Consider the following 288,358-nt stretch of genomic DNA (forward strand, 5'->3'; position numbering starts at 1 on the left):
TGAAAAGTTACAGTTTGTTTGCTTTCTAGTAGACAGGCAGATGTCCTAAGGAGGTGTCTTATTAGTATTTCCCCTGGCCTGCAAAACATGCTTAGAACAAAAGTTATAAAGAGTTCAAAAGAGGCTTGTCTGAAAGGGGAGTGGTAAGGGAACTTTCTACTAAGTAGAGGCTCCTTGGTGTGAATTATCCTTGAGTTGTGAAAACAGTAGGAAGGAGGGGGATGCAAGAATGTAGGCTTGAGAGTAGTATATCTTGTCCTGCAGTTTGAACAGAAGAGCCAACAATCTTGGGGTTTACTTACCAGGTGCTTTTCATAAATTGTGGAAGGCCACAGCAAAGAAAAAGAGGTCTTTTTCTGTCCTTACAAGAGTGAAGGCTTTTTGCAGGACACAGTTAACCATATGTTACATCAGACACAAGGCACTTACCAAAAGCAATTCAACTGAATTATGTCACCCATCAGGCAAAGTACATGCAGTCTTATCTGATCTCCCAGGAGCAATGCTGTATGTATGTTATGTTTTGTTTTATTTTATTTTTTAAATTGTTATAAGAGTTTAATTGAGCCAAAACTGATGACATATTCTGGGAAGCAAGATCTCAAATGCCCCTGTTTTATTTTCTTGTTCTGAATTATCACTTGGTAGATAGTATTTTGCAATACAGCAAGGAATCACAAAACCTTGTCAATTCTGCCTCCTAAATCTATATGTTTCCAGTTCGTCCACTTCTCTTCATCTCTATTACCATGTTCCTAATCCAAACCACTATCCTCTCCCAATTGGATTAGTGCAATAATGTCTGAGCTAGCATTTTGATTTCCATTCTGGACCCTTCTAATCATTTTTTTTCCCTACAGCAGCTAAAGGGATCTTTTTAAAAATGTAAATCTGTCCTAGCTGGTTTGCCTCAGTGGATAAAGCATTGGACTGTGGACTGAAGGGTCCCAGGTTCGATTCTGATCAAGGGCACATGCCCGGGTTGTGGGCTAGATATCCAGTGTGGAGCATGCAGGAGGCAGCCAATCAATGATTCTCATTATTGATGTTTCTATATATCTCTCTCCCTCTTCCTTTCTCTCTGAAATCAATAATAAGAAATATTTTTAATGTAAATCTGATTATTTCATACTCAAGCTTAAAACTCTTCTCCGAGCCAAAACCGGTTTGGCTCAGTGGATAGAGCGTCGGCCTGGGGACTGAAGGGTCCCAGGTTCGATTCCAGTCAACAGCATGTACCTTGGTTGCGGGCACATCCCCAGTGGGTGGTGTGCAGGAGGCAGCTGATCGATGTTTCTCTCTCATAGATGTTTCTAGCTCTCTATCCCTCTCCCTTCCTCTCTGTAAAAAACCAATAAAATATATTAAAACAACAACAACAACAACAACTCTTCTCCGAGTTTACATTTGCTCTGAACAAGGCATCCAAGGCCCTTCATGGTCCGGCCTCCCATACCTTCTCCAACTGGCAGCACTGTCACTACTTCCCCACATACTCACCGTACTCTGCCCACTGACATCCTCTCAGTTCCACAGACACCAACCCACAAGGTTCTTCTCTCTTTGGGGTTTGCAGATGCTACTCCCTCTTTCCAGAACACTAATGCTTCAATAAGTTATATTAAGCACAAAGGCAATAAAAACTCATCATGCCCTAATTATTTTACTATATTACCTATGCCCTTGATGCTATGTACATCTAATGTATCTACATGGCGAAATTACTATACAATGGCTATGTACACATCTCTTCCAATTCTGTGTTTGGTGATGTCATGTTGAAATGGGTAGCTTGAAATGGGCTATGGTAGAAATACATACACCACATACACCACAGAAAATGGCAAATAGTACAAGGCAGAGCTTTTTTGGGGGGGTGGGAGGGGTATGGTGTTAGGAAAGCCAATTGTTAAATATTTACCAGCATTTACTGACTATAATAAATCTTTTGTGCTTCCTTTTAATTATTTGACTTAATATAATTAATGCAGTTACCACATAGTTAAATATTTAACTAGTGTTAATCCTTTGGATTTGTTTCTCATTTATTCATGTAAGAACTCTATGAGGTAGGTATAATAATCCCATTTTATAAGCAAGGAAATAGGTACAGAGATGTTAAAATAATTAGGCTAGTATGCAGCAGAGCTAGGACTTAAAATTTTGTTGGACTCCAAAGCTCATTCTTTCTATAGTAAAGAATATGGAAACAATGTTAGGGAGTATTTTTCTGTTTGTGAATGGCTGAGGAAACAAGGAATCTCCCATGGAAGGCAGGCATTCTATGAAAGAAAGAACTATTGGGGTGAATGGAAAGGAAGGGAGAATTGAGAAACGGGGTGTTATAGCTCTGGTGTGATGTCAAAGCAAATTCATCTATCTATGACATCACCAATGTAGATGAAATCTAATTAATTACCACATTGCCATATTCACTTGTAATTTGTGGATGAAAATCTTTATATTAGGAACCAATAATTAGTAATTCTGGGTTACTAACAAGGCCTTTTTTAAAATAATTTTTATTTTTAGTGATTTCAGAGAAATAGTAAGGGGGAGGGGAGATAGAAACATCAATCATGAGAGAGAACAACTGATTGGCTGCCTCCTGCAGGCCCCCTACTGGGGACCTAGCCCTCAACCCGGGCATGTTCCCCTGACCCGAATCAAACCTGGGACCCCTCAGTCCACAGGCCAACACTTTATTCACTGAGCCAAACCAGCCAGGACATAACAAGGCCTTTTTGGTGGTATTTTTTGCCTACGTGAACTGTCCTGAAGGTAATAGTTCCACTTGCTAGAATGTTTCTGAATGAATGTGAACAAAGACAATATCTGGCCCCGAGGGGCACTGGGTCCATGTGTAATAGTCAGGGACAAAATTTGAGAGTGGATTCAGCTACCTGTTAATATCATTCTAATTCTTTCAACTTACTTGTAACATCTCCTCTAATGGCTTTGCTGCTTATAACCCTAATGGTTACATGATAGAATTGTGATGTTCTGAATTTACTAGGCATGGGGGAATTCTAGCTGTAAGACAAATGACAAAGAGAACATTTTCTGCTAAATTTCTCTCATGCCTCAGACCTTGGAGTCTGACCTGGTTTTAATAAACTCTATCAACGTGGGATTAGAACAATGATTCTCAGATTTTGATGTGCCTAAAAAATACCAGGTCGCTTGCTTAAATGTCAATTTCCTGACCCACTTCCAGAAATACTGATTTTGTTCATGTGGATTGGGCAGTAGGTGTCTGAATTTTTAGCACATCCCTCTGAGATCCTAATGAGCTTGTCTAGGGACCAGAAGCTGAAAACATTCATCTTGAATGAAGCATGTTTGGTGGTGGTTGGGGGATTTGTTTCTGCTGCAGCTGGTCTAGAAGTCCCACAAAGAGAACATAGTTCTGCCTATTAAGCAGGTAGGGCTGTCTTGAGGTTTGAACCAGAATTCAAACCATAAGTAATGGTGGGGTCATAGGTTGGTCTAAGCCAGTGATTTTCAACCTTTTTCATCTCGTAGCACACATAAACTAATTACTAACATTCTGTGACACACCAAAAAAAATATTACATTTTTGTTGCTCTGACATAAAAAAAAAAGTAGATATAATTTTGATTGATTAAAAAAATAATAGCCCAAACCGGTTTGGTTCAGTGGATAGAGCGTCAGCCTTCGGACTCAAGGGTCCCAGGTTCGATTCTGGTCAAGGGCATGTACCTTGGTTGCGGGCACATCCCCAGTAGGGGGTGTGCAAGAGGCAGCTGATCGATGTTTCTCTCTCATCGATGTTTCTAACTCTCTATCCCTCTCTGTAAAAAATCAATAAAATATATTTTAAAAAAATAATAGTAGTAGTAATTAGCTACCCTTAAAAAAAAAAAACAAAACCCCAGGAACCTATACTTCTATATAAGGATTTCTGGTACCAAGAATTAACCAATCAGATGCAACTTTATTATGCAACATGATCAATAAAATGCAACTCTATTGCATGAACTATATATTTATGGTTCAAGACAGGGCATTCACACCTGGCGCTATTGTTGTATTTTCTGTTGTCATTTTTTAAATTTGACAGTCTAAGGGAAAAGAGCTCAGTGACCCTGACTAAATAGGCAGGTATTGCATGTTTTAAATAAACACTACTATACTTCTAGGAAATTTTTTCAGCCAGCAGTGAACTTGAGCCATCCCTTCTTGTCTTGCATTTGTGCCTTAAAAGACTTAGTAAGAACTTGACTAGACAATCATCTGGGAGAGTAAAGCCCATAAATGATGGTTAATTTTGTGTGTCAACCTGACTGGGCTTCAGGTTGCCCAACTATTTGGTTCAACATTATTCTTGGTGTGTCTGTGAGCGTATTTGTGGAGGGATTAACAGTTGAACCAGACTGTGTAAAGAAGATTGCCCTTCCCAGTGTGCCTCATCCAATTCATTGAGGCCTGACCTAGAAAAAAGGTTCAGTAAGGGAGAACTCACTCTCTCCACCTAACTCTCTTTAAGCTGCGACATCGATCTTCTCCTGCCTTTGCATGAGGACTCGAACTGGAATTCACACATTCGGTTCTCCTGCTTCTCAGACCTTTAGATTCAGACGGGAAGTAAACCATAAACTCTCCAGGGTTTCCAGCTTGCCAACTGCAGATATTAGGACTTCTCAGCTTCCATAATTGTGTGAGCCAATTTCTTTTTTTAAATTATTATTATTATTAATCTTTACCCAAGAATATTTTTTTATTGATTTTTAGAAAGAAGGGGGAGAGGAGAGAGAGAGAGAGAGAGAGAGAGAGAGAGAGAGAGAGAGAGAGACATCAGTGTGAGAAACATCCATCAGTTGACTCCCATATGTGCCCCAACCAGATCGAACCCCTGAAACCTAGGTATGTGCCCTGACCGGAATTCCGGAATTAAACCCAAAACCTTTTGGTGTATAGGATGACACTCCAACCAACTGAACAACCTGGGCAGGGCATGAGCCAATTCCTTAAAATCAATCTCCCTCTCTAGCCCTCTACTCCTCCTCCCCTCCCCATCTCTGCTCAATACAGATTTTTGTACTGAAAGTGGTTCTAGAGGAACAGAATGTTAAGGATGAATTTTCTGAATTGTTTCTGGGGTTCCTGTAATTCCTCTCTAATCTGATTAAAGATGCTAATGACTCTGTTTCCAGTAGTAAAGATAGCACTGAAAGTTTATGATGTGATTGGGCAATAGAAATCCATGAAATATCTTTATTGGGTACACCTAATCAACCACTTAAAAGAAGCAAGTATCTGAGTGACTGTGTATATGATACTTTTGAATTTTTTTTAAAAAACTAACTAACATAATGAGATTGCTGGTTGCTTATAATGTTGCAGACAAAGTGATGAAAGAAAAGAATGAGCTCAGGAATTTAAAAAAATATCTTTATTGTTGAAAGTATTACATGGGCTCCCTTTTTTCCCCCCATTGACCTCTTCCAGCCCACTCCTGTCCCCTCCCCTCCCTCAGGCCCTCACCACCCCATTGTCTGTGTCCAAGGGTTATGCATATATGCATGCAAGTTTATTGGTTGATCTCTTCCCACCCACCCTCCCCTGCCTTCCTTTCGAGGTTCAACATTCTGTTCATGCTTCTATGACTCTGGGTCTATTTTTGTGTTTAGACCCAGAGTCATAGAATAGGCAGGTATTGCATGTTTTAAATAAACACTACTGATAGACCAGGTATTGCATGTTTATTTAAAACATGCAATACCTGGTCTATCAGTTTATTTGGTTCATTAGATTCCACATATGAGTGAGATCATGTGATACTTATCTTTCTCTGACTGGGTTATTTGGCTCAGCTTAATACTCTCCAGGTTCATCCATGCTGTTGCAAATAGTAAGAGTTCTTTCTTTTTTATTGCTGCATAGTATTTCATTGTGTAAATGTATCACAGTTTTCTTATCCACTCATCTGCTGATGGGCATTTAGGCTGTTTCCAAATCTTAGCTATTGTAAATTGCACTGCTAAGAAGATGTAAGTGCATATATTCTTTCTGATGAGGGTTTCAGATGAGGTCAGGGATTTGAATTCCCAGCTCAAGCACCACATAAATGACCTGAAAGCTTCAATGTGGGCCCTGAAGGAAGCCCTGTTTCCTGTAGCTCTGGGGCTAAGATTGCTACAAATAAAACATAAACTCTTCTCCCATAATTCACTGAATTACAACACAAGTTGAACTCCCAGCCTTATAGGCTGTTAAAGTGAGAGCATTGATTAGGAAAGAATGGGATCCTGTTAAGTTGGAATAGGACGACCCTAATAAAACTGGGCACACTGAACTCCTAAATTCAGATGAATCTTCTTTGTCAATGGAAGTGGGCTCCCTAGTAAAACCTCTCTCCCCTTCAGTGGTAGCAACCCTTCCATCTCCTACCCCACTCTGAGGGAATTAACTCTACTTGTCTGAGGAAAGTAATGGCTTCTCCTAGGGCTCTTTCCTCCCAAGACAATGCTAATTCTCCTCAGGACCCACTCACCACTCTCTTTGCTTCTAGACCTATAAGTAGGCTCAAATTCCAGTAGGCCCACAGTGGTGAGGTAGAAAGTGTTACCTTTAAATTAAGGAGGTGTGCTATTCTCCAAAAGAGCTACTTAAGTTTTATAATTCACTAGAGGTCCCATGCACAAATTCGTGTACTAGTGGGGTCCCTCGGCCTGGCCTGCGGGATCGGGCTAAAACCGGCTATCCGACATCCCCTGATGGATCCCTGATTGTGAGAGGGCGCAGGCCAGGCCGAGGGACCCCACCAGTGCACGATCGGGGCCAGGGAGGGATGCGGGAGGTTGGCCAGCTGAGGAGGGACCGAGGGAGGGTTCCAGGGCGTGTCCGGCCCGTCTTGCTCAGTTCTGATCAGCCGGACCCCAGCAGCATGCTAACCTACTGGTCGGAGCATCTGCCCCCTGGTGGTCAGTGCACATCATAGCGACTGGTCGACTGGTTGACAGTCTGCCCCCTGGTGGTCAGTACACATCGTAGTGAGCGGTTGAGCGGCCTTAGCATATCATTAGCATATTACGCTTTGATTGGTTGAACAGACAACCAGACAACCGGACCCTTAGCATATTAGGCTTTTATTATATAGGATATGAGCAAAAAATCCAGGGAACATGTGTAAGAATGGATATTAAAGGTGTGGGATCATGGTGGAAAAAAACATAAAATTGTATCAGGCTGAAATTATCAATGTCTGGCATATTATAGGCCCTTAGGAGGGGCCGGGTCTGGCTGCAGTATCTGTTACACTGTCAAGTCTCCAGAGTAAATCTGTGAATCTGGTTCAAATAGCCCATGTCCTCCTTTTCTCTCACAGCTTGTAAGTATCCCTCCTTAAGCAGGAAGGGGGTTTGAAAAGCACAGATAGGGGAAGTGTGTTCTTTATTCAACAGTGGGTGAGGGCTAGGTACTCAATACATTGTGGGATTTTTCCTTCTTTTCTATATAATCATTTTCCAATATTCACCTCTTCTTTTCTTTGTCCATCTCTTCTTTAGTTATTGTGTTGTCCCCCAATCCCTGTAAACACACACACACACACACACACACACACACACACCCCATAGATCAAGGCCAAGGTTCTAATCCTTTACTCTAAAGTTCATTACCAAGGTACTCCAGACTAGCTTAATTTCCTTCTTGCCTGGTCTCATATTTAAATTTATTCCTTGTATATGATCAAAGCTTAAAGCAGCTCTCATCACACATTTGTCCTTTATACATTTTAAGGCCCTTTCCCAAGCTGTGGCACAAGAATGCAACCTTTCTTTTCAATACATGCATGCTCTTCCATCTTTCCTATTAGTTTATCCAGCTGGTCTCAGAGGCCTACTGGCTTTTACTGGCCCTATGCTCACAGACATAGAATTTCTTCAATTATGTGCATGGATCAGATGCATGATTCAATACATTACTTGCCATTCTTGCAATATCTTATTGTTTGTTTTTCTTCAGGAAATATTCATTCAGCCAAAGCCTATTGAAATCTGTCAATAGCACTGTGCTAGATGTTGTGGATATAAAACAAATAAAGCACTATTTCAGCCTAGGAGGTGCTCATAGTCTAGAAAGAAAAGGCAGCATGTAAACATGTATATTATAATGTGATGTCAAGTAAAATGAACTTCCTCTGGAGGAGTTGATAGAAGGCCTCGGGATGTGACACTTCTATTCGTCTTGAAACCCAAGTGGGAGTTGGCCCATCAGAGGATGGGGAGAGAGTTAGGGTAAGGGCAGAATAGAACATCAGAGTAAAAAGGATCCAGTGTGCAGAGGCTCTGAAAAAAAATTGAGGAAGATACAGACATTTTTGGGGAGATCTGATGCGATCAGTGTAGTTGGATGTGTGTTGGATTGAATAGTAGTAATCAAATTGAGAGGACCTGTGAAAGGATTGAATTTTATTCTAGAGGCAAGAAGAGAGAGAGAGAGAGGAAACTATTTACGCAGGGGAGTTTAACAATCAGGTTTGTCTCTTTCAAGTCTATTGTCACTAATCTAATTTCATGGACTCTGGGTTTTGGAGTCTGAGTGTCCTCTGTTTACTTAATCAGAGTTGCTCAGGGTAGCCTCTCAGTTGAGATACTGCTTTTTCTTCAGGTCTAGAAACAGCATGTTTTCAGTGTACCCAAGGGCTACTTGGTTTGATGCCAGTGCCCACTTGTGCTAATTCACATAACTTATTTATTACTACAACACTGTCCTCCAAATGCCGTTTCTCCTGGGCCAGGTTGCACATGTATTGACAGCCTGTGTCTCTTTGAGCTCTATTTTTCTGTCTTGCCACTTTTCCTCTTGCAGTTCTGTTGGCTAGTCTTTAAATGCATTGCCGACCTTATTTTGTCCCGTCCCCTCGGTTTAAAGACTCGGACGCAGCCAGCACCAGTGGCCACGCCCACTCAAAAAAGTTGCCGACAGGAAGTTTGTCTGCACCCGCGAGCCGTACTGCCGGTGGAAGTGCGCAAGCGCAGTTCCCGGCACCCAGCGGCGTGTTCCTCTTTCCCGGGGTTTCCACCTTCCTGGTAGGTGGGCGCTGGAGCGTCGGCCTCTCCCCTCGGCTCGCGTCGTGCTCCGGCCACTCGCCCCGGCCCCCAGCCCCCAGCCCCCGGAGCCCTGCGGGGGGTCGCACTCCTCTTCCGGCCGCAGACCCATGGCCGAGCGCGGGGAACTCGACCTGACCGGCGCCAAGCAGAACACCGGCGTGTGGCTGGTCAAGGTAAGGCTCGCGCGGCTCTGGCTTGCGCGCCTCCCGGTGGGAGCAGTTTAAGTTACGTGAGACCGCCCCACCTCGTGCACCTTTCAAAGTTCTTTAAGGTCATCTTCACAGATCTGGAGAGGCATGACTCAGTGCTCAGCTCGCTGTCAGACGAGGAGATTAGTTTAGGGAACTACAGTGTCTTCAGCCGGAGCCCGAACGTGCCTGGAGTGGGTTTCCATGCACCACGACCTGGGTTTTCTGGGGCTCTGTCCTGGGGTCCCGATTTGAGCGGTGCGTTTTACCCGAGACTGGAGAATTTCTACATCTTCTTTTGGTGAAACTGATTTTGGTCATAAACCTGTCAAGGAAGTCGAGAGTGTCTGCTTCCTGTAGGATTTCTCTGCCGGAAAGGAGACCTGCTCTCTGCGTGCCCCCACAGTGTTCTGCCGGGTCGCTGGCCCTTGCCGGAGAGCCGAGGGCGCGCTGAGCTCAGGAGGGAGAGCCACTGGATTTGAGTGTTCTTTCAGAGCACGGCTGGGTCTCCTCCAACAGACCGTCAAGAAAAGTTTTTTGTAAAGAGAGCAATCTTGATTAGCCCTTAGTGCGCACAGTATTTGTGCTTTACTTTTTCATATCGGTGAGTGTTGAGAATTTCATAAGATATATGTATGTCCAAAATGTGATTATGAGTCTTTGAACCTCTAGTAAAATGGTTTGTTAAATTTTAAAAAACTTTGGTCACACGGCTGGGTTATCAAGTAGATCCGAGAGGCCCTTCCTGTCCACCTTTCTAAAATAGCTCCTTTGCCAGCATGTCATACCCGGTATTCAAAGCACTTTTCACTTCTGAAGTGATTCTGTGTTCACGTGTTCAGTGCTGGTCACCTCCCTCTCCCTGCGCTTGCACACCTCTGCACATTCCACGAGCATAGGATCCTTGCCTGCCACGCCCAGAATTATGTTACATGATGATTGCTCAACAGATATGTGATGAATGGATGAATGATGCCTTACTCTTCAACTCTAGCCTTAGTCTCTGGCACTCATTTGACTTACCACAGCTACCTCAGTAAGACTTGAAAATATGGAATAAATGAGCATTTCTCTCTCCTGGGTGCTAAAGGGAGAAGAAACGTTAGGGAGGAGAGCTCTCTTGAAGATTGAAAAGAAAGAGTTTGAAAAAAAAAAAGGTAGAACTGGAGGTGGTGCATTTGTGATTGGAGCACAGTAAATGCTCAGTAAATGTTTACCTTCAGGATTTGGATGGGTGGACAGAGGCATAGCATAGGATACCATGTTGAGTGGAACAGAGATGCAGTACTGAAATTAACGTGGTGTGACCTGGAAAACAGATTATTATGCCTAGAGCAGAGGGGCTGTGTGAAAAAGGTTGGGACCACATACTTATATTGTGAAATGGGAATATCTTTAGTCCATAGGAAGTGAGGAACCTTTTGGAGTGTTTTGAGTAAGGCAGGGATGCAAGTGATTCAGAAAAAACATTAAGCTTGAGGGGAAGATAAACAGACAAAATTAGAAAATTATCATAGGACTAGAGGCCCGGTGCACAACATTAGTGCACTGGGAGGGGGGAGTTGGGGGGGGGGAAGGAGGTCCCTCAGCCTGGCCTGCACTCTCTCTCAGTCCAGGACCCCTCAGGAGATGTCCGCCTTCCAGCTTAGGCCCCGCTCATAGTGACCGGTTCTGTCATTTGGTTGATTTGCATATTAGGGTTTTATTATATAGGATAATAGGTATGTGATAATGAAATCTGAGAAGTTAGGGAAACTTTTTCAGTAAGTTGTTAGGATCTGGTGATTGACTAAACGAGAATGTGAAAGAATGTAATGAATCTAAAATGAAAAAGTAAAAAAAAATTTAGTGATCTCTTAGTCATATAGCCATTTGAATACATTTTGTCTCTTTAAAAAGAACTCAAGCCAGTGATTTGTTCTTGTTTTATAAAGGTAGTCGTAATGTTTCATTGTTTATTGTTTGCATTATCATTGTTTCCTCATATCAACTTGGCATACAGTATTTCTTTTTCTAATCTTACGTATCAAAGAAGATTTGTTCAGTGGTTAGTGTGTCGGCCCTCTGGCTGAAGGGTTTTGGGTTTGATTCTGGTCGAGGTCACGTACCTCAGTTGCAGGCTTGATCCCCAGCTCTGGTCAGGGTACATGTGGGAGGCAACCAATTGTGATGTGTCTCTCTCACATTGTTGTTTCTCTCTCTCTCTCTGTCTCTCCCCCTCCTTGCACACTCTAAAAATCAATGGAAAAGAAATAGCCTACGGTGAGAATTAACAATAAAAAAGAAAATACATAACAGGTTTGCAAATCTTTCCAGGGTGTTGTGAAAGGACTTTCTTGCCAGTTCTTGTCCTCTTTCAACCTTATCTCTGAAAGAAGACAAGAATTGCTAGCAAGCACTTTTTCTTCTAAAATCCATTCTTCTTCCACCTTTATTTGACAACTCTTATGTCTGCTCTAGTTTAAGGAGTTCCTAGTTTGTACTTGTTTCATTTCCACTGGTGTAACAGCCAGTGTGATTTTCATGCCCATATCTTGAGCATACTGGATTTTCATCTCTGAATTATAGGAATAAACTATGTGAGTGAATCAAATTGTAATGGTGAATTTCATTTTCAGCTTCCTTTGTGTGATATTAAAATATAATATTTGTTTAGAAAGTGAATAGAACCATATACCACTTTCAAGTCTTTTCTCTATACCAGCGATTTTCAACTGGTGTGCTGCAAGAATTTTTAAAAACATGCAATACCTGACTATTTAGTCAGGGCACTGACCGCTTTTTCCCTTAAAAGATTGTCATATAAAAAAAATGACAACAGCCAATACAGCAATAACTGTCTGGTGTGAATGCCCTGTCTTGAACCATAAATATATAGGTTATATAATAGAGTTGCCTATTAAGCTTGAGTCTGATTGGTTAATTCTTGGTACCAGATTAATAGAAGTATAGGCATCTGATTTTTTAAAAAATCACTTTGGAGCAAAAGGATAGGTAATTACTATTATTATTATTTTTTTGTAAATCAAGATTATACCTTTTTTTTTGGTCAGATTGGCAAAAAGTATATATTTTAGTGTGCTGCAGAATTTTAGTAATTAGTTTATGTGTGCCATAAGATAAAAAAGGTTGAAAATTGCTGTGCTATACACATTAATATTTCTCATTATAAATAACACCTGAGTTCTGATCTTTCAGGATCATTTGTTGCAAAATAGGTGAGTTACAGCGTGGGGAGTAGGGGCAGCAGCTTGAAAGGCACCTGAGACATACGGGAGGAATGGAATTGTTTGGTGAATCAATTCTGGGTGAGAACTGGAGACTGGAGGGGCAGCTTTCTCCCTGACAGAAGTGCTAGCAGAAGCCATTTTTCTTTTGATGAGCCCTTCCCCTCCAAAGCCAGCAGATGGGGAGCCATATCTGAGACTTCATCAACCTGGCTCACACTGTTGGCCCCACCCCACCCAATTTCCAGTCCCATCCAAACTGTTTCTAGTGGCTTTTCCATACCAATGGCCTGTCTTGGCTCATGCTTCCGATTTTCCTAAAATCTCATCAATAGGCAGCATCTGGCCTCAGGGAGCCCTGTACCTCTCACTAAGTGGCCCCAGGCTTGGCACTAGCAGAGGCCGGCCTTGGTTCATAGCTTGGCCTCATCTGGGCATCTCCAAGCCCAGCACAAGAAGCAGCTGTCTGCAGAACACTTTGTAGCTCAGGCCAGGTGGCCCTGGGCAGAACCCAGGTAGTAGCTGACCTTGACCTGCACCTCCCGGGAGGCCCCAGAGCCAGCATACCCAATGGACAGCTTCAGACCATGTTGAAGCACCACCACCCAACCACCTCCACAAGCAACATACTCAAGGGGCAGACTCAGCAGACACCAGAGCCCTGCAGAAGTAAGTCCTGCTCTGCATGGCTGATCCTCCACAGTGGTCAGAGTTGGTGGTTCGTGGTCATCGCCAGTCCTTGAGGTGTGCTCTGACCCCTCCACCTCCACCTCCCGTGTGAGCTTTCCACTCTCCTGTTGTAGTTGAGCCTTTATTGCTGTTGGTACATCAATGGGAGGGATTTACCCAGGGATATACTATATTATTCCTCTTCCACATTTGTGTCTGAGCAGCTAAAGAAAAACTCAAGTACCCAGCTCAGGTGATCGGGGAGGCTGTGCCACTGACCCTACAGGACACTTAGTTAGTTAGTTCATGCTACCAAGCCTGTGAGACGTAGCAGCTCTACTTAATACATAGAAACAAACACAGGGAGGTTGCCCAAATGAAAGAACAGAACAGAACTCCAGAAAAGAACTGAACAAAATGGAAACAAGCAATCTACTAGATGCAGAGTTTAAAACACTGGTTATAACATTGCTCAATGAACTTAGTCGACAGCATAAAAAAGGACCAGTCAGAAATGAAGGCTACACTAACTGAAATAAAGAATAACTTACAAGGAATCAACAGCAGGAAGCAGGACTGCAGCCACCTAATCACAGAAGTAACATCCTACCACCTTTGCCATATTGTATTGAATAGAAAAAAGCAAGTCACAGGTCCCATTCTCACTCAAGCAGAGGAGATTATACAATGGTATGAATATCGGGGGCGGGGGCATCTTAGAGTCTCCCTGCTACATTCAGTAAGCACTCTGAGTGTTAGCTGCTCTCCTCCTTATTTTTCTGATGGAATGAGAAGGAGATGGAGGAGAGAAAGGGTAGAAATTTTTGTTGTGGTTAATCCTCACCTGAAGACATCTTTTCCCAATTGATTTTTAGAGAGAATGGGAGGGAGGGAGAGGGAGAACAGAGAGAGAGAAAGAGAAAAACATCCATGTGAGAGAGACACATCTATTGGTTGCCTCCTGCATAAGCCCCGACTGGAGCCAGGGATTGAACCTGCAACCCAGGTACGTGCCCTTGACTGGGAATTGAACCTGCGACCCTTTGGTGTGTGGGTTGACACTAACCATTGAGCTCATAGGCAGGGTGAGGAAGGGTAGAATTGAAAGAAAGATGTTTAAACTACAGGGAAAGAAATTCGTGTACAAGTGGAAGCCATATTTTATGTAATGTTTTAAGAGAGGAAAGCAAAGTAAAAGGCCCCAACTGTGGCTAAGTGGTATTAGAGGTTCTCTGTTTTTGTTTTCTATAATCCTCACTTGAGGACATGCTTATTAGAGAGAGGAAGGGACACACACACACACACACACACACACATACACATTGATCAGTTGCCCTCCTATATTCCTCCTACTGTGGATCAAACCCACAACCCAGGTATGTGCCCCGACCGGGAATTGAACTGGCAACACTGGTGCATGGACAATCCTCAGCCAACTGAGCCACTTCAGTTGGGCGAGGTTCTCTTATGATTGCTGTCTTTCCTCAGTGGAAGAGGAAATCAGGTTATTAGCACAGAGGGAGCAGGAAAGGAAGAGGTTTATAGGTTTGAAGAGAACATGTGACCATCTGCAGTGGGAGAGTGAATTGATTAGGGAGATGGAGTTAAATTGCCAGGCATCTTAAAGGGCTTACTTGATGTTAGTAGTCATATATTTCAGGTGAGACTATTTAGCATGATTGTGAGTTTTTCTTTAGCTCCTCAGATACAAATAGAATATAGTAAATTCAGATAATCTATAATAAAAGTATAATATGCTAATTAGACCAGATGTCCTTCCGGACATCCTTCTGGACTAAGCAGGGGCTGCAGCCGCCCGCAGTTTCGAGGGAGGAATCCAGGCAGCTGGCCCCAGCTGCGAAGGCCCACTCTTGCACGAATTTCGTGCATCTGGCATCTAGTAAATAGATAAATGAATTAATGAGATAAGTAGTAGTACACATTGGCTTTAATCAGGATTAAGGTTCTGCCAGGCCAGTATGATGGAGATAGGAGCAATGGAATTATAATGATGAACTATGAAATGTAGGTCTTCTAACGAAAGAAGTGAGGATAAGCAGTGTAAAGACATTAAGAGTTAGTGATTTGAAGTGATGGAAGGATTGTTGGAGTCGAAGTACTGAGGAGAGAGCCAGGAAGTTAGGAAATGGTGGTCAGAATGGTTGCTTGAAATACAGGTTGTGGAAGGTATAGTAGGTGTACCAGTTAATAAATAGGATTTTTTTCAATAGATGGAGTTACACATATGTTGATATATATATATATATGTGATTTGATATGTATGCTATTTTGTTATATTGACAACAAGCTTTAAAACTTAATATGTCATATTTGCTGAAGGTGTTAACATAGATATTTTTACACTTAAAAATGTCGAATTACTTGCCAAAAAAAGCATTTGTGGGAAGTTATAATTCATTATTTTAGTTTGAAGAAAAGTGCTGCTGAATACTTCGGGAAGCTTATGGTGAACATGCTCCATCTCAAGATACTTGTGAACACTGGTTTAAACACTTTAAAAGTGATGATTTTGATATGAAAGACAAAGAACATCCAGGTCAACTGAAAAAGTTTGAAGATCAACAATTACAAGCATTATTGGATGAAGATGTGTGTCAAACTCAAAAACAACTTGCAGAAAGATTAAACGTTGCTCAGCAAATAATTTCCGATCGTTTACAAGCAATGGGAAAGATTTTAAAGGAAGGAAAATGGGTGCCACATGAACTAACCAAAAGACAAATGGAAAACCGAAAAGTCATCAGTAAAATGTTGCTTCAGTAGCATGAAAGAAAGTCTTTTTTGCATCGAATTGTGACTGGCGATGAAAAGTGGATTTATTTTGAGAATCCCAAGTGCACAAAATCATGAGTTGATCCAGATCAACCATCATCATCGACTGCAAGGCCAAATCACTTTGGAAAGAAGACAGTGCTCTGTGTTTGGTGGGATCAGGAAGGTGTGGTGTATTATGAGCGTCTAAAACCAGGTGAAATCGTTAATACTGATCGCTACCGACAACAAATAATCAATTTGAACCACACTTTGATCGTGAAACGACCAGAATGTTCCAGAAGACACAGCAAAGTAATTTTGCTTCATGATGACACACCATCACACACTTCAAAACCAGTTAAAGACACGTTAAAAGATCTTGCCTGGGAAGTATTAACTCACCCGCTGTATTCACCAGGCCTTGCTCCTTCAGATTATCACTTGTTCTGATCGATGGCACACCCACTTTCTGAGTAGCACTTCAAAATGTACGAAGAAGTGGAAAATTGGGTCTCTGAATGGTTTGCCTCAAAACAAGAAAAGTTCTATTGGGACAGTATCCACAAATTACCTGAAAGATGTGGGAAATGTGTAGCTAGCGATGGACATTACTTTGAATAAAGCACTTTTGATGTTTCTCTTGAAATTATCGTGTCTTCTTTGATTACAAAATCCGCATTATTAACTGGTACACCTGGTACTGTTATTGAGGAAATCTTAGGGCATCTTTATTATAAAAACCCTTTGGCTGTGATGCTGTCATGGCGGAACAACCAAAGACTGGTAACCAGGAGGCTGCATGTGCAGCAGGGCCCGCGGGTGGGCAGGGACTTGACTCTGGATCCGCAGCCCGCCCAGCGTGGTGGGAGTCAGTCTGGGTCTTGCGCGATATCGCGTGCTGGGCCTCTAGTCTAAATATAAGGCTCATTTGAACTAATAACTTGGAATATGATGAAGAAAAGACACCATCTTTCCCCTAAAATCTTTATTAGGGAATAGAGCTTGTGAGTGATTGGTAGGGTTGCTGCTTTCTGCAGAAGATAGTTTTCTCTTTGCGTTAGAGTAATTGACATGAAGGTTCCCTGCAAATCAAAGGTTACTTAAAAATCAAAGACAAACCAAGAAGCAAAAGCTAACGTTAGGCAGTATTTCAAGATAGAGGCCATAGGTAATAATTTACATAGTCCAAGAATTCAAGGTTTTATTTGATATTGTAACAGTATTTGTGCAGATCAATTTTAGATCTTGTATTTAGTTTGACAGGTAATGTGTACATCTCTTCTTTGACTAACCAGTACCCACTTATTGTCACATTTTTGCTGGGGATTTTTGACAAGGAGGACTGTTCTTCAGGAGCTACTTCAGCCATCTTGCTATGCAAGGGGAAGGCTGTCAAAGAAGTGAATCTACATGGGGGAGAGAAGAAGTAAGAGATGGTGAAAGAGTCCTGGTGACATCTTTTGAGCCCTTAATCAAGCCACCTTAAAGCTATTCTTTAAGAGTTATCAGTTACCTGGTCAATAAGTCCTCTATATGTTTTAATGAATTTTCTTCTCACCCATAATTAAAGGAGACCAAATAGGTAGATACAGTTACCATAAGGAGTTTGTCATAGTCCTCTAAGCTTGTATGAATACGTGCAGTATAGTTACATTTTTAAGATGTGCAATCTTCAAAACCCCCTTTCCCTTAGACCTTTTACATATTCGTCTTTAGTGGTATAGGGAAGAGGACACCAGACCAATCTGGAGTCAAGTTTTGATACTAGCTAACTGTGTTATTTCAACACTCTGAGTTTCATTTTTCTTATCTATAGAATGAGGAGAATGATAGTGGATTTTGTGGGGTGATTGAAGGGTTAATTGGGATAATGGATATAAAATCTCTAGCAGGGTATCTGACACTGTTGACTTCCTTCCCCCTTCCTCCTTTCCAAACTTTTAGCATTTTGTGTGGCACATAGCAGTTGTTTAATAAATTTTATTATAAAGAATGCATATGTAATTAAACAAATGAGGGTCTCCTTTTGACCCTTTTATTTCTGAATTTTTGCTATATACAAAGCACTGCAATTTGTTGGACTAATAGTCAAGTGGTTCTTTTTGCAAATTAAATCTTGCTAAATAGGTTTTTTTCCCCCCTTCTAGCTTTGGAAGCTCTCTCTGATTCCTTTATACATTCATGTTCATATTATCATTCTAGGATTTTTGTGGGAAATAATGATACTTGACACTCATTGAGTACATGCTTTATGTAAGGGCATTGTGCTTCATACTTTATATATAACTAGAGGCCCAGTGCACAATATTCGTGCACTGGGGCGGGGGGGGGTGTCCCTCAGCCTAGCCTGCACACTCTCATAATCCGGGACTGCTGGCTCCTAAGCGCTTGCCTGCCTACCTGATTGCCCCTAACCACTTCTGCCTGCCAGCCTGATCACCCCCTAACCGCTTCCCTGCTGGCCTGATCAACGCCTAACTGCTCCCCTGCCGGCCCTATTGCCCCCAACTGCCCTCCCCTGCCAGCCCGGTGGCCCCCAACTGCCTTCCCTTGCTGGCCTGGTGGTCCTCAACTGCCCTCCCTGCTGGCTTGGTCGCCCACAACTGCCCTCCCCTGCCAGCCCGGTCACCCACAACTGCCCTTCCCTGCCGGCTATCTTGTGGCGGCCATTTTGTGATGACATGTGGCGGCCATCTTGTGATGACGCAAGGGCGAGACACCACCTAGGCTTTTATTAGTATAGCTATCTCACTCTTCACAATAAGATAACTGTAAAGGTATGTAATGATTCCAGAGTTCAAACTAGTTCTTAGAAAAAATGAGCTAAGGTACACAGTAGGGCTTTAACATATATTTTCTTTTTTCAGTTTTTTTTTTTTATTTCAAGGAAAATTTTATTTTATTTTCATTTTTTTATTAAGGTATTATATGTGTACATATCTTACCATTGCCCCCCCCCCACCCCACTCCCATACATGCCCTCACCCCCCAGTGTTTTGCGTCCATTGGTTATGCTTATATGCATGCATACAAGTCCTTCAGTTGATCTCTTATCTCCCCCACCTCTCCCTAACCTTCCCGCTGTAATTTGACAGTGTGTTTGATGCTTTACTGCCTCTATATCTTTTTGTTCATCAGTTTATAATGTTCTTTATTATCCATAAATGAGTGAGATCATGTGGTATTTTTCTTTCATTGACTGGCTTATTTCACTTAGCATAATGTTCTCCAGTTCCATCCAGGTTGCTGAAAATGGTAAGAATTCCTTCTTTTTTATGGCAGCATAGTATTCCATTATGTAGATGTACCACAGTTTTCTGATCCAGTCATCTGCTGATGGGCACCTAGGCTGTTGTAAATTGTGCTGCTATGAACATAGGGGTGCATATATCCTTTCTGATTGGTGTTTCCAGTTTCTTAGGATATATTCCTAGGAGTGGGATTACTGGGTCAAATGGGAGTTCCATTTTTAGTTTTTTGAGGAAACTGCATACTGTTCTCCACAGTGGCTGCACCAGTCTGCATTCCCACCAGCAGTGCACGAGTGTTCCTTTTTCTCCGCATCCTCGCCAACACTTGTCCTTTGTTGATTTGTTGATAATAGCCATTCTGACAGGTGTGAGATGGTACCGCATTGTCGTTTTTATTTGCATCTCTCGGATAATTAGTGACTTTGAGCATGTTTTCATGTGTCTCTTGGCCTTCCTTCTGTCTTCTTTCGAAAGATTCTATTTAGGTCCGTTGCCCATTTTTTTATTGGATCATTTATCTTCCTTTTATTAAATTGTATAAGTTGCCTGTAGATGTTGGAGATTAAACCTTCATCAGTGATAACATTTGCAAATATGTTCTCCCATACAGTGGGCTTTCTTGTTGTTTTGTTGGTGGTTTCTTTTGCTGTGAAAAAGCTTTTTATTTTGATGTAGTCCCATTTGTTAATTTTCTCTTTAGCTTCCATTGCCCTAGGGGCAGTATCAGTGAAGAAGTTTTTTCGGCATATGTCTGAGATTTTGCTGCCTGTGGATTCCTCTAGTATTTCTATGGTTTCCCGTCTTATATTTAAGTCCTGTATCCATTTGGAGTTTATTTTTGTGTATGGTGTAAGTTGGTGATCTAGTTTTATTTTTTTTGCATGTATCTGTCCAATTTCCCCAACACCATTTATTGAAGAGACTGTCTTGACTCCATTGTATGTTTATGCCTCCTTTGTCAAATATTAATTGAGCATAGTGGTTTGGGTCGATATCTGGATTCTCAATTCTATTCCATTGGTGTGTATGTCTCTTCTTGTGCCAGTACCAGGCTGTTTCGAGAACAGTGGCTTTGTAATACAGCTTGAAATCTGGTATTGAGATCCCTCCTACTTTATTCTTCTTTCTCAGGATTGCTGTGGCTATTTGGGGTCTTTTTTTTTTCCAGATGAATTTTTGGAGAGTTCTTTCTAGGTCTGTGAAATATGCTGTTGGTATTTTAATGGGGAGTGCATTGAATCTATAGATTGCTTTGGGTAGTATGGACATTTTAATGATGTTGATTCTACCAATCCATGAACATGGTATGTTCTTCCATCTGTTTACGTCTTCCTCTATCTCTTTTTTCAGTGTCCTGTAGTTTTCCGTGTATAGGTCTTTTACCTCCTTGGTTAAGTTTATTCCTAGGTATCTTAATTTTTTTGGTGCGATGGTAAATGGGATTGCTTTTTTAGTCTATCTTTCTGTAAGTTCACTATTGGTGTATAGAAATGCCATACATTTCTTGGCGTTAATTTTGTATCCTGCCACATTGCCGAATTCATTTATTAAGTCTAGTCGTTTTTTGATGAAGTCTTTGGGGTTTTCTATGTACAATATCATGTCATCTGCAAATAAGGACAGCTTTACTTCTTCTTTTCCAATTTGGATGCCTTTTATTTCTTCTTCTTGTCTGATCGCAATGGCTAATACTTCCAGTACTATGTCAAACAGGAGTGGTGAGAGTGGGCATCCCTGTCTTGTTCCTGTTCTTAGGGGAAATGATTTTAGTTTTTGCCCATTGAGTATGATGTTAGCTGTGGGTTTATCATATATAGCTTTTATTATGTTGAGGTATGATCCTTCTATTCCCACCTTGAGAGTTTTTACCAAGAAAGGGTGTTGAATTTTTGTCAAATGCTTTTTCTGCATCAATTGATATGACTATGTGATTTTTATCTCTCAATTTGTTTATGTGATGTATCACGTTTATTGATTTGCGGATATCGTACCATCCTTGTATTCCTGGGATAAATCCTACTTGGTCAGGTGTATGATCTTCCTGATGTACTGCTGGATACGATTTGCTAGAATTTTGTTGAGGATTTTGGCATCTATGTTCATGAGGGATATTGGCCTGTAATTCTCTTTCATTGTGTTGTCTTTATCTGGTTTTGGTATTAGGGTGATGCTGGCTTCATAGAAGGAGCTTGAAAGTGTTCCTTCCTCTTGAATTTTTTGGAATAGTCTGAGGAGGATAGGTTTTAGTTCTTCTTTGAATGTTTGGTAAAACTCCCCTGTGAAGCCGTCTGGCCCTGGGCTTTTGTTTGCCGGTAGCTTTTTGATGACTGCTTCAATTTTTTCCATAGTTATTGGCCTATTGAGCTGTTTAGATCAGTGATGGCGAACCTATGACACGCGCGTCAGCACTGACACGCGTAGCCATTTCTGATGACACGCGGCCGCATGCCAAGGATGAAACATTTGCTGCTCCTGAGGATGAAACATTTGCGACTAGAGTCTTGGAGTTAGTTTTTTCATCAAAGTGACACACTACCTGAGTTATGCTCAGTTTTTTGGCGAAGTTTCACACACCAAGCTCAAAAGGTTGCCCATCACTGGTTTAGATTCTTCTGATTGAGTTTTGGAAGGTTATATTTTTCTAGGAATATGTCCATTTCCTCCAAGTTGTCCTGTTTGTTGGAATAAAGTTGTTCGTAGTATTTTTTAACAATCCTTTGTATTTCTGTGGGGTCTGTTGTTATTTCACCTCTTTTATTTCTGATTTTGTTTATTTGGGTCCTCTCTCTTTGCTTCTTGGTGAGCCTGGCTAGAGGTTCATTAATCTTGTTTATCCTTTGAAAGAACCAGCTCTTGTTTTTTTTTGTGTGTGTGTGTGTGTGTTTTTTGTTTTTTGTTTTTGATCTTTTGTATTTTTTTTTTGGTCTCTATGTCGTTTATCTCCGCTCTGAGCTTTATTATTTCCTTCCTTCTGCTTACACTGGGCTTTTCTTGTTGCTCTCTTTCTAACTCTTTGAGTTGTAGGGCTAGGTAATTTATTACCGTTGTTTGTTGTTTTTTGCAGTAGGTTTGTAGAGCTATGAACTTCCCTCTCAAGACTGCTTTTGCTGTGTCCCATAGATTTTGGATTGTTGTGTTTTCATTGTCATTTGTTGCCATGATGATTTTTATTTCTTCCTTGATCTCTCTAGTAACCCAGTCATTGTTTAATAGCATGCTGTTTAGTCTCCATGTGTTTGATTTCTTTTGATTGTTTTTATTGTAGTTGATTTCCAGTTTTATGCCACTGTGATCTGAGAAGATGCTTGATATGATTTCTATTTTCTTGAATTTGAAGAGACTTTGCCTATGTCCCAACATATGGTCTATCTTTGAAAATGACCCATGTGCACTTGAGAAGAATGTATAATATGTGGCTTTGGGGTGAAATGTTCTGAAGATGTCAATTAATTCCATCTTGTCTAATGTGTCATTTAGGATTGATGTTTCTTTGCTGATTTTTTGTTTAGAGGATTTGTCCAATGGTGATAGTGGGGTATTAAAGTCTCCTACTATGAGTGTATTGCTGTCAATCTCTCCCTTGATATCCTCCAGGAGTTTTTGTATGTATTTTGGTGCTCCTGTATTGGGTGTGTATATGTTTACCAGAGTTATTTCTTGTTGGATTGCTCCCTTTAGTATTATGAAGTGGCCTTCCTTATTTCTTGTTATGTCCTTCACTTTGAGATCTAATTTGTCAGATATAAGTATTGCTACCCCAGCTCTTTTTTCATTTCCATTCGCCTGGAAAACCTTTTCCCATCCCTTCACCCTCAGTCTGTGTGCGTCTTTTTTTCTGAGGTGGGTTTCTTGTAGACAGCAGATATATGGGTCTTGTTTTCTTATCCAATCCGTTACCCTGTGTCTTTTGATTGGGGTATTTAATCCATTTACATTTAAAGTTATTATTGATGGGTACTGATTTGTCACCATTTTTATTCTTTACCCCTGTGTTCCTTCTTCGCTTCCTATTTCTTTCTTTCTTTCTTTCTTTCTTTTTTTTTTTTTTTTTTACAACAGACCCTTTAGCATTTCTTGCGTTGCTGGTTTGGTAGTGATAAATTCCCTTAGTCCTTTTCTGTCTGTGAAGCTCCTGATCTCACCTTCAATTTTGATTGATAACCTTGCTGGGTACAGTATTCTTGGATTCAGACCCTTCCTTTGCATGACTTTGTATATTTCATTCCATTCCCTTCTGGCCTGATGAGTTTCTGTTGAGAAATCAGTTGTTAGTCTGATGGGGGTTCCTTTGTATGTAACTTTCTGTCTCTCTCTGGCCACTTTTAAGATTCTTACTTTGTCGTTGGTGTTTGCCAATTTAATTATAATGTGCCTTGGCTTCGGTCTTTTGGGGTTCATTTTGCTTGGGACTCTGTGAGCTTCTTGGATTTGTGTGGGTTTTTTCTTCCCTATATCAGGGAAGTTTTCTGTCATTATTTCTTCCAACAGGTTTTCTATTCCTTGTTCAGTTTCCTCTCCTTCTGGAACCCCTATTATGCGGATGTTGTTTTGTTTCGTGTTGTCCCAAAGTTCCCTTAGGCTCTCCTCCTGCTTTTTAATTTTTTTTTTCTAGAAGCTGCTCTAATTGGGTATTTTTTCCCACCTTGTCTTCTAGTTCACTTCCTCTGCTTCTTCTAGTCTACTCTTGATGCTTTCAATTGAGTTCTTTACAGCAGCACTGTCATTTTTTATTTCTTCTTGGTTCTTCTTCATTTCCTCTTGGTTCTTACTCATGTTGTCGAATTTGTCTTCCATTCTTTTCAGCCACCTTAAGACCATTTCTCTGAATTCTTTCTCTGACAGGTTGCTTGCCTTCATTTTGTTTACTTCCTTTTCTGGTGATGCCTGCTATTCTTTTCCTATGCGGGCTGTTTCTTTGTCTCCCCATGGTCTCTCTTCTCTGGATGTCTGGTTATGTAGTTCTCTCTCTCCTGTGTTGATTTAAAGGCACAAAATACAACACAACCAGGTACAATGCACAAGGCACTAAAGAGAAATATATTCACAATATTAATAACCTCCAATAAAGGTGACCACCAGAGAAAGGCAAATTAGAGGATAGAAGAGAAAGAAGAAGAGAAGAAAAAGAGAAAGAAAATGAAAGAAAGGAATGCAAAAAGGAAAAAAAGCAAGAGAGAAAAGAAAGAGAATACGAAAGAAGAGGGGAACAAACTGTATATGTGGGGAGAAAACTCCAATAGAATAGCCACTAATCCCAACAAATACCAGCAACAAGTACATGGAGATGAATAAAAACTAAAAACAACAACTAATATCAAGCAAGGCAAGGGAAAACAGAAGCAAAAAACAAACAAAAGCAAAACAAACAAAAAAAGAATAAGCAAAACAATCTCACAAGCATAAAAATCGATATAATCAACTATCAAGCAAATAATAACAAAAGGAGAGAGAGAAAAACAATTTTTTGGATAGTGAAGACAGAGAAGAGAGAGGTGTGTATGGACTTGGAGCAGGGGATTGGAAATTAGATAGATAAGGAGAGTGAAATTTTAACAGGGGGTAAACAGAAAGAATAGGGAAAATCGAAAGCAGGAAAAGGGTAAGAGAAACAGGACACTAAACGGGGAAAAGTTAGGAAGAGAGTGATGGTATAAATGTAGAGTTGAGATAGAGTAAAAGGATGCAAAAGGAAAGATGAAAATAGAATGTAGAACACTAATCCCAAAGTAAAATAAAAATAAAATAAAATGACACTTAAAAAAAAAAGTAAAATAGTAGTAGTAATAATACTGATTGAAAATAAAAATGTAATAATTAAAAATGTAAAATCAAGTGAGGAAAAAAAATAGTTTCTTAAGTAAAAGATGCAGAAAAAATTTAAAAAAAATAAAAAGTAAAAAAATAAAATGTGCAGTAGTGAAGGTCATTCACTTCCTCTATTGTTCTGTTGGGCACGCCTGTTTCCCAGTCAGGACAGTGTTGCAGATCTCTGCATTCCACTGCTCCTCAGTGTTGTAAGCCAGTCCTGATTTTTAAGCAGGTGGTGTCTTAATTTCTCGTATTCCTTTATTTTTTACTAGAAGCCCGGTGCACGAAATTCGTGCATGGCAGGGGGTTGTCCCTCAGCCCAGCCTGTACCCTCTCCAATCTGGGACTCCTGGAGGGATGCCCGACTGCCCGTTTAGGCCCGATCCTGGTGGGATCGGGCCTAAACGGGCAGTTGGACATCCCTCTCACAATCCAGGACTGCTGGCTCCCAACTGCTTGCCTGCCTGCCTTCCTGATTGCCCCTAACCACTCTGCTGCCAGCCTGGTTGATGCTTAACTGCTCCCCTGCCAGCCTGTTTGTCCCCAACTTCCCTCCTCTGCCAGCCTGGTCACGCCTAACTGCCCTCTCCTGCAGGGTTGATCACCTCCAACTGCCCTCCCTTGCAGGCCTGGCCCCTCACAACTGCCCTCCCTTGCAGGCAGGGTGCCTCCCAACTGCCCTCTCCTGCTGGCCATCTTGTGGTGGCCATCTTGTGTCCACATGGGGGCAGGATCTTTGACCACATGGGGGCAGCTATATTGTGTGTTGCAGTGATGATCAATCTGTATATTACTCTTTTATTAGATAGGATTACACAAGAGTCAATTTGTGATTCAGCCCCTGGGTGGTAGTGTTTCTGGATTGACTTCCGGGTCTATATGTGGCCTCTCTAGCCTGTGTTTAGAGCCTTCTTTTCCTGTGGCACTCAATACCAGTTTGTGGGAGTGGGCTGCCTCAGAGCTGGCTCTCCAACGGTCATTCCTCCCTCTAATCCCCAGGTTCCAGAAAAATAACTTTCCCCTGCAGTCTCCCAGGGTGTCCCCAACTGAGTGATCCTATGTATTGGGCTTAGTAATCAGAAGCAAGGATTTGAAGAGGAAAAAGCCCAAGTGTGCGAACAATGGGGCTGCAGGCTAGTCTGTGCAGTCCCCCTTTCCTTCTTGGGTCCAAGCAGCCGGCACACTTTTAAGATTTTTAGGCTGTCCTTTTGCATCAGAACAAAATGGGTTGCTTTTTAGAGATCCCTTCTGTTAGCAGCTCTGAGGACCCCCTTTCACATTCACGCATCACGCCAGCCCCAACAGCCACGGGTTTTTCTAGGCGCAGACTTTCCCCGGTCCTCCAGCTCCCACAGTACGCGCGTTTCTCTCTCCCACAGGGACCAGAGACCTCACCTTATCCCAGGCGAAATCTGACCGTTCCGTGGTGGAGTGTAGAATTCCTCTGAATCCGCGTGTTTGCACCAAGTGGGGACCGGTGTTCTGGGGCTCGCAGCTGTTCGGTGGTTGCCTCAGTTGTAGCTTTTCAAGCTTCCGACAAGATCCACTTTCCCCTTCAAGATGGCGAGGTCTCCGTGTCCGAGCCGGTGGCTCTGGGAGGGAACCCATTTGCATTGGGGGCTGCCCAGTCAGGAGAACCCCGTCCAGCAGTCCCCCACCTTCTCCTGGAGTTTAGCTGTCCCTTTACTCGCCAACAAATACTCCCCGTGAGACCCTCTGCTGTTCTTTCTTTCTGCTCCGCGACAAGGCTCGGGACCCGTTTGTCTATTCCGTTGCCATTTTTCTATTCTCCCTCTCAAGAAAAATTTTAAATATAGTAATATTGCATGCAATAAACCTTAATATCTCAAGAAAAATGATTTTAAATATGATAGTATTACATGCAATAAACACAATTATTCAAGAAAAAGGACCTTACATATAATAATATTACATGCAATAAATATTAATATTTCAAAAATAAAAGGATTTTAAGTATAGTAATATTATCAAAACTACTAACATAGTATGATATCTCAACAGTTGTAGGAAATATTAAAAATCTGCAAAAACAGGATTACTTCTATTCTATTCTTGAATGTTTTTCCCCCTCTGGCTGTATTTTTTGTTCATCAGTTTATGTTATTCATTATATTCCACAAATGAGTGAGATCATATTATATTTATCTTTCTCCAACTGGGTTATTTCTCTTAGCATGATGCTTTTAAAGTCTATTTTGTTGGATATTAGTATTGCTACTCCAGCTTTTTTTTTTCTTTTCCATTTGCATGGAAAATTTTTTTCCATCCCTTCACTTTCATCCTGTGTGTGTCTTTTGTTTTGAAGTGCGTCTCTTGTAGACAGTATATAGTTGGGTCATGTTTTTGTATCCATTCAGCTACCCTGCACCTTTTGATTGATGCATTTAATCCATTTACATTTAGGGTTATTATTGAGAGGTACTTATTCATAGCCATTTTAATTCTGTATGGCTAGGTTTCTCTCTCTGTTTCTTCTTCTCAGCAATTCCTTACAGCAGTCCCTTTAGCATTTCTTGTAATGCTGGCTTGGTGGTGATTAACTCCTTTAGCCTTTTGTTTTGTCTGGGAAGCTCTTATTTGACCATCTGTTTTGAATGATAGCCTTGCTGGATATAGTAATGTTGGTCTCAGATCCTTGCTTTCCATTACCTTGAGTACTTCATGCCATTGCCTTCTGGCCTGTTGAGTCTCTGATGAGAAATCAGGTGTCAGCCTTACGGGGACTCCTTTGTAGGTAACAGTTTTCTTTTATCTTGCTGCCTTTAAGATAGATTCTCTCTTTGGCTTTAATTTTTGGCATTTTAATTATGATGTGTCTGGGTGTGGGTCTGTTTTTGTTCTTGTTTGGGATTCTCTGTGCCTCCTGAACTTGTGTGACTTTTTCCTTTACCAGGTTAGGGAAGTTTTCTGCAATTATTTCTTCAAACACCTTCTCTATTCCTTTCTGCCTTTCTGCCTCTTCTGGCACACATACTATTCTAATATTGTTATGTTTCACATTGTGCAACAGCTCCCTTAAGCTGTCCTCCTGTTTTTTAATTGTTTTTTATTTTGGTTCTGTAATTGAGTAATATTTTCAACTCTGTCTTCTAATTCAGTGATTCGATCCTCAATTGCCCCTAATCTGCTGTGTATTCCTTCCAATGTGTTATTTGTGTTATGTCATTTTTTATCTCAGACTGTTCTTTTTTTGTAGTTACTATATCTTTTTTCAGACTGTTGAGCATTTTTAACATCATTACTCTGAACTCTGTTTTAGACAAATTTCTTATTTCTGCTTCATTTATCTCTTCTTTTGGAGAATTTGTTAGTTCTTTCATTTGGGGTTGTTTCTTTGTTTCCTAATTTTGGTTGTCTGTTTGGGTTTGTGACTATGTTGTAGGTAGATTCTCTATACCAGGTGTCCTCAAACTACAGCCCGCGGGCCACATGCAGGTGTTTTTGCCGTTTTGTTTTTTTACTTCAAAATAAGATATGTGCAGTGTGCATAGGAATTTGTTCATAGTTTTTTTAAAACTATAGTCCGGCCCTCCAAGGGTCTGAGGGACAGTGAACTGGCCCCTTGTTTAAAAAGTTTGAGGACCCCTTCTCTATACTTCTCAATCTCTAGTGGAGGACAGTGTTAAAGGCTGTTTCTAATTGGATCAGGCAAAGACTCAAAGCCTCCAGAGACTGCCTTTGTCTACAGCCTAATAGGATTCTGACTTGAATTGCCCCCAGGCAATTATCCTCAGGTGTGGTGAGAGCTTTTTCAACAGGGTGGGGCAGTTGCTTCTGCCTGGAGGCTAATTGTTACTTTTAGTCTCATAAGTGGCTTCAGGGCAAGGTGTTTTCCAATAGGGTGTGTCGACTGTCTTCCCCCTAGGCAAGGCAGATGTCTATGTGGGAAAGATGTCCTCTGCTGTGTGAGGGAATGACTCAGCCCAGGAAACTAGGGGTGTGTGCTTTCTGAGCTCTATCCCCTGAGTCCCCAATCCTGGGTTCTGCTCTCACAGCTCCAGTCCACTTCACCCTCCCTCTGCCAGAGCACAAGGTGGGTGGCTCCACAGGGAATTTTGTGCATTGGCCCTTTAAGAGGGTGCCTGAACTTTCAGCTGCCACTCCCTGGCAGACAGCACCCCACTGCTTTTCACTGCTACATGTTATGTGGGTACCCTCCTCAGTTTGGTGCTCTCTGCTGGGGAGCCCACTTTGGGATTAGATCCCAGAGTTCTCAGTGGCACCCCCCACAGCTGAGATATCTCTCCAGGACTTCAGTTGCTGTCTGTGAGTTCCCAGCCAGCCCTTTTGCACCTCTGCCCCTCCTACCAGTCTCTATGCGGTCTCCACTTTCGGTCCTTGGGAATCAGGGCTCTCTCCTGTGAGTTTTCCATTTATTATTCAGGAAGCTTTTCTGTATTTCAGTTGTAATTCCAGCTTGTTCCTAGGAGCATGTCTGTGCAACATCCTCCTACTCTGCTGCCATTTTTAATCTAATGTATATTTTCTTAACTATTTTGAGAATTAAAACCCTTCTGATTGCATATATCTAATTACAGACACAATATAGTGTATTGGTTACATAGGTGCTGAAACCAGACTGACTGGGTTTGAATTTTGGCTCCATCATTTGCTAATTATATAACTTTGGCTAAATTACATAATCCCTGTGTGCCTCAGATCCATCAGCTGACAAATGGGGGTTATCAATAGTATATACCTCAGAGATATGAGGATTAAATGCATAAATGTATGGAAAGTGCTTGTAACAGTGTCAGGAAAGTAGTATTATGTTAATGTTAGCGATTATGTCTAATTTCCTTTATTTCAGCAGATCCTTCATATTAGTCAGAATTACAGTCTTATACATGATGAAACTTAACTTTTGAAATTATCTTAAACTCAGTTGTGTCCTAAATAATGTTATGTCAGAATGTTATGCTTCTTCGAGAAGTCTTTTCTGGTAGCCTTTCTCATCTCCAAACTTCAGCTTAGTTGGGACATGAGTTAATACTTCATTATTGTGAAGTTCTTTGATCTGTGTTAGTTTTGAGTCACCAACTTGATTGACTTCAAGTTCTTTGAGAACTAAAATCATTTCTTACATATCTTAATATCCTTACAGTGCAAAACATATGAGAGCTTGATATTAATGATTATTACAGGCAGAAAGTAAAATAGAAGCAGTATATCCTATCTAATAAAGAGGGAATATGCAAATTGACTGTCACTCTGCAACAAAGATGGCGGCTGGGCCGGGGCGCAGGCATTTTGCTCCACCCTGCCCGTGGAGGGCCTCTGGGCCTGCTTTGTCGCCGCTGCCACGGGGGCCGGAGGAGCAGAGACACAAACCTGCAGGGGGGCCAGGCACCCATCAGCTCCAAGCCCCGCTGCCACGGCAGCACCGGGGCCGCTGGGGCCAGAGGAGCAGAGACACAAGCTCGCAGGGGGGCCCAGCACCCAGCAGCCCCAAGCCCCGTGGCAGCGGTGGTGCTGGGGCCACAGCGGAGACAGAAACCTGCAGGAAACTTGTAGAAAGGGAGATAAACTATTGTAACTTTATCTCCCTTCCACAAGATGAGAAAACTGACCCTGATTTATTTAGTGATATGGCCCACACCTTTCTACAAACACAGGGTATGTTATGACCACTCCCAGGAAGGTCTGGTCAGAATACTGTCTCCAGGGAATAACGCTACTGTGGCAAGTCATCTAAGAGAGGAAACAAGCTTTTGTTGGGTTTATTCTGAAGGTCAGAGAACATGCCACCCCAACATATGCCGTGTTGTTATATTGATGATCTTGAGCTGCAGATGCTTGAAAAACAGCAAATGCATGCAGAGGCTTTCACTGAAGTCTCGAAGTCTCCTCATCTGCCTAAAATCAGACGCCCCTAAAGGAGCTTAAATGTCATAGGTCCCCTTGACGGGAGAAGTGTCATCAGGCAGAGAAGACTGACTCCTGTCACAGGACAGGAGACTAGAAGTTGACATCACACCCAAACTTTGTTACAAACTATTTCCTCCCACCCCCATTCATCTTTCCTAAAAATAATTTACTCTCCTCTAAGAGGCCTACATCTCCCGTCCCCTTTCCCTAGGAGGAAGGTATTTAAATCTGCATTCTAAGCCATCTTGGGGAGTTACTCATTTTTCCCTGGGATCTCCCACATATACACGAGGTACACATGTCAATGAACTTTTGTTTTCTCTTGGTAATCTGTCTTTCATTACAAGGGCCTCCGCTAAGAACTCAGAAGGGTAGAGGAAAACTATTTTTCCTCCTCCATAATTCTATCTCGGGAAATCAAGTACCCAGCTGAACAATGAGGTTGGCTCAAGTGCCAAGCAGTCCCGGCTGTGGGGAGGGAAGCTTCTAGGGGGAAATCAATGATACTGGCATCAAAGTAGGACATGGCACATGCATGGTTGCTGGTGGGAATTTAAAGTGGTTCATCATTTTTGGAGGATTTGGCAAAATCGATAGAAATGTTCAAGGTATATCCAAGAGTCTTCTAGGAATCTCATCTGCTGAGATAAAGCATGAGTGCATAAGCCCTGGTCAGAACCCAGGATGCTACTGTGGGTTCCCCTTCCATGATAGGAAAACCTGCTAACAACCTGCATTTTTAGGACAAGGTGGCATCTATCTATACTAATAAAAGGGTAATATGCTAATTAGACTGAACATCTTACGGACGACCTTCCAGACAAAGCCATGGTGGCAGGGCTGAGGCAGAGGCGGTTAGAGGCGATCAGGCAGGCAGGGGGGAAACAATTAGTGGGATCAGGCCAGCAGGGGAGAGCAGTTAGGGGGATCAGACCGGCAGGCAGGTGAGTGGTTAGGAGCTAGCAGTCCTGAGGGGTCCCAGAATGGAGAGGGTACAGGCTGGGCAGAGGGACCCCCCCCCCCGTCCCTGTGCACGAATTTTGTGCACCGGGCCTCTAGTTTTATGTTTCTAAAGATTTGGTAGTAGCACGGAAGGACTTGGAGAGTATCGTGCTAAGTGAAATAAGTCAGAGAAAGACAAGTATCACATGATCACACTCATATATAGAATCTAAGTAACAAAATAAACTGATGAACGGAGTAGATCCAGAGAACATGGAAGAATGGAATAGAGTGTGGAATTTCAGAGGGAAGGTGGGTGAGGGTGGGTGGGTAGGAGGTAATAAACCAAAGACCTTGAATACATATATGCATAACCCATGGACACATAATAGGAGCTAAAGGCCTGGGTGGGGAACGGGGGGCGGGGAGGGAGCAGGCTGGAGGAGGTCAATGGGGGAGAAAAGGGCACATATGTAATACTTTCAACAAGAAAGAATTATTAAAAAAAAAAGAAAAAGATTTGTTAGTGTCCAAAACATAGTCTAATTAGTATTTTACTTTGTTTTAGGTTCCTAAATATTTGTCACAGCAATGGGCTAAAGCCCCTGGAAGAGGTGAAGTCGGGAAACTGCGGATTGCCAAGTAAGTTGTTTATATATTTTTGACATTTTAAAAAGCTGTTTAAAAAATTTTCATAAGTACTTTTAAATGGAATTACAGTCCTAGCTGGTTTTGCTAACTGGATAGAGCATCAACCTGTGGTTTGAAGGTTGTCGGGTTTCATTCTGGTCAAGGACACATGACCAGGTTGTGAGCTCGATCCCCAGTAGGGGGCTTGCAGGAGGCAGCCGATCAATGATTCTATCTCATCATTGATGTTTCTATCTCTCTATTCCTCTCCCTCCCTCTTTGAAATAAATAAAAATATATTTTTAAAAATTGTCATTCTTTGGAATTGGGTTTGAAATTTATTTAAAAAAAATGGAATTTCAGTCCTTTTCAGAATTTTACCTGGAAAATGAGAAGTAATGAGCATGTCAAAGTTAGTCAAGAGATGGTTAGATGCCCTGTAGGGAGCCATGAGTGCACACATGTACATACACAAACACACTTGCACTGCCCCCCTACTGACAGGTGTAAATATAAAGTCAAATTTATTGGGAAAACTTATTGGCAGTAAAGCAGCAGAGTATGCAGTTCTCTCATATCTCCATCCTTTCCACATCCTGTGAGGAGGTGTACTTTTTATTTATTTATTTTTTACTTTTATTTATTTATTAGTGGCCCAGTGCACGAAATCGTGCACATTGAAAGGAAATTAATTAGAAGAAATATTTTAATATCGCTGTTGGTCCTTTCTCTATAACAGAAGTGTCAACCAAATTCACGATCGACAGTGACAGATCGAAACACGCGTACGATTGGCGGCAGCAAGAGCTTTATATGTATTGCTCATGCGTTAGTCAACTTAGCCTTTTGTAGATATAGAATAAACTTGCTTAATTAGACCTGCTTTCTGATTTAGCTAAACTTTTCCAGCCCAGTGAAGCACCCCAACTTCTCTTTCAGGTAATTGTCAGCAACACAGCAGTAAATATCAACACGAAGCAGATTATTATTGTAGATCACGCAGGGAGAACAAAGGGTAAAATATTTAACTGCAGCAGTGTTTGACTATATTCTGCACAGTGAAAAAACCTGAAGTCATTTTCAAGGTCCACCATTTCTTCTTTTCAGTCAGGTCAAGTTTCTAAGCTTTCTAAATCTCTGTTTTCCAAAAAGAAAATAGGATTCCACCAAGTCTCCTATCTACCTACTCCAGGACTTCTGTGAGGATCAAATGAGATGAGGCACGGGAAAACGCTTCACAGACATTTGGTTACAGTGTGAAATGTTTGCACCTGGCTATAAAGCAAGTTGTGTTCCTGGGCTGAAGAAACTGCAAGGAGGCTAGTCACTAGGGAGAGAAAGCTGGGTGTTGCTATGTGATGTCATTACCCGGACACACACTTAGCATATTAGCCTTTTATATAGATTTTTTTTTTACCATGAATATTGCATTTCTGAAACCTCTGTATAAAGAAAATACCTGCTTGAGGAATGTAAAATTGTTTTTTTGGTGTGGGGAGGAGGGGTCTGTTATGAGAAATAGAGAAAAATGAACCAAAGTTCTGGGAAAGCTAGGCAAACCCTAAGTACTATTTTGATTATTAAAGTAAAATATTAAAGATATAATGGTAAATAAGTAATAATGGGTGTGCTGCAGTTTTTCTTTATCAACCATTGCTTGATAGGAAAGTCCTAGCCAGTTTGGTACAGTGGTTAGAGTGTCAGCCCATGGACTGAAGGGTTGTGGGTTCGATTCTGGTCAAGGTCACATACCTCGGTTGCAGTCTCCATCTCTGATGCCAGTCAGTGCACATGTGGGAGGCAACCAATGGATATGTCTCTCTCACTTTGATGTTTCTCTCTCTCTTGTCTCTCCCCCCTCCCTTCAACTCTCTTTAAAAAAATCAAAGGGAAAAAATATCCTTGGGCGAGAATTAACAATAGGAACAAAAAAGAAATGAAAAGAATATTCCAAGCTCTTTTTCTCTCTCAGTTTAAAGCAGATGGTTTACATAGTTGCATCTAATATATTAACAAGTGTGTGCCCTTAATATTAACAAGTGTGTGTATGTGTGTGTGTGTGTGTGTGTGTGTGCGCGTGCGTGTGTGTTCTTTCATGTAGTACCAGTTTGATTGTATCAGCTAGCATTATTGACCCCTCTAGGGGTCACCCAAAGTCCCATACAGATAGAATATTTTGTGTGTTTTTTTCTCTCTCTTCCTAGGGTTCATGACCAGTACTTCTATTCCTTGTTTTTCTCATTCCAGTCTTTCAATTCTCTTAAAAATAAGATCCTCAGTAGAGGTGATTTGAAATGCTGTATTCAAATCAGTTTCCTCAACCGTAGTTGAAGAAAAAGTAAACCACCAGAATTTCTTATAAGAGAACCTTGTGGCTGAAGAGGGGTTCCTGCCCATTGGCCTGGGGTTTGCAGCAGGAGCGGCCGCTCATCCTGGTCAGCCGAGCAGTGCTCCCACTGTGGTAGCGCACTGACCACCAGGGGGCAGCTCCTGCATTGAGAGTCTGCCCCCTGGTGGTCAGTGCGCGTCATAGCGACTGGTCATTCTGGTCATTCCACTGTTCAGTCACTGGGCTTTTATTATATAGGATTTTAGTATAAACTTAAGGATCCCAGTTTTATTCAGTGGGCCATGGTTTGTTATCATCATCATTTATTCTGATGTTCAAATGGTCCAAAATTTAGCCAGTGGAAACTTTTTCTAGTTGGCTCCTGTGCAACCCTCCTTGCATTCTACCATAACCCGGTTCAAGCTTTCATTACTTTTTACCTGGGTTTTTGCATTAGCCTCAAGTCAATTCAGTAAACATTATGCAAGTACTGTACCTTCTGCATCTTTGCCTTTGCTTTGCCTACAGTGCCTCTCTCTTAAAGGTAGCTAAATTAAATGCCTCTAGAAGCCAAGTTCTGGAGTGATAGGGAAGGGACTGTAGTGAATTCAGGGCCTGCCTATCTGTATTTACTGAGAGCTGAATTAGGGATACATTGTTGCCAAACCTTTTAAATCTTTAAGAGGAGCTGGAAATTCATATTCATATGTGAAATCTTAAAATTTCTTCACCTGTATTCTAGATACATCTCCAACAAAAAGTAGATTGACATTGCATTGTAATACATTAAAGACTCTGAGAAGTCCTCCAGTAAAATCTGTCTTAAGATTCTGGATACCTTAGTCTGGCGTAAGAGGCTCTTTACCACTTGACTCCAGTCTACGCATTGATGTTTGGAAGAATGTATTAGATAACTTCTCATTTTTAGTGTTCAGATGGATTATTCTCTTAGGCTGGAATGCTCCCATGCTCTTGACCTCATTCCTCACTCAGTTCATCTGATCCTGGCAAATTGTGGCTCTCTTAATTAAATGTTAATAGCTTTTATATCTTCTTCTGGCTGGAGACAGGGACATTATACTTAATATTTTGCATATAGTAAGAATTTAATACATGTTTTTTAAAATTGGGCTATTATGTAAAGTCTACATTGATTCCAGATTTGTAAAAAGGACATTTAAAAACATGTCATTCAAACACATAAATAGTCTGGAAGGATATTTATTGTACCAAGATGTTAACAGTGGAATTATGGCTGTCTTAAAACTTCTTTTGACTTGTCTGTATGTTTATGTTTGAGTTTTTTTTTAAAATATGTTTTTATTGATTTTTAATAGAAAGAGAGATAGAAACATCGATGAGAGAGAAACATCATCAGTTGGCTGCCTCATGCATGCCCCCTATTGGGGATCAAGCCTGCAACCTGGGCATGTGCCCTGACCTGGAATCGAATCGCTGACCTCTTTGTGCATGGGTTGATACTCAGCCACTGAGCCACACAGGCCAGGCCATATATTGTTTTTATAGTGTAGAAAATTGCTTGTAATTTTAAAGTATTATTAAATTTAATTTTGATCTTTAAGATTTTGTTAGGTAAATGAAACATCGTCAGCTAGACAAAATAAATAGTAACAACATATATCTGTATTAAACATATTCACATGCTGCTGAATGCTAAAAAATGTTCATAAATAAAGATAAGAATTGTAATCAGATCATTATTTGGATAACATTATTAGGGCAGGTTGTAATAGTATGAAGTGACACAAACTTCTAATAAAATACTCATATGGGTTAATTAGACTTGTTTTTCTTATAGAATTACAGATAGATAATAGTTGAGGAGAGCCATGGGTAAATATTAAGCTCTGTAAATATAATAGTTTATGGAAATATGCAGTAGTGTTATTTCTTTAAATTTTCAGCATAAATTTGGAAGAAAAAAACATGAATTAAAATTTTTTCCTTTTTTCTCTTTAAGGAATCAAGGAAGGACTGAGGTAAGATTATTTCTGTTTAAACTTTATTTAAAACATGAGTTTATTTTACTATGCATTAGTAATAGCAAAGAGAGGGTGGTGTTTGTATTCTGGAAAACTCCACATCAAAGTAGTAGCTAATGGTCAGGAACACATCTATACTAATAAAAGCCTAGGTGGCCCTCGTGCATTATGTCGTCACAAGATGGCCGCCACAAGATGGCCACGCGCTGAGCAGAGGCAGGGCCCGGTGGAGGAGGCAGGTCGCAGCAGGGGAGGGCAGTTGTGGGCGACCAGGCTGGCAGGAGGGCAGTTGGGGGTGATTGGGCCGGCAGGGGAGGGCAGTTGGGGGCGATTGGGCCGGCAGGGGAGCAGTTAGGTGTCAATCAGGCTGGCAGGGGAGTAGTTAGGGGGTGATCAGGCTGGCAGGTAGAAGTGGTTAGGGGCAATCAGGCGGGCAGGCAGGCGAGAGGTTAGGAGCCAGCGGTCCTGGATTGTGAGAGGGATGTCCCAGATTGGAGAGGTTGCAGGCCAGGCTGAGGGACATCCCCTCCCCCCGTGCATGAATTTCATGCACCGGGCCACTAGTAGTAGTATAAATGCCACTTGTGTGTGAATGAATGGGCTCCTTTTTAGTTGTTCCTTCCTAATATTTTTCTACTTTGACCTAAAATATGCCCTCTCTCAGTGTTTACAGAGGTTAGTATTACTTCAGTAATATTTTAACACTAGAGGCCCGGTGCATGAAATTCATGCACTCAGGGTGTTCCCTCAGCCCAGCCTGCGCCATTCTCGCAGTCTGGGAGCCTCTGGTCTAAGCCGGCAGCCGGACATCCTTAGCATTGCCTCAGAGGTGAGAGAGGCTCCTGCCACCACCACTGTGCTTGCCATTGGTGAGCCAGCTCAGGGCTTTGGCTGAGCAGCGCTCCCCCTGTAGGAGTGCACTGACCACCAGGGGGCAGCTCCTGTGTTGAGCGTCTGCCCCCTGGTGGTCAGTGCACTTCATAGTGACCAGTCATTCCACTGTTCAGTTGATTTGCATATTAGCCTTTTATTATACAGGATTATTTCATTGTGGCAGAGGCATTTGATTTGGATCTTTGAGGGCTTTAGATTTTGACCCATTAAGTCCAGGACATAATTTTCAGTACCTATCACACAGCAGAGAGATATTTAATAAATACTGCATAATCTTCCTCCGTGGTTGGGAGATCAGTATTTTGTTTATAAATCCCTTCTATGTAATATTTGGTACTCTTTTGGTGAGATCTAGTATGTAGTAAAAATCATTCTGAAAGAATGCATACTATGTATTTTTCCTAAACCTCAACATTAAATTATTCTTGTCAATATTCAGTTGTACTTATTAAAGTACTCAAAAATAAAACAGCACCATGTAATCACAGTAGTTAGTTACTAAGGCCTAAAAAGGAAATGTATCCTCTGCTTATGGGAATGTTTAAGTTTTCTAAGTAGCTCACTTTTCCCCCTTCACAATTGCTTTCTTAATTTACTTTAAATATTCACTCATTCAGCAAATACTGTTTTCCTTCTCTGTGCTAGGCACTGTCTAGGAGATGTATATATTTTAAGGATATAAATATAACAAGGCATGGTCTCTTGACCTTAGAGAACTTAGGGGTAAACATTATATTCCTATTTTGGAAATAGAATTTCTTCAGCCATAGACCAGAGAAAATATTTGAAAGCTATTTCTATTTATAATGCTAGATTAGCCCCATTACTCTGACAAATGTGAATAGTCTCTTTTTATGACTAAGTATTAAAATTTTGGATGAAGTTTAAAAAATGCTTAAGTGACTGGAAGAAATTCACATTTAAAAAAATTATTTGACTTATCAGAATTTCTGTACTTTTTAATACAAAAGTCTATTGTAATAAGCTTTACATAATGTGTCTATCAGGTGTCATTTACTTTGAATGAGGATCTTGCAAATATTCATGATATTGGTGGAAAACCAGCTTCAGTAAGCGCTCCTAGAGAACATCCATTTGTCTTGCAAAGTGTTGGAGGACAAACTTTAACAGTATTTACTGAGAGCTCATCAGGTAAGTGAGAATAGAATTATTTAATGTGATTCCTGTACATGTTGAATAGATTTTCTGTCTCAACATGCACTCTAAGGTCATTACCAAGGCTGTTCCACCTATTGTTCTACCTCTGTTATTCATATCATGCTATTTCTCTTTACCATGATTGATGAATTTTGGCTGTTACTTGAACTGTTTAATTTCCACTTGGGGCATAAAGAAATAGAACAAAGCAGATGGAAAAGTATGGTACATCAAGCTGTCTTCTAGGATGTTGAAGAAACAGTATTTTGAGTTTTGCCAAGATAAGGTCATCTTTGCCTATTTTGGTAAATTGATATTCAGCAGTTATAACTTTTTAAAAAATATATATTTTATTGATTTTTTACAGAGAGGAAGGGAGAGGGATAAAGAGTTAGAAAAAAATCGATGAGAGAGAAACATCGATCACCTGCCCACAACCAAGGTACATGCCCTTTATCGGAATCAAACCTGGGACCCTTCAGTCCACAGGCTGATGCTCTATCCACTGAGCCAAACCGGTTAGGGCTATAACTTTTTTTTTTTTTTTAATGCTGCTTGAAATTAGGGAATATTTTAGTCTTAATTTTTGCTCTTGTATGCTTTCTATGCTAAGAGGGCCTGTGTGATGCAGAGATTAACTTTTTAAAATTGGTACTGACTTCCAGGAAGCACTGTGTAAAATATAGTTCAATTTTGTGTGTTTGGTCTGAGATATTTTATCAGTTCAGTGACTCAGGAGCAAGTGTTTCAGCTTGTTAGTTTAATACAGAGGGAACTTTTTTGCAGCAAATATATATGAATATATGTTTATTTTCATAGTTTCTTGGTTTTTAACCTTCACTTAATCTAGAATATTGCTATTGAAGCAGCAAGCCACCTATTTAGTGGAGCTGATTTCTCATATGTATCAAAAAGTTTTTTGGTGATATAAAAGAAAAGATCCATGATTTTGTTGTATCTTCATTAAACATTACAAAGAAAGCTGTACAAATTATAGTATATTAAGAACATCATTGTTTTAAAAAAGGAATACGCTCAGATAAAATTTTTGTAGTGTCTTGGTTTACTAATAACTGCATAAATTGAATTTTCAAAATTATTCTTGTTCTTTTTTTCCCTTTGGACATAGAATCTAAAAAATTGTAAATTAAAACTTTTTAGTAATGTGATTTAACATAAAAGAACTGTTTTATTGCATTATTCTGATGCTATTGTAATTTGTAATGTAGTATTATGGGAAGTAGAAAATATTAAACATGCATTTTCTGTCCTGGCTGGTGTGGCTTAGTTGGTTGAGCATCTTCCCATGCACCAAAAGGTCACTGGTTCACTTAGGGCACATACCCAGATTGTGGATTCAGGTTAGTTCCTGGGTTGGGGTACGTGCAAGAGGCAGCTCATTGATGTTTCTCACATTGATGTCTCTCTCTCTTTCTGTCTCCCTCAGTTCCTCTCTCCCTCCTTCTCTTTCTCTCCCTTCCTCTCTTCCTCTCCCTTTGCTCTCTCTAAAATCAATAAAGACAGGTTTTTTAAAAACACAGGCATTTTCTCATGGAGAAGATTTGACCATTCAATAGATGTTTATTGTATGCAACATTGTGCAGGGCATAGCATAGGCACATCCAGGGAATCTAAAATTTGTCTTGTGATTGATGGGATTTAGTAAGACCCATTTAACCTGCAAGATTTTCTCTACCTTTGTGATTATCCTGGAATGGAAGAGACATGGAACCAAGATGGTAAAAAGGAGGTAGAGCCTTGAGGAAAGTTTGAGGTAGTGGAGCTTGAATTTCCCTTGTAAATAAGGTGCTCTATTTCAGAATTTTTACATCTTGTTATATTGCTAGTTTTTCCAAAGCATGATTTATTGCTGGTACACAAAAGATAGTAATTTAGAAAACTAAGTTTTGTTATCCTCAGAATTAATCTTCCATTGTTAGTTAATCTTATAAACCCTTTGTGTTATACTCCTTTTGAACATTTTTTGTTCACATTTTTGGTTACAGTATACTTCAAAGTGAATATGGTATAAGGCAGCGGTTGCCAACCTTTCGGACCTCATGGACCACCACTGGTCTGCGGACCACCGGTTGGCGACCGCTAGTATAAGGATTATCTTGCCAAGAATGGAAAGGGATCAAGATTGTCATCCTTCTTCTGGAGTTTGGACAATATATTCTGCTTTGTAGAACTGTGCTAACCCAAATACACAGGTCTAAGTTGCTATTTGATGATATACACTATCAGGGAAGTTTTTGCTTCTTAATCTCATTAATCATTTCTGTTTTGTGTCACTGTTATTTGACACTCTTTGTACTTTTCTGTGCTTTAATTTCCATATTAGTGAAATGAGAATAACAATGATTTATATTTATGTATAAACTAGAGGCCCGGTGCATGAAATTCGTGCACGGAGGGGGTGTGTGTCCCTCAGCCCAGCCTGTACCCTCTCCAATCTGGGACCCCTCGAGGGATGTCCGACTGCCCATCAGGCCTAAATGGGCAGTTGGTTATCCCTCTCACAATCCAGGACTGCTGGCTCCCAACTGCTTGCCTGCCTGCCTTCCTGATTGCCCCTAACCACTACTGCCTGCCAGCCTGATCACCCCCTAACCACTCCGCTGCCAGCCTGATTGATGCCTAATTGCTCCCCTGCCAGCCTGTTTGCCCCCACCTTCCCTCCTCTGCTGGCCCGGTCACCCCTAACTGCCCTCCCCTGCAGGGTTGATCGCCTCCAACTTCCCTCCCTTGCAGGCCGGGTGCCTCCCAACTGCCCTCCCCTGCTGGCCATCTTGTGGTGGCCATCTTGTGTCCACATGGGGGCAGGATCTTTAACCACCTGGGGGAAGCCATCTTGTGTGTTGGAGTGATGGTCAATCTGCATATTACTCTTTTATTAGATAGGATAGAGGCCTGGTGCAGGAGTGGGGGCCAGCTGGTTTGCCCTGAAGGGTATCCCAGATAAGGGTGGGGGTTCCCTTGGGGCATGGGGCAGCCTGAGCAAGGGGCCTGTGGTGGTTTGCAGGCCAGCCACGCCCCCTGGCGACCCAAGCGGAGGCACTGGTATCTGGAATTTATTTACCTTCTACAATTGAAACTTTGTAGCCTGGAGCGGAGCCAAGCCTCCTGCATGCTCCACAGCCCGCAGCCATTTCTGTTTGAGTTAATTCACCTTCTATAATTGAAACTTTGTAGCCTTAAGCAGAGGCCTGAGCCCGGCCAGGGTGTGCAAAAAGCTTTGCTTTTTCCGTTACCGCGGGCAACCCTGGCCTGGTCTCTCCAGCTCCGTGGCTGCCGCCATTCTGTTTGAATTTGTTTACCTTCTATAATTGAAACTTTGTAGCTTGAGTGGAGGCTTAGGCCTGTCAAGGGCAGGCGGAAAGCTTGTTTCCCTCTGTTGCCTGGGAAACCTTGCTCTCGGTGGCTGTAGCCATCTTGGTTTGGTTTATTTGCATACTCGCCCTGATTGGCTGGTGGGCGTGGCTTGAGCTGGTGGGCGTGGCTTGGGTGTAGCGGAGGTATGGTCAATTTGCATATTTGTCTATTATTAGGTAGGATATAAGTATATTTAAAACACAAGACAATACAGTATTTAATAAATGCTCAATAACTATTACCACTAATAACAGATATTATTTTTAAACACTTTAGGTTTCAAGGTTATTTTAAGGCATGTGCATGCTATTTGGGTATATATCACTTGATAAAATCCAGCCAATAGAAATTTTTATATTCAGTGTTTTTGATTGGATGACCGAGAAAAAATCTCTAGAGTTGTTACTAAGTTTATTTTCTTTTCTGAGGAGTCTTACATTGTTTGCTATTTCTGTTCCTTAAGTCATCAGTTCTACAACTGAGTTCCATGGCTCTGTGATTGCTATGACATATTTAAAATCCTAGGTATATATGTATATCTGCATGTTTTTCTTCAGGACAGGACCATAGCTCTCATTGGAGTTTCAGAGAGTTCTGTGACCCAAAAAAAGCTTCAGAGCCACCACTCGAGTGTTATTTTTGTTGGTCATGAACCTGTCAAAGTATAAATAACTGAGGCATTTTACATTAAGTGTTTATTTTACAGTGAAATATACATGAGGTAGGCATTATCTTGAATATTTTTAAGTTTTCCCTCAAGCATACAACTGTATTTGCTTATAAAAATTACTTTTTAGGTTCTTCATTTCTTTTTAATAGTGCAACAGGTCTATAAAACAGAATTTTCTAAGAAGAATTAAAATCTAAGTTCTTTGTATTGTGTTTTTATTTCAATAAGAGAAATTTTATTTGGGAAGTCACAGAGGTAGAAGAAGTAAGTGGCAGAAGAAATGGGCTCAGGAAACAAGTTACAGAGGTGAAAGAAGTGGCCCTTAGAGCTTAGGAGAGAGAGGGGCAAAGGTAACAGGCCTGGGGGAAGGGGGAGGGAGGGGGAAAGGCGCAGTTGTGCTCTAGGAAGGAGAGTTCCCATTGTGTTAATTTTAATAACTTCATTCCTTCTGTTATCATACTGGGCTGGTTTTTGAGAGGCCCCTTTTGAACCAGTTTTTCTAATGACTGAATTCTACGTATTTGAGTGTCTTTGGGGGATGGGATTAGAAGGGGATGTTGGTTTGTTTTATAGTGCTTTATTAGTGAAAACAGTCTACCATATTTCATGAGCATTTTATGAATACAACTAATTTGTATCTAATTTGAGTATGCCTATTTGAGAGAACATTTTTTGTGTTTTTTTTTTTTAATCCTCACCCGAGGATATGTTTTTTCATTGATTTTAGAGAGCAAGAGGAAGGGAGGGAGTGGGGGAGAGAAACATCAATCAATTGTCTCCCATACATGCCCAGAGCAGGAATTGTACCACAATCTAGGTATGTGCCTTGACCAGTAATTGAACCCACAACCTTTTGATATATGGGACAACACTCAAACGAACTGAGCTACCCAGCCAGGGTGACATGTTTTATTTTTAAGGGCTATTTTGAGTTAGCCCTCTTCTACCTCCACATTTCTCTGAGAAATTCTAAATAATTTATTTCTTTATTAAATATTTTCATTATTACCTAGTACCCATATCTTTTTAACCTTAGCTAGGTGGAAATGATTTATGTGTTTGGCCTTTATTTTTTCTCCCCTTGGGTCTTCAGTTTAGTATTTTTATCTACTGTTTATTGGTAACTAGATAACTTCTTTCTGGGGGGGAGGGGTCCCTTTCACCTGTTTGTTCAAACTTAGGTTTTCTTATAATTGCCAGTTCTGGACTAAGAGTTGTTCCTTCTTTCCAACAAATATTTTTAACTATAGGCCTGATGCATGAAATTCGTGCAAGGGGCTCGGCCCTCGCAGCCCCGGTTTCATCTGGAAGGATGTCTGGTCTAATTAGCATATTACGCTTTTATTATTATAGACTAGAGGCCTGGTGCATGAAATTCATGCATGGGAAAGGTCCCTAGGCCTGGCTGGCTGTCAGGGCCGATCTGTGGGGCAATCGGGGGTGGGGGGGGACCCGCTGGCATCTGCCTTGGACGGCCTGGCACTGCCCACTTGCTGGCCCGGTCACCACCACTGGTTACCTCCCTCTGTGAGGTGACTGGCAGGGCGATTGGGGGCCCCCGTTGGCACCCGCCGTGGCTGGCCTCCGGCCTGCAGGCTTGGAGCAGCTTCTGCATTGAGCGTCTGCCCCCAGGTGGGTCAGTGCACATCATAGCGACTGGTCTTTGCACCGGTTAGTTGATTTGCATATTAGGCTTTTATTATATAGGACTAGGGGCCCAGTGGACGAAATTCATGCACTGGGGGTGGGGGGTTCCTCAGCCCAACCTGCCCCCTCTCACATACTGGGAGCCCTCAGGGGATGTCCGACTGACGGCGGGCCTAAGCCACAGTCTGGCCTCCCTTTGTGGGAGGCAACCGGGCTGATCAGGGGAAGGCACCAGCCCCATCACCCCACTGCTGCAGCCACTGCCAGTCACCACAGCCACCAAGGTGTTTTCATCAACACGGACTCCAGTCTTTTCACCAAGAAAAAATGACAACTTTCTTTAGGCATTTTCAAGATGTGTCTTTCATAGGATATGCATTTCTTTCTTTCTTTCTTTTTTTTATCCTCACCTGAGGATATGTTTCCATTGACTTTTAGAGAATGTGGAAGAGAAAGGGAAAGACAGAAAGAAATATCAAAGTGAGAGGAATACTTTGATTGGTTGCCTCCTGCATGAGCCCTGATCTGGGCCCCGGCCAAGGAGGAGCCTGCAACCTAGGTACATGCCCTTGATCAGAATCGAACCCAGACCCTGCTGTCAGCAGGCCGAGGCATTATCCACTGAGTCAAACCGGCTAGGGCAGGATATGATATTTCTTAGCCCTCCAGCAGTGGACCTTCATTTTTTTCTCCAGAAGTGTGATAGGAAAAACCCTAGATCACCTTTTTGGATTCTTATAACCCAAGTTACTAAGAATATTACCAGTGGCATACAGGAAGCTTAGCCAATGTGCAGTCAGAAAAGGTGTTTCCTCTGTAGTTCACACCAATGGAGGGCTGGGCCCTGCCCAGGCCTAAAGCCTCTGGCCGAAGCTTTAGGCCTGGGCAGGGGCCCTCCAACTCCCTCTGATCTCCAGCTCCGCCCCTGCCCAGGCCTGCCCTGGGCAGGAGCAGACCCCCAGCTCCCTGCGATGGATCGCAGGTGTGGACCCCCAGCTCCCTGCAATCGATCGCAGGCTCCGCTCCTGCCCTAGGCTGAAAGCCTCCGCCGGGTTTCGGCCTTGGGCAGGAGCGGACCCCCAGCTCCCTGTGATCCATCGCAGGAGCGGACCCCCAGTTCCCTGCGATCCATTGCAGGCTCTGCTCCTGCACCCTCGTTCTGATTGCAGGCTTGGCCCTGCCCAGGAGCCCCCTGGCTCAGGCCCTTCCCAGGCTGCTCTGGGCCCACCTGGCCTTACCTCACAGTGACCTGGGTGCCAGGATGTTCCTGGGAAACAGGCGCTGGGCGCCTATGTATGCAAATTAACCGCCATCTTTTTTTTGGTTAATTTGCATACTCACTCTGATTGGCTATGGGCGTAGCGAAGGTACAGTCAATTTACATGTTTGTCTATTATTAGGTAAGATGCTAGGCCCAGTATAATACTACATGTGCCTTGGTTGCGGGCTCCTCCCCAACCCTGGCCCTAGTCAGGGCTTATGCAGGAGGCAATCAGTTGGTGTGTTTCTCTCATATCAATATTTCTCTCTGTCTTTCCCACTCTCTTCCACTCTCTAAAAATCAATGAAAAAATATCTTCTGGTGAGGATTAAAATAAATAAATAAGAATAGTGTTTTAAAAAAAACCTAATTGCTATAGAAAGTACTCTAGTGGAGTTATGTACAAAGAGAAAAAAAGTATGCTCTTTGCCTGAAAAAACAGGGAACGGCTTCAAAAGTGGAGATAAAATTTGAGCTGGACCTGAAGTATATGAATAAGTGTGCATGAATAGAAGGAAAGAAAGTGAAGATAAAATTCATTTTTCTCACCTTCAAGTATCCTATTCTTCACTTTGCTTTCTCACCTTTCATACTCTGTCATATCTATCTAAAATCTAGTAAATAGTTCCAGTTAGATCTAAGGCGGAAACCTCAGTTGTGGACTTATAATTTAGTTTAGAGATGAATAGGTTTGAACTGATACAAGGGAAGTGCTGGTCTTGAGATAGAAGTAATTTTGACAGCTTTTGGTGATGAGTTGATTGTGGGGAGTTGGAAGAGTGAAAAGTCTTGAATGGTTTCCAAACGTTTTTGGCTTGAACATTTGGATGAATAAGAGACCACTGCTAAGGTAGAAAATATTGGGGGAAATGGGCAGAGTAAGAACTGACAGAAACATAGTGACCTTTTGCTGTTAGTTTTCCTTATATTTGACCACTCTGTAGCTGTTAATTAATTTAAAAAATTGATTTTTTTGCAGGCCCTCTTTTATTTAGACTTGAGATACTCTAGTAACCAAAATTTCAGCCTTCATGGTATTTTCATTTTAATAACAGCAACAAACAAATATAATAAGTAAGTTCTGTCACCGATAATAAGGTGTAAGTTCTCTGGGAAAAAAGAGGGAAGTGGGATCAGGAGTATTAGGGTAGAACTTGCAATTTTTAATAGTTTGGTTAGCTTGGGCCCATATTGAGAAGATGGAGTATAAACAATGTCTTGAACACCTTTAAAAGAGGTAGCCATGTGGAATTAGCCAACTAGAAGTTTTCAAGACAGAGGTAACACATTTGCCCTAAGGTGGAAGCAAGCCTGGCATGCTCTAGGAGTAGCAAGGCGGTCAGTGTGGGTGGGATAGATGGGCAAGGGGGAAGAGTAAGTAGTAGGCTTTTAGGCTGGAGAGAGGAGGGGGATTGGTGGTGGCAGATCATGAAGGAATTTGTAAATCATTGTAAGGATTTTGGATCTTACTTTGATTGAAATGGGGAGCCACTGGAGGGTTTTGAACAGAATAGTGATTTGATCTGATTTACATTATAAAGGCTCACTCTGGCTGGCCCATGACAAGAGACATTGGAGGCAAGGGTAGAAGTTGGAGACTATTGCAGTAATCCAGGGGAGAGAAGACAGAACCTGGACCAGGGTGGTAGCAATGACAAAAGCCTAGTCTCTCATCTGATGTCCAGTACCATCTTCAGCTTATTTAACAAACAATCCACTTGGATTTCTTTATCAACTAAATCCTGAAGATATGAAATCAGATTCATTTCTTTATTCTTTTATTCTCCATCTGTCCATATTTTTGTCTATAATACATTCTCTTGGCCATAATAATTATTAATCTCCTCTTATGCTCACATGTAGTCAGTTGCCTCATTTGGTGATTTCTGTAGTAGAAATCACACATATACATTTCTTTATCCCATTTAACCTAAAGCAGTCCTTTGAAAACTTCACCATCCTCTCCACCCTCTTCTAGTTCATTCTGCTGGAATCCCTTATTTTTTACAGTAGTTTCCTGATACCTGTCTGCTTTTCCTCTTGATTTTCTTCACCCAGAGATTTGTTAACCTTTTACAGTCAGAACAGTCATTCCCTTTACTGCTCTAATCTTTGTTGTTTCTTCCTTCATCTGGACTAGTATGGCACTGAGGTTTGCATACTTATTTTGTCCCTTAATGAAACCTTGTGGGTAGGGCACCCTGCCTCATGCTGCTCTCCACAGTGTCTAGTACAGGACTGGCATATAATGATGGGCTTGTTAAAGCAAACATGTGTCAAAATACTTTATTTTCTCCTAAGAATTACTAGTACTCTAAAGGTATTTTTTAAGAGTGGTTTTTAAGTAGGGTGACTTGTTAGTGACAAAAGGATGGGTTTTCATCCTTCAGAGTTAATATCCTTTTCTTATGACATTTGAGGTTCAAAAGTGAGTATTAAATCCCTTTGTTCCCCACTTTACTTCTTGCTCATTACATACATATTTTTTTGGTATAGGTGATCTTTTTATCTTCTCTTTCTCTTTGCTAATCAGATGAGTTCAGCACTGTGTGCTGTGACACTTGGTTAGCCACTGTGCACATTATAATCTATACTTATAATAGGGTAATATGCAAATTGGTCGGGATGCCATCACATAACGACTGAACAGCAGGAGGGTGGGGCAGCAGGCGGAGAGCTACAGGGGGGCGGGGCAGCAAGCTACGTGCGTGCGGCGGAGAGCTACGAGCGGAGATGGGCTGGGTGGCCAGCTGAGGCAAGCAGAAGCAAGCTACTTGTGCACGGATTCATGCGCAGGGCCACTCGTAAGATATATTCCCCAGATAACATAGTTGCTGAGCTAATTGGAAGTATGTGAGAATTTATTTGGTGGTGGCCTGCCTTATTTACTTGCAAGCTTGAACTTGGCAACATATACCAATATACATATGCCTTAGAATGTGTTTATTTGTATTTGAAGAGAAATGTATATATGGAAAAGTTCTTTGAAGATGCTGAATTACCAGTCATTTTGAAAACTAAACTGATACCATAGAATTTATAATCTGCCTTATATGTTATTGTTCAGTAAGTGTGGTAAATGAAGCATAAATAAAGGTAATGTTTTCATTTTAACTTGAATTTTTGAGTGCTTATGGGAAATATTAGCTTGGTGCATATCCCCCATTTGTTGAGAATGGAATATTATGTATACAATTTTCAGAGGTTGGAATTAAGCTTTATGTGTATGTGTGTGTGCTTGTTAGCATTCAAACTATAGCCATTTTCTTTGTCGAATTTTCTTATTGCTTTTAAACTTGAATTACAGTGTGTTGCCTAAATTATCACCATATGCATATTACTAATTGCCTTGCAATAGGACAGGGAGGTTTTATTTAGCCTTATATCTATCATAATTGTAATTATTTTATATCACTTTAGTACAGTACTTCTCAAACTTTTTGGTCTCACAGCCCCTTTATACATTACATGTTAATATAAATAACATTTTAATTTTAAAAAATCCATAAACCTGTTTTCCAAAAAGAATTAGTGGGAAGAGTGGCATTTTGCAAATCTCATGAATGTCTAACTCAACTATTTTCAACTACTGAGCCACAAGAATTTTTAAAACATGCAATACCTGACTAGCCAGGAATATTGACTTCTTTTCCCTTAGATTGTCAAATAAAAACATGACAACAGTCTGCAGGCCGATGCTCTATCCACTGAGCCAAACTGGCTAGGGCGCAATTGAGTATTTTAATTAAAATAGTTTTAACTTTGTGGACACCCAAATGGTCTTGAGGACCCCTCCATAGACCATGCTCTGAGGAATGCTGATTTAGTGTGCTGCAATGAGAAAAGTTGCAGGTCCCATTTTCAGGTATCTTGTGATGTGCTGAAGTTTTTTTTTATTGGCTATATCTGAATGGAGACATCTTCTTCCTCTACTGCTTCTTAGGGCAGCACCATTCATAGCAATGGATTGCATGCCTGTTTTAGTGCTTGTTGTTGGTTATATTAAGAGTTTAGTACATATTTTTAATTGGATTTGAGCCTCTGTTAAACTATATTCTTTAAGTATTTATTACACTTTTATGTTGGTGTATAATCTGCCTTCATATGTACTGTATATTATTCTCCCCACAATCTGAAGAGGACATCACTTTTAAATTAAATCTCCATTATATAGGCGAGAGAATAAAAGTTCTAAGAGATTGTGTGACTAGCCCCACTGTATTTCCTTATATTTTGAAATAAATTTTTTAAACAAGCTCTTTTTTTTTTTTTTTCCATGGGCTTTGGGTTCATGTTTATTGGAATTTGATAGAGTCCTGGCCATGGGCAAGGGGGCAGCCAGAGGTGTGGGTAGGAAAAAAACATCCTACTCCACACTCAATTCACTCTATTAATCCACCAGCCCACACCACTCCCACCCCCACTAGTAGTCCAAAGAAGGTAAAATGGCCCAGGAACACGCTGTGCTGCTCTCTCATCAGGCTGTTGAGCCTCAGAATTGGAGAGTGAGGAGAATTTGAAGTTCTGTCCATTTAGTTCCAGAACAATAAATAAGCAGAGGCAGGAAGCCGTGGCAAAGACACTGGCAGCCTTGCATCTTGCGAGGCCTTTATAGCTGTGTCCCTGGATTTGTAGGCCACTCCTCGACTTTTCAGCTCCCTCACGATTCCTGGGGTCAGGCAACCAGTGATTAACACTGCATATACACCAGGCTTAAAGTTACTGACTCCCTGCCGCTTGGAGACCCAGCTGTCCTCTGGACTCATCATTGCAATGATTCCATCAAAGGAAGAGCTGGTGCAGTCATATACCATCTCTGGTTACCCTTCATCTGAAGGTATGCATCACAATTGTCACAACCACCATATTCAAACTGGTCTGTAGTCTTGACCAGCGAACACAACAAACAAGCTCACAGATGCCGCAGGTCCTTGGGCACCGTCTCCAGAGCCATCCTCTCAACAGGAACAGAACAGCGAAATGCTCACAAGCTCTTTAATATAGGTAACAGAATTGCTGCTATGTCTGCCTGAGTAAATGCCTGCTTACTGAGCTCTGATGAATTCTTTGACAACTCCAGGTTCTCTCTCACCTCCCTGCACTTCCATGGCAGCCAACTCTAAATCCCATCCAGGCTTTCCAACTCTCCCAGTGAATTACATGTAAAGGCCCCTGTGGAAAGAATAAGGAAGCTCTATTTTTTGCTTTCTCTGAATAACAGCCATGCTACTGAACATTTGGAATCATAACAGTTTCTGACGATCTTATGTTTGTGAGAAATAACAACTGAAACAAAAATGTATGGCTTTAGTGTTTTGTATATTATTTCCTGAACTGCCACCAAGGTTTGTGGCTGACTATAGAGATTCATCTTTCAAGTGTTACTGTCAACTGCTTAAGCCATGTATGTCTACTCTCTGAAAAATTAAGCCTAATAGTAGAAAATGCTTCTTATTCAGTGGCTGGAAAGAGTGAAAGGCATGTTTTATATGCTTTCACATTTGGGTATGCATGCATAAATATGTGGTTGGTGTGTATAGCTTTAGTAATCTGGGGATAGGGTGAGAAGGAGAAAATTTAAAAATTGGGATGTAAGGATATTTATAATGAAATATTTCAGTCCTCTGGAAGTGGAGAGAATAGTGTAACCTTTGGCCAATAGCCATATTTTATAATGGTTGACATTTGCCATATTTTTTTTAAGGAAATAAAACACGTTACACAGTTGACATCCATTTCCTTTTTCTGGTCCCACCTCCACCTCACTTTTCAGAGGTAATCATTGTACTGGAGTTAGTGTTCATTATTGTGACTCATTGTAAAGAGTCTGCAATTGCCTACAACAAAAACTTTACAATTTAACAGTAAGAAACCAACAGCATTTTTAGAGATGGTTTAAGCAGAATGTCATCCAAATTTCTAGCAATTAAGGAAATTCAGTGCTTAGATTGAATAGAGATTTTTTTAGGATAAGCTATGTTTTGACAAGCCTTTTTGTTTGTTTCTTAAGTACCTGAATTTTTTTAATTTCCTGAATTTTAACATAAATTATGTGATCAAATGTAATTATTGAGAAACTTTAAAATTCAGTCCCATGTTTTCTGGTGAGAAAAACTGATTGATCAGTGAAGAGTATGAGGTTGAAAGAAGATGTTTGAATTCTGTTTTAGCCTTGGCACCATGCGTTTTTTATTTTGGTAATGTAGTCCTATATCTGCAGTGTAAAAATCACACTGGTAGCGTATGAATTAGATAATATTTATAGTACTACTAGAGGCCTGGTGCATGACATTCGTGCACTGGGGGAGGGGGAAGTTCCTCCACCCGGCTTACACCCTCTCGCAGTCCGGGACCCCTCGGGGGATGTCCGCCTGCTGACTTAGGCCCGCTTTGGCTGGCGGACATCCCCTGAGGGGTCCTTAGCCCTGCCTTGGAGGCGGGAGAGCCTCCCGCCACCACTGCTGTGCTCGCCAGCTGTGAGCCTGGCTTCTGGCTGAACGCACTGACCACCAGGGAGCAGCTCCTGTGTTGAGCGTCTGCCCCCTGGTGGTCAGTGCATGTCATAGCGACCAGTCATTCTGCAGTTCAGTCGATTTGCATATTAGGGTTTTATTATATAGGATTCCTCCAAAGAATTGATACGTAATTTATGAAAAGAATACTGGCACATTTGTTTTTCGCTTTAGTCATTGCTATCTGTTTATTAATATAACCTAAACTTCCACTTTCAGTGCTCATGATTTCCACTTAAATATTATTGCTGAAAATTTACTGAAGTTTCTATTAACTTTATTTTGGAACTCTATTTTCTGTATACCCTTGTGTATGATTTTTATGGAGAATGTCAGAAAGAACGTTAAGCCCTAACTGGTTTGGCTCAGTGGATAGAGCGTCGACCTGTGGACTGAAAGGTGGCGGGTTCAATTCTGATCAAGGGCACATGCCCAGGTTGCGGGCTTGATCTCCAGTAGGAGACATGCAGAAGGCAGCTTATCAATGATTCTCTGTCACCATTGATGTTTCTATCTCTCCCTTCTCTCTGAAATCAATAAAAATATATTTAAAAATAATAATAATCAGCCCTGGCTGGTTTGGCTCAGTGGATAGAGCATCGGCCTGCAGACTGAAGGGTCCCAGGTTTGATTCTGGTTAAGGGCATGTACCTTGGTTGCGGGCACATCCCCAGTAGGGGGTGTGCAGGAGGCAGCTGATCGATGTTTCTCTCTCATCAATGTTTCTAACTCTATCCTTCTCCCTTCCTCTCTGTAAAAAATCAATAAAATATATTTAAAAGAAAAGAATCATTAAATAATTTTTAACTTTATTGTATGTTGTATTTGCCTATTCCTAAAATCTGTGATGCTCAGCTTTTAGTATCAAACCTGTCTGTTTCCTGTTATGTAAAGCAGTTGAAAATAATTTAAGATGTTTTCATCATACCTGGAAGAAATAACAGGCTGTACAAACATGTTTCTTTTTTTCCCATTTTGATTTTCTATAGCTTCCAGGTTATAAAGCTGGTTATTTGTTTTGATTCATGTATACTAAGATCTTTGATAGAACCTGGCTTTTTTTACAAACCAAACTCAGCTTAGTAAAACCAATTTTACAGTGTAAACTACTTACTTGGGATATTAAAATGAAGTCATTGAAAAAATTTTAATTTTTAAAGACTCATTTTCTTTGGCTTTTCCAAATAATTTTATGGCTTTGTGGATGTGTTTTGTTTTGTTTTGTTTATAAAGAAAGAAAAAACCTCACTCAAGGTTTTGGTTGCACACAGGCATTGTACCTTCGGTAGTGCTTTGGGCATAAGTGTATTGTTCTTATATCAGAATTTGAAAGGGAGAAAATGCTATGTAACTGATTTTTCTTTTTCTGCCACATAGCTTCTTATTACAGAAATACAATACACTTTACTTCGTTGGCTTTATATTTTTGTTCCTTGAAATCTTATTTTGTTGATATGGTGATAGTACCAGTATAATAATTCCCTGTGGAAAAAAGAAGCCAACACTTTAAAATTGGTTCATTACTTTAAAAAGCAACACATATTCTTTATTTTTAAAAACATACAAAGTGTGTTTTTATGTGAAAAGGTAGCAGCCTCTTCTCCCACAGCCTCACTGGTCCCACTTTTGGGGGGCACCCAGTGCTGACAAAAGGTTCTGCAATGAAAAGCTACATCACAACAGCTACCAAGATGAATTTGAAGCCTACATTTCAAATATATTCTTATGCCTTGTATCATTTTATGTTTTTGTAACATTTGGTTTGGAAGAATTAAAGAAACTTTTTATGCAGACATATAAATTTACAACGTTCACATCTTACCATTAAGCAGTTAACAAATAGGTAATCTGTTGAGCACTTACTTTGTTCACTACGGTGAGCACTATGCATAAATTACTTCATTTATTTCATGCAAGGAGCCTGTGAGGTAGGGACCATTGTGATTTAATTTATTGTAAGAGGAATGGGTTTACATAGGGTATAATTTGACCAACATCATCCAGTTTGTAAGCCTGTACCCTAAATCATTATACTAGTTTTCAGAGTGTGGATGCACAATTTCATGAGTAATGCGCAGCAATGAAAACAGAAAGAGAAATAGAATGGAAAAATTTGCCTTTTTATGTTTGAATATTTCAAACATACCCTGAAGTAGAATAATATAGCAATCCCTATATACCCCCTCCCACCTTTAGGGATTTATGGTAGATTTCTGCCTTCCCCTCCCCTGGCGTTATGGTAGATTTTTTAATGTGCTGTCAGTGATTTGAGCAAGTTACTTTTATTAAAGGATATAATTTTACTTTATTCATATATATTGTACCCCTCATTGCCCTGCTGAATTTTATCCCCAAAGGCTCTACAGGGCTGTATATTACTGTGATATATAGTTTCACTTACTATACACTTTAGTAGTTCCTTCATAAATTCCCTATTGGTTTGTCCTGCAGAAATGAAAATAATCTGTCTGATCATTGTCTGCAGATTATGGCTATGTTTTTAACCTGCCACTTTCTAGATGTAGATGTCTAGTGTAGTGATTCTCACCTAAGGGCAACCTTGGCAGCATCTGGAGACATTTTTTATTGTCACAACTTGGAGTGTATTACTGGCATCTAATGATCAGGACATCCTGCTGTACACAGAACAACCCCTCACAACAAAGAGTTATTCAGCCCAAAGAGAATAGAAATCCTGTTCCAATATAAGAGAAACGATATTATTTTTAGTGGACAAGCAATTTATTATAGCTACTGATGATATTATTAAAGTTATAAAATACAGTAGTCTCCCTCTCTCACCCCCATCTGTAGGGGTAACATTCCAAGACCCCCAATGGATGTGTGAAACTACGGGTAGTACACTATGTTTTTCCATATACATACATACCTATGATAAAGTTTAATTTATAAATTAGGTACAGTGTGAGATTAATAATAACAGAAAAATTATAGCAGTATACTGTAATACAAGTTATGTCAGTGGCTTTGGGGACATTATTTTTTAAATATGTTTTTTATTGATTTCAGAGAGGAAGGGAGAGGGAGAAAAAGATAGAAACATCAATGATGCAAGAGAATCATTATCGGCTGCCTCCTGCACGCCCCCTCCTGGGGACCAAGCCTGCAACCTGGGCATGTGCCTTGACTGGAATTGAACCTGGGACCCTTCAGTTCACAGGCTGATGCTGTATCAACTAAGCCAAACTGGCTAGGGCTGGGAACATTATTAAGTAAAATAAGAGTTATGTGCACACAAGCACTGTGATATGGAGACAGTTTATATGATAACCTAGATAGCTACTAAGTAACTAGTGGGCGGGGAGTGCATACTGTGGATGCACTGGGCAGAGGGATGGCTTGAGATTGATTCATCATGCTGTTTAGAACATGCGATTTAAAAGTTATGAGTTGTGCATTTCTGGAATTTTTAATTTAATATTTCTGGATAGCAGTTGACTGCGGGTGACTAAAACCACAGAAAGCAAAACTGGATAATGGGAGGTGGGAGGAGTACTGTAAATGTTCACCTCCCCAGTGGTTGTTTTTGTTGTTTTCCTCTTATTCTTTTATCCTGTCCCTCCTCCTGTCTTTTTACTTCTCTTTTGTTATATCAGAAGAAATCTAAGTACTGACAGGAGACTGTTTTTGAGGTCTCATCTTCTGTTTTTTAAAAAATCTACTCTTAAGTACCCTATTTATTCACTAGCCATTGTTTGTCAGATTGCTCCTTTAAAACAAATTTGGGTGTTTACCACGATCATAAAAGCACAATTTTCTTATTCTGTACAAGTCCTGACTGAAGAAAATTTATGGAGCAATAAATATGGTGTTTTAAACATTTCACTACTTTTGAAAAAATTTTTACGTTTAGAAAGATATGCCTTCTCTGCTTCTTTCTCACAAAAGTTTACCAGAAAAAGAAAAATACACTTTTATTTTCTTTCCTATCCCACTCTCTCCCCCCTCCCCCCTTCCTTTTTAACTTTCATTGTGGAAAATTTTAAAGCATATATAAAAGTAGGGAAATAGTATAGTGAACTTTAATGTACCTATCGTCCAACTCAGGTTATCACCATGTGGTCATTCCTGTTTCAGCTATACCCCAGCCACTGTCCTTTTGTACCTCACTGGATTATTTTAAAGAAAATAATTCACATCATTCCATCCTTAAATTCTTCAGTACATGTCTCCATCAGGATTCTTTTATAAAAAAATACATAACCGCGCAGCCTGTGTGGCTCAATGCAAAATGACGTAGTAAACATTTTTTTAAGTTCTGAAATAAAACCTCATTCTTCCACGTCCTTACCAACTGTTAGAAATAGGCAGCTGTGGCCTGGCCGGAGGCAAAGCACTGACAGAGCCTGCCAGCAACTCTGAAAGGCTGCTGTGTGTGAAAGAAATGCAGCTGACGTCTTTGTTTTTTAAGAGCTCTATATGTGCATCAGTCCAGTTTCTTGCTTATATGGTATCGTTAGCGATTCCAAAAGAAGGAGGGGGAAAACTCTACAGACACATACTGTTTTTATATAGATACTAGAGACCCGATGCATGAAATTTGTGCGCAGGTACGGTCCCTAGGCCTGCCCTGCGATCAGGGCCATCTTCCCCCGCTGCCCACAGCCAGCCCCTCCCCCTGCCGCCACCTACCCCCGGTTCCCCGTTCACCATCGGGTGATCAGTGCCTGATGGCCAGGGAAAGGGACCAAGAGGTGGTCAGTGCGCCTCATAGTGACTGGTCCAGCAGCCATTCTGGTTATTCTGCCGTTAGGGTCAATTTGCATATTACCCTTTTATTATATAGGATAGAGGCCTGGTGCATGGGTGGGGGCTGGCTGGCCTGCCCTGAAGGGGGCCCCAGATCAGGTTGGGGGTCCCTGCTGGGGGGTGGGGTCAGCCAGGGCAAGGGGCCATGGGGTTTGCAGGCTGGCCACGCCCCAGATCAGGGTGGGGGTCCCCACTGGGGGTGGGGCTGGCCTGGGTGAGATGCCTCGGTCAGTTTGCAGGACGGCTATGCCCCTGATTGGGGTGGGGGTCCCTGCTGGGGGGTGTGGCCGGCCTGGGCTTAGGGCTACCAAGGGTTTGCAGGCTGGCCACACCCCCATTGGGGTGGGGGTCCCCGCTGGGGGGCGGGGCCGGCCTGGGCAAGGGGCTGCAGGCGATTTGCAGGCCAGCCACACCCCCGGCTTTGTCAGGAAGGACGCCTGGAAGACATCCAGCCTATCCGATCTAATTAGCATATTACCCTTTTATTAGTATAGATATATTTGGTTCCCTCTAAAAGAGCCTTTCTTTAAAATATATTTTATGGTTGGACGTTGTGGCCTTCTCTTCTAGCCTTCTCTGCTCAGAGAGAAAAAAAGCAAACCACACAGGGCTGTTGACTGCATCGGTTTCTTTTATTATGCAGAATTTTTTTCTTACTCTATAACTTATGTGTCATTGTTAAGCAGTTTCTTGAGAGAAACACCTATACTGTTTAGCAATGGCAAATGTCTGAGGACATTTAGAGCAGTTCTCAATCCCTTTTTTTCATAGCCTCTATGTAAAGAGTGCTGTTTTATTTCATTCTCAAATTAGGGACAGACTCCCATGGACCAGGGACTGTGGTATAGATGCCTGAGATGCTGTCAGTGCCTGCCCATAGTCCTTCAGCCCCTTTCATTTCTGTGCATACTAAATCTTAGCGTCTCCATCTCTGCCTGGGAGCTAAATCTCAGCATCTCTGTCTCTGCCTGGGAGCTAAATCTTAGCATCTCTGTCTCTGCCTGGGAGCTTTCTCTGCTGGCAGCTCCTCTGCCCATCTGGAGGGCAGGTCAGAACTGCCAGGACATTAACACACCCTCTGGGAGCAGCCCTCAACCAGTATCTGACAGGAGCTGGTGTGTGTATACTGAATACCCAGCTCTCGTAACCTCATGTGGGATAGATAACTCCAGGCACACGTCTTAACCTGTCTTCCGAGTTCTGCAGCAGGGTTAAGCAACAGTTTTCCACAGTGGTACACAGCTAGTACCAGTGTTCTAAACTCATCTCTTTACTGACTTCTTTCCTCTTCGTGTCTTTCCCCCAGTTCTCTTTCAGTTTTCTGGGGTCACTTTGCAAATAGACTACCTGAACTTTAAAACCTTGTCTCGGAGTCAGCTTCTGTCTTTTTTTTTTTTTTTTTTTTGAGAGAGAGAGACCTGATGTGTTCTTTGATCCTCTGCCTTCTCTTTGAAACTCTGTGCATCCAAATGATTTAAAACCCTAATGTAATACCTGGGGATACTGCAGGTACAGTATACTTTAATAGACCCAAATATCCTAAGACTGAGGTTCAGCTAGATTTAAATAGGAAGCTAACATGTATCTAACATGTATAACATGTATAAAAATGGTATCTTGGGAGCATACCATTTTTTTTTATGGCTGTGTCACTGCAAGCGTTGCTTTCTCTCCTCTTAATTGCTGCCTGTTTCTGCTGCTTCCCAGTCAGCTCCTTTTACCATTCTGAGCACCATCATCTTCCTCAGCTATCTCTCCTCCCACCCTCTATGACTGAGCACACTGCTAATGCCTTCTCTGGGCTTCATTACAACCTCCCTCAGTCCCACTAGGTAAACATCCCTACCCTTCTCTTCATTTGGACTTCATCGATGAGAGAGAAACATCGATCAGCCGCCTCCTGCACACCCCCTACTGGGGATGTGCCCGCAACCAAGGTACATGCCCTTGACCGGAATCGAACCTGGGACCCCTCAGTCCACAGGCTGACGCTCTATCCACTGAGCCAAACCTGTCTCAGCTGGACTTCTTTAATTCTGCCATTAACAGTCGTTGCAGTCTCAAGAAGGTTTTCTCAGATACCACCTCTTGTCCCTATTTCTGACTTATAACCACTAGTCTTTTATATATGCAGGTTCTCTATATTCCTAAAAGCCATTAGAATATAATTTACTGAGGAAGACACATGCAAGGGAAAAATATACTGCATTAACTGAAAAACCTCATTTTTTGGAAATAGTTTCATTTCAAGACTATGAAATTCATGAAAAATAATTCAAATAAATTAACTGCATCACTGATTCAACTGACATTCACTTTCCACAAAAGCCATTACTTGCTTCTAACTATTGTCAGAAAAAAATATTAAAAGGCATTAAGTGAGAGAAAGAAAAATTAATTGGAGCCTATGTAATAAGTTTATTCAACTGTGTGTCTCACAAAGATAACCAGAGTCTCTTCATGTTAAAAAATAAGAAAAATAAGTGTTTTAAACTGGAAACATGACTCGTAGTTTTATTTTTTTAACATATTAGTCTTTAAGAAGTTTAATGTTTCTAATATTGCAGCATTTCTAAACAGTACTGGTTGTGTCCACTGTAACACTTTTGCTTAAAAGTTAAAAAAAATAAATAATATTAGGAAGGAACCAAAATTACTCAGGATATATAAGAGATTAGTACAGAAAATTTAATATTGAATCCATGAATTAAAAATCAAAGCACAGCTACCAGTGTTCTATATTTTGTTTGTTTTTTATTGTTGACTAGAGGCCCAGTGCACGAAATTCGTGCACTCAGGGGATGTCCCTCAGCCTGGCCTGCGCCCTCTCACAGTCTGGGAACCCTTGGGGGATGTCTGACTGATGGCTTAGGCCCGCTCCTTGTGGGGAGCGGGCCTAAGCCATCAGTCAGACATCCTTAGCGCTGCCGTGGAAGTGGGAGAGGCTCCCGCCATCGCTGCTGCGCTTGCCAGTCATGAGCCTGGCTTCTGGCTCCTGACCACCAGGGGGCAACTCCTGCGTTGAGCATCTGCCCCCTAGTGGTCAGTGCAGGCCATAGCAACCAGACATTCTGCTGTTTGGTCAATTTGCATATTAGCCTTTTATTATATAGGATAGTACAGTGTTCTGTATTTTGATTGGAGTAGTGGTTACATGGATGTGTTCACTTTATGAAAATTCATCAAAGCTATAAATTTATGATTTGTGTATTTTTCTTAAATGTAGATTGTATTTCAATAAAAATATTAACAAAGAAAGCAAAGCACAAGAGGAACACACATTTTATTAAAAATCCATCAACCAGATCTCTTAGTTGGTTCAAAAAATTAGATCACATGTGTTAAATCGTATTGTGTTAGTTTGCTAGGGCTGCCATAACAAAATACCACAGACTAAGTGGCTTAAACAACAAATATATTTTTTCACAGTTCTGGAAACCAGAAGTCCAATATTAATGTGCTGTCAGATTTAGTTTCTTCTGAGGCCTCTCTCCTGGGCATGCAGATGGCCACCCTCATGCTGCCTCTTTATATGGCTGTTCCTCTGCACATGTACACCTCGTGTGTCTCTGGTTGACCAAGTTTCTTCTTATAAGGACACCAGGCACATTGGATTAGGGCCTCCCTAACTAGAGTTACAGATTACTATTTCTGCATTGATTAGGGTTTCTCCTGAAGCTGACTCTGTAGGTTATGATACGACATTTGATTGGGAACCTGGGAATGAAATCTGCAGCACAAGATTATGTCTGTCCCATAGTTTACTAGTATGCATTATTGGAAAGTAGTGCATGATTTTTTTTAAGTATGTTAGCTTTAGCATTAGTGTAAAAATACAAGCAGTAGCTTTTCTTGATCCTTCTGTTGACATATTGGGGGGGGGGGGGGGGAGGCGGTATCTAATTGTTTGAGTAGTTTACCACAGAGTTATTAATTTAGAAACTTGAAGATGATAATATTAACCAGTTAGGGAACAATGGCTGCCCTGCTGGTTAAAGCCTCAGACTCTTCTTTCTCTGTGTCTGCAGGTAGCATTTTATGTAACTTTCTTCATTCATCCCTTACTTACTGTTTCTTAAAAATTGGCAATGCCTGTCTTCCACCAGTTCCATTTTTCAGACTACATTTATCTTTCCTAGTTACTTCACTCCCTCCAAGAGAACTCTAAAACAGCATACCAGATGCTTTAGATCCTAAGCAGTTTTTAATTGCTCAAAACTACAAGGAAACAGAGGAGGATTGTGCCCTTCTCCATCCACCTTCACACTCCTCCTCCATCCCCAAAGCGAGGGAGGGGAATATGGTACAAAAGTTGATTGTATCTCAGAACTCTGTAAAGTTGTTCCTTTGCTTAACTAGTATATAAATACCCTCCCCATTCCACATTTGCTTAAATATATTATTTTCCTTAGTTATTCCCATAAGAATTTTTAGTTCATTTCTAAAAATTAGTTTGGTGGTAATTCCCAGGTAGCTATTCTGGATTTAATCCAGTAGTGATTCTGTACCTGAATGAGGAAAATTTGCCTAGCTCACAGGGGTTTCTTTCTTGGTTAGATTTATTCCCTGACCTATGAGTCACCCCCTTTTCCTTTCTGTGGTCGTAGCCCCCACATGTCTCAGAATTGGGTTCTTTGTCCTAGTTTTTTCTTCTTCCAAACTCACTAGACTGACTGGGTTCCCTCTTGGTTAACTTATTCCAGTATTTTAAGCCAAGTCTTGACCTAGTCTAATGAATGGAACTGCCAGTCTTTCTTTAACATTATCTTACCTTTTTCAAGGCTTATGTTCTCTGCCGAGTCTCTTACTGAGTTGCTGGTTTCCAGTGTGAAGGAGGTATCACACAGTGGTCAAAAGCTTGGCACTTTGGAGGTGGCTTACTAGCCGTGTGACTGTGGCAAGTTGCTTAACTCCATGGATCTGTTCACTCATCTGTAAAACAGGGGTTCTTCCCAGCTCTTACCTCATGATTAACAGGCATCCCAAATAGCAGTGATTAAACATATTTTTCTTTGTAAAGGAAATTCTGATGTTAGAAATCCAGTTCTGGGATGGCGATTCCATGGTTATTAGCACTGTCTGCTATCATTAGTTTGAGGCTTCCATCCTGAAGGTGATGCAGACTGACTTTTGCAATTGTAATCATCACATCAACATCCCAGGCAGCAATAGAACAAAGCAAAAGGTTCGCCTGGCTTTGTAACCCTTTACAGGACCATATCCAAAAGTTACACCCTATGAGTTTTTGCATATATTCCCGTGGTCAGAACTTGATAACTTGGCCGCACCTAGCAGCCACAGAACACTGGGAAATACAGGCTTTTATCTGGATACAATTGCCACACTGAACCAGGATTCAGTTACTAACAAAGCAGAGAAGAATGGGTATTGGATTAATTAGCAGTCTCTGCACCTCACTTTAAAGGAGATATGCATGTAAAATACTGAGTACTGTGCCTGAAACCTAGTAACAAACACCTCAGCGAATGCCAGGCATTTTTATAATCTCTGCTAAAAGGACAGATTATCAGCACATTCCACTTTTTCTTATTTTTCCACTCATTCATATTCTTTACCAAGGAAGTGACTTTTATAATTCCTGAAACTTACAGCAACAACCATAGATGATTTCTTTGAAGGGAAAAGGTACAAAGTAGTAGCTATTCCCTTGTTGGAAAACCATTCATTTCGGTAGAAGAGGTTTCAGTGTTTTTACTTATTTAGCAATTCTTAATATTGGTGGAGTTGATATGTCTCTTTTTACTTTGATTTTTAAATTCTCAACCGCTTTTCTTTCCCATTGTCTTAAACCAAAAAGACCATTGTTTTGGTACATATTAAGATAAAGAGAATTAAAAGTAATTCTACTTAAAATATTTTATTATATCCTTTAGTTATATTTAGTCTTAGTGTGATACTGAAAGAAGACTGGGAATGCTTTTACTTAATGCGTAGTGTTGGCTTCACCAAATACCTAAGTGTTAACTGTTAAGTTTTTATATCTAGCTTTCTTATTTTTCTATATACTCATCGTTTAGTAAATTTTACAATATACAATTTTTGTTCTTTTATTAGCAAGAGATATAGTTAAACCTCCGTTTCTTGCCTCTTAAGTACAGTCAACCTTATCTATAATAATCTATAATAATAAAAGGATAATATGCTAATTAGACCAGACGTCATTCCTGACCTGGCCGGGGTCCCTGCCTGTGGGCGGCCCGAGGGAAGCCAGCCGGGGTCCCGGGTGCCTGCGGGCGGCCCAGGTGCCTGTGGGTGGCTGGAGGAGGGAAGCAGCCCGGGTCCTGGGTGCCGGAGGGAAGCCGGTGCCGGAGGGAAGCTGGTGCCGGAGGGAAGCCAGTGCCGGCAACCGGGGAAGGAAGGCCTACTCTTACACAAATTTTCATGCATCAGGCCTCTAGTATTCAAATAATCTAAATGTTGATAAGATAGAAGAGAAGTTATATTTACCTGGGAACCAAATATAAATATAACTGGGAACCAAAAAATAACTCCTGCTTCCAGTTTTCAAGATAGCTGAATATTTATATACTGAATTGCAGTGCGTTATTTTTTGGCTGTGTTGTAACAAACGTATTTATCACAGATGTCTGCGGTTAAATTTTTTTGGTTTGTTTTATAAATCAGTCACCTGTGACTTTTAGATTCTTTTGTTTACTGTTTCTCTCCCATAATTATTAAATGTTAATTAATAATTATTTGTGCATACAGCTAAGCAGGAGTTATACATTCTTTTTCTTTCTATAAATGTGTTTTTTTTAAATATCTATACATAGATAGGAAAAGTATGTAAAAATGTTAGAATGTATGATCATGGGTGTCTGCATGCATACTTATTTCTAATATGTGTTTTCCCCCCCAAAAAAATATATATAAATAAAAATTTATCAAATGGTATGCTACGTAAAGTAAATGCTAAATGCTCTAGTTTTTGTTAAACCGTATTAAGTCGTAGAAAGTTACCAAATTCAAGCAACAATTGAGATTAAAGTTAGTATCATTTAAAAACTCTTAGCCTTAAAAATTAATTAATAAACATCTGTCATGAAGCAAAATCAATGGGGGTGGAATTAAGAAGAAATCAGTGTACTTGCTCAATTTTATTGTAATGATGTAAAAATGTGCTAAACATCCTAGAGAACAGCAATCAGAATTACTTTTGAAAAGTTGGGCCTGTCTTCAAAATGGAATTTTTAAAACTTAACTGGATTGTGTATTGTTGTTTTAAAAAAGATATATCTATACTAAAACTTGCTTTTAAATGTCACTGAATACTTAGAATCTGGGTTTGGAAAAACTTGTCATACTATTTATATGACACTTCAGGTATTGTATCATTTGATGAATTTATATTTTATGCTAGGGAACAGTTTTTAAAGATATATAATAAAGAAATATATTTTTATCTCTTTAATATCCAATTCAGTATTTTTTTCTCAAATGACTTAAATAAAACTAGTTTCCACATTTTATATACAAAAGGCTTAATGTACACTTTTGCATTGTTGGGAAATTTAGTTAAATGTGGGTAACTTATAATAGTTTATAATATTCATATCAGTAATTTCTGTCACTTGATAGAAATTCTTAAACTATTATGTATTTTTATCAAGAGAATTAGGAATACAGTCACCTCTTTATAAGTTATTTTAGGCAAATTTAAATTTTATCTTAGATATTTCTCTCTACCTGGTATACTTTTCTTTTTCTATCTTTTTTCCTTTTTTAAAAGAAATATATTTTTATTGATTTCAGAGAGGAAGGGAGAGGGAGAGAGAAACATCAATGATGAGAATCATTGATCAGCTGCCTTCTGCACACCCCCTACTGGAGATCGAGCCCATAACTTGGGCATGTGCCCTTGACCAAAATCGAACCCAGGACTCTTCAGTCTGTTGGCTGACGCTTTATTCACTGAGCCAAACTGGCTAGGGCCAGTATACCTTTCTTTATCACTACTCCTTGGGTGTTTGTTCACAGAAGCAAATTAATTTTAATATTAGTTTAAGCAAAATATGATTAGGAAGTCAACTACAGAAGTAGCCATTATATATTTCAAAGCTAAATACAAGTAATTTCTAAGTTGTATTCTGTTTCGGGTAGTCCATGTTACATATCTGCTTATCAAGGACTAGAGGCCCAGTGCACAAAATTTGTGCACAGGTGGGGAGGGTGGTCCCTCAGCCCGGCCTGCGCCCTCTAGCAGTCTGGGAGCCCTTAGGGGATGTCCGACTGATGGCTCATCCTTAGCGTTGCCATGGCTGCTGCGCTCGCCAGCTGTGAGCCCGGCTTCTGGCTGAGCGGCGCTCCCCCTGTGGGAGGTGCACTGACCAACAGGAGGCAGCTCCTGCGTTAAGCCTCTGCCCCCTGGTGGTCAGTGCGCATCATAGCAACCAGTCATTCCTCTGTTGGGTCAATTTGCATATTAGCCTTTTATTATATAGGATAATTGTGATTCAGATATTCTTACTTTTTTTAATTCTTTATTGTTTAAAGTATTACATATGAATCCTTTTCCCTCCCCATTGACCTCTCCCCATTCCCCCCCCCCCCCAGCATATGCCCTCACCCCCTACTGACCGTGTCCATGGGTTATCCTTATATGCATGCATACAAGTCCTTTGGTTGATCTCTCAAACACCCCCCCCCCCCCCCCGCCTTTCCCCTGAGATTGAATGGTTTGCTTCTGTGTCTCTGGATCTATTTTAGTTAATCAGTTTATGTTGTTCAGATACTCTAATTTTAACCTTGATTGACATCATTGCAATTTAAGACAGTTAAGCACAATTTAGTAGATAGGGGTATCTTTAAGATTGTGTTATCACATATATTACTGCTTACTGATTTTAAATTGCTGAAGAAGCAGCTGCAATAATAATTTTGTTCTTATGGTTTTTGTACATGAAGCTAGAGAAGATGACGTCCCAAGAAACTTCATATGTAATTTTAAACTAATACAATTGAAAACTGTATTTGCATGTAGCAATTTAAAGTATATTCTATATCATATAGTATTCATCACAGTATTAAGCCTGTGTTTGTTAAAAGTTATCCATTCTGTTCATATCTAAGTTGAAAGTCTTAATTAATGTGCATGTGCATTTTTGTGCCTATTATTCATGGTTACGTCATGAAGATACCTTTACACAGGATAATAATCAATGCTTATTGAAAGTCTGTGATGGGTGAGGCACTTTATAGATAATTTAGAATTTAATTTAAGCTTTATCAAAACTCTATCAATTAATCATTATTATCTCCATTTCACTCTGAGGATGTTAAAAATCTTGGCTTAGTGGTAAGCATTGACCTATGAATCAGGAGTTCACGGTTCGATTTCCCGTCCGGGTTGTGGGCTTGATCCCCAATGTGGGGCATGTAGTAGGCAGCTGATCAATGATTCTCTCTCATCATTGATATTTCTATCTCTCACTCTCCGTTCCTCTCTGTAATCAATAAAATCCTATATAATAAAAGAGTAATATGCAAATTGACCATACCTCCGCTACACCCACAAGCCACGCCCACCAGCCAATCAGGAGCAAGTATGCAAATTAACCCAACCAAGATGGCTGCGGCCACAGAGAGAGCAGGAGGGAGGCTTGGGTTTCCCTGGCGATGGAGGAAGCCAAGCTTTCCACACACCCTGGCCAGCCGAGGCCTCCACTCCAGGCTACAAAGTTTCAATTATAGAAGATAAATAAATGCCAACAAAAATGGCGGCAGCCATGGAGCTGGAAAGAGCAGGAGGCTAGGGTTGCCCCCGGCAATGGAGGAAGCCAAGCTTTCCACACACCCTGGCCTGGCTTGGCCTCCGCTTAAGGCTACAAAGTTTCAATTAGAGTAGATAAATAAATCCCAACAGAAATGGCTGCTGCCACGGAGGGAGCAGAAGGCTTGGCTCTGCTCCAGGCTACAAAGTTTCAATTGTAGAAGATAAATAAATCCCAGATACCAGGGCCTCCACTGTGGTTGCTTGGGGCGGGGGGGTGGCCGGCCTGCAAACCACCACAGGCCCCTCGCCCAGGCTGCCCCATGCCCCAAGGGAACCCCCACCCTGATCCGGGACACCCTTCAGGGCAAACCAGCTGGCCCCCACCCACGCACCAGGCCTCTATCCTATCTAATAAAAGACTAATATGCAGATTGACCATCACTCCAACACACAAGATGGCTGCCCCCATATGGTCCAAGATTCTGCCCCCATGTGCACACAAGATGGCCACCACAAGATGGCCAGCAGGGGAGGGCAGTTGGGAGGGACCAGGCCTGCAAGGGAGGGCAGTTGTGGGTGATCAAGCCTGCAGGGGAGGGCAGTTAGGGGTGACCAGGCTAGCAGAGGAGGGAAGTTGGGGGCGACCGGGCCTGCAGGGAAGGGCAGTTGGGGGGGACCAGGCCTGCAGGGAAGGGCAGTTAGGGGCAAACAGGCTGGCAGGGGAGCAGTTAGGCATCAATCAGGCTGGCAGGGGAGTGGTTAGGGGGTGATCAGGCTGGCAGGCAGAAGCGGTTAGAGGCAGGCAGGCAGGCGAGCAGTTGGGAGCCAGCAGTCCTGGATTGTGAGAGGGATGTTCGACTGCCCGTTTAGGCCCGATCCGGGCCTAAACGGGCAGTCGGACATCCCTTGAGGGGTCCCAGATTGGAGAGGGTGCAGGCTGGGCTGAGGGACACACACACCCCCAGCCTGTGCACGAATTTCATGCAACGGGCCTCGTGTGTGTGTGTGTGTGTGTGTGTGTGTGTGTGTGTGTGTGTGTGTATTTTTTAATCTTGATTACAGTCCTGTAAGCAAGTTAGTGGAAGTTAATTGTATTTAAACCCTGACTCCAGAACCCATACGTGTTTCACTGTGATGTATGTTTTTCTTCATAATGTGTCAGTTCTGTTGACTATACATGTCATAAAAAGATAACTTCATTTTTACTTAATCTGATATGTGAAAATCTAGATTAACCAACAGACAGATTTGGGATATTCTTTGTTCTTGAGAAATGATTCACATCATGTTCTTTAAATAACATCACATTAAAAATATTATTTGCTTTCCCAAAATTGAACTTTTCACTCAAATTTTAAGAGTTCTGCATTGTGCCCTGGCTGCTGGCTCAGTGATTAGAGCATTGTCCTTTGCACTGAAAGGTCTCAGGTTCTATTCAAAGTCCAGGGCGCCTACCTAGATTGCAGGTTGATCCCTGGCCCTGGTCGGGGCAAGTGTGGAGGCAACCAGTTGCTGTATCTTCTCTCCCATCGATGTCAGTGTCTCTCTCTCTCTCTCTCTCTCTCTCTCTCTCTCTCCCCCCTTACCTCTTCCTCCTTTTCTATCCCCCTCCCTCACTCCCTCATTCACTCCCTTCCACTCTCTCTAAAAAATCGATGGGAAAAAAAAAATCAATGGAAAAAATGTCCTCCAGTGAAGATTAACAATAAAAAGAATTACCTGCATTGTGAAGTGATTTTTATGAAGTGAAGCAAACCTGTATTTTATTATTCTGTGTTCAGCGCATACTTCATGAATGCTTGTTTTATGCCAGTTTGTAGGTGTTGGAGATATAAGTGGCCTACAAAAGCAGACATGGTTCCTGCTGACTCTGGAACTAGTGTATGTGGGTTTCAAGTCTTGATTCCACCTTTACCTCCTGATAACTGTATGATCTCAGCAGGTTCTTAGCCTTCTAAGCCTCTGTTTCATCTGTAAGAAGGAAAGAATAATAGTACCTTTCTTAGGGTCAGTTGAGGTTTCATTGAGATAATGTATGTTAATAGCCTGGTAGCTGGCATGTGATAAAACAGTAAGTGTTACCTTTTATTGTCATCTTAAATATAGCATTTGAAGTATAAGTAATTTTCTTTTAAAGAAGTAACAGCCAGTTTAATCAGTATCATCATCTTCAGTCTGGGATAGTAGTCATCTTTCTTGAATTATTTGAAAAGTCTCATAAGTGTTTCATTTGTTCTACTTGCTTCCATATACATTTTAGAAATATAGTACACCATAGCCATGTTTTATTTTTCATATTTTAAGGACAGTGCTATAATCACTGTTAGACAATCCCAAATGCAAGAGTATATATGATTGGCTCATGGCAGGTATAGTAACCTACTTTTTATTACCTGTTTTCTGAAAAAAAGAAGATAAAGAGTCACTTTGTGATTTATTCTTTGGAGAAAAGATTTGAGGAAGAAATTCTTCAGTGACTGCAAACAAAAATATTATGACAGCTTTACTCTGACTTGCAATTGGCATTTTGTATGATTTCTTGAGGGTTGTGTGTGTGTGTGTGTGTGTGTGTGTGTGTGTGTGTGTGTGTGTGTTTAATCCTCACTGAGGATATTTTCCAGTGATTTTAGAGAGACTGGAAGGAAGAGAGAGATGTTTCACAGAGAGAGACATCGATGTGAGAGAAACACATCAATTGGTTGTTTCCTACACGCGCCGGGACTCTTTGGTCTGCAGGCCAGTGCTCTATCCACTGAGCCAAACCAGCTAGGGCTCTTGAGTTTTTTTAATGGAAAGTATTTCCAGATATTCGTAGAAAACAGTAACACTTAAAAGTAGATATTTTCTACACTTAAAACACATTATGATTATGTAAGTCCAACTGCAAGTAATTTTTAATTTTAAAAGATACATTTATGAAAAGTTATACAAGAGTGATCAACCTAGTCAAGTTTACTTTTAGATTATCACATTGTTTTAGGATATCATGGTTTATTAAAAGCTTGAGCAGGAATTAAATACATCCAAATACAGCCCTGGCTGGGTGGCTCCATTGGCTGGGCATCATCATCCTGTACACCAAAAGGTTGTGGGTTCGATCCCCAGTCGGGGAGCATATGGGAGGCAACCAACTAATGTTTCTCTCCCTTCCTATCTCTCTAACAATCAACAAACACATATCCTTGGGTGAGGATTTAAAACATTTTTTAAATGTATCCAGATATAATTTTTTTAGAGACAGACATAAAAATGAATGACAAATTTCTTTAAGTGGTGGTTTCCATCAACAATAATTTGTTATTACAGTTAAATTCCCATTTGTGAATTGATGCAAAACCTTACTTATAATACTTCAAAGGAGATTTGTTCAGTTTTCTCCTGTTAAAAGATATGTCAGGGCTATTTTTATTATCTGTAATGAAATTCTGTTAGAGAAAATCTTGCTTTGACATTAAATCACTACAATTTTTTTTATTACCAAAGTCCAAATGCCCAAGAAAAGTCAACTCATAAGCTGAGTAGGTATATAAACAGTTCAATTTCTAAACTGCTAAAGTAGATTTCACTATTTTTCCTATTTTCATAGTTCCTTTAAATCCTCATTTAAAAGTACATTAAATTTTCAAGTACATAAGAGAAAAGTTGATGTTTTTGTTGAAGCATTTTCTTTCTTGTTATACATAAAATTAATTGTATGGTTGATGTGAAGTGTATTGTGGTTTTTTTTAATGTGGATTTTTTTAAATGACTTCTTTATATAATAGATTTTAAAATATTTCTCCTAGTATGTACAGCCACCTTTTGTGTTATCTTAAATGTTGTAACTGGAAGTAATATTAGTTTTGTTGCTAATTCTAATTTTACATGTGTAAGCCAACTTTTGGCACATATGCTAATTTATGTAATCTCAGTAAAGATTTTCAGAAATATCTTGTTAATATTTATTGAAAAATTAAGATTTAATTGCAAGTTTTAATAGTTAAATTTGAAAGGAGCAAATTTAAGATATAATTTATTCTTAGAATACAAAGTAAATAAGTGGCATAGAAATGACTAGCTGTTATTTGGTAGGGAAAAATGCACTCACATTTAAAGGTGAGTTTCTACATTATTTCATTGAGGTAGCTGTATATAAAACTTAATTTAAAAAAACAGCTTCTTAGTTAGCATGAAGTACAAAAATTAAACACAACTCAGTTAATAAGAATAATGTGTAGTGATGTTCATTTAATATTGTTGAGCTTGAAAAATGAATAGATAAGGTGATTCTGAAAATGAACTCCTGCCTGTATTATTCTAATACCATACTCTGTTGAGATGAAGTTATTTGTGCTGTGTTGGAGCTCAGCCTGCAAAGAAGTAAATTTGCTGATTTTTGTCACTTGCAAGACCATCCAGTTACTAGCCTGCCAGTTCATTACACCCGTGCATAATATTGTGTAAAATCATCAAGTGGTACTATTTGTTTTAAAGTGACACGTGTAACTTTTTATTATAATGAATTAATGCAAGCAAAGAAGCTAGTAGTGCTTTTATTTTTATTTTTTATTTTCAGCAAGCAGTTTTCTAGGAATTTTCAGCAATATATCAATTCAGCTATAATTCAAGTATTTAATACAGAAATTATAAATAAGCTTTTGGTGCCTACCATTAAAAATTAAATCAATAGCTTTAATGCCTTCTTACACTCTTTTTGGTTTCACTATGCTCTGTTTTAATAAATCTGCATATCTGTTTTTCTCTCAATGGTTAATTTTACCAGTTCAGTTTCTTTGTAGATTTTTGCCATAAGTAAAAAGGATTTTAAATCTGTAGCCCCTTCAAATATTTTATTACCATTTACTTAAATGAATGATAATTTACATACTTGTTTATTATAGAAGTACCCAAGACATTTTGATTAAAAGACAGCTTAAGGAAAAATAAACAAATACAGGCATTCAGTCTTTATTTACAATATGTAGAAGATCACTGTTTACATTTTAAGTTAAGAGTCTGATCAGCAGGAAACCCTAGAGAAGGACATTTTTAGCAATAGAATTTACATACCGTTAGCTCACAGTATTTGATTAGCGGCAGGGCTCTCAGTACAGAGCTAGCTAGGCACATTATTTGGGATGCCTTTATGCTGTGGTTTTCCGAAGCTTGCTGGCTGCATGCTTGTTGCCTTTGTTCGTGACACAGGTAATTACTTGATAAAATGAAGTGCATCGCTGTGAACAATTGACCCTTTGGAACAGTCCAGGTTGGTCAGCAGTCTGAAACCACACTTTAATGCCATCATTATAGCCTCAAACTTAAGAGTTTCCAAGGTACAGACAAAGGTGTTGTCTTCCTTTAGTACAAGTCGAGTGCCATTTTCAGACTTTATGAAGTATTTAAATTGAATGATATTTGACGATATTGAAAACTCCTCTGGAAAACCATCCAGCCTGCTTTTGGACACCAGAACAATGCGAGATTTGATTTTTGATATGAAGTCAGGAGCATTACAGAAGATTCTGAGTCCTTGTGAGCGATCATGGTTATCTGTTATTTCCAAGAAAGTAGTCTCTCTGGATGTCAGCTGTTCTTTCTCCCACCTGGATTTCACTTCCTCTGCCAGTCCCTTGAGCTGAAAGAATTCTGCTTCTTGTGCGAGAAGTTGATTTTCTCGAAACCCTTCGGGCAGTAGAAGTTCTCCATTTCGTAGGAAGTTTAGGACGTGCCTGAAGAGGAGCCCATCCCTGTCTATGAAATAATGGCCATCAGCATCAAACGGGCAGAGGATTTTCCCATTTACTATTCCTTCAAGGAAAGTGTCGGGGTACTTGGTCAGTGTTTGCTTTTGAGTAATGTATAAATATCCACCCACGTTGAGGGTCATCAGTGAAGATTTGCAGTTCTTTCCTTGGTCAGCATCTTCCAGGCTGTTGTGTTTCCCTTCATATTCCTTTTCCTTATCTCTTCTGTTTATTTTACACTCCATTTTGGAAAATGCTATTTCAGCTTGTTCTTCTTGGATTTGAAATTTTTACAAAAACTGCCTCACAAACACGCCTTTACTCAGCTGCAGCCTGGTGATGGAATGGAAGTGCTGGCAGCATCGCCTGCTCTGTCAGCTCGGTTTTGCAGTAGGTGGCGCATCAGCTATGTATGCAGGAGCTCTCTGGAGTAAGACGAGGGAAAAAAAGATAATTTGCATTTAACTGTATCAGGGAAGGAATTGGTTGTGAAAAGATTTTCACGTATATTCTTTGAAGTAATAAAAGTTACTCAGAATAAATTGAATTTTCTCTTGGCAGTTAAGCAATTATAATTGTTTAATTCTCCAGCTAAGTGTGAGTTTTTAATCCATTTCTAAATGTCTACTAAGATATTACTTAATAAGACAGGCTCTTCATATTGAATAATATTGTCATCTTCTGGAGAGTACTGTATATTGAATTAGTCTCATTTTTTAATAGTAAATTATAAAGAGAAAACCTAAAGAGAAAGGAACTAGGTATATACGATTTTCTCTTATATAAAAAGCCACACATTTCACAGTGGTGTAGTCATTTAAGAAACCCAAATGAGAACATTTAAACCTGTTATTTGTGACATTGCACTTGAATTTAATTGTATTTGTATGTGATTCTGGTTTTGGGATCTTTAGCAAGTGAGAAGACTTTTTTAAATATCTGTTTTTTTTACCCTAAAAGTAAAAAATTAAATATATTAGCCTTTGCAGTAATCATTTACATGTTTTTTTGGTTAATATTTTCTATAGAATATGTATAAGCTTGTTTCATCCTAAACCTGCTTCAGTGCTGAACAAAAGACTTGGGCTGATGTAGAAAATATAACTGTGTGTGTGCACGCGCACACTTGTGCTTGTGAAGACAAAAGACAAATTCAAAATACCTACTATAAAATAGTGACATGGGAAAGTTGATTTTTGTTGTTGTTTTCAGTGTTCGCAAAGGATGGAGAGAAGGACCATAACCTAGGCTTTTGTTTTTTAATTTGGGAACTGGAATGACATGTGAGTGTTCCTTCTTCCCCTATAACTTGCCTTCCAATGCATTTTAGGGATCTGAGCTTTCAGTTCTAGAATTTAAAGGCCCATGAGAAGTATGAACATTGTTCCCAATACACTATAATTTGACTGGTCTGACTGCTAAATTATTCTGGGGAACTACATTGTTTTCAGAATCATAGGACTAGATTTTATATTACATTGATTTATATTTATTTTACATTAAAATAGACATTTTTAAATTCTTCAACAGTATGTTGATAGAAATATTGGAGCAGATTCTTCTTAACATGCTTATCTCACATGTTCTCTAAACAATGTTAGATTTCTCAGTCATAAAATAATTATATTAGCCCTGGCCAGTAAGGCTGTTGATTGCAGGAGACAGAGGGGGGAGGGGAGAAGAGGGAGAAGGAGAATAAGAGAGAGAGAGAGAGAGAGGGAGAGAGAGAGAGATTCCCCCCCCCCCCCCCCCCCCCACTCCGCACAAGCCCCAACCAGGGCTGGGAATCCAACCAGCAACACTTCTGTGTGTGGGCTGACATTCAAACCATTGAGCAACACTGGCTGGGCCATTATGAAGATTTTGAATTTAACATTTATATGTCATTGAGATTATCAAAAGCCCATTGAAATTAGACTAGAAATCTAAAACAGAACATTTTTTAGGGCTGGTTATTGCTTAGAGACCATGAGATTTAACCTCTTCGTTTTACCAAAGACACAATTGCATTCCAGAGAATTTTAAGTGTTTTATCTAGAACTTTATAGCTTGTTAATGGCCAACACTAAGTACTAAAGCTTCCTCTCAGTCCTGTCTCATTTAAGAAGAGTTTGCTGTTATATTCAGACAATTTCACGTGTGTTGACTTTTTTTTTTTTTTTTGAATCAAGTCTTCTTTTTAAGACATAGTGAATAGATTGGAATTTTTAGTACAACTTTGGAAATATTTTCATGGAATTCTTATGTTCATCATCACTGCACACGAGTAGCACCATATAATGGCAGAATCAACCAAAGTTCTTTTCATGAATGTTATGCGACATCAGAATCAATAGAACATAACTGTAGTATAGTGATAGAGACTGTGCTGGTATTTTCTTTGTATGTTTAAAGTGATGTAGTCAAATACTATGTGAGGCTGGATCTGCTTCCTTTCACCCTGTTATTGGAAATGAAACTAGTGCTGCTAGAGGATGGGCTTCCATGGGGTGGGAAGGTGAGGCAGCAGAAGTTGAATTTCTGACCTCTTCGGTCCTCACTCCAGGACACCTTACATTTGCTAACTTGCTCCCTTCTGGTTTCGGATGCCTGTTTTTAAAACTACTGATGCTTGCTTTTGTTTTTGTTGCTTGTTTTGACAGACTAAACTATCCCATCAGGTGCCTCTATCCAGTGGTCACTTTTTCTCACTCTAGTGTTCTTGGCTTCCGCAAACTTGACGTGTATGATTTGTTTGCCACCTGTGGCTTGGCAACAGTAGTGTAATGGAAACGTTGTCTTCAGTGCCTGACTAGGATCTGATATGAAACTATAGGACTCTTATTCTGTGTCCTGTTGTCCCCACTTGCAGTCTTAAAAATGAAAAATGGCACACAGTAGGCCGTTTTGCATGTAACTTCATTGCAAAGTGGCACACAGTAGGCCCCACCTTACCCTCATCACTCCATGTTATACCATTAAAACAAGAAGATTGAGGTTTACAGAATTGCAGGGGGTTGTTCATCATTGCTGCCTATTGTGGTCCACATGCCCCTTAGGAGAAAGCACCTTGGTTGTTTGTTGTTTTTCAGTCTATTCCAAACTTATATTTACTTGCTTGGGGCATGTAGGGTAGGGGAAGCTTGTCCTAGGTAATGTCAATCAGGTCATAACTATGAAAATGGTGTTTCAGGACCAAAGCTAATGGAAATATCCATGGTTTATGTGACCACATTTCTCTGCCTTACTGTAGATACAAACTGGAATTAAGCAGATCAGTAGATTAAGCAGAAGAGCTTACCCACACATCAATGATTAGCTCACTTAGTTCCACTAGACTTGAGAGTTTCATCTGCTTTGCAGACAGTTTTATTGGAGTTAGATTACCTCTGTCTTAGACATCTGTAAATCACACATATACAGGGCTCTTTAGCCAATTTTGAGGGTTTAAACAAAGCCATTGTCGTCAGGTTCTTGATATGAGTATATCCATTGGTTAGGCCCAATTCCTACCCAAATTCTAGCTAAACCTTTCAGTATATAGTGATGCTAATTGTTCACTGTCTGCATTAGGCAAAACTTATTCTAGGCCAGTTGGAGTCATTCCCATCTTATCTACCAATTCCTGACAGGAAATGATGTCATTGCATTACCATAATTCAATATGAGGAACATTCATTTTGATCCTCAGCTATGACTATTTCACTTTAGCGTCTTCTGTTAAAAAAATAAAAATAGCTTGACTGCTGTGGCTCAGTGGATGAGCATCAACCCATGAACCAGGAGGTCAGGTTTTGATTCCCGGTCAGGGCACATGCCTGGGTTGTGGGCTCGATCCCCAGTGCGGGCCTTGCAGGAGACAGCTGATCAGTGATTCTCTCTCATCATTATTGTTTCTATCTCTCCCTCTTCCTTCCTCTCTGAAATCAATAAAAACATTTAAAAATAAAAATAAATTGTACAGTATAGTATATTAACATTTTTAAAGAATCAAGAATTTAATTCATTTTAATAAAAATCTACTTAAGTGTCCAGACTTTTGTTTTGTTTTGAAATATAAATTCATCTACATTAGATGTTGTCTGGTACCGGGATTGTACTAATACAAGTGCATACTACCTCACCTACCTTCTATTGCTGATTAATCAGTGTCTAAGTAACTATGCAGATTACTTGTATACTGGGTTTCACTGGATATAACCTTTGGCTAGAAGGTGATGTGGATGGGTGGTTCCAGTCAGCTGAATACACTTGTAAATGTTTTACAGTGTCAAACTGGGTCTTCAAAGAAGCCCAGGAAACTTTGCTACGCCAGCAAATTTTTAGCCTCTTTTGAGGAGTTAGAGAAGAATAAAGCGCTGTGTATCAGAAAGTGCACAAATAAAAATGACAAACTAAATGAGAAATTCAGGCAAAATTCTATCCATATTTCTTTGTGTTTCATTACAGAGGTCATCTTGAAAACAATTTACAAATCATATTAACTAATGTTTTAAATGTACTTTGGGAGCTGAGTGTTTCAGGGAAACCTATGTTTTATAATTCTGTAAGCAGGAGTCATTCAAGTTTTTTTAAATGAGTTTTCTCTTTTTTGAAGTGTATCCTATGGTTATTATTCACTAGAAAATCTTATTGTAATCAGATAAGCAAAGCACTGCTATAAACCATCAAGTGAACTTTGAAATTGTATTGAACTCATTTATATATTGCTATTTGGCAAAACAGAATTTTGCATTCTCTTTGAAAAGATGTTATAAATTAATTAGAGGCCGGGTGCACAAAATTCGTGCGGGGGCGGGGGGGGGGGGGTGTCCCTCAGCCCCGCCTGCACCCTCTCGCAGTCCGGGAGCCCTCGGGGAATGTCGGACTGACGCCACCACCACTGCGTTCGACAGCCCTGAGCCCAGATTCTGGCTGAGCAGCGCTCCCCCTATGGGAGCACACTGACCACCAGGGGGCAGCTCCTACGTTGAGCGTCTGCCCCCTGGTGGTCAGTGCGTGTCATAGCGACCAGTCGTTCTGCTCTTCGGTTGATTAGCATATTAGCTTTCTATTATAGAGGATAACCATTATCTACATTCTCAAAATGAGGTATATGACTTAAACTTATGAAAGTAATATTACTTTGAAATCAGTGACCAAACAGGTCTCTTCTCCCAAATGCTGTCCCCTACCATGTTCCTTCTATTGTCCTCTTATCTTTAGATCATCTTGTGTCTTTAGAAGTGAGATGGTGTAGAGGAGAGAGAAGGGGGCCTGAATAGCAGAACAAGATATGATAGTTCATAGGAGCAAATGCAGTTTCTTATTCATAGAGAGTAGAGTGATTGGGAATTAGGAATGGAGAACTTTATTATATTGCACATTTTGACATTTAACATTTCTGAAACATTAAGCATTTCAGGTATATGTTAAAATTATTGGCTTATAAAAGTTTCATGGCAGTATTTTGTCTTCCTTTAGTGACACATAAAAATGGTGAATATTACAATTGACAGTATCTTAGATTTGATGAAATATTTGATCAGCACTATGAGTTATTACTCCATAAAATAAAACTAACAGAGATATAGGCAGAGGGAAAGTGAGAAGGGGTGGTGCATATTAAATTATCTAGGGAGGTTATAAAAATACCACTTCCTCTTGCCCTCACAATGCAGTTAGAGAATAATCTCTGGGAGTGAGCCTCTGCAGTTGATTCTAATGGTCAAACAGAGTCGAAGGACTATTTTATAAAAGACAGTGAGCTCAGGAAAGGGAACTTATCTCAAAGGAGTTCTTGATGGGGACATAATTTCTACCCTATTATTTGTGAGGGCCACTTACTATTAAAATATCATAAAAATCATAAAGAACTAAACTAGTGTATAGTATTACTACTGTCACTAATTAAACATGATGAAGAAAACAGGATGAAATTAATAAAACTTGGATCATAATCAGTGATTTTAAAACGTCAGTGATTGCCTATAAGTATTTCATTAATAATATTCATAATATTAATAATAATAATAATATCCCTCAACTATGTTGTAATCTTTCTAAGCACGGTGTCTGTGTTTTGTTTTGTTTTTTCCTCTGTGCCCCTCATCACAGGTAGCACAGTTTTTGGCACTATTTAACTAAAATATAGCACTATAGTGAGAGTCTTTTCTCTGGGAGACTTAATCTTTCCTGGAAGGATTTGTTTTTTTCTATTTAATCACTTTTTCTGTTGTTTTTAAATTCTTTCTCATTTCAAGTGCTGCAGCCAAAGCTGGATTGCAACCTTTGATGAAGATCTGAATAAAACAAACTATTACAGTACTATGATTTCCCTGCCCTTTTGCATTTATTATTATACTAGAGGCCTGGTACACGAAAATTTGTGCACTCCACGGGGTCCCTCAACCTAGCCTGCTCCCCGGGGGATTGGGCCTAAGCTGGCAGTCAGACATCCCTCTTGCAGCCTGGGAGCCCTCAGGGGATGTCCAGCTGATGGTTTAGCCCCACAGGGAACGGGCCTAAAACCACAATAGGACATCCTTAGTGCTGCCGAGGAAGCTGGAGAGGCTCCCACCACTGCCACTGTGCTCACAGCTGTCAGCCCAGCTTGTGGCTGAGCAGAGCTCCCCCTGTGGGAGCGCACTGACCACCAGGGGGAAGCTCCTGCATTGAGCATCTGCCCCCTGGTGGTCAGTACATATCATAGCAACAGGTTGTTCCTGGTCATTCTGCTGTTAGGGTCAATTTGCATATTAACCTTTTATTATGTAGGATTACAGCATTCATATCTTTTATAAAGCTGTATTTTATTTATTAAGTTGCCTCTTATTCATTAAAGCAACTTTGAGATTAGAGATTATGATTATTTATACAACAACATAACATCATGTCCATATCTGTAGTTAAGAGCTTTTTATATTGGATTAAGTAAGTATACGTGTGGTGTAACAAGCGAAAAGGAGACTAGCATGAAGTATAGGAGGAATTATAACTTATGAACTTGCTTTGAAAGTATTAAAATAGACAAATGTTTGTTTTTAAAATGCTCAGTCACTAAGTTATTTCTTTTATCAGAAGTCTGTTATGGTTTCTATAGAACAAACTCTACATACTTATGGCCACTGCCTTTGATTTTGTACCATGGCTAACCACTTTCCTTTCTATTCCTAGGCAATCAGTTTTGTAATTCATAGGTACCCTTTGATCAGCACTACAACATCCCTTTCTTTCTCCCAGTCTGTAGGGGAAAAGTTGAAGAGTAGTAACTGTGAGGGAAGAAGTTGAAATTTTTTCTAAATTCTAAATATAGTTCTCAAAATAGGTTACAATATTCGGTTTAAAATTAGGAATTCCCAGGGCATTAGGCATATTTGTAATTTGAATATTACTATAAGAAAACATATTACATTAACAGATAACTTTTGGGAATATTTATATGACTGCTAATTTGTTACTTTTGAAGTGAATAATCAAATCCTAACTCTGTAAGTTTACTGAAATCTGAGCATGATCTTTTACTCCTAAAATTTCTGAAGGTTAAGTAGAGATTAGAGAATCAATTCACAAATTTGAATAAAGATTTCCTCTTAATTTAAAGGGACTGCAAGTTTGCCTAACTGGCTTGTTAAGATGCCAAGTAGCTTCTTACCTGTGAATCACAGGCAAAATCTTCTAGGAAAAGATTTTAAAAGAGGATAATGGCAGCTACTAGGAATATTGAAAATGATTTACCTTTTAAATGCACCTGCTCTTCATTACTTTTCCAGACAGGGTAGACAGATTTGATATAAGTGTGAATCCAGAAAAGTAGCTTCAGAAGTCTCGTGGATCAGTCCAAAATCTTGGTTACTAGCCCGCTCATCTGTGTTTTAACTTGAGTTGTAAGTACTCTTAAAAGCCTCCACGTTGAACTGGATCCAGAGTGATCTTGTGGAAATGAATGCCTGTAACTTCCTGATGCCTAACATGTTCCTAACATACTGGCTCGAATTACTTACATGCCGATGCTAATAAGCACCCTTCCTGCTTACTTATTACTTTAACTTGTTCAAACTAGGAATGCCCTTAACTTGTAAAAAGTGCCACTTAATTCTCTTGAATTCTTCAACACAGAGTATATCTCCAATTGAGATATAGAGTAGAAAGGTTCAGCTTAGAGCAGAAATTTGTGTATTATCAGGTCTTGGGCAGCTTCTCAACATTTTGTCAGTCTAAGAAATATTTTCTCTAATTTCTACTCAAAGAAAATTTAATTATATCTAGATCTTTTAGAAAGTGTTAGAGCAAACAAAATAAACATTGATGAACTAATAAAACTTTCCCAATTAGATAGGAAGTACAGTTATGTGTTTCTTTTCTTTTTTAAAAAGAGATCTTAGAGATTCCAGTAACTTCATTGCTGAGGCCCAGAGATGTGAAATAATGTCTCCAAAGTAACACTCTGGAGATGACAGCATCAGAACTAGAAGTCTTCAGTTATTTTTATGGGATGTGCTTTGTATACTTAACTTTTTAAAATCTTCCTTCAAATTTTTATAGATAAATAAAACACCATCACCAAAAGTGTGTTCATACTCATTAAGATTCTTTTTGATACAGTTGGCAGAAACCAATTAGTAAAACAATTTAGCAAAAAAGGAGGGGTGGAGGGTTAGGGATAGAATTTAAAAAGGATTTGGAATAGTTCCCAGAATCCAAAGAAGATTTGAACAAATAGCTAAGTCTAGGAAAAGGTAGGAATTGAGCCATTCCAAGACGTTCAGTAGAATGAGCTTAAGTGGCTTCTCTTAAAAGTGGTGTCATGACCACATCATTCCAGTGATTTCTGGTGTGGTCCCTTAGTTTAAAATTTCAAGTGACAGAGAGGCAGAGATGAAAGCCATTGCACACACTGTTCCCACAACCTTCAGTGCCCTTCTGATTTGCCTACCAGTCGAAATCCTATCCATTTTTCAAGGTCCAACACAAACATTGATTTCTCTATCACAGCTCTTTGTGATCCCAGCTAGACATTGTGTGTGTGTGTGTGTGTGTGTGTGTGTGTGTGTGATGTGCGTGTGATTTCCAGTACTCTGTGTGTGTCTTTATCTTATACTCCTTATGCATTAACAAATTCTACTTTATACTAGTACAGTAGAATCCCATACCCATATGGAAGGACCTATACTCAGTTAAACTCAAAGGTAGGGAATCATAAAATGATATTAACATACATTCCTACTGCCTTAAACATTATATCTTAAAACTTATAAATGTACATTTAGTTACCAATGTTCATGTAGATCACTGCTTTCAATATAGTATGCTGATTGAGCATCTGCTTTTTCTTGTGAAAATTAAACCTACAATTGAGTTAGATTTTCAATTTTGGTTTCTTTAAAAAGGAGCAAGTACTTAGGCACTGGGAAACAAATTGAATGAAGAATCTTTCTAGACTTGTTTCTTAGAAGCATCTCCCTGCCCCATACACATAATTAATGGGATTAGTCTATCTAATAAAAGAGTAATACGTAAATTAACCATCACTCCGCTACACCAACAAGCCACGCCCACCAGCCAATCAGGAGCGAGTATGCAAATTAACCCAACCAAGATGGTTGCGACCACTGAGAGAGCAGGAGGTTTGGGTTTCCCCGGCAATGGAGGAAGCCAAGCTTTCCGCACACCCTGGCTGGCCCAGGCCTCCACTCAAGGCTACAAAGTTTCAATTATAGAAAATAAATAAATCCCAACAAAAATGGTGGCAGCCACGGAGCTGGAGAGAGCAGGAGGCTTGAGATGCCCCCGGCAATGAAGGAAGCCAAGCTCCCGCAGCCCTGGCCTGCCTTGGTCTCTGCTCAAGGCTACAAAGTTTCAATTATAGAAGATAAATAAATCCCAGATCCCAGGGCCTCCGCTTGGGTCACTGGGGGGGGGGGGGGGGGCCGGCCTGCAAACCACCACAGGCCCCTCTCCCAGGCCACCCCACGCCCCAAGGGAACCCCACCCTGATCCGGGACACCCTTCAGGGCAAACCAGCTGGCCCCCACCTGTGCACCAGGCCTCTATCCTATCTAATAAAAGAGTAATATGCAAATTAACCATCACTCCAACACAAGATGGCTGCCCCCATGTGGACACAAGATGGCCAGCAAGGGAGGGCAGTTAGGAGGGACCAGGCCTGCAAGGAAGGGCAGTTGGGGGCGATCAAGCCTGCAGGGGAGGGCAGTTAGGGGTGACCAGGCCGGTGAGGAGGGAAGTTGGGGGCGACCGGGCCTGCAGGGAAGGGCAGTTGTGGGGGACCAGGCCTGCAGGGGAGGGCAGTGAGGGGTGACCAGGCCTGCAGGGGAGGGAAGTTAGGGGCAAACAGGCTGGCAGGGGAGCAGTTAGGCATCAATCAGGCTGGCAGGGGAGTGGTTAGGGGGTGATCAGGCTGGCAGGCAGAAGTGGTTAGGGGCAATCAGGCAGGCAGGCAGGTGAGCAGTTGGGAGCCAGCAGTCCTGGATTGTGAGAGGGATGCCCGACTGCCCTCGAGGGGTCCCAGATTGGAGAGGGTGCAGGCTGGGCTGAGGGACACACCCCCAGTGCATGAATTTCGTGCACCGGGCCTCTAGTGTAGTATATAATCAGATTGCATAATTACTAACAGAGCAAAGCTAGCATAAGTGGATTCTAGCATAGTTGGAGCAGAAGTGTGTGTGAGTGCTGGAGATTAACCTGCCACTCAGTAATGCAGAGTAAGCTGTGGGCACCTGTCATATTTAAAAGAGAGGAGTTGAGAGTCTTGGTAATCTGGAAGTGTGTCAGGTGGAAGTTTTTCAAAAGTGCTTCTAGGGTATTATAATGATTTGTATACCTATCTTATCATCCTACTAGACCAGCAGCTCTGAATATATGTTCTGGAAACTGCTGGGGACAGGAGTCCCTGAAACCCTTTCAAGGGGTCTGTGAAATCAAAACTACTTTCATAATAATGCCAAGGCTTTTATGTCTTTTTCACCCTGATTTTCTAAACATTTTTCAGTTTTAGTGTCTAATACGGTAAATATTGGTGGATAAAACCCACATAAATGAAAACTCTTGGTCCTTAATACTTTTTGAGAATATGTGCCACAGACCATTTGTGATTAGCTGTAACAGAATCCACTCCTTGAGGGCAGGAGCCATGTTTCATTTACCTTTGCTATTCTTTATGTGTTTTTGCATTATCTTTTACTTGAAAGGCACTTAGTAAATATCTGATACATGTATGAGCAAAATAATGGATTATTTTTCAAGTATTTATGGTCTTTCAAAATCGTCCAACAAAGTAGTCTCAAGAAAGGGTTCCTATATTTAATAAATATGATCTATAATTAACAGCATTGGTATTCAAATGCTTTAAGTAATTAAATATAATATTTAATACCTTTCCCCTAAAATCTTAAGCAATGTCTTGAGGAAGGAAAGAAGCATGGTTTAGTGGAAAGAATATGAAAACATGTTCCTGTGAAGCTTTAAGGTATATGAAGGCTTTACACTTTGCTTAGTGAGCTGTATCATAAATAAATTGGCTTTTTAAATTTTATTTAAGAGGAGAAGGGAGAAAGGATAACAGTGAACAGAGATGTGACGTTAAGAGCAGCCAATTAATCGGTACAAAGACTTCTCTTTTCCCTTAAGAAGCATTTAAAAGCTATTTTAGATTTAAAGAAAAAGTTATTTTTTTTTGTTTGAAAATGTAATATAATGGTCATAAAACTATGGTTTTGGAAAGTGAATTTTATTGCTTTGTGCGAGTGACCCTGATTAAAGAATAGTGATGAGAGTGGTGGCCATGTTAAAATGGGCCAGGTGCTTTGGACACTTCTTACCTTCCCAGTGTCACATGGAGAATATTGAAACTAGAAATTAAATTAGCCTGTTAACGTGCAGTAATAGATACTACTAAATAGGTGAGGAGCATTCACAGGTGGTATTAGATACCTCTTGTATTCAACATTAATAAACACATGGATCTATACAAATAATTTTTTTTCAGGAACAGTATTCTAGATGTATTTTGTTTTTTAAAAACTATTACTGCCCTGGTTGTTATTGCTCAGTGGTTAGAGTGTTGACCCGCACACCAAAGGGTCTCTGGTTCGATTCCCGGTCAAGGGCATGTACCTACCTGAGTTGCAGGTTCTATCCTCAACCCCTGTTGAAGAGCGTGTCTCTCTCACATTGATGTTTCTCTCGCCCTCACTCCCTTTCACTCTCTCTACAAATAAATGGAAAAAAATATCCTTGGGTGAGGAGTAACAAAAAAAAGGATTAATATGTGTTTTAATAGTGTACTTTTCTAATACATTTATGATACTTTATACATTGAAATTTCCCCAAATCTTGTTATTGTTAAGTTGGTTTTCTAGATAGAACTTCCAGCTTCAGTGAGAAGCAAACTTGAATATAAGATTTGTTTTTGTTTTAAGAAAATTGAAATTCTAATCTTATTAAATCCATTAATAGGAAAATTTTTAAATGTTTTAAATTTAATATAAAATAATTAATAAAATAATTAGGGGCTTATTATTTCCTTGCTGGCATACTTTGATGTAAGGTAGGCATTTCTCATCATTGCTCTTTTTGTCATCTGACAGGTTGTTCTTGAGATTTGTTGCGTATGTTGCACTGATGGACTTTTGAACCATTGAATTACATAGTGTGCTCACAATTATTGCATATGGGCTACAACAGGGAGTCTCCTGGATTTTGAAGATAAAATTAAGAAAGGTCATCACCCTATGGGAGTTTTTCTAGTATAAATCTTGTAAGTGCGGTTCTGTCTGCACTTTACAGTTTGGTCAGTTTATCTCTCTCCCCCAGGGAACTGCATGTTTCCTGAAGATAGTACTGTGTCTTAATCATCTTTGATTCCACAATGCCTAGATGGTGCCCTTCACATAGTAGGCATTTAGTTAATGTTAGAGTAGTGCATAAAGTCATTCAACCTGAAGAGCTGAATCATAAATGCATAGCTGATGAGCCAAAGGATTTCCTGATTCTCTTCTCAAAACCTGGGTGAATTCTCACAGAAATATGACTGAGCCATAACTTTTTCTAACTATAGTCATATATTTTCAGGCTGTAGCAAAGCTTAGACTCTCATGGGATAGTCATATATTATCAAATAAGATACAGTATTTTAAGTGACTTTACCACAATGCTTGGTGCCTAGTAGGCACACAGTAGTGCTAACTTTTGTTTCCTTTTTCTGTTTCTCTTGAATTTTGTATGAGGGTCACCAAGAAAAATCTTTCTAATGGTAGGAAAAATTGTCCTTCTGTTTGGAAAGTTATTCATAGCACTTCAGCGTCTAGTTTGGACACACCCAAATTAATGATTCTGCTGGAAAGAGAAGTCAGAGCAACTGGCAGGCAGAACTGGTACATAGAATGACCTAGACAATGGACCTGCCCAGTTTCACAATATTTTCTAGGCTGGCTGTTCAAGTCACTGTATATTCTAGGATTTTATTTACATATATATGGATGTGTACACATGCCCGTATATATTCAATTTTTAAAATTTTATGTCCTTTTAAGCTATTCTCTTGAGGAAGAGCTAAGTGCATAAAAGCTATTTTATTGGCAAGGAGTTGCAGCAGCCCAATAAATAAACCTGACAGGAGCCTGTTTTTTTACTAGCCAAGAATAAAGTTTTTCTCTATTATGACCAATGACTCTACTATAAACTTTAAAATATTCATTTTGAAAAAAATGAACAAGATAGAAACAGACTCATAGATACAGAGAACAGACTGACAGTTAACAGAGGAAAATGGGGTGGGGAGGATGGTGAAACAGGTGAAGAGATTAAGAAATACAAATTGGTAGTTACAGAATAGTCACAGAGATGTAAATTACAGCATAGGGAATATAGTCAATAATATAGTAAGAGCTATGTATGAGGTCAGGTGGGTACTAGACTTATCGGGGGTATCACTTCATGAATTATATAAATGTCTAACCACTATACTGTATACCTGACACTATTACAGAATAATACTGAATGTAAACTGTAATTTTAAAATATATTCCTTTTGTTTCTTTGATTTTTATTATTTCTTTTATTTTATTATTACTGTGGGTAATGTGTCAGAATACAATCTTGAATATGATAAATGTTAACTCTGATACATTTGTTATTTTTTTCTTTCCATTCAAGATAAGCTTTCATTGGAAGGAATAGTGGTACAAAGAGCTGAATGCCGACCTGCTGCAAGTGAAAACTACATGAGATTAAAGAGGTTGGTGTCTTTTAACTTTAAAATAATACCTGATATTTCCTTTTAGGGATTGAAATGCATATGTTAGATTGCCTATTGACTACAACTATGGTTATAATTGAAAGGGTTTTCAAAAGCTGTTTGGTTTTAAAACCAAGTAAGAACAAACTTCCAGTTATAAAATAAGTCATAGGGAGGTAGTTTACAGCAGGGTGACTACATTTAATAATACTTTATTGCATATTTGAAAGTTGCTAAGAGAGTAGATCTTAAAAATTCTCATCATAAGAAAAAATGTTTTGTAACCATGTATGGTAACTAATGTTAACTACACTTATTGTGGTGATCATTTTGCAATGTATATGATTATCAAGTCATTATGTTGAACAACTAATACTACACCTAAAAATATAATGTTATATGTCATTTATACTTCAGTTTTTAAAAACCCCAGGTAAGAGTTTCTTTGGCAAGGGAATTTTCAGAACATGGGTTGTTTATTTGTGGTATTTTAAGATACTGTGTATTATAACATGGAATCAAACATTTTAAAACTTCTTTTTCTAGTTATCCATATAAACCTTGATTTTCCAAAGCTGTGTAATGATATCTTTGTACTATTTTAATTTCAAAGGTTATAATCTTCCCATAATATCTAAAATACTATACTGTATAAAGCAAGTGTATTACTAGAATATCATCCTTTACTTTTGATCTACAGAGAACATTTTATAAACTTATTACTTTGTTAGAGCTTTTGCTTCAGGGTCCTCACTTTCCCACTTTTGTATGTGGCTAACATTTTATAATATTTAAAGATAATGATTACAAATTCTTGATACTTTAAATTTTTTTACTTTCAGAGTCAGCAATTTTTAAACTCTGAAGAATTGTATTATACTTTTATAGTTTATATTGAATGTATTTCAGCCCCATATAGTTTAGAATCATAAATTTGTTTGTTTCAGTACTTACTATGTGAAACAAAACAGACAAAATTCTGCCCTGTGGAGCTTCATTTTAGTAGACTGTAACTACACAGAGCTGGTAGTTGAGAACACCTGTTGATGTGGTAGTGGCAGCCTCTCAGATTTCATTATTCTCATTTAGGGGCTGGTTGAGCTGGATCATCTCTAAATTGCACATCATCTTTTTAATTTTTCTCCTTTTCTCAATTAGAGTTTATCTCTTGGGAATGAAAAAAAAGAGACTGGTTTTCTTGTCCAATAATTCCTCTAATTTAAATGCCTCCCCACAGCAAATAAAAGTATGACAATCAAAATGAAAAAATTTTTATAACTTTGGAACTTAGGCAGAAGATGTTTCTGTCTTTGTTTTTAACCTGTAAAGTCTTTTTGAAGATTTGTCTTCAAATAACTACTGAAATTGGAAAATGCAAAATCTGGTTACTCACGTGCCACGATTTTTTCTGTGGTCTTGATTTTCTTTAAAGATTTCTGAGCAGACAAGTAGCTGGTGTTTATGAAATGGCTGCTTTTTTCTTAACAAAAAAGAAATTAAAATTGTTTAGCCTTTAGAGTGTGTTAAAACACCAGCCATTGCATATTTCAGTTACTTAAGTGACTTAGGAAATAGGGTGCTTCAGGAGATGATAATCATCTGAGTTTCATAAAACAGATACCTACCGTAAGTTTTGAAGAGGTAGAATTTTTTACCACGTGGGAAAAGACAGGAGTAAGAACACTCTACACAGAGATATGAAGGCACAAAGACTTGGGGAACACAGTAGAGACTTGCTTATAGTTCTGCAAGCCTGGAATGCAGGATTTGTTGTAGGCAGAACAAAACAGAAGCTTCAGCCTAGAACTTTTCTTTGAACTCCAAACTTATACACCCCAAAGCCTGGTTCATTGTCCAATAGATATTTCGAATATGTCAAAAATTGAACTTCCCATCTTTCCCCAAAAACCTGCTTCACCAGCAGTCTTTCTCATTTGAGTTAACTCTGCCCTCCCATTTTGTCAGTCCAGAACCTTGATCACATTCCTGACTCTTCTCTCACACCCCACATCCAATGTGTCAGAAAAATCTGATTAACACTACCTTTAAAATATTACACATCTGCAGTCTCACCGTTTCTCATCACCCACATGATCTGTCATTTCTCACCTGGATCACTGCAATAGCCTCCTAGCCAAGTTCCTGCTTCCACCTTTGCCCCACTGTAGTCTGTTGTCAGCACAGTAGTCAGAGTAGTTATTTTAAAATCTGTCAAATCATGCCATTCCTCTACTCACATGTCATTTGCAATGTTTGCTGTATTATTCAGAATAAAATTAAAGCCCTTGCAGTTGTCTGCAGGGTCCTACGTGATCACTCTTCCATTCCTCTCCCTTCTCTCCACATTCATCTCCTAATCTATACTAATAAAAGGATAATATGCTAATTAGACCAGATAGACCAGACATCTTCCAGTTGTCCAGTCCTTCTTCTGGACAAAGCCACAGTGGCAGGGGCTGAGGCAGAGGCGGTTAGGGGCAATCAGGCCGGCAGGGGAGAGCAGTTGGGGGGCGGGGGGATCAGGCTGGCAGGGGAGGGCGATTAAGGGAGATCAGGCAGGCAGGCAGAGTGGTTAGGGGTGATCAGGCAGGCAGGCAGGTGAGCGGTTAGGAGCCAGCAGTCCTGGATTGGGAGAGGGATGTCTGACTGCCAATTTAGGCCCGATCCCACCGGGATCCTCCAAGGGGTCCTAGATTGGAGAGGGTGCAATCTGGGCTGAGGGACACCCTCCCACTCCCGTGCACGAATTTTGTACACAGGGCCTCTAGTAGTACATAATTACTCTAGGCACACTTCTGTATTAGGGCCTTTGTTTTGGATGTGCTTTTCTGCTTGCAACATATTTTTTCCAGATTAACTGCATGGCTCAACTCCTCGCCTCTTTCAAGTCTCTTTTCAGATTCTACTTTAATAAGGCCTACCCTGACTATGCTACTTCCTCCTATACTTGTATTTTCTTCATAGCACATAACACTTTCTAATGTATATACCCTATAACTTATATTTATTGCCATCCTTGCTCTAGTGCAGTTTAAGTTTTTGAGGACAGAATTGGCAATTCAGTACTTGAGCTATCCTGTACCTAGATATATCACACACTAGAGGCCCTGTGCATGAAATTTATGCATGGGCCCTCAGCCCAGCTTGCACCTTCTCCAATCTGGGACTCCTCGAGGGATGTCCGACTGCCTGTTTAGGCCTGATCTTTAAACGGGCAGTCGGACATCCCTCTCACAATCCAGGACTGCTGGCTCCCAACTGCTCACCTGCCTGCCTGCCTGATTGCCCCTAACCGCTTCTGCCTGCCAGCCTGATAGATGCCTAACTGCTCCCTGGGCAGCCCGATTGCCCCTAACTGCCCTCCCCTGCTGGCCTGGTCACCTCTAACTGCCCTCTCCTGCCAGCCCAGTCACCCCCAACTGCCCTCTCCTGCTGGCCCGATCACCCCTAACTGCTCTCCCTTGCCACTCTGGTCACCTCCAGCTGCCCTCCCCTGGAGCCTGGTTGCCTCTAACTGCCCTCCCCTGCTGGCCTGGTTGCCCCCAACTGCAGGCCTAGTTCCCCTCAACTGCCCTCCCCTGCAGGCCTGGTCCCCCAAAACTGCCCTCCCCTGCAGGCCTGGTTGCCCCCAACTGCCCTCCTCTGCCGGTCCAGTCACCCCTAACTGCCCTCCCCTGCTGGCTATCTTGTGTCCACATGGGGACGGACATCTTTGACCACATGGGGGTGGCAATCTTGTGTGTTGGAGTGATGGTCAATTTGCATATTACCTCTTAATAGATAGGATATGCTCAAAGTTTTTCAGGGACTCTCTAACTACCTACTTAATGACATTCAAGTTTTTTATAATTTGGCTCTAGTCTCACTTTCTGACTTCATTTTCAAATAATCTCCTTTACCTAGACATCACATGGCTGTATCACACTAGAAGTTGTTACCCCAGATGTTCTAGGCACTTTTACATCTTATGCCTTTGTTACATGCTGCATATTCTACGTAGGACGCCTGTCTACCTTCTGCCAAGATCCTTTTGAACCTTTAAAACCAAACCAGTTGTCACTTAGGGAAACCTTCTCATAGCTTCTACTCCCAACTCCAGCTAGGATCTGCCACCCTCCTTTTCTACATTCCACATACTTATTTATTCTTCTTTAATGGTTTATATAAATGTCTATTTTCTACCGTTTACTTGAATGTAGTTGCATCTTCTACAAAATTATGAACTTCATAAAAATAGGGACTGAATTTTATTTTTCTTCTCACTCTTCCTCCCTCTTTTTTATATTCTCTGCACTTAGCATAGTGTGTTTCAAATATTAAAATCCCAAAAAAGATTTGTTGGGTTGAAATGGGTTGAAATAGAAACTCCAGGTATAAAAACATAGGACTCAACAACACTCAGCTTCTTTAATTATCTTACACTGAACTGCACTTGAAACTGGAGTTGATTTTTCAGTCCGTATACACATGTATGTATGCACACATGTGCATATGCATGCACACACATCTTGCTTTGAAAAGAGGAAATGATTATAAAACAAATGTAAATCTATTTCATCAACAATTAAGAATTTTTTCAAAATATAAAGTGTTGAATAGTCTTCCACTTATTTATCAAAGACCTTTTCTTAAGTCAGTAAGGTGTTTTTTTTGTTATTTAGTGAGTTTTTTTCTATATTGTATTTTAGCAAATAGTGGTTGGTACCATAAATGGGTATATTAAAAAGTGTATTTTATATCTCTATATATAAAAGCCATGCAACCAGAACACCAGAGCGACCGGTCGCTATGGTGCACACTGCAGCCAGCCAGATCAGGGGCGGGGCTGGCCGTCCAACTGCCTTCGGCCCCTCCCCCCAGCCAGCCCTGCCCCCATCGGCCCCACGGCCCCTCCCTACCACTGGCCCGGCCCACTCAGCCCACATGGGGTAGGGGGTGGCCGGACCCCACCCGTGCACAAATTCGTGCACCGGGCCTCTAGTCCTATATAATAAAGAGGTAATATGCAAATTAACCCTAAGCCCTCACAAGATGGCTGCCTACGACCAGGCCAGCAGGGTGGCTAGTGAGGGATGGCCAAATGACTAAACAAGCAGGCTGCATGGGGTGACCAGGCTGGCAGGGGAGGGGGAGTTGGGGGCGATTAGGCTGGTGGGGGGGCAGTGAGGGGCGACCAAATGACTGAACAGCAGGCTGCATGGGGCGACCATACTGGCAGGGGGAGTTAGTGAGGGACAACCAAAAGACTGAACAAGCAGGCTGCATGGGGCAACCAGGCTGGCAGGGGAGTTAGTGAGGGACAACCAAATGACTGAATTAGCACACTGCGTGGGGCGACCAGGCCGGCAGGGGGGGACCGTGAGGGGTGATCAGGCCAGCAGGGTGGGCAGTTGGGGCCAACCAGGCTGGCAGGGGCGCAGTAAGTGGTGACCAGGCGGGGGGGGGGGGGGGCAGTTAGGAGTGACCAGGCCAGCAGGAGGGGGGGGCAGTTGGGGACAATTAGGCTGGCAGAGGAGGCAGTTGGGGTCGACCAGACCAGCAGTGGGGGGCAGTTAGGGGCAATCAGGCTGGCGGAGGGAGGCAGTTGGGGGTGACAAGGCCGGCGGGCGGGGGGGGGGAGGGCAGTAAGAGGTGACCAGGCCAGCAGGTGGGGCAGTTAGGGGCGACCAGGCTGGCAGGGGGGGTGTGCAGTTGGGGGTGATTAGGCTGGAAGGGGGGTAGTTGGGGGCGACCAGGCTGGCGGGGGGGGGGGGGGGCAGTTAGTAGCAATCAGGCCAGCAGAGGGGGGCAGTTGAGGGTGATCAGGCCAGCAGGGGGGTGCAGTTAGTGGTGACCAGGCAGCAGAGGGGGGAAGTTGGGGGTGATCAGGCCTGCAGGGGGGGCAGTAAGGGGTGATCAGGCTGGCGGGGGGGGGGGGGGGCGGCAGTTAAGAGCAACCAGGCCAGCATGGAAGGGGCAGTTGGGGGTGACCTGGCCGGCAGCAGGAGGGCAGTTAGAGGCTACAAGGCCAGCACAAGGGGCAGTTAGAGGCGATCAGTCCAGCACACAGAGGCAGTGAGGGGTGATCAGGCCGGCAGGTGGGGGCAGTTAGGGGTGACCAGGCAGGCAGGCAGGTGAGCAATTAGGAGCCAACGGTCCATGATTGTGAGAGGAATATCCGACTGCCAGTTTAGGCCCGATCCCCGGATTGGAGAGGGTGCAGGCTGGGCTGAGGGGACTCCCCCCTCTGCTCCCCCACCCCCCCATGCACAAATTTCGTGCACCGGGCCTCTAATTTATAAATAATGCTCTTAAGGATTAGTGTTACTTAACAGGACTTTAATTTTAGTAATAAATTCTCATAGCACTCTGCTATTAAGTTTTAGTCAGATGTTATGAGAATTATAACTCTCATGTTAATCAAATATAAGATTCTGTCATTCATTTAGATAAAGGTAGAAATTAGTATTGCAGTAATCCCAAAAAATATGTAAACACTTAAATCAATGAAATTCAAGTCAAGAAAGAAGAGAATCTTATGCTATAAATTTTTTTTGTTCCATCCCATCTCATAATATAAAATCCCATTCCATTTAGCCACCAAGTAAATAATAAATAAAAAAACCGAAGGGGAAAAAATGCAAATATATTTAATAATAGCTCTTATCTGCTATACTAATTAAATTGTTTTAATTTGCCTTTTTATTAAGTATAAATTTTAGTTAAGCATCTTGAGTTTTTTCTTAATAGTTGAATGATAAATTATGTAATCACCCTATTTGTAATATATGTTGTATGTCTTAAATTTAGAGGAACATAAATATTACACAAGCATCCTAATGTGCGTTTTCTTGTAGGAAAGTCACAGTACTGGGAAAATATAGAACTCTAACTTCTACATGTTTGTGTCACTCATCTAAAAATACTTGTCTCAAAAGTTTTTATTTCATACAGTGTTTGTGAGTATTCTTCAAAATCCTAAGAAAAGCCTTTCCCTTTGGGAACAGAATATTGTCTGGGGGAAAGAGAACAGTCTCTCTTCTATGCTAAGACACCAGACAGTAGGAAGCAAGTTGTGATTCACACTCTTTCCTGGGGAGAGGTTACCATGTTGAACCTGCCTAGATTCCTAATGTCCCATATTATGGTAAAAGATGTCTTAGAATGTCTTATTGTAAGGGAAGAGGGAAAGGATCCCCTCATTCAGTAGATCTTTCCATAATTTCTTGGTGATGCCATTCATGTAGGTGAACTAGACTTGTCCCCAAAGAAGTTCTGCAAATAAAATTTTTGCTTAACATAATAACCACACTAAAGCATTTTTTTCCACCACATTTAAACTAGTATTTGAATATATTTAGTACTGTAATTTTGACTCTTCTCCATATATAAATTTCTCAAAGAATAATTATTTTATAAATGTTTTTATATAAGGATGATTCTCTTATAGCTATATCCTTTTTTTAAATTGATTTTTCCTTAGAGAGAGAATAGAGATAGGGAGGGAGAAGTGAAGGGAGGGAGAGAGAGAAAAAAAGAGAGAGAAATATCGATTTGTTGTTCTACTTATTTATGCATTCATGGGTTGATTTTTGTATGTGCCCTGAATGGGGATCAAACCCACAACTTTGGGGGTATCAGGACCATGCTCTGACCAACTGAGCTATGTAGCCAGGGCCTAGCTATATCCTTTTATATTAAAAAGATACAAGATGAATTATAAATATGTTATATAATTTATTGTTCAAAGCCAATTACTTTTGAGAATGAAGGTGGGCACTAACCAGAAAGGACACCATACTGAGACAATACTGTCCCAGATTAAGTGAATGTAAGATCACTCTTAGTGTGGATAGCCTGGATACACTAAAATGATGATAACCTTTTAAAACAACAACTAAAAAAGTAAGGGTCAAATAATAAAAGTGCTGGCAATCAAGAAATGTATACTAGAAATTCTAGACTGGAGCAAACTGGTATGGCTAACCATAAACTGTTGTGTTTCCCAGTAGTCACAAAATTGGTAATATGATAGCACTGTGTTAACATTTTCATGTAAATTTTTATATCAAGTTTATTAAATACCAAAATGAATAATAAACTGAAAATGGTTTTATAGAAAAACATTTTTCTATAATCCTCAGAGTTAAGGTCATAGCAGTAACTCGGAATTTTATAATTTCATGACCAGGGAGGTACAGCATTACATTTTAGCTTTCTGTAATCTTATTTGAAACAACTTGCATTGAATAGAGTTTTTGGAGAATGTTGACGTTAAGGGTTAATATCCTAGTGTCAGGATGCATTCATTTGCAAGAATCAGAAAACACGAAACAAAATGGCTTAAAATAAAAGGAATTCACTGACTCACATAAATCAAATCCAGTGGTACTGTGGGTTTTAGCCATGGCTTTCTCTAGAAGTTCTCTATATCATCAGTGCTCTAGCTCTGTTTCTAATTTTATTGGGTCTTTTCCAGCTTGACTATTCTCAGGCCGGTTTATCTCCTGGTAGCAAGATAGCTGCATGCAGCTCTCAGGATTACCTGCCTCTTTATTCATATGAGGACCCAGAAGTTAAGTGACCTTGTCTTTAGCCATTAAACAGAACCCTTCACTTCATTCAATGGGCTAACATAGATTCTGAGTCTATCCCTGAACCAATAAATGTGTCAGTGGAGATGGGATACATGGACTGATTAGGGCCTACCTATGGAAATATATAGGCAGTAGGGTCAATCCCATCCACAGCATGTGACCACTCCTCAATAGGGAAGGGGTGGAGTGGGTGCTAGGGAGGCAATCATAAGATCTGCAGCAAAACCTTTTTTCCAGAAAGCATCTTAGGAATATGAAACACTCATCAGGGAAATTCACACTCTTGATTGCTTCTCTGTATAGAGGGCCAAGACTTTTAATAGAAAGCAATTCTGGATCTATGAAGATGCTTTGATAATAGGTTGAGGTAGTTAAAAGAGTTGGGCTCAGTCAGATTGCCTGGGTTCAAAGACTGGCTTTCCCATTTACCAGCTGTGTGATCTTAAGCAAAGTACATGATCTCTCTGTGCCTTTATTCATCTCAGTATTATGATAAAGATTAAATAAAATAATACTATATAATGCATGAGGTATCTGACACAGAGTAGATACCCAGTAAATAAACACAAAATAAATATGTTTATGACAATTACCTGAGCAAGAATTCCTGTCCTAAAACTCCCCTGGAGGTATTCCCAGTCCTATCCAGTTTTCATGATAGAAGAGACATACACATAAGGATTCTTTTAGAACCCCTGCCCTAGGGTAGATATATTAATTTAATAAAGTTTAATTAGAAATAGAGGAGAAAGATAAGTAGAGCTGAAATAAATCATCTGAAGATTTTGTTATAGAGTCCATGATAACAATCCTTTGTTCAAAGCAGAAATCCTAAAGTAGTTTAGAACCACCTAGATATTATTCACAGTCAGACCTGGGGACCTGAGTTAATTCTCACTTTACAGTCTTTCCTTCCACTCTGTCCTCAAGGACTCATTAATGTGGTCACCATTAATTGCATGATTTATAGTTTATAGTTTATAAATCTGAATGTTCAGAATTTTTCTGGAAAGTAAAAGATAATCTTGACATTTTCCCAAGTTGTCCTTGGAAATAGTCTTATCATCCTTTTCTCTTACAGTGATACTTTGATGACTCTCCTGAGGTATCCAGATGGGTGATTTTTAAAATGTGGAGCTATATGTCTTTTTTCTTTAATTTACTGGGGTGGAAGATGGCGACCGGCAAGAAGGTAGGGAGGGGAGAGTGTGTGAGAGAGTGAGGAGGTGATAGAGGAATGTGTGGACGTGTGTGGATGTGAATGGGTGTGTGAGAGCTAGGGACAGTTAGATCCTGCAGGTCTTCCAAGGTGCTGCCAAACCGGGCAGTCTTAGACGGCGAATCCCCGCTGCCACCGCAAACACTCCAGGGAGGACACCGCCGGCAAAGAGACCACACCAACTTGAAGAACAGAACTGCTTGAAAAAAAAAAAAAAAAAACTGCTTGAGACTAGGATCATATCCTTGCCACTACCCAATCTGGTCTCAGTCGCAAACCAGGGCCCTACAGCCACTTGGGTAAAAGACCTGCGACCACAGCTGCAGACCCACGGACACCAAGACCCCAGGCACCCTGGCCACAGATTTCTGTGAGTCACAGAGCCAATGCCCCTCCCCTCTGGCCTGAAGCAGTGGCATAGGAACTGCCAGACCCTCTCTGCGCAAACAGGCCTCCTGCCCACACACAGCAGCAGCGGCTCTACCTGAATTTGAGCCTGGGTGGCAGACATGGGAAGTTTGTTTCCTGCAACTACACCCCACGCCCACACAAGGAGGCTGCACTGAATTTGAGCCTGGACGTGCGATCTTGGGGAGTTTGTTTCCCGCGACCAGACCCCGCGTCCACACAGGGAGACTGTGCTGAATTTGAGCCTGGGTGCGCGAACTCGGGGAGTTTGTTTCCCATGACCAGACCACACGCCCACGCAGGGCGGCAATGCCACCTGACTTTCATTCGGGGCAAGTGCACACAGAAGTCTGTTTTCCACAGCGCAGGAGTGGACCTCCTGCCGACACAGTGTGACTGTGCAACCCGGTCCCCAAAGCAGACCAGGGACCCTGATTCTCCGCACGAGAGGCAGCACTGAGCACCAGTGACTTGACTCTGTTTCTCATTGCCCGCACCTGGGGTCTCTGATTCCCAATGCATTCACACTAAGAGCCAGTGACTCTAATTCTTGGCGCGTGCACACACAGGGACCCGGATTCTCGGCGTGAGGCCGCACCAAGCAACAGAGACTCTGACACTTGATTCTTGGCGCAGGCATAGAGGGTCTCTGACTCCTAACACGCACTAGGGGACTCTGATTTTCGGCACATGCCAGCAGGGTCTCTGTTTCAGCACGGTGCAGGCGGGGTCCCTGATTCTAGGTGCACACACGCCACACTAAGTGCCGGTGACTGATCCTGGACGAGTATGGCTCCCACCAACCCACGGCAGCCACAAAACAGACTTCTCTGTTGGAGCTCTTCAGTGACACTCGGGGGGTGGGGGGGTGAAGCTCCCACTGCACACAGCTCAGGCCCCTGCAACTCAACATTTGAACCTTCTGATGATAGTTAGAATGGGGAGACAACGAAACAATCCCCAGAGGAAAGAAAAAGAGGAATCGCCAAGAAAGGAAATGAGTAAAACCAAGGCATGCAACATGACAGAAAAAGAATTCAGAGTAATGGTCATACAGTTCATATACCAGATGGATGAGAAAATCAACAACCTATGCAAAAATGAAGAAGAAATCAAAAGTGATATGGCTACAATCAAAAACACCATGGAAGGTTTCAACAGTAGGCTGGAAGAAGCAGAGGACTGAATTAGTGAGTTAGAAGATAAAGTACAGAAACAAGCCCAATCTGAACAGCAACTGGAGAAAAAAATTAAAAAACAGGAGGAGAGCCTAAGGGAGCTTTGGGACAATGCAAAATGAAGTAACATATGTATAATAGGGCTGCCAGAAGGACAAGAAGAGCAGCAAGAATTAGAAAATCTATTTGAAGAAATAATGACAGAAAACTTCCCGGATATGGGGAAGAAAAAGGTTACACAAGTACAGAGAGTCCCAAGCAAGATGAATCCCAAAAGACTCACACCAAGACACATCATAATTACAATGGCAAATGTTAATGACAAAGAGAGAATATTAAAGGCTGCAAGAAAGAGACAGAGTTACCTACAAAGGATCCCCAATTAGATTATCAAATGATTTCTCAACAAAAACTCATCAAGCTAGAAGGGAATGGAAGGAGGTATACAAAGTGATGCAAAGCAAAGGACTGAATCCAAGAATACTCTATACAGCAAGTCTATCAATCAAAATTGAAGGGGAAATCAGGAGCTTCACAGACAAAAAAAGGCTAATGGAGTTTATCACTACCAAGCCAGCAATGCAAGAAATGCTAAAGGGACCGTTGTAAAAAGAAGAATTAGAAAGGGAGGAAGGAACACAGGCATAAAATACAGAAATGGCTACAAACAAGTACCTATCAATAATAACATTAAACGCAAATGGATTAAATGCTCCAATCAAAAGACATCAAGTGAATGAATGGATAAGAAAACATGACCCATATATATGCTGTCTATAGGAGACCCACCTCAGAACAAGGGACTCACACAGACTGAAAGTGAAAGGATGGAAAAATACCTATCAGGCAAATGGAAATTTAAAAACAGCTGGGGTAGCAGTACTTATTTCTGACAAAATAGACCTCAAAGTGAAGCCCATAACAAGAGACAAGAAAGGCCACTTCATAATTCTAAAGGGATCGATACAACAGGAGGGTATAACTGGTAAACATTTATACACCCAAGGCAGGAGCACCCAAATACACAAAAAAACTTCTGGAAGATAGGGGTGAGATCGACAGCAACACAATCATGGTAGGAGACTTTAATACCCCATTAACATCACTGGATAAATCCTCTAGGCAAAAAGTTAGGAAAGAAACATCAATCCTAAACAACTCACCAGATCAGATGGACTTAATCGACATTTTTAGAACATTCCACCCCAAAACTACAGAATATAAATTCTTCTCAAGCGCACATGGGACATTTTCAAAGATAGACCACATATGTGGACACAGGAAAAGTCCAAATTCAAGAGGGTTGAAATCATATCAAGCATCTTCTCAGATCACAATGGCATAAAATTAGAAATCACCTACAGTAAAAACAATCACAAAAATTCAAACACTTGGAGGTTGAATAGCATACTATTAAACAATGAGTGGGTTACCAAAGAGATCAAAGAAGAAATAAAACACATCATGGAAACAAACGACAATGAAAACACAACAATCCAAAATCTTTGGGACACTATCAAAGCAGTCCTGAGAGGGAAGTTCATAGCATTACAAGCCTACCTCAAAAAACAATAAAATCTGATAATATACCATCTAACTCTGCAACTTGAAGAATTAGAAAGAGAACAACAAGAAAAGCCCAAAGTGAGCAGAAGAAAGGAAATAATAAAGATCAGAGCGGAGATAAACGACATAGAGACCAAAGAAACATACAAAAGATCAATGAAACCAAGAGCTGGTTCTTTGAAAGTTTAAGCAAGATTGATGAACCTCTAGCCAGGCTCACCAAAAAGCAAAAAGAGAGGACCCAAATAAACAAAATCAGAAACTTAAGAGGTGAAATAACAACAGACCCCACAGAAATACGAAGAATCGTAAAAAAAATACTATGAGCAACTCTAGTCCAACAAACTGGTCAACCTAGATGAAATGGACATATTCCTAAAAACATACAACCTTCCAAAACTCAACCAGGAGGAATAAAAAAATCTGAATAGGCTGATACCTATGGAGGAAATTGAAGCAGTAATCAAAAAACTTACAATAAACAAAAGCCCTGGACCAGACAGCTTCACAGGGGAGTTTTACCAAACATTCAAAGAAGAAATAAAACCTATCTTTCTCAGACTATTCCAAAAAATTCAAGAAGAAGGAGCACTTCCAAGCTCTTTCTATGAAGCCACCATTACCCTAACCCCAAAACCAGAAAAAGACAATACAAAGAAAGAGAATTACAGGCCAATATCCCTCATGAACATAGATGCCAAAAATCCTCAACAAAATTCTAGCAAATCGAATCCAGCATTACATTAGAAAGATCATACACCATGGCCAAGTGGGATTTATTCCAGGGATGCAAGGATGGTACAGTATCTGCAAATCAATAAATGTGAAACACCATATAAACAAACTGAGAGATAAAAACCATATAATCATATCCATTGATGCAGAAAAAGCATTTGACAAAATCCAACACCCTTTCTTTTTTTTTTTTCTTTTTTTTTAAAGCAATTTAGATGTTTATTACAGGCTCTGGGAAAATTCTACAGGGGGTTACATTCCTGGCATAGAGGCAAACATCTTACACTTCTCTATTCATCTCACACATTATAGTATAGCAGTCTGCCATTCTGTTTCTTTTCCCCCAAACACCCCCAAGCTTTCTCTCAAGCCTGGCCCTTGTCTTTCACTCCCCGCTCCCTTCACTTCTTGGATGTATTCTTTTTCTCTTCTGCAGGAAGAAACTCCTGGTCCTTGTTATAGTTCCTTTGATTCCGTCTCTATTCCCCTGATCTGCACAGCTATCAATGACAGAGGGCCCTTCCTAGAGGGTAAGAAATATTGAGAGGCTAAGAATACTCATTGTTGTGGGTTTTGTCTGTTGCATATTAGACTAACTTTTCTCAGTATGAGAGGGTGGTTTGCCTCTCACGGAGGTTTGCCAATCTTTTTTGCTCATCTCCTTCACGCTTATAAAGAGACATGGTCCTTTTTTTTTTTTTTTAAATTTCTTTATTGATTAAGGTGTCACATATTTGTCCTCATCCCCCCATTCCCATCCCACACCCCTCCCCATGGATGCCCCAACCCCCTGTTGAACTTAACCATTGGTTAGGCTCTTATGCATGCACACAAGACCTTTGGTTGATCTCTCCCTTCTCCCCCCACCCTCCCCTATCCTCCCTCTGAGGCCCGATAGTCCGATCGATGCCTCCTTGTTTCTGGTTCTGTTCTTGGTCATCAGTCCATGTTGTTCATCATTTCCCCTAGATGAGCGAAATCATGTGTCACTAGAGATATACTTATAAGAATTGAATGTGCGACAAGCAATAATAGTTATGCTGACAGGCAAATGAATCAGTCTGTAGTGAGTTTCTTTCTGGACCAACAGTTCTTTTGAGACCCAATATCAATGTCCACCAGTTCCTTATGAGTACATGTCGGCACTGACCCCTCAGCTCTGGATGGTGGACAAATGGTGGTAATGCAGGTCCGACTCCCTCTGGTTTGGTCTCGGCCGGACCCAGGGGCACGGCTTCACCCGGATCCAGGGGCCCACGGCCTCACCCGGACCCGGGGCCAGGCTCACCCGGATCCAGGGGCCCACGGCCTCACCCGGATCCGGGACCCAGGCTCACCTGGATCCAGGGGCCCACGGCCTCACCCGGACCCGGGACCCAGGCTCACCCGGATCCAGGGGCCCACGGTCTCTCCCGGACCCGGGGCCAGGCTCACCCGGATCCTGGGGCCCACGGCCTCTCCCGGACCCGGGGCCAGGCTCACCCGGATCCTGGGGCCCACGGCCTCACCCGGACCCGGGGCCAGGCTCACCCGGATCCAGGGGCCCACGGCCTCACCCGGACCCGGGACCCAGGCTCACCCGGATCCAGGGGCCCACGGCCTCACCCGGACCCGGGGCCAGGCTCATCCGGATCCAGGGGTCCACAGCCTCACCCGGACCCGGGACCCAGACTCACCCTGACCCAGTTCCCAGCCTCACCCGGACCCAGGGGCGCGCAGCTTCACCCGGATCCGGGACCCAGCGGGGTTTCGTCTTCTTGATCCCATTTCCTGTTGGTCAATTCCATCTCAGTAATTCCTTCGGCCATTTTCTCAGAGCTCCAGGGCAGCCGCCGCAGAACTCGTTGGGCGGCGGGCTCGGCGAAGCTCCGGTGTGCCCGGTGCGCGGCAGTGGGCTGGTCCGGGGTGGCTGCGTCGGCCCTTGGGTCTGCAGCGGTGGCCAGTCACCGAGCGTGCGCACCTGGCCGCTTCCGGGGCGTTGAGATTCTTGAAGGACTCGGAGGTCAGCAAGCGCAGAGTCTCCCACCCCATGTCTCCCAGTGGCTCGTCTGTCCGTGCTCGGCAGCGAGTGGGGCCTTCCCCTCAGCCAGAGACCGCCGGGGGAACTGCGCCGAGCACGTTCCAGGCCGCCACTGTGTCGTCTGAGCCGTAGTTCTTAAAGTGTGATCTTTGGGTCACCGGCATCAGCATCATCCCGAGTACCCCTCTCTTTTATTCTAGTTGTAGAGCATCTGCTCAGTCAGCCCTCCGGTGGTTCTGGATGGTGTCTGCTCTGTTTTCCCGTTGTAGTTTCAAAATTGTTGTGGTAGGCAACAATCAGGCTTCCGCCCTATGCCTCCATCTTGGTCTTCCTTTGTATAGTTAAGTCTTGATTGTTGTTTGTGTCGCTGGGAGGAATTGTCCTCCAGGCCAATTGGCCGTGCGGATCCTCTGTGTCTATAAAGGAAGATTTGCTGTGTAGGAGACAGATTTATGGGCCGGGTCTTGGTGCAGCAAGGCTTTGGCGCTCACTGAGTCTGCCTCTGGAATGTGTCCTTTATGCGAGTGGTTGAAATCTGGTGTCATCTCACACCGACCACTAGATGCCCTCGTTTCTGGGTCTCCAATGGTGTGTAGGTCAGCTACTACCTGAGACCACTCAGCAGGACTTATGGCAAAAACTGCAGTTTCCTCCTCCTGTCTGAGCGTCCCTAGAGCAGTCCGACTAGAACCGCAGTTTATCTGGTCAAGCTGCCATAGGGCAGGCCACCCACATGCAAAAGCCGTTGCTTGGAGCCCAGGTGTGCCTGCAAGACGTACGGGGCGGACCTGCAAAACGAGCGGGGCGGGTCCCAGGGCGGGGCGGGTCTCAGGGCGGGGCGGGGCCTCAGGGCGCCACCAGGCCATGGCGAGGCGAACCGCACTGGCTGCAAGTCTGCTTTTTCTGCTTTTCACGTTTCTAAGCCCCCTCGTTCCGCACTCCAATGCAGCAAACACTGATTGCTGGGCGCACCTCCACAAGGAAGTCACTCCCACTCTCCGATCCAAAGGCCGAGAGTCCAGCCTCTCCCCGCAGGCGTCTGGGGAGCTAATCTCCCCTAGGGTTGGAACAAAAGCCACAAGTCCCTTCCCCCGACCCACGCGCCTCCACACCTCAGCTCCTCCAGAGTTCGCTCTTTCCTCTTCTCTCTTAGCTGTAAATTCACCATTCAGCCAGCTCTCCTGTGGTTCTGGGTGGCAGACGCTCTGTGCGCGGCGAAGTTCCTTTGTTTAACTTTGAAATTGCTGTGTGCGAAGTTCCTTTGTTTGACTTTGCTGCCTTCTTGGTTCTCCTCTCTCAAAATGGCTAGAGGACTTGAGTGTAAGACAGGAAGTCCTAAGAATCCTCTAAGTCGGTGTTGGCTGTCTCCGGGGCCCCGAGGATCTCAGTGGGGAGCTGGGCCAGGTTGGTGATGCGGGTGGGCCCATCTCGCAGAAAGATGGTCTCTTCCTTCACCGAGAGCCGCTGCGCCGAGTCCGCGGCCGCCGCCACAGCAGCTGCCGCGGTGCCCACGAGCTCATGGCCCCGGCTGCGGTGCTGGCTGAGAGGAGCAGCCCCAACACCCTTTCTTGATAAAAACCCTCAGCAAGGTGGGAATAGAAGGATCATAATAACAGCCATATATGACAAACCCACAGCCAACATCATACTCAGTGGGCAAAAACTAAAGCCATTTCCACTAAGAACAGGAACAAGACAGGGATGCTCACTCTCACCACTCCTGTTCGACATAGTACTGGAAGTATTAGCCATTGCAATCAGACAAGAAGAAGAAATAAAAGGCATCCAAATTGGAAAAGAAAAACAGCCCTTATTCGCAGATGACATGATATTGTACATAGAAAACCCCAAAGACTTCATCAAAAAACTATTAGACTTAATAAATGAATTCAGCAATGTAGCAGGATACAAAGTTAACACCCAGAAGTCTATGGCTTTTCTATACACCAATAATGAACTCAAAGAAAGACAGATTTAAAAAGCAACCCCATTTACCATTGCAACAAAAAAATTAAGATACCTAGGAATAAACTTAACGAAGGAGATAAAGGACCTGTACTCAGAAAATTTCAGAATGCTGAAAAATGGGATAGAGGAAGACATTCACAAATGGAAGAATATACCATGTTCATGGATTGGTAGAATCAACATCATTAAAATGTCCATACTGCCCAAAGCAATCTATAAATTCAATGCAATCCCCATCAAAATACCAACGGCATACTTCAGAGACCTAGAACAAATTCTCCAAAAATTCATCTGGAATAAAAAAGTACTCGGAATAGCTGCAGCAATCTTGAGAAAGAATAACAATGTTGGAGGGATCACAATACCAGATATCAAGCTATACTACAAAGCCATTGTTCTCAAAACTGCCTGGTACTGGCACAAGAACAGACATATAGATGAGTGGAACAGAGCAGAGAACCCAGAAATCAACACAATCTAGTATACTCAATTAATATTTGACAAAGGAGGCAAGACCATACAATGGAGTCAAGACAGTCTCTTCAATAAATGGTGTTGGGAAAACTGGACAGATACTTGCAAAAAAAAAAAAAAAGTTAAACTAGACCACCAACTTACACCATACACAAAAATAAACTCAAAATGGATAAAGGACTTAAACATAAGATGGGAAACCATAACAATCTTAGAAGAAGCCTTAGGCAGCAAAATAGCAGGCATTTGTCATAGCAATATGTTTCTAACGATACAGCTCCTAGGGCAATGGAAACTAAGGAGAAAATAAACAAATGGGACTACATCAAAATAAAAAGCTTCTGCACAGCAAAAGAAATCTTCAGCAAAACAACAAGAAAGCCACTGCATGGGAGAACATATGTGCCAATGCTATCTCCGATAAGGGTTTAATCTCCAACATTTACAGGGAACTCACACAACTTAACAAAACAAAGATAACCCAATCAAAAAATGGGCAAAGGACCTAAATAAACACTTTTTGAAAGAGGACATTCAGAAAGCCAAGAGACATATGAAAACATGCTCAAAGTCACTAATCATCCGAGAGATGTAAATCAAAACAACAATGAGGTACCACCTCACACCTGTCAGAATGGCAATCATCAGCAAACGACAAGTGCTGGTGAGGATGCAGAGAAAAAGGAACCCTCCTTCACTGCTGGTGGGAATGCAGACTGCTGCAGCCACTGTGGAAAACAGTATGGCGTTTCCTCAAAATTTTTAAATTGGAACTGCCATTTGACCCAGTAATCCCACTTCTAGGAATATATCGCAAGAAAAGAGAAACACCAATCAGAAAGGATATATGCACCCCTTTGTTCATAGCAGCACAATTTACAATAGCTAAGATTTGGAAACAGCCTAAATGCCCACCAGCAGATGGTACATCTACACAGTGGAATACTACACTGCTATAAAAAAGAAGGAATTCTTATCATTTACCACAGCATGGATGGAACTGAAGAACATTATGCTAAGTGAAATAAGCCAGTCAGTGAAAGAAAAATATCACATGATCTCACTCATTTATGGATAATACAAAACATTATCTGATGAACAAAAATAGATACAGAGGCAGAGAAGCATTGGATGGACTGTCAAACTACAGCGGAAATGCTGGGGAGAGTGGGGGGGTGGGTAAGAGATCAACCAAAGGACTTGTATGCATGCATATAAGCATAACCAGTGGGTGCAAGACACTGGGAGGGGGGTGAGGGCATGTGCCAGCGGGGAGGGGAGGCTGGAGGAAGGTCAATTGGGATAAAAAAAGGAGACATATATACTACTATTTGTAGTACTTTAAACAATAATAAACCAACTTACTGGGGTGATAATCTATAATAAAAGCCTTGGGGGTGATCAGGCCAGCAGGGGAGAGCAGTTGGGGCGATCAGGCTGGCAGGCAGAAGTGGTTAGGGGCAATGAGGCAGGCAGGCAGGCGAGCTGTTAGGAGCCAGTGGTCCTGGATTGTGAGAGGGATGTCCACCAAGCGATCCCAGATTTGAGAGGGTGCAGACCAGGCTGAGGGACACCCCACCCCTCCCCTCCCCCCCATGCACTAATTTCGTGCACCAAGCCACTAGTGGTTAATAAAATTATATAAGACTAGTGGCCCAGTGCAGGACATTCGTGCACAGGGGGGGGGGGGGGGTGCATCCCAGCCTGCACCCTCTCCAATCTGGAACCTCGAGAGGGATGTCCAACTGCCAGTTTAGGCCTGATCCCACCGGGCCTAACCCGGCAGTCAAACACCCCTCTCACAATCTGGGACCACTGGCTCCTAACTGCTCCCTGCCTAATCACCCCTAACCACTCTGCCTGCCAGCCTTCTCACCCCCAACTGCCCCCCCCACCGGCCTGCTCACCCCCAACTGCCCCCCCTGATGGCCTGATTGCCCCAACTGCCCCCTACTTCTAGCATGCTCATCCCCAACTGGCTCCCCTACCGGCCTGCTCACCCCCAACTGCCCCCCCCACTGGCCTGCTCACCCCCAACTGCTCTCCCCTCCTGGCCTGATCGCCCCTAACCGCCTCTGCCCCAGCCCTGCCACCATGGCTTTGTCCGCAAGGACGTCCGGAAGGTCTCCCAGAAGGTCTCCTAGTCTAATTAGCATATTACCCTTTTATTAGTATAGATGTGGTACATATATACAATGGAATACTATTCAGCCGTAAAAAATATGAAATGCTGTCATTTGTAACAACATAGATGGATTTTGAGAATACCATGCTATGTGATGTAAGTCTTTTTTAATCAAAGATTTTTGTCAAGGCCTGGGAACAGGAAGTTCTTCTGAAGAACTAACCCAAGAAGGCAGCTAGCCTTCACTGCCATAAGCGTGCCCTTGTTTTCTTACCCTTTTTCCTTGAACTACTCCTGTTTATGTGAAGGATTATGTGAAAGAAGCTGGATGTCTTTATTAAAATGCAATACTTTTTTTTTTTTTATAGTAAAAGGTGAAAATTTATTGAGAAACAAGCAGGCTCCCAGGTGGGGAGGGGTAAAAAGTCCCCAAAATGCAATACTTTTAAAAAATTGTTTAAATAGACAGGTGAAGTAAAAGTGCAAAAATACCGCTGGGATAAAACTACCATAAAAAGTGAGGCAAGGTGTTTTACCCAGTGTTCCTTAAAAGGCAACGCAGGAAGACTTCTTGGGGCGATTGGCAGGGAAAGATTGCTCTCTTTCCTCGTTCTGATCATAGCAGCCATCCCCACAGCCCTTGAGCCGTATACTGCCCCTGTAGGTTTACTATTCAGATGAAATAAGGATTTCCAAAAGATTGTAAGAGGCTATTGGGAGTATATATAAAGATTTTAAGATAGGAGGAGGAGAGGAATTTTTTATGTATCTGGGTACTGTCTCACCCTAAACTTCTCGCCTTTGGAATTCCCCCCCTCTTCTGCCCAGTCTTTTGGTGTTCCTCAGGGTTCTGGCCTCTTCTGCCATTCCAACTCCAGTGTGCACTGCATCACCACCAGTCATTTTCACTCTTCCCAAATGCATCATGAGCTGTCATGTCACAGTGTCTGCAGTGTTCTTTACTTTCTTTTCTGCTGCCAAACTCCAATTCATCCTGTAAGATTACCTCAAATGTGAAATCTACCCAACCATTTTCTCCACACGGGATAATCATCTCCACCAAGTTCCTGCTATCCTTTTTCTAATAGTCTACTAATTAATTACATTTTATTCTTTATTTTACTTTCATTACATTTGTTTTTGTCTATAGGGACTGTATCTCATTTATCTTCTAACAACTTTATGTTCAATAAATGCTAGTAGAGTAATTGACCAAAAATCACCAGTTTAAAGTTAAGGTTTCACAGTTATACTTTTATGAATGATTCCCTTCTGTGTTAATACTCTTTGAAGAATGCATTTAGCTATGCTTAAGATTCAAATGATAAGTCCTGAGAAGCAATATTGGCATGTGGTGGTATTTCTATAAAGACTCCCAGCTACTCAGGATAAAAATACTTTAGTACACAATTTCTCTTTGTTCACTCACACTTGAAAATCAACAGGGCTCACCTTAGGCAAAACTATGAAGCATGCTAAGTTTACCTTTATGATCTAGGCATCTCCTGTTTTCACTCCTTTTCCCTTTAGTAATGTCTATCTTTAGGTATCTACTTTTTATCTCGTTTTGATCCTTTTTATTCTATCAATTCTGAATACATTTTAAGAATGAATGGACATAGTCAGATTGGGCATTTGATTTTAAGCTTTTTATTACCAAACTAGAGGCCTGGTGCATGAAATTCATGCACTTGGGGGTCCCTCAGCCCAGCCTGCGCCCTCTCGCAGTCCGGGAGCCCTCGAGGGATGTCCAACAGCCGCAGAGGTGGGAGATGCTCCCACCACCACCGTTGCACTCACCAGCCGTGAGCCCAGCTCAGGGCTTCTGGCAGAGCGGCGCTCCCCCTATGAGAGCGCAATGATCACCAGGAGGCAACTCCTGCATTGAGCATCTGCCTCCTGGTGGTCAGTGTGCATCATAGCAACCAGTCGTTTTGCCATTCAGTCTATTTGCATATTATCCTTTTATTATATGGGATTATATAGGACTAGAGGCCCGGTGCACAAATTTGTGCATGGGTGGGGTCTGGCCAGCCCACCCCCAATCGAGGTAGGGGAGGCAATCGGGGATGGGGTGGGGGGCCGATCGAGGACGGGGCCAGCGGGGGGGGGGGAATTATTAGTGTCAAAGATCTTTGCATGGTGTATACACGTTTGCTGTTGGCTTTCGGATGAGTTGAAGTTTCAAAGGCACTTTAGTGTCAGGGACACTTACAGCTTCCATTTCTAAGCCTCTACCTAGACAGGTAATGCGGTTTAGTTCCCTTCTGACAAACCCTCTAAAGAGAGGCTGTGGTGTGATGTGGCTGCCCTTTTTGGTAGTAAGCAGTGGAGAGAGAATGCAGGAAGATGGTGATTGTGCTGGGCACCTCTCCTGGACACCTGACTGACAGTCCAGACCATGAGCAGTTTTTCTCCTGATCACTCATCATTCAGGTTCCTGGTCTATGAAGGCTGGAGAGTGTTTACTTACTTAGAATCACTGAAGGGCACACTTCAGTGATTGGGTGCGGGAGGTGCCGGCAGTGTGGAGGGGCCACAGGCGGTTGACTGGCCGGCCCTGCCCCCGATCCGGCCAGTTGGCCACCGCAGTGCATGTCATAGCCACCAGTCGTTCTGGTCATTCTGCTGTGTGATTGCTTGGCTTTTATATGTATAGATGTGAAATTATAGCCATTAAATTACCTGTTCAAGGTATTTGAGTAGGCAGATTTTTTTTTATGGAAAAGGCAGAAAAATCATTGAAATTATGCCATTTATAAACACAAAATTGGATAGTCTTTTTAGTTTGTGGGAGGACTTGTCACCAGGACCACCATCTCTGCTTCCTGGGCCAAGTGGGTAGATCTGGTCTTGCTGCATTTGTTAGAGATCTGTTGGGAGGATTTAAAATTTGCTACTGAATGTGACCCACAGAAGTGGCAAAAATTTCCTTAGATAGGATTAAGAGCATCACTACTAGTCTATCTGGTAGTTGTACAAGTATTTAAAATATGATCCTTCCTCAAGTATTTTTATCTGTCAGAAATAATGGTAATTTACAGATTAAGTTAAAGAAAACATTATTACTATCTTTCAGAAAATTATCTCAATAATTATACAAATCTATACTGTCTCTGATATGAATGTGCCCTTTCAGTATGGAACCATTGTGCACTTTAAAATGGGCAAACTTGGAAAGTTACTGCATTCTCCAGTTTGCTGCAGGTCTACATGTCCTATTTTCTTACCAATTAGCTTAAAAGATAAGTTGTTTGCTTGCTCCTTGCAGGCACCAAAATTTTTCAACCTTTGATCTATGATTCCCTAAAGCACTTGAAGACTAAAGGAAGATACCACATGCTCCTTTATTGGGAAACGAGGGTTCCATTTAGTATACCGAATCAGTAGGAATGATGATAATCAAATCTCTCACTTATTATTAGGAGGAACTAATTTAACCGAAGTACAAGAAGACCTTATTCATAGATGTCTTATGTTCTATCCCTCTTGCTTGAGACTAATACAGTTACCATGGAATATATTATAAAGAAAACTTGAGTTATAAAAAAGAATCCTTCAGTTTATACTAGTTGTATCTATATAAATAAAACCCTAATATGCAAATAGACCGAACAGCAGAATAAATGAACAACCAGTTGCTATGACATGCGCTGACCACCAAGGGGCGCCTGCGGAACATGGCAGGCATTGGCAGCAGGTGGCAGAGCACGGAACATGGCAGTGTCGGCCACAGCGGGATGGTGGAGCAAGTGAGCCGGGGCACCAGACCAAGGCAGGCACCTGTCGCTGTCATTGGGGCAAGCCTCTGGTGGTTACTGAAAATTCTTTGCTCCTGCACACCACGGTCCCGCCCGGCACTCACACATGCTCCTGGCGCCAACCCCAATCACACCCACTGCCAGCGCCGGTGCTGCCGCTCGCACCAGCTACCAGTGCCTGGCGCCGGCCTGGTCAGCAGGTGTGAGCAGCGGCTACTGGCCCTGATCGCCCCTGAGGGCTTCTCCACCTCCCCCTGCTCCTGAGGGGTGATCAGGGCAGCAGTGCCTGCTCACACCCACTGACGGCCCCGCTCAAACCTGCTGCTGGTGCTGGCCCTAATCACACCGCGCCGTCAGGGGGTGTGAGTGGGGCTGGCGCCATCAGTGCGTGGGAGCAAGGGTGCTATTAGAGAGGGGACCAGGGGCTGAGGCGGGAGGAGCCAGGTAGGGGAGCATAGGATGGGCCGAGACCCGCCCCTGTTCCCACCACAGCCTCACGACACACAGTTCCTTTCAAGGTGCACGAATTTCTGCATTGGGCCCCTAGTTGGTTAATAATGCAGATTTTGTAATCAAAGAAAACACGATAATTTCAAGAGAAACATCAAAAGTGCTTTATTCAAAGTAATGTCCATTGCTAGCTACACATTTCTCCCATCTTTCAGATAATTTGTGGATACCATCCCAATAGAACTTTTCTTGTTTTGAGGCAAACCATTCAGAGACCCAGTTTTCCACTTCTTCGTACATTTTGAAGTGCTGCTCAGAAAGTGCATGTGCCATCAATCAGAACAAGTGGTAATCTGAAGGAGCAAGGTCTGGTGAATACAGTGGGTGGGTTAATACTTCTCAGGCAAGATCTTTTAACGTATCTTTAACTGGTTTTGAAGTGTGTGATGGTGTGTCATCATGAAGCAAAATTACTTTGCTGTGTCTTCTGGAACATTCTGGTTGTTTCAAAATCAAAGCGTGGTTCAAATTATTTCTTGTCAGTAGCGATCAGTATTAACGGTTTCACCTGGTTTTAGGAGCTCATAATATACCACACCTTCCTGATCCCACCAAACGCAGAGCATTGTCTTCTTTCCGAATTGATTTGGCCTTGCAGTCCATGTTGATGGTTGACCTGGATCAACCCATATTTTGTGCATTTGGGATTCTCAAAATAAATCCACTTTTCATTACCAGTCACAATTCGATGCAAAAAAGGCTTTCTTTCGTGCCGTTGAAGCAACATTTTACTGATGACTTTTCGGTTTTCCATTTGTCTTTAGTTCAGTTGATGTGGCACCCATTTTCCTTCCTATAAAATCTTTCCCATTGCTTGTAAACGATCAGAAATTGTTTGCTGAGCAACGTTTAATCTTTCTGTAAGTTGTTTTTGACTTTGATATGCATCTTCATCCAATAATGCTTGTAATAGTTGGTCTTCAAACTTTTTTGGTTGACCTGGACGTTCTTTGTCTTTCACATCGAAATCATCACTTTTAAAGCATTTAAACCAGAGTTCACAAGTATCTTGAGATGGAACATGTTCACCATAAGCTTCCCGAAGTATTCAGCAGCACTTTTCTTCAAAATAAAGTAATGAATTAAAACTTCCCGCAAATGCCCTTTTTTTGGCACAAAATTCGACATTTTTAAGTGTAAAAACAACTTCAGCAAATTTGACATATGAAGTTTTGGAGCTTGTTGTCAATACAACAAAATAGCATATATATCAACATATGTGTAACTCCATCTATTGAAAATAATCTGCATTATTAACTGGTATACCTAGTAAGTAGCAAAAGATATTGTTTAAAAATGCTTAAAGACTGCTTAGGTTCATGGCTTTATATTATACTAGAGGCCCGGTGCATGAAATTCATGCACGGGTGTGTGTGTGTGTGTCCCTCAGCCCAGCCTGCACCCTCTCCAATCTGGGACCCCTAGAGCAGTGATGGGCAACCTTTTGAGCTTGGTGTGTCAAATTTCGCCAAAAACCTGTGCATAACTCGGGTAGTGTGTCATTTTGAGGAAAAAACATTATTTCGCAAATGTTTCATCCTCAGGAGCAGCAAATGTTTCATCCTCTGCATGCGGCCTCCTGAGCGGCCGTGTGTCATCAGAAATGGCTACGCGTGTCAGTGCTGACACACGTGTCATAGGTTTGCCATCAATGCCCTAGAGGGATGTTCGACAGGTGATCGGATATCCCTCTCACAATCCAGGACTGCTGGCTCCCAACCACTCGCCTGCCTGACAGCCTGATCACCCCCTAACCACTCCCCTGTCAGCCTGATCAATGCCTACTGCTCCCCTGATGGCCCGATTGCCCCTAACTGCCCTCCCCTGCAGGCCTGGTCGCCCCCAACTTCCCTCCCGTGCAGGCCTGGTTCCTCCCAACTGCCCACCTCTGCCGGCCATGTTGTGTCCACATGGGAGCAGCCATCTTGTGTGTTGGAGGGGTGGTCAATTTGCATAAGATAATTAGGTGTTCGTTTTAGTTACCTTTTATTTTAAAAACCTTATTTCCATTTTCACAGATGAGAAAATTGAGTCATAGAAAAGTGCTTTGCCACAGCTCACAATTTATAAATGGCAGGGCTAGAATTTTAACGTAGTCCTGATTGATTCCAGTGCATTAGATGGACAACAGGCTATCTCTTTAGACCCTAATAGTTTCAGAGGTTGCCTGGCTTATCAGTAGAAAAAGGGAAGGGAACTTGTTCTCTTTCTCTCCTCTCCTGTATTGGATAATTCTTGCTCTAACACCCTACAACTTAAACTAATGTTACCTAATCTATCTATATATATAAAAGCCAAGCAACCAGAATGCTGGAACGACCAGTCGTTATGATGTGCACTGAGGCCAGCCAACTAACCTGATCAGGGGCACAACCCCCCCCCCCCCCCCCCCGACTGGTCCCAATTGGGGGTGGGGCTGGCTGGCCAACTTCCCATGGCCCCTCACCCCTTCCGGCCCAGCCAGATCGGCCCCCATCGGGGCAGGCCAGCCGGACCCCACCTGTGCACGAATTCATGCACCAGACCTCTAGTAATACCATAATTCTGTTACATCCTATATAATAAGGAGGTAATATGCAAATTGACCATCACTCCAACACACAAGATGGCCACCCCCATGTAAACACAAGATGGTCGCCACAGATGGCCAGCAGGGGAGGGCAGTTGTGGGCAATCAGGCCATTGGGGGGGGCAGTTGGGAAGGACCAGGCCTGCAGGGGAGGACAGTTAGGGGCAACCAGGCCAGCAGGGGAGGGCAGTTGGGGACAACCAGGCCGGCAGGGGAGGGCAGTTGGGGGTTACCAGGCCGGCAGGGGAGGGCAGTTAGGGGCAATCAGGCCAACAGGCAAGCAGTTAGGCATTGATCAGGCTGGCAGGCAGAAGCGGTTAGGGGCAATCAGGCAGGCAGGCAGGCAGGTGAGCGGTTGAGAGCCAGCAGTCCTGGATTGTGAGAGAGATATCCGACTGCCCCTTTAGGCCCAATCCTAAATGGGCAGTCGGACATCCCTCTAGGGGTCCCAGATTGGAGAGGGTGCAGGCTGGGCTGAGGGACACGCACTCCCCCCCCCCCCAGTGCACGAATTTCATGCACTGTGCCTCTAGTTATAAAATAAATAGGATAACACAGGATTTATGTAAGACATATAATGTTTCAGTTTATAATTTTATATCAAATTTCAGATCCTACAATTTAAAAATGAACTTTGATATAGTAAGTTAATTAAATTTCCGAGCTCCATATATCTGCAGGAGAGAGATAGAATACTAAGTGATTTTACATGCCTGTGGAGTGTGTTGCTTTATTTTTGTGTATGTGAAATCTGTAATGCTTTGGGTAGTTTTGATAAACTATTATTTTTGCCATTTTGAAGATCTGCTTCTCTTTAATGGACTCTAGCATATTACCGTTGTCACATACTATACTTAGTTTTTTCCTGTGTAACTTTGACAGCCTCAGGAGGTCTAAAACTCTTTTCTTGTAATGGGTTGGCAAAAACAGAAAGAATGGAATTAATAATAATAATGATAAAACAGAAACTTTTGAAACAGAAAAATAGTAGACATGTGGGGAAAAACAGGAGAGGAAATGTGTGGGCTTAGTGAGTTTATGTAAAACAAAGTATGGCAATGAATGGTAGCTTCCTGAGGGCAAGACTTTTTGTCTCCTTTATTTACTGGTCTTTCTCTAATGACTGGAAGAGGGCCTGGCACCTAGTAGGTATACAATAAATGTTTTCTTAATGAAGAAAAGTTGGAATGAAAGATATGAGACTTAGATTTTATGTCTTCTATCTTACAGGCTGCTCAGGACTTTGATCACAATGAGTCTTTTTTTTTTTTTTTTTTTTTTGAGCTTTTGCTTGCCAACTTGATTTATCTACTTCTGTTACTTGCCCATATTTCATAGTTTCAAAGTGTCATTTATTACTCATTTGTTCAACAGATATTTTTTGAGCATCTAATGTAATCTAAGCAGCATAACATTAAAAAGTAGCTAGAGCTTATCTGTTTGAGAAATGGATCATACACGGGTATTAAATAATAATTTAGAATTTTATATTGTTATATGCAATATGAGAGGCTGGCACAAGCAGTAAATACCTGATTTCAGAAAATGCTGATTTGGTGAAGTCAGAGAAAGATTCATAGACTTTCAATAGATAAAGAGGGGGAGGAAGGAATTCTGGGAGGAATGGCACAGCATAAACTGGGATAAATCACTAGGAGTATTTTAGAAGTGTAGATCAGCCTGGTAGGTGAGTAAACAGAGGGCTAATTGTAGGCATTTCTGTGTTAGACCAAGCAAACAGATGATCCAACGCATTGATTGAGCATATTCCACTCTGAGGGAGAATCCTAAGTCCCCTTCAGGGTTCTGTCCTTGGTACACTCTCCTCTGTTGTTTACTAAGACCTCTTGAATTTTCTTCTTTCCTTAATGATCTTTGTAGATCCTGCTTCCCTCTCTCTCTCTCTCTCTCTCTCTCTCTCTCTCTCTCCCTCCCTCCCTCCCTCCCTCCCTCCCTCCCTCCCTCCTTCTCTCTCTCTCCCTCTCTCTCTCTTTGTTTTTTAAATCCTTACCTGAGGATATTTTTCCCATTGATTTTTTTTTTAAGAGAGAGTAGAAGGGAAGGAGGTGGCGGGGGGGGGGGGGGGGCGGGGGGGGAATCGAGGTGAGAGAGACACATCAGTTAGTTGCCTCCTGCACATGCCCCACTGACCTGGCCTGGAATTGAACCAGCAACTGAGGTATGTGCCCTTGACCTGAGACCCTTGGGTATGCAGGCAGAGGCTGTAAAGGGCTCCTGCTTATCTCTGGAACTCTTTCCCCATACATTGTCTTGCTAAGTGATCTCATTCACTTTAAAAATATCCTGGCTGGTGTGTCAACATATGAATCAGGAGGTCACAGTTGGATTACTGGTCCAGGCACATGCTTGGGTTGCGGGCTTGATCTCTGGTGGAGGGAGCGTGTAGGAGGCAGCTAATCAATGATTCTCATCATTGATGTTTCTGTCTCCCTCTCCCTCTGACATCAATAAATATATTTTTTAAAAGAAAGAAATCATTTTCTCTTTAATAATGGCACACTACATGTATTATAGGTTGGACAAGGAATTAAAGTTAATGTTCAGAGTAATCCTCTCAGGATCAATATTTTACACTATAATACCAAAGGTTTCACACCCAAGCTGCACAAATTTATGTAAACCCACTCATTCAGTAAACATTGAACATCTATTATGTACCAGTCACTCAAGAACAAAAAGATATTTTCCCTGCCCTTGAGTTGCTCACTGTTGATAATTGGTTCTTTGATATGCAACATTCTGTGTAGTTTCAAAAAGAAAAATACTAAATTAAGCTTCATGAACTATGCTTAATCTTCTAGCTTTTAAGTCTTTACCACATAGTCCAAAACGATGCAGTTGTATGGAAGAAACACACATGCATATACTTTATGAGGCTAACATGAATGTGAAATATTTTAAATTAATTTACAAATCTGTTGTTTACCTGTACTGTCTGGTACACACACCAATTTTGGAGGGGGTGGGAGTGGTGATAGCCAAATGCTATTCACAGAATTTTCAGTGCTTATTACATAATTACATTGAATGCCATATGGCGTTTTAGTTCACCTCATTAAATTACTAGGAGTTTGTACTTATTTTTTGTTATTTTTAGTGCATTTCAGTAGCACTATGTTCTGTTATAGAAACCTTAGATATTTTTCATTAAAAATTATCCTTCAAGATAGAAATAATTCATGGAATATAACATCCTGACTTTTCCAGAAATAATCCACATGTGGATTCTAAATGGTGACTACATGGTAGTATAAATGCTATATAGTCCTTCAAATATAGAAATTAAGAGTAACTATTGCCGCACATGGCAACAAAGAAATAACTGAAATTACTTTTTTCAAGGACATTTTGTTTTTAAAATTACCTCTACTGGTTTGGTACATTAGTCTCTTTTTCCTCCCTGGAACTCTAAAGTTGTTTCTAATAGTTTTCCAAAGAGCTGCTACTAAATTCTCTATAAATTTGTAACTTTGCCCAGCTGGAGTGGCTCAGTGTGTTGAGCAAGCGTCAACTCATGAACCAGGCGGTCACAGTTCAATTCCCAGTCAGGGCACATGCCTGGGTTGTGGGCTCGATCCCCAGTAGGGGACGAGCAGGAGGCAGCCGATCAAGGATCTCTCTCATAGTTGATGTTTCTATCTCTCCTTCTCTCTTCCTCTTTGAAATCAATAAAATATATATATTTTTAAATAATAATAAATAAAGTTTGTAACTTTAAAAATTGTAATTGGTTTTTGTGAATAAAAATCTTTCTGAAATAGATTACATATTGTGCCTATATACATACCTCAAAATTTATTGGGCATATGATTTAGCCTTCTCTTTAGCTTGGTTTTTCTTGTGAATGCCTACTTTTAAATTATGTGGTAGATGCCTTGAGATGCTATCAAGAAGAGTAGGGTTTTTATCCTTTCACAAGATGGCCACAGATTATTGTCCTGTGTGAATTCTTTTGATTGTTTTATATAGTTTTTCACTCCCCTCAGCAGCTATCATTTTGACATGTTGATTGTGTTACTGTCTGTTGCAGTCTTTTCTTTGTTCTGAGTTAGTGTTTTTAATTTCCTGTGAACTAAGAAACCACTTTTAAAATTCTATTAGAATGAATAACGTGTAAAAGAAAACTGAATAGACTGAGTGAAGGTCTAATGGGCTCGCCTATGAGTCAAGTGCCCAGAGCGCTCATGGTTGACCTTGTGACATCTGTTTTCATTGCTGAGATGCTTTTCTTTTTTCTAATTTCCTGGTTCTGGTTAGAGCAGGTGTAACTGTATCACAAAATAGAAAATATGTAGACTATCTCATTTTAGAGCCCTTCTTTTGGGTCACTCTGTCCTTGTTAACATAATATACTTCTGTCATCTCTCTGAAACTTAGATATATGATCAAGTATTACTAATTAAATTCCCTGACATGTTTCCAAGTGCTTTGCTGTGAAACTAAGTCATACAACTAAATGAACTCTGTTAGAGACAAGAAAAAGCTAAAGGAGTTCATCACCACCAAACCAGGATTATATGAAATGCTGAAGGGTATTCTTTAAGAAGAGGAAGAAAAAAAAAAGGTAAAGGTAAAAATTATGAACAACAAAAAGACATCAAATACATACCTACCAACAAGTGAATCTAAAAATCAAGTGAATAAAAAATCTGAAGAACAGAATGGACTGGTGAATATAATAGAATCAGGGACATAGAAAAGGAGGGGACGGACAATTATCAGGGGAAAGGGGGCCTGAGGGGTGCAGGAAGAGATTGGACAAAAGTCTTACACCTATGGATGAAGACAGTGGCGGGGGGTAAGGGCATGGGGTGGGGTGGGGAATCAGGTGGAGGGGAGCTATGGGGGGGGGGGGGCGAGGAACACCTGTAATAATCTGAACAATAAAAATTTATTTAAAAAAATAAAATAAAATTGGATTCACAGAAGAGAAATAAATGAAACCAGAATGAAAAAATAAACAAACAAACAAACAAACAAACAAACTCTGTTAGGCTGTGGATTACCAAAGCTTGTTTCTCTGCTCTTTATTCAAATTTCTATCATGGATGAAGCCTGCAGTTTCAAAATTAGTTGAGTGTTAACAACATATTAAGGTATTCTGTAGTCGATCCCAGTGTACATTTATTAAATCTTCAAAATATATTATAGAATACCTTGTCAGGCGTTGTTCTAAGGACTATGCCTACAATGAATAAGAAAAGACAGGGTCTCTGTGTTTATGGGTCTTATATACTACCTAGTCATTCTCAAACTTATGTATGTATACAAGTCACCTGGGAACTTTATTAAAAATGTTGATTCCAAGGCCAGGCTCCCAGAGTTTTTGACTCAATAGGTCTTGAGTTGGGACTAGAAATATGCAGTTAACAGGCAACCCAATAATTCTGATGTAAGTGTTCCTCAGTGCACATTTTGAGAAATATTAGTCTGGCTGATAAGGAATTCTTTTTTTCTTCTTAAAAAATTTTTTTGCATATTTTTATTGATTTCAGAGAGTAAGGGAGAGGGAGAGATATAAACATCAATGGTGAGAGAGAATCATTGATCGGCTGCCTCCTGCACGCCCTCTCCTGGGGATCGAGCCCACAACCCAGGCATGTGCTCTTGACCAGAATCGAACTTGAGACCCTTCAGTTTGCAGGCCGACACTATCCACTGAGCCAGCTAGGACAAAGAATTCTTAATAAGGAGGTGGAGTTTTCAAATAATTTATGGACAAGGACAATATAATGCTATATTTAACCCGATTGCTATTTCATCTGTCATCAAAACTATCTCAAAAGTCTATTTTTTAAATCACTGGTTTATGTTTCTACTTACAGTGGAACCTCGGTTCATAGACTTAATTAGTTCCAAAAGACTATTTGAGAAGCAATTTGTTCAAAAACTGAATTATTTTTTTCCATTACAAATATCAATTGAATTAATTCATTTCAGACCCCTAAATGATTCCCTGTTTTAACCTTTCTTATATACAGTACATGTCTGATGTACTGCTTAATCTGTAAACAAACACTTCTTTTCTTAAATTTATTGAAACACCCTCTACCAGCCTAAAGGAACACTTTCAGCCCTTGTTCCAAGGGTGCAGCATCTTCACTTTTTCACATATCACTAAATGCTGTCACCAGCTAACTGCTTTTCCTTTATTCAAATCAACAACAGTTTTTCTGCCTCTTTCATTGCCTGTGATCATTGTTTTATGAGTACTTCATACCATTATCAACATCAGCATGCTTGTTTATGCTTTAAAATTGTGCTAATTATCCATTTCACCAGCAACAAAAGCAAAAAAAAAAAAAAACACAAACAACGAAAATATTCACAACACAATTTCCTTGAGATGTTAACAATACAAGGTTTAGCAGTACACTGACTCACATTCTCTCCTTTGTTTGTGGCCTGAGAGACACATTTTGTCTTGCTGATGTGTCAGCATGAAAGGGTTGTCAGATCTAGAACGGAAGTTTTGTTCAAAAACACATTTTTCCCCATGAACAACTTGGTCAAGAACCAGATTGTTCTAGATGGGAGATGTTCGAGATCACGGTTCGACTGGATTACCTTTGTGTGGAGATAAAACGCCTGAAATCTATGATTAAATCTACATATGCCAGTTTTTTATCTCTTAAATACCTGTTTCACCAGCAATTATTTTTCATAGGAATAACATTGGTTTATGACCTGCTGTCTCCCAAAGACAGCAGTTATTAGAGATCTAGAGTAAAGGTGGAGCATGTCCACCCAATGACTTATTTAAAAATAAAGTGTCATCGAATGCATCTTGAAGTGTATACAAGAAATTGTGTCATTGGTTGCCTCCAGGGAGAGGATATGGATGTGTGGGGGAAACATTTTTAATCATGTGTTCTTTTGTGCTCTTAAAATTATATACCACTAGAGGCCCGGTGCACGAATTTGTGCACCAGTGGGGTCCCTCAGCCTGGCCTGTGGGATCGGGCCGAAACCGGCTCTCCGACATGACCCAAGGGGTCCCGGATTGCGAGAGGGCGCAGGCCAGGCTGAGGGACCCCACCGGTGCACAATTGGGGCTGGGGAGGGACGCAAGAGGTTGGCCAGCTGGGAAGGGACCACCGGAGGGCTCCAGGGCATGTCCAGCCCATCCCTATCGGCCAGACCCAGCAGCAAGCTAACCTACTGGTTGGAGCGTCTGCCCCCTGGTGGTCAGTGCACATCATAGCAGCTGGTCGACCGGTCAACTGTCTGCCCTCTGCTGGTCAGTACACGTCATAGTGAGCAGTTGAGCGGCCTTAACATATCATCCTATATAATAAAAGCATAGTATGCAAATTGTCCCCTCAACCGGAGTTCTTCCAGGAGTTCAACGGGGGTGGGCTGGCTGGGGGAAGGGAGGAAGGCCCCAGCCGGCAGCCCTGGCAGGTGGCCAGGGCAAGGGAGGGAGGCCCTGGCACTGGCCAGCGGCCAGGGGAAGGGAGGGAGTACCCAGCTGGCAGCTGCTAGGGACCCATGAATTTCATGCACTGGGCCTCTAGTTATTAGCATATTATGCTTTGATTGGTTGACTGGACACTTAGCATATTAGGCTTTTATTATATAGGATGTGACTGCATTACCTAATCAAAAATAAATTTTCCAATATATGTCATGTTGTAACCATAGCTCTAAAAGTATACTGTTGGTTACCATTCACTCAGATGTCTCAAGCCTGCCTTACTTTTTGACACCTTTCCCTAACAGCATATTCTAGAACAGGGACAAGGAACCTCTGGCCTGCAGGCCACATAAGGCCCTCGAAATCATTTGGTCTGGCCCTGCCAAGGCATTAGGGGTGAATTAATTAAATGCTTGGCCAAATGTAGCAGGCTGATTTTTAAGTTGATAATTTTATATGGCCTGCAAGTGATGTTATAAGTATCCAAATGGCCCTTGGCAGAAAAAAGGTTCCCCACCCTGTTCTAAAAGGTGGAGCTTTTCCTCATATAAGCATATTATTTGAATCTCTCTTCCCTTAATCAGAGGTTTGTGATAACCACTTGATTATAAATTTCATTATTGCACATCATAGGTTCTGTTTCTGAGCAGTCTCTTCTACTTCATCTTTCTTATTTTATACCAGAAATGTACTGTTTTATTATTGTGGCTTAATAACATTTTAATGCCTAGAATATTATGGTCCCCATTATTATTGTTCTTTAAAGTTTTTTTCTTAATTCGTCTTACCTGTTTAGTCTTCATGTAAATTTTAGAAGTTTTTTTAATTCAAAATACTCCAGTAAAAATTTTATTTTTTTAATAAAATTATTTAGGGAGAATTAATTAGCTTCTTAGCATATTTAATCTCATTCAGAAACACAGGTATTCTCTCCATTTACTCAGGCTTTCTTTTATATCTGTTAGTAAGTGTAGTTTTCTTCATATAGGGTTGAACATTTTTGGTAAGGATTGCTTTGTGTATTTACATTTTTATTGATATTACAAAGTTTTTCCTTTAAAAATTACTTCTATAGCTGGAATATAGGAAAGCTACTTTTGTACATTTGCACTATTTCTAGCTTATCATTGTTCAGTTGTTTCTCTTTTTTTAAGTATATTGCTTGAAAGTGTATACTAACTTTTAAAATGTTTCATTAGCATATGAAATTTAGAAGAGTTTTGTTAGTGTAGTAGTTAGATAGTAATAAAGGAAGAAAGCAAAAAGAGTCAGACATTATTAAAAGCATAATCAACAGGGGAGCATGAGCCTGCTTGCTTCACTAGGAAATTACAACTTTATATACTCCCCCAGGGAACCATCCGAGTTTCTATGAGGCATGTGTAAATAGGAGTGCCAACATGGCTACCATAGTAGCCTCTCAGTCTAGTCTGGGAAAAGAATGGATTTGTTAGGGGGTGGACCCACTAGAAGCCTGTGAAAGCTTGGGAAGTTAATTGGTTATTTTGAAAAAGTGCCTGGTCCTTCCCAAGCCCATGATAATATAATCCCAGGGAACAAAGCCTTTCTCCCTCACCCAGTAACACACAAAGCCATATAGGTCTAGTGGCCACCTGGGGCCCACAGCAGAACACGTGGACTCCAAAGGACTAAGTTTTAATATGAATTAGAAACTGTGGACACTGGCCTTTGTTTTGGCCTTGGTGAAAACAAGATGGAAATTTTTCCATGGTAGGACAGACAGAGATGAGACAAAGGGGCAGCCTTCAATTTCCATCCCAGTAAATCTTGCTGCACCGTAATCTCCCATGCAAGGGTCTGTAGAAGCTTTTCTTGCGATCCCATGAAAGAACATGATTTCCCTGGCAGCAGTTTGATATAAATATGTGTGTGTATATATACATATTCATAGTTATCATTCTGTGAAGAATGTAAAATAAAATTTCTGTGTCCTTAAGTTCCTGAAATTATTTATCAAAGATAGAGAATAACTTAAAATTATGTATATTCAGTTTGGTTTTATTGATTTCTCCACAGGGAAAACAATTCAGAAGCACCTAGGGTGTAAGGCTGGGCCATTTTTCTAAAAACAAATATAGCAGGGTTTCACGGGTATATACATATGTGAAAATTTATCAAATTGTATACTTTAAGTATCCTCAGTTAATTATATTTCAATAAAACTGTTTTAAGAAAACAGTATCACAAAACTTTTCCTTGAGGTAGGTTTCCTCTCTAATAGTCTTGCCTTCATTTGCTTTCAATGAAGCTCTCCATTATAGTGTTTGCTTATGGACTTTAAAATGAGTGTAAAGTGAGTTGTTAACACTACTCCCTGATAGATAATAGACACTCTGAATGTATTAAGTGGAATATAATTGATTAACATATTGGATCTACTCAGTTTTCCTTTAACATGATGCTTGCAGCACTGACTTTTTGGGTAGCTGTGGGGATACTATAAACCTCTAGGGAGAGCTGCAAGATAGATGAGTGAAGTACCTGGGAAATGGAGCAATCAGCTAGGGAGTAAGAAATGGCTTTGCGCCCTAACCGGTTTGGCTCAATGAACAGAGCGATGGCCTGTGGACTGAAGGGTCCCAGTTTCGATTCCGGTCAAGGGCATGTACCTTGGTTGCGGGCACATCCCCAGTAGGGAGTGTGCAGGAGGCAGCTGATCGATGTTTCTCTCTCATCGATGTTTCTAACTCTCTATCCCTCTCCCTTCCTCTCTGTAAAAAATCAATAAAATATATTTTTTTAAAAAGAAAAAGAAATGGCTTTGCTGGGGAGGGGTGGCCCTGGCCAGTTTGCTCAAAGCGTCAGCCCACGGACCAAAGGGTCGTGGATTTGATTCCTGGTCAAGGGCATGTACCTTGGTTGCCGTTCTATCCCCCGCCCTGGTTGGGGTGCATGTGGGAGACAACCGACCAATGTGTTTCTCTCACATCAATGTTTCTCTCCCCTCTTCCTCCCTCCCTTCCAATTTCTCTAAAAAAAAAAAACAAAAAACAGTGGAAAAATATATATCCTCAGGTGAGGATTTTTTTTAAAAAGGAGTAAGAGTTGGAAAAGAAGGTGGCAAATTCCAAAAATGATGAGGAGTCCTCAGAAGTTTTTCTTGCCCACTCCTCCACCAGCTTGTAGCTTTTTCATTTTGGTTTCTCCCACAGTGTCTGACACTTGGTCTGGCTTATATTAGGTCTCCAGAACCCTATTGAGTTTATTGTCATATGTACAGTACTCACCATTCTGTCCTTCAACTGCTACTGTGTAGCTTCTCTTCATCCCTTGTTTATTGTTTTCCCTGACACCAGCCTCTTCCTACCCTGGTTCATTCTCTTTATTGCTGCTGAATTAATCTTTATTTTAAAGTGAACTCTTTCCTGTAGTTCCCCTGTTTTAGCAACTGACTCCCAATAGCTTAGTTTGGCATATATGAGCTTTTATAGCCTGAACTAGGAGCCCGGTGCATGAATTTGTGCACAGATGGGATCCTGGGGGGGTGGGGGGAAAGGGACACAATCGGCCTGGGCCAGTGGTGGGACGCCCTTGCCAGCCTGGGATATGGATCCATCCTGCTGACTTTCACGCTGGTTGTCGGGAGCCACCTGGTGGCCGCTTTTATATCCTTTCTTCCTTGCGGAGCATCTAGGGAGAGGAAGCAGCCGCGGTGCTCGGTGCTTTGAGGCTAACTTCCAGAAGGCCAGCAGTGCTGGTCCATCGGTGCCTGGCCTGTTCTCCAGAGATTGGACCTGCAGGACTACTGCGGGAATGAGTGGCTGCCGATGGGCTGGTGGGCCGCCAGAACGAGTCTCAGCTGAGCAGCGCTCCCGCTATGGGAGCGCACTGACCACCAGGGAGCTGCTCCTGCGTTGAGCATCTGCCCCCTGGTGGTCAGTATGCATCAGCGACTGGTCGTTCCGGTCGTTCGGTCACTTAAGCTTTTATATATATACTAGAGGCCCGGTGCATGAAATTCGTGCACGGAGGGGGGTTGTCCCTCAGCCCAGCCTGTACCCTCTCCAATCTGGGACCCCTCGAGGGATGTCCGACTGCCCGTTTAGGCCCGATCCCGGTGGGCAGTCGGATCCCTAAACAGGCAGTCGGACATCCCTCTCACAATCCAGGACTGCTGGCTCCCAACTGCTTGCCTGCCTGTCTTCCTGATTGCCCCCTAACCACTCCGCTGCCAGCCTGTTTGCCCCCAACTTCCCTCCTCTGCCAGCCTGGTCACCCCTAACTGCCCTCTCCTGCAGGGTTGATCACCTCCAACTGCCCTCCCTTGCAGGCCTGGTCCCTCTCAACTGCCCTCCCTTGCAGGCCAGGTGCCTCCCAACTGCCCTCTCCTGCTGGCCATCTGTGGTGGCCATCTTGTGTCCACATGGGGGCAGGATCTTTGACCACATGGGGGCAGCTATATTGTGTGTTGCAGTGATGATCAATCTGCATATTACTCTTTTATTAGATAGGATAGAGGCCTGGTACAGGGGTGGGAGCCAGCTGGTTTGCCCTGAAGGGCGTCCCGGATCAGGTGGGGGTTCCCTTGGGGTGTGGGGCGGCCTGAGCGAGGGGCCTGTGGTGGTTTGCAGGCCAGCCACGCCCCCTGGCAACCCAAGCGGAGGGCCTGGTATCTGGAATTTACTTTCCTTCTACAATTGAAACTTTGTAGCCTGGAGCGGAGCCAAGCCTGGGGCTCCCTCTGAGGCCGGCAGCCATTTCTGTTGGGGTTATAATTGAAACTTTGTTGCCTTAAGCGGGTGGGCCCAGCCAGGGTGTGCAGAAAGCTTTGCTTCCCCTGTTGCCGGCGGCAACCCTGGCCTGCTCTCTCAAGCTCCATTCTGCCGCCATTTGTTTGAATTTGTTTACCTTCTATAATTGAAACTTTGTAGCTTGAGTGGAGGCTTAGGCCTGGCAAGGGCAGGCGGAAAGCTTGGCTTCCTCTGTTACCTAGGAAACCTTGCTCTCTGTGGCTGTAGCCATCTTGGTTTGGGTTAATTTGCATACTCGCTCTGATTGGATGGTGGGCATGGCTTGTGGGCGTGTCGGAGGTATGGTCAATTTGCATATTTGTCTATTATTAGATAGAACTAGAAGCCCGATGCACAAAGATTCGTGCTAGAATGGGCTTTCCTTTCCCTGGCTGCTGGCACTGCCTTTCCTCTTAGGCCCTGGAGCCACCTCTTTCCGCTCCGGGAGCTGCCTCTTTCCACTCTAGGACCCTCCTCTTTCCACTCTGGCCCCACCTTCCCATGCTGCCCAGAGGCCCTGAGAGACCAGGGGTGGGGCAGAACGCCTGCGTCATTGCCATGGTGACAATGCAAGCGTCCACCCCGCCACTCAGCACCTGTGTATGCAAATTAACCACCATCTTTGTTGGGTTAATTTGCATATCACTCCTGATTGGCTGGTGGTGTAGCAGAGGTACGGTCAATTTACATGTTTGTCTATTAGGTAAGATAGATAACAATATTTTTAACTCTTTCCCCCTGTCCTTTCCTTCTTGCCTTCCTCCCTCTCTCTTCTTTCCTCTCCTCCTCCTCCTCCTAATTCTAGCATTATTTTGTCACTGTATCAGAGAAGTTTATGTCCAACTTTTATTTTTATTTTTGAATGTAAAGTTTGAATTCTTCCAATTTGAAACATGTACAGAAATCTTTCTCACCCCTTTTTTCATCCGCTTGATGGAAAAAAATTGAGACCATATGGCCTAAAAGCCCATTTACAGTGTAAAGTCTGAAGCAGTGAATCATTAGGGAGTCCTTCTTTCTCTCTTTGCCATTCTAAGTGACTTTCAATCTTTAATATTAATATCAGCACCAGAGCAGCTGCTCCTAAACAGAGCATTCTCCCTTGAGCCTAACCACTCCTCTAAGTTGTTCCCCTTGGCTTGATTTGGTTCTAGTTAGCACCAGAACCTCTCTTCTTCATGTTTGAAGGTTGCTAAAAAACAACTACTTAAAATTTACCTATCTTTTCAGAAATTCTCTCTGAATCTCAGTGCACATTAGTGGCCAAATAGTGCCAGATTATTCCCATCTATTCAGCATTCATAATTTTATGGAATCACTAATGAAGTAGCCATTTGCTGTATTTGCTTAGTCGTCATAGCAATGGTGTCTTGGTTAGTGTAAGCCTAAGTAGCTTCCTACAGTTTGACATGATATGCAGCTAAGCTAATAATTCTGATTTCTACTCAGAGGCATCTGGAATTTTGCAGAATTGTATTTTTAAATTTGTTGAAAAGAAGTTATTTGACCCCACTGCTGTATTCTGTTGGCACCCATCATATAGTCATAGGATTATAGAAATTTTAATTTGGAAAAATGATTATACTTGCAGTATGTATTACAGTGGCTAACTAGGGAAACATTGTTTCTATCCCATAGGCAGTTTATTTAATCACTAATGTAAGTATTTTTAGGAGTTAGAGAAATTGATGAGAAAGTTAGCAGTTGGGGCTATCTAATAATCTTAGGTGCTTAGCTTTAAATCACCTTAAATAATTCTGATTATAAGCCTTTGATTTATAATACAATATGTATATATACATATATATATTTACAATATAATTAATTGCAAAGTACTTCTCATCACAGTAATTTCACTAGTTTTTTTATTATCTAACTAGAGGCCCGGTGCACGAAATTCGTACACAGGGGCGGGAGGGGGGGTGTTCCTCAGCCCAGCCTACACCCTCTCCAATCTGGGATCCCTCTCACAATCCAGGACTGCTGGCTCCCAACTGCTCGCCTACCTGCCTTCCTGATTTCCCCAACCGCTTCTGCCTGCCAGCCTGATCACCCCCTAACCACTCCAATGCCAGCTTGATTGATATCTAACTGCTCCCCTGCTAGCCTGTTTGCCCCCAACTTCCCTCCTCTGCCGGCCTGGTCACCCCTAAGTGCCCTCCCCTGCAGGCTTGATCGCCTCCAACTGCCCTCCCTTGCAGGCCTGGTCCCTCTCAACTGCCTTCCCTTGCAGGCCTGGTGCCTCCCAACTGTCCTCCCCTGCTGGCCATCTTGTGGTGGCCATCTTGTGTCCACATGGGGGCAGGATCTTTGACCACATGGGGGCATCCATATTGTGTGTTGAAGTGATGGTCAATCTGCATATTACTCTTTTATTAGATAGGATAGAGGCCTGTTGCACGGGTGGGGGCCAGCTGGTTTGCCCTGAAGGGTGTCCCGGATCAGGGTGGGGGTTCCCTTGGAGCGTGGGGCGGCCTGGGCGAGGGGCCTGTGGTGGTTTGCAGGCCAGCCACGCCTCCTGGCGACCCAAGTGGAGGCCCTGGTATCTGGAATTTATTTACCTTCTACAATTGAAACTTTGTAGCCTGGAGTGGAGCCAAGCCTCTTGCTAGCTCCGTGGCCGGCAGTGGCCAGCCGCCGTTTCTGTTGGGGTTTGTGTATATCTTCTATAATTGAAACTTTGTATCCTTAAGCAGAGGCCTGGGCTGGCCAGGGTGTGCGGAAAGCGGGGGGCAATCCTAGCCTCCTGCTCTCTCCAGCTCTGTGGCTGCCCCCATTTCTGTTTGGATTTGTTTACCTTCTATAATTGAAACTTTGTAGCCTTGAGTGGAGGCTTAGGCCGGGAAGGGCAGGCGGAAAGCTTGGCTTCATCCGTTGCCTGAGAAACCCAAGCCTCCCTCCTGCTCTCTGTGGCTGTAGCCATCTTGGTTGGATTTATTTGCATGCTCACTCTGATTGGCTGGTGGGCATGGCTGGTGCATGTAGCAGAGTGATGGTTAATTTGCATATTACTCTTTTATTAGGCAGAATTTCTGTTAGGTCAGCCTCCTTGACCTACATTACCGTAATTCATTTCCTCTCCTACACACTCACTTTATTTTATTCACTACTTAAACTAGCAGTTACATGAATCTTTGTTTGTTTGTTTGTTTGTTTGTTTGTTAATCCTTACCCAAGGATATTTTTCCCATTGATTTTTTTTTCTTAGAGAGAGTGGAAGTGGTGGGGGGGGGGGGGTGGGAAGAGAAACATTGATGTGAGAGAGACGGGGATCGAACCTGCAACCCAAGTAATCACCCTTGACCAGGAATCAAACCCGTGACCCTTCGGTGTGTGGGCCAGGGCTCTAAATCCACTGAGCCACACTGGCCAGGGCTACATGAATCTTTCTCCATTTTTTAAAAAATATGTTTTTATTGACTTCAATTTAAAGGAACAGAGAGGGAGAGAGAGATATAAACATCATTGATGAGAGAGAATCATCGATCGGCTGCCTCCTGCACACCCCCCTACCAGGAATCGAGCCCGCAACCCAGGCATGTACCTAACCTAGAATTGAACTGTGACCTCCTGGTTCATGGGTTGACGGTCAAACACCGAGCCACACTGGCTGGGCTCATTTTTTTAAATGTGTTTCCTTCAGATTTCATATAGTATAACTTACAGAAAATGCACATTCTCTAATATGCATTATTTGGAAAAGATAGTCTTTTCATGGTGAAAGAGTTCAGTGTCAAGAATCTGATCCAGTCTTAAATGATGTAAAGATTATTTCTGTACCATCTATTTTAAACAAGCGAAGGCTCACTTTAACCCACCAAGTTCATTTCACATCTAAATTGCTTTTATCAAACACATTCCATACTTTTAACCCCCTCCTATGAATTTTGATCCTTATTAATTTCTTCCTTGGCTCTATATATTGTACCAGGAGAAACATGCATTTGTTTTAAATATTATGTGTTTATTCAAATGTATATATGTACACATATATAATTTCTCATTTGGTCCTGCTAACTCAGTTGTTGAATGTATTGTGCTGGAAGAAAGGTTGTAGGGTCAGTTGCTATTTGAGCATGTTACTTTGACTGTTCCATGGATACAGACTTTGCTTTTGCCTTCAGCTAGCAACTCTAGAGGGAACTGAGGGAAGGAGCTTGGTATAAAACCATTACAACTGGAAAAAATAATATAGGAGTTTCTGCTTTCTTAGTATTCATCCTCCTCCTCCTCCTACTGGTATTCAGCCTAATCATTATGTCTACAAAGCAACATTTACAAAGATAAATGACCCAGATCCAGATCATATCAACAGCTTACCATAATAAAATAGATTTTTATCCATCACTTCTCGAATATGCATCATGGCTATAAGTAGCCTATATCAGTTTGTATCATTCATGCATGTTGATGATGCAGAATACATTTTTATACATTTCTTTTGGCCCATAGTAGTAGTCATTCTATGACTAACCGGAAGCACATGAAGAGTAGCCTGATATCCCTAACATTTTACAGGAATTACAGACTATTGAATAAGTAATAAAAGGTAAAGCTGCTTTTAAGTATAGCTAGCAATGCCAGTAAAATAACTTAAGAGTCTAAATCTATAAAGTATCAGGGCTGTTTTTACCCAGATCTTGTTTAGAAACCCTTTTTCTGTATGCTAAGTTTATTGTTTTTGTACAAAGACCAATATAAAATAACCTAGGTTTGAATTGAACCAGGTTATATTTTATATACTTAGAAAAATCAAACTGAAACATTTTATGATGCCTTCTTCCCTCTGTTGATAGCAAGAAAATTATATTATTCAATTGGTAATGTGATATATTCAGTTATTAATAAATCTATCCATGGGCTCTGTGTTAGAGAAAATATGCATGTTGGTCAGGCAACTTTGTCACTGTTGCACAGTGCACCACCAAATAATATCAAACCAGAAGGCTGTTTATCAATAAGTTAGTGGATAAGTATTTTGGGGAGCTTACAACAAAGTATTTGCATGTTATTGAGAGGGCTGGCCACATGAACTGACAAAATTATCTATACTAATAAAAGGGTAATATGCTAATTAGACCAGGTCGACTGGACATCTTCCAGACGTCCAACTTCCTTCCAGACAAAGCCACGGTGGCAGGGGCCGAGGCAGAGGCCGTTAGGGGCAATCAGGCAGGCAGGCAGAGGCGGTTAGGGATGATCAGGCAGGCTGGCAGGTCAGCAGTTAGGAGCCAGCGGTCCCGGATTGTGAAAGAAATCCAAACTTTCCAAGGTGGAAAGCAGTTTGCTTTTATGAAATGATATAAGAAATCATGTCTGACTAGGCTAAAGAAAAAATATTGCAATGGATAAGGTACAGGTGACCAAAAGTTATAATTATTTGACCAAAAACTTCAGGCAGTGAAAACCTTGACTATGCTATTGCCTCCCAGATTCATAAGAACCAGTTGTTGTGTGCTTTGCCTTCCTGGTCCCCTTCCTCCAGCTGGGCATCTATTGTACTTTCATGCAACCAGAATGCTAGTAACTTAGAAGTACTGCTTCTGCTTCAGTTAAAGATGTCCACTAAGCTTGACTTAAAGTTCAAGGTCATAAGTAGAATACATAAGGAATGAATATAAGATAGTAAAAATATTCTGGCTCTGAGATAAGATACTTATATTTGGACTGTTGAGTGGAGTTTTGTTGTTTAGCTAACAGAGATGAAGAGGTACTCTCTGGAATGCTGACAATGTGCTCTTCCTGAAGATAAAAAGTTGAGTCTTACATTGTTTCGGTGGAAATAAAAAATTAGGCAGTAATTAGAAAAATAGAAACACATAAAAATCTTCATTACACTGTCACTGTCATTTATTTTTTCCCTACTCAACACATACCAAAAACTTGTTGGTAGCTGTTGTTTTTCACGAACGTCCAGTGTGAATCATCATTCCCTCGCTGGGTGTAACCCCTTCTGAACACCTTGTCAGCTATTGTAATGGACATATTTTGGACATAATTTCTTCTTAAATAGCTTTAAATATTTTAAATTGGTATAGCATACATTTACCAACTTGAGAAGATGTCTGAATTACTTCATTACATTTAAGACGCAATTATGGTGAAGAGCAGTGGACAAGGAATCTTGAATTTTTTTTCCTGTCTGCCTCTGTCAAACTGTACAATCATGGGCAAGTCACCATTACAATGGGACTTAATTAGTGATTTGAATATTGTTCTCATATAAGAGAATTCAAGTCAGTATTAAGTCTTTCATTAAGAGGGAGCTATGAGGTTGAATCATAATGAAATTGCTAATTCTACAAAAAGTAAAAAAGATCACATTTCTGTATTATATAGAAAATATTTTCCAGTTCTTAGTCCGAGCACAGTCTAGGAGAGTTTGTCAGCCAGAGCATGGATTCTCCTCTGGATGGGAGCGTGGGATTGGAAGTGGAGGGGATTGCTGGTCCTTCAACAAAACTATAGTTTTGATGCCAGGGGTTATGACACACTTGTGTCATGGCCTTCCTACTTTTAGTAATAATTCTTAATTGTTCATTGCTACTTTGCTTAAAACAAAACAAAACCCTGGGGTGTAGATATATAAATCAGAGGTTTGCCACCTAGTGGCCTGGTATAGCTGGTGTATAGTTTTGGTTTTGAGGGGGGTTTGTTTGGGGCGGGGGCGGGGGTTGTTTTTTGGGTTTTTTTTAATCGAATCAGTAGACAATCCTATCTAATAAGGATGGAATATGCAAATTGACCATAACTCTGCAACAAAGATGGTGGCGCCCACAGCCAATAGGGAGGGAATATGCAAATTGACGTGACAAGGCGAGTGGCGGAAGGCGGCTCCGCTCCGGCCAGAGTGAAGGTGGAAAGGTGGCTCCCCTCCGGCCCAAGTGAAGGCGGAAAGGCGGGGGCCAGAGCGAAGGCCCAGGTCCCGGGTGCCGGAGGGAAGCCAGTGCCAGCAGCCAGGGAAAGGAAGGCCTATTCTTGCACAAATCTTCGTGCATCGGGCCTCTAGTATTTAACCTTTTGCACTCAGATGTCGAGTGTGACTCAACACGGTTAACATTAGAATAAAGGAATGGAGAAAAAAGCAAGCGAGTGCAAAGTGTTAATAAATTATTTCACCTAAAAATCTGACTGAGTAACTATCAACTAGTGCTGAGGACTTGGGATGGAGCATGTACTCCATTTCCAGTTCACCAGAGCCCCTACCTCTCTCACTATTACTATCTACTTTACTTGACAGGTCCCTGTAGACATTTGAGTTTGTGATTCTCTTGCACTGTCCAGTAGGACTTCTGTGGTGATACAAGTGTTCTATATTTGTATTGTCCAATATGGTAGGGGCTAGCTACATGTAGCTCTTGAGCATTTAAAATTAGCTGGTGTACCTGAGGAACTGAGGTTTTAGTTTTATTTAAGTTTACTTAATTTAAATTGTTGCAGCCTGGCCAGCATGGCTCAGTAGTTGAGCCTTGACCTATGAACTAGAAAGTCATGGTTCAATTCTGGGTCAAGGCACATACCCAGGTTGTGGGCTCAATCCCCAGTGTGGGGTGTGCAGGAGGTAGCCAATCAATGATTCTCTCTCATCATTGATGTTTCTATCTCTCCTTTTCCCTTCCTCTCTGAAATCAATAAAAATATGTTTCTTAAATAAATAAATAGTTGCATATTGCCAGTGGCTACCATATTGAACAGTGCAAGGAGATAATGGAGTATTTTCCTTTATTGGATATTTCTTACAGAGTGAAAATTAAACCTTAATACATTTTACACTCTCTTTTCTTAAATGCCAAATCTAAATGTTAGCATATATCACTGTAAATCATATGATTTGACAATCAAATTACCATCTCTTATTAAATACAGTATAAAACTTCTTGTCTTTTTCCTCCCTAATTTGTTTAACACTTTATATCACATGCCTGTTCTAGGCCCTGGGGACATAGGCTGTTTTCATAAAGCCTGTGAATAATAAATATTTGTAAGAAACTCTTATTCAAGTAATTTAATATTTAGTATCTGTAATCTTTCCAGTAGCTCTGCAGATAAGAATTTAATTTGATTACTTGTCAATTGCAAGCCCTAAAATCTTTTTATTACCCATTAAATCCACATTCTAATAAGCTAAAATGTACTACTGTTACAATTCCTCTGAGAATCTCTCCTTGTCCTAGTCCCCAAATATTGAAACTTTCTATAAATTTACTGTTTTAAATTAGGCATCATCAGAGCCTTTTCATATCAGTAAATCAGCTCAGTGTGCACCTGTTTATTACCTCACCTGGTCTTTCTTTCAGCTTTCTTTCCATCTGCTCCCAAGCTGGTTCTTCTCCTGAAATTTCCTTTTTGGTTATCTGACCTTGGGTCGCCACGTGTATTTGTTTTCTTTCACAGATAGTCCCAGTGCTCTGATGTGTTCCTGCTTCTCTTTGCCATGAAACTTTTAAGTATGTCATTTTAAGTACAGCTTATCACTTTAAGCACCCAGACAGTCAACAGTGACTGACACTATATACTTTGCGTCCGGAAGACAAAATAGGCTGGGCGCTTAACGTGTTAAATTGCAATCAAGTGTAGCTATAGCACAAAGATAGATGAATGCTAAAAAAAATGATATTTACATTATAAAATAACTCCTACATGGCAGTTGCTCATGTAAACATTTGTTGTTCAATGTTTTTGTAGTTTTTTAATTCTGTAGTTGATAATCAGATTAGCAAGGCATTATTACTTAGGGTTTTCTGCTTAGGCATGAAAATAGTCTACTTATATAAAGTGTAATGAAGCTCTTTAAGTAATTTTGATAAAGGTGATTATGGACTGTGATTATAGCCTAAAGACCAGTGACATTGACTAAATAGGAATCTTTTTTTTTTTTTTCAGTGTTGTAAAGGAGAATGTACTCTTCTCTGTGTGTGTGTTTAGAATTGGGTTAAGTAGAGATATTATTCTGTTCTTTGGCCCTTTAGGAGACTGTATAGAAGGAATTGTATACTTTTAGGGACTGTATAGATTAACTGCTTGAACTTTGAAGTATACAACAAAGACCTGAGTTCCAGTTCTGTTATTGCTTACCTAGAGGCCTGGTGCACAAATTTGTGCACAGGTGGGGTTCCTCAGCCTCGCAGGCAATAGGGGCCGATCAGGGCTCCCCTTGCCCAGTCCCGATCAGGCCGGCCAGAGGTTGGCTGTAGGAGTGCACTGACCACCAGGGGGTAGCTCCTGCATTGAGCATCTGCCCCCTGGTGGTCATTACGCATCACAGCGACCGGCCATTTGGTTGTAACTGTCACTTAGGCTTTTCTATATATAGATATGAGGAAAGAGTAAGATTGAGATGGTAGGTAAAACAGTTTCCAGCACATAGTAAGTGCTCTTTAAATGTCTGTTATTATTTGTAATAGTTGTAATTTTATTAGTGTTGTAGCTTTAGTTATGTAGCCCTTGAGCTTTTTCTTTATTGAGAGGAAGAGATAAAACTCTTAAATAATAATTCTAGAAAGACTAGTAATTCAGTGAGTCCTAGCCTTCTAAGAATATGGAAGTATCATAATAATAAAAGGCCAAGAGGCATCACGACCAAAACGACCAAACGACCGGTCGCCATGAGGTGGCATTGACCACTTCTCGGTCCCTCCCCCCAACCCCCACAAGCAGGGGCAGGGCAGGACTGGCGAGTGGGTGAACTGCTGACCTCTTGGTCCCTCACCCTGGCCCGCAGGCCCCGATGGATCAGCGATGGTGAACGGGAGGACCGGGCTGGCTGTCAGGCTGTTGGGATCACCAGCTCATCCCCGGCTGCTCAGGGGATCAGGCCTGTGGGAAAGCGGGCGCCAGCAACTTCACCTCCATGAGCGTGCCGGGCCAGCCGCTGATAGAACGCGCTGCCCGCGCCGGGCCGCTCACACCGGGACAGGTAGGTGGCAGGCGTGCCCCGCAGTCTCGGTCAGTGCCTCAAGCCCCCACAGCCGCGGCGGTGGCGGCACCCGCTTTCCCGCAGGCCTGAGCCCCGGAGCAGCTGAGGATGAGCTGGTGATCCCAACGGCCTGACAGCCCAGCAGTGGAGGCGGCATTCGGCCTGGGGACTGGTGAATAGGCAGAAAATGGCCCCGATCGCAGGAGGCTAGGCCTAGGGACCCTACCTGCACGATTTAATTGTGCTCTGGGCCTCTAGTATTATATATTGTCCTGAAGTGGTAGTAGTAATTAGTGCCAAGTGTGTGTTTTTGAATGGTTTATAAAACAAAGGTCAAACCAACCTAACTGAACTAAATAATCGCAGAATATTATTTTTCTATTACTGTTCCTTTTTTTCGTTTTTTAAATTTATTGATTAGAAAGAGAGAAATATCGATTTGTTGTTCCACTTATTTTTGTATGTATTGGTTGATTCCTTTTTTTGTTAAACAACTATCCTTTATTTTACCACGTATTTCCTATCGATTATCAAGACCTGTCTAGTCTGCCTCCAGAGACAGTCTCTTATCTATCCCCTTGAGCAGCTGTCTTCATTCAAACACACATCACCTGTTACCTGGATGTATAGTGACCTTCTAATTAAGCTCTTGTCCCTTGCCTCTCCAGTCCATTTCAAACCATCTCACATGTTGATTAACTGAGTAATCTTTCTAAAACACAAACATAGTCTTCCCCAGGTTTAATCTCTACTTTACCCTTTCCCACATTGGCTGATTCTTACTAGTATATGTGCCCTTACTGGGGATTGAACTCAAAAACTTAGCATATCGGGACGATGTTCTAACCAACTGAGCCAGGGCCTCTGTTGCTGTTTCTTGAAAATAATAGCACATCTTAAATTTTTCTGAAAAAGGTAAGGCCCATTTTTTAAATGGTCAGGATAGTGAAGCTTTTAGCTTGTTTTCAGTCCTGCCTGAGCAGCCTGTAGGCATACAGTCCACCACAAATATTTCCAATTTATATTATTTTGTACAAGCCCAGATGAACCTTATTTTCACTTTGAAGGCATGTTGAGGTCACTGATGTTTAAATTGGTGCATTGTTCAGTGATGAAATAGAGTTGCAACTTGTTCTGACACTTCATGAAATAATGTTAAATGAATTATTTAGTGTTAAGTAAAGAACCCTGCTAAATTATTTTAAACTATTCAAGGTTAATTAAACTATTTTAAGGTTTAGTCTTTAAAAATTTGTCATGTTTTCAATCCATAGATTAACCTTTTAAGTTTTGAATCATAAGATTCTCTTTTAATTAAAACAAACTTTAAATGTATAATAAAAAGGTTAAAATTTTACATGAGCTTTTTATTTTTAAAATGTTAGTTAAGTGTATTTCTTTATATATTTAAAAGATTAATAAATACTTTGAGGATAAAATGGCATGACACTCTTTGGATGATGGCATCGGCTTATAGAACTGTTACATTAGAATTGAAAGTGTTCCACATGAACTGAAATCAGGATGCAGTGGCTGCAAATAAATTCTTCAGATAAATTCAAGTATAAGAGTATGACAAGAATAAGCCACCATTTATAAAGACACCTAAACAAACTGAAACCCTAAGGAATTTTCAAATTGTGAAACAATGGGAAAAATCATTTAATGTGGATGGAAGGAGCTGGTAAATGCTTCCCTCTTTAAATATCTCAAGGTTAAATTGTGAAGTGAGACAATTGAAACAGTGAAGATGATTTAGTGGCAGCATAACAGATTACCATTTAGAGAGGCCATACCCCTGAGAACTGAGTGTATTAGGGGACAGGACCAAGGTTAGAACACAAAAAGGTATTCAGGAAAAGGCTGCCACTTAGCTATATATATTTTTTATATATTTTTTTCTTAATGAGTTACGCAGGCTTAGTTCTAACACTTTGTAAACATTCCTATTTGTTTCCACTTTTTTACCTCTAAAGATTTTACCTCACAGTCACTTTGAGACATCCTGTCTGCTTGGAGGAGTTATTTTCACCCAGTCTTCTTGCCTGACCTCTTGTAAGCATGAGCAGTCCTGCTCCAGCTGACCCTCAAGTGCACACCTTGAAGTTAACTTTTATGTCATGCCAGCATGCAATCATTTGCCATAATACCACTGCCCTGTCTCTCTTCAGGACTGCAGTAAATTAGTTATGGATAAGCATTTGTTTAATGTTGGCCTTCCACTAGAGCAAGTCTTTTCTTCACTGCAGCATTCCCAACCTCTAACCTAGCGCCTGGCAGAGATAGGCAACCAGGAAACACGTGTTGCATGATTTCCAGGAGGAGGCTCCTTCTAAAATCTGGTCATGGCACAACTGTAACCTGATGTAGATGTGGGAGATAAGCAAGGACTAGAACCCAGAGGGACGTGAAGTCATGTTGAAGAAGCTTGTGGTTTATCTAAGAACAGTTAATAGGCCATTGAAGGATTGTAAGTCAAAGTCCATCTTTGGGTGGACATCTATCTCCCTTCTAGACCTCTAGGTAGTGCTTTCTTCATGGTTCATAGAAAATGTATTTGTCACATGAAAAGCAAAGTAATATTTGGTTTATAGTTATATAAACAATTTCTATAGACATTTCCAGAGTACTTTTCTTACACTTTATAAAAACAATCATTTTATGTATTTAAAGATTAGGGAAGGATTTATAAATAATTAGAAAAATTAAAATATTTATTTTTCAATGCAGAAATTACTATACTGAATTTGGATTTGTTGTAAAAACAAAACTTAATAGTATTTATTAGTATAGTTTTCAAATTAAAAAAGCAATTAGTAGATATATAATATCTTCTGAGTAATTTGATATGTCTAAGAATAGCCAGAAGCAAATCCTACCTAATAATAGACAAATATGCAAATTGACCATACCTCTGACACGCCCACCATCCAATCAGAGAGAGTATGCAAATTAACCCAACCAAGATGGCTATAGACACAGAGAGCAAGGTTTCCTAGGTAACAGAGGAAGCCAAGCTTTCCGCATGCCCTTGACAGGCCTAAGCCTCCACTCAAGCTACAAAGTTTCAATTATAGAAGGTAAACAAATTCAAACAGAATGGCAGCAGCCACAGAGCTGGAGAGAGCAGGCCAGGGTTGCCCGCGGTAACAGAGAAAGCAAAGCTTTCTGCACACCCTGGCTGGGCCCACCCATTAAAGCTACAAAGTTTCAATTATAACCCCAACAGAAATGGCTGCCGGCCTCGGAGGGAGCCCCAGGCTTGGCTCCGCTCCAGGCTACAAAGTTTCAATTGTAGAAGGAAAGTAAATTTCAGATACCAGGGCCTCTGCTTAGGTTGCCAGGAGGCGTGGCTGGCCTGCAAACCACCACAGACCCCCTCACTCAGGCCGCCCCACGCCCCAAGGGAACCCCCACCCTGATCAGGGACACCCTTCAGGGCAAACCAGCTGGCCCCCACCCCTGTACCAGGCCTCTATCCTATCTAATAAAAGAGTAATATGCAGATTGATCATCACTTCAACACACAATATAGCTGCCCCCATGTGGTCAAAGATCCTGCCCCCATGTGGACACAAGATGGCCACCACAAGATGGCCAGCAGGAGAGGGCAGTTGGAAGGCACCCGGCCTGCAAGGGAGGGCAGTTGAGAGGGACCAGGCCTGCAAGGGAGGGCAGTTGGAGATGATCAACCCTGCAGGAGAGGGCAATTAGGGGAGACCAGGCCGGCAGAGGAGGGAAGTTGGGGGCAAACAGGCTGGCAGCAGAGTGGTTAGGGGGTGATCAGGCTGGCAGGCAGAAGCGGTTAGGGGCAATCAGGAAGGCAGGCAGGCAAGCAGTTGGGAGCCAGCAGTCCTGGATTGTGAGAGGGATGTCCGCCTGCCCGTTTAGGGATCCGACTGCCCACCGGGATCGGGCCTAAACAGGCAGGCGGACATCCCTCGAGGGGTCCCTGAGAGGGTACAGGCTGGGCTGGGGGACAACCCCCCTCCGTGCACGAATTTCATGCACCGGGCCTCTAGTAGATAATAAACTTCATCCAAGGAATTAAATAATCTTCACTAATAAAAGAAACATGCAAATTGACCATCACTCTGCTACACCCACCAGCCAATCAGGAGTGAGTATGCAAATTAACCCAACAAAGATGGCGGCGGCCATGGAGCTGGAGTGAGCAGGAGGCTTCGGTTGCCCCCGGTGATGGAAGAAGCCAAGCTTCCCGCCCGCCCTGGCCAGCCCTGGCCTCCGCTCAAGGCTACAAAGTTTCAATTATAGAAGATAAATAAATCCCAGATACCTGCTTCCAGCCATCCCTGGCGTCTGCTCAAGGAGGCGCTGAAAAAAAATAAAGAGGGGCTGGGAGCTTGAGTCACCGGCGGGTGTGGCCAGCCTTCGAACAGCCATCAACCCCTCACCCAGGCTGGCCAGGCACCCCAGCGGGGAGCCACACCCCCATGGCCAATCCCTGTAAACAGGCAGTTGAACATCCCTCGAGGGGTCCCAGATTTGAGAGGGTGCAGGCTGGGCTGAGGGACAACCTCCTTCGCCCCCTCCCCCCCCCCCCCCGCCCGCCGTGCACAAATTTTGTGCACCGGGCCTCTAGTAAATATTATTAGAACTGCAAGTTGTGCTTTGGTAGGAATTTTAAATGAAAATTATGTTTAGTTCCTATTCTAATGAGCCAAAGAATTTAAAGTCCCACTCAACTAAAGTAATATATGATGTTAAATGTGTTGCTTTTATTTATTTAGGCTTAAGCAACAGGAATTTATTTTCACACAGTTCTGGATTCAAGACTTGTGTCTGCAGGATTGGTTCCTTCTGAGGGCCATGAGGAAGGGATCTGTTCTAGGCCCCTCTCCTTGTCTTGTGGACAGTCATCTTCTCTCTGTCTTCTCATTGTGTCTCCTTTGTACGCGTCAGTGTCTGAATTTCCTCTCCACCGTCATCTTGGATCCTTGAACATGCATTGCTTTTAAATGACCAATGTTTTTATGCTTTTAAACTACCGTATTTTCCAGCGTATAAGACGACTGGGCGAATAAGATTTTCCTGGGTTAAAAAGTTGTCTTATATGCCGGAAAATACAGTACACACACACACACACACACATATATACCGTATTTTCCGGCGTATAAGACAACTTTTTAACCCAGGAAAATCTTATATGCCCAGTCGTCTTATACGCCGGAAAATATGGTAACCTTCCAGGAAATTATTTTTTTCTTTAAGAAAATATTCTTCCTTTCTGATTATAAATGTAATAGATGCTTATTGCAGAAAATTTAGAAAACATAGAAATCTTAAAATGAATTAATTCTGCCTTGGCGGGTTTACTCCGTGGTGAGAGAGATGGCCTGTGGGTTTGATTCCTGGTCAAGGGCATGTACCTGGGTTGCGGAGTTTGATCTCCATCCCCAGTAAGGCAGAGGCAACCAATGGATGAGCCTCTCTCACATTGATCTTCTCTCGCAAAAAAATCAATGGAAAAAATATCCTTGGGTGAGGATTAACAAAACAAAAGAGACAGAAATGCATTAATTCTGATCTCTTCCTTCCCACCTTTCATGCACTTTATTTTCTTAATAAAAACAACAAAACACCTTTTTTGTTTATTGAGTGGGCAACTTTCTATCATGGTTGTCAATTTCTTTGCTATGACCATTGCATCCCACTAGTTTCTTTTGGGTTCATTTTCCTTCTTACTGAAAAAGTTCCTTGATTAGTTCTCTCAGTGGGGATCTATCAATGATAGACTTACTTTTTGTTCAAAAATGCTTTTATTTCACTCTTACCAGGTACTCTTCAATTATAATTTAGCTAGATGTGGTTGGCAATTGTTTTCCTTGTAGTGCTTTAAATATATTCTTTTATTCTGATCTTACTGATGAGAATTCTAAAGGTACAATGATACATTTTGTTGTTTAAAAATAGTCACTATGAAAAACTGTACTTTTTCCCCCTTAAAACATTTTTTTAGGTTTACTGTGCTGATATAAAAAATGAATTCATGTAATTTTTAAAATAAGGAGTAAATGGTAAAATGTGAGACATACAATATGATAACATTTAGTCCAAAACAAAATTACCTAAGATTGCTACTTGAATATATACATATACTGGTCAAGTATTATGTTTTATAATATGCTGTACACAGTGTCATGTATATTTTTGGCTTTTTTTTCCCCCAAAAGTGGTATTTTGAGCCGTGGCTGATGTAGTTCATTGGTTAGAGCCTCGACCCACACACCAAAGGGTCGCAGGTTTGATCCCTGGCCCTAGTTGGGGTGTGTGCAGGAGGCAACCAATCAATGTGTCTTTCTCACATCGATGTTTCTCTGTCTCTCTTCCCTAACCCCCTTCCTTTCTCTTAAAAAAAAAAATCAATGAAAAAATTATCCTCAGGTGAGGATTTTTTTAAAAAGGTGGTATTTTGAGTTATATTTTAATTTAGAGGGAGTCCTAAAATAGACTAGTGCAGTCCAATAATAATTGCTTTGATGATGGAAATATTCTATGTCTGTATTGTCTGATAAAGCAGCCACTAGACCCTGAGTGGCAATTTATTATCTTTTTATTTACCCTATCTCTTATTAAGTGGATAGAATTTCTGAATTAATAACTTAATTAGTTTTAGGCCAAATGATTTAAGATACAGTAATTCATTTTTACATGCAGATTTTTTTCCAGAAATAATTTGTTTTAATAAAAGTTTGACTATCAGTATATGGTTAGAAGGAAGTTGTAGAATCACAGTGAGATTGTATGTTTAGCTTATGGTCTGGTTTCTACATTATAGTCGTATATTCAGTGTGTTTTTGAAGTATTATATTAAGGTTGGTATGTCTTCTGAGGTTACTTTTTACGTATTAAGTATTAGTTGTTGAGGAAGAAGAATTATAGGACTAACTCTTCAGATTTCACTCTAATAATAATAAACAAGGGAATTTGTTAATAGTGCCTTTTATTTTTCAGATTGCAAATAGAAGAATCTTCTAAACCTGTACGGCTATCACAACAACTGGACAAAGTTGTGACAACCAATTACAAACCTGTTGCCAATCATCAATACAATGTAAGTCTGTCGTCATTATGTTATACCTTTTCTGTATCATAGACCATGCTATCATGTGCTTGAGTTATCCATACTTAGTAAGGGATATGACAGTTTGCCAAGCTTAGAAAAGATGTTCACTCTGTATCCTAAGTTATACTGTTTAAACTACTCTTGTAAGTTTTTCAAAGAAATAAAACACTTCATTTTTTCAGTGTTTCTAATGTTTTAAATTATGGTATCCCTAATAAATAATAGTTTTACTTTTTTTCATTTTTCATATTTTTTAACAGAGTTTTTAATGTTTTGACAAAAAAATTTAAAGGTCATGAAACAATGGTAATTTTTCCCATTGATTATTAAAATTACTTTGCATAGTTTCAGCTTGCACAGGCATTTTTACGGTCTCACATGACCATGCAAAGTGAGGACTGCCCTTATGTTCATAAGTTTTGTTTTCTATGGGGTTTTTTGTTCTTGTTAATCCTCACCTGAGGATATTTTTCTTACTGGTTTTCAGAGAGAGTGGAAGGGAGGGGAGAGGGGGAGAGGGAGAGAAAGAAACATCGATGTGAGAGAGACTCATCAACTGGTTGCTTCCTGCATGCACCCCAACTGGTGGTGGGGATCAAACCTGCAACCCTTCAGTGTGAGGGCCAAGGCTCTAACCACAGAGCAGTACTGGCCAGGGCTGCCCTTACATTTTAAACCTTTTTTTTATTGAAGAATATCATATATACTATATATATTGTATTCTACAATGTATAATACATGCATATATCCTATATAATAAAGAGGTAATATGCAAATTGACCATCACACCCTCACAAGATGGCTGCCTACGACCAGGCCTGCATGGGGGTTACTGAGGAACGACCAAACGACTGAACAAGCAGGCTGCATGGGGCGACAGGCCGGCAGGGGGAGCCATGAGGGGCGACCAAATGAACAGCAGGCTGCGTGGGGCGACCAGGCCAGCAGGGGGGTTGGTGAGTGACGACCAAACGACTGAACAAGCAGGCTGCGTGGGGCGACCAGGCCTGCAGGGGGGGCGGTGAGGGGCAACCAAACGACTGAACAAGCAGGCTGTTGTGGGGCTACCAGGCCAGCAGGGGGGTTAGTGAGGGACAACCAAACAACTGAACAAGCAGGCTGCATGGGGTGACCAGGCCGGCAGGGGGGGCAGTTGGGGGCGATTAGGCTGGCAGGAAGGGCAGTGAGAGGTGACTAGGCTGGCGGGGGGTGCAGTAAGGGATGACCAGGCCAGCGGGGGGTGGGGGTGCAGTTAGGAGCGACCAGGCCAGCAGGGAGGGGGCAGTTGGGGGCGACCTGGCTGGCAGGGGGGGCAGTTAGAGGTGATCAGGCCTGCAGGGGGTGGCAGTTAGGGGCCACCATGCAGGCTGGGAAGGGGGTGGGCAGTTAGGGGCGATCAGGCCGGCACGCAGAGGCGGTTAGGGGCGACCAGGCAGGCAGGGGCAGCAGTTAAGGGTGATCAGGCTGGCGGGGAGGGGCAGTTAGGGGCGCCCAGGCAGACAGGCAGATGAGCGATTAGGAGCCAGTGGTCCAGGATTGTGAGAGGGATGTCCGACTGCCGGTTTGGGGATCAGGCCTAAACCGGCAGTTGGACATCCCCCGAGGAGTCCCGAATTGGAGAGGGTGCAGGCTGGGCTGAGGAGACACCCCCTCCCCCGTACATGAATTTTGTGCACCGAGCCTCTAGTTGTATACATAAATCTACTTTGTGCCAGGTACTATTCATTTAATCATCATACGTACCCTATGAAGTAACTATGGGTATTATCCTCATTTTATAGATGAAGTAACTGAGAGACACCCAGGTTAGCTTACTTGAGATCACACAGCTGATAATTAAGCGATCCAGGTATTGAACCCTGGCAGCCTGGTATAGGAGTTTATTCTTAATTAACCAGTGTGCTATGTTGCTGCAGGTCATTAGCAATGTTACCAGAACTAAGGGTTTTGAGTCTTGAAGTACCTGTTATGTAAGGAAAAATGTGATGATTCTCTGAAAATAAAATGAAGCCTAAGTTAAGTCAAGTAGCAATAAACAGCTGATATCTTGTGTTGTGCTTTGTTGATTAATATCTTCTTAATACTGAGTTTAAGAAGAAATTAGACTCTTTAAGACTGGCCTGAACTACTACTTTGTTTTTTCTTTTGTTTTTATTTAGTTTTATTTTTTTAGTTTTTGAACCACTACTTTATGATAGTTGAATTTCTTACAGTTATTTTAGATGAGGTGGCAAATGTCAGGCCGGCATCCTCAGTAAGCAGAATGCTGAAATGTAAGAAGGTAAAATCCTGAGGATTGTGATTAACTGGAGTGCACATGCCCTTTCTAAAGTCATTCAAATTTTAAAAATTGCTACACTGTGTAGATTAAATAAAGCAAGTCAAAATTCAGTTACATCCAAGCAGGCTTTAATTTAACTGCCTCTGGTTATGCTTTAGGAAAAAAATTAAACTAAAGAAGAGGACAGGCAAGATAAGTGGAGACAAAATTGTCAAATTATCCAAGAGATGTATTTTTCTATTTTCTGTTGAGACAGGTAGATAAAAGTCTAAGTTTTCACCCTCTTCTATTTTCATCTTGTCTACTCTTAAATGGGAATACATGCAATTTTCTGAAGCCAAGTGGAAATACAGAAGTGTAAAATATTACAGGTCTTAATTGTCTGCCTTTCTTCATTAGTGTGCTACTCCTGTAGCCCCAAACTATGCTTTTTTTTCCACTTATGGGCCAAACTTCTGTATACGGTTTCCACTCCTGTATATGTTTTTCACAGTGAGGACAAGGAAAACCTCACTTTCCATAAGCTGTAAAGAGATGTAATTTTTCTGAGGAGAAGTTTGGTCAGAAAGACAAGTGCCCAAAGATGTATATGCAGTAGTGTTTATCTCTATTCTTTAAGATAGGAAAAGATTGAGACAAATGTTCAAAAATGAAGATTAGTTAAATACTTTAACACTCATTAATTTTGGATAAAAAAGTAGAGTGTCTTCTAATTTCTTTTCCTTATAGATATATATATTGATTTCAGAGAGGAAGGGAGAGGGATAGAGAGATAGAAACATCAATGATGAGAGAGAATCATTGATCGGCTGCCTCCTGCATGCTCCCTACTGGGGATCAAGCCCGCAATCCAGGCATGTGCCCTTAACTGGAATCGAACCCAGGACCTTTCAGTCCGCAGGCCCATGCTCTATCCACTGAGCCAAACCAGCTAGGGCTATCCCTTTATAAACGTTTTTTGAATTGTCGCAGTGAGTACATATTGTTTGAATTGTTACAGTGGGCAGTAACACTTTTCTGTTGGGATGGTGTTGCGGTTCTTGTCTTCTTGAAGGAACGATTTCAATCAAGAGACAAAGTGCAGCAAAGCAAGCAACATTTAATGGCCACAGCAAAACACACTTAAGACAGTGAAACAAGGAAGGACATAGAAGAAGCAACAGGAGAGCCTAGGCTGGGCCGCTTTGGCTCACTGGGAAGTCAGAGAAAGGGAGACCTTAGAGACAGGTTCAGGGGGTTAGCCCGGGACGAGCTGCCACTGCCCATTACTCCCCTGATTGTAAATCTTGTGGGGTCCCTTAGAGCAGCAGTCGCCAACCTTTCGGACCTCACAGACCATCAGTGGTTCGAGAACCACCGGTTGGCGACCGCTGCCTTAAGAGGGAAGGAGAGGGGGAGGGGAATGGCACAGGTGTGCTTTCCAGAGCTTGCGCTGAGAGTATGTATCTTTCTCTCGCAGGCAGAAATCTTAAGGGAGGTCTTTGAGGAGGGTCTCAATAGAATTTCATCAGCTTTCCAGGTGTGCTCTTTCAGGGTCATAGTCTCCACTGATTAGTTCGCACCAAGGTGGGGGTCATTAGTCAATGCGGTTGGTCCTGAGGCAGCCCCAGTGTCACTTGTCTGGTTTTGGTGCTTTTCTGAGCCTGGAGCTGAAATATAACTGAGGCCTACATGTTATCTTTTGAGAGACGTCCAGGGGTCTAAATCACATGACCAGTAATGTGAAAGGTCGAGGGGCCAAACCACATGACCAGCGATATGCTGAGGGAGAAAGATTAGTGTGGGGGTGAGATCCTTATTTTCTCGATTCTGCCTGTTGCTAGACACTGAGGGCTTTCTGCCCTGGTGACTCCCGGTGCATGGTCCATCATCCTTGCTCTGCTCATGTCTGTGTAACTGCCTATTACAATGGGAAAGTTAGAAAACTATGGAAGGGTATTAGTACTTAGCCATGACAGTATCCTACCATAGTTATCTAAGAACTAGAGGCCCGGTGCACAGGTAGGTTCCCTAGGCCTGGCCAGAGATCAGGGCTGATCGGAGCCTTCCGGCTGCCGGCCAGGGCCTTCCTTCATTCCACGCCGCCCCCTGGTGGTCAGCGCACGTCATAGCGAGGGATCGAACTCCCAAGGGGACACTTTGCACATTAGCCTTTTATATATATACTAGAGGCCCGATGCACAAAATCTGTGCACGGGGAGGGGGGGTGTCCCTCAGCCCAGCCTACACCCTCTCCAATCAGGGACCCCTCAAGGGATGTCCGACTGCCCATTTAGGCCCAATCCCGGTGGCCCAATCCCTCTCACAATCCAGGGCTGCTGGCTCCCAACCACTCGCCTGCCTGCCTGCCTGATTGCCCCTAACTGCTTCTGCCTGCCAGCCTGATCACCCCCTAACCACTCCCCTGCCAGCCTGATCGACGCCTAACTGCTCCCCTACTAGCCCAATTGCCCCTAATTGCCCTCCCCTGTGGGCCTGGTCCCCCCCAACTGGCCTCCCCTGCAGGCATGGTTGCTCCCAACTGCCCTTCCCTGGAGGCTTGGTCCCCCCAACTGCCCTCCCCTGCAAGCCTGGGAGCCCCCCCAACTGTACTCCCCTGCGGGCCTGGTCTCCCCCAACTGCCCTCCCCTGCAGGCCTGGTCCCTCCCAACTGCCCTCCCCTGCAGGCCTGGCCGCCCCCACCTGCCCTCCTCTGCTGGCCCGGTCACCCCTAACTGCCCTCCCCTACAGGCCTGATCGCCCCCAACTGCCCTCCCTTACAGGCCTGGTCCCTCCCAACTTCCCTCCCCTGCCGACCTGATCGTCCACAACTGCCCTCCCCTGCCGGCCATCTTGTGACAATGTGGGGGCAGCCATCTTGTGACGACATGAGGGCGGCTATCTGTGACAATGTGGGGCGGCCATCTTGTGATGACGTGAGGGCACGAGGGCCACCTAGGCTTTTATTAGTATAGATAGATATAGATTGTCATCTCTCAACAACAGATGTTTTTTAAGTGCCTGCTTGTACCTCAGATACCTACTTCTGCTGAACCAAATATATAAAATTCCTGTCTTTGAGGAGTTATTGTTTCTTTCAGTCTCTGGTTGTGCCTTTTCAGACCCAATAGGGTATATCTCTATTTCCTTTGAAGTAGTGAGTCCACATTTCTACTATAACCATTTTTTTTCTAAATTCCACTACAAGAATCGGTCTTATTATACGGCTACAGATGATAATTTCTGATGCAAAAGAAAAATCTCTTAGGTCAGTCAAAGCTGGCACCTTGCTACTATCAAATCTCTGATCTTCCTCTAGTTCATATTCTTAGTGACATTGGCACTATAACTTTACCTGGCAGGTATAGAAGATAGGTTCCAAATGTTGTATTTTTAGGGTTTTTTACATTTATTTATTTATTTATTTTTACTAATAAAATATGAATACTGTTGTATTCTGAACTCCTTATTAGGATATAAATTTGTAACATCCACTTTAAAGACTTTTTAACATTAAGTGACCTTTCAGTTCATTAAGATTTTGTTTACTCATAAACAAAGATTGACTATAACTTGCCACATTGCATTATTTGCATATTTATTAATTTTTCCATGGAAGTGTATCAGAATGGATGGAGGTACCTGCATAGCTTTTAAAAACATATTCAGTATTAGAGCATAATATCAGCTATAGGAAGAGTATAAAACTTTTTTATTATTGTTAACAAAAAGGGACATTGATTTTTTAAAAGATTGTGAAACATCAACATAGTTCAACAAGAATAACTTAGCGGTTGTATAATTACATTAATAAAAAATATTAAACTCAATATAATGTTGAAATGTTTCCAAGGTTTTGCCAGGTAGAGCTATATAAACATGAATCCCAGTACTTTTATTTTAACAGTTGAGGTTCTTTGAATACATTTTCAGGATAAAAATAAGGAAACAAATGAGTGCAAAAAATAAAAGAGGGCCCAGCTCAGTGGTAGAGCGTTGACCCATGAACCAGGAGGTCACGGTTCCATTCCAAGTCAGGGCACATGCCTGGGGGCATGCAGGAGGCAACTATTCAGTGATTCTCTCTCATCATTGATGTTTCTATTCCTCTCTCTGAAATCAATGAAAACTTATTGAAAAAATAAAAGAGGGGGTGGAAAATGGTATATGTATTTGTAAAAGTATATCTCTGCATTTGATCAGAAAGAAACCATCTTGCATTTACCCCTAGAAATTTTCCATCCACCTGTATATATAAAGTAATCTCCCAGTATTTAAAGTCCCACTTTGTACATGAAGCTATTCTAAGCATTACATTTAAATTTATCTCTTTAGTTCATGAACTACCTGGGATATAATACCTACATACTTATCATTCAGAAAACATTTATTGGGTTAAAAGGAAATATACAACCTAGCGGTTTCACAGTGGTTAGAGTGTCAGCCTGTGGAACAAAGGGTCACAGGTTCAATTCCCAGTTAAGGGCACATACCTCCCTTGCAGGTTCAATCCCTGGCCCCCAGTTCAGAGCATGCGGAAGACTACTTATCGATATGTCTCACATCAATGTTTCTCTCTCTCTCCCTCTCTCTCTCTCCTCTCTCTCTCTTTCTCTCTCTCTCTCTCTCTCTTTCTCTCCCTGTCTCTCTGTCTCTCTCTCTCTCTCTCTCTCTCTCTCTCTCTCTCTCTCTCTCTCACACACACACACACACACACACACACACACACACACCCTTCCCTTCCACTCTCTCTTCAAAAAAAAAAAAAAATCAATGGAAAAAATACCCTTGGGTGAGGATTTAAAAACAAAAGAATTATATAATTAGCCTTATATCTTAATTTACTTCTTCCTTGAAAGCGTGACCCTGAAAACTCTCCCCTTACTAGGATATGACCTGTCAGGTTTCTTCCCTAGTGGCCTTTCCTTTGTTTTAAATCTTCATTAAGTTTATGAACCTTGAACCACTTCATGTAGGACATTTTCCAAAGTAAAATTTTTGAAACACTAATTTTGTTTGAATCTCTTTGGGGGGAAAAGGTTGTGTAAAAAGGATTCTCTGTTAAAGGAACTTGTAGCTTCTGATTATATCCTCCCCTCTTCAAAACTGACACAGCATTTAATATACAGTGGAACCTCAGTTCTCAAACTTAATTCATCTGGAAGGCTGTTCGAGAAGCGATTTGTTTGAAGACAGAATCATTTTTCCCCACTAGAAATAATGTAAATGGAATTAATCTGTTCTAGACCCCCTTGATTCCTTGTTTTAACCTTTCTTAGTACAGTACATGTCAAAGGTACTGTTTACTCTATACATAAATACTTCTTTTCTTAAATTTATCGCAATACCCCTTACTAGCCTTAAACTAATCATTCAGTCCGGGGATGTCTTTTAGGTCAGCATGCAGCATCTTTGCTTGTTCATATATCACTGCCTCCAAAATGGCTGTCACTGGCTAACTGCTTTTCATTTATCCAAATCAACAACAGTTTTTTTACATCGTCAACTGTCTGTGATCATTGTTTCTTTCACACCCTTAGCACCATCAGCACTCTAGATGACCACTTTATGTTTTAAAATTGTGCTAATCATTGATTTTGCCAGCAACAAAAAGCATTCTCTCCTTTGTTGCCTGAGAGAGGCTTTTTGTCTTGCTGAAGTGTCAGCTGGGAAGGGTTGTCAGTTCAAAAACTGAAGTTTGGATTGACAGCGGAGGCATTTTTTCCTGTGAAAACTTGGTTGAGAACCAAATTGATTGAAATGGGAAACGGTCAAGAAACAAAGTTTGACTGTATTAATGTTGGAAACCTTTAGGAATTTGTTTAATCCTGCACTTTGCAAACATTTTAATATTAAATCCCCTTCCCCATTATTTGAAGTAGTGAAAGCAAACTTTCAAAATAATATGTTGTTGCTCTGCAGCAGTGGCTCAGTGGTTGAGTGTTGACCTATGAGCCAGGAGGTCATGGTTGGATTCCTAGTCAGGGCACATGCCTGAGTTTCAGGCTCGATCCACGATGGGAGGGCGTGCAGGAGGCAGCCAATCAATGATTCTCTCTCACCATTGATGTTTCTATCTCTCTCCTTCCTATCTGAAATCAATAAAAATATAAAAGAAAAGAAAAATAATGAAAACTAAACATTCAAAACATGACAGATCACTGTATTTTGAGAGCAAAACAAACTATTTTGTAATTTTGACAAATTAAAACTTACTCTTAAAATGTTTTCTGTTTATTTCATTCCTGTAAATGGTTTTATCTATGTTTTATAATATGTATGCATATTAATACAGTACATTTTTACAATTTAAAAATAGATATACATAGTTTATGCTGTTATCAGAGAAATGCTGAGCGTGGGGTTCCTGGGATACCACTAGAATAAGCATTTCCAGAGGCCCACAGGAAAATGAGATGTGTGGTAAAAAGTAATTTTTGTGGAATTGCATGGTTTCTAAAGCCCCATTTCCCTTAATCCGGTTTTGGAAGGTGTGCAACTGGGGCTTCAGTAGAGCTAGAAGCAAAGCCAGTGTCCACAGTTTCCATTCAGTGGTGGAACAGGGTCCAGTACAGCATTAGGCTAGTTACCGTCCATCAGTCCATTGTGTGGGGTTCACATGGCCATGAGCCATATGGGCGAATGCAGGAGAGACAGGAGAGCATGCCCCCTGCAACAGGAGTCCCAAGAGGATCCAGAGGGCACACTCCTTTGTTTAGGAGATTAAATATAGAATCTTCCCAGGCTTGCAGTGGCCACGCTTACTCTGGCCAATGACCTGTTCCCAGGTGTGTCTGACAGGCAAGTACCTTCCCTATGTCACCCAGACTTTACTGGGCATGCAGGGGACAGACCGGTGGCTCCTGGGGAGTGTTAAACTTCAGCTTCCTGGGAAAACTGCACAAATGGCATGCCTGTGAAATGTGGCCTTCCCTTTGCTCCTTTCCAGTTATTCATAACTAGGTTAAATTTACAACAGTATCAATGCTTTAAATTTTTCATTGACAGAGCTGTGTAATCGAAATATGGAGTCAGCTGGTGTGAAAGATTCCTTCCAATTCCCTCTATCTCTGATTGCAAGTAAGGGTGCTTCTGTATGTGTGTTTTGATTGATTTTATGGACATTATCATCTAGCCTGTGTAAATTTCACCACATTCTTATTAAGTAGTCCACAGTCTTATGACCTTTTCTCATAAGGAATCATGTTTCTGTTGTCTAGATAGTGGTCCCCAATGCTAGCTGTACCTTAGAATCATCTGGGAAGCTTTTTTAAAGAGAAAAATACCTCCAGAGATTGATTTAATTGATTTGATGTGAAGCCAGCTGTCTTAAAATTTTCAAGCTACCTGGATAATTGTAGCATGCAGTTACTCATCCAAATAGACAGGAACTTTTTATAGGCCTGTTTGCCATCTTCTGTTGGGGGAAGACCAGGAAGTCTCTTTCCTCCAGACCTGAGGTTTTTAAAAAGAATATTTTCTTATCTTTATCATTCCCTTTGTGCACTCCAACCCCAGCTTGAAAAAAAATGATTTCTCTCCCCTAGGAAAACTTAACTAGAAAATTATTCTTGGAAGGAATAGAATTATTATGTAAAAATCTTGAGATAAGCCCCTGGGAACTAGAAAGAAGATTCATTTTTATGTATACTCTAGTCCCTTTAATGTGGCAACCAACTATTAATCTTCAGAACTAAGGTTATTGAGGAGGGAGGTTTATTATTGTTTTTTTAGTTATATGTACAAATTTAGAATTTTGCTGACTAATATAGATGCCTGCAGGACTATATCATAAAGGCCTGTCAGCAATATTTGCCTTTTGTACTATAGTATAATTATACTACATGCTTTTGTCCATTTGAATTTGCTCACCAAGGACTGGCTTACTCTAAAGAATTACTTTGGACACAGGTAGAAATGGAAGCACTGGGGGTGGGGATCTTTCATAAGGATTTAAAATGCAAATCATGATAATCAAGGCTGTCATGCTTACTTCAGAAGTTAAAAGCCTGCACAAAGACTGCCTTGACAAAGCAATCAAAGTATTTCTGCAAACAACAATCTAGAATTTGCAGACATTTGTATTACAATATTTTAATTGGCAGTGAGTGGCATTTATAATTTTAGTGATTGAGATTTGATAATGATGGTTGAACATCTCTATATCACATCCACACTGGATTTTAAACATTTGGTTGCATTTTAGTCTTGAATAATTTTTTTTCTCTAGTGAGGATAAAATTGTGTATGCTGGATATTTTGGATTGCAAAAATTTGTAACTGGAGACTACATTTAAATTTCTTTCTGAATTGACATTTCTATTTAGCTGGTTATGCAGTGGTCACTGAGGGCAGATATAGGGTAGGTAATGCAAATTCACATAATATAAAAGCTATTTCTAGTCTAATAACTGTCCTACTAATATTTTCTGGTGGCTGCTAACAACTTAGACATCTCTGACTGCTTTGAGTATTATTTTCTTACAATGCCAGTGCACCAGTGCAAACAGGATGCCCAAAGGGAAAAGAGCTAAAAAGAGAAGAAATGGCATTGTCTCAAAACTGTAGTCTTCCAAATAGTCTAGTTCATATCATTTGTAGTTTATTTATAGAATTCATTTTATTTGTAGTACAAAGTTGTGAGTATAATATTAAGCTTATCATTTCTGCTCTGGCCAGATAGCTCAGCTGGATAGAGCGTCATCCCCATGTGCTAATGTTTCAGCTTTGATCCTTGGTCAGAACACATACAAGAATCAACCAATGACAAATCAATCTAACTCTATCTCTCTGTCTCTGTCTCTCTTTCTCTCCCCACCCCCTCTCTCTCAAATAGTAAATAATCATTTTTAAAGAAAGATTATCATTTCTACACTGTTTAGTTTTAAAAAGAAAAGTTAGGAACATTAGTTTTGTCTTGAGTATAAAATTATTAGTAATTTAATGACCATGGAAATAATTTAACTCCCTTTTATAATTACACTAGAGGCCTGGTGCACAAATTCATGCACCAGTGGGGCCTCTCGGCCTGCGGGATTGGGCCGAAACAGGCTCTCCAACATCCCCTTAGGGGTCCCAGATTGCGAGAGGGCGCAGGGCAGGCTGAGGGACCCCACCGGTGCACAATCGGGGCCGGGGAGAGACTGTGGGAGGGCTCCAGGGCATGTCCGGCCCATCTCACTCAGTCCCAGTTGACCGGACCTCAGAAGCAAGCTAACCTACCAGTTGGGGCGTCTGCCCCCTGGTGGTCAGTGCACGTCATAGCAAGCAGTTGAGTGGCCTTCGCATATTATTAGCATATTACACTTTGATTGTTTGAACAAACCACCAGACACTTAGCATATTAGGCTTTTATTATATAGGATATACATTGGAACTACCAGATATCACAGAGCAGAATTTGGATTGTGAACCTGTCATAGAAATTATCAAAAGATATTTAACTAATATTATAGTATAAAAATTTTGTATTAAGACAATATTTTATAGGTTATCCCATAGTGTGGGCCCTGAAGGCATTTAAGAGATATTCCATTTTTTGTTTTTAAATAAGTGTAAGGTTAAATTTCTAATACTTAAATTTCTCTGATGAGGAATACTTCCATTAGTTTCCCATAGTTGTTTCTTTCATGCTCTTTCCACTCAGAAAATGTTGAGACTGGCTGCATTTCATTCCTTCCCAATATAGTCTGTATCATGCATGTACTTTTTTTTCTTTTCAGCATTATGGTCTTGTCCTAGGAGCTTTGTGATCTATCACATTTAAAATGCTCAAGGTTGAGCATCCACCTATGAACCAGGAGGTCACAGACCTATGAACCAGGAGGTCACTGTTCCATTCCTGGTCAGGGCATAAGTCTGGGTTGTGGGCTCAATCCCCACTGTAGGGCGTGCAGGAGGCAGCCAATCAATGATTATCTCTCATCATTGATGTTTCTATCTCTCTCCCTCTCTCCTCCTCTCTGAAATCAATTAAAAAATTTTTTTAATAAAATGCTCAAGGTCCTCTATATACATTTTAGTACATGAGCTCTAAGAAGGGATACATTTTGTAAGATGCTGCCTTATTTGCCTTGTATCTTAGTGCAATGGTTATCCCATTGTCTATGTGTAATATTTTAAAGTGATGAATTGATTTATTTTCTAAATTGAATAAATTTGACATATAACATTGAGTAAATTTAAGTTGTACATGTTACTTTGATATATGTATCCTATATAATAAAAGGCTAATATGCAAATCAACCGAACAGCGGAATGACTGGTCACTATGATGCGCACTGACCACCAGAGTGCAGACACTCACTGCCCCCTGGTGGTCAGTGTGCACCCACAGGAGGAGCGCCACTCAGCCAGAAGCCCTCAACTGGGGTCATGGCTGGCAAGTGCAGCAGTGGTGCCTGGAATCTCTCCCGCCTCCGCGGCAGCGCTAGGGATGTCCGACTGACGGCTTAGGGGAGCAGGCCTAAGCTGTCAGTCGGACATCCACCGAGGGCTCCCAGACTGCGAGAGGGCACAGACCGGGCTGAAGGACCCATCCGAGTGCACGAATTTCGTGCACCAGGCCTCTGGTATATTATAATATGACTAGAAGCCTCCTGGTTCATAGGTGGATGCTCAGCCTTGAGCATTTTAAATGTAATAGATCACAAAGCTCCTAGGACAAGATCATATTATAATATACTAGAGGCCCGGTGCACAAAATTCATGCACTGGGGGACGGGGGTGTCCCTCAGCCCAGTCTGCACCCTCTCCAATCTGGGACATCCCTCTCACAATCCGGGACACCTGCCTCCCAACCGCTCACCTGCCTGCCTGATTGCCTCTAACCGCTTCTGCCTGCCAGCCTGATTAACACCTAACTTCTCCCCTGCAGGCCCGATCGCCCCCAACTGCCCTCCCCTGCTGGCCATTTTATGGCGGCCATCTTGTGACCACATGGGGGTGGCCATCTGTGACCACATGGGGGCGGCCATCTTGTGATGACATGGGTGTGGCCATCTTGTGACCACATAGGCGCGGCCATCTTGTGTGCGGGCATGACGGTTGATTTGCATATTACCTTTTTATTATATAGGATTGTCCTAGTGATGTTTACCATATTACATAATTATAGTAAATGTTATCTATATTCATACTACATAATTAAAGTACAATATTGTCTATATTCATTACACTGTGCTCTAGATCTCTATGGCTTATCTACTGCTTGTTGCAAGTTTGTGCCCTTACACACCATCACTCTTCTCTCTCTACCTCCTGAGATGAATAGATTTTGAATTTTACTCCCAAGGTCTACATATCAAAAAAATTAAGGCGGTTGTTAGACCTTTTTCCTTGTCTGGTTTCTAGTTTTATTTACTTAAAAGACAGATATTCTTTGTTGCCACTAATGTGAAAATTTTTGATTAAGTATAAAATACATTTTTAGTCTTAACATCAGTAGAAACTAAATATTATCTTTTTAATAAGAAATCTTTATTGTTAAAATAGAGTAAGACCAACTGTATGAGGCTGGAATTTATGTAGTGATTTATTGTAAGTTTTGAAAGTATTTCATTACTTTGGACACAAGCCCCTAGATTATAGTTATTCCAGTGGATACACAGCAGATTGCTCTCTGGCAGCTGTCACTTGCTGATGCTTTATTTACCAGGTGGGCTGGCTGCTGCAGTTTATATATAGTTCTTCCAACAAGTTCCTGATGCCTTATTAAAATGAAGTTGTTTCTAAGAAAATTAAAAGCTTAATCAGCTGAAAGTTTGCATATTTTCAATAAAAAGATAATTTTTTACTAATGAATGAGTCCCTGGATGATAACACTAGAATTAAATCTATACCTCCCCTTAGTGTCATCGTTTACTTCATTTTATAGAAGAAACGAGTTCAGGGAGGTCACCCAGTCGGTGAGAAGCAGCCTCCTGTTACTGCCCACATTCTTGGCTTTTTACCAGTGCTTCCCAAACTTGTCACTTCCTAGAGAACCTATTCTATGACCTGCCAGTCTCTTAACCTTCTGGCTGCCCCTAAATCCCCCAGATTTGAAAGATGTTACCTACTAACCTGCATTTCTTAGATAAACGTACTGTGTTTTGGACAATCAAAAACAAAAGAACTTAAGTTAGACTTCCTGATCAGTATGAGCTAACAAGTAGCCACACTGAATTGATAGAATTTTGGAAAAGAAAGCGCCGCCCCCCCCCCATTTTTTTTTTTTTTTTTAGAAATGGACACATTGCATAAAGCTAAATTTAGGAAATAATGAAAATGGTTTACAGATCGACATAAATACTGACCTAATACTTTTAGAGCCTTAAAGATCTGAGGAGCCCTGGGAGCAGTGAGGACCCCAGGTTCTGAACCACTGCTCTTAAATCTGCTCCCTTACAGTTTAAAATCTAATTGTTATTTGTATGGCTAAAAAGAAAATGCCTGGCCCAGCCAGTGTGGCGCAGTGGTTGAGCATTTACCTATGAACCAGGAGGTCACGGTTCAATTCCCAGTCAGGGCAGATGCCCGGGTTATGGGCTTGATCCCCAGTAGGGGGCATGCAGGAGACAACCAATCAATGATTCTCTCTCATCATTAATGTTTCTATGTCTTTCTCCCTCTCCTTTCTTCTCTGAAATCAATAAAAATGTATTTTTTTTTAAAGGAAAGAAAGAAGAAAAAAAATAAAAAATAAAGGAAAGAAAGAAAATGCCTGTTTCAGGGTGAGCATGTTGAATTGATGCTTTTATTTCTTTTGCTTTTTGCACATAGATTGAATATGAAAGGAAAAAGAAAGAAGATGGAAAACGAGCTCGAGCTGATAAACAATATGTTTTAGACATGCTATTTTCGGCTTTTGAGAAACATCAGTATTATAATCTTAAGGACTTGGTGGACATCACAAAACAGCCTGTGGTATGTATATGCTCACATTGATCCTTTAAATGTGTCCTTCATTAACAGTGCACCACTGAAGAGAGGTGTATCATATGTAAGTTCACATGCACCATGCTAAAGGCAGAAAGGGTGTCTTAATGCAGCTTTCTTTTGTTTATAACATCAGCTTCATTATTTTGAATTTCAAGTACATTTAATATTAATAGTTGCATAAGAAATAAAGGTGAGTTTATCCTCCTTTTGACTGATCCTGAACATTAAGCTTGAAGTCGTTTTTTTATGTAATTTCTAGTTTTTTATGTTCTCCTAGCTTCCTCCAAAAAAGCTCAACTCCTTTTTTAAATTGGAAAATGTGTCTTAGAAGAATCATATTCTTTTAAGAGTCATACTAGTCTGTCACAATGAGACAGTTTATTCTGCCTTGTGGGCTATTCTGTAATGGATTTTTAAAATCAGAATCTACCTAACATTAGCATTAGGTCCTTTTAAACTGGCAGTACTGCCTCCTGATGCTTGTTGAGATTGTAGTTAGGTCTGCCTATTCTGCATTTTTAAGGAAATAAATTGAAGTTTTTGAAATCTTGTTTGTTCTTTAAATCATCATTTTTTACCAATTCTCCAGACTTTTGTGCATATTTGGTAATAATTTGTATTTCTAATCCATTTAAAATGCTGGAATTAAGAGATCCAAATCCTTTCTCTAGCCTTTGACATTTCCTTCTGTTTCTCTTTCTTATACTTAATGTTAGCAAAGCATCAAATTGAATTATAACAGTATTTACTTACAAGTTTTAAAAGTTAAATGCAAAACCTTTTATTTTCTGTCCTTTTATCTAGTTTCTTTGATCAGTTGTCCACTTTGCTAGTAAGCTCAAGGATATGTTAATTCTAACTGTTCTGTTTATTTGCTTCAGAATATGTAGCAAGATAAACAGTTTTTAAAAACTTTTTAACATAACCAAATCATTTCTTATTAAAGGACTTGGTACTTTTTTCCCCTATTTATTCAAAGCTGTAGGAAATGATTTATGAAACTTCAGTATTGATTGTACAGTTTCTCACTTCTGTAGAGATTTCTCTGCTGTTGTACTTCAATCTTTTACTTTTTCATTAAGAAATTAATTTAAATTCCAAAATATCTAAGTAATTTTTTTAATAGACAGCAGGAAAGTGCTCATACTACAGTATTATCAACTCATCTTAATGACTTCATTCCCTTCAGCATCAAAGCCTCAGAAACGGCATTCCAAGCTAGGAAAAAAAGTTGAAATAGAATAATTCATTAGCTAAGCCGTGTTTCTTCCAGTTTTAATGAAGTCTATCTTTGTGTTTTATGTAAATATGAAAAAGTCAATCTGGAAACTCTGAATACAAACAACATATTCTCATTGAATAATAATACCATATATGGAAATAGACATTTATAGAGGGACATTCAGAAGGTACTAGCAAAAGAGTTCCTTTGCCTTAACATGCAATGGCACTTTTTTTTTTAATGGTGATACAACAGATCTATTACTATGTCGTACATAACATTCATACTATGTACACATACATACAACATGCCTTTATAGGCAATTTGGGATAGCCTGTTACTCCTAGGCTACAAGAGTGTACAGCATGTTACTGTACAAAACAAGAGATTAAATTAAGCACAAGAGGAAATGATACTATCAAGAGATGCAGTAAATACGGGATGTGTGAGGCTGCTGCCAGCAAAACAAGGCATACTGTTTTTTAAAAAAATATATTTTATTGATTTTTTACAGAGAGGAAGGGAGAGGGATAGAGAGTCAGAAACATCAATCAGCTGCCTCCTGCACACCTCCCACTGGGGTTGTGCCCGCAACCAAGGTACCTGCCCCTGACCGAAATCAAACCTGGGACCTTTCAGTCTGCAAGCCGACGCTCCATCCACTGAGCCAAACTAGCCAGGGCGTGGCTTACTGTTTTATAGGAAACTTTTTTAATGCTTTTTTTTTAATAACTACTACTAGTTCTATAACTACTTCAACTACTACTACGCAACAAATACGGCTACTTGGGCCCACCTAGTTCCTCAGGGAACTAGAGTTTTCAGAGATGACAGGCCAAAGGGACAGCTAACTCAGGGATGATTGATTGATCTCAGCTTACCAATGGGTGTTCTTGATTGAGCTAAACTGACCCAAACTTATATTTAACCTTTTGCACTCGGATGTCGAGTGTGACTCGACACGGTTAGCATCGGTAGCAGCTCTTTTTATACTCTTTGAATGTATCAATAATTTGAAATATAAAAAAATCCAAATAAATAAGTTTGTATGAAAAGAAACTCCAGTTTTTTATTCTACTGCCGCGCTTTGTAAAATCTGGAGTATTTAAAAACTTAAATCCCGAGTAGAATAAAGGAATCGAGAAAAAAGCAAGCGAGTGCAAAGGGTTAAAGTCTTAACTGGGACAAAACTATCTGAATTTAGATGATTAATTTTTTTATTTAAATTCTTTATTGTTTAAAGTATTACATAAGTCTACTTTTTCCCCCATTGACGTCTCCCCAGCTGCCCCCACCCCCGACAATGGCATGTTTTTAAAGTTTATTTATCTGCATCAAAGAAAAGGGATAACTAGTGATTCTCTCAATTTTGGTTCTTCAGATAATTTTTATGTGTTGGTACTCAGTGAATCTCTTATAATGGAGCTTTCTTTAATTCATTGGCTTTAAGAGGATCCAGTAATACCTTGAATATGTACAAAAAGTTATGGATTTTTCTGGGGAGTAGATCCATAGTTTATATCGGGTCCTCATAGAGGACCTAGGACCCTCAAAGAGCTTATGAACCAGTGATCTAGAAACTAAATTATTTTATAATCATTTTTTAAAATATTTTTTATTGATTTCAGAGAGGAAGGGAGAGGGAGAGAGATAGATGCATCAATGATGAGAGAGAATCATAGATTGGCTGCTTCCTGCACGCCCCACACGGGTTGGAGCCCGCAATCTGGGCACATGCCTTGACTGGGAATCAAACTGTGACTTCCCGGTTCATAGGTCGACATTCAACCACTGAGCCACACTGCCTGGGCATAATAGTTTTATTATTTAGAGACTGAATTGCCTCAACAAGCATAAGGTTCTTAAATACAGAATTGTATATTCACATCCCTAAATATTTATATACTCTGCAACACAGTAGAAATTCAGTAAATATTAGATGAATTAATTTGGAAAAGGGGAAATGGTTATATCCTCAGTATCCAGAGCTACCATATTTTCCTCAGATGGATTTTTCAAGCCTGATCTCATTTATACCAGGAATGGAGGACAAAAAGCTCTATCATTTCTAATGTGTAGAGCCAGAAAGTGTAGAATATCAGGGCTACAATTATACTTGCTTAGAGGAGAAGGCAGGAATTAAGGGAGTAGATTATCTTTGTGATCCTTTCCAGCTCTAAATCTGATTCTCTCCCCCTCCTATTTCATCTCCTTCTCTCTACCTACCTCTCACATTTGAGCTGAGCTGGCAAAGCCTATTGATTGACCTAGAAAAAAGTGGCCAAAGTTGAACTCATCTTCATATAGGTAACTGTTCCCTGTAAAATGTACACATTACATTAAGTGAGTCTGTTCTAATGGTCATCTGTACACTCTTACTAATTTGATTTTAGTCTGAGCAGCAGTGAGAATGAAGGAACCCAGTGTAGCATAAAGATCCAGGAAAGGGGCGTAGAAACCAAGACGGCAGCATAGGTAAACAAACACCTAAACTGCTGCCTCGCACAACAATTCAAAACTACAACTAAAAGACAAAACGAACATCATCCAGAACCACAGGAAAGCTGGCTGAGTGGAAATTCTACAACTAGAAGGAAAGAGGAAAGCACATGGAGAATCAGAGGAGCTGCAAAAGGCTGAGGTACGGAGACACGCGCGCGGGCGGCTGAGTGCCTGGCTGTCTTTCTCTAGCAGGAAGGAGACAAAAGCTCCCGACTGCGCTGAACCCCAGTTCCGATTGCACTGAACCCCAGTTCCGGGCGAGACCCTGGGGACCCAGGCTTATACGGGGGGATTCTGGACTGTCAGGCGGAAACTCGGGAGCCGCGAAAGACAGATCTGGAGGTGCACGTGTGAGTGCGTAAAGAGAGGACTGACTGCTGAGTGTGCCGCTGGCTTTCCCTAGCGGGTGGGAAATGGAAGCTCCCCACTACGCTGAACTCCAGTTCTGGGCGAGAATCTGGGAATCCAGATTCATTGGGGGAGAAACTGGACTGTCTGGCAGCGGGCGAAACTCGAGGGCGGCTTACTCTTAGAGGTGCTTGCAGTGATTACCGAGGGACACTGAGACCCAGGGGCCTCATAGGGCAGGGCTGATGGGAAGCCAAGACTATCTGCTTAGCCCTGAGACTCCGCCCCATCCAAGCTGAGCACAGAGGATTTTGCAAGTCTTGTCTCATAAGGCTGCCTCCCGCACAGAAATTCTCCCAGCATAGACACAGCTGATCCTCACAGCCAACTGGCCTGGAGGTCAATTCCTCCCAGTGATACTAACTACAACAAGGCTGTACACACAGTCTACAAAGGGGTGCACCAAGAGTGTCCACCTCAGGTAAATGGGGAGGCCGAGCCACTGGACCATATAGGACAACTAGCACACAGAGCTACCCTACCAACTCAGGGAAGCAGTGAAAATGCGGAGACAAAGAAACAGATCACAAACGAAAGAAATGGAGGAAAACAAATGACTGGATTTAGAGTTCAAAACCATGGTTATAAGGTTTTTCAAGAATTTCCTAGAAAAGGCCGATAAATTTAGCGAGACCCTCAAGGATATGAAAAAGGACCAACTAGAAATTAAACATACACTGACTGAAATAAAAATTATTATACAGAGACCCAACAGCAGACTAGAGGAACGCAAGAATCAAGTCAAAGATTTGAAATACAAAGAAGCAACACTCAACCAGAAAAGCAAAAAGAAAAAAGAATCCAAAAAGTTGAAGATAGTGTAAGAAGGCTCTGGGACAACTTCAAGCATACCAGCATCAGAATTATGGGGGTCCCAGAAGAAGAGAGAGAGCAAGATATTGAAAACCTATTTGAAGAAATAATGACAGAAAACTTCCCCCACCTGTTGAAAGAAATAGACTTACAAGTCCAGGAAGCGCAGAGAACCCCAAACAAAAGGAATCCAAAGAGGATCACACCAAGACACATCATAATTAAAATACCAAGAGCAAAAAACAAAAGAGAGAATATTAAAAGCAGCAAGAGAAAAACAGTTAATTACATACAAGGGAGCACTCATACTATTGTCAGCTGATTTCTCAACAGAAACTGTGCAGGCCAGACAGGAGTGGCAAGAAATATTCAAAGTGATGAATAGCAAGAACCTACAACCAAGATTACCCAGCAAAGCTATCATTCAGAATTGAAGGTCAGATAAAGAGCTTCACAGATAAGAAAAAGCTAAAGGAATTCATCACTGCCAAACCAGTATTATATGAAATGCTGAAAGGTATTCTTTAAGAAGAGGAAGAAGAAGAAAAAGATAAAGATAAAAATTATGAACAACAAATACATATCTATCAACAAGTGAATGTAAAAATCTGATGAACAGAATAAACTGGTGAATATAATAGAATCAGGGGCATAGAAAGGGAGTGGACTGAAAATTCTCAGGGGGAAAGGGGTGTGGGGGGTGGGGAAGAGACTAGACAAAAATCGTACACCTATGGATGAGGACAGTGGGGGGGGGGGGTAAGGGCAGAGGGTGGGGTGGGAACTGGGTGGAGGGGAGCTATGGGGGGAAAAAAGAGGAACAATTGTAATAATCTGAACAATAAAGATTTAATTTTTTTTAATTAAATTTTTTAAAAATTAAAAAAAAAAAGATCCAGGAAAGTGTTTCCTGATATAATGGAAAGAGTACTGGATTTGGAGTTATGGAATCTGAATTTAAGTCCCAGCCCTACCATTTAGCCAATTAGTCCTGGACAAGATACTTAAATATGTTTAATGTATAATATATCATCTATTTAACATTTAAATTATTACCCAGGTTTCCGTAGTGTAGTGGTTATCACGTTCGCCTAACATTTAAATTATTTAACATATGACATACTTAATATAAAATGTACCTATTGTTTATATTAAATGTTTATGATATTATTAAAATATGTGTTTAAAATAATACCATATAGTATCCCTATAAATAATTAATATTTATGCAAGATGCATTAACTGTCAAGTATTTTGCAAATAATTATTTTTAATATTATTATGAAACACATTTTTTAGTCCAATGTAAAAGGAAAGAAAAATATCTTGTTCATGTTAATAATCATTTTTTTAGTACCTGAATTTAATGACATTCTCTCATTTTCACATGGTTTCCAATACAACTTTTGAGAAGTTTCTAATCAACACATCCTCATTAATACTACTACCATATTCTTAAGTTACCATCTGCTTTCTGGCCTTTCAAATGTCATTTTTATGCATTCTGAGTGAATTTTTAAGTATTTCCTTGATTTTTCCAGTCCCTTCCTTTCCATATTCTTCTTCCTAAAAGCCTTTACTTCTGTAAGCAAAATTATTAACTAGAAAAGCTGTTCTCAGGGCCAGTCTTTCTTTCTCATTCATCAGTATATGACTTGCATAAACAATCAAGGAGTTAAAGGGCAAATAAGCTGATTTAAAAGGCCAAGCTCCGGTAACTGATGTAAAGTCAGAAACACTGTCAGTAACATTTAAAGGAGTGTTCTTATAGTTTAAATGTTGGCTACCTAAACTGAACTATCAGAGGAATTCTATTTTTTGTCCCCTGGCAATTTTTGATCTGTCATTTTGAATGTGTTATGTCTAGTCTTTTTTATTATTATTATTCTTTATTGTGTCTAGTCTTCCTTTATATTTTATTATGTCTTTAAAATAGAAGCATATATAAAATAGGATTTCCTTCAAAAATACAAATCATTAGAAACTTTATTTAATTGCTCCCTTTGAAACAGTAAACTGCCAAGATCACTTTGAGCACTAACACTCTTTTCTAGCACAGGACCCATTTACCAGGGTTCCTTTAAATACATTTCTATTAAAAGTGTCATCCAAAATCAGCTCTCCTGATAACTGAACCATTTAATTTCTTTGTGCTGCATCCATTGAATTTCAGGTCAAGAATTAGGGAAATTTATCTTTAATTATTAGTAAGCCCCTGTAAATCAACATACCCAATCCTGTCAATCCAGTGAATAATTTTAGTTTAGTTAAGAATGTTATTGAACTGTTTGTATGCTTTTGTTAAGGTAAATTTAAATCAAGCAGAAAAACTAGGCAAAATTTTTATTTTGAGGCAGCTTTATTCCCATACTTCAAGTTCCCCAGCACTGAACAATGCTCAACAGGTTATTGCTTATTTACACAAAGTAGGCTTTTCATTAAGTAGTGCAGCAATAAGGTAATGTTAACCTAATCCTCAGAGTTTATTTTCATACAGGCCAGAGTAAAGTTAAATAGGAGTAATTTAAGCACAATTTGGCATCAGGAAGATACATTTTTTTAAAGGATAAAATTACTAGAAAATTTTACATATTGAGAATTTCTCCTGTCAAAAAATAAACTTTTATTTACCAGTATATACTATTATAGATCTGTGAATTGGTTGGGACTCTCAGTTGTAAGGAATAGAAACGCAACTCAAACTAACTAGCTTAAACAAAAATAGAATTTATTGGCTACAGTAGCCAGGAAGTTCAGGAATGAACCTACCTTTAAATATGGCTAGATCCAGATACTAATATTTTTTAGTTAGAACTGTCCCTTTCCATCTCTCATAATCATTCTATGTTTCTTGTGAGTAATCTTTATTCTTAGGCAGGATCTTGCCATGTAGTAGCCAAAATGACTCCCTAAAGCAGCCTATAGCTAGCAACCCCTAAGCAAGAAGAGAATATCTGTCCTGACTATTCCAGTAAAACCCCAGGGAAGATCTTATTGACCTGGTAGAGGTTTGTGCCCATTCCTGAACCAAGAGGTTGGGATAGGAGTACTCTGCCAACCAGGGCCCACTGCCTGTCCCACCTTGTGCCACACTGCCTGGTACAGAGTGAACACCTAATCAGTGTTAATCATTTTATTGTAGTCTCGAGTTTAGTGTGCTCAAAGCAGAACTCTTGATTTCTGCACCCCTCCAAAGCTTTCCCCAGACTGCTCCATTTAAAGTGACACCACCATTCCCCACATTGCTCAAGCCAGATACCCATATTCCTATTTCCTTTTCATTCTATAAATATATATATATATATATATATATATATATATATATATACACACACACACTTTTGTTACATAACTTATATAATTAAAATTATATATATACATTTGACTCAAGATCTTAAAGGTAACCTTTCTAATGTATAGAGCCAGAGAAGCGAGTTGCTTAGTGGCTTAAACCCAGTTGTCCTGACTTCAGTCTAGGAATATCTCTTACTATTCTGACACACAACACATCTACACTAATAAAAGAGTAAGATGCAAATTGACCGTACCTTCGCGGTGCCACCAGCCAATTAGGAGTGAGTATGCAAATTAACTCAACAAAGATGATGGGTTAATTTGCATACGCAGGCACCTAGTGGCCGGGGCAATGACGCAGGCATTCCGCACTGCCCCAGCCGCTCTGGGCCTCTGGGCAGCATGGGAAGATGGAAAGGCAGCTCCAGCTGGAGCAAAGGCAGTGATGGCAGCCAGGGTAAGGAAGGCCCATTCTTGCATGAATCTTCGTGCATCAGGCCTCTAGTGTATGTGTGTATATATATATCTGTAGATAAACAAGGAAAATGTTTTTCTAACAGTCTTGGCCAAGTGGCTCAGTTGGTTGGAGTGTCATCCTGTACATCAAAAGGGGTTCATTCCCAGTTAAGGGCATGTACCTGGGTTGCAGGTTTGATCCCTCGTGGGAGGCAACCAATCGATGTGTCTCTCTCATATCGATGTTTCTCTCTCCTTCTGTCTCTCCTCCCTCCCACCCCCCCTTTCTACACTGTCTAAAAATCAATGGAAAAAATATCCTCGGATGAGGAATTTTTTTTTCTCCTAACAATAGGAATCCCTTTAAATGAAAAAAAATAAAAAGCTAATTTCTCTCTCAGGCAAACTGCTTTCTAATTTCTCTATTATTAAGAACTAGAGGCCTGGTGCATGAAAATTCATGCACTGGAGCCGGGTTTGGGGTGGTCCCTCAGCCCTGCCTGCCCCCTCTCACAGTCCAGGAGCCCTCGGGCAGGAGGCGACCTGGTGATCTGGGCAAGATGACACCTCATCACACCTCTGCTGCTGCCACTGCCAGCAGTGCAAGCTTCAGCCACCCCTGGTTACCTGAGCCTCAGGCGGCCCTGAGCAGCTGGGCAGCCGCCATCCAAGGCTTGCCTGCGCCTCGGGCCAGCCCTGGGCAGCTGGGGGGCTGAGGGGACTGGGGGACTCCGGAGGCAGGCGCCCCGGTAGGGCTGAGAGGACTGGGCGCCGCCATCTTTGAGGGTGTGGCAGTCAGTCAGCATATTCCCTCCTTATTTGGCTGTGGGCACTGCCATCTTTGAGGACAGGGAAGTCAATTAGCATATTCCCTCCTTATTGGCTGTGGGCGCCGCCATCTTTGCAATGGCATGAGGGTCACTTAGCATATTCCCTCTTTATTAAATAGGATCATCATCATTAATCTAAAGCAGGTATGTAGAGAATAGAATTTAAGCTTTACCTCAGCTTATTTAGTTCCTAATCCAAAGTAAAAATAGGTATTTTTAAATGTTTGAAACTCATTCCTAAATTTACTACTTAGTAAGTTTTGTTTTCTCTTTTTTCCCTCCTAAATATTTATCATCTTTTTTTGTTCACGTATTTTCTTTCAGTTCTCTCTTCATTTTTCCTATAACTGGAAATTATTAGTTTTGAATGGTACTATTAAAACTAAAAAGACCACCAATTTCCCAATAGTGCATTTTAATTAATGACAGTCCTTTGTGAGACTCCTGTTACTTTTCTTTCTTTCTTTCTTTCTTTCTTTCTTTCTTTCTTTCTTTCTTTCTTTCTTTCTTTCTTTCTTTCTTTCTTTCTTTCTAAATTCTCACCTGAGGATATTTTTTCCACTGATTTTTCAGAGTGGAAGGGAGGAAGAAGAGGGGATGGAAGGAGAGAAACACCAATGTGAGAGAGACACATCGATAGGTTGCCTCTCGCACATGCCCCAACTGAGGCCCAGAATCAAACCCACAACCCTTTGGTATGCAGTCCAATGCCCTAATCAGCCAGGGCTGTTGTGTTGGGGTTTTTTTTAAGTAATTATTTGCTAACTTTATGAAGTGAAGCCTTAATTACAAGGTTTAAAATATGAAATGTCATGCTAAAATAAATTATTAACTATGTTGAATATAAATGGTGAAATTTAAATATTTATGAGATTTTAATATTTTCCCTATGAATAAAATGTACTAATAAGCAATAGTTCTACCAAGTTTATTATGGGATAGTACTATTTTCTCTTTCAACTTATATGGTTTGTTTCAGCCTTTTTTTTTAATCATGTTTCTGAATAAGGTAAAATTTGGGTTAATTTACTAACATGACCAATTAAGTCCAGATTTTACATGAGATATTATGTTGATAAAAGCACTATCTGAGCCCTAACCAGTTTGGCTCAGTGGATAGAGCGTTGGCCTTCGGACTGAAGGGTCCCAGGTGGATTCCCATCAAGGACATGTACTTTGGTTGCGGGCACATCCCCAGTAGGGGGTGTGCAGGAGGCAGCTGATGGATGTTTCTCTCTCATTGATGTTTCTAACTCTCTATCCTTCTCCCTTCCTCTCTGTAAAAAAATCAATAACATATATTTTTTTAAAAGTAATATCTGACATAGGCATCCAGAAAACAAAATTGGGCATTTATTTATGTACAAATTTACATAGAATTTTTAATTAATAGCAATAGGTCACAATATTTATATTTTATCTGAAAATCGCATTACCCATAAACTCTTCCCCCCCCCCTTCCTGTCCCATTTGATTTAAAGGAAGGTAAAGTAAGTTTTTAAGCTTATTAACCTCTTTCTACTGATTTTATTTATTCCCTGAGCATGCTAGGACTTGTTTTTAGGCTTGCAATTCTTATGGGAATTGCCTCAGGAAAGAGATCCTTTTCTTTGCATTGGTCTCTGAATTAGAGAAAATATAGATTTAGATAAGTGTTTGAAGCCTCCCAGTTTCTCCATCTCAGAAGGGGCATTGAGATGCCCCTGTAAATGGCAGACCTTGTAGTGCTGGCCTAAAGCTCTGTACTACAGCATCATAGAGCCATTCCTTCTAGAATGTCCCAAGACAGATATTCTAGTTCCATCATGTTTTCCTGTATATATGAACTGACACACAGAGCCAGCCACTGTTGGACACATTACTTTAACCATGATAATTTAATACCTTAAAAATTGTGTTATCTCAATTTGTTGTTATGATCTGGAGAGGTCTCCTTTTTTTCTCCAAATTTAAAAACTTTATTTTCAGTACAACTTAACCTTTTTAAGTTATAGTTCAGTGGATTTTAGTATATTCACACGGTTGTATAACCATCACCCACAATCAATTTTAGAACATTTTCTTCACTCCAGAAAGAAACCCCATACCTATTAGCAATCACTCCCCCTTTCCTCTTTTCTTTCATCTTTTTAAAATATTTTTTAATTGATTTCAGGGAGAAAGGAGAGGGAGAGAGAGCGAGAAACATCAGTGATGAGAGAGAATCATTGATCAGCTGCCTCCTGCATGCCCCCTACTGGGGATTAAGCCTGCAACCCAGGCATGTGCCCTTGACTGGAATTGAACCTGGGACCCTCCGTTCACAGGCTGACGCTCTATCCTCTGAGCCAAACTGGCTAGGGCCCCCTTTTCTCTTAACCCAGACCCTAAGCAAGCACTAGTCTACTTTCTGTCTTTATAGATTTGCCTCTTCTGGAAGTTTCATGTAAATGGAACCATATAATATGTGATATCTTATGACTGGCTTCTCTCATTTAGGCATAATATTTTCAAGTTTTATTCATGGTGTAGCACCTGCCAGTATTTCATTCCTTTTTATTGCCAAACTAGAGGCCCGGTGCATGATATTCGTGCACTCGGGGGCAGGGTTTCCCACAGTCCGGGGCTCTCGCACTCCGGGACCCCCTGCTCCTTACCTCCAGCCTCCAAGGCAGCACTGAGGAGCAGTGAGCCCGGCTTCTGGCAGAACGGCGCTCCCACTGACCACCAGGGGGCAGCTCCTGCATTGAGTGTCTGCCCCCCTGGTGGTCAGTGCTTGTCATAGCAACCTGTCATTCTTCCCTTTGGTCGATTTGCATATTAGGTATTTATTATATAGAACTAGAGGCCCAATGCACAAAATTCATGCAAGAGTAGGCTTTCCTTTCCCCGGCTGCTGGCACCGGCTTCTCTCTGGCACCTGGGACCCGGGCTTCCCTCACAGCCCAGGGTTCGTCCAGAAGGTCGTCCAGAAGGATATCTGGTCTAATTAGCATATTATGCTTTTATTATTATAGATTATTATAGATAGTACTAGTATACCATTATATGGACATACAACATTTTGTTTATCCATTCACCCATGGATGGATGTTTGACCTGTTTTCACTTTTTGGCTATTAGAAATGAAGCTGCTGTGATCGTTCAGGTACCTTTTTTTGTGAACTATGTTTTTATTTCTCTTGGGAGTAGAATTGCTGGATCATTTTGGTAACTTTCTTAGCCTGAGAAACTACCAGATTGTCATCAATCCTTCTTTAATCCTCAGCCAGCAAAAACTTATCTGCTGTTGCCCTAAGGTAAAACTTTATTCTCTCTTCCAAATATGTTAAGGTGATTAATGCTTCATCATTGGGAATGCTAGGTAATTTACTGAAAATTCTCTATTGGTAACAATCCAATTAAAAAATGGGCAGAGGACCTAAATAAACATTTCTCCAAAGAGGACAAACAAATGGCCAAAAGACATGAAAAAATGCTCAAAGTCACTAATCAGAGAAATGCAAATTAAAATCACAATGAGATAGCACCTTACACCTGTCAGCATCACTATCATCAAAAAATCAATAAACAATAAGTTGCTGGGGAGGATGTGGAGAAAATGGAGCGCTAGTTCACTCCTGGTGGGAATGCAGATTGGGGTAGGCACTGTGGAAAAATTAAAAATGGAACTTCTGTCTGACCCAGCAATCCCACTTCTGGGAATATATCCTAAACCCACCCCCCTCCAAAAAAAAACAAAAACAATCAAAGAATATATGCACCCCTATGTTGATAGCAGCATTATTTAAAATAGCTACGATTTGGAAACAGTCCAAGTGCCCATCAGCAGGTGAATGGATAAAAAAGCTGTGGGACATTCACACAATGGAACACTATGCAGCTGTAAAAGAGAGGGATCTCTTACCCTTTGGGACAGCATGGATGGACCTAGAGAGCATTGTGCTAAGTGAAATAAGCCAATCTGAGAAAGACAAATATCACATGATCTCATTTATTTGTGGAATCTAGTGAACAGAATGAATTGACCAACAAAATAAGACCTGAAACAGAGGCATAGAGCAGACTGACATACCTCGATGTCAGGACTGGGGGAATGAGAAGAGATAAATCAAAAAACTTACATACTTATATGCATAGCCCCTGGACACAGGCAATAGGGTGGTTAAGACCTGGTGGGGGGGATAGAGGCTGGGTGGAGGGGGGTAAAGGAGGTGAAAATGGGAAATATTTGTGATACTATCAACAATAAAAAAGTATGTATTTTAAACATTTATTTTAACCTTTTGCACTCGGATGTCGAGTGTGACTCGACACGGTTAGCATTAGAATAAAGGAATCGAGAAAAAAGCAAGCGAGTGCAAAGGGTTAATTCTCTATTGGTAAAATATATACCTACAGAGTCTTTTTGCTTGCCAGTTAGATTCTAGCAACATTTCCAAGTATACAAATAATAACTATGAAGATATATTTTGTACTTTAAAACTATACCTCACACCAAATGCAATAATAGATAGTTGCCATGGTTCTAAATGCAAGAAATCATATTTAAATTCAAAAGGAGTTGTTTTAGCCCTGGCTGATTTGGCTCAGTGGGTGGAGCATCTGCCTTTGGACTAAAGGGTCCCCGGTTCAATTCCAGTCAAGGGCACTCGCCTGAGTTGCAGGCTTAATCCCCAATAGAGGGTGTGCAGAAGGCAGCCAATCAATGATTCTCTCTTATCATTGATGTTTCTACCTCTCTCTCCCTCTTCCTTCCTCTCTGAAATCAATAAAAATATGTTTTTTTAAAAAAAGGAGTTGTTTTCATCTTCATGAGATCTCTGATTGTATTTTTCTTTTAACCACTTCAACATTAACTATATATGTTTGTTCGGGTTTTTTTTCTCAGTTGGAAGCCATCATATCTCAGTCTTGGAATGCCTGCAGTATTCTAAGGTTATATTATGTTCAGCATACAAATGAACTAACACAATTTAGAAAGCATGTCATTAAGCAAATAGTTAAAATTAAAAGTTTTGGCCTAAAGGAAGTGAACTTTATCTGAAATATGCAAACATGAATATTTTGCCAATTCCAGATAGATACTAGTGTTTCTGAAAGTAAGATGATTTACCAGCACACAAATATTAATGCAATAATAAATTATTTTCTCACAACTTGGATTAAGCCATAAGATAGGGCAGGCATTGGTAGGGTTTGTGCCTTGACTATTTCATCACCATCATCTTTCTGCTTCTTAAGAGTATTACAAAGAAAGGAATGCATCCAACAGGGCCCTGAGGGGAAGATAGGGCGCAGGGTCTGGTAAGACGGCAGAAGTGAAACCAAAAGAAGGAACAGAGGAGACAAATGCCAAGGTGGCTCATGTTCCAGAGATGTCCCCAGTTCACTTTCCCTCTCCTCTTCCCCGTTTTCTGTATGCAAAGGGGTGAAAAACCTGTGTTGCATTTCTTCACAGCTTATGCTTAATGTGTAGTTTATTTATTTTTTTATGAAACAACTAGGGACCTGTTGCAGGAATATTCCTGCAAGACTTCTGGCGGGCTTCCCTCCCACCACGGCCACCTCTCCTGCCCCTCCCCCACCACCTCTCCTGCTGCGGTGGGTGGGGTGGGGCAGGGCGGCCGGAACGGGCGGGGCACCCCCGCCCGTCCCGCCCACCCAACCCAGCCCGCGGCCACCTCCACCTCCTCGGCCCCGTGGGGGACACAGCCGTTGCCGCTGCATGTCTCGCCCCACACTCCCGACCCTCCGTGCCCGCTGACGCAGCTGCCTCTGTGGCCGCGTGCTGCCGCCACCTCTGAGCACCCCGACCCGCCGTGCACGCTGCCGCCGCCTCCTTGGCCACGCGCGCTGCTGCTGCGCTCCCCACCCCGCCCACCCGTCCCGCCACGCCCTGCCCACTGCCACCGCCGCGGCCGTACGCAGTCGCCATCGTGCACACTGCTCGCCACTGCCTCCAAGGCCACCGCTGCCGCGCACACCACCTGCCACACCCTGCCCACTGCCACCACCGCCTCAGAGGCCACCATGGCTGCGTGCTCCACAGCCGCGCTGCCTCCCGGCCATGCAGCCGCCTTGCTTTCTGCTTTCTTCACTCCTCCCTCCCTCAGCGTATGCAAATTAACCGCCATCTTGTTTGCTCTGATTGGCTGTGGGCATCGTGAAGGTACGGTCAATTTGCATATTACTCTTTTATTAGTGTAGATGTGTGCTTTGAAGCCACTAACAATTTCACCAGTATCAGTAAGTCCTCTGTTCCGTTGACCTTGCTTAAAGGAGTCACAGTCAGTCACACAAAAATCATACAAACATGAAGTGATACTCTGATAGCATCACAGAACTGATAATGCCCTCTTGCCCTTGGGTCACTTTATAGGAAGCATGTGGTGACTCCTTTTGGTGACTGCATTAACCAGTGCTGACTTTGGTGTAGATTTGCATATTGCATATTCAGTCCAACTTGGGAACATTTTGTGACTAGTGGGGTCATAGTATTGGCTTACTACCTAACACAGTATTACTGGTGATCAGCTTTTTATCAAAGCTATATCTTTTTTATCAACTTGTAGGAATTTAGATATAGTTAATTTATTATTTATGTAACACACTGAAATTCCTGATAAAATGAAATGCAAATAAATCCTTCATTTGGTTGGCAGAGCAGTAGGTGGAAAACATATGAGAAATAGCTGGGGGTGCAGGAAGGGAAGGAAGGAGTAAAAGAGACTAAAATAGGTTTGTCTTGATCTTGGGGAGGGGAGGGGGGTAAATTGGGACTTTGATCTGTGGATTTCTGGCTTTTTGGCCACCGCCGTTCTATCTTGACCCACAAATGCAAACCACATCCTATGACTTCTTTGGTTCAGTATGTGTTATGCCTTTTCCTTCCAAGGAAGTGGTAATATTCCATCCCTTTTTTCTCTGCATGCGGACTTACTGTAAATACTCTCCCACACATCCCTTTGGTGAAGAACTGCCAGACCTCAGCCAGTTTATTCAAATCTTGTTCTGCAGCACTGCACAGAGTCAGCAGTGAGAAATCTCCCTGCTCTGCCGTTGTGGCTCAGTAGTTGATCGTCGACCTATGAACCAGGAGGTCACAGTTTGATTCCTGGTCAGGGCACATGCCCGGGTTGTGGGCTCAATCCCAGTGGGGGGCATACAGGAGGCAGCCAATCAGTGATTTTCTCTCATCATTGACGTTTCTATCTCTCGCTCTCCCTTCCTCTCTGAAATCGGTAAAAAAAATATATTAAAAAAAGAAAAGAAAAAAGAAATCTCTCTGACCCTATGTCTTGTAAAGGTTACCTACTCAGTTCTAGAATCCTTTGTTTAAAATACAAATAGTCAGGCAGAAGGTTAAATTGTAAAGTCAATGTTAAGAATAAGTGAGAGGAGAACTAGTTTCTCTTGATTTCTGCACAGAATTGCCATTCAATTTAAATGATCAAATGTATACCCTCAAAGAACCTAACGTCTTGATTCAGGCTGAGGTAGGTGCCCCTTCTCAGTGCTCCCATAACATCCTCATTACTGTGCTCATATATTATTTTGATTGTCTATTTATATGCCTTAGTCTCCACCCCACATAGCCTTACCTTAAACTGTGAACTCTGAGGATAAAAACTGACTATACCACTCTACCTGGCACATAGTAGGTGCTAAGATAAATATTTGTGTGAATATATGAATTTTTAAAAAGGAGCATTAATCTTCAAATATCCCCCTCAGTTGTCCCCAACAATATTTTAGCAATAAATATCATTCATATTCAGGTGATACAGTTTAATCAATCAAGTTTTATTTCTCAAACTGGGCCATTGCTTTATAAGTTAATTAGAGCCTGAACTCTAAAAATGAACTAGAGTTAGCTTCATTTATTCTTATACCTTCTAAGTGATGTCCCCTCAACCAACCCCTTCTCCAATTCTCTTAGCTCGCTTGTTTAATCTTAGCACAAGTGCACTGGGCCTCTGTAATGTGCAGGCAGTCACTATAATATGAACATGGTTTGATGGGAGAGATAGATATGAAAATAAAGGGTTATAATATATTATGAGGGCTATATTGTTGAGAGCCGAGACTGTTAGGTAAAGTTTCTCTGAGAAAGTGACGAATCTTAAAGGTTGAGCTTAGATTTCAGGGAAGAGGATAAGCATTACAGGAAAAGGGAACAACATATGGAAGAAACAAGAAGCCTACAGACACAGAAATGACAATTATATATAAAGGGGAATGTTAGAAGATGAGGCCAAAGGTAAAAGGCAGGGCTGAATGGATTCCTATAAAAAGTTTGGAATTTAACCTGTAGGCCAAAGGGGAAGTCGTTGAGAACATTTTTAAGCAGAGGAATGATATGATCTCACTGCTCTACTTGCATCTTTCTGACCTTGTTTTTCAATACTACTATTTTCTCTGCTAATGTTTTATGCCAAGTTAATTCATTTGGTTAGAGTGAGGCATATGAGAGTCTTTATTGTAGGAGCCAGTGGCCATGTAGCCATTGCTAGTAAAGAGCCATTAGACAAAGCAGTTCTTCAAAGTAGCCTTACAGAGGCAGTTCTTACTAATACAGTAGCAAACACAAGAGCCATCCTAGCAAAAACAGCCAGCACCGGCTGGTCAGTAATACATCTTCCCTACAATATAACCCCCAACATAGGAGCTATACAGGAGCCAGCCACACTGGCTGTCAGAAACATACTTTATACTAACTTAGACAAAGGAGGCTTCTTGCCAAATAGTGACATTAATCTTTTGGGTTATAGAAGGGCACGCTTGCACCGTGTATACAGTGAAACTGCTGTGTCCTTGCACCTGCCTATGGCAACTTGGTCTTGAACATCCTGATTAGGATTTCCATGCTTAGATTGGCCTTGAACATCCAGCGTACACTGACTGATTGGGGTTTTTACACTCTACCCCTTATGCCGAATGGTCTTGTAAGGTCATCCTAGTCCAGTGGTCGGCAAACTCATTAGTCAACAGAGCCAAATATCAACAGTACAACAATTGAAGTTTCTTTTGAGAGCCAAATTTTTTAAACTTAAACTTCTAACGCCACTTCTTCAAAATAGACTCGCCCAGGCCATGGTACTTTGTGGAAGAGCCACACTCAAGGGGCCAAAGAGCCACATGTGCCTCGCAAGCCGCAGTTTGCCAACCACGGCCCTAGCCTATTTACTAGCACCTTCAGTACAGAGTCTACAGTAGCAATACAGGCTATTGTAGACTCTGTACAATACTCAGGCCCCAAGAGTAAAACTCACAAATGCCCAGCACTATGCTTCTAATAGTCTATCCTACTAAACTCGGAGGAGGTTATGGGACAGGGCTTGTATGGCCTGTACTTCCCTGTCTATCTCTTGTAGGACACTGATTACATTCCCAGGGCTGGATCTATAACTGTAATTTATACCCTCTTCCCCACGGGATAAGAGGGCGACCTAGGGCCCTTCCCTGGTAACAGTCCATGGCCAGGTCCACACTGCCTATTCCCCTCTGCCAAGGGGGAAGGCTTGGGTCGCAGCAGTTCATCTGCTGCTTTTACCTGCACGTGGAGTGCCTGAGGATACCTCCGTATATACTCATCTAACCTAATCTTTTAGGCCAGGTGGGTACATCCCTAAGTGAAGCTCACCTTTCCTGTCTCCACGTGGGGTGATGGCCTACTAGTCACTGTTGCTTGTGCCGTCATGGCAACTACAAAGACAGCCCAACTGTCTTTTCTAATGGCCAAAGGGCTACTTTGCCCAGTATCTGAATCAAACTACATAGTTCATCAGTATCCAAACAGACAGTCACAGCTGTCTGTGTAGCAGGGTTCTTCCCTACTAGACCCATCCATATACCACATGGTCTCCGGGAGCGGAGGCATACCCTCTCTGAGCGGACTAGGGAGTAGCTCCTCCATAGGAGCTTTATCCCTTGACAGGGTCTCATATGTCACAGGACTCAACAGGGCGTGCAGTTCCTGTGACAGAGGGCTGGTACTTATCACTGCCCTCTGTTCCAAATAGGCCCCCACTTTGCTAAAGTTGGGGTTTATGCCCTAACCGGTTTGGCTCAGTGGATAGAGTGTCGGCCTGCAGACTGAAAGGTCCCGGGTTTGATTCCAGTCAAGGGCATGTACCTTAGTTGCGGGCACATTCTCAGTAGGAGATGTGCAGGAGGCAGCTGACCGATGTTTCTCTCTCATCGAATTTTCTAACTCTCTATCCCTCTCCCTTCTTCTCTGTAAAAAAATCAATAAAATATATATTTTTTAAAATAAAGTTGGGGTTTGTGCTACTCCTGCCATGGGTGTGGTCACAGGCCTGTAAGGCAGTACACATGTCTGGCTGCCAACCGTCTCTCAACAAGAGAGTATTGGCTCCCAGTTTTCTTCTATAATTGGGACCAGAACCTGATAGGCACCCTTCTCCGCCCACTTGGGCGACTGCCTTCTTGGCAACTAGGCTCCCTCTCTTTCTGGGTTCAACCCTACATTGCCCCCTTCCAGGACAATTGACAATTGGCTGTAACAACCGCACCGAGTGGGAACTGAACGCTCCCTAATAACTAAAACGACCAACCTAGGTCTGTAGACCAACATAGGTCTGTAATAACTGCTGACAAGAGAGTCAAAGGTTAGCACAACATCTTTAATACAATGAAACATTGGTATATGCCTTCCCTCCCCCCAGGTAGCTAAATCCCCTGCCATTAAACCATGACAAATGGTAGGGCCATGCACACATCCCTGAGGGAGAGCGACCAAAGTCCACTGTCGACCCTCCTATGCAAAAGCAAACTGTCCTTGACTTTCTGGAGCCATGTCCATGGAGAAGGCACCACGCAGGGCTGTGCATGGTGATGATCCTTATCTTCTCCAGCTGCAAACACCGTCTGTCCAATCTCCCCAAGATGTACTCTGGCATGGAAGAGAGTTGCCTGCCTCACATGTGGATGGCTTAACTCACACCCGTCAACATTAGTAACTGGGCCCATACATTTATCCAGGCCACTGCAGAGCAAACTCCGACTGTCGTCCACATCAGCAAGTTCAACATGCGGCCTCAGGGAGCCCCAACCAGGGCCTCAGCCTGCTCCTCAGTCTAGAAGATCAGACTCCTCCTCTCCAGGAGAGTATAAAAGTCCCGGAGGCCCTCTGGTCTAGGGGTATTGTCTTTCCTTCACACTCCCTGGAATGGGATGAGATCGCTGCTCCACCCCTGTGGCCAGCAGGCATTGTCCCACAGTTAGTCTGGCCATCCCCTTTTCTCAAAGCTGCTTAGCCAGCGAGCAGAACACAGCCCAGGGCCAGTTAAACCTTTGTGCGAAGGGTTCTGCTGCAGCTGCACTCCATAGCCTGAGTGGTGGCCAGGTGGCCGCCAATGCCCGCTCCACCTTTCCCTCCACCAGGCTCCGGGGCTTAGTCTCTCAAGCTGCGCCACTCCGAGCATCTCCTTGGGGCCCTACAGCCCGGGTGGAGGAAACATAACCTCTGTGGGGCAGACGGAGCACTCATCCCTCAATCCTGTTCCTGATGCCACGTGTCAGGAGCACACTCGCTCCTGAGTCCGCACGTACTCCTGAACCCTGCTCACCTGCTCGCTGCGCCAATGGTTGGGAGTAAGTATTCCCACAATTGCTGCAGCGAGCGGAGTCAAGGAGAAACTTACTCCCAACAATACTTTAAAAGAAAAATAAAAGCTGCCCAGCCAGCGTGGCTCAGTGGTTGAGCATTGACCTATGAACCAAGAGGTCACCGTTAGATTCCTGGTCAGGGCATTTACTCCGGTTGTGGGCTTGATCCCCAGTGTGGGGCATGCAGGAGGCAGCCGATCAGTGATTTCTCTCTTATTACTGATGTTTCTCTCTCTCTCTCTCTCTCTCTCCCTTCCTCTCTGAAATCAATACAAATATATTTAAACAAATAAAAATAAAAAATTTTTAAAGAGTTTCTATCAGGAAACCACAATGCTCCTGGTGATTGCTCTTGTCACTCTTGACCCATTGGAAAGCATCCACAGTTGTATGATTGTTATGCCCAGGGTCTTAACCAGTCCCACAATAAACTATTCTTTGGTTGTTGTTTTTTTTATATATTTTTTTATTGATTTCAGAGAGGAAGGGAGAGGGAGAGAGAGATAGAAACATCAATGATGAGACAGGATCACTATTCGGCTGCCTCCTGCATGCTCCTTACTGGGAATGGAGCCCACAACCTGGGCATGTGCCCCCGACCAGAACCAAACCCGGGACCCTTGGGTCCGCAGGCCAGTGTTCCATCCACTGAGCCAAACCAGCTAGCGCCGTTCTTTGGTATTTTACAAAGATGTCATTCTTGGCATCTAAACTGAAAATCGTTTGTGCCCAACTCATCATTTTTCATTTATACATCCTGTTTAATTAGAAAGCAGTTTCTAAAGTGTCCCATTTTTTAAAAAAATATATTTTATTGATTTTTTACAGAGAGGAAGAGAGAGGGATAGAGAGTTAGAAACATCAATGAGAGAGAATCATCCATCAGCTGCCTCTTGCACACCCCCTACTGGGGATGTGCCCACAACCAAGGTACATGCCCTTGACCGGAATCGAACCCGGGACCTTTCGGTCTGCAGGCCGATGCTCTATCCACTGAGCCAAACCGGTTTTGGCAAAAGTGTCCCATTTTTTTAAATATATTTTTAATGATTTTAGAGAGGGAGGGATAGAAGCATCAATGATGAGAGAGAATCATTGATTGGCTGCCTCCTGCATGTCCCCTACTAGGGATCGAGCCCACAACCCGGGCATGTGCCCTTGACTGGAATTGAACCCGGGACCCTTCAGTCCGCAGGCCAATGCTCTATCCACTGAGCCAAGCCAGCTAGGGCAAGTGTCCAATTTTTTTAATCTAATTTGAAGTGGCAGATGGCAGACATGCACATGACCTAAATGTCTCAAGCCTTTTTGCTTATTCATGTACACAGGTCCTTTGGTAAAGCCAGCTGCTGGTGCTGGGGGCAAGCAGGCCTCCTGGGAAACCCAGGCCTCATTTGTTTCATTGCTGCCACTTGCTGGGGCTTGGACTCTGGACTGGGAAGGCTGCTCAAGTGGTGGAACTAAGCCTGTCCAGATCCAGATAAGGAACCTGTTTGTGGTTCCAGTGCTACTCAGCTATTATTCCTAGGTGACAGCCTACCCCTAAATGAAAGGACTTTATAAACTGTAGAGCATTATACCAGTGGAGGGTATAATGTTAGGTTATGTTGGTTGATGCAGTGGTGGGGCTCTGGAGAACACTTCAGGGACTCAAACATCCTGGAGTATTAGAATTGTGAGAATCCTTAAAGCAGATGCTATGGAACGACTTAAATTGGAGTCTCTTAGGGGCTTTTGAAAATGCAGATTCCAAGACCTGACCCCAGAGATTTTTATTCACTAGGCCCAAAATTGGGTTTATTTAACAGGCTTCCCATGAGGTTCTGATACAGGTAGTCTAGCACCACACTCGAGAAGGGCACTGCCTTAAACATTATCTAGGCCAGGGGTCCTCAAACTTTTTAAACAGGGAGCCAGTTCACTGTCCCTCAGACTGTTGGAGGGCCGGACTATAGTTTAAAAAAAAAACTATGAACAAATTCCTATGCCCACTGCACGTATCTTATTTTGAAGTAAAAAAACAAAACGGCAAAAACATCTGCATGTGGCCCGCGGGGCCGTAGTTTGAGGATGCCTGATTTTAGGCAATATCACCATTTTTCTAATTAATGCCTCATTTCAATAAATTTTAAAAAGTATTACGTCTTTCATCAATGGGATGAGTCACTGTAATACTAGAACTTGTTCTTTGAAGCATACACACAAAAGTTATTGTTGGATTGGTTTGTTCTGTAGCAAAAAAAATCACTGTCAAATAATTAACTTTTCTCCTTCTAGAAAGAGGTACAGAACTATAATTTATGCTGGTCAGTTTATAGTGGGATACTTTTTGGCCTTGGGCATTGGCAAGCAGAGGTCCGATTTAGCATTACATTTATCGTAGCTATCATTCCCATGAATCATTTGGTTAATATCTATTGAATTTATGCAGGATGCCCTACATTATCACTTACCTCTTTCTTTCAGAGGAGCCAAGCACAGGAAAGCTGCCACCCCCATGGTTTTTCCCATGTCTCAGTATCACTTCTTTTTTCTTCTTCTTTTTTTTAATTACTGGGTTGACACTGGTTAACAAAATTATTCAGGTTTCAAGTGCACAATTCTATAATACATCATCTCTACACTATCTTATGTGTTCACCACCCCAAGTCAAATCTCCGTCCATCCTCATTAATCCCTTCCTATACCCTCCTCCACCTCTCTCAACCCCCCGCCTCCCAGGCAATTACACTTCTTGTCCCTCACCCTGTCTTGACAAGCTTGGCCAAGATATAAGAGTATACAAATAATGACTTCCTTTATTACACAGGAAAAACAAGTGTCCTGATAGCAAGTTTGAAAACTCACCGTAGAACTGAGAATTCTAGATACCTATCATGTGCTTGCCTCATAGAATATTATTGTTCCAAAAATATTTGTCACTTTTTACATGTTTCTGAAATGACTGGTTTAAGAATAACCCTCTCTATGAACTGAGTGAGGCTGCTGAATTCAGGGGCAAATCACACTTGGTGTACAGTGTCATCTTAATAAACATCGGGCACCAGTAATTTTCTAGTGTAATTTCATCTAGACTTTTTTAGCTCTTGGGTTGTTGGCACGTAGCTCTTCCAACCCCTTTATCATGTATTGCATATGTAGAATCAAAAGGTAACATTGAACCTCTTTATAAAGAAATCTTGTACTTTCAGTATAATAATTTTTATTACTCAGATGTGGTTATCTCTAGGTTTTTTGTTTGTGTTTTTTCTTTTTCAGGTGTACCTGAAGGAAATCTTAAAAGAAATTGGTATTCAGAATGTGAAAGGGATCCACAAAAACACATGGGAGCTGAAGCCAGAGTATAGGCATTATCAGGGAGAAGAAAAGAGTGATTAAGAAGACTCCAAGCCAGCATGCTAACAGAACAACTAAGGGTGATGTGTTAAGCATACGACATTGATACTTGAACTTGAGCACCATGTGTTATAGGGGCAAAATGACTGATATTTTAATTTCTCTGGGTAAATTTTTTAAACAATAATTCTTGAAAAATTACTTAAGTGGGTTTTTTTTTTTTAGGAGAAATAACAAACTTATTTATAGACTTAACTTGTATTAAACTAGATTATTCATGATGGGGTTAGGAGTTGGGGGTTAAGAGGTTCTGTAATTAAAGCAAATCAAGGAAATAACTATCCATTGAGATAAATATTTTTCTGTATTATTAGTTTTCTTAATAGAACACCAGAATGCTGAGGTTGAGTACCACTGTATTAGGAAAATTTTTATCCTTGCATTCCCATTGTAAAGTAAAATTCTGATTAAGGAAGGTGGTCCCATTTCCTACCCTGCCTCCAGTTGTCTTATCCTGCATTGTTCTGGTGCAGGAACCAAATCTTGTTTCACCATTGCCTTCCAGTTCCTAATTATTTGAGGCTCAGTGTCAAGAAGCAGATAGATAATCCTGTATAATAAAGATGTAGTATCTAAATGGTCGTTACACCGTGAAGTGTAATGACTGACTGTGTAATGACTGGATCACGGATCAGCAGGAGGGTGGGCCAGTGAGCTACTGGCCACAAGCGGGTGGCAGAGAGCTACAGGAGGGGGCAGGGCAGCAAGCTATGAGGGGAGGGGAGGGGAGGCAGGGGGAGCTACAGGAGGGCAGGGTAGTGGGTGGAGAGCTACCGGAGGGTGGCAGCGAGCTACTGGTGCACAGATTTGTGCGCAGGGCTACTAGTCTATACTAATAAAAGGGTAATATGCTAATTAGACCGGGAGACCTTCCAGACAAAGCCATGGTGGCGGTGCCAAGGCAGAGGCGGTTAGGGGCGAGCAAGCCGGCGGGGAGTGGGGGGGCAGTTGGGGGTGAGCAGGCCATCAGGCAGAGTGGTTAGGGCCGATCAGTCAGGCAGGCAGGTGAGCGGTTAGGAGCCATCGGTCCGGGATTATGGGGTCCCAGATTGGAGAGGGTGCAGGCTGGGCTGAGGGACACACACACACACACACACACACCCATGCACGAATTTTGTGCACCGGGCCACTAGTGGTGTGATAAATCTGTGTACAACTGAGAATTCTGGATGCCTGTCATGCTTGGTTTGTAGCACATATCTTCCCCAAACCCTGTCTTTTTATGTGTAGACTGCCCTGAAACACCTGGGTCTTCTACCCCTGCCTTTTGTTTTTTGGTGACAGTGTCTGCCAGGTGGAGTGTTCCCAGAGCAGAGCTGTATGTCATTTGAAGTTATGCTTTGGTATTTCTTCAAACCTGGTTTTTTTCAGCTTATTTTAGTTACTTTTACCTCATCACAGTATCTGCTTGAGTCTTTTAAACATATTTTTGAGTTTCTTAAACACTTGTTACCTTTTCATTCCTGATTAATTTTTTGGAATTGCTTTCTCATTCAATACTAAAATATGGCTGTTGGTCATGGAAGAGACTCCCTTCGACCTGGGTTTCCACATTGTTTTATTTCAGGACTCTCTAGCTCTGATAAACACGCTTTTGACCACTGTGAGATTGAGAGGAAGGCTGATACACATCTGGTTAGATGTCACATCATGAGGGCAGGAAGGCCATAGTTAATAGATGAGATTGTTAAACTCTGCCAGTACACGGGATGTTTTAATTGTCAGAATGTAATAAGATTATGGTTGCTCGGCAATGGCAAGATTTGAAATTACATGTTGCCACAGTAACTTCTAAAGAGATATATCTTGAAAAATAAAAAAAAGGTTTGCTCTATTGTATCATAAGCAGGCCTTGTGGATTTCAGCAGAGTTTCAGTTGTTCCTAATGGTCTGTGAACAAATTTTCTTTGAAGCATATTTTGATCATTGTTGATACATATCAGTGAAATGAGAGTAAACATTTTTCAGGTCCTTCTGTGCCTGATAGTGTGTTAAATGCTCTAAAATATCTCATTGAATCCTTAGAAATAGTGCTGAGAGATAATGTCCATTTTATAGAACCTTTTCCTACTCAACATACATACCTTCATAAGTACTGAAAGAATCCTGCCCTTGAGGCAAAGTGAGTGCCAGGGTGTACTTTCCCAGAATCCGCCCCCGCCCTAACACCCCCAGTCTCACCTCCAAACCAGGAAAGTGGTGCAGACCCCAGATAGAGTTGTGAAGGAGAGGGAGTTGGGCGTCCCTGCTTGAATTCAGACATCTAAACATCTCTACCCACCAGATGAAGACTAACCTCCCCTTTTAAAGTCAAGATCCTTTGGCTAAAGTTTTAATTCCTATCATGCTTCAAGTACCCGGGGGGAGAGGGGTGACTTTATTAGACACCCCCGTAGGACTTAAGGAGCCCGGGGGGTGGGGCACTGAGCTGAAGGGGAACTACCTTATGTTCAGACTTCACTTGCTGCAGACACCCCTTTCATCTCAATACGTTGGCCATCTTCCCTCTCATTTGTGTAAGAGTCCAGGATTAGCTGCTTCTCTTTTTTATGGTGTTTTCTTTCTGACATGTGTCCATGTTTTCTTTCTGACATGTGTCCATAGCAGGTTCCTGAGCCTAATGTGTAAGAGAAAGTATCAGAGATCACTTTTGAATCTGATTTTTCTTCACATATTCCCATTTATTCTTCCTACTTTCCTTTGAGCAGCTGCCACCATCCACAACACAATAGTATGATGTAACATCTGACAGACAAGCAATAAAAGTCTTTAATAGTTTATTATAAAAAAAAAATCACAGCTTAACCCTGCCAGTGTGGCTCAGTTGGTTGGGTGTTGTCCTGTGCACCACAAGGTTGCAGGTTGGATTCCCGGTCAGGGCACTTGCCTGGGTTGCGGGCTCGATCCCCGGTAGGGGCATACAGGAGGCAGCTGATCAGTGTTATGCTGTCACATAGATCTGTCTCTCTCCTTCTACCTTCCTCTCTCTCTCTCTCTAAAAGAAAATCAATAAACTATTCTATATAAAAAAAAATGAACAGCTTTTATCTAATTTTGTTAGAAATCATCTAAACTTTCTAGTTGCTTTAGCTTACAGTTTAGAGTAGATTTTGTAAAGTCATTTAGTCTTAAATTTTAGGGTTTTAAAGAATGATTTCCCTAAAGTATATCATATTTTTAAATGTTGAAATTTGTATTTACAAGGTCTTAAGAACATACAAGTTTTTATTGTTTTGTGGAAATGTAAGTACACCAAAAGCATATGTTGCTGGACCCAAAACTTTAATCTGGTATGGTCATGGAACATGATGGCTGTTAATTAGGCAATTATTTATTGACCATGAATATATTCCAGGCACAGTAGATATAAAAGCACTATGCATACGAGGCGTTCGCCATCTAGTGAGAAATACAAACGGTAGACAGGGAACAATACGTGTGGGTAATAAAGCATAAACTAAGTATTGCAATCAATCAAAATATTCCAGGTAATTCATCATTGTCATTTAGACTACATGGATTTCCAAACTTTAAAGCATTTGAATACAATAATATATACTTAATTTTAAAACTTCCTTGAATAATTTAACCATTGATAATTTATAAGCACAAAAGAATTTCTATAATGTGTAGGAATCATTATTATGAATTTATATAGTGGCTGTCTTTAATACATTGGTCTCATTAATAGAATGCTAAATTTTGAGTTTACTGTGCTTGTCCTCTTGACATTTAAGCCTTACTTCTGATTGCCATTCTAGTTTCTCTCTTTGAATAAAAGTCTGTGAACCACTTTGGCCATTCATTCATCCGGTGGAAATCCATTGAAATGCCCACTGTGTGCCAGGCAGCAGGAGTAAAGGTGATGGGTGCTTGTGGTAATGTGCCTTATATGCTACCAGTTCTTTGCCTATTTTACTAAGTAAGCAGGAAGAACAATAGCCTGTGTTTGTTGGACCCTTGCTATGTGCCAGGCACTGTGCTAAGTGTTTGATTCATATGACTCAGTTAATCCTGGCAACCCTGCAACATAGGTTTCTTATTATCCTTGTTTTATAGAGGTTCAGGTGCTAAGAGGTTAAAGAACCAAGATCATACAGTCATCAGGGTCAAAGCCAGATTCAGATCCCAGAACAGCACTCCGGAGTGCAGGCCCGTCATTGCCTGTGTGTATATAGGTCATGGGCGCTATCTGCTGATTGTCCACAGCTGTAATTTACCTGTCCAGAGTCTTTCATGTTTGGATTTGTTGTTCTTGTTTTAGTTACTATTATTGCGATATAATTTACATATCTCTTTTACATTTGACTTCTTCTCATGGACTAATGGGTAGCAGAATCTCAAGAGTTATCACTCCTGAATCAAAAAGAGTTGAGCCCTAGCCAGTTTGGCTCAGTGGATAGAGCATCGGCCTGTGGACTGAAGGGTCCCCAGTTTGATTCCGGTCAAAGGCACATGCCTGGGTTGATGGCGTGCAGGAGGAAGTCGATCAATGATTCTCACTCATCATTGATGTTTCTATCTCTCTCTCTCCCTTCCTCTCTAAAATCAATAAAAATATATATTTTTTAAAAAGAGTTGATTCTGCATACTAATTGAGTGGTTTTGACTTTAGAGATTTGGTTTCTAATTCTTTTTCAGGTTCTGGAGTTTCTTACTTGTGGAATGATGTTCCTTTTTGTTGGCTCTATATTCAGATGAGCTGTTTTCCAAAAATGATTGCAAATGGCCAATGTACTTTATTTACTTACATCCTAGACCACCCGGGGAATGTTCAATCCCCGGCTCATGAGAAAGTTTCTGACGGCTGGTCACAGTTGAGGGTATCTGCCATGGCTGAGTGAGCACTCAGGACGTCCATTAGCTTTGGACTGCCAAGTGTGGGAACATAGAGCTGAACAAATAAAATGGTCTTTTTGCTTTCAGGAACTCCCAGAATTGAAGAGGACTTTGAAATAAATAAATGGCAGTATAGTGTATTAATTGCAGCAATAGAAATACCTGGATTGAAAACCTATGACATAGAGCAAGTTGTTTACCATCTGTGCCTTAATTTCCTCATCTGCAAAATGGGAATATTAAGAGTATCTATCACCCGGCTGGTGTGGCTCAGTTGAGTGCCCTCCCATGTACCAAGAGGTTGCCGGTTTGATTCCCAGTCATGGCACATGCTTGGGTTGCAGGCTTGATCCCAAGGGAGGGGGAGCGTGCAGTAGACACCCGAGCAATGTTTCTCTCTCACCGATGTTTTATCTCTCTCCCTTCCTCTTTCTGTCTAAAAATCAACAAAAACGTGGTGTTTTTTTAAAAAAGCGTATCTAGCCCTAGCTGGTTTGACTCAGTGGATGCAGACTGAAGGGTCTCAGGTTTGATTCCAGTCAAGGGCACATGCCCAGTTGTGGCTCGATCCCCAGTAGGGGGTGTGCAGGAGGCAGCCAATCAATGATTCTCTCATCATTGATGTTTCTATCTCACTCTCCCTCTGCCTTCCTCTCTGAAATCAATACAAATATATTTTTTTAAAGAGTACCTATCTCATAGAATTGTAGTGAAAATTAAATAAGTCAATATGTGTAAAGCTCTTAAAACACCATGACACATAGAAACTACTTATCAGTATTAGCTTTAACATATACAAAATATGGAACTAGTACAGAGAATGAAATGATTAATTAATTACATCTTTGGGGAATCAAGAAAGCCTTAGAGGAGTTGGTATCTGAAGTAGGTTTTGAAGGGGTCTAGGAGTTCACTAACTGTCAAGAGGCAGGAAATACAGAAGGAACAAGTACAAGGGCGTTAAGGGAGCAGCCTTACTTCACAGGGTAGTTGGAGTGAGTCCACACACATATTCGGTATACAATTGATCCCCTATTTGCAACACCTTTTTTCACTTCCAGTGATACATAGTGCTCCATGTCTACCCCATGGGTGTGAGGGTTAAGGAATACTTTAAGTCCTGCCATCAAGAAAGAACCTTCCCCCAGAGAAAATGTAAGCTAAGAGGATAGACCGCACTCCATCAGATGTTTCCTGAATTTCACCCTGCTGCATCCTAGGCACCACTCTGGGTGCTGGGGTCGGGAAGCCAGGGGCACCAAGTGAGACTTGGTCCTCATCTTGCATTACACTGCCCAGGTGTCTACAGAATGCTCCTGTCAGAACAAGGTGAGAAGCTGGTCAGGGCCTGTTTACAGTGTTAGAGGGCTACTCTTTTGCCTTGAGAAATTCTAGGATTAATAGGTAAATTCCATCTCCAAAAGGGAAGAGATGTGTATAGAGATGGAGGCCTTGAATTTTATCCACTAGGAGAAGTCCACAAAGCCAAAAATGGAGTTAGTCATACTCCCACAATAAATGTGGGAAATGAATATCACTTCTCTGATTTGCTAAATGCTTGAGAAAGCAATTTTGAATAATTATTTCCTATAGTAGTAGAGAGGTAAGAGATCAGCTGTTTTCAAAGCAGAGAAAACCAAGGCAAGTTCCTGACCCTGTCACAGTGGAACTGTTGGAGAAGCTGAAGCTAGAACTCAAGTCAGCTTGAGCCGAAGCTTTTCTAGTGTTGCTAGCCCAACAGCATGCACTTTCGCAGGTTTCCTGCCTTATCTCCATGGAGCCAGGATCTGAGAGGAGAGCACGTGGGCCAGCCTCGCAGTGGACCAGGCAGATGGGCCTGTTCAATTGCAACTTCTGGAGCTAGTGAGTCCTCATTACTCACCCAGCTTTATGTCCTCTTAGAAAATAAAACCCTTAATCACCTTCAGACAGCATTGGCAGGTGAAGCCTTCATAAAAATGTCAAACAGTCTGCTCGGAAATCACATTTTGTTAACCACCTACACAAAGATTCATCTGAAAGTCTACAGACCTCAGCCTGCAAGCTTAGTATATTGAAATGAAAACACCTCTGCTTTGTGGATGTCTCAAGGAGCGTGCAGTTGAAAATGGATACCAAGTAATCAACTGGGAGAGGACAGAAGAGAAAAACAAGATTATTTTAAGTAACTTTTTTAAAGCCCTTTCCAGTTGGGCCCAATTGGTTGATTTCCTCATAGAAAAAATAAGAGTATGTCGACCCAGGCTAGAGCATCACGTGTGCTAGAAAAGACAAGTGAAGAAGCCAGGAAGTTAGAACTGGAGTTCACATTCTCCATCGTGTCTAATACTTATTTTTGCCAGGTTTTTTAGTCAGTTGCTATCACCAGTAATCTGGGATGGAGAAACTTGTGGTTTAGAGGAAGTGGCTGGAGAGGGGCTGATCAGCAGAAAAGAGTATCAGTATTTGTTGAGAGGTTGGTGATGATCTTTAATGTCCTTCTGGTTTTAAGGTTCTGTCATTTGCCCTGGCCAGTGTGGCTCAGTTGGTTGAGCATCATCCCATGCACCGAGAGGTCACTGGTTCGATTCCCAATCAGGGCACATGCCCAGGTTGCAGGCTCAATCCCCAGTAAGGGGTATGCAGGAGGCAGCCGATTGATGTTTCTCTTTCATTGATGTTTCTCCCTTCCTCTCTCTAAAATCAATAAAAATATATTTAAAATTTTTTTTAAAGATTCTGTAATTCTAACCCGTGGACCTGGCCAAATTTGCCTGTCAGTCTTGCCCATCCCACACTGGAAAGGGATTTGTTTCATTTTTCTCACTAGGGGCTTCTACACGTGGCACAGGCCCAACTGCAACTCACACTGAGTCATACACATCAGCATCCCGCTGTTGACAGGATGGCAGGCACTAGACAGGCATGTGTGTTCTAGAAAAAAACATTCACTACTTGACTTCGTAGCATCACTTGCCCCTTGCTGCTAGTCCACCTGCTTCCACACACTCTTGCATGCATCCAGAAGTATTTGTCTATCACCCATTCTTTACTCCATCCTACTCAGGGTTCTCAGTTGTAAGAAGGAGAAATCCACTCAAGTTGGCTCAGAGTCAGGAAGTCAGCCCTCCCAGGGACTGGCCCTTCCCTGCCTCTCTCAGGGGCAGCTTGGTCTTTGTCATTGGCCTGCCTCTGTTCACCTGTTTCCTACTGTTCTCTGCAGCTTGGTTCCCCCATAACTTCAGCATGCACTTTGCTTTGTCTTGACACAGTGCCAGCTCTGGCCTCAATTTTATATCACTTTTCAGCTCAGCTTCCCACAGCTGGCTGACTCTAATTCTGGATCCCAGCTCCAGATTTCCCAGAAGAATCTGATTGCTGCCCATCTTAGGGCAGGTGTCCACCCCTAATATGATCAGTGAAAAGAAGCACGTATTGTTACTGAAGACCGGAGAAAAACCTAGCAACGCTTAGAGAAATGGAGTTACACAGATTTATTACGCTGGCGGGCTCAGAGCAGAATATCTCTCTCAAATTCTGAGCCACAACATGGAGAAAGATGTCTCTTTTTATATCTCTCCCAGTCTTTTGTCTCCCAAATATGGTGTTTTCCGGTCCCCTTTGCAAGTTCTTAAAGAGCCCCATGTGCTGGGGCTTTGAGACCTCAACCAAAGGACTAGCCTGGCGCCAGCACTGATAACTTCGTCTGGGGATGGTTTATGGCCTCTCTAAAATGGGAGTAAACAGGTCTTGCAGGACCAGACAATTAAAGGGGCAGTGACTAGATTTAGATTGCCAATCCCCCAAAATGTCTCTTTTTTCCCCATCAGTATGGCCACAGAGGCTCCCTCTAGTGGTGGCTATAGCTGTAGGGGCAGGAGTGGTTCCCAAGGAAGGGCTTATGTCTGGGAGCACTCCAGAAAGTGACCGAAGTACCCTCCATCTGAGCCAGTTATTCCCAGATGTGCAATACAAAGATTCTGAAGTCACATTTTGGTAACCATCAAGCCATCATTCCATTATATTCCTCTCTAGTTAAGAAACCTACAACTAAGGAGATAGTAAGAGTAGTAGGGGAGAGGTTCACCAATGAATTTCAAGGAAATGGTGAAAGCTCTGAGGAAAAGGCCCTCCAGTGATTCCCATGTAGTGGTAGAAGAACAGAGTGCTCAACCAATAGAAGAAAAGTGGATCGTGTTTATATACAATTTCAGCATACAGTATAAAGGGCTAATGCACTGGGTGCATAATAAGATGCAAGAGACTAAAGTGCAGTAAAAGCAAGAGTTAACCTACCATTACACACATATGATTAGCAGCAATTTAAAAGTATTTGATTCCCAATTCTAAAAAGGTTGAGATAATGTGTGAACTTACACACTGCTGTGTGCACTGAAAAAGCACTTTTAGCATCTCGGAGAACTTGACAGCGATTTCTATCCCTATTCTACAGACACAAAAACACAGGCACAGAAAAGGTAAACCATTAACATCGCCATCCGCTAGTGGCAGAGCTGGGCCAGTGCATATACACTCCCAGCCAGGCCCTCTCCAGCCTCAGGGTTCTCAGCCTATCTGTCTGATCATCAGCACCATACGGGTTGGGTGGTAAAATGCAGACTGCTAGGCACTACCTGACAGCACCGAAACATCCCTTGGGAGGGGGCCCTACCTCTATATTTTTATAAAGCTCCTCAGTTACTTCTGATGATCAGCCAGGTCTGGAAACAATTGCATTCACCAAAATTTTCAACCAGAAACTGATAAAGGGTGGACGTGTTTTCCTGGCCGTGAACAGCCTGCAGGAAAGTATCAGGCTTTTCTAGAAAACACAGTGGTATCTTCCTTTTACACATCACACTCCATAGCCTGCGCTGAGAACTCGGAATGAACCCACGCTGACGCTGTGACCTGGACCCCTTGTGAGAAGCCCCTGCCCTCATCTGAAGCCCAAAGATGTGAGTACTTATCCCCAGCAGGGACTGGGAGGGTGCTGTGAGAAGAGTTTGTAAAGTGGCTCAGCGCCTGCCACATAATATGTTTAGTAAGTGTTTATTGTTAACTCTCTTTCTGGAGCTACTGTCACTGATGATAACTTGAATTTCACATCTTTTATTTCTGGCTTTTTCACAGGAAATAGCCAAAAGCCATTAACAGGGATGAAAAAACTCAGGACCTAGGAAAACCAATATTGGCTAATGGCATTTGTTTTTATCAAACAGACCAAATGGTAACTCCAGTTTGGGATAAAACAAAGGTAAATATTGACTGGTCTGAAAGCCCTTGCTAACTGGTTTAGAACCCTGTATGTTCAGGTGCCCCAAGACCAGGTTTCCCTCCCCTCTCCCCCCGCTTGCTGCGCCCACCCACCCCAGGGCCATCAGAGCAGGCAAGAGTTCTGTCCACCCCTGCATAGCCAACCCTGTATCCCCTCTTTCCCCCCACAGCCTGGTTTTCCAGATTCGGTCCCTCCTTAGGGTGAGTGTCCCAGTGGAAACTGAGAGGAGGGAGTACTTTTGCCCTGAGCATGAAGTTACCCTTGGAAATACCAGTCCTCTCATTTGGGATTTTAGGTCTCTTGGTTCTTTCTCTTACGAGGTCTACTCCAATTTCCTTGCCCTTCAAGGTTCAGCTTCTACATTTGAGAAGATGAGAACACAAAGAATAGATGGAGAAAACACTTTTTCAGGGTCATTCCTTGGAAGATAGACACTTTGAATCATACCTTAAGTCCTATGCGCTTTGGGGTACACCAAGCATGTCAAACGCAAAAGCTAACACAGGCCAAGTAAACAAGGTTTAAGTTTATGTGGGCTGCAAAAAAACAAAAGCTTCAATTTTCATAGAAACGTGGGTTTATTTTGATAGAGACATGCTGAATACAAAGGGCTGAAATAAATGAGTAGTCATTAGCATAAGATAATAGAACATTTTAATCAAAGTTAATGTTTTTCTTGAACATTAACTTACCAGACACTGAATAACTGCACAAATTAATAAGCATAATGCAAATAAACCTTCTTGTTCTCCGAAAGCGAAATATTTCCTGTTGCGCACACCAAACAAGTCAGTCCAAGACTAATGACCTGGCTTGCCGAAACCGGTTTGGCTCAGTGGATAGAGTGTCGGCCTGCGGACTCAAGGGTCCCAGGTTTGATTCCGGTCAAGGGCATGTACCATGGTTGCGGGCACATCCCCAGTAGGGGGTGTGCAAGAGGCAGCTGATCGATGTTTCTCTCTCATCGATGTTTCTAACTCTCTATCCCTCTCTCTTCCTCTCTGTAAAAAATCAATAAAATATATTTTTTTAAAATAAAAATACAAAAAGACTAACGACCTGGCAATCGACTGCTAAAATATTCACTGCTAGTATTAGTGGAGAGAAATGGTGCACCTGCGTGTAAGGCGCGTAAGGGAAATGAATGCAACATGATTATAGTAATCAGTCATTAGCGAACGTTGTAGTTTGTTATTAATAATCCTATATAATAAAGAGGTAATATGCAAATTAACCCTCACAAGATGGCTGCCTATGACCAGGCTGGCAGGAGGGTTAGTGAGGGATGACCAAAGCAGGCTGCGTGGGGCGACCAGGCCAGCAGGGGGGCCATGAGGGGCGACCAGGCCAGCAGTGGGGGTGACCAGGCCAGCCGGGGGGCCATGAGGGGCGACCAGGCCAGCAGTGGGGGCGACCAGGCCAGCCGGGGGGCCATGAGGGGCAACCAGGCCAGCAGTGGGGGCGACCAGGCCAGCCGGGGGGCCATGAGGGGCAACCAGGCCAGCGGGGGTGGCAGTCAGGGGTGATCAGGCTGGCACGCAGAGGCGGTGAGGGGCAATCGGGCCAGCGGGGGGCAGGGGGGACGAGTTAGGTGCAACCAGGCAGGCAGGCAGGTGAGCAATTAGGAGCCAGCAGTCCAGGATTGTGAGAGGAATGTCCCGAATTGGAGAGGGTGCAAGGCTGGGCTGAGGGGACCCCTTGTTCCCGTGCACAAATTTTATACACCGGGCCTCTAGTTATGTATAACAGGATATTGTAAAAATTAAGTTACAAAAATTTTATTAAAACGTTTCTTACATACCATTATATTGGCTGGGCCGCAAAAATATTCATTGTGGGCCGCATGCAGCCCATGGGCCTCGAGTTTGATATGCTTGGGGTACACAGTGGTGAAAATTAGAAGGGCATATGATGCTCAGAGTTCTTACTGGGGTTTTTTAAATTTTCTTTGGTGAGATACACCTCATTGGATAACAGAGGGGGCACATTTTTGTTTTGGTGCAACAGCTGATTTCTTATAACTTAAACCAGCTTGATCTGAGAAGTTGTTCCAGGTCTTTTTTTTTTTTCTTTTTTAATGATGAATAAATCTTCTTTTGAAAACAACTGTTTGCTACCTTCCATCCTCAGCTGAAATGAGTGCACAGCTCTGTTATTTACCAAAGTGGAGGCTACACCTACACAGGATCTACTTTTGGGCTTGGAGAGGGTGGTAATGCTGCAGCTCATGAACATGGACTTGCCAAGTTAATTTAAATTGGTGTGAAGAGCAATTCCAGTATGCTGGCTGACAACACTCAGACTGACCTCAGAGCTGGAGATGGTGAACAATATCATTGTACAGTTGAGAGCAAGCAGTGCAATCAGCCTGGGGTGGTTTTTCTAAGTGTCTTTTTCAAGGACCTGACAAAGGAAATTTTAAAGCTCCATCACTCAGACCTGTGGCCGCTTCATTTCGTTGTCCTCGCACCTGGCAGTGTCCCCTCACTTGGTACAGAGAGATGATAACGGATGAAGAAACAACCCATTCCTCCAGAGGGAAAGGAAGCAGGAAAGGAAGGGGGGCGAGGGGTTTGTGCTGGGCTGAGAAGTTAGCAGTTACCTGGAGGCTTTTGACTGTGTAAAGGGAAGTCGGGGGTCTCAGAATGACTGTTTAGCTCAGGCCCATTTCAGAATTAGAAATTAGAAGGGCTTAAAGAAATTAGAGGAAATATTCAAATTAATGATTATTAAAAGCATAACTCCTAACTGCACTGCTGTAGCTTATCATGTACAGAGAAGGTGACCATGCCCACTGAGAAAAATTGAAGTCACTTAAAACTTTCTATGCAGAAGAAGGGAGTTTGAATAGAAAGGGCATAGGTTCTGGGCAGGAACACTGGTTCATTTTAGCTGTTTCTCTGCATTTCATTTCTTGCTTATAAAGGCTACTACCAAAGTGCCTACCTTATGTTGTTTATTGTGAGAATAAAGCAGTACTTGAATCTGTAAAATAATATGCAAATGTTAATTATTTCATTGTTGTGGGCACTTTGAGTTGCAAATGACAGAAAAGCAAACTGGCTTAAGCCAAAAACCATCTGCCTCATGAACCCTAATATAAGGGATAAAAATGCAATGGTGGAGTTTACAGGCCCATGTCTCTGTACACTCATTCCACAGTGTTATAATGTATTGAGGGCTTACCAATATGGAACTAAGCCATGCTCTCCAGAACACCACATTCTGAGACTGATTTAATACAAGTACTGAGCTTACAAAACCTACATGACTGGTGGTTAGCATCCCCCCTACACTGTCTTTCGCAGATCATGCTTTTAGAGCCCTGTCTTCCTCAGTGGTGTCACCCTGCTAGCAAACATGTTCAAGGGGACAATTGAGAATTCTTGCTATATTTTAAATTTCCTTCTTCAAAAAATGGTGCTGGAGTAACATGTTATAGGGAGATGTGAGAATTATAAAGTAGTGGCACTCTCAGAACTCATGGGCCCTTGGGAGGAATTTATGTGATTGGAACTGCTCTGGACGCTCCGTCTGCTTGGCCTGGCCCGTCAGAAGAGATGCAGGAGGGATGAGGGGGAGACATATACTGCCGTGTATGAAGGCCACGTGTATCGCTTTCCACTAAAGTGTGACCATCTCCTACCAAGTTGGAATTTGTCTTTTTTTTTTGGGGGGGGGGGAATTTGGGATTAGTGTTGCCCCTTCATCTAGCACTGTGCTTGGCACACAAGACAAATTTAATAAATACTTGTTAAGTGAATGAAGTGATAAGTAACAAAGTTGAGAACTAAGATGGAAATAGACAAGAAGAGTAGAACAAAGATGTTCTAAAGAAAGCAGTAATCAGAATTAGTAATGCAGCCCTGGCTGGTTTGGCTCAGTGGATAGCGCATCAGCCTGCAGACTGAAGGGTCCCGGGTTCGATTCCGGTCAAGGGCACATGCCTGGGTTGCAGTCTCGATCCCCCATAGGGGGCGTGCAGGAGGCAGCCGATCGATGATTCTCTCTCATCATTGATGTTTCTATCCCTCTCTCCCTCTCCCTTCCTCTGTGAAATCAATAAAAATATTTTTTTAAAAAAAGAATTAGTAATGAATATGGGAGATGAAGGAGAAGAAAGATCCAAAGTGAAATGATGATATTGGGCTATTATTTATTTACTATGAATTAACATAGAAAAGCACTGACAAATTCCTTCTGGACTTGATGAGTCTGAGCTGCAATAAGGGCACAAAACTTCAAGATGTGGAGCTAGAGATCTGGAGTCAGTGCCATGGAGGTGACACTTCTGGGAACTGGGAGAGATGGGCCAGAAGACTGAGATTGGAAGAGTTTGACAGTGAACCGAAACCGTAAGATAGATGGTGGTGGTGGCGGATGATGATATTTTTTATTTTATTTTGTTGGTTTTTATTTTTTGAAACCATTATTGTTGAGAGTATTACAGATATCTCCCTCCTCCCCCCCCCCCCCCCACTCACCCTTTCCACCCAGTTCTCGCCCCGCACCAGGCCTTCACCACCCTATTGTCTGTGTCCATAGGTAATGCACATATGCATATAAGTTATTTGGTAATTTCTTCCTGCCCCCCTCCCTCTGAGATTCCTCAGTCCCATGTTTTTATGCCTCTGGTTCTATTTTATTCATCAGTGTATTTTGTTCATTAGATTCCTTGTTTGTTTATTTTGATTTTTAGATTCAATTGTTGATAGATATATATTTACTAGAGGCCCGGTGCACAAAATTCATGCATCGGGGGGAGGTCCCCTCAGCCCAGCCTGTACCCTCTCCAATCCTAGACCACTGGCTCCTAATCACTCACCTGCCTGCCTGCCTGGTCACCCCTAACTGCCCCCCCCCCTGCCGTCCTGGTCACCCCTAACTGCGCCCCCCTGCTGGCCTGATCGCCCCTCACTGCCTCTGTGTGCCAACCTGATCGCCCCTAACTGCCCCCCCCTGCCCCCCTGCTGACCTGGTCACCTCCAACTGCCCCCCTTTGCTGGCCTAGTCGCCCCTAACTGCAACGCCCCCCCCCCCCGCCAGCCTGGTTGCCCCCAACTGCCCCCCTCTGCCAGCCTGGTTGCCCCTAACTGCCCCCCCGCTGGCCTGGTTGCCCCCAACTGCCCCCCTCTGCCAGCCTGGTTGCCCCTAACTGCCCCCCCGCCGGCCTGGTCACCCCACGCAGCCTGCTTGTTCAGTATTCCCTCACTAACCCCCCTGCCAGCCTGGTCACTCCACACAGCCTGCTTGTTCAGTCCTTTGGTCATCCCTCACTAACCCCGCTGCCGGCCTGGTCATAGGAAGCCAACTTGTGAGGGTGTGAGGGTTAATTTGCATATTACCTCTTTATTATATAGGATTGCCTTTATATTGTTCATGTTTTTTATCTTTTCTTTTTCTTCTTCCTCTTAAAGAATACCCTTCAATATTTTATGTATTACTGGTTTGGTGGTGATGAACTCCTTTATTTTTTTCTTGTCCGTGAAGCTCTTTATCTGACCTTCAGTTCTAAATGATAGCTTTGCTGGGTAGAATAATCTTGGTTGTAGGTCCTTGCTATTCATCATTTTGAATATTTCTTGCCACTCCCTTCTGGCCTGCATAGTTTCTGTTGAGAAATCAGCTGACAGTCATATGGGCACTCCCTTGTAGGTAACTAAATGCTGTTCTCATGCTGCCTTTTTTTTTTTTTTTTAATGGGTCCAGGCCTCTGTCTTGAGACCTGGGAAGCCAGGTTAGGCTTTTTATTATTATTACTAGAGGCCCGGTGCACAAAATTTGTGCACAGAGGGAGGGGTCCCTCAGCCTGGCCTGCACCCTCTTCAATCCAGGACCCCTCAGGGGATGTTTGACTGCTGGTTAGGCCTGATCCCTGTGGGCCTAAACCGGCAGTTGGACATCCTTCTCGCAATCCGGAACCACTGGCTCCTAACTGCTCACTTGCCTGCCTGCCTGATTGCCCCTAACCACCTCTGCCTGCCTGCCTGATAGCCCCTAACTGCCCTCCCCTGCCGGCCTGGTCGCCCATAACTGCCTCTGCCTTGGCCCCCACCATCGTGGCTTTGTGCGGAAGGACATCCAGATGGATGTCCAGAAGACATCCAGTCTAATTATCATATTACCCTTTTATTAGTATAGATGATGATGATTATTATTATCATTATTGATTTCAGAGGGGAAGGGAGAGGTTAGAGAGAGAGAGAAACATCAGTGATGAAAGAGAATCACTGATTGGCTGCCTCCTGCACACACCCTACTGGAGATCGAGCCCGCAACCCAGGCATGTGCTCTTGACCAGAATTGAACCTTGGACCCTTCAGTCCGCAGGCCGACACTCTATCCACTCAGCCAAACCAGCCAGGATTTGTAAGTCTATTTCTTTCACCAGGTAGGGGAAGTTAACTGTCATTATTTCTTCAAACAGGTTTTCAATATCTTGTTCTGTCTTCTCCTTCTGATATCCCCATAATGCAAATGTTGGTATACTTGAAGTTGTCCCAGAGGTTCCTTACACTATCTTCATATTTTTGGGTTCTTTTTTCTTTTTGCTCTTCTGATTGGGTGTTTTTTACTTCCTCATATCCAAACTATTGATTTGATTCTCAGAATCCTCTACTATTGATTCTCTATAAGTTATTTCAGTTAGTGTATGCTTAATTTCTGACTGGTCCTTTTTCATATCTTTGAAATTCTCACTAAGATCCTCAAAAGTCGCATTAAGTCCCTTGAAGCTCTCATTAAGATCCTTGTGCAACCTTATAACCATTGTTTTAAACTCTACATCTAGTAGTTTGCTTGCTTCCATTTCATTTAGTTCTTTTTCTGGAGATGATTTCTGTTCTTGTCATTTGTGACATGTTTCTTTGTCTCCACATTTTGACTCCTTCCCTGTGTTTGTTCCTATGTATTAGATACAGCTGCTTTGCCTCCTGGAATTGGTAGAGTGGCCTTGTATAGTAGGAGTCCTGTAAGTCCCCCAGTGGCTCAGCCTCCTCAGTCACCTCTTCTGGGCACTCTAGTTGGGCCCCTGTGTGGGCTGTGTGCACAGTCTTGTAGTTGAGCCTTGATTGCTGTTGATGTCACTGGGAGGAATTGACCTCCAGCCCAATTGTCTGTGAGAACCAGCTGCAACTACAACAGAAGAGCTGCTATGTTAGAGACATCACTATGGAGCAGGACTTGCTTCAGTGGGGCTTTGGTGCCAGTGCCAGGTTTTGGGCCTCTTATTGATAGGTACATGCCAGCTGCTGCTTGTTTGAGAGATTTTAGGAAGTCTGAGGCCTGAGCCTGGACAGATCATTCACATGGAAAAACCATTGCAAACAGCTTGGGTGGGGCTACAAATTGAATGGGGTGGGGTCTCAGGGAATCACCAGGGTGGAGCAAACAGTGTGAGCCAGGCTGATGGAAACTCAGATATGGCTGCCAGTGAGCTTTGTGACCAGGGAGCTCCCAGCACAGGAACAATGACCATTGCAAGCACCCCTGTCTAGGAGAAAGCTGCCCCCAAGTTCCTGCCCTGATGCCAGACAGTCCAGTTCCTCCCCGTATGTCCCTGGTTCCCTGGTGTTTTCATTTAGATATGCAGGAAGCTTGGGCATGGTGGAAATAGAGTGAAAATATCCCCCTACCCATCTCCCTCTTCTGAAATGGCCCACTGGGATCACTGCCCTGCTTCATATTAACATGACAAAACTCGACATAGTGTTCATGAGCACACTCGTACCCACTTCAGCCCCAGAGCACTCAGGATGGGCTTCTTGGAAGAGCAAAGGTTCATCTCCCTTAATTTGGCTTGAGGAATGGGGACCTGTTGTATTTCCTGGATGAGGGAGTTTTGGGCAGGTTAAAAAATTTTTAATCTAATCTAACTGTTGTCCTTGTGCCTAGCAGCTCTAGAAGGTTAATCCTTCTCACATGCCTGCCGTTCTGTCTCTGAACTGAAGGAATCCAGCCAGCAGGCAGTGGGCAACCTGGGGCAGACGGTCTCAGTTAGGCATCTGTGCAGCCGGCCATGATCTGACATCAGGCTGGACTCAGGGCCTGGACAAAGCCCCTTTCTCTCTACCTTCTCCCTTCCATCATCCTTGTGTTTGTATCTGGGTCCTCAGAGTTTTTTCCTTCCCTTTCTGTCCCCATTTTCTACTTCCCCTCTGCTCCTGTGTCTCCCCATTCCTAGCCCTCACCTTCCCACAGGTCCCTGGCCCCTCCCCCAGCATCAGGCTAGTCCCTATCCTCAGCTGCATGGATAAACTTCCCGCCCTAACCGGTTTGGCTCAGTGGATAGAGCGTCGGTCTGCGGACTGAAAGGTCCCAGGTTCGATTCCGGTCAAGGGCATGTACCTTGATTGCGGGCACATCCCCAGTAGGAGGTGTGCAGGAGGCAGCTGATCGATGTTTCTCTCTCATCGATGTTTCTAACTCTCTCTCCCTTTCCCTTCCTCTCTGTAAAAAATCAATAAAATATATTTTTTAAAAAAGATAAACTTCCCACCTAGAACCTCCCCTGATAGGGATTTACCAGGATATAATTTTTTAAAATATATTTTTATAGATTTCAGAGAGGAAGGGGGAGAGAAAGATAGAAACATCAGTGATGAGAGAGAATCGTTGACCAGCTGCCTCCTGCATACCCCACACTAGGGGTTGAGCCTGCAACCCAGGCATGTGCCCTGACTGGGAATTGAACCGTGACCTCCTGGTCCATAGGTCACCAATGCTCAACCACTGAACCATGTCAGCCAGGCCAGAATATAATTTGTTTAATTTTTTTTTCTTTTTAATCCTCACTTGAGGAAATGTCTTTCATTAATTTTAGAGAGAGGAAGGGGGGGAGAGAGACAGAGAGAGAAACGATATGAGAAACAGTAATTGACTGCCTCCCATACACATTCGGACCGGGGATCAAACCTGCAACCTAGGTAGTTATGTGCCCTGGTCGGGAATTGTACCCGCCACCTTTTGGTGTACAAGACCACATTCCAACCAACTGAGCCACACCAGCCAGGGAAGTTTGTTTAATTTTTAATTTGATTATCCACTCCTGCCAATCAAGAATGCATGTCCTTTGTAGAAAATTGGGAAAGTATAGAAAAGTATGACAGGCAGAAAAGATCATTCATGGGATAAGTAGTTAAGTCTTTTCATAGGTTAGCATCTGTATCTGTTTGATTCTGAGCTCTGCTTCTTACACATCCATGTGACCCAAGACCAGTTACCTACCTTCTCTATCTACACTTGTCTGCATAATTGTGACATTTGCATCTAGAAGCATTGTCTGAGGATAAAATGAGCAAATACTTAGGACATAGTAGGACTTACAAAATGATAGGCATTGGTCTCAATTAAGTGGTAGCCATTGTGAGTGGGAGTTGTGACTGTTACTGTCATAGCTCAGCACCCCCACTGGAAGTCCTCTCCGGGCCGGACAGCACAGGAACTGCTCCCACTGAGCTGCAGGTGTTGGTAAGATGCTCTGGTTTTGAACAAGCTCCCAGTGGAAGGTGGACAGGTAGGGTTGGGTCCCCAGTACTGTTGGCTGCCCTCAGGACATTCTGATCCTGGAATCCGTTTCCATCTCCTCATTCTCATTAACAACTATGCATCACTTCCCGTCTCTGCCAATTCTTTCTGGTTCGCCCTCCAGACCCCACCTCTGACCTTCTTTTCCCCTCCCTGGTCTTTTTTCTTTATGTTGTTGGTTTTTATTATTATTGATTTTAGAGAGAGGGAGAGAGAGAGAAGCATCAGCGTGAGAGAGAAACATCAATAAGTTGCCTCTGGTATGCACCCTGATCAGGGGTGGAACCTGCAACCTGGGCATGTACCCTGACCAGGAATCCAGCCGGCAACCTTTCAGTGCACAGGATGACCAACTGAGCCACTCCGGCCACGGCCCTCCCTGGTCTTTTAACTTTACTTTGTTGCTTCTCTGACTCCCTACTGCTTCTCTTGACTCTTGCTCCCCCAAAAAAGCTAATGACGAAAGTGAGAGACCTCATACATTTTATCTTACTAACTAGTATTTTTCATTATAAAAATACGTTGTGCAATCTGTATATACAGGGAATCCCAAAACATGTACACACACTTTAACAGCTGATAGCTCGATTGATGTTTCTTTCTTTTCAACCAGACTAATCTTTGAACAAAGGAAATTCATCCTAAAATGCTGCTGGAAGTTTGAAAACACAGTTGAAGTACAAACACTGCCTTTATAATTATTCAAAGTGTCCCATAAAAATGTATACACACTTTGAATAATTAAAATGAGTATACATTTTAATAGCTGATAACTTACTTAATTTTCACTCTTTTTCAGGTTCAACTGATTTTAAATAATGGGTGAAGCCAGACTAAGCTTTGAACAAAGAAAATTTGTACAGTAGATTTTTTTTATGCCAGCAACAGTTGACGAATTGAGGGCATACAAATACCAAACAAAATGATTCTTGATGTTTGCAATTTCATTGCTTCACATTATCAGCAATGCCTGGACCAGAACACTCATCAGTTTGAAAATGGGCATTGACCAAAAAAATAGTTATTCATTTCTGTAGATTCTTTTAAATTTTGAAAATGAACTGTATGTTAATAAATACTGACTTTATAATCATTCTAAGTGTGTATACATTTTGGGGGGACACCCTATGTATATATGTTTAACACAATTAGATTCAGTATATATACTCTTCTACAGATTGCCTCTTTTACTTAATATATGGCAGACATCTTTTCATATTGGTTCATACAGCTCGGCCTCCTGGATACTAATTAGAGGTTTTGTTGTATGTTGTTGTTTTTTCCTGCCTCTGAATTATGTCTGTTTTCTGCTTGTTCATCTTGGTCTTTCTGTTTTGTGCTGAAGGCTTCCTTGATAATTCTTGCCTATTCACATTTTTTAAGTGAGGGAGTTGATATTTGATTAGAAGCCCTCTGTGTGTGGGCAGGACTTGTCAACTGGCAAACTTTGCTTTATGGTGAGCAGGTGGAACCTGGCCATGGTTCTGGGGATTCTAAAATGCCAGCATGTGGAGGATCTAAATTTGGGGAATCACACATTCTCACTGCCTTAATTCTCCCCAGAGAGTTTATTCAATTTTTTTAAAGAGAAAAGTACTATGTCATGTCATGTTTTAGGTAGATATGTGATAGGCAATTATGTTATCATAGACAGCTAGATATAAATAAAGGGAGCAAAGGAAGTCAGACATGATGTATAGTCAACTAGGAAGCATAAGCCTACTTAATCAGGAAGCTACAGCTTCACACCCCAGGGGATCGAAGCATTGCCCCGAAAAGGGGATTAACACAATCCCTCCCCCCTCCCCCCATATATAGGGAGGAAGGACCCGCTTTTCAGTCTCCACGTTCTACTCACCCAGACTATGGGGAAGGTAAGCACATGTGCTGTAGGAGCCAAGATTGCAACCATAGAGGCCTGTCTGTCTGGCCTGGAAAAGAATTGGATTGGATAAGGGACACAGGACCCCAGAGTATCTGGGAAATTGGTTGGTTAGGGGGAGGACCCATGAAAGCTTGGAAAGTGGATTAGTTTGAAGAAGCCCCTGGTCTCTCCCAAGCCCAAGTTAATATAACCTGAGCCTAACAAAGCCTTTTTTTCTCGTGGGGTAACATGCACCTGCCCTGTTTGCTTGCACCTTTTTTCTCCATAGCAAACATGTGGCCCGAGCAGCCACTGGCAGGCAGCCGTGTGGACTTCAAGCAGGCTTCAAGCCAAGCCTGGGTACTGGGTACAGCAGCGCCAGCTGGCTGGAGCACAGCCAGGAACTGGACTAAGCTTTGATATGGACTAAGCTTTGATATGGCACAGAATCTCTGGACATTGGTTTTTGTATTGCGCTTGATGAATACAAGACTGGACTCTTTTCATGGTGGGATGGTCAGAGATGGAATATTAAAAATCTAGGGACAGCCTTCTATTTCCTCCCAAATCTTACCACCAGACCTCATCCTCCCTTGTGGGTGTCCAAAAATGCTTTTCTTGAGACACCATAAGGACCCCACTTCTACCAGCAACATCTAGCCAGGCAGGAGCAGAGCAAGGACAGGTACAGAAGGTCACCAGGGCAGAAAGCCCCAAGTACCTAGCAACAGGCAAAACTGGCCTGGGTCCTCTCCCCCAGGGTGACCTTTGCTCCCGTGGCATATCTCCAGTCATACAGTTTAGACCCTCTGACCTATCAGCGCTCGCTGATCATGTGGTTCAGATCCTCCCCTGACCTTTCTTCCCCTGGCCTGTTGCTAGTCATGCATGTTAGACCCCCATAGAGGGGGAATGAACAAGTGGACCTTAAGCATTAAGTCCTGGGACTGAGTTTCTGACCTGTATAAAATACATCTAGGCCTCAATTTTGTTTCATTCAGCTGCAGGCCCAGAAAAGCAGCGAAACAGATAAGCAACACCAGGGCTGACCTCAAGACCAGCTGCATTGACTAATAACACCCCCCACCTCCACCCCCACTCTGGTGACAACCAATCCTTAGAGACTACGACCCTGAAAGGACACAACTGGGAAGCTGATGAACATTATATTGGGCTCCTCCCCTGAGACCTCCAGATAAATACCCTCAAGACAGAGAACCCAGTGGGGTCTCCCTACTCCCTTTCCCAGGAGCATTTTCCTGGCCTCTCTGTTTCTCCTAAGTTCTAAGGGTCCTTCCTTTGCCTCTGTAACTTGTTTCCTAAGCCCATTTCTTCTATGGCTCACTTCTCCTACCTTTGTGACTTTCTAAATGAACTTTGGCTTATATTTGAGTCTTGGATCTGAGTTCTTAGCCAGAAGTCAAGTACCAAGGTTGCTGAACCAAGGTCCAATGCTGTACCAAGGTTGCTGGTACCAAGGTTGCTGAACCAAGGTCCAACATTCTAGTGCTGTACCGCTGCCGATAGATGATAGATAGATAGATAGATAGATAGATAGATAGATAGATAGATAGATAGATAGACAGACAGACTCATACTCCCTGGGAAAGTAAATACTATTATTTACTATTATTTCCATGTTCTCAACCAATGAGAAGTGAAGGGAAAATTTAAATTCAGGTCTATTTAACTCAAAAGCCAAATTCTCTTTAACAACTATGATAAACTGACCTGGATGATCCTGTAAACTGGGTACATAAATGTGTGGACGAAAAGGGGGCCACATACTAAATCTGACAAGCTCAGGGGAGGCCTCCACGGTGGACTTCCCAAACTCAGAGACCTAAAGTAACCACATAGGATGGTCTGAAATTAAAACTTTGCAGCTAAAAGGGAGGCATGGCAGGTAGTCATGTCCTAGGCCAGTCTGTTCCTTGACAGAGGTCAATCTTTACCTTAACTGAGTCTATTGTCTTTTTGCATCTATATAACATACCTTTGCAATATGCAGGCACAATCTCCCACCACTGCAGGAGACCACAGAGCCTCTCATTGTTATTGTTATCGTGTTAGTTGTTAACCGTTAACCTATAGGAAAAAGAAGTATGTGTCTATTTGTTTTACTTTTTATCCAATCCCTGAGATTCCCTCACTTTGCTTTGTCCCACCTCCCTAATCTGTCACCAGTGAATTTCCTCTAACACTCCTTCTGCCTCCTGCTTTGATGCTGGTGTATAAAATCAGTGGTAAAACGGGCGGCTCTCTATGGAGCACACATGCGCCTCTCCCCACCCCTTCTTTCCCAGCGGGTGTTCTCTCTCTTCCCCCGCTAAGCTCCAAGGGCCCTTCTTTTGCTGTAACTTGTTTCCTGAGCCCATTTCTTCTATGGCTCACTTCTACCTCTGTGACTTTCTAAATAAACCTTTTCTTATAGTTTAAGGCGTGGCTCTGAATTTTTCTCTTAGCCAGAACTCAAGAACCGAGGCTGCTGAACAGAAGTTAACAGCTGGTGCCATTTTCTCCACTGCTAACACATGGTGCGCGATTCCCATTGCCTTCTCGCCATTCTCGATGGGGAACCACTCATAGTGCCTGGAGATACCCATAGGGGGTACATACTTGCCAACTGGGAGAAATTTGACCGTGAGTCCCTCAAGAAAAGGAGGCTAGTCTTCTTTTGCAACATGACCTGGCCCCTGTATAAAGTGGGCAATGGAGAGGTTTGGCTAATCAATGGCACTAATAATTTAATTTTCTTTTATTTTTTATAAGGTTGCCAATTTTTTTTAAAAGATTTTTTTTTTTTAATTGAGAGAGAGGAAGGGAGAGGGGTAGAGAGAAACATCAGCTGCCTTCTGCACGCCCCCTGCTGGGGATCGAGCCCACAACCTGGGCATGAGCCGCTGGCTGGCCGGAATCAAACCCAGGACCCTTCAGTCTGCAAGTCGACACTCTATCCACTGAGCCAAACCGGCTAGGGCTGCACCATTAATTTTAATACTATCTTGTGGCTAGGCCTATTTTGTTATTCCCAAGGGAAATCGATTACCTGTAAACTAGATCCCTCCACAATTGCTATATTGTACTCACAGCCCCTGCCTCCTTTACCTCCCCTGGGTAATTTCTCAGAAAATAAGAAAATAAACAAGTAAATAAGTGGTAAAACTGCCATTTTCAGAGATTTTGTCAATTTGTTGAGATTTTGCTTCCTGGCAATTATCAGTTTGACTCAAATAAACTAATAAAAATTCTTACAGGTTTGGATGTTTCTTACATCAACAGGTAGATAGATTTGGTATAATTTGGCTTACCCTGGACCCTAGCCTCATTCCCCACAGAAGGATCTTGGTTAGTGGTCTTGTATAGAAATTGTAGAGCCTTAGTGTTGAGAAAATCACTTTGCTTTTAGCCTCCATTCAGACTTATTTCCCATCCTCAAAAGAAAAAAACATCTGAGAGAGGCAAATCAAAACAACAATGAGGTTCTCACACCTGTCAGAATGGCTATCATCAACAAATCAACAAATGACAAGTGCTGGCGAGGATGCGGAGAAAAAGGAACCCTCGTGCACTGCTGGTGGGAATGCAGACTGGTGCAGCCACTGTGGAAGCAATATGGAGTTTCCTCAAAAAGTTAAAAATGCCCCTGGGTCCGGGTGAGGCTGGGTCCCGGGTCCGGGTGAGGCCGCGCGCCCCTGGGTCCAGATGATGCCGCGTGCCCCGGGTCCGGGTGAGGCCGCGCGCCCCTGGGTCCAGGTGAGGCTGGATCCCAGGTCCGGGTGAAGCTGCGCGCACCTGGGTCTGGGTGAGGCCGCGCGCCCCTGGGTCCAGACGAGGCTGAGTCCCGGGCCCAGATGAGGCCGCGCGCCCCTGGGTCCGGGAGAGGCCACCCGCCCCCGGGTCCGGGTGAGGCCGCGCCCCTGGGTCCGGGCGAGACCAAACCAGAGGGAGTCGGACCTGCATTACCACCATTTGTCCACCATCCAGAGCTGAGGGGTCAGTGCCGACATGTACACATAAGGAACTAGTGGACATTGAAATTGGGTCTCAAAAGAACTATTGGTCCAGAAAGAAACTCACTACAGACTGATTCATTTGCCTGTCAGCATAACTATTATTGCTCGTCTCACATTCGGTTCTTCTAAGTATATTTCTAGTAACACATGATCTCACTCATCTAGGGGAAATGATGAACAACATAGACTGATGAACAAGAACAGAACCAGAAACAAGGAGGCATCAATCGGACTGTTGGGCCTCAGAGGGAGGGTAGGGGAAGGTGGGGGTAGGGGGGAGAGATCAACCAAAGGACTTGTGTGCATGCATATGAGCCTAACCAATGGTTAAGTTCAACAGGGGGTTGGGGCATCCGTGGGGAGGGGTGTGGGATGGGAATGGGGGGATGAGGACAAATATGTGACACCTTAATCAATAAAGAAATTTAAAAAAAGTTAAAAATGGAACTCCCATTTGACCCAGTAATCCCACATCTAGGAATATATTCCAAGAAACCAGAAACACCAATCAGAAAGGATATATGCACCCCTATGTTCATAGCAGCACAATTTACAATAGCTAAGATTTGGGAACAGCCAAAGTGCCCATCAGCAGATGAGTGGATTAAAAGCCAGTGGTACATCTACACAATGGAATACTACATTGCAGTAAAAAAAGAAGGAACTCTTACCATTCACAACAGCATGGATGGACATGGAGAGCATTATGCTAGGTGAAATAAGCCAGTTAGAGAAAGATAAATATCACATGATCTCACTCATTTGTGGAATATAATGAACAACATAAACTGATAAACTAAGATCCAGAGACAGAGAAACATCCAATAGACCATCAAACTTCAGAGGGGGGGCGGGGGGGTTAAGAGATCAACCAAAGGACTTGTATGCATGCATATAAGCATAACCAATGGACACAGACACAAGGGGGTGAGGGCATGTGCTGGGGGGTCAGGCTGGCTGGGGAGAGGTCAATGGGGGGGAAAGGAGAGAAATGTAATACTATATGTAATACTTTAAACAATAAAGAAATTTTTTAAAAAAGAAACAACCAGCCCTAGCCTGTTTTGCTCAGTGGTTGGAGCATTGGACTGAGGGTCTTGCGTTTGAGTCCAGTCAAGGGCTCCCACCTTGGTTGCAGGCTAATCCCTGGCCCTGGTCCTGTATATGCATTTACAGGAGGCAGCCAATCAATGTGTTACTCTCACATCAATGTTTCTACCTCTCCCCCGCCCACTCTCTCTAAAAATCAATGGAGAAATATCCTCCATTGGATTTAAAAAGAAAAAAACAAATTTTCTGAATGTTTGTTAAGCTTCACTTTCTTGACACAAAGAGAAGCTCTTGGCATTTATCCTTTCAGGCCCTTCCCATTGAAGGGCATTGAAAAGGACATTGCACTCTGGTACATTTTTTAAAATATATTGTTATTGATTTCAGAAAGGAAGGGAGAGAGAGATAGAAACATCAATGATGAGAGAGAATCATTGATCGGCTACCTCCTACATGTGCCCTTGACCGGAATCAAACCTGGGACCCTTCAGTCCGCAGGCCGATGCTCTATCCACTGAGCCAAACCAGCTAGGGCTCACTCAGGTACATTCTGTGTTGAGATCAATTTGCATAGCTATTTGATGCCTGGGCACTGCCTCTTCTGTTTACGGAAGTGGAGGCTTTCTGCTAAATGATTATTAATCCTTCTCTTTCAACTTTTTAAAAAATTGATTTGGGAGAGAAACATGGATTTGTTGTTCTAGTTATTTATGTATTCATTGGTTGATTCTTGTATGTGCCCTGACCGGAGGTCAGACCCGCAACCTTGGCATATTGGGATGACACTCTTAACCAACTGACCTACCCAGCCAGGGCTCCTCTTAACTTTTTAATGTCATTCAAGGTCACTGTGAGTTTCAGCCATTCTTTCATTCTGAGGTTGCTTGAAACCTCTCTGCCTTAGAAGACCTCCTTTGTTAAAAGATAATATAATAATCAATCCAGTGACCTTTCAGGTATGGTTAGTGTCAGGTCAGACAGAAAATGTCTTGGGATAGCTAATTATGAAGCAAATTGACCAGTAACTCCCTGAATTACTTTTATTGAGTTTTATTGTTTAATATAACTTGTCATATCCTAGAATGTCATTCCCAATCAGAAAGTAGAAAGCTTTACCTTTTTTTTTTTTTTTTAAATCCTCACCCAAGGATATGCTTTATGAGGAAGGGAGGGAGGAACAGAAGGGTTGGGAGAGAGGGGTGGGGTTACATCAATTGGTTGTTTCTTGTGCTGAGACCGAACCCCCAACCTGTGTATATGCCCTGACTGGGAATCAAACCTGAGACCCCTTGGTGTACAGGACAGCACTCCAACCAACTGAGTCATATGAGCCAGGACAGAAAGAGGACGCTTTTAGAGATAGGACATAAACCCCAACACACACCTCTTCAAAAATTGTTTTCTGATCTGCATAAGAGGGAGGCCTTTACTCATAGGAAAATAAACTTCTGCTATACATTTTTAAGTTGACTCGTGTGTGTGTGTGTGTGTGTGTGTGTGTGTGTGTGTGTGTGTGTGTGTTTTATTAATTTCAGAGAGGGAGAGAAAGATAGAAACATCAATGATGAGACAGAATCATTGATTGGCTGCCTCCTGCACTCCCCCAAGTGGGGATAGAGCCTGAAACCTGGGCATGTGCCCTGACCAGGAATCAGACTGTGACCTCCTAGTTCATAGGTGGATGTTCAACCACTGAGCCATGTCAGCTAGGCTCAAATATATTTTAAAACAGGAAGAAAGCCGAGGCCGGTTTGGCTCAGTGGATGGAGCGTCGGTCTGCGGACTGAGGGGTCCCGGGTTAGATTTCGGTCGGGGGCATGTGCATTGGTTGCGGGCACATCCCCGGTGGGGGGTGTGCGGGAGGCAGCTGGTCGATGTTTCTCTCTCATCCATGTTTCTAGCTCTCTATCCCTCTCCCTTCCTCTCTGTGAAAAATCAATAAAATATATTTTTAAAAAAACACAGGGAGAAAAACATTAAACAAAATGTTTATTTGAAAGATTTAAATTTGCATTTTTAAAACAAGGTGAGTAGTAACCAGCCTCCAAGAGGGTCACCTGAGATCCCCACCTCCTGATATTCACAGCCTTGGGTAGTCTCCTCCCACATTGAATTGGGGTGCCCTATGTAACCATTGGGATATTGAGGAAATCATGGTGTGTGACTTCCAAAGCTGGGTCATAAAATATATTGTGGCTTCTCCCTTGCCTTCTGTTAGCTCTCTCACTCTGGAGAAAACAAATGCCATATTGTGGAGACACTCAAACAGCCCTGTGATGAGATCCTCGGGGAGGAATTGAGGCTTTCTACCAACAGTCATGTGAGTGAGCAGCTTGGAAGTCGATCCTCCGGCCCAGTCAGACACTCGGATGATTGCAGACTCAGCTGACATTTTGACAGCAACCTCACAATAGAGGCCCCAAGCTAAAACCACCTAGCTGAGGGTGCCTGAATTCTTGACCTACATAAACTACAAGATGAATGTTTTGTTATTTTAAAACACTAAATTGGGGGGTTATTTATAACACAGCAATAGATAATACAGTGAGTCACAATAAACAAGGTGAAAGATTCAGATTATGTATTTGAAAATAAAAAGGAATCCGAGGATATTCAGAGCTTTCAACTTGTAGAACATGTGACAAAGTTCCTTTGATTACGTAGGGCTGATTTCACTCATTGTTCTCTTCTGTGGGTGTTCACATTCACCCATGTATACCTATATATTTGTTAGGCGGTAATTACACCTTTCCAGGGGTTGTCATTCTTCTCCAACACTATAAAAATCCTTGGAGGAGGAGAAGTTGAAAGAGAGGAGTTAAGGAGCAGCAAATCACAACTGAAAACAAAGTCAAAACTTTCTAATTCAACATGAGCGTTAGCCCAGCCATCTTCTAATTCATACCGGTGGTTGTGCGTTGTCAGGCCTACATCTCCATGCCACTTCCCAGCAAGGAGACCTCCAAGTGTTGAAGCTGTCACTGGCTGAGTCTCACTGTCTTGAACTGCAACTTACCTTGGAGTTTTATAGGCAGCAAGCTTGGGCACCCTCTGGTGGCCTTCCAATGAACTGCAAACAAACATTACCAGGGCCATTTTAAGTACGTGGCCATGTTTAATTTAAGTTCTTTTTCTATACATATACTGTAGATACAGCAGCTGGGAGTATGATTTCCAAAAAGGAACGCTTTTTACCTACATACTTTTTAAAATATAATTCTTTATTGTTGAAAGTATTACATGTCCCCTTTTTTCCCCCCATTGGCCCCCTCCAGCCCATCCCTGCTCCATTGTCTGTGCATCTATGCATGCAAGGTTCTTGGGTGATTACTTCCCACCCACCCACTCTCCCCCACCTTCCCTCCGAGATTCCACATACTGTCCCCTGCTTCCATGTCTCTGGATCCACTCTGTTCATCAGTTTATTTTGTTACTTGGATACCACATATGAGTGAGATCATGTGATACTTGTCTTTCTCTGACTGACTTATTTCACTTAGCATGATATTCTCCAGGTCCCTCCATGCTGTTTTAAAGGTAAGAGATTCTTCCTTTTTACTGCTGCATAGTATTCCATGGTAGAAATGTACCACAGCTTTTTTATTCACTCATCTCCTGAAGGGCACTTGGGCTGTTCCCAGATCTTAGCTATGGTGAATTGTGCTGCTATGAACGTATGGGTGCACACATTCTTTCTGATTGGTGTTTCTTATTTCTTGGGATATATTCCTAGAAGTGGGATCACTGGGTCAAATAGCAGGTCCATATTTAATTTTTTGAGGAAACTCCATACTGTTTTTTCATAATGGCTCCATCAGTCTGCATTCCCACCAGCAGTGCACAAGGGTTCCCTTTTCTCCACATCCTCACCAGCACTTGTCATTTGTTGATTTGTTGATGGTAGCCATTCTGACAGGTGTGAGGTGATACCTCATTGTTGTTTTAATTTGCATCTCTCTGATGATCAGTGACTTTGAGCATTTTTTCATGTCTCTTTGCCATCTGTATGTCCACTTTGGAGAAGTGTCTATTTAGATTCTTTGCCCATTTTTAAATTGGATTATTTGTCTTCCTTTTGTTAAGTTATATGAGTTCCTTATATATTTTGGATATTAACCCTTTATCAGATGTATCATTGCCAAATATGTTCTCCCATACAGTGGGCTCCCTTTTTGTTTTGTTGCCTACATACTTTTTAAAAAAATCATTTGCAGATATTTTTCATTTCTTCCCACATTTATCTAACTGGTGATATAACTAATGGGTTATGGTTATCGGTCATAGAAATTTTAATAAAATCATAATAATCTCATCACCTAGTCTAATTCTCCTGGGAATTCTTGCAGAAGTGGTTGCAAAATTTGTTAAATGTTTCTTGAGAGCTAGCATACTCAACTCATATTTTCACGTTTGCTACTTTCAGAAGCCACTGAGGGCAAGATTTCAGGTATTAACTCTCAGTTGGTTACCCTCCCCATGCTTCTCCCCCACCATGTCCTAACCTTCTCTGCCTTTGCCTTAGGTTGGGGTAGGAAAGGGCAGGAATAGAGAGGGCAAAACAACAAGATACAAAAAGTGATAGCAGATATATGTATGAAGAGCTTCGTATAAACAAAGGCAATTCCGTGCTTTGCACAATGAGTATTTAATATCTTCAGAAAGGATAAATTCATAATAAGCTCGTGCTAATCACTGTGGCCATCTTAGAATGCCCAAACCACAAATTAGTAGAAGAAATTAGATGAACTTAATGTACCAAGAGCCCTGTTCCCATTCACTCCGAAAGAAATGTCTGGTGTCTTTCTGCAAAGAAATATTTGGAAGCAAGATTACCTCTCCCCAGTTAGCCATCCAGCACTCAATAATGAGCTTTGTACCGAGTCTTTTACTGTCAGTTTTCACCTTAATGGTTTTATTAACATTTTATGTTGCTAAGCAACACGCCAAGTCTGGGCTCTTCTCCACCAGGCTATAAAAATGTCTGTTGAGTCTTCCCGGTTATGAAGGACACTTGACTGTCCCAAAAAGATGCTCTTTACAGCGGTTTTCTCCTGGCCCTTTTCTTTTCCTTTCCCTGAACCGCTTCCAACTTGGACATATTGAGGCTTCAGTGCATCTCCAAGCCTCAGCCGCGCAGCAGGCGCCCCCTTTGGGTGGCATCTCACTGTCGTGGGCGCTCCGGGAGCGGCCAGGGGAAGGGCATTAAGTTGTTCGTGCCTTAACCCAGGGCTGTGAGGAGTTCGTTTTCATTGCTCCAACCTACAGCCGCAGTCCTTAGGTTTATACAATTGCTGGAACCGCGGTGGGCCGGGCTCTGTAATGAGGAAATGCAGCTTCTGGTCCTCGTCCCGTGAAATGGGGTTGACTAGGGGGAGGCGATGGATGTGCTGATGAGCTGCTGCTTTTTCTTTCTTTGACAAGTGCCAGTACATTCTGCTAGGAAAGGGCAGTAGAGGAGAGGCTAGAAAGATGGAGACGTCTGCTGAGCAGCATTTGCTTCTGTAAATATATATTTGTATTGATTTCAGAGAGGAGGGGAGGGGGGGAGAGCGATAGAAATGTCAATGTTGGGAATCATTTTTTTTTTAATAATAGGCAAGGATTATATGTTTTGGGGAGAAATGTAAAGCCGTATTTTATTTTATTTATTGAAATATATTTTATTGATTTTTTTACAGAGAGGAAGGGAGAGGGATAGTTAGAAACATCGATCAGCTGCCTCCTGCACGCCCCCTACTGGGGATGTGCCCGCAACCAAGGTACATGCCCTTGACCAGAATCGAACCTGGGACCCTTCAGTCCGCAGGCCGACACTCTATCCACTGGGCGATGTTGGGAATCATTGATCGGCTGCCTCCTGCACGCCCCGCACTGGGGATGGAGCCCACCACCCCGGCCTGTGCCCTGACCTGGAATCGAACTCTGCCCTTCTGGTTCAGGGGTCCACGTTCAACCCCTGAGCCACACCAGTCCCGGCGCATTTGCCTTCTTAAAGGCAGTGGCCCGAGCAAACTGCAGTCCTGCCTGGGCAGTGGGCGGCACCCCGCGGTCTGTCCCCCGCCGGCTGTGGCTGCGGCGAGGAACCCTTCGCAGTGGGGGCGCCACGCCTCTCCCTCAGGGGCCTTGGGTCCCGGCTCCCCCGCTCCGCAGCCGGCAGAGGTGGCCCGGGCCGGGGTCCTGAGGCGGGGAGGACGGAGGGCCTGGGTCTCCGCTATGGCGCCTCCGAGGGGTGCCCACCCTCGTTCGCAGACAGAAGCCTGTTCTCTCCCAGCGCAGTGGGTGCGGTTCTGAGCAGTGACCCGCCAGGGGCTGCGGGCGGGCTTACAAACCACAGCCACTCCGAAGTCTGTGTGTCCCAGAATGTTCCCAGAAGACGACACTACACACAGAGCGCCCGGCGGCCCCTGTAACTGTCACAGCCATGGCGGTTCTCCCTCCCGGGGCAGGCAGCAGAGGGCCAGGGCGGGCTGACTCTGCTGAGAAAGTTGGGAAGGGGCGGAGCTCAAGCACAGTTGCTGTACCAAAATGTGGGTTTTAGGCCTTTCCTGGCATGTCATCTTTTTAGACAAAGTATATTTTGCATAAGGTCAACACTCTTGTTAGATGTTAAGCCCATATTCTTTCTTTTTTTTTTTTTTTTTAGTTCTTGTTTTGCACTTTATTCAGCAAATATTTATTAAGTGCCCAATATGAAGTGCCCACCAGAGTATTCTAGACACTAAAACTGCAGCAAAGCCTATGTCCCTGTTTTCTGTCTCGTGGAACTTACATTCTAGCAGGTGCAGGGAGAGGGATAAACAGTAGCACATCCTATATAATAAAGAGCTAATATGCAAATGGTCATCCTGCCCTCACACCATCATGCCAAAACTGCTCAGACACTCAACACTGGGGAGAGAGGAATGGGGACCAGCCAGGCACAAATGAGCTCGAAAGAGAGGAATGGGGACCAGCCAGGCACAAATGAGCTCGAAAGAGAGGAATGGGGACCAGCCAGGCACAAATGAGCTCGAAAGAGAGGAATGGGGACCAGCCAGGCTGGGGCCCAGGAGAAGTTCAAGCCGCCCACCCCATGGTTCAGGTGCCAGTGGCTGCGCCTGCCCCTGCGCCCTGGAAGAGGGACAAGCCACCCGCCCCGTGGTCCCAGGCGCCTGCGGCTGCGGCCCAGGTGAAGCCACCCACCCACGGTCCCCTGTGGCTGCAGCCAGCCCAGGTGAAGGCAGCCCAGGTCCTGGGTGCCTGCGACCAGCCAGAGGAGGGAATCCTGGGTCCCGGGTGCGGGGTGAGGCAGAGGCGGTTAGGGATGATCAGGCCAGCAGGAGAGCAGTTAGGGGTGATCAGGCAGGCAGGAAGAGGAGTTAGGGGCGATCAGGCAGGCAGGCAGGCAGAGGGGTTAGGGGTGATCAGGCAGGCGAGCGGTTAGGAGCCAGCAGTCCCAGATTGTGAGAGGCAGTCGAACATCCCCTGAGGGGTCCCAGATTAGAGAGGGTACAGGCCAGGCTGAGGGACCCCCTCCCACCCCCACCCCCCGCATGAATTGCATGCACCGGGCCTCTAGTAAATATATAACACATCTGCAGGTACTTCTTGAGGAATGGAGTGAAGAAATAAAATGGAGTCACTGTAGTCAAGCTGCTAAATTACTAAAATTAAGTAGATTGGGGCATGAGGAAACAATTCTATTCTTGTTTTAACTAACCTAGGAACTTAAACTTTCCATTCCTGAATCAGTGCCTGGATATACCCCTTTGTTCCGCTCCACCGAGGCCCCCCATCTGACCCCCATCATCCAGGCTCTCCCACATCTGATGGATAATGTCCTGGACCAACCCTTGGGCTAAGAATCAGAACTGATTATTCTCAAATAATAGTCTTTACTATAAGGACTCTTCACACTGTACATTCAGGGGTCATTTTTATGGTTTGTCACTGTAAGGACTCTAACTTTTCTTTCTTTTTTGGACCACTTCTGGGTTTCTGCCTACTATGTTTTCAGTTTGCAAACCCTAGGACCCTTGACTAAATCTCTATCATTTATTTCTATTCAAAGTCTCCAGACTTTTTTTTTTCTTTCTTTTTTTTTTTTTTTTAGTTTGTTTGAAATACAATATCAAGAAGGGTAAGGGATAGAGAGTGATGGGTTTACTATGTTAGATGGTTGGCAAGGAAAGGCCTTTCTGATAGGAAAGCTGAGACCATAAGAAATGAGCGTGTACCCTTGCTGGTTTGAGTCAGTGGATAGAGCGCTGGCCTGTGGACTGAGGGGTCCCAGGTTCGATTCCAGTCAAGGGCATATGCCCAGTTGCGGGCTTGATCCCCAGTAAGGGGTGTGCAGGAGGCAGCCGATCAATGAGTCTCTCTGATCATTGATGTTTCCATCTCTCTCTCCCTCTCCCTTCCTCTCTGAAATCAATTTTAAAAATAAGTTAAAAAAAGAAATGAGAGTGTAAGCAACATGGAAATCTGGGGAAGAACAAGCTGAAAGCCAGGAGTGTGTGGGATGTTTGAGTGTGTGGGATGTTTGAGTGGGGGGGATGTTTTAGTGGGGGGGGGGATGTTTGTGTGGGGGATGTTTGGGGGTGGGGGATGTTTGAGTGTGTGGGGATGTTTGAGTGTGTAGGAATGTTTGAGTGTGTGGGGATGTTTGAGTGTGTGGGGATGTTTGAGTGTGTGGGGATTTTTGGGGGTGGGGATGTTTGAGGGATGACTGGATCTGAGTGAGAGGGAAGGTGCTAGAGATAAAATCACAACAGAGGAGCCAGATCACATGGTACCTCCTAGGACAGAGTAAGACATTGGGATTCTAGGCTCAGTGAGATGCAGAGTTGTTGGAGGGTTTGCTGGAGAAGTAACCCGATGGGACTTAGAGTTCTAAAGGCTCACTCTGCCTGCAGAATGAAGAAGGCAGAACACAAGGCAACGCAGTTAGACAGCCCGTGGATAGTTCAGCAGAAAGATGACAGTAGCTTGGCCCCAGTGTTGGCTCTGAACGTAGTGAGAAGTGGTCATCACTTGCCCTAACTGGTTTGGCTCAGTGGATAGAGCGTTGGCCTGCAGACTGAAGGGTCCCAGGTTCGATTCCGGTCAAGGGCATGTACCGTGGTTGTGGGCACATCCCCAGTAGGGGGTGTGCAGGAGGCAGCTGATCGATGTGTCTCTCTTATTGATGTTTCTAACTCTCTATCCCTCTCCATTCCTCTCTGTAAAAAATCAATAAAATATATTTTTTTAAAAAAGAAGAAGTTGTCATCACTTGGATATATTTTGAAGATAAATCTAGGTTTTATAAGACCTAGTTTTTCTTATACGCTTTAAATGTATGTAGTTGGTTGTATATAAATTATACCTCAATAAAACTTGATAAAAGTATGTTGAGGACACTTGTACAGGTTTTGAAAGTCAGGTCAAATAGTTTTGCAAGTTTTTGAATAGGGGGTGAAATGATTGGGTTGAGGATTCGGAATTCAAAACTAGATAAACTTCAGGCCAGTCTTGACTAGAGCATACTTACTAAGCATGTGGTCCACAGTCTGGGGCAGAACTGAGAGTAAGAGTTTAGAAACTTGTTAAGGCATTTGACAGAATAAGCTTATGTTTGCTGTATATAAAAATAAAATATAATAACCTAAATCTAATAATAAAAAAGTTTAAAACTATTTTGTGTGGTTTTGTATTTTTTTCTGTAATATTGCATTTTATAACAAGAAATATATAATTTGGTCTTTATCCATGGCTCCCAGCACATAGCTCCTTACACCTTTGTAATTTCTTTCCTAAGTGTTAAGAGAAATAGAGGCAATCTTTTGTTCACAGCTCCTGAAATAGCTCCAGAAGATAAAGGTAAAAAGTGTGTATATGGAGGGGGGGGAGAGGTATTTTTATTTTTTTAATCCTCACCCTAGGAATTTTCCCATTGATTTTATTTTTTATTATTTTATTTTATTTTTTATTGATTTCAGAGAGGAAGGGAGAGGGAGAGATAGAAACATCAATGATTAGAAAGAATCATTGAATTGTTGCCTCCTACATGCCCCCTACTCAAGTCCGAAACTCTGGCATGTGCCTTTGACCAGAATCAAACTCTGAACCCTTCAGTTCGCAGGCTGACGCTCTATCCACTGAGCCAAAATGGCTAGGGCTCCATTGATTTTAGAGAGAGTGGATAAGAGAGGGAAAGATGGAAAGAAATATTGATGTGAGAGTCTGGGGCCCTATCTAGAGTATGCCAGATGTTCAAGGCCACTCTGAGTGTGGGAATCCTAATCAGGGTGTTCAAGGCTAATTTGCTATACTCGGGTGCAAAAGCAAGGACGCAGCAAGCTATACACTGCTTAGGCATGCCTTTGTATTTGGCACAAAGACTCTTTTGTTTGAGCTTGTATATAAGTGTGAGGCTGCTTGGTCAGGCTACTTAGTCAGTAATGGCTCCTGTATAGCTCCTATGTTGGGGGCTGCAGTGTAGGGAAGTTATATTACTGACCAGCTGGTGCTGACTGTTTTTGCTAGGATGGCTCCTGTGTTTACTACTGTATTAGCAAGGACTGCTTTGCTGAACTGCTTTGTCTAAAGGCTCCTTCACAGCAATGGCTACTTGGGCTACAATAAAGATTCTCTTATATGCCTGCAACTTCTCATGTCTTCTCCGTTTTCTGATGCCCAGTGTCCAAGAAGGTTCAGTCCCTGGCAGAGGGACTCAGACCCAAGAGTTAACGTAATGGAGCAGGATGGAGTGAGTACGCCCACAATTACTGCAATGAGCAGGGTTCAGGAGTATGTGTGGACTCAGGAGCTAGTGCTCCCTGACAGAGAGAAACAAATTGATTGGTTGCCTCCTGCACGCGCCCCAACGAGGGCCTGGACCGGGGAGAAGCCTGCAACCGAGGTACATGCCCTTGACTGGAATCGAACCTGAGACCCTTTGGTCCACAGGCTGATGCTCTATCCACTGAGCCAAACCGGCTAGGGCAGTATGTGTGTGTTTTTTAATGCATGATGAGTCCTTTTCAACCACACCTACATCTATGTTAATGAACTGACTTTTGGAAAGCTACATGTGATGGGAAGGAGCTGGTTGAGGAGGGGGAAAAACACAGGACTAGAGAGTTGGAACTTTTAGCCCACCACCCCAGACGTCTGGGGAGGGGAGAAGGGCTAGAGATTGAGTCCAGTCACCAATGGCCAATGATGCAATTAATCATGCCTATTTAATGAAGCCTCAAAACCCCGCAAAAATAAAGATTCAAACGGTTAGTGAGCTCATCTACATGCTGGGAGGGTGGCACACCAGAGAGAGCATGGGAGCTCAGCCCGCCTCCCACATACCTTGCCTTATGTATCTCTTCCGCCTGCCTGTTAACAGAATCATCCTTTTAAACAATCCGGTAATCTAGTAAGTAAAATTGTTACCGGACTGCTTCCACGCCGGGGCTAGCCCAGCCCCAGCACTGTCCCGGACCTTTAGGTTCTTGACTCACGCAGGAAAAATTTCAAGACTTAAGTCCAGGTGAAAGTGAGAGTAAGTTTATCAAAACTTGGGACAGTGAGGCGAAGGAAGAGCCCTTGGAGACAGGATCAGGAGGTAATCCCAGACGGAGTGCCGATGCCCATTGCTCCCCTGGGTGCAAGTCTCATTGGGACCTTAGAGCTCAGGCTAGAAGAAGCAAAGTACAGGCCAGAGGAAGGGGCGTGGGGCGCTCAAAGAAGAGCCTACGCTGGTGTTCTTTGTCCTGAGGGTTTTATCTATTTTCTATAGGTGGGAATTTTAGGGGCGGCCCCAGGGGAGGATCTTGACAGAACATTCATTAGATTTCCAGGTGTGTCGAATAGTATGCTGATGTATTAAAACGACATATAATGTGGTCCGGGATCATTTTCTGGTTAGTTTCACCTTTATCTTGGATTAGTCTGGCTCTCATTGTTTTTTGTTGTTGTTATCTAACTCCCTGACTAAGGTGATTTAAAACACCTGCTCTTAGGCGTCTTTGGTTAGGGAGGATAGAGTCTTGTGATTTATCAGCTGGCTGTGAATTGCTCAGCCACTCCAGCCTTTTATTCAACCATTTGTCTCAGTTTCCTCATTCCATCTGGCAGGGAATTTTCCTAGTTTCTTACTAACTGGCCTCAAAATGTTTTCTTGAGGTCTGTGAGCTGCTCTAGCAAATTAATCAAGGCCCAGGAGGGGGTGGTAGGAAACTGATTTTATAGCCACTCGGTCAGAATCACAGGTAACCCGGACTGGCACTAAAGTGGGGGTGGGACCGTCTTATAAAACAGAGCACTGAGCCTGTGGGGCCTGACACGGTCTCCCGGTAAATGGCATCAGAATTAAGTTGAATTGTAGGACCTACAACTGGTGGCAGAGAATTGCTTGGTGAGTAGAAAACCTACACACATTTGGTGACCAGAAGTGTCAGAAGTGAAGTAAAGGACTGAGAGTAGAGGAGACACACAGGAGTGTTTTACTTTAGATTTTCTAATTCACTTTTCTAGTAATCACCTTTACTGTATTTTACAAACATTTCCAGCCCTAACCGGTTTGGCTCAGTGGATAGAGTGTCAGCCTGTGGACTGTAAGGGTCCCAGGTTCAATTCCGGTCAAGGGCATGTACCTTGGTTGCGGGCACATCCCCAGGAGGGGGTGTGTGCAGGAGGCAGCTGATTGATGTTTCTAACTCTCTATTCCTCTCCCTTCCTCTCTGTAAAACATCAATAAAATATGTTTTTAAAATTTTTTCCAGTCCACAACAGATTGCACATTTAAAGAAAATCAGCCCTCTACCGCAGATAGTTTGGGCAGTACTGGACTAGTGTCAGAATAATGGAAGGAAAGACTTTTCTCTGACAGTGTAGGTTAGATTATTGGGAAAAAGTGGGAGAGCCGGGCAGGTGAGCATTGACCTACAAGCCAGGAAGACATGGTTCAATTCTTGGTCAGGGCACATACCCATGTTGAGGGCTCAATCCCAGTGTGGGGAGTGTGGGAGGCAGCCAATCAATGATTCTCATCATTGATGTTTCTCTCTCTCTCTCTCCCTCTCCCTTACACTCTCTGAAATCAATAAAAACATATTTTAAAAAAACATTTTTAAAAAAAGAGTAGGAGAGCTCATTAAAGGTTGGCCATTAAGAAACTTTGTGGTTTGCTTGCTACCCAAGGAGTGGAAATAGGGAAGGAGTGTGAATAGCCAGGGCAAGCAGGATTTAAAGTAAGAATTTAGCCTGGCTTGTGTGGCTCAGTGGTTGAGTGTCAACCTATTAATTTAATGGCAGCACTATTGATTGCAGACTCCTGCAGTCCCCCCAGAACCATGTACTATATTCAGATGAAAGTCTAAGTTGCTATTAAATAAATGAAGAACAAAATCATGGGGGGCGGGGTTTAAAGGTTTCTGCTATAACCTGGAAAACTAGTTACTTTCAGAATTTTTAAGTTATTTATACAAAGGGAAGCATTTTAAAGAAATCTAAGAAGGAAAAGGAAAGTCTATTGTTACAAGGCACTGCAGGGAAATGTCACTGTGGAAAACTCCTATATGGGGTAGGTGACAGCTGTTAAAAACCTTCATTGCCACAAGCTTTTCTAAAAGAAAGGGTTTATTGAGCCACATGCTAGCCAGAAAAAGAACCAGGTCTTTTGGACCTGTTGCTGGCAATAGTCTGAAAAGTTCATGCTTAAGCAGATGCATTGGCATCTGGTCGTTGGCTATTCTCCTTCAATAATTGAGGAAATAGCCACCTGGAAGTTAATCCAAAGTTTTCACACACGTTCGGGAATGTAAGCAGTCTTTTGTTGGTTTTCGGCCTGCAACTGTTAACTGATTAAACACTTGTCTCTTCCTTCCACCCTGTGGCCTGCTGTAATTTAATTTAGGATATCTCGGAACTTTTCTCTTGTCACAGGATTCGGGCTTCCTGCCTAACAATGCGCTGTGTTGTTATGTAATCGCATACGCCCTGCTTCTGGGCCTCGCTGCCTTGCACAGCAATACCCAGCCTCTGGTGACAGCACAGAACATCCAAGAAGTATGAATACAGACAAAGTCTCAAAGGAAAAATACAATTGATTTTTTATAGGTCCTTTCAATGTCGGGAGCAGACCATCCTCTGGAGGACTGGTGAATCAGGACACAGGGCTCCCGTGTGCCTGGGTCAGGGCTCACTTCTCCTAGAGGACAACCAAATAACCTCTTTGGGGATTTTTTAACCCATGTTAAATGAAATAAGTTAATCCATGAAAAAATGCATTTCCATCTATAAAACGCAGTACGTATATGAGGAAGATATTCTGGTTTTCTCTAACCCCAGCAGCTTCTGTGTATGCTCTTCTCACAGTTCTCCCCAGTGTTGCCCACAGACCCTGAATACGCAGCCACATGCTAACAAGGTGGTCTCTTCACATGAAGTCATGACACAGAAGCAGAGAGGAACTGATGATGCAGGCTGCGGCCTGCCACGTCTTACCCCCTTCCACCCTTCCACGCCCCCCCCCCCCCCCACACACACACACACCTTATACACACACTGGCCTCCTGGGCGTACTGATAGCTGTGTGATGTCCAGATTGTGCTGAAAATCACTTTCAAGAAGCATTTCCGGAGACCCATCATCTGACTGATAGGAAATCCAGAAAGAAATGCCCAGAGTAAGCAAAAGAAAGGAAATAAAAAAAAGATCAGCATCGAAATAAGTGATATAGAGTTCAGAAAAAAACAAAAAGGATCAATGAAACCAGAAATTAAATCAGAAATGAAAGAGGTGCAGTAAAAGCTGACACCACAGAAATACAAAAGATTGTAAGAAAGTACTGTGAACAACTATATGCCTGGGCAAAATGGACAAATTTCTAGAAACATACAATCTTCCAAAACTAAATAAAAAAGAATCATAAAACCTGAATAGATCAGTAACAACTAATGAAGTTGAACAGTAATAAATAAATAAATAATACTCCCGGCAAACAAAAGTCCTGGACCAAATGGCTTCACAGGCAAATTTTACCAAACATTCAAAGAAGAACTAAGTATATCCTTCTCAAACAATTCCAAAAAATTCAAGAGGAGGGTAACTTCCAAACTCTTTTTACAAAGCCAGCATTATCTTAATTCCAAAACCAGATAAAGACTCTGCAAAGAAAATTACAGGCCAATATCCATGATGAATATAGATGTTAAAATCCTCAATAAATATTAGCAAACTGAATTCAGCAACCCATTAAAAAGATGATACACCATGACCAAATGGAATTCATTCCGGGGATGCAAGACTGGTCCAAAATTCACAAATCAATAAATGTGATAAAGCCCTGGCCAGTGTGGCTCCGCTGGCTGGACAGCATCCCATGCACCAAAAGGTTGCCAGTTGGATTCCCAGTCAGGGCACATGCCCTAGTTGTGGGCTCAATCCCTGGTAGGGAGAATGCAGGAGGCAGCTGATTGATGTTGCGCTCTCACATCAATGTTTCTCTCCCTCCCTCTCTCTAAAAATCAATGTAAAATCTTTAAAATAAATAAATAAATAAGATAAGATATATCATATAAACAAAATGAAAGCCCTGATGAATGTGGCTCAGTAAGTTGGAGTGTCATCTCATACCCTAGAAAGTGGTGGGTTTGATTCCTATTCGGGGCACATACCCAGATTGCAGATTTGATCCCCTGTCAGGGCATGTGCAGGAGGCAACTGATCAATATTTCTCTCTAACATTAAAGTTTGTTTTTCTCTCTGTTTCTCCTTTTCTCTCTAAAAGTCAATTAAAAATTTTTAAAGTAATGAAAATTTTAAAAATGTTGAAAAGAGAAAAGATAAAACTCACATGATCATATCAATAGATGCACAGAGCCCTACCCAGTTTGGCTCAGTGGATAGAGCGTTGGCCTGCGGACTGAAAGGTCCCAGGTTCAATTCTGGTCAAGGGCATGTACCTTGGTTGCAGGCACATCCCCAGTGGGAGGTGTGCAGGAGGCAGCTGATCGATGTTTCTTTCTCATTAATGTTTCTAACTCTCTATTCCTCTCTGTAAAAAAATAAATAAAAAAATAGATGCACAGAAATCATTCTATAAAATACAACACCCATTTATAATAAAAAACTCTCAACAAGGTAGAAACAGAGGAATCATAACTCAACATAATAAAGGACATTTATGGGAAGAGGGGCCAAGACAGCAGCAGAGGTAAGTGTAGTACTTGCCTCATCCCACAACCACATCAAAATAAAAACTAAACCACAGAACAACTATCATTCAGAACCACCTAAGATCTGGCTGAACAAAAGTTCTACAACTAGAGAATTAAAGAAGAAGCCATGTTGAGACTGGTAGGAGGGATGGAGGGGTGGAATGGGCTGGTCCAACACCACGTGTGCTATTTTTTTAATCAGGAGGGATATCTTGGCTGCAGAAATCCCCCATGAGGAGCAAGGGTTCCCAGCCCCACACCAGACCCCTAAGCCCAGGTTCCAGCACTGGGAAGAGAAGACACCATAATTTTGGGTTGTAAGAACCAGCAGGGACCGTGGCTGAGTGACACAGAGGGTTGCTGGAGTCCCAGGCAGTTCCTATTAAACAGCTGGTGCACGGACTTACTTGGACTCCCTCCCTCTGAGCTCCAGCATGTTGCAGCATCTTGAAAGGATCTACAGATATATGGGAGGAACTAAATTGTCTGGCATCAGGGCAAGAACTGGGGGGTAGCTTCCTCCCAGACAAAAGTACTGGCAGAGGTCATTGTTCTTTGCTGAGATATTCCTCTGCTACAGAGCCAACAGGCAGTCACCATATCTGAGTCTCCATCAACTGGATCACCCTGTTTGACCCACACTGGATAGTTCCCTGAGATCCCATCCCACACAGTTTGCAGCCCCATCTGAGTTGTTTGCAGTGGCTTTTCCATATTAATGAGTTTTCCTGTCTCAGGCTTTAGACTTTCCTAAAATCTCTCAAATAAGAAGCAGCTGGCCTCAGCATGCCCCATAACTCTTGCTAAGTGGCCCCAGGCCTGGCACTAGAAGCAGCCAGCCTTATTTCACAGCTTGGCCTCTCCTGGGCACCTCTAAGCCCAACACCAGTAGCAGCCATCTGCAGATAACTCTGTAGCTCCTGCCCAGTGGCCCTAGGCAAAGCACAGGCAGTAGCTGATTTTTCACATCCTGGGAGGCCCCAGAACATGGTGCACCCAGTGATTAGTCTCAGACCACACTAGATTACAACCCTACCACATCCATGAGCAACACACTCAAGGGGCAGACTCAGTGAACACCAAAGCCCCAGTGAAGCAAGTTCTGCTCCATAGGGGTGTCTCCTGCATAAGCAACTCTTCCACTGTAGTCGCACCTGGTCCTCAAAGCCAACTGGCCTGGATGACAGTCCCTCCCAGAGACGTCAACAGTAATCAAGGCTCAACTACAACAGGATAGTACATACAGCCCACACAGAGGCACACCAGAGTGTCCAGCTCAGGTGTATGGGGAGGCTGTACAGGACACCTACTACACCAGACAACTCTACCAATTCCAGAAGACATGGCAGCTCTATCTAACACATAAAAACAGAGAGAAGTAGCCAAAATGCAGAGATAAAGAAACATGTTGCAAATGACAGAACAGAAGAAATCTCTAGAAAAATAACTAAATGAAATGCAAGCAAACTACCAGATACAGAGTTCAAAACAATGGTTATAAGGATGCTGCAATCTTTTCGCAGCAGAAAGGTTCAGGAATCTGGAGAAGGGCTGCACATAAATGGATAGAAACTAGACAAGAAATATAAATTTGGAAGGCATTTTGGGGGAGCCAGGCAGAAACTTAGCTCTAGTGACTAAGCTCTCTGAATTTTCAGACCCACGGCTTTTTATTTACACATTTTTTCCTTTAGCAAAGCAGATATACATATCAAAGGAAAGGTTTGGTAAACAATAAAGGATTATCAGGTTAGGAAAATTGCCCACAGCTGTTTGGCAGCAGGTAATAATATGCGTATCTTCAACCCTGCTGAATATGTCCATCAGCCTTCTGACGAACTTCTCTCTTTTATTATGCTAATTACGGTTAGTCTTTTCCTCCAGCATATCCCCCTTTTCATTTAATAAATTTAACAAGAATGTATGCCATTTGCAGAGCTCAGCTCCTTTTAAGATTTTTAAATTCAATGGAAAGGATTGAGTTCTTTCATGTCCTTTTAAATTGCTGCCAGGCATCAAAGGAATTAGTCTGCAGCATGCTCCTTTCTGGGCCAACAGTTCTTTGAGTCCCCTTTCCAATCACTGTCCAACAGTTTTTTATGGGTTCCCTTCCCAATCACTGTCCAACAGTTTTTTATGGGTTCCCTTTCCAATCACTGTCCAGCCGTTTTTTATGGGTTCCCTTCTCAATCACTGTCCAACAGTTTTTTATGGGTTCCCTTCTCAATTACTGTCCCCTGTGACAGGACAGCAATGATATTCCAGTTCTGGGTGGTGGACAAATGGTGAGCAATGGCAATGCAGGTCCGACTTTCTTTGGCAATGCAGGTCCAGGACAACCTGCAGGAATGCACAGCTGCTGACTGCTAGCATGGCAAGGCGTCTTTACCATCCCCCATCTCTGGACTGTTTTTCCTCTGTCTCGTCAGCATGTTGCTTGGGGCCACCGCCATCTGTGGCTGGAGTAGTCTGGTCAGTTTCTCTCTCAGATCCATTGTTGCAGGAATCCACACAGGCTTGGAGGAGTTTTCTGGAAATATATAAGCATATTCTCGACCAAAGGTTAATAAAGGAATCCTTTCTATAAACTAGACTCAGGATCTTTTCTTTTAATTTTGCCCAAACCATTTTCCTTTGGCTTATTCTGACACCATGTGTGTCTTGCCATCAGCATTATAAGTGAAAAAGTTTTTAAAGTAAAAAATTTAAAGCAGTCAAGGCTTGATGTAATTTACTTACAGGGGATTATTCCACTATCTCCCCTCCTCCTTTTTCATTTGACAAAATCCAACACCCAATTTTTATAAAAACTCTCAGCAAGCCCTAACCAGTTTGGCTCAGTGGATAGAGCGTCGGCCTGCGGAGTAAAAGGTCCCAGGTTCGATTCCGGTCAAGGGCATGTACCTTGGTTGCCGGCACATCCCCAGTAGGAGGTGTGCAGGAGGCAACTGATTGATGTTTCTCTCTCATCGATGTTTCTAACTCTCTATCCCTCTCTCTTTCTCTCTGTAAAAAATCAATAAAACATATTAAAAAGAAAACTCTCAGCAAGTTGGGAATAGAGGGAGCACATCTTAACATGATAAAGGCCATATATGACAAACCTACAGCCAATATCATACTCAATGGGCAAAAGCTAAAACCATTCCCTCTAAGAACAGGAACAAGACAGGAATGCCCACTTTCACCACTCCTGTTTGACATGGAATTGGAAGTGTTAACCATAGTTATCAGACAAGAAGAATAAATAAAAAGCATCCAAATTGGAAAATAAGAAGTAAAACTGTCATTATTCACAGATGACATGATATTGTACATAGAAAACCCCAAAGACTCCATCAAAAAACTACTAGACCTAATAAATGAATTCGACAATGTAGCAGGATACAAAATTAACACCCAGAAATTTTTATATACCAATAATGAACTCACAGAAAGAGAAACTAAAAAAAAAAAAAAATCCCATTAACCATTGCAACAAAAAAATTAAGATACCTAAGAATAAACTTAACTAAGGAGATAAAAGACCTATACTTGGAAAACTATAGGATGTTGAAAAAAGAGATAGAGAAAGACATAAACAAATGGAAGAATATACTGTGTTCATGAATTGGTAGAATCAACATCATTAAAATGTCCATACTACCCAAAGCAATCTATAGATTCAATGCAATCCCCATTAAGATACCAATGGAATATTTCACAGACCTAGAACAAACTCTCCAAAAATTGATGTGGAATAAGAAAAGGCCCTGTATAGCCACATCAATCCTGAGAAAGAACGAAGTTGGAGGGATCACAATACCAGATATCAAGCTATATTACAAAGCCAGTGTTCTCAAAACTGCCTGGTACTGGCACAAGAACAGATATATAGACCAACTAGAGGCCCGGTGCATGAAATTCCTGCAAGAATAAGCCTTCCTTCCCCTGGATACCGGCACCAGCTTCCCTATGGCACCCGGGATCTGGGGTTCCTTCTGGCACCCGGGACCCAGGCTTCCCTCACAGAGGGCGGCCTTGCCCACCTGCTGCAGCCCGCCAGTCGATGGCCTGGGCCTCCCTCTGCAGGGCGATCATGGGGTGATGGCCGGGCCCCCAACCAATTGCATCGCACCCACCTTGGCTGGCCTGGCACCAGTGGGTGTCATAGTGTGGTCGTCTGGAAGGTCATTCGGTCTAATTAGCATATTACGCTTTTATTATTATAGATGGAACTGAACAGAGAACCCAGACATTATGCTCAATTAATATTTGACAGAGGAGGCAAGAGCATACAATGGAGTCAAGACAGTCTCTTCAATAAATGGTGTTGGGAAAATTGGACAGATACATGCAAAAAAATGAAAATAGGCCACCAACTTACACCATACACAAAAATAAACTCAAAATGGATAAAGATGGGAAACCATAAAAATCTTAGAAGAACCTATAGGCAGCAAAATAGCAGACATATGTCGTAGCAATATCTTTACCAATACAACTCCTAGGGCAATTGAAACTAAGTAGAAAATAATGGGACTACATCATAATAAAAAGCTTCTGCACAGTAAAAGAAACCATCAACAAAACAACAAGAAAGCCCATTGCATGGGAGAACATATTGGCCAATGTTATCTCCGATAAGGGTTTAATCTCCAAATTTTACAGGGAACCCATACAACTTAACAAAATGAAGATAAAATAAACAATCCAATCAAATAATGGGCAAAGGACCTAAATACTGGTAGACATTTTTCAAAAGTGGACATACAGAATGCCATGAGACATATGAAAACATGCTCAAACTCACTAATCATCTGAGAGATGCAAATCAAAATGACAATGAGGTATCGTCTCACACCTGTCAGAATGACTATCATTAACAAATCAACAAAGGACAAGTGCTGGCGAGGATGCAGAGAAAAAGGAACCCTCATGCACTGCTGGTGGGAATGCAGACTGGTGCAGCCACTGTGGAGAACAGTATGAAGTTTCCTCAAAAATTAAAAATGGAACTCCCATCTGACCCAGTAATCCCACTTTTGGAATATATCCCAAGAAAACAGAAACACCAATCAGAAAGGATAAATGCACCCCTATGTTCATAGCAGCACAATTTACAATAGCTAAGATTTGGAAACAGCCTAAGTACTCACCAGCAGATGAGTGGATTAAAAAACTGTGGTACATCTACACAATGTAATACTACGCTTACCATTTGCAACAGCATGGGATGAACCTGGAGAGCATTAGGCTAAGCGAAATAAGCCAGTCGGAGAAAGATTTCATTCATTTGTGGGACAGAATGAACAACATAAACTGATGAACAAAAATAGAGCCAGAGTGCCCTAGCTGGTTTGGCTCAGTGGGTAGAGTGTAGACCTGTGGACTGAAGGGTCCTGGGTTTGATTCCGGTTAAGGGCACATGCCTGAGTTGCAGGCTCAATCCCCAGTAAGGGGCGTGCAGGAGGCAGCCAATCAATGATTCTCTCTCATCATTGATGTTTCTCTCTCTCCCTCTCCCTCTCTGAAATCAATAAAAATAAAAAATATATTTTAAAAATATATTTTAAAAAATAAAATAAAATAATAAAAAATATATTTTCAAAAATAGAGCCAGAGAAAAAATTATTTTAGAATATAATAGAGGAATCCTGTTATTTGCAGTTTTTTAATATTTCCTACAACTTTTGTGATATGATACTATGTTAGTACAGTTTTGGTAATAGAGTTATATTTAAAATCTTTTTTTGAAATATTAATGTTTATTGCATATAACATTATTATACTTAAAATCATTTTTCTTGAATTATTAATGTTTATTGCATGTAACATTATTTTATTTAAAATCATTTTTCTTGAAATATTGATGTTCATTGCATGTAAATAATACAATTAACTTTGGGCACCAGGGAAAGCTAACTATTTACAGACACTAATTTCATAAATAAAGTAAAAGAGGAGCATTTTGCATTACTTTTGAGATTAGGTACCTTAACTTTTAACTGCATTAGTGACTATCAGGACTAATGGCTTGTGCAAAAAGCATTTCAGGTAGAAGATACTATTCTTCAGTCTAAAACATTCTTGCCTGATTATCCACTTTTTCAAATTTAGTAACTGCATTCTGAAAGAACAGAAGCAACACAGGGAAAATTGTGGCCCAAAGCATCTCAAGAACCAGTGAAAACTCCTTCTTTTATTTTATTTATTTATGTATTTATGTATTTATTTATTTATTAAATGTATTTTTATTGATTTTTTACAGAGAGGAAGGGAGAGGGATAGAGGGTCAGAAACATTGATGGGAGAGAAACATCGATCAGCTGCCTCCTGCACACCCCCTACTGGGGATGTGCCTGCAACCAAGGTACATGCCCTTGACCGGAATCGAACCTGGGACCTTTCAGTCCGCAGGCCAACGCTCTATCCACTGAGCCAAGCCAGCCAGGGCTCATTCTTTTATTTTATTTTTAATTTTATTGAATTTTAGAGAGAGAAAGAGAAACATTGATGTGAGAAATATCGATTAGTTGCCATATATATATATATATATATATATATATATATATATATATATTATTGATCTTTTACAGAGAGGAAGGGAGAGAGATAGAGAGCCAGAAACATCGATGAGAGAGAAACTTCGATCAGCTGCCTCCTGCACACCCCCCACCGGGGATATGCCTGCAACTAAGGTACATGCCGTTGACCGGAATCGAACCTGGGACCCTTGAGTCCGCAGGCCGACGCTCTATCCACTGAGCCAAACCGGTTTTGGCGATTGGTTGCCTCTTGCATGCACCCACCCCACCAGGAATTGAACCCACAACCTTGGTGTATTGGGACAATGTTCTAACCAACTGAGCTACTCAGTCAGGGCCTTAGCTCATTATTTATTCCACCAGCAAATCCTACTGACTGCCCCTGGCAAAGAAGAAAGACTGACAAAATTCTTACTTTCAGAAATAATAGTAATGCAAAGACAAGGAATTCAATGATTTCAGTAAAGCAGAAGACAGGTGATGGTGGATGGGATGGTTGGAGGAATCCGTAAACTCTAAGTGGTGCCGAGAGGGCTTTTTAGGAAAAAGAAGAGCTAATGCAAAGGGTCAGAGTCTGTGTGTCCCTGGCAGTGAGGGTGGGTGGAAAGGAGAGGCAGGTAAGCTTAAACAAGTAGGTCAGTGGTCCAGTTATGAAGGGCTTAGTACAGAAGTTCATTATGCATTTACATAGAAGGAAGTGGCCAGTTTCTTCCTTACACAAATAGCTTTCCATTTGCACCTTCCCAAATTCTATACCTACATACAAAATAGAAAGATTAAATGCACAGTGCCCAGCTGGCAATTTGGAAACATCCTCTTGATAAATAACCCCATTGAAATGGTAATTCCATCAAATGGGTCATTCCTGGGTTGTGTGCCCAGGGAACTTAGTTATAACCTAGAAACAAACAAAATCTGTCTTCGTGCCCTGGCAGTGGCTCAGTTGGTTGAGCGTTGTCCCATGCACCAAAAGGTCAACCGTTTCATTCCTGCTCTGGGCACATGCCTGAGCTGTGGGCTTGATCCCTGGTTGGGGGTGTGCAGGACACCGCCTATCCTGTCCTTCTCTCTCCCTTCCTCTCTCTCTCAATTTAATAAAGTCATATTTTTTAAAAATCTGTCTGTGATGGCGAAGTCTGGTACAGTGTGCTCAACCCCTAGGACCCTCTATTCCTTTTTAGAATCTGCAGTTATTCTCATAGTTTCCCTTTGCTCCAACCTGCCACCAATTACCAACCTCAACCGATGCATGCATTTGGGACTGGCCACATCATTTGTGGGGCCCAGCGCAAAATGAAAACGAGCCCTCTTATTAGGAGTTTCAAGACAATGAAAGCAGAGCATTAAACCAAGCGTGCAGCCCTTCCAAGGGTGGGGCAACTGCACAGCTTGCAAGCCCCTGAGGCTGGCCCTGGTGTGTGCCACAAAACAGGAGGGAATACGGGGCGTGGTGAGTGTGTGGTGCCGAGTAAAATCAAGTGAGTATGTGCAGCCTGGGTGAGGGAGTAGAAAGAGGCTGCAGATACAGGCAACCTGAGGGATTAGAAGAGACTATTCGGCAAAATAATCACAGGATATTGATAGGGGAAGCTAAGCAGTAGTTGGAAGGAGTCTTGCACAACGCTCACATCCCGTGAAGCACAGGTTTAGTCACTGCCTCCCCCACGTTGCTCTTGTGATGCTAAAATCTCTGCTGCTCTCACACTCACACCCAGTCCTCCTCCTCATCTGTGGAGCAGAGCAGAACAGGTTGCACACTACTTAACCAATTTCCAAAAGCTTAGTCACTTTTGCTTTTAATAGATAGCAGCAGTTGGTATTTACTGTCCTGCTGATATTATGGCGCTCACTAAGGGTACTGACACCCAGCCCAATCCATCAATGTGGATTCCTCCCAAGTTAATACAATGGAGGCAGCTTAGGCAGCATGGAGTGATGGAGAGACAGACTAGCAGAGCGCCACAGCGAGAGCTGTTACTTAGCATCCCATTTTATACTCGCCAGCTGCTGATACTCATTTTTCCACCTCAGTGAGGTAGACTCAAGAGGTATTTTTAACAAATGTATTTTTATTGACTTCAGAGAGGAAGGGAGGAGAGAAACATCAATGATGAGAATCATTGATTGGCTGCCTCCTGCATGCCCCCTACTGGGGATCGAGCCCAAAGCTTGAGCATGTGCCCTTGACCAGAACTGAACCCAGGACCCTTCAGTCCACAGGCTGGTGCTCTATCCACTGAGCCAAACCAGCTAGGGAAAGAGGTATATTTTAATTTCATGTGCAGTAATTTTCCCCCTTTCACTTGCCAGTTTTCCCTCCCAGATTGAATATTAGTTTGGGTATTTGACTTAAATGACAGATTGGCAGTTGAGGGAGACTTCCAAATTCATGTACTCAGGAAACAAATTGCATGTGTCGGGGTTCAGAATGAGTCACACCACGATGTGCCTTTTTGGTATGTGGATTGAGCTAAAGGCAACTTTAGCTGTGGGCTCAAGAGAAACTTCTGGCCGGGCCAATATGGCTCAATGGTTGAGCGTTGACCCATGAACCAAGAGGTCCCCGGTTCCATTCCAGGTCAGAGCACATGGTTGGGTTGCAGACTTGATCCTCAGTAGGGGGTGTGCAGGAGGCAGTCAACTGATGATGTTTCTCTCTCATCAGTGTTTCTTTTTTTTTAAAAAAAATTTTTTTTTATCGATTTCAGAGAGGAAGGGAGAGGGAGAGATAGAAACATCAATGAGAGAGAATCATTGATCGGCTGCCTCCTACACGCCCCCTTCTGGGGGTTGAGCCCACAACTCAGGCATGTGCCCTTGACTAGAATCTAACCTGGGACCCTTCAGTCTGCAGGCTGACGCTCTATCCACTGAGCCAAACCGGCTAGGGCAGTGGTTGGCAAACTTCGGCTAGCAAGCCACATGCGGCTCTTTGGCCCCTTGAGTTTTTAGCAAAGGCCAGCTTAGGAGTACCTTAATTAAGTTAATAACAATGTACCTACCTATATAGTTTAAGTTTAAAAAATTTGGCTCTCTGCCCTGACCGGTTTGGCTCAGTGGATAGAGCGTCCGCCTGTGGACTCAAGGGTCCCGGGTTCGATTCTGGTCAAGGGCATGTACCTTGGTTGCAGGCACATACCCAGTGGGGAGTGTGCAGGAGGCAGCTGATTGATGTTTCTCTCATCGATGTTTCTAACGCTCTGTCCCTCTCCCTTCCTCTCTGTAAAAAAATCAATAATAAAAAAAAATTGGCTCTCAAAAGAAATTTCAATCGTTGTACTGTTGATATTTGGCTCTGTTGACTAATGAGTTTGCCGACCACTGGGCTAGGGCATCATCAATGTTTCTATCTCTCTCTTCCTCTCCCTTCCTCTCTCTCTAAAATCAACTTTAAAAAAAAAAAGAAAAAAGAGAAACTTCTGCCCCCTAACTACTGTGAACTTGAATTGGGGCACTTGCTTAATAAATTATTAGAGATCACATCTTTTTACCTGACTGTAGGGCAGGGCCAATTTCTAATTACTAACATCTGCTCTTATCATCCTACAATGACCCTTTGAGGCCAAGGCTCCTTACCTCATCCCTAGCTCAGAATGTCTTAGATACTATTTTTCCTTTCTGTCTTTGGATCTCTCATGCATGTGGGGTCTCTGACCCTCTCATGTATGCAGGGTTCCCACACATATTAAATTTGGTTTTCTCTTGGTAATCTGTCTCATGCCTATTTGAGTTTTAGACCAGTCAGAAGAACCTTGAAGGTAGTTTCTTCCTCCCACACACAGGTATAGCTGTTTTGAATCAATACAGTCCACAAAATACTTTCCCTGCGATTTGCCAAATTTCTACAGCTGCTTAGGGAATGATAGATTATGCACTGGGGAAAATACTTTTATGACCCTGCGCTCTGGATGAGGCCATGTGCCAGCTGCATTTGATAATAACTAGGATTTATCTGCTGTCTTTACATATGAGGAAAATCACCAAGTACATGATTAGATTTCTAGTGTCAAACTAAATGTTAGAAACTCTAGGAGGTCTTCAGTACTATTAAAAATGATGTATTCTGCCAGCTGGTGTGGCTCATCCCCATTGGGGGAGAGGAGGTGCGTACAGGAGGCAACCTGTTTCTCTCTCTCTCCCTCCCTCTCCAAAGTCAATAAAAACATTTTTTTTTAATGCTGTACTTTTTGTTACAATTTTTTTAAATTCTCACCTGAGGAATGTATTGATTTTAGAAGCTCTTTTTGTTTTGTTAATCTTCACTCAAGGATATTTTTCCATTGATTTTTAGAGAGAGTGGAAGGGAGAGGAGAGACACACACACAGAGAAATATCGATGTGAGAGCTCACACATGCTAACCGGGGCCAGGAATTGAGCCTGCAACCAAGGTACACGCCCTTAACTCGAATCAAACCTGGGACCCTTCAGTCCATGGGCCACTGCTCTATCCACTAATCCAAACAGGCTAGGGCAAAAATGCTGTGCTCTTTTTCTTTTTAAATATATTTTTATTGGTTTCAGAGAGGAAGGAAGAGGGAGAGATAGAAACATCAATGAGAGAATCATTGATCGGCTGCCTCCTGCACACTCCCTACTGGGGATTAAGCCCACAACCCGGGCATGTGCCCTGACCGGGAATGGAACCATGACTTCATAGGTCGACACTCAACCACTGAGCCACACCGGCTGGGCAAAAAAATGCTGTACTCTTAACTAGCTATTGTGGTTTGTGTCTGGCCACTCCCAGTCAGAGGACACCGGAGTGAGAGGACACCTGATATTGGAATTCTCATCTCTCCACTTGTAAATTGACTCATACATGCAAAAACCTTTATATGGCATTCTCTGTCTCAGTGTTCTACCTCAAAGCTCAGAAAAGAGCACTAGCACAAACACAGGGAGATATCAGGTGTATGGGGTGGGGTATAAGTCATTGAGGGAAACACTGAACAAGTAATTACTTTGTAAATAATCTTCCTCTAGGCTCACAATTAACATTTTTCTCCCCGAATTAAATGGACAGCCACTTGAGGTTCTCATGGCCCAGTGTATGAGAACCTTCAGTGGGGTGAATATAAGCTGTCAGCATTAATTTTTTATCTGTAAGCCCCAAGTTTAAATATTTTATTTGTTGGAATGGCTGTCATAGCAACTAACAGATATATAGCATCTTTCTTTAGTTATGTATGTTAAACACTTTAGTCAAGGACTTTTCCTTTGGAATAATGGAATATTATGTTACTAAAATAACTAAATATCCAAGTAAGTAGCCCACATTTTTATGTAGAATCAAAACTGTTTTTCACCCTGGCCAGGTAGCTCAATTGGTTAGACTGTTGTCCCAATATGCTAAGGTTACGGGTTCAATTCCCAGTCAGGGCACAAACAAGAATCAACCAATGAATGCATAAGTAAGTGGAACAACAAATCTCTCTCTCAAAAAAAAATATATATATATAAATGTTTTTTAATTCAGTGATTTCAAAGTAGGGTCCATAGATAGCTCCAGAGAATCATAAATATATATAAAACCATCAAATTGGGCTCCCAGTTCTTATGGGCAGGCTCTGTAAACATGTGCTAATTGCTACAAAGGTGAAGCTTTTTTTCAGAAATAGGTTTGTAGCCCACCCGTGGGCCATTAGCCATACTTTCACCAAATAAATATTGTGTAGCAGTAACCTACTAAGTGCAAATTTGGTCACTAAGATGTGGTCTTTATGAATTCAAGTTCTCCTGGTTTGAATTCCACTTTACTGAGTATTCTGCTAGCCAAGGTCATGCACATGCATACAGATGCTCAGATTTAAGATGCTATTATCAGGGTTTTTTCAAGTTGGTTGAGGCTTTTGCTGCTTCTTGTAATTTTACCATTATTGTCATCATTAGCAATGGTTAACCCTGCGTGTCAGATGACGGAATTCAAAAACAGTTACTGGTGATATAAATAGACCTTGAGAAAAATGTGATTCAGATGAGTCATCACACACCTATTGCTGAAGCAGATGCACATTAATAAAAAATACTTGCATGGCCGAAACCAGTTTGGCTCAGTGGATAGAGCATCGGCCTGCGGACTGAAAGGTCCCAGGTTCGATTCCGGTCAAGGGCATGTACCTTGGTTGCGGGCACATCCCCAGTAGGGGTTGTGCAAGAGGCAGCTGATCGATGTTTCTCTATCATCGATGTTTCTAACTCTCTATCCCTCTCTCTTCCTCTCTGTGAAAAATCAATAAAATATATTTAAAAAAAAAAATACTTGCATGCCCTGGCTGGTTTGGCTCAATGGATAGAGCGTCGGCCTGCGGACTGAAGGGTCCCAGGTTCGATTCCAGTCAAGGGCACATGCCTGGATTGTGGGCTCCATCCCCAATGCGGGGCGTGCAGCCAATGCGGGGCGTGCAGGAGGCAGCTGATCAATAATTCTCTCTCATCATTGATGTTTCTATCCTTCTCCCTTCCTCTGTGAAGTCAATAAAAATATATATATTTTTAAAAGTACTTGCATTATGACAGTTCGTGGGCAATATGCTGCCTGTGAATTTGCTGTTCTCTTGAGCCTATTTTAATCAGGCTTTCTTTCCTACTAAACACTTTTTTAAAAGTTTACCATCTTACTTGACCAGTTCAAACAGGTAACCTGTTGATTGCTTCTTCCTTCCTAAAACACTTTGCCCACTAGATTTCCAGAAGGCCTCTCCCTAGGTTTTCCTACCTCAGGGGCAGTACCTTTGCTGGTTCATCATGCTGACCAATCTTTAAGTAGGAGGGCCGAGAATATCCTCACTCTCTAGGTAATCTCACCCAGTGTCCTGGCTTCAAGTGTCATATATTGCAATCTTCAGTATCTCAAGGTCTCTAGCTTAGCCCTCTCCACTCTCCTCCCATGACAAATATGTCTGCCTACTCAATTCATTTGCATAAAGAATCTGGCATCTACTCTGGCCGGTGGTGCCCAATGGTTAGAGCATCTGCTCATGCACAGAAGGGTTACAGGTTCAATTCCTGGCCTCAGTCAATATGCACGCAGGAGGCAACCAATTGAAGTGTCTTTCTCACATCTCTCTCCTTCCCTTCCACTCTCCCTAAAAACCAATGGGAAAAATATCTTCGGGTAAGGATTAACAACAAAAAGCATCAGGCACCTTGCCCTGGCCAGTGTGGGTCAGTTGGTTGGGCATCATCCCATGCAACAAAAGGATGTTGGTTCTATTCCTGGTCAGGACACATGTCCGTGTTGTAGGTTCAATCACTGGCAAGAGGCGGCCCATGGATGTCCCGCTCTCACATTGGTATTTCCCTTCCTCTAAAAACCAATATTCTTTAAAAAACACTCTAGGTTTCTCATCCCCATTTTCCTCCCCATCTAAATGTTTACTCTTCTTCCGGGTGCTCTCCCTCCTCATTCAACACATGGGCAAATTCTGTTCTTCTTAATTTCCAAGGACTTCCACAACTACCACTGCAGAGGAAACTATTATCACCTCACCTAAAAACCTTGCCTGGCTGACATGGTTCAATGGTTCAGCGTTGACCTGTGAAACAGGAGGTCACGATTCAATTCCTGGTCAGGGCACATGCACAGGTTGTGGGCTCCATCTCTAGTGTGGGGTGTGCAGGAGGCAGCTGATCAATGAGTCTCATCATTGATGTTTCTCTCTCTCCCCCTCTCTGAAATCAATAAAAATATATTAATATATATATAAAATCTTGATATACCCTTGTTTTCTGCTTTTATCTACCTCCCAGCATCCATAACATGGTCTTTCAGGTCAGATCATGTCACCCTTCTGCTCAAAGCCACCGTCTGTGGCTTTCCTGCATCATCTGGTTTCTTCCCCTGTATACTCACTTCTCTATCACTTCTTTTGCCCCTTTATGTCCAACATACTGGCCACCTTATCCCCAGAACATGTCAAACACACTCTTCAGACTGCATTTGCTTTGCCTGGAATGCTTGCCCTCAAGTATATTACAAAGGCTTTCCTAGACAACTGTAAAAACCAGTCCTTTCTCCATACATTTAACAGCCTATCCCCAAAGGTCACTAGCAACATGCCTGTACCACTATCAATGACAAAATATATACCTTCTAATGTATACAAACTGCACACAACTGACTGGGAGTAACTAGAAGATACAAAATTAGCCTTCTTAGCCAACTATCTGAACTCTTCACTTCCTACCCAGTCTTTGCATTGCTATTCTTGTCCTTTCAGCTTTTCCATAGCTAGCTCACTAACTTGTTTCAGTTCAGGTGTTAACACCAGACCTCTACCACTACTCAAGTTGTTCTCATCTTTGACCACTAGGGGGCAGACCTGAAATTTCTCTCCCCACTAGTGTGATTCAGTGGCATACTCATCCAGTGTCTGGCACTTGCTACATTTTAATGTCAGAAATCAAAATGTTTAAATTCAGCGCCACCAGTTGCCAGTACTTGGTTAGCTTCATCACCAGTGGGCCTTGAGAATCCAATTAACATATCTCAAATTGTGATCCACACACACCTTTGAAGCCACTAGGGCAAATTCGATTGCCAAACCACTGGATTTTAGGCTGTCATAGGGCCAGGTTTAAAAACACACACTGAAAAATAAATAAATAAAATAAAAAAATAAAAACACACACTGGCTCAGGTTTAGTTTTAACCTAAGGCAAAGGTGTAGGGGCCGTGGTCAGCAAACCGTGGCTCGCGAGCCACATGCAACTCTTTGTCCCCTTGAGTGTGGCTCTTCCACAAAATACCACGTGCAGGTGCACACTTACAGTGCGATTGAAACTTCGTGGCCCATGTGCAGAAGTCGGTTTTCGGCCTGGGCGAGTCTATTTTTAAGAAGTGGCGTTAGAACACTCAAGGGGCCAAAGAGCCGCATGTGGCTTGCAAGCCGCGGTTTGCCTACCACTGGTGTAGGGGAACTTTCCAGATTCTCTTGAACTTGCATTTTACTTTGGAATAAAACACTTTCCAGTTGTTGACAAGGTAACTTCTGAACTGTAAAACTGCATGCTTTTTCACTGTATTCCCCCACTCAATCATGGGGGCCATAATCAGAAAGCGTAAGGATCTTTCTTGTTCCATCTGCACTGCAACCTTAACAGATAGTTAACTGCTCCAGATCAGATGCTTTTCATCCCAAACCCACAGCCTGGTCAAGTTCCTTTTTCCTCTGCTCATTAGCCAACCCACATTCCATCTACAACCCCACCTTTAAAAGTAGGGGCCAGCAAACTTTTCCTGCAGATGTTCACACGTTTATTTTAAGCCACATAGGTCTGTCACTCCCAGAGCCAATCTATAAACAAGTGATCATGGCAATGTCCTGATAAAGCTGAACACCAAATTAGACCTCATCTGTATTATAAAAAGGCAGTGGCCAGAATGACCCGTCTCCAGGAGGTTCATGGGCCTCTAGTATCCTATAAGCTATACTGACTTTTCCCATTTACAAACATAGCCACCTTCAAGTCACACAAAATTTGCCACCCCATTTCATGAAATCTTGCAGCACAATTCCAGGAGACCTAGATTTCTATAGAACTTGGTTCTAACTTGACATGATAAATAAGCCCAGACAATCCTTTGCTTCCGGCTGTATTAGTCTCTTTATTCTTTAGGTAATCTCTTCCAGTTAACTACTTCTGTTTGTAGTTGATGAAATGTCTAAGGAATCCACTTCAAATGTTGGCTCTGCTGTGAGCATGGTCTTTCCCTTTACTTTAAACTCAGAATTAAGACTTTTGATTCTTGGTTTTTTTCCTCCAGTCTCAGAAGCAGATTCCACTGTAGAAGTTATCTGAAGACAGTCTATATGCTTTATAGCAGTGGTCTACAACCAGGCTCTAGCTTCTCCAGGAACACTACACAGGATAGATTTTAAAATGTATTAAACTAAGAAGCATTCTCTCAAATGAGTTTAAATGCATTTTATTTTTAGACAACCTACATGACATGTTTCTTTCTTAAAAACAATGCCTCCGCTCCAAATGAATCAAGGTCAAAATAAACGAAGAGCTCAAGATAACATCAGTCCCATTTGTCCTAGTCTTGGTGTGTGGATGACAAGCAGCAGCCAGTTACGATGACAGGTGAGAAGAGCCAAACTGCCCGATTTGTTACTGTAAAAACAAGAAAAATTACATTAGCACCTTTTTCCAATATGAAAGCACTTAACATTTCTAGGCTGCAAATGTAGTCCCTTATTCAATCTGGGCCGCCACAAAGACAGACAGAAAGCGCAGGGATATTTTTCTTTCGCATCCCAGTGCAAACCAAAAGAACAATAGGTTGTTCAAGGTCTATCAGTGGATGCAGAACCATCCATAGCAACTCAGAAGTAGCATAGTTTTCAGAAAATACACATTTTTAATAAAGTCCCACTCACACACTCTTACCTACAAAAACCTCAGATACTCTGAATGATTCCTGTGGCCAGTCTGCTCTAAGATGCTGTCTTGTTGCCTCTAAACTTGTTTAGTGTAGCTTTAACTTCACTTTGTTCCTAATTTATCTCAAAGTGAAGATAATCATAACAAATGCCTTCACTTCTGTATTGCTTCCAGAAGCTCCTTGCATAGCATTCTTTTAATTTTACTAAAGCAATTTGCATATCAGAATTTACTGAAAGCTAGTAACATCTATACTTTCAATGATTAACTGCCAATTATCAGCAAACTCCAATTAAAAGAATTGATATATTGTTTTCTTTAGATGACAAAGATTCCACACCATAAAATTCTTTTATATGAAGCCCTCTTTAGGTCCCTGAGAGAAACAAGACATGTTCCCACATTTTAAGAGGACTGCGATAGCCCTACCCGGTTTGGCTCCGTGGCTAGAGCATCGGCCCCCGGAAGGGTCCCGGGTTTGATTAAGGTGCATCTGTAGGAGGCAACCAATCGATGTGTCTCCCCTCACCCAGATGTTCTCTGTCTTTCCCACTCCCTTCCACTCTAAAAATCAACGGGAAAATATCCTTGGGTGCGGACTAAACAAAATAAAGAAACTTGGTGTTAAAAATAAAGGACTGCTACAGAATCCACTCTAACTCAGTGGCATGAAATAAGAATCACACCTAAAATGTCTCCATGTTTACATGATTTTGACTCACTTCTGTATACTTACACATTTTTCCATTTCTAAACCATCCTTAAAGAAAATCATATATGGGGTCACACCATCCTCACGGTAGTCCAGCAGAGCAACCATGCCATCTGGATTCATGTTTTCACCAATAAAGAACTTAGGAAGCAAAAAACAAACATCTAGAATTAGACCATTATATACAGATGTGCCTTACCAAAACAAACTGAAATGACCCACACCACCATGATTTGATCAAAAGAAGTTCAGCAGCCAAGGTTCTGATGCCTATGAAGAAAATGCTCACTAATCAAACATTGGTCACCTGACTAAAGCACTAACACAGAGAAATACAGGAATATTTTAGGTTTCCTGGTAACTTACTCTCTCACGTTACTTTGTATGTATGGACATACAAATCTCAAACCCTAAAGCCCGTTTACAAAGTCAACAAAGGACCAAAATGCTGCCAATGAGAAAGCACATCATATGGGGAAAGAATCTTATGGTCAGTGTGTGTGTGTCCAAGACAGAAAAATCAAACAACCAGATTGTTAAGTCTTAGAAGAGAAGTCACTGAAGTTCCCCAATATAGACAAAGCTCCAGTTGCAATGGAACACACTAAATTTTAAAGGGAAAATTGAAAGGTCACCTAGGAGGTTAATAAGCAATTTATGAAAGAAAAAATAATAAATGTCATCTGGGTAGGAATGAGATTCTGAAATCAGAAGACAAGATCTGGGAACACACTTGGGGAACAGGGAAAGCTTCTTTCTACAGCCTATACTATTGGAATTGAATCTATGAAGTACTCAAACTGCTCAAAAGCCCACAAGTTAACTACAAAGACTTGCATCAAATAACTAGTTTTATGCCCTTGCAGTTAAAACTGTAATCCTTTGATCCAAATATTTAAGGCATCTATTTACCTGGTAGTTTTTGAAATTGGCAAGGATGTGCTTGATTTGTTCTGCAGCCCCTGTCATAAAAGGCTTTACTCTTTCTGGTCTCTGTTCTTCAAGCTTCCCTTTGATTCTAAAACAATATTTCATTAATAGGTTAAAGTACTGACTTCTGAGCAAAATAACTTAAGTAAATCCCAAAGAAAAATAAAAAAACACTGAACAGCAAAGTAACTAGTTCACTGGACACGTCAAAACAGTACTATTCTAAAAAGCTAAAACCATACCACTTGCTTTAGTATGCTGTTAGTTTACTTATAGGGGCGAATTTGGGAGCCACCAATGCCTCTGGCCAGTTTCTCTCTTCTTCCTTCCTCCCTCTCTGAGGATTAACAACAAAAAAGTAACACCACCCCACACCTGTAAGTATGCCTGCTGTTGAAGAATCTCCAAGTTAGCCAATCCATGCCCTGCCGGTGTGGCTCTCTCGAAACCACAGCATCGACCTAAGGACCTGTGGTTTAATGCCCAGGTTGCCTGCTCCATCCCCAGTAGAGGCTGTGAAGACAGCCAATCAATGATTCTCTCATCGTTAATGTTTCTCTTTCTCCCTTTCTCTCTGAAATCAATAAAAATATATTTTAAGAAATGTTTCCCAACCCCTAAATCTTGTAAGATTCCAGACACTAGCTGGGTGTGCCAATACCACTTACGATTTCATGTAATCTTTGATGTACTTCTTGTAGGCTTCTTTTGTGAAGCTGGTTTCCTGCAGGTGATGGTTCATGACAATGTCAACACCAGTGACTACTGTGCTTTCGGTACCTTCGCCCTCAGGGCCTTCAGCGGAGGCATTTCCACCAATAAGCGAGTCATCAATGTTACCCTCTGTCCTACTGACCATCTGCACAAGAAATAATAGTTTGGTTGCAAAAGACATTCTTGATCGTAAACGCATCCAAAAAGTTTCATATACCAGAAGTTCATGTATCCATCACCCTCTCACCAGATGTTCTTGCTGAAAACAACGAAAACATTTTTGGGGGGAAATTTATGACTCCTCCATTCCTGAAACACCTCAACTCAAGAACTTTGTTGGATGGAATGAAAATGGGGTTATTACAACCAAGCGAAAGTTTTCCTGGGTTCCCAAGTTGATGACCTAGGAAAGAGCAAGCACTACGGGGCTTGGTGATCCCAAACCGAAGACAACCTGCCCCGGGCAGGCCGTGGGGAGGAGGGGCGCCCAGGCGGCGTACCTATGTCTATTTCCAGGCTCAGCTCCGCCTCCGCTTTTCTAGAAAAACCCGAGCCCGGAAAGCGTCTCCTCCGCCAGGAGGCAGAGGAGAGAATTGCACAATCTCGGGCGGGGGAGCGGCGGAAACCCGAGCTCGCCCAGCCTTGCCTCCCTGCTGCCGCGGCCCGACGACTCACCTTCCCCTCTACCTCCAGGCACAGCCCGTCTGCGATCTCCCGGATCTTGTAGATATCGGAGAACATCTCATCATCTGCTCGGACACACAAACCCGCCGTCACGATGCGCCCGGAGGCCCGGCGCCATTTCCCGCGCTGGCGGGCCGCACGCGGTCCGCACCCTCCCCGGGCGCTCCAGACCCGGCGCGCGCCCCAGGCCCCGACCCCCCCCCCCCCGCCCCTAGGGAGGCCGCCGGCAGCCACTAGGCCCGAGACAGCGGCGGCTCCCGCCTTCCCCGCCCCCACCCGCGCCCCCGCCCCCTGCGCGGCAGTGGGGGGAAGCAAGCACGACTCACGGCTGATGAGGTCCCGGTAGATGATCATGATGGCGGCTGGAAGGAGACGGCGGCGCTGCCTTAGCAGGAGCACGGAGCTCGGCGCGAGCGTGGTGCAGCCGGAGCGGCGCTCGGGGGGAGGGGGGAGCGGGCGGAAAAGGCCGACTCAGCCGCTCCCCAACCTCATATAGAGGGCAAGTCCCCCTACGTCATCGCCCGCTGCGCCCCCGGAAGCGCCGGAAGCGGTGACGTGGCACGCAGAGCCGCGTGGGGGCGGGGCCACGGCGGGGCCGAGGTAGGGAGGCGAGCGGCGAGCATCCGGGGACTTGGCCTGGGGACGCAGTGCGGCGCGTCCCGGGGGTCCGGGGAGGAAGTGGTGAAGGGAGGGGCGGGGAGCGCCTCGGGAGGCGGGAGGCGGGAGGGAGGGAGGGAGGGAGGGAGGGAGGGAGGGGGGGCCGGAGGAAAGCGGGGGAACTGGGGCCGCCCCCGGGTGGGGCTCAGATGAAGTCTCAAGCTCCGCCCCACGCGGCGCCCAGCGCCAGCCCCCCCACTTTTGTCAGGTTTCCAGGTACCTACTTGTCACGCTCTGTAGTCGGGGGCCTTTGCGTGGTCGGAGGGTCGGGCCCTGGCGGCCGGGGAGACCGGAGGATGAGGGAGGGCAGGGGTGGGCTTTGGACCGGCCTGTCGGACCTCCGCGGGCCTCGGGGAACTTCGGAGCATTCGCCCCGGGGCCGCCGCTGGAGTGGCCGGGCGCCTTGTGGGGCCTCTGAGTCCGGGTGGTGCGAGGCCCGGGGATAACCCGGGGGAGGAGGGGGGCTCACGGTCTTGGGGACGGGGAAGGCAGGGGTCACGGGAGTTTGCACAGCGTTCCCACCTCAGTTTGGTCTGGTATTTGAAAGCTGGCGGGGTCCTAAGGCAGGCAGCTAAATTGGTCAGGAGTTATGTCCTTTATCTGAGGAAAGAGGACGTTGTCTCTTGAGATGAAGTTGGAATTATATCCCAGGTCTAGAGGGTTAAACACAAAAATAGGGAGCTTCCCACCTGCCCAAGTGTTCCTTGGACTTCAGACCCAACTCTGGCTACGGAAAAAACCCAACCCGAACCTCCCTACTCACTGGGCTTGGGCCTGTACGGAACCTGAGAGCTGTTCCACTCTAAATGTTGTCATGCGCTTCTCTCGGTTTTCTGTTCAATTAAAAATATTGTTTGATACCTTAATCAATAAAGAAATTAATATATATATATATTGTTTCATATTTTACAAAAAAACAGGCACATTGAAAAGTACTGAAGTTAGAGTCAAAGCACAGAGGTCCTGACTGTGAACAAGTTAAATCTAGTTTCACTCAGAAAACTTCATTCTAGTAAATCAAAGAATCAGGCCATTATATCTAAGAATTTTTCCTAAATCCAATTAATAAAGCATTTTACAAAGAGAGAGCAACTCTGTGAAAGAGGAGGGCACAGGACTGAGCGATGGTTGCCGGAAAGGGGACCTGGCCCTGAGCAGGTCTGCCAGGGCCTCCTTAGAACACCAGTAATACAGTTAGGGGGATATTAGTCACTAATTGCAAGCCACTGACAAAATTGCAAGGATTTGGCTTTATCTAAGCGGATTAGCTTTTACTTACAAAATTTTTATAACATTCCTTACAAAGCAATGATTTCTAGAAAATTCTAAGATTGCCCTAAATTTTGCAGCTGCATATGACTTGGTATTTCTTGCAATTAAAGAAATTCCAAAGACAGTATCTTCTGGCCTCTTCCGCACAAATCCTTACCTGAGAAAAGAACTTTAGTTGGACTTGCCATTTTGTCAGTCAGGGATTGACTACAATGGCTGAACCACATTAGGGTTTATTTTCTCTTAGTAAGGAAATTCAAGGGTATGTAGTCCAGACTGAAGCTATGAAGCCATGGTGGCTTCATGGGATAGAAATCAGGGATCTTCCTTTCTTTTCTAGCATCCACATGGTCTACAACAAATGCTGGGATTCCAGCCATCACATCTACCGTGCAGGCAGCAGGCAGCCACAACAGGGAAAAGACCGAAGGGTGCATTCCAGCTGTGTGTTTTCCTTCTGGGGAGCTCTCCTAGAACCCCCACTGAGCAATTACAAAAGGATGCGTCTTGCCCAGGCTCTGTGGATCAGTGGTTGAGCTTCTGACCTATGAACCAGGAGGTCATGGTTCCATTCCCGGGGCTTCAGTTGTTGAATGAATGGATGAAATTGTTAGGACAAAGGTTTTAAATGCTGTTCTTGCTAAATGTTAAAATGTAGCACAGTATTTTGCAGAAGCAGCTGTAAACAGGAGGAGCTTGAGAAGAACCCAACCGGATAAGTGTAGCCAACTTCAAAGAAGAAATCAATGTGTAATGAATCAAATAGTATATATAAGCAAGGGCTAAGCCTTCCTTCCTGGAGACAGAGCTGTGGATGTGAATCCGTCTCCTTTACTTGCTGCAAGTAAGTAAAAGCTAACAACTGTCATGTCTGGTTCTTGACTAGAACACCATAAGCAGAACACCCCTGTGTTCTGTAATCGATGTGTAAATACTTTTTTCATTCATCATATAGATGAATGAATGGATATTAGAGTAATTTTCATATATTTTTAAATCTTCCAGATTATTAGCTTGTTGGGGAGGCTTACTCCATGAGCTCTGCTTTCATGATACATCATGTCTGTCTACCCACCACTCCCCAAAACAGTCATGGAATTCAGCTCATATTAGGAACCCAATTCAATTTTAGAATATCAAAATTTTGAAAGAAATTTAAATTTCATTACAAGAACAAAGCAAGGTACAGAATAGTGTAAATAGTGTCAGTATCCCTTTTAGGAAAAGAATATACATATGTTTGCATATGTATACAGTTTTTTCAGAAGTTTTATAATGCATTATTTGTTAGGGTTTGGCTGAGAGAAGAGATAGATGCAGAGAGAGGGAGTTTATTTTACTTTGCACAAAGGGAAAGGGCCAAGTATTTCTAATCAATACAGGGCAAGAAACAAATAGGGGCTTTTTAAGGCCTGTTTGTTGCTAATCGACAAGGAAGGGAGGAGGATTTGGGGCTGAAATTGAGCAGACACCAGGGGGTTGTCTTGAAAATATAGTGTTTGCTTTTTCAGGATACAGACCTGCAGATGTCCTAGGGAGCTGTCTTATCAGTATTTTTCCCAAGCCTGTAAAACATGCTTACAGCAAAAGTTAAGAAGAGTTCAAAAGAGGCTTGTTTGAAGAGAAAGGGAACTTTTCCATTTACTAGAGACTCCTTGGTGGGAATTATTCCTGGGTTGTAAAAATAGCAGGGAGGAGGGGTATGCAAAATGTAGCCTTGAGAGTAGCTTATCTTGTCTTGAAGTTTGAGCAGAGGGGCTGTTTAAATCAGAGGAGCTAACAATCTTGGGAGTTAATTACCAGGTGCTTCTCATAAACTGTGGAAGGCTACAGCAAAGAAAAAGAAAAGCCTTTTTACCCCCCTGTCCTTACATTATTAACAATGGAAATTGTGATTGAGGTAAATGTAGAGAAAGGAGTTAGGAAAAATTTTATATAAAAAAATTTTTTATTTATTGATTTTAGAGAGAGGGAGAGAGAAAGAAACATCATTTTTTCATTCCACTTGTTCATGCATTCAGTGGTTGATTCATGTATGATCTCTGATCAGGGACCAAACCACAACCTTGGCATATTGGGACTATGCTCTAACCCAGTGGTCGGCAAACTCATTAGTCAACAGAGCCAAGTATTAACAGTACAATGATTGAAATTTCTTTTGAGAGCCCAATTTTTTAAACTTAAACTATATAGGTAGGTACATTGTTATTAACTTAATTAGGGTACTCCTAAGCTGACCTTTGCTAAAAACTCAAAGGTCCAAAGAGCCGCATGTGGCTCGCGAGCCGCAGTTTGCCGACCACTGCTCTAACCAACTGAGCTACCTGGCCAGGGCGCAACAGTTATTTTTCAAAGTTGCTTTGGCAGGGGGTCACTGGAATGTTAACTATGGAAAAGGAAGTAACTTTTTTTTCTTTTTGTTAATCCTCACCAGAGGATATTTTTTTCCATTGATCTGCTTAAAGAGGGTACAAGGGAGGTGTGGAGGGAGGGAGGGAGAGAGAGAAACATTGATGTGAGAGAGACACATCTATTGGTTGCCTCCTGCACAAGCCCCAACTGGGCCAGGGATTGAAACTCAACCCAAGTACATGCCCTTGACCAGGAATTGAACCTGCGACCCTTTGGTGTGCAGGCTGATGCTCTAACCACTGAGCAATGCCAACCAGGGCAGGAAGTAATTTTCTTTTTAAATATATTTTTATTGATTTCAGAGAGGAAGGGAGAGGGAGAGAGAGATAGAAACATTAATGATGAGAGAGAATCATTGATCAGCTGCCTGCACACCCCCTACTGGAGATTGAGCTCGCAACCCTGTCATGTGCCCTTGACTGGGAATCAGACCTGGGACCTTAGTCCGCAGACTGACGCTCTATCCACTAAGCCAAACTGGCTAGGGTAAGGATGTAATTATTTTTAATTCTCATAGGGCATAATTTATAATGGCTTTTAGAGAAAAGTTTTAATTCTTTTTGAAATATGATATTTGTAGGAATTTGTTCAAAAGTCCAAGAATTAAAGTTACAGAAATGTATACAAGAATATATATGATCTACATATATACAAAGAGCCAGGGTCCGTAATATCCACAACGACCAAAGGCTTGACCAAACGCCAGCCTAGGGAGCTGAGGGAGTGGGAGCTGTGGGCCCAAACGACCAAAGGACCTCACTGTGTGGCAGGGCGGGGCTATGGATGCTGAGGACCCTCGAAGGGCGGGGGCTGAGGCAGAAGAGCGTCACGGAGCGTGGGCAACAGAGGCCAAGGAGCCTCGCGGGGTGGGGGCTTTTAGCGTGGAGGTTCACGGGCTGGGGCCACGGAGGTGGAGGAGTGATGCTGGGCAGCGGACATGGCCCTGATTGCAGCTAGGCCTAGGGAACCTGCACGATTTAATCGTGCACTGGGCCTCTAGTATAATAATAATAATAATATAAAACATGCAACATCCATTTAAAGTTTATAACCTGAATATAAATACATAATGTAAAATAAATATAATTATAAAAATAAATATATCCTGGAAATCTTTATATATCATATGTATGACATAAATATACAGAGTGTCCCCAAAAATGTATGCACACTTTGACTAATTATTAATTCCAATGGGTTAAATTTGAAAAGAAAGAAACATCGCCCTAACAGGTTTGGCTCAGTGGATAGAGCATCGGGCCTGTGGACTGAAGGGTCTCAGTTTCTATTCCAGTCAAGGGCACATGCCCCAGTTGCAGGCTTGATCCCCAGTGTGGGGCATGTAGGAGGCAGCCGATCAATGATTCTCTCTCATCATTGATGTTTCTCTCTCTCCCTCTCCCTTCCTCTCTGAAACCAATAAAAATATATTTTTTAAAGTATTTTAAAAAAATATGCAAGACCAGAAACTAGTGGCTAGAGGAGGCTGTCTGTATAAGTTCACACAGAAAAGAGCTCTTCCCTTGGAGCGGAAAAGGCACTCTAAGACATACTGTTAAGTGACAAAAGCAAGTTCTAAAACAGCCTAACAGGTACATCACACCATTCATTTAACACAGACACACATTATGAAACCAGTATATTGCTATAGACACATGTCTATATTTGTAAAAGCATAGTCTAGAAGGATGTGCACCAAACAGATAACAGTGGGTAACTCTGGGAGGCAGCTGGGCTAAGGAAAAGCACAGTCAGGGGGAACTTTGCTAATTACAATGCGTGGATTGTAATGTATCACAATAATGTCTTTGCATATCATTTTATATTTAATTTCTAAAATGTCCTTTTTCTTGTAGATACTTAATATGATAATACAAACAAAGTATGGGGGAAGTATTTATATTATATGTAGACAATTAGTAAGGAAAATGCACCAAAGAATATATGAAAAACGCAAAAAGAATATATGTTTGAAAAGAGCTAAGGGAGATCTATTTATAAATTATGTGGCTGGGAGGTAATGGGTTTTCTGATCACTTAGTAAGCATGGGGTGGGGGAGTGTATAAGGGTGTGTGTGTATGAGTGTGCGCTCGCTAGCACGCTTTTATTATTTTTTTAATCTAAAAAACTGACCCATAACCTCTTCTTTTAAAAAATATATATTTTATTGATTTTTTTTACAGAGAGGAAGGGAGAGGGATAGGGAGTTAGAAACATCAATGAGAGAGAAACATGGATCAGCTGCCTCCTGCACACCTTCTACTGGGGATGTGCCCGCAACCCAGCTACATGCCCTTGACCGGAATTGAACCCGGGACCTTTCAGTCCACAGGCCGACGCTCTATCCACTAAGCCAAACTGGTTAGGGCACTCATAACCTCTTTTGCTAAAAATGACAGCAAGTACTTATTAGGGGGTAATGAAAAAGAGATGAGTGAATGCCTGCTGACATGCTGTAGGAGGAAGATAGCTTATCTTCTACTTGCCACTCTTACATGAAGAGCACACTGGTGTGGAAATTAGAGATAATATAATTTGGAGAGTATATCAATTTCTTTGCCTTGCTTGAAAAACTATTGGTAGCAGCTTATAGAGTTCTGTGTAGCACATAACACCTTCAAAAATTAATGAGGCGCCCTAGTCGGTTTGGCTCAGTGGATAGAGCATCATCCTGCGGACTGAAGGGTCCCGGGTTCAATTCTGGTCAAGGGCACATGCCTGGATTGCGGGCTCATACCCAGTAGGGGGCGTGCAAGAGGCAGTTGATCAATGATTCTCATCATTGATGTTTCTATCTCCCTCTCCCTTCCTCTCTGAAATCAATATAAATACATTTAAAAAATGAATGAGGCAACTGGTACAATCTGAAAATGAGAATAAGACAGTAAGATGAAGTCAGGGATTAGGAAGGTATCAAACTGGGTGTCATAAAGTCCTGCACAGTCCATAGAGGTGGGCTCCAGATTTGGTCAGAAGCTAATATAATTGGTTGTAAGATTCACCATTTTTGTATAAAAGAAAAATCATTTTTTTCTAGGACTTTTTTAGTGTGTGATAATAAGGCAAATAAGGCATATTCTCCCATTGGTCCTCACCAGTGAATACATCTACAATAAAATTAGTGATGGGTTTCATATTGAGGAGGCAGAAGGAAGCTAGGTTGTCAGGAGTAAGACCAATGGAAGGGAAAGTAGGACTGGGAAGTCCAAGAATAACAGGATCTTATAAATGTGGACAGAATGCAGCTTGCTGACTGCACCACAGAGACAGATAAAATGGCCTAGAACTGAACCCAGCTAGGCGGGGAAAGAAGGACAGAGCCATGACCTTTAAAAATGTATGGGTGTTGCTATGACAGGCAACTTACAGATAACCAATCACAAGGCAGTGAAGCATATAACCAATCCCAAGGATGTTGTTAAGGCAGAATTCTTTGAAAGAACCAACCAGAAGGTAACAAGCATGTATCTACCCAAGAAGCACACTCTACACTTCTCTCTCTCCTCTCTGGCACACTGGGTTCCTTACTCTCCTGTGGCAGGGGATGTGCGCCCCTGCGCCCACAGGGCCATAAGCCATTTGGGACTCCACACATGGACTGATAGACTTTAATTAGCTTGGATGCTGAACTACACCCAGCTTCAACGTGGAACGAAAGCTCTGGACACTGGCCAGCTTTTTACTCTCCTGGCACCCCAGCTGCACCTTTTCCATGACTGGCTTAAGGGGCATGGGACTTTAGAACCTGAGGCAAAGCATATTCACCGGTCACCCGCTTTTGGCCCTCTTCTTGCTGCAACTTGCTACAGGGAGTCTGTCTCTCAATAAACTTGGCTTCTGTTACCCGTTTTTGTAGGTGACTTCATTCTTCCATTTTGTGAGACAACAAACTTGGACCCAAACACAACACTTGGTTTCAGTATGACATTTCTAATAGCCGCCTTCAACCCTGGCAAGTGTGGCTCAGTTGGTCCAGCATCATCCCATGGACCAAAAGGTCGCCCATTCAATTCCAGGTTAGGGCACATGCCAGGGTTGTGGGCTTGATCCCCAGTAGGGGATGTGCAGAAAGCGACCAATTGATGTTTCTATTTCCCTCTCCCCTCTCGCTAAAAAAATAAAAATAAATATAAACATATTAAAGCTCGGCTGGTTTGGCTCAGTGGTTGAACATCCACCTATGAACCAGGAGGCCAAGGTTTGATCCCCATCAGGGCACATTCGGGCTCAATCCCCACTAGGGGGCGTGCAGGAGGCAACTGATCAATGATTCTCATAATTGATGTTTCTATCTCCCTCTCCCTTCGTCTCTGAAATCAATAAATATATATATATATATGTAAAAAATAGCCTCCTTCAATGTAGGCCTAATCTCAGCGTTAATAAGATCAGAGAATTTAAGGGGAAATTCATTTAAGTATTCCTTTTCATTTCCATTACATAAATGAAATAAAAAATAGTGTGATTTGTGTTCTGTAGGAATATTGGAGTCTGTAGCTCAAGGATTATTATTTCAACAGACATGAGGTTGATATCCTTTTATTTAGATTCTTTTCAGTCTCCCCTCTTCTTCCTCTCTCCATTTCTTGTCAGAGTGGGCCACCTTAAATCCATACAACTCCCATCTTAGATCCATTCGTTGGAAGCACACTCAACAGTCAGCAGCTATGGCTATTCTTGGGTCCTGTGAGGTGGGCCAAGATGTGGGTATTGCTGAGCCACTGCCAGGCCCATCACATTGGAGATGTAGTCACCAGTCTCCCTCCTCCAGTCAAGAACAAGCAGGCTGATGAGTCAGGTCTCATGTCATTTCATGGATAATTAACGAGAGGAAAGGACTCTAATTCCAGTTCTACATGTCAGTACAAATTCTTATCATTCTAGCAGCCTAAATAAGGGTTATTTCCCTAAAGTCGAATCTGAAGAGCAGAAGGGGACTTTCAATTTTTTAGAAAAGGTTTTGTTGAAGTATAATATACACACTGAAAATACACATATAAGTATTCAGTCCATTAATTTTTCACAAACTGAACACACTCATGCTTCCAGCACCCAGATCTATGCACAGGTCATCACCAGCACTCCAGAAGCTCCCTTTTTGCTCCAGAAGGGTCTCTGAGGAGTTATTTTACACATTCACCTGTCTTCAGTTATTTATTTATCTTTTAAAGTCTTTATTGTTGAAGATATTACATATGCCCCCTTCCCCCCATTGACCTCTTCTAGCTTGCCCTTGCCCTCGCCCCCACCCCCACCCCAGGCCTTCACCACCCTATTGTCTGTGTCCATGGGTTATGCATACATGCATACAAGTTCTTTGGTTGATCTCATCCCACCCACCCACCCACCCCCTGCCTTTAAATACCATTCCCCTGCCTTTAAATATACCTGTGTCTAAACTGACCTATGTCTAAATCCACTTACAAAAATGGGCACTTTCCCTTTTAATTTATTTATTTCTATGAATATAGAATCACAATTTTTTTAAGGAAATGCATAAAGTTTATATTATGTGTGCTTTTTTGTGGTAGCAGAAAATTTCTTTTCTTTTACCTGGCTCTCCTGTCTCTCCTCCTCCCCCTGCTTCCTGTAGTCTCACCACTCTGCAAACACCCTTGTAATCATTTCTCAAGTCTAGAAATGGAACAGGTTTGAGCAGTCCAAAGCTGCCCCCGTGCCTCATCCCTAACAAGCATTTATCCTGCCTTTCCAAATAATAGATGTGGCAAACTGTCTTTTTATAAAAAGGGTTCCAATTAACACATTAAAAAAGGTAGATAACAGAGTTTCTCTTTGGGATGATACAAAAGCTCTGGAAATGAAAATCATATTTTTCACTTGAAGTGAAGTGTTCATTTTTTGTTGGTGGTGGTGGTGGTGAGGAGGTAAGAGAGGGTATATACACCCTAGGGTGGAAAGTTCTAGGTACAGAGGATTATAGTTTCTCACCCCTGAATCCAGATCAGGGCTTTCCCTTATTGCTCCAGGTGGATAGGAGAGTTTTAGAAGGAGGCCTTGGAGGAAAGGGTGGAGAACTTAATCCTTGGGTGTGGTCTGTCCTACCTGTTGAAACAGTTTTTCACCCACTCAGGCTCTTGCCCTGCATAGGTAGGTTTCCCTCTTGAACTTGAGGATCCTTGCATCTGACTCACCTATTGGGGAGGCAAAGCATCTGCTGTCTCAAGCAGCAGCAAGACATCAGTGCCCACCCTCTCCCACCTCTACCCACCATTCCAAACAGCCTCCCGCCACCCCAGGGGCTCTCACAGCTTCACCTGGATCTGTTCCTTTTCTAGATTCTCTGGGTGCTGTTGGGGAGGAACCCAGGAGACCTGAATTATTTCAGCGTGGAGGTATGACTGGGAAGCAGAATGTACCATTTTAGCAGACAGATTCACAGCTGATTTGTGTCTTTCTAGTTATTTTTTGTTTGTTAGCTTGCTAAAAACTTTTTTTTTTTAATCCTCACCTGAGAATATTTTTTCCATTGATTTTTAGGGAGAGTGGAAGAGAGAGGGAAAGACAGAAACATTGATGTGAGAGAAACACATCGATTGGTTGCCTCCTGCACGAGCCCTGAGCCCTGTGACCAGGCTTCGGGCCCGAGGAGGAGCCTGCAACCAAGGTACATGCCCTTGACCGGAATCAAACCCAGGACCCTTTGGTCCTTAGGCCAACACTCTATCCACTGAGCCAAACCGGCTAAAGCTAAAATTTTGACACTCAAAATGTAGTCCATTCACCAGCAACCTCACCTGGGAGCTTGTTAAAAATATAGCATCTCCATCTACACCAAAGACTTCCCAAATTAGAAGATGCATTTCAACAAGATCCCAGATAATTGCCCTAAACCAGGGGTCCTCAAACTTTTTAAACAGGGGGCCAGTTCACTGTCCCTCAGACTGTTGGAGGGCCGGACTATAGTTTAAAAAAAAACTATGAACAAATTCCTATGCACACTGCACATATCTTATTTTGAAGTAAAAAAACAAAACGGCAAAAACACCCGCATGTGGCCCGCGGGCCGTAGTTTGAGGACGCCTGCCCTAACCAGTTTGGCTCAGTGGATAGAGTGTCGGCCTGAGGACTGAAGGGTCCCAGGTTCGGTTCCGGTCAAGGGCATGTACCTTGGTTGTGGGAACATCCCCAGTGGGAGGTGTGCAGGAGGCAGCTGATCGATGTTTCTCTCTCATCCATGTTTCTGACTCTCTATCCCTCTCCCTTTCTTTCTGTAAAAAATCAATAAAATATTTTAAAAAAAGAAAAAAGACCTCTTTAAAAAAAAAAATCCCAGATAATTGAGCTCAATTGAGAAGCCCAATTCTACAGTAAAATATACTCGGGGGATGTCCGCCTGCTGACTTAGGCCCACTCCCCACGCACGGGGGATGTCTGCCTGCTGTGAGCCCAGCTTCTGGCTGAGTGGCACTCCCCCTGTGGGAGCACACTGACCACCAGGGGGCAGCTCCTGCATTGAGCATCTGCCCCCTGGTGGTCAGTGCATGTCATGGCGACTGGTTGTTCTGCAGTTTGGTTGATTTGCATATTAAGGTTTTATTATATAGGATAATTAAGAATATGATAGTTTTTTTCAATGGTAGACCTTCCACAATGACTCTTATTCCTTTTTCTGGACTGTTGGGCTGGAAGCTGAAGACCACTCTGTATAGAAGAGCAACTCCCTCTTGTGAGTTGTGTTAGTGATATGGGAGTTTTGGACTGGAACTCGCGGTGTTCCCTTGGGCAGGTGGCTTTTCCTGGGCTCTTTGTCTGTCAAAGAATGAAGCCAGAGGCAGAAGATGGTATAGTAAAGGTGAAAATTTATTGAACAAGTATAGACTCCCACGTAGGGAGGGGGAAAGAGTCCCTTCGAGTCCCTTTTTCCATGGTTTATAAAGGCTACAGATCTGGTGCCTTAATATCCCCTCTGATTGGTCACTATTCCCTTCTGATTTGGTCACTATAGCAACTCCTGAGCTCAAAGGTCAAACCTCACATGGGACACTTGAGGCTCTCTTCCCCTCCTTCCTTATTGTTTCCCTATTCCCTCTGGGCTTTTGTCCTCCTTCCCTTTATTCTGTAAATGTGTACCTTTTGCTACCCCCAGCTCCCTTGTCTTATGGAAATGTAACTTCTGCTGCTCCCTGCTCCCTTGTCTTATGGAAATGTAACTTCTGCTGCTCCCTGCTCCCTTGTCTTATGGAAATGTAACTTCTGCTCCCTGATCTCTTGTCTTATGGAAATGTACTCTTTTGCAACTCTGTAGCCCTGTGTGTTTTTCATGGACCCCTTAATTTTTAAAATTTCCTAAACCTGCCTATTTCACCCCCCAAAATTCCTATTTTACCCAAAAAACTTCTTTCATTAGGGGCAGAAATAGAATATTGGGGACTAACTATGGTTATGGGAAATATTAATCATGCTCTGTTAACCATGATTGCCTTGTGTTGGTTAAAGAAAGGACATTCTAACCTTGCTGGGAGTTATAGGCCTCTAGGACCTGGGAGTCAACCTTGAAATGTAGTCCATTCTCATTCAAGAACTGTCTATTTATCATGGAAAGATTAACAACCTTGTTGCCCAAACAATGGAGTCCCACCCCACCCGGCATTGCCTACTTCCCCATTCCTATAATCCCTAATTCCCCATGTAATCTTTGTCCTACCCAATATAAGCAGCTGGCTTATGGGGGGCTGCAGAGCAGATTTTTGTGGATGACCTGCTGCTCTTCCATACTGCCGGCAATCCTATCTAATAATAGACAAATATGCAAATTGACCATACCTCCGACACAACCACAAGCCATGCCCACAAGCCACGCCCACCATCCAATCAGAGCGAGCATGCAAATTAACCCAAACCAAGATGGCTACAGCCACAGAGAGCAAGGTTTCCTAGGTAACAGAGGAAGCCAAGCTTTCCGCCTGCCCTTGCCAGGCCTAAGCCTCCACTCAAGCTACAAAGTTTCAATTATAGAAGGTAAACAAATTCAAACAAATGGCGGCAGAATGGAGCTTGAGAGAGCAGGCCAGGGTTGCCACCGGCAATAGGGGAAGCAAAGCTTTCCTCACACCCTGGCCGGGCCCACCCGCTTAAGGCAACAAAGTTTCAATTATAGAAGGTGAATTAACTGCCACAGAAATGGCTGCCGCCCCGGAGGAAGCAGCAGGCTTGGCTCTGCTCCAGGCTACAAAGTTTCAATTGTAGAAGGTAAATAAATCCCAGATACCAGGGCCTCCGCTTGCGTTGCCAGGGGGCGTGGCCGGCCTGCAAACCACCACAGGCCCCTCGCTCAGGCCGCTCCACACCCCAAGGGAACCCCCACCTGATCCCAGACGCCGTTCAGGGCAAACCAGCTGGCCCCCACCCCTGTACCAGGCCTCTATCCTATCTAATAAAAGAGTAATCTGCAGATTGATCATCACTGCAACACATAATATCGCTGCCCCCCATGTGGTCAAAGATCCTGCCCCCATGTGGACACAAGATGGCCACCACAAGATGGCCAGGAGGAGAGGGCAGTTGGGAGGCACCCGGCCTGCAAGGGAGGGCAGTTGAGAGGGACCAAGCCTGCAAGGGAGGGCAGTTGGAGGTGATCAACCCTGCAGGAGAGGGCAGTTAGGGGTGACCAGGCCGGCAGAGGAGGGAATTTGGGGGCAAACAGGCTGGCAGCAGAGTGGTTAGGGGGTGATCAGGCTGGCAGGCAGAAGCGGTTAGGGGCAATCAGGAAGGCAGGCAGGCAAGCAGTTGGGAGCCAGCAGTCTTGGATTGTGAGAGGGATGTCCGACTGCCCGTTTAGGCCCGATCCCAGTGGGATCGGGCCTAAACGGGCAGTCGGACATCCCTTGAGGGGTCCCATATTGGCGAGGGTACAGGCTGGGCTGAGGGACAACCCCCCTCCGTGCACGAATTTTGTGCACCGGGCCTCTAGTATTGGAATAAATGCCCATATATGATTCAACCCTATCTCTGCTCAGTTGGCTCAAGTATTGACAGGCAGCCTGGGCCCATTGGTTGTCTGGTTTCAGTTAGGTATTTGGATGAAGATTCATCTTTTCTTTCTCCCTGCTTTGGAGATAAAACCTCTTGAACATTTATGGCAGCAATTCTCAAGCACCAAAATGTATGTGAAAGAGAAAATTTAAATCAGCATATCCTAAATAATCCTATATAATAAAAGCCTAATATGCAAATTGTCCCCTCGGGCAGTCGTTCAACTGGGAGACCAGGAGTTTGACCACTCGCTATAATGTGCGCTGACCAGCAGGGGGTAGCAAAGAACATGACGGGCATTGGTGACACGCTGCGATCTCTTACTGGCTACCTGGGGGCAGGGGTAATGGGGATGGAGGTGTGGTGAGAATGCAGGGTGTCCACCGAGCTCGCTCTCCCTCCCCCTGCCTCCCTCCCCCAGAACGCCAGAGCTCGTGCGCACTGAGGAAGTCCCTGCACTCAGGTGCCAGGCGCCCGTAGGAGCCCACCCACGCGGCATCTTCCGGGTGAGCCGGATCACAGCCGCTGGGACCGCAGGGGCAAGTTGGCCTCCCTGTGAGTTTGTGCAGGAGCCAGTCTGTGAGGCCAGCCGGGAGAGAGTGCGCTGCCCGCCCACTTCCGAGTGGCACCGCTGGGCATCCCAGAGGCCCATGCTGCGCCCTGGCCCGTGATGTCCAGCTGCACTCACCACATCTCCATGTGGGGACTTGAAGCCATGACTCAGGTGGAGGGGGACTTATGGGGGCCGGGGCACCCAGGTGCTGCCCAGGGCCCAGAGGTCAGTTGGGACCTGCCCTTCCAGGCCAGATGCTCATGCTTTGATCGCTGGCCAGGCCTACGGACTGCACCTGTGCACAATTTCATGCACCGGGCCTCTGGTCTATATATACACTGAGTGGCCAGATTATTATGATCTCTGAACACATAATAATCTGGCCACTCAGTGTATATCCTATATAATAAAAGGTTAATATGCAAATTGTCCCCTCAACCAGGAGTTTGACCAGCAGGCAGGCCAGCCAACCACCCATGTCCCTTCCCCCTGGCCAGGTTGGCCGGACCGCATCCATGCATGAATTCATGCACCGGGCCTCTAATATATATATTGAGTGGCCAGATTATTATGCGTTCAGAGATCATAATAATCTGGCCACTCAGTGTATAAAAGCCTAAGGGACCATTCGACCATTCAACTGTTTGACCGGTAGCTATGACACACACTGACCAGCAGGGGGCAGGTGCGTGGAAACATGGAACAGATAGATGAATCTTAGAGGGAAGGGAGGAGAGGGGAGGACGGTAAGAGATTAACCAAAGATCTTACATGCATACTAGAGGCCCTGTGCATGGATTCATGCACTGGTGGGGTTCCTCCGCCTGGCCTTCGGGGATTGGGTGGAAACCGGCTCTCTGACATCCCCCGAGGGGTCCCGGATTGCAAGAGGGTACAGGCAAGGCCAAGGGACCCCACCAGTGCACGAATCTGTGCTCCGAGCCTCTAGTTAATTAATAATGAAATTATTACCATGTGATTATGGGGACAAAGTGATTGCTAAAATCATAATGCTTTCTGGAGGAAGATAATAAAGTAGAAAGAGAAGTGGGTAAAATCAGAGGCTGTGGCAGGAAAAGATAAAAAAAGAAAACCACCACAGGAAATGACAGCACAAAGATGACTAATAATGCCTTAGCTTCCCCTGCCCTCAGAGTAGAATTCCTAAAGATTTGTGGACATCTGCACCGGTACACTCCATGCATCCATGTGAGCCCAACAGGAGACTGAGGAGTTACTGGGAAAGTGCTAAGACAGCTTTCTATTTTGGGGTCTACCTACTACTTTCTACTGTGGTGTAATGGATAGACTGTTAACAAGTGTGTGGGCTCCCTGCACACTGCCCTAGATGTTGACACTGAGTCTCTCTATGAGTCTGGGCCAATTCTTCCCCATGTGTAATAAAATAAGAAGGAGATGTCTTTTTTGCAGAGGCTAATGAGAGCACAGTCCTGTAATTTCTTCCTTCCTTATTGGCTCTCCTCAGGCTCTTGCTCCCTCTCCCTCCCCCTCCCCCTCCCCTCCCCCTCCCCCTTCTCTTCCCAGATATCTGACTTCCAAATGTAGGAGTTTCTCTGGGTTTGGTCCTTGGAACGCTTATCTCCTTAGGTAGCATTATCCATTTCTAATTAGCACCTATTATGCTGAAAACATCACATTTCCAGTTTTAGCCTAGATGTCTCCTCTGAATTTCAGAATGAGGAAATGAAGGGGTTACTTTTGCACACATTGAGTTTGAGATATCTACGATTTTTCCAATAGCCTCCTTGATTTTTCATTTAGATGTATCACTGGCATTTCAAACTTAATGTGTGCAAAATTAAACTCTACTCACTCTCCTAAAGTTACCCCCGCCTTCATCGCAGTCAATGGTACATAATCCAATTTCCAGAGCTTGGGTTCCATTTTTCTTTTTTTTTTAATTGATTTCAGAGAGGAAGGGAGAGAGATAGAAAGATAGAAGCATCAATGATGAGAGAGAATCATTGATTGCCTGCCTCCTGCATGCCCCCTACTGGGGAGGATCAAGCCTGCAACCTGGGCATGTGCCCTTCGCTGAAATTGAACCTGGGACCCTTTAGTCCACAGGCTTATGCTCTATCCACTGAGCCAAACCGGCTAGGGCTTGGGTGCCATTTTTCACAGCTTTCTCTCCCACATTCTGAATCTAATCTGTCACCTATACTGTCACTTCTGTATGAAATCCTTTCATTTCTCCCCAATTTCCACTGCTAGCCCCTTGTCTAAGCCACCTTCATCTCTCACCTGGACAACTGCACTTGCCTTCCATCTGTCCTGCTCTTGCCTTCCCAGTTAGCACAATCTTGTTAAAATATAAGAGAGATTGCCCGGCTGGTGTGGCTCAGTGGTTAAATTAAATGTCGAGCTATGAACCAGGAGATCATGGTTCAATTTCTGGTCTGGGCACATGCCCAAGTTTCGGGCTCAATCCCCAGAAGGGGGCGTGTAGGAGGCAGCGTCCGATCAATGATTCTCTCTCATCATTGATTTTTCTATCTCTCTCTCCCTCTCCCTCCCTCTTTGATATCAATAAAAATATATTTTTAAAAAAGAAACCTAAAACAGTAAATTAAATTATATTTATTTAAAAATATATGTGTAAGAGAGACCCCTCAGAACCCCTGCTTAAAAGCTTATAAGATGTCTTATTGCACTTAGAATAAACTCAAGCTCCTTACCAATGCCTAAAAGGCAGTGGAGAGTACAGCAGTCCCCCCAGCCCTGTAAAATAGAGTACAACTTTATTTTCCATAGTTTCAGTTACCCATGATCAAACATGGTCCAGAAATATTAAAGGGGAAACTCCACCTCACTTCATCTCATCATGTAAATATTGTATTATCTCACACCATCATAAGAAGGTCAGTATACTACAGTAAGATGTTTGAGGAAGAGTGCACATTAAGACAACTTTTATTATAGTATCTACTAGAGGCCCGGTGCATGAAATTCGTGCACGGAGGGGGGGTGTCCCTCAGCCCAGCCTGCACCCTCTCCAATCTGGGACATCCCTCTCACAATTCAGTACTGCTGGCTCCCAACTGCTCACCTGCCTGCCTTCCTGATTGCCCCTAACCGATTCTGCCTGCCAGCCTGATCACCCCCTAACCACTCCACTGCCAGCCTGATTGATGCCTAACTGCTCCCCTGCCAGCCTGATTGCCCCTAACTGCCCTCCCCTGCAGGCCTGGTCACCCCTAACTGCCCTCCCCTGCAGGCCTGGTCACCCCTAACTGCCCTCCCCTGCAGGGTTGATCGCCTCCAACTGCCCTCCCTTGCAGGCCTGGTGCCTCCCAACTGCCCTCCCATGCTGGCCATCTTGTGTCCACATGGGGGCAGCCATCTTTCACCACATGGGGGCAGCCATATTGTGTGTTGGAGTGATGGTCAATCTGCATATTACTTTTTTATTAGATAGGATAGAGGCCTGGTGCACGGGTGGGGTCCAGCTGGTTTGCCCTGAAGGGTGTCCCTGATCAGGGTGGGGGTTCCCTTGGGGCGTGGGGCGGCCTGAGCTAGGGGCCTGTGGTGGTTTGCAGGCCAGCCACGCCCCCTGGCGAGCCAAGCGGAGGCCCTGGTATCTGGGATTTATTTACCTTCTACAATTGAAACTTTGTAGCCTGGAGCGGAGCCAAGCCTTCTGCTCGCTCCGCGGCAGCAGCCATTTCTGTTTAGGGTTTATTTACCTTCTATAATGGAAACTTTGTAGCCTGGAATGGAGGCCTAGGCTGGCCAGGGCTGCAGAAGCTTGGCTTCCTCCTTCAACCCTAGCCTCCTGCTCTTTCCAGCTCCGTGGCTGCCGCCATTTCTGTTTGGATTTGTTTACCTTCTATAATTGAAACTTTGTAGCCCTGAGTGGAGGCTTAGGCCGGCAAGGCTTAAGCCTCCATTGCCTGGGAAACCCAAGTTTCCCTCCTGCTCTCTGTGGCTGTAGCCATCTTGGTTGGGTTTATTTGCATACTCGCTCTGATTGGCTGGTGGGCGTGGCTGGTGGGTGTGGCAAAGGTATGGTCAATTTGCATATTACTCTTTTATTAGGTAGGATACTAATAAAAGGGTAATATGCTAATTAGACCGGGTCGACCAGACATCTTTCGGTCGTCCGGTCCTCCTTTCGGACAAAGCCACAGTGGCAGAGGCTGAGGCAGAGGCGGTTAGGGGCGATCAGGCCAGCAGGGGAGGGCAGTTAGGGGTCAGGCCGGCAGGGGAGGGCGGTTAGAGGCGATCAGGCCAAGCAGGCAGAGGCAGTTAGGGACAATCAGGCAGGCAGGCAGAGGTGGTTAGGGGTAATCAGGCAGGCAGGCAGAGTGGTTAGGGGCGATCAGGCAGGCAGGCAGGTGAGCGGTTAGAAGCCAGTGGTCCTGGATTGCGAGAGGGATGTCCCAGTTGGAGAGAGTGCAGGCCGGGCTGAGGGACCCCCCTCTCTAGTATTGTTATAATTGTTCTATTTTATTAGTAGTTTTTAATCTCTTACTGTACCTAATTTATAAATTAAACTTTATCAAGGTACGTATTCATAGGGAAAAAACATAATGCATATAAGGTTTGGTACTCTTCACGGTTTCAGGCATCCACTGGAAGTCTTGGAACATTTACCCCGCTGATAAGGGAGACTAGTATAATTGATAAGTATTGAGGGTGGGTTCTGAAGCTGGACTGCCTGGGTTTAGATCGTAGTTTTACTGCCTTACTATCTACAGAACTTTGGGCAACATAATCTCTCTGTTCCTCAATTCTCTCATCTATACAATTCAAAAGATGAGACTATTATTTACTTCTTAAGATTGATGGGGATAAAATGGGACAATATATATAAAGCAAGTGGAACAGTGCTTGTCGCATAGTAGATACTTATTGTTAACCTGACCTCTTTAACCTCATCTCAATTCACAACCTTCTTATCAGGATACTCCAGCCACCCTGGCTTCCTCTTTAAGCCACCTGGAATCCCCTCCCTGCTTTCCATGACTTATTCCATCTCAAATTTCAGATCTTAGCTTTAAGATAGCTCCTGAGACAGGCCTTCTTTGACCATCCTTCCTAAAATATGGCTCTCAAAACTTAGTTCCTTACCAAGCAAAATAGAGACAGACTCATAGATAGAGAGCAGGCAGGCAGTTCTGGATGGGGGGTGGGGAGGTGTTGGGGAGGTGGTGGAGGGATTGAGCAAAAAAGAAAAAAAAGGAGAACTCATGGACATGGAAAAGTGGGTGATTGCAGGGGTGGTGTGGAGGTGGAAGAGGGCATAGAGGGAATAAATGGTGATTGGAAAAAACAAAATTAAATAAAAAACAGAACAAAACCCTAGTTCTTTCCTTCATAGCATTCATTACCATGTGTAAGTAAAAGATTATGTGTTGCCCTGACCGGTTTGGCTCAGTGGATAGAGCATTGGCCTGTGGACTGAAGGGTCCCAGGTTCGATTCCGGTCAAGGGCATGTACCTTGGTTGCAGGCACATCCCCAGTAGGGGGTGTGCAAGAGGCAGCTGATCGATGTTTCTCTCTCATCGATGTTTCTAACTCTCTATCCCTCTCCCTTCCTCTCTGTAAAAAATCAATAAAAAGTATATTTAAATAAATAAATAAGTAAAAGATTATGTGTTTATTTATTTAATACCTGTCTCCATCACTAGACTGTAAACACCAAGGGAGAGTTTTTTTTTTTTTTTTTTTTGTTCTGCACTATAAGATCGCTTGGTACTTACTAGGTATTCAATGCATGAGTTGTGGGGGGGGGGGGGGGTGGCGCGGTAAGAGCCTTGCCAGAGTGGCTCAGTTGGTTGAGTGTCATCCTGTGCACTGAAAGGTTGCCAGTTCAATTCCAGTCAGGGTACATACCTAGATTTCAGGGTTCAATCCCTGATAGGAGCACGTGCAGAAGGCAACTGGTGGATGTTTCACATGGATGCTTCTCTCTCTCCCCTTTCTTCTCCCTAAGCATGTCCATGGGTGAGGATTGAAAAAGAAAACTTTAAAAAAAGAAAGGAAGACTAGATGAATAAAGTCCTGGCAACTCCTAGGGAAGCAACTCTACCCAGGTGCGCCCCAAACTACTAAATAAACCATGTTGTGCTCCCCTCAACCCTCCAGTGTGTGGCTAACAAATTCTTAATTCATTTGCTCATTAATAGAATATGATCACAATTCATTTTCTCAGTCAGCGGGTACTGGTAGTAGTCACCTCCACATCACGGTGGCGTGTTTGCTGTATTACATTTTTTTTTTTTTTTAATATCACAAAGCGGTTGGGGACTGCAGCTTGACGCCCTTATACTTGCAGGCCGAGGGAGTTGGTTGCAGGTAAGGCTTTACTGCGCGCCCAGCAGAGAGCGCTGCTGAGACATGCCTCCTGCGGGCGCAGGCGCAGCCCCACGGGAGGGGCACAGGGAGAGTAGAACGACAGCCAAAAAGGTATTTGCGCATTCCGTGAAACTTTCCACCTGCAAGGTGGCTTCATAGCCCAGTGGTTTCTGAATCTGGCTGAGTATCACTAGGACTTGGAGAGCTTTGAAAAATACAGATATCTGGGCGGCCCTGGGCCCTGGATTCTCTTCAGGCTGTTCCCGCTGATTTAGATGATCAAGAGGTTTGGGATCCCTTGGTGAGAACTCGCACCCATAAGTCCGGGAACAGAAGGGTGAGTAGGGGACAAACCTGGTTTCCGCTCCCAACCCTGTTGGGTTTTAGCTGTGTAACCTTTCTCGCTGCCCTCATCCCCTTATAAAATGGAGATAATAAAGATGGAGCTATAATGCCTACCTTGTAAAGTTATTTTATTTTTAAAAAATATTTTTATTGATTTCAGAGAGGAAGGGAGAGGGAGAGAAAGATAGAAACGTTAATGATGAGAGAGAATCATTGATCTACTGCCTCATGCACGCCCCCTACTGGGATTGAACCCACAACCCGAGCATGTGCCCTTGACCGGCATCAAACCCAGGACCCTTCAGTCCCCAGGCCAACGCTCTGTCCACTGAGCCAAACCGCTTAGGGCTAAGGTTATTTGAAAGATGAAAGGATAGCTAGGTGTAAAGCTGCCAATAGTAAGTACTCAAAGCAAAGTAGTCTGTGCTCTGAATCAAAGGCAGAGGATGCATTCTGAGACCTCTCCTGGGTCTCCTAATCCCTAGGAAGGATACTGTTCGCTCCAGTCACTGGGGAACTCACTATAATATTTAGTTCTGGAACCTCCGGGCTGCCGCTGCCTCTGCCTACCTTTAGTTTATTTGCTTTCTTCCAGGAGGCAGTCAAGAACAGTATGAGGAGATGGGCACGTTTTATTAATAGAAATCTTATACAGCACCTATCAGGTTCAGAGAGGTTGAGAGACTTACCCAAGATCACACAGCTGGTTACACAAAGCCATGGGCTTGTGCTCTCAATACAACTCAGTGCTGCTCCTGGAAGTTGTGTGGCGAATCTCTTCAGGTCTTGCCTTTGTCTTCCAGAGAAGAGAAGGCGGACTTTCTTGAAAAAATAATCCTTCCTGCCTTACCCGACAGATCAGACTTGCAACACAAGAGGAATGATGGTAACAGTAATAATGATAAATGCCTTTATTAAGAGGGCCTGGCACTCTCCAAGTGTTTAAGCACATCATCTCATGTAACCCTCACCCATCCTATTCATTTATTCATCAAAGATTGAGTAATACTTCAGCGTTCCCAGCACTGGGGTTACTGCAATGAGCACAGAAGCCTGCTTTCTGCTGAGAACGGAAACAGACTGACAACTGCAATCACATTAGTTAACCAGATGGTTTCAGACAGTTAAAACCGGAAGAAACAGAAAGGCCTCTTCAAGGAGGTGCGTCTGAGCAGAGACCTGGGCAACTAGAAAGAGCCAACAGACCACGATATGGCAGGGAAAAAAGTAAGTCAGCAGCCCCATGAGTGAGTTGGGTGTTCAAAGAACTGGAAGGAGGCTGGTGGCAGGAACAACAGCTGGAAACGGAGGGGAGATAAATCTAGAGAAAGCAGGAGGGCAGTTCTGGGCTTGTCCAGCCTGACAGTCCAGCTCCTGCCCCAGGACTTACCTTGAAACAGGAAGCCACACCCTCACCGGTTTGGCTCTGTGGATAGAGCGGACTCAAGGGTCCCAGGTTTGATTTTGGTCAAGGGCATGTACCTTGGTTGCGGGCACATCACCAATAGGTAAGGTGACCAGACGTCTCGCTTTTGGCGGGACAGTCCCGATTTTTAACAATTTGTCCCGCGTCCCGCGGCGTTTTAAAAAAAGTCCCGATTTTTGGAAAGAATGCACGACACGCTAGGGAACGGCGGGAGAACGGGAAGGGAATATACGGTTTTCGGCGGCCATGTGGCTATTTAGCCAGGATATGAGTTTTATATTATTTTTGTTAATTTTATAATGTTAAACTTTAATAATAACAAATAATTGTTGAGAACTGATTATCGAGAACTGCTTATCAAAGTTCGCATTGTTGATCAGTTGTTAGAATTTGACCATCATTGTTTGGACTTAATGAACAATGGCATTTTTTGGGATTGGCAACGACGAAAACATTTTGTAACTGTCTCAGACGATACACATCGTACTGCGTGCTAGTAAGCTACTTAAACAAGTGATGTCTTTACAAATCAGCTATTCAGATAATTTAGGTAAGTAATTTATTTATTTATTTCATAAATACATAAATTTTCTTGAATTTAGCAGACAGTACTCGTATTATTTATATTTTATAGTGGCGGCAAAAAGTCTAGTGCCGGCCTTGAAAGTGACACTTATGACTTACGTTACAGCAAATTCAGAGGGAAAATAATACAAGTTAGTATTGTTATTATTTAGAAAGAAATATAGGATTAAAATAATTTTTAAAATATAGTTACTTTATAACAATCAAATTAATTTAATTTATAAACTAACAATAAAATATGTTCATGTAATTATGTACCTACTTACTGTGTTTTTAAGCAATATGTATATAATAATTTATAATATAATTTTAAATTATTTTTTTTAGATTTTTAACATAATGAGCAAGAAAAGAGGATGCAAATTCAACGATGATCTAAGAAGTGAATTTCCTTTTATTAAAAAAAACAAAAGCGATTACAATATAGACCAAATTTTTTATCAAGAACACACCCCCCGCCCCCCTGGTGGTTGTGCTGGGCACCTCTCCTGGACACCTGACAGTCCAGACTGTGAGCAGTTTTCCTCCTGATCACTCATCATTCAGGTTCCTGGTCTATGAAGGCTGGAGAGCATTTACTCACTTGGAATTGCTGAAGGTCACATTTTCAATGATCAGGGTGTGTGTGAGGGCTAATCAGGGGTGGGGCTGGCAGGGGGAGGGGCCATGGGAGGTTGGCTGGCTGGCCCTGCCCCCAGTTGGGCTGGTTGGCCGCCGCAGTGCGCATCATAGCCACCAGTTGTTCTGGTCGTCCCACCATTCAGTCACTTGGCTTTTATATATAGAGAGGATATATTTTTACTGATTTCAGAGAGAGAGCGAGAGAGAGAGAGAAACATCAATGATGAGAGAGAATCATTAATCGGCTGCCTCCTGCATGCCCCACACTGGGGATCAAGCCTGCAACCTGGCATGTGCTCTGACCAGCAATCAAACCATGACCTCCTGGTTCATAGGTCAACGCTTAACCACAGAGCCATGCTGGCCAGGCAGCATGACAATATTTGATTTTTCTTTAGTTACTTGATATAATAGTCAGCTTTTGCATATGTTCTTAGAATTCTATTGCTCCTAACCTCAGAAGACCTTGAGGTGCTGTAAAGAATAAACACATAACATCCCAGTTTTGCACATACTAACAATGAAATCAGCAACAGACACAGGAAGTAAACTGGAAGAATTTAACAACAACAAACAACCAATCATGTTCCAAGCAAAAATGAGAACAGTTTTTGTAGAAATCATAGACATAAGAGTGGTAGAAAGGATAGACATGAGTAGTTCTGCCTGTTGGAGTGACACCTAGGCTGGTTGGAAGGCCTGATGGATAGAAAGTTGAAATAGAGAAGGGATATTCCAAACCAAGAGAATATCAAGAGTAAAAAAGCATGAGGGTGTGAAGCTGCAGATTGGAGAACTAAAAGTCATTCCAAGAATTTTGCACCTTTACCTAGCTGACTTCTTAGTTTTGTATTCAGCAAATAATTGCTACTTGCCAATCATTGTACTAATTGTTCATATTCATTATACCACACTAATCTTATTTAGTAGGTACTATTATTATGCCCATTTTATAGATGAGGAAACGGAGGCTTTGATATTTAACATAACTTGCCCAAAGTCATATAGATAGTAACTAGTGGAGGCAGTATTAAAACCCAGGCAGTATCACTCATCTAGAACCAGTTTTCTTAGTTTCTAACTTGTCTCCCAAAGCAAACAAACAAAGCTTTCAACTCAAGAAGTAACCCTCTGGGTGTTCCTAAGTATCCTTGTTTGCTGGAATTTATGGACCTCTGAATATCCTCCTTTATAATAAAAAGGTAATATGCAAATTGACCGTCACACCCTCACAAGATGGCTGCCTATGACCAGGCTGGCAGGGGGGTTAGTGAGGGACGACGAAATGACTGAACAGCAGGCTGCATGGGGTGACCAGGCCGGCCGGGGGGGGGGCACTTGGGGGCAACCAGGCCAGCAGGGGGGGCAGTTGGGGCAACCTGGCCAGCAGTGGGGGGCAGTTAAGGGCGATCAGGCAGGCAGGCAGGTGAGCGATTAGGAGCCAGCAGTCCCGGATATGGAGAGGGATGTTCGACTGCCGGTTTAGGGCAGTCGGACATCCCCCGAGGTGTCCCGGATTGGAGAGGGTGCATGCTGGGCTGAGGAGACCCCCCCTCCCCGTGCATAAATTTCGTGCATCAGGCCTCTAGTTTAAATAATATCAGGTGAAACCTCTGCCATGGCAACTCAACATTTCAGAGGATGGTGATGTGGGGCGGGGAGGGTAAGTGGAGCTTACATTTCCTCTAGTCATCTCTGGCTTTGAGTTCCTGTGTTGATTCAACTCTAGATCGTCTACTCACATGTCCACTTTTTTACATCATTGATTCTGACCACTCATCTGATTTCTTCTTACCTAAGTCTTATTGACAGAAAGGTTTGGTTGTAGAGTGTTTGGTGAGATGGAGAGGGGTTACCACAAGACCAGAAAACAACATAGTGGACTATTTGACATCTGGATCTTAAAAACCTGTGGCCAATGCCACCATCAGGAATTTCTCTCTAGTCAGCTTCTCGTTTCTGCTGGCCTCAACCTATGATGTTGTTCTAGCTCCTCCTTTCCTCTCCTTCTGGAGCCCTCCCATTTTTCCAGAAAGCACAATTTAGGTCTCTCTTTCCTAACTTTTAGTCACTGGGCTATCTTTTTTAGAATCAAATAGGCTATCTAGGTATATTGCTAAACATTTCCTTCCTGCTGGCTGGTGTGGCTCAGTGGTTGAACATTGACCTATGAACCAGGAGGTCACGGTTCAATTCCCAGTCAGGACACATGCTGGGGTTGTAGGCTTGATCCCCAGTGTGGGGCATGCAGGAGGCAGCCAATTGATTAAGTTTTTCTCTCATTGATATATTTTTTAATTGATTTAAGTTATATTTTTATTTATTTTAGAAAGGAAGGAAGAGGAAGAGAGAGAAACATCAATGATAAGAGAGAATCATCAATTCTCCCTCCTGCATGCCCCCAACTGGGGATTGAGCCTGCAACCCGGACATGTGCCCTGACCGGGAATTGAACTGTGACCTCCTGGTTCATAGGTCAATGACCAACCACGGAGCCACATCAACCGAGCTCTCATAGATGTTTCTATGTTTCTATTCCTTATCCCTTTCTCTCTAAAAATCAATAAAACCATATTAAACAAGCAAACAAAGAAAAGGACTTCCTTCCCCAGGGAATTCTCGGGAATTCAGCTTTATAAAGATTTTTATTTATTTTTTAAATGTTTTTATTGATTTTTAGAGAGAGAGGAAGGGGGAGAGAGAGAGAGAGAGAGAGAGAGAGAGAGAGAGAGAGAGAGAGAGAGAAAGGAACATTGATGTGAGAGAAACATCAATCGGTTGTCTCTAGCACATCCCCCTGAACCTGCAACCAGGAATTAAACCAGCAACCTTTTGGTGCATGGGACAAAGCTCAACAAATTGAGCCACACAGGCCAGGGCTTTATAAAGATATTTAAAGATTATTTTCTACCTACATATTATCATTATTATTATTATTGTAAAATATTTTTATTGCTTTCAGAGAGAACGGGAAAGGGAGAAAGAGCTAGAAACATCAATGATGAGAGAGAATCATTGATTGGCTGCCTCCTGCACGCCCCCTACTGGGGATTGAGCCCACAACCCAGGCATGTTCTCATAGGTTGACTCGCTCAACCACTAAGCCATGTTAGCCAGGCTCTACTTACATATTATTAAAATTTTTTCCTACTACTATATATTCATGTCAGGGTATGTTTTAGTCAGTATGGGATGCTATGACAAAGATATCATAGACTGGGTGGCTGAAACAACAGAAATGTATTTCTCACAGTTCTGCAGACTGGAAAGTCCAAGGTCAAAGTTCCAGTCAATTTGGTTCCTGGTGAGGACCCAAAACATTCCACCACTCAAAATGCCATTTTGATATATATATTATTTTGAGTTAAAGGCACCTGAAAAATGGCAGATGTAAGTGCACTCTGACCTTCCTTTTTAAAAAATTTTGTTGTTGTTAATCTTTACCTGAGAATATTTTTCCATTGATTTTCAGAGAGAGAGAGAGAGAGTGGAAGGGAGAGAGGGAGAGAGACAGAGAGAAACATCAATGTGAGAGAGACACATCAATTGGTTGCCTCCTGTATGCACCCTTACCAGGGACCAAACCACAACCTAAGTATGTGACCTGACTGGGAATAGAACCAGCAGCCTTTTGGTGCACAGGACAATGCTCCAACAAACTGAGCCACACCAGCTAGGGCTTATTTCTTTTTTGATGCATTTGTGAATAGGAATGTCTTCTTAATTTCCCTTTCTGATAGTTTATTATTGGTGGATAAAAATACAACTGATTTATGTATAGTCATTTTGTATCCTGTTACTTTACTGAATTTATCAGTTCTAATAGTTTTCTGGTAGAGTCTTTAGGATTCTCTATATACAGTATCATGTGATCTTCAAATAATGATAGTTTTACTTCTTCCTTTCCAATTTGGATGCCTTTTCTTTTTTCTTTTTGCCTGATTGCTGTGGCTAGGACTTCCAGTATTATGTTGACTAAGAGCAGCAAAAGGGGACATCCTTGTCTTGTTCCTGATCTTAAGGGAAACACTTGTAGCGTTTGCCCATTGAATATGATGTTGGTTGTGGGTTTGTCATCTGAGGCTTTTATTATGATGAAGTATGTTCCTTCTATTCCCACTTTGCTGAGTGTTTAATTATAAATGGGTGCTGGATGTTATCAAATGCTTTTTATGCATCTATTGATATGATCATGTGGTTTTTATCCTTCAATTTTTTTATGTGGTGTATCATATTTATTGATTTGTGGATATTGTACCAACCTTGCACCCTAGAATAAATCCCACTTGATCATAGTGTATGATCTTATTAATATATTGCTGATCCAGTTTGTTAATATTTTGTTGAGGATTTTAGCATATATGTTCATCAGGAATATTGGCCTATAATTTTCTTTTTTTTGGCCTATAATTTTCTTTCTTTGTAGTGTCTTTATCTGGTCTTGGAATTAGGATAATGCTGGCCTCATAAAATGAGCTTGGGAGTCTTCCCTCATCTTGAATTTAAAAAAATATATATTTTTATTGATTTCAGAGAGGAAGGGAGAAGGAGAGAGAGTTAGAAACATCAATGATGAGAGAGAATCATTGGTTGGCTGCCTCCTGCACGCTCCACACTGGGGATTGAGCTTGCAACCCAGGCATGTGCCCTTGGCCGGAATTGAACCTGGGACCCTTCAGCCCACAGGCCAACGCTCTATCCACTGAGCAAACTAGCTAGGGCTTGAATTTTTTTGAAATTGTTTGAAAAGAATAGGTATTAGTTTTTTTTTTTAATGTTTGGTCAAATTTACCTGTGAAGTCATCCAGTCCAGGACTTTTGTTTGTTGGGAATATTTTGATTACTGTTATAATTTCACTAGTTGTAATTTGTCTATTTAGATTCTTTTATTCTTCTTGATTCAGTTTTGGAAGATTGTATGCTTCTAGGAATTTATCCATTTCTTCCAAGTTGACTAATTTGTTGGCAGTTAGTTGTTCGTAATACCAGTATTTTCTTACAATCCTTTGTACTTCTTTGGTGTCAGTTGTTACTTCTCTTTCATTTCTGATTTTGCTTATTTGGATTCTCTGTCATTTTTCTTGATGAATCTGGTTAAAGGTTTGTCAATTTTGTTTATCTTTTCAAAGAACCAGCTCTTGGTTTCATTGATCTTTTGTATTGTTTTTTTAGACTGTGTTTCATTTATTTCTTCTCTGATCTTTATTATTTCCTTCTACTCACTTTGGGCTTTATTTGTTAAGTTTGTTTAAGTATAAAGTTAGATTATTTAGTTGAGATTTTCCTTGTTTCTTGAGAAAGGCCTGTAATGCTATGAATTTCCCTCTTAGGACTGCTTTTGCTGTATCCCATAGATTTTGGGTTGTTCGCATTTTCTTTTCTTCATCTTCTTTTTTTTTGGTTAATAATCCTCACCTGAGGATATTTTTCTGTTGGTTTTTAGGGAGAGTGGAAGAGAGAGGGAAAGACAGAGAGAAACATTGATGTGAGAGAAACGCATTGATTGGTTGCCTCCTGCATGAACCCCAACCAGGGTTGGGGCCTCGGAGGAGCCTGCAACCAAAGCCTGTGCCCTTGACTGGAATTGAATCTGGGACCCTTTGGTCTGCAGGACGATGCTCTATCCACTGAGCCAAACCGGCTAGGGCTCATTTTCATTTGTTTCAAGGTCTCTTTTGATTTCTTCCTTGATCTCATTGTTAACCCATTCATTGTTTAGTAACATCTTATTTAGCCTCCATGTATTTGTTTATTTTTCAGTTTTTTTCTTGTGATTAATGGTCTATCCTAAAAAATGTTCCATGTGCACTTGAAAATAATGTATATTCTGCTGCTTTGGGGTGAAATGCTCTGAAGATATTAGTTAAATCCATCTGATCTAGTGTGTCATTTAAGGCCACCATTTCCTTGTTGATTTTCTGTCTGGAAGTTCTATCCATTGATGTCAATGGAGTGTTAAAATCTCCTACTAGGACTGTATTACTGTCAATCTCTCCCTTTATGTCCATCAAGATTTGCTTTACATATTTAGGTGCTTTTATGTTGGGTGCATAAATGTTCACAGGGCTTTATCCACTTGTTGGACGGCTCCATCTATCATCATGTAGTGTCCTTCTTTGTCTCTTACTATAGCCTTTGTTTTAAAGCCTATTTTGTCAGATAAAAGTATTGTTACCCTAGCTTTATTTTTCTTTCCATTTGCATGACATATCTTTTTCCATCCCTTTACTTTTAGTATGTGTGCACCTTTCATCCTGAGGTGGGTCTCTTATAGACAGCATATATATGGGTCTTGCAAATGCTCCATTTCTGCACTGCCATTTGGTTTATGAAGACACGCAGCTGGGAGAAGCTGAGCTGCCTCTTTCGCCTTTTAGTTGGTCAATATTGTGAATACTTAGTACAGGCAGGCCTGGTGCCACGTGTGGAGGATGTACACCTAAGCGGACGTGACCCTACCAGAAGGAGCCCACAGTCCTGGTTGTTATATTGTAAATCAGAAGACGCCGTAATCAATAAGCCAAATTTATTTGGAGTTCTATTCATTTCGCTAGTGCTAGCGGGCCCAGAGGAAATCTTTTTTTTTTTTAAATATATTTTATTGATTTTTTTACAGAGAGGAAGAGAGAGGGGTAGAGAGTTAGAAACATCGATGAGAGAGAAACATCGATTAGCTGCCTCTTGCACACCCGCCACTGGGGATGTGCCCGCAACCAAGGTACATGCCCTTGACCGGAATCGAACCTGGGACCCTTGAGTCCGCAGGTCGATGCTCTATCCACTGAGCCAAACCGGTTTCGGCCCCAGAGGAAATCTTGCTTCTCAAATTCTGGGGCCCAATATAGTGGAGGTCTCCCTTATTTATATGTTTTTCAGCTGTTTGTTTTCTAAATTTGGAATGAGACTTCCAGACCTTCTGAGAAAACGTCCTGTGTGCTGGGACAGGCCATGAGACCATATCTCAAGGCCTGGCCTGGCACCAGCACTGACAACTCTGTCTGGAGCATAGTTTATGGCCTCTCTGGAATGGGAGTAGTCTTATTTTCCCCTAATATTTAAGCAAGCAAATGTTTACAGAAGCCAGAATAGCAGGGTTAAAATTTTAAGCAGCAGTTTTTACCCAAGATGGAGGTTACTATGCTTCATGGTCAGCTGAGCAGAAGTGACACACATACATGTACCTGCAGTGCACAAAGAACACAAAGCAGTGAGACACATGATAATGGAGGTAGGTCCAAAGCTAATCTAAACCATATGGTGACTAATTACCAACCACAGTCCCTACACATGTCCTGTTGTTGTGGAGTGTGATAAAAGAGATGCAAGCAAACTGAAATAATTTAAAAACAGAGAGCAAAGGATGGTATTAGGCTGGGAAATAAAAATGTCTGTATACTCTTCCCCTGGCTGTCTGACCTTGTTTTCTGACTTAGCCTGTTTGGGCTGCTATAGAAAATACCATAGCCCTGGCCAGTGGTGCTCAGTGGTTAGAGTGTCATCCCATGCAGTTGAAGGGGCACAGGTTCGATTCCCGGTCAGGGCATATACCTGGTTTGTGGGTAAAATCCCCAGTCCCGGCGCTTATGGGAGACAATGATCAATGTGAAACATTGATGTTTTTCTCTCCTTCTTTCCTCTCTCTCTAGAATCAATAAAAACATATCCTTGCCCTAACCAGTTTGGCTCAGTGGATAGAGCATGGGCCTGCGAACTGAAAGGTCCCAGGTTCTATTCCAGTCAAGGGCATGTACCTTGGTTGCAGGCACATCCCCAGTAGGGGGCGTGCAGGAGGCAGCTGATCGATGTTTCTCTCTCATTGATGTTTCTGACTATCCCTCTCCCTTCCTCTCTGTAAAAAATCAATAAAATATATTTTTAAAATAATAAAAATAATAAAAACATATCCTTGGGGTAAGGATTAAAAAAAAGAAAAGAAAAATACCACAGACTGGGTGGCTTATAAACAATAGGAATTTATTTCTCACAGTTCTGGAGCCTGGGAAGTCCAAGATAAGGCACTGGCAGATTCAGTGTCTGGTGAGAGCCTGCTTCCTAGTCCGAGATGGCCATCTCATTGTGACCTCACATGGCACAATGTGAGGGAGCTCTCTGCAGTCTCTTTTATAAGGGCACTAATCTCGTTCATGAGGGCTCCACCCTCATGACATTTAGGAAAATGCTACCTCCCAGAGGCCCCACCTCCTAATGCCTTTATATGGGGGATTAGGTTTTAACATATGAATTTGGGAGACACAAACATTCAGTCTATAGCATCTCCCATCACTCCATTTCCAGCCACACCAGCCCCCAAACAGCCCAAGCACACTTGCCTCAGGACCATTGCATTTCCTATTGCCTGTGCCGAAATTTTCAGATGTTTTGTTCTCTCTACTCTTATCTCAAATGTGTTAAGCTTGTGTTCTCATCCAATCTCCTTTTAGACATGCCTTTTCCAGGTCACCCATCTAACATGGCATTCCACACCCTGCCCTGCCACCATTCTCTATCTTGCAGTATTTTCTTTATAACATGTTTCATCTGACATTATTTGTACGTTTGTTTATTTTTAAAATATTTTTATTTATTTCAGAGAGGAAGGGAGAGGGAGCGATAGAAACATCAGTGATGAGAGAGAATCATTGATCGGCTGCCTCTTGCACGCCCCCTACTGAGGATGGAGCCTGCAACCTGTGCATATGACCTTGACTGGAATCTAACCTGGGACCCTTCAGTCTGCAGGCCGACTCTCTATCCACTGAGCCACAGTGGCTAGGGCTGAAAGAATATATATATATATATATATATATATATATATATATATATATATATTTTAATTACTTTATTGATTAAGGTATCACATATTTGTCATCAACCCCCTCCCCGTTCCCTTACCAAACCCCCCACATGCATGCTCCCCTTCCCCTGTTGTCCGTGATCACTGGTTAGGCTCATATGCAAGCACACAAGTCCTTTGGTTGATCTATCTCCCTTGTCCCCACCCTCCCCTACCTTCCCTCTGAGGTCTGACAGTCTGATCAATGCTGTTCTTGTTCTTCAGTCTATGTTGTTCATCTTTTCCCCTAGATGAGTGAGCTCACGTGATACTAGGAATACACTTATAGGAACCGAAAATGAGACAAGCAATAATAGTTATGCTGAAAGGCAAATGAATCAGTCTATAGTGAGTTTCTTTCTGGGCCAACAGTTCTTTTGAGTCCCGGTTTCTATGTCCAACAGTTGTTTATGTGTTCATAACAGCAATGATATTTCAGTTCTGGATGGTGGACAAATGGTGGTAATGCAGGTCCGACCCTCTCTGGTAAGAATATATTTTTTAAAAAATACAACCACCCATAGACACAGACAGTGGGTGGTGAAGGCTTGGGGGTGAGGGAAGTGGGAGAGGGCAATGGGGAAACAAAGGGACATATGTAATACTTTCAACAATAAAGATTTATTAAAATAAAAACAAAAAAATATAACTAAATGAATGCCTTGAAACTAGGCTGTCATCACATCCCCCCCCCCCCATTCTATAACTTTATATTGGTTTAAATAAAGAATAAGATTTTATGAAAATAAAGCATTGAGGAAATGAGACCTAGACGATTGTGTTAACATACTTATTTGCATTCATTTCTTAGTGCCTAGTGAATTTCCCGTAAGTCATAAAAGCAAATGATAAAGGAGATTAAGTGTGATATCAGTTGTGTGTATTAAGTGCCAATTTCTAATTAAAAACCTTGGAAAGTTATTGTTTCAGAACCAGTTGGCCTAGCTAGCACAAAAGGAAATAGAGATTGGGTAAAACAAACAGCCTATTCAAATAAAATCAGAGCATCTGACATCAAAAACCAGGGCTCAAATTATTTAGGTAATTGCCAAGTGTCTATTGCATATTGTGATGACTAAAGAAAATTGAACTCTTAAGGCTTCATTTATTAAACAATGAGAGGATGGGATAGAATATCTATTCAAGTTAACAATGAATTATGTTTTAAACCTGGCCTTTCCTTTTAAAATGAAATAGGGCCTGATACTGTGGTGGAAACTTACTGCTGAGAACTCTTAGAGGGGTAACTGCTTTGCCACACTTAGGGGTATGTACTGTGGACAGCTGAATAATGGCCCCTCATAGATATCTAAGTCCTATTTCCTGGAACTTGTGATGTTAACTTACATGGCAAATGAGACTTTGCAGATATGATTAAGGATCCTGAGAAGGGCAATTTTCCTGTATTATCTGGATGGGCCCTAAATGTAATCACAAGGATTGGAAGGGAGGAAAGGGAGATTTGAAGGCTATGTTGTGGAAGCAGAGATTGGAAGGACAGGTTTTTAAAAATACATGTTTTTATTGATTTCAGAGAGGAAGGGAGAGGAAGAAAGAGATAGAAACATCAATGATGAAAGAGAATCATTGATTAGGCTGCCTCCTGCACCCCCCACACTGGGGATCAATCCTGCAACCTGGGCATGTGCCCTGATTGGGAATCGAACCACTATCTCCTGGTTCACAGGTCAATGCTCGGCTCTCCACAGGTTTGTTTGTTTGTTTCCTGGGCATGTTTTCTCTTGTTCTGTTTCATTCTTTACTCTACTAAACACAAAAGGCATCAAGACTCAATATTCAAGATACACTTGTGGCTGGAAATGAACTTTTAATTTCCCAAACCAGAGAATAAAATGAATATGGATCTTCAAAGGAAGTTGAATTTGCAAACTGCAGTCAGACAAAATTAGCAATAGGAAATCCCATTGTCCTACATGGGAGAGTCTTGTTACGTCCTCCCATGGCAGGCTGTAGAAATAGCCCAGACAACTTACCTTCTTCTTATTCTTGCAGGAAAGTCAACTGTTATGGCTCATTTTAAGGTAAAGTATTGTTAGTGGGTGAGAGCAAGTAATAAAGTGCTCACTTGGAGACATCCATCATGAACAACTCCTGATGGCATTTCCACAGTATTCGCACAGAAAATGAAGGACAGAAAACAATCCTGAGCTGAATCCTGTAAATCTCCAGCTTGGCTTTACTGATTAGAATTTACCTAACATTTATTAAGCACTCACAGCTTGTTGTGTGTGATATGGTCACAACTAGAAAAGCCTTCTGGCCATCCCACCAAGATTTTTCCTTTATATCATAAGTGGAAAGAGGACAGTGGACAATCCACACAAACCGATTTGTCAAATCATTAGGGGTTATTTTATTTTTTTAAATCCTCACTGGAGGATATGTTTTTATTGATTTTAGAGAGAGAGGAAGGGGGAGAGAGAGAAACATAAATATGAAATATTTAAATATTTAAAACATAAATATCAGTTGCCTCCCCAAAACCTAGGTATGTGCCCTGATCAGAAATCGAACCCGCAACATTTTGGTATACAGGATGATGCTCCAACCAGCTAAGTCACCTGGCCTCGGCTCTAATCATTAGTTTTGATTTTTCCATGAATTCCGATTAAAGGAAACATATTTGGGGAAAGGGTCATCCTGTTTATGTAGGACTACTTTTTTTTAAACCTGGAAAAGAGACATCAAAGTGTGCAGGGCATTCTCGTGAATAGACAGATCGATATGCCCCAGCCGAAGTCTAGTTAACCTTTTCAAGGTAAGTAGGTGAAAGGGTGATGGTGAAATGTGGGTCCTTGTAGCTCTGGCTGCAGAATTTTCCCATGCTGCTGGAAAATCCAAGTTAAGGCCGAGGGTTCCTGGTCATCTAGAGACCTCTATCACTTCAAAACCCTTCGCTGGTGTTAAGAGAACAGCTTGGCATTGATCTACTCCAAGAGGAATGCATGTTCATACGACTCAAACCATCAAGGAAGAATGGCCTTGACCTGTGGGAAGGACAGTGATGATGAGACAATTCCAGCACAACCTTGTTATCAGTTCCAGCATAAGCAAGGGTTTGAAACGTGGCTGTTGTGGTTCTGCCGTCTGCAGAAGAATTTATTAGTTAACCAGTATTTGCTGAGTGTCTGACTTAGAGCTCATGTTCTATGGGCTACCTAAGTATGCACTCTTTTTTTTTTTAATATATTTTATTGATTTTTTACAGAGAGGAAGGGAGAGGGATAGAGAGTTAGAAACATCGATGAGAGAGAATCATCAATCAGCTGCCTCCTGCACACCTCCTACTGAGGATGTGCCTGCAACCAAGGTACATGCCCTTGACCGGAATCAAACCCGGGACCCTTCAGTCCGCAGGCCGACGCTCTATCCACTGGGCCAAACCGGTTAGGGCAGTATGCGCTCTTTAGGTCATAAATATATAGAACACTTGGGGAAGACATTTAATATGCGTGTGGCATATTTCTCTAAGAATCAGTCCCTGATAATTTTCAGTAGGGCTGCATTGATTCTAGAATAGTTCCCTTTGACATAAGTAATGATTAAATATGCTTACTTATGAACAGAAATTTTTTTTCATATTTTTACTGCATTACACACCATGTACAACAGTATCTGTTTAATAGGAGGCACATTCAAACATAAATCGTTCCCTTTCAGGCACCTCTGCAGAGCCTGGGCACTGACCTGTGCAGAGGCTGGGTACACTGTGAGCTTCTTCTTTATAAAACCCAAAGTGATTTTTAAAACTGGCCTTTGTATAAGATGCAGTTGGAATGATTGGATTCTACTGGGGAATGAATAGCAAGCATGTGATTTGCTAAAAAGTTTATTTTAGGAAATTATCCTATATAATAAAAGAGTAATATGCAAAAAAAGAGAGAGTAATATGCAAATTGACCATACCTCCGCTATACCTACAAGCCACGCCCACAAGCCAATCAGGAGCGAATAGGCAAATAAACCCAACCAAGATGGCTTTGGCCACAGAGAGCAGGAGAGAGGCTTGGGTTTCCCCGTCAATGGAGGAAGCCAAGCTTTCCGCCTGCCCTTGCCGGCCTAGGCCTCCACTCAATGCTACAAAGTTTCAATGATAGAAGAAAAATAAATCCCAACAAAAATGGCAGAAGCCACAGAGTTGGAGAGAGCAGGAGGCTAGGGTTGCCCCTGGTGATGGAGGAAGCCAAGCTTCTGCAGCCCTGGCCGGCCTAGGCCTCCACTCCAGGCTACAAAGTTTCAATTATAGAAGATAAATAAATCCCAACAGAAATGGCTGCCACCACGGAGCGAGCAGAAGGCTTGGCTCCGCTCCAGGCTACAAAGTTTCAATTGTAGAAGGTAAATAAATCCCAGATACCAGGGCCTCCACTAGGGTGGCCGGGGGGCGTGGCCGGCCTGCAAACCACCACAGGCCCTTCGCCCAGGCAGCTCCACGCCCCAAGGGAACCCCCACCCTGATTCAGGACACCCTTCAGTGCAAACCAGCTGGCCCCCACCCGTGCACCAGGCCTCTATCCTATCTAATAAAAGAGTAATATGCAAATTGACCATCACTCCAACACACAAGATGGCTGCCCCCATGTGGTCAAAGATCCTGCCCCCATGTGGACACAAGGTGGCCACCACAAGATGGCCAGCAGGGGAGGGCAGTTGAGAGGAACCAGGCCTGCAAGGGGGGGAGTTGTGGGTGATCAGGCCAGCAGGGGAGGGCAGTTGGGAGGGACCAGGCCTGCAGGGGAGGGCAGTTAGGGGTGACCAGGCCTGAAGGGGAGGGCAGTTAGGGGTGACCAGGCCTGCAGGGGAGGGCAGTTAGGGGCAAACAGGCTGGCAGGGGAGCAGTTAGACATCAATCAGGCTGGCAGGGGAGTGGTTAGGAGGTGATCAGGCTGGCAGGCAGAAGCGGTTAGGGGCAATCAGGCAGGCAGGCAGGTGAGCAGTTGGGAGCCAGCAGTCCTGAATTGTGAGAGGGATGTCCGACTGCCCAGTGGGATCGGGCCTAAACGGGCAGTCGGACATCCCTCGAGGGGCTCCAGATTGGAGAGGGTGCAGGCTGGGCTGAGGGACACCCCCTCCCGTGCACGAATTTTGTACACCAGGCCTCTAGTATATATACATTTTATAATTGATTTGAGAGATGAAGGGAGAGGGAGAGAGAGATAGAAACATCAATGATGAGAGAGAATCATTGATCAGCTGCCTCCTGCATGCCCCACACTGGGGATCGAGCCTGCAACCTGGGTATGTGCCTTTGGCTGGAATTGAACCTGGAACCCTTCAGTCTGCAGCCTGATGCCCTATGCACAGAGCCAATCTGGCTAGGGCCATAAGGGTCTTATTGGCATTGCTGGGCAGCTAAACTGCCAACAGCTTCTTATCTCCAGACTTCTGTAAGAAAATTACCACTTTAAATAGGTATCTTTACTTGCAGTTTTCCCAACTAATAACACTGTATATGTAAAACTAATAACAAAATATGTCATTATAGATTTACTAGAGGCCCGGTGCATGAAATTCGTGCATGGGGGGGTGTCCCTCAGCAAAGCCTGCACCCTCTCCAATCTAGAACCCCTCGAGGGATGTCCATTAATCCTGGACCTGGTTTTTTTGTTATAGGCAGTTAGACAAACATGAGCAGAGCAAGGACAATGCACCAGGTACAGAAAGTCAACAGGCGGAAAGCCCTGGGGGCTTAGCAAGGGGCAAAACTGGAAAAACAAAGACCTTGCCCCAGGATAACCTTTCCTCCCCTAGCATATCGCTGGTCATGCGGTTTAGACCCCTGACCTTTTTCTCCTTCACGATAACATGATAACATCTAGGCCTCGGTTGTATTTCAGCTCCAGGCTCAGAAAAGCAGCAAAACCAGACAAGTGACACCTTGGTTGCCTCAGGACCAGCTGCATTGACTAATGATCCCCTGGTGCAGACCCATCAGTGGAGACCACAACCCTGAAAACACACACCTGGAAAGCTGATGAATATTCTATTGAAACCCTCTCCTGAGAGCTCCCCTAAGATTCCTGCTTGCAAGAAAAAGATAAATACCCATCAAAGGCTCTTCCCAGGGGAGCACACCTGCACCATTCCCTTTCCCCTTCTTCCCTCCAAGGGACCCCACAAGATTTACAACCAGGGGAGCAATGGGCAGCGGCAGCTCGTTCCGGGCTAACCCCCTGACCCTGTCTCCAAGGCCCCCTTTTCTCTGACTTCCCAGTGAGCCAAAGCGGCTTCTTCTATGCCCTCCCTTGTTTCACTGTCCTAAGTGTGTTTTTTGCTTCGGTCAATAAATTCTTGCTTTCTTTGCTGCATTTTGTCTCTTGATTGAAATCTTTCCTTCAAGAAGACAAGAACCAAGGTCTTGTCAGCTCACTGGTAACACTTCATATAGAAGTAAAAGCAGGTGTCCTCAAACTACGGCCCGCAGGCCACATGCAGGTGTTTTTGCCGTTTTTGTTTTTTTATTTCAAAATAAGATATGTGCAGTGTGCATAGGAATTTGTTCATAGTTGTTTTTTTTTTTAACTATAGTCCGGCCCTCCAACGGTCTGAGGGACAGTGAACTGGCCCCCTGTTTAAAAAGTTTGAGGACCCCTGAGTAAAAGCTTCCTCAGACTCCCCCTTAATCCCCCAAGAGTTCAGTTTTGTCTCACTGGCCAGAACTTGACACTTGGCCACATTTAGCCCCAGGAGTTTGGGGAAAGAAGTGCTTCGCTTTTTTAGCTTCTGTAGTGGAGGCTGGCAGAGCAGAGCAGCTGAGGAATGTGCTGCCCTAGTGACTACATCAGGGAGAAGCCCTCCCAGCCTTTGTCAGGGAAGCAGGGAGTAGCCCAGATCCTTTGTTCGCTTCCTTTGGTGGCACTTATATGTAAACCAAAGGCCCGGTGCACAAAAATTCGTGCACCAGTGTGGTCCCTTGGCCTGGCCTGCCCTGCCCCCTCTCACAGTCTGGGAGCCTTCAGGGGATGTCCCTCTGCGGGAGGCCACTGGGCCTATCAGGGGAAGGCACCGCCCCCCCCCCCCCCCCCCCCCCCGCTGCTGCTGCCACTGCTGGCCCTCGCAGCCACTGCAGCTTTGTCCGGAAGGATGTCCGGAAGATGTCTGGTCTATCCAGTCTAATTAGCATATTACCCTTTTATTGGTATAGATTAGATTCTTCCTGGTTTCAAAGCACAGACACCTCCTCGGGTTACTTACAGGAGTCAGAAAGTTGTCTCAGCTACAGGGTCAGGCCTTGTAAGATGGTCCAGATGAGGTCAACACCCCATTACTTCAATAGCAGCTCTGGTGACATCATCACAACAATACCTGGTAGGCGAGGCTTCAGAATTGGTGATTGTGAATCCCTGCTTTGGGGGTCCATCACGATGGTGACTTAGATATTTGGCCTCTGAAGCTACTGCTCCTGCCTTCACCAGCAGACTTTCTCCTTGTGTCTTCTATTGAACATCCCAGGAGAGTATCGTTGACAGCCTTCATGGTCCAGTAGAGCTGCCCCTGTGGGGCGGACGCTTGCTCAAGGCCACTCCAGCCTCTGTCCGGCCCAGCAACGGCTCCCTCGGTCCATGAGTGTGACGGGTGATGGATCACGTCCTGCCACTCCTGGCTACCTCAGGTGGGGGCTGTGGGGATGTAAACTCCCAGAGAGATTGCAGAGGAGGTAATGATCCCCAGTTCGAGGCTATCTGCTGAGACATGTCAAACTGGCCATTTAAATTTTGGGGGGATTACAGTTGTTTTACTATTTATAAAGAATTATCTGCCTTTCTATTTTCAAAGTTAAAACCCTAAAAATAATTTTCTGCTTTGATTATTTAGAGTGCCAGAAAACTAGAACAAATGAACCAACAACAACAACAAAAAAAAACCCTACGTATTTATTGTTCTGGGGATAAGTGTTCCTATATGTCTTTTTCCCATTTAAAAAAAAATGAAATTCACCTATTTAGTGGCATTTAACACAGACACAATGTTGTATAATCATCACCTCCTTCCTGACCCAACAGACGTGCTTTCGAACAAGCATTCGTGAATGCTAGGGCTGACAAAACTGTTGCGGCTGCCTCCGGACTCACTCAGGAGCTATGGGTTTAGGGACCTAACCTGCGTTATAGACTTTACATAACAAAAAGACATCTTCCTGGCTAATTGTTACCCCCATTCTCAAAACCCTCCACTTTTCTAACGCCCCTCAGCTGCAGAAGCTCAGCGGGAAGCGCTTGTTTGCTGAAGATTCATTGTTTAACCGTGTTATGATGGCTTAGCAGTTAAATTCCCCAAAATAACAAATGATGACCAAACTGAGGCAGTACAAAGTCACGAGTGGCTTTGGAAAATAGAAAATAGAATCTCTCTTCAGTTCACCCCCGGCTGCGAGAGGAATTTTCCAGGTTAAGGCCTCAAGAGGGATTTTCAGAGGGCGAATCATTCTTCCACCTGAACAACAACTTTTACTTGCAAAGCCCTTCACCCGTCCTTGACCCAGACGCAGCTCACCGGGTCCTCACACAGTCCCATGAAGGCGCAAGGCAGGTATTGCCGTCTCGTAAGAGACTCTGAGAGCGTTGTCTGCAGTCAAACTGTGGCTGACTCTCTGTTTACCACCCACCTTCTCTAACTCTAGAGATTAAAAAAAAAAAAAAAAAAAAGGAGGGCCACGTAGGCCCCTCAAATGGCAGAATAACTCAAAAAGGGTATGATTTGACTTGACTTTTATAACCAGTATTTTTCAGCGGGGGGTTTAGAACAGTTTGAACACAAAATGAAATAGAGCCCGGCCAGTGTGGCTCAGTGGTTGAACCAGGAGGTCATGGTTTGACTCCGGGTCAGCTGCTTCCTGTACGCCCCCCACTGGGTTGTGGGCTGAATCCCCGGTGGGGGGCGTACAGGAAGCAGCTGATGGATCAATGATTATCTCTCATCATTGATGTTTCTATCTATTTCTCCCTCTCCCTTCCTCTCTGAAATCAATAAAATATATTTTAAAAAAAGAAATAGATAGAATGGAATAATAAATATCAGAGTACATTGTAGTCATAGTAAGTACTCTTTTCTGAAATGTTTGTGTTGGTAGTGTGTGTGTGTGTGGTAATGTTTCTTATTTATTTATTTGATATTTTATTTTATTTTTTTAAAAAAATATATTTTATTGATTTTTTACAGAGAGGAAGGGAGAGGGATAGAGAGTCAGAAACATCCATCAGCTGCCTCCTGCATACCTCCTAGGGATGTGCCCGCAACCAAGGTACATGCCCTTGACCGGAATTGAACCTGGGACCTTTCAGTCCGCAGGCCAACGCTCTATCCACTGAGCCAAACCAGTTAGGGCTATTTGATATTTTAAAAATTGATTTTAAAGAGAGAGGAAGGGAGAGGGAGAGAGAGAGAGAGAACCATCGATTGATTGCCTCCCATACACACTCCAACTGGGGATCAAACGTGCAACCTGGGTATGTGCCCTGACCAGGAATCAATCTGTGACCCTCAGGTGCACGGGACCGTGCTCCAACAACTGAGCCACACATGCTTCTTAATGTGGGTTACAGTTTAACAAAGTTTGAAAGCCACGGACATAAATAGCTATGGCCCTGTCAGAACTGCTCAGATTTGAACATTGCCAGCCTCGGGCCTTGCTGCTGCCCTGACCCCCTTCAAATGTTATCAGGACGGTAATGTCATGGGAGTGCTCAGAGTCCCTTTGCCAAGCTCATGTACTCTCTTTATCAGAGGCAAAAATGGAGCATGACAGTCTGCGCCTAGGGCAAGTTCCAAGAACTGAGAACGTGGCTTCATAGGGAAGGCTGATACCAACAGTAAAACAGTGTCAGCCCGGCTTTGCGGTCCCAGGTCCTCTGTGAGTGTACCTGAACATTCTGGCG

The 288,358-nt window shown here is 42.5% G+C and overlaps 3 protein-coding genes and 1 pseudogene across 5 annotated transcripts; 1 reads left to right on the forward strand and 3 right to left on the reverse strand.

Moving 5' to 3' along the window:
- The first annotated feature begins 9,006 nt into the window (after positions 1 to 9,006).
- On the forward strand, positions 9,007 to 207,925 carry GTF2F2 (general transcription factor IIF subunit 2). Of its 2 annotated transcripts, XM_079778843.1 has the most exons (9): positions 9,007 to 9,250; positions 32,395 to 32,468; positions 36,767 to 36,785; positions 38,690 to 38,834; positions 86,662 to 86,743; positions 142,933 to 143,032; positions 158,067 to 158,210; positions 182,622 to 182,779; positions 203,180 to 207,925. In XM_079778843.1, the coding sequence occupies exons 1-8, from the start codon at positions 9,185 to 9,187 to the stop codon at positions 182,739 to 182,741; spliced, it is 750 nt and encodes a 249-aa protein (XP_079634969.1). In that variant the 5' UTR covers positions 9,007 to 9,184; the 3' UTR covers positions 182,742 to 182,779; positions 203,180 to 207,925. The 2 variants fall into 2 exon arrangements, with proteins under 2 accessions (XP_079634969.1, XP_079634968.1); XM_079778842.1 differs by lacking the exon at positions 203,180 to 207,925 and having other exon boundaries at positions 182,622 to 183,457.
- LOC307104148 (transcription elongation factor SPT4-like) lies at positions 49,349 to 52,126 on the reverse strand (annotated as a pseudogene). Its single transcript has one exon. The product of its transcript is annotated as a transcription elongation factor SPT4-like (transcript).
- Positions 70,693 to 77,169, reverse strand: KCTD4 (potassium channel tetramerization domain containing 4). Its single transcript, XM_079778841.1, has one exon. The coding sequence runs from the start codon at positions 72,774 to 72,776 to the stop codon at positions 71,997 to 71,999; it is 780 nt and encodes a 259-aa protein (XP_079634967.1). The 5' UTR covers positions 72,777 to 77,169; the 3' UTR covers positions 70,693 to 71,996.
- Positions 207,926 to 241,925: 34,000 nt separating the features above from the next.
- TPT1 (tumor protein, translationally-controlled 1) lies at positions 241,926 to 245,939 on the reverse strand. Its single transcript, XM_079778958.1, has 6 exons — positions 245,769 to 245,939; positions 245,434 to 245,507; positions 244,713 to 244,903; positions 244,027 to 244,132; positions 243,139 to 243,255; positions 241,926 to 242,132 (listed from the first exon to the last, which is right to left on the reverse strand). The coding sequence occupies exons 1-6, from the start codon at positions 245,794 to 245,796 to the stop codon at positions 242,130 to 242,132; spliced, it is 519 nt and encodes a 172-aa protein (XP_079635084.1). The 5' UTR covers positions 245,797 to 245,939; the 3' UTR covers positions 241,926 to 242,129.
- Between the last annotated feature and the right edge of the window lie 42,419 nt (positions 245,940 to 288,358).

Source organism: Cnephaeus nilssonii (assembly GCF_951640355.1).
Source record: "Cnephaeus nilssonii genome assembly, chromosome: 8".
In the NCBI taxonomy this organism is placed as follows: domain Eukaryota; kingdom Metazoa; phylum Chordata; class Mammalia; order Chiroptera; family Vespertilionidae; genus Cnephaeus; species Cnephaeus nilssonii.

Excerpts from the sequence above, each read along its gene's own strand:
- TPT1 (XM_079778958.1), bottom strand. The coding sequence starts at position 245,796 with ATGATCATCTACCGGGACCTCATCAGCC. Across the intron at positions 244,904-245,433 it reads GCCTGGAGGTAGAGGGGAAG|ATGGTCAGTAGGACAGAGGG; the intron begins GTGAGTCGTCGG and ends TTTCTTGTGCAG. Across the intron at positions 243,256-244,026 it reads CCAATTTCAAAAACTACCAG|TTCTTTATTGGTGAAAACAT; the intron begins GTAAATAGATGC and ends TTGCTTCCTAAG.
- KCTD4 (XM_079778841.1), bottom strand. The coding sequence starts at position 72,776 with ATGGAGTGTAAAATAAACAGAAGAGATAAGGAAAAGGAATATGAAGGG.
- GTF2F2 (XM_079778843.1), top strand. The coding sequence starts at position 9,185 with ATGGCCGAGCGCGGGGAACTCGACCTGACCGGCGCCAAGCAGAACACC. Across the intron at positions 38,835-86,661 it reads ATTTACTGAGAGCTCATCAG|ATAAGCTTTCATTGGAAGGA; the intron begins GTAAGTGAGAAT and ends TTTCCATTCAAG. Across the intron at positions 143,033-158,066 it reads TTGCCAATCATCAATACAAT|ATTGAATATGAAAGGAAAAA; the intron begins GTAAGTCTGTCG and ends TTTTGCACATAG.